Source organism: Vanessa atalanta, chromosome 24, assembly GCF_905147765.1.
Source record: "Vanessa atalanta chromosome 24, ilVanAtal1.2, whole genome shotgun sequence".
Lineage (NCBI taxonomy): Eukaryota > Metazoa > Arthropoda > Insecta > Lepidoptera > Nymphalidae > Vanessa > Vanessa atalanta.
In genome coordinates this window covers 2784506-3064116 of record NC_061894.1, presented here as the reverse complement: position 1 = coordinate 3064116, position 279611 = coordinate 2784506, and the positions used below count along the sequence as shown (strand labels likewise).

The window sequence follows — 279611 nt, the reverse complement described above, 5'->3', positions numbered from 1 at the left end:
GCTATATATGTATATTTTAGCTATATACATATATTTTTAAGTAAACGAATATCTACAGATATGACGTCATCCATGCCTTCGGTCTATTACTTTGAATGAGTTTTTTTTTCTGTGAGTTTTTTTATTTCCAGCCAACACAATCGAAACAGGATTACAATTTTAATTGCCGTCTGTTTTTATTTTATTTTTACATTTTCGCGACTTTTTTATTGACCCAGTTTTTCTGTTGCCAGTTGTCTTCCATTATATAATTGCTTATATATATTTTTACGACCTTTTGCTTAACACCACTTGGTAGCATTTTGCGAATCAAATGTAGTTGAATTTTAAGCCAATTTAAATATTAGTGACATCATATTTGCAACAAGCGGTAATTTTTTAGAACTTTTAATAAAATATACTTATGTAAGTTTTATATATCTTATTACAATATAAATATATACATATATATATATATATATATATAATTTGTGTTTATAATTCATTTTGTGCTTGGTGGTGAAGGACACCATCGTGAGGAAACCTGCATGTGTCTAATTTTATAGAAATTCGCATTGGAGCAGCGTAGTTCTAGAACTTCGTCCAAAAAGGGGGAGGAGGCCTTAGTCCAGCAGTGGGATATTTACAATAAATGTATTGTTTCTAGAAGCTATATTTCATAACAAATGTCTTATTATATATTAATATAATAAATAAATAATTTTTAAATATTTGATAATTTTATTTACAAAAATCTACTTCTTCGATTCATATGGATTATTATATGTAGAGGAAAAATTAAAAATAACGACAACAGTGCTTTAGTCCAACTGTCACAGAATATTCAATTTAATCAAAATATATAACAAAATTAATTTTAAATAACTTACATAGATATATATTACATTTTACTGTTTGCAATTCGAACCAGGATTTGAAATAAACGCGTGATAAATAGTGCTGTGTTTGCTCTACAATATATGAAAATATATAATATAAACAAAATATAATATATATACGGTTTACAGTCTACGGCGAAAGATAAGCAAAAGTTGATATATGATTGCTTAAAAAATATTCCGAAATAAAGTGTGATCAATTAATTTAACCGTACGAAGGGACAGGCAGCTCGTAAAAATACAAGCTTACAGAATCAAGTTCGCGGTACTAATGCCTGTATATATTGATTTCCTTTATATATTATTATGCGTGGGAATTAATGCTTATAAATAATTATGTATAAGGATTTAATTATGTATTATACATACAAGCCTAAGTTATATATGTTACGTACATAGGTTACGAAGTAATAATTAATTCCGGATTTGAGTATACGCCTAACGTCTCCACGAATTTTCACAAAAAAATTGTTATTTTATTACAAGTGTAATACAATGCGACTATTACTTAAAAATAAATACTACCTACTTAGGTAGTATACTTATACCCAATAATAATAAGAATAGTATCTAATAATAATATGTTATGTAGAACTTAAACTTTAAGATAGTAGGCCCGTAAGCCCGCTGAGATAAGTCCCACATATTTTTACCGCCTAGTAGCAATACTTACCATCGTCTTCGGGTTTTAAGGATGAGTGAGTCAGTGTGACTACAGGCAAAGGAATACAGCATATTGGGTGTGGCATAAAGGATGGGATTAACATTTGATACACTACCAATGTTTATAAGCAATGCTGGCCACTTAACTTCACTGTATTTTCCAGTACTAATCTTAGACCAAAACTAAAAAAAATATTACTTAGAATCTAGGAAAACCTACTTGCAAGTTACCTCTTTGGTACTTTTAAGTTTTCACTCGTTTCTAAGCACTTTAAAGTCATTCCGTTTCTTCGTATAATCCGAAAACAATAGAACTCGACCTTTATACACAGACGGATGCTATTGTTAACTTCTGACTTTTACGGAGGTCACTTGGCGCTTGCAGAAGCCTTTATCACTTAACGGTATGTATTTTGAATAACAAAATATTTCAAGTTCATTTTTTACATTTTACTTTCACTAAAGCTGTTGTAGGTGAAATTCGAAATTCAAATAACGCGAATTAATATTAGCCTTATTTCTAAATGATTCAATATCTCTTTTTTACTGTACATTTCCATATTGCAGTCAGTCATTTTAAAGGAATCGATTCATTTTTTATTATTGGAACAAGTTTTATCATATATATGTATTATAATACAATAAGACTATTTATAAGTCACATATGGTATATATGGTATATATTTAGGAAATTCAATAAACAATTGTGTATATAAATCATTCGGAAAAGATGATAAAACACCATGAATGACACTAGAAGAGACGAAACGCAATGAATCAAATTAATTCAAATTCCGTCATTCAATGTAGAACCATTACACTTCCTAATTGGTTGTCAAATTTAAAAAAAACGGTCAAGTGCGGGTCGGACTCGAAGGGTTCCGTAGCAGCAAGTAACAAGGTTTATGTTTACGAAATTAAAAGAAAACTACTTACTAGATCTCGTTCAAACCAATTTTGGGTGGAAGTTTACATGGTAGTGTACATCATATTTTTTTTTTAGTTTTATCATTCTCTTATTTTAGAAATTACAGATTTATGAAAATCTTAATGCGGTGCACATAATACATCTATTTACCAAGTTGCAACAATATAGTTCTTATAGTTTCGGAAAAAAGTGGCTGTGACATAATGACGGACAGACGGACAGAGAGACATGACGAATCTATAAGGGTTCCGTTTTTTGCCATTTGGCTACGGAATCCTAAAAACCCTAACCTAAGATGATCCGATGAAAGAAACTCTTAACGGATTTTTTTTTTTATTTGTTCCCATAATTATATAGGTTCTTCTCGTTAGATTCTAGTTTCCGAACCGGTTACATTAAATTACATTAAATTCGACACTGTAACATAACGATTCAAAAGTGCTATTAACCTACTCGAATAAAAAATACTTTGACTTTTGATTCAACATAACAAAGTAATAGTCAGGAGGCGATCAGTTCAGTCCCAAGGTACTCAGCTCTCAGTCAACCATAAACTCGCTAATTGTATAATAACCTTTTGCATACAATAGACGCATTTTAAATGCTGGGATCCTTTGTAAAGCCTTATATACCCTACAAAGGAATTATATATTTGGCTCTGTGCATTCAAGTAACAGGAGTAATTAGTTTGTATTTGAATTTTTAGATCGCTGAAATATACATATATTATAATGTAAGTTTAAGGGTGTATTACTCTCAAGCGAAGTCAAAAGAAACAGTCACTGAATACATTTGTCCCTTGTTTAATTTTCATCTCCTTTACTTCAAAGAGGTATCTGAACATAAAACACAAATTAAACAATAGTAGCCTCTATTGTATGGTTGACAAGTGCCAAAAACCTTTGTAATATTTCTAAAGGTTTCATACAAAAGCATTTACGGCTTTAAGCATTTTAATTTATAATTTTCTAATGCCGCGGCGTTCTATGAAATGTAGAGTGCGCCTTTAAAGTGTGTACTTTATGCACCTAACCATATTGTATATATTTTTTGGTCTTCGACTGCCTCGTTGATAAAGTGTATAGTTTTTAAGTGTCAAAACCAGACGTCAAGGCTCTTGGTTCGAATTTTATGTTGAACTAATATAAAAATGTTATTGAGTTTTTCTGTCAAGAAATTCACAAAACAGCCCGGGGCTTTAAAAGTTTCCATGTTTACTTGCCTTGCCTTTGCCTCAGGACAAATGTAATGGTTTAGTGCCTTCGATTTTTTTTGGTTTCCCGTCCTATCAGAATATCAAATTAGTGAATGGAGAGTGCTATATATGAGCAAAGATTTCTGACGATCTATGAACAATATTAAATGGGTGAGGCGATAGTCTTTTCGAGTTAACCCTTACATTATCATAAATGCGTATGTCAGATACTGGTTCTATAATAAAAAAATCAACAAAGCCTCAAGTATTTATACGTAATCGATATATATTCTTGAATTTTCCATTTAAATTTTCAGGCTAACTGTACTTTAGGTACAAACAATATAGATTACTAAACAAGGACGTGAGCTATGACGTATGGCCAACGTGAAATTCAGTCAAATATCTTTATCTAAACACTAACTTTAGATATCTAGACTCAAGCAAGCACAAATATTTACGAACTCCACTTGTTAGTTAATCTAGCGATCATCAATAATTCGTATTATTGCGTACTAAACTTGACAGTTGAGTGAACCAGTATAATTACAGACGCAAGAACATAACAACAATTACTGTTGTAGGGAATTGTATATTATTTTCAGTACCAATTTCTACGGACGGTGTTAACCACTTACCCCTAAGTGGTCTATTTTTCTACTTACCTCACCTTTAGTAAAATTATACATGCTAATAGTACTTGTTTTGTTGCTCCTATAAACCCAAACTTAATACAAAACTTGATTTAAAATATATTTATATATTTGATTTCAGAAAAGAACGTCGTAAAACCTAAAATATCTCTCACTCAAACAATGCGTAATTTTTGGAAATGTATTCAATGAAGAGCGATGACCAAATATCAAGGAACTAGAGTATTAAGCTAGAAGAAGAGAAATAGAGGTCAAATATTTTAAGGAATGAAGATTTAAAATGATGAGATAGACAAAACTATGGATAATGGGAGACTTGAACTTTTCAAATATGAAATGAAATGAACTTAGCAAAATTTATTTGCAAACTCGTTACTCAATAAAGAAAAGTACTAGAGCACCAGAATACATTGAGAGATGCTACAATTATAAGGATTTATTTTCGAAGCGCATTATCAACTGTCAAGGTCACATTTTTTGTGAAACGCCACTTCTACGCCATTTCTCTTACCAACTTACACAGAGCCAACAGTTCGTTAATATTTAACATGGTAAATACCTCGGGTCGACCATTAATATTGCAATGTTGACTCTGATATGAATAAATTATGAAGTCCTGGAACTTTATGTTCTTTCCTAATTCATGAACAATGTACACGATATTTTTAGGGGTCCAGCCTAAAATAATAATAATTGTATAAATTTTGTTTACTAGTGTACATTAGCAATCCTTTTTTAAAGAAAGATACAGACAAGGATACCTCTCGTCTCTTCTCGGCTTTATGCCCGTCGGGGTAGATAACACCCAAACACCCTCGATGTACAATATCAATTACAATTGATAGTTGATTTTTTAGAATGGCAATTATTAAATATTGGATAACATCACATACATTACTCTGATCCCAATGTAAGTAGCTAAAGCACTTGTGTTATGGAAAATTAGAAGTAACGACGGTACCACAAACACCAGACCCAAGACAACATAGAAAACTAATGAACTTTTTCTACATCGACTCGGCCGGGAATCGAACCCGGGACCTCAGAGTGGCGTACCCATGAAAACCGGTGTACACACTACTCGACCAAGGAGGTCGTCAAAACTAGACCGCTTCATGTATTTTTTGAGGCAGTTACGTACTCTTGGAAGTGTGGCACCTGACTGACTGAAACACAGATGCTAAGAATGTACTACCATACTCTTATAGGCCCAAGAAAGACCAGGCGTAGGACCACCGTGCGTACTTTACTGCAGTACGAGTGTGTGGGGCCTCGGAGTGGCGTACTCATGAAAACCGGTGTACACACTACTCGACCACGAAGGTAAAAGGTGGTTACTATTTCCAACAGTGTGAATGTATATAGGCGGTGGTGACTACTTACCACTTGGCGGCTCTTTTGCCAGAATTAACTTATATATATTTATTTTTTTTTACTTATTTTGCTTGGTACAGAATTATTAATTTATCCTAAAGCATTTATAAGATACGACGACACCCAAATATGTAGAGATATAACCAGTAACTTTTTATCGCAATCGGCGCATACGACCTTTATATCAAAGATCTACTGAATCGTCTTATAAATATTATATAAATATTCTATATGAATTAATATTATCTGCTCATTTAACGCTAGAGTAAAAATAAACATGCTATGAATCTAAATTGAAAAGCTCATTCGTATGTTTTCCTTTGAATTTATGTTACGCAAATATTACGATATTTTTAGTCAATTATGAAAATATTTTTACAATTTATTTATATTTCATTCAAAACACCAGGCGCGCATAACACTAGACATACATAACAAAAACAACAATATGGATAACAACTGTCATTATTGTTACACTGTGTTTCAGCTATTAACTCCCGACAAAACACACGAGTACAATACAAATATGCTTTGTTTAATAGCAATAAAACAAATAATAAAAATAACGTACAGAAATAAATGATACAATATTGAACTAGCATTTCAGATTTAAATGAACCGAGTTTACAATTTTTTGACAAGGATAAAATAAATAATAAAATAGATAGAGTTTAATAAATTATATAAATATGTGTAGTTTTGTTTTGCAGTGCACCAGGGCCCCGGAGCTCAGGGGGCCCTCTAACCTAAGCTTTAAAAAGAGCTTTGAATAGATATGACGTATGGATTTAGCCTACGAATGATTAGTTCAACCCACTGTATCCTGTATCCTATTCTTATAACCTATCTATAATTTTGAAGGGCAATATAAGTTATAAAGGGGGAGAGGGCCCGATTCTTTTTCTATGCGTAGGGGTCCTTGCCCACCTAGCTACGCCACTGAGTTCACATACAATGTAGCTAATATATAATCGACATCTGCAACACCAGGGTCGCAGGTGCATTGCTGGCCTTTGAGGAATGAGTAGGCTCTTTTCTTGAAGGTTCCTAAGTTATATCGGTTGCGAAAAACCGCCAGTTGGTTCCGCAGAAAGATTGAGCGAGGCAGAAGACACCTTAAAAATCGCGCTGTTGTTTCTTTCCCAACATTAAGGCGGTGTGGATGGGTGTTGTTATTTATTATTATTTTCATTTAGATTTTTCAATACATTAATATAGGTAAAAATCCGGAATATTTTTTTATTATCGGACCCGATAATTTAACCAATGGCCTCGAAATCTGTGGACTTATAAACTAGCCATTAAACAATGATTACAACGGTTATATGAGATATTCTTTATTATTTGTCACAAGGTTCAGTATATCGGCGAAAAGTTAGTGATTTAAAAATTCATAGGCGGACCGCATTCAATAACAGATACACATTCATTTGATTTTAGTTTTAATTACATCATGTTGATTGAAGATTCGAAGTGCTTCTAGAAGTATAATTATAATTCAAAAAAAATATTTCAAATTTCATCCTTTTAGAAATTAAAAAAATATGTTGAAACAATATCACATAATGAGAAATAGTAATGATAATTCATTTTACAAAAGTTAATATATAAATCGGTTATAAATATTCTCGGGTATTTTTGTGCACAACGAACTTATTACGGATAAATAAAAATAACAAAGAGTTACAAGAACCATTATTACACGTTTTATTTGATATATCGCTTCGTTTAAAGAAGGGTATTAAAATTAATGATGATGAAAACAGTGGAATTTGCACAATGAAGATTATTGAATTCCTTTAGTTAGTAATTGTTATAGTATCCCATGAGCAATGCATTGTAAGGAGAAATTAAAATACCTACTGAGCCAGGTCATAAAACGCATGTTTGTAATAAAAAGGTACGTTTTTGGACTAAATTAAATAAATACATTATATATTATTAAAATCAATTAAAAATAACTATTATCTCATCGCTCATATTATTTTGTTAATGCAACAAGTAAATTATTAAATAAAAAAAGTAAAGTAACGGCTAATTAAGTAAGTAAGTTGTTAATGTCCGTAGGCTTTTTCTTGGTTTGAGGCTTATTCTAACATGCTGCTTAGTGGATACACATGTGTTTGGTAGAACTTCATTGAAATTAGACACATGTAGATTTCCTCATGATGTTTTCCTTCACCGCAGAGTACGATATGAATTATAAACATAAAATAAGCTCATGAAAATTCAGAGTCGCAGATCCGGGTTCAAACCCGCCATCATCGGTTAAGATGCCCTAACCATTGGGCTATCTCGCCTTAGTAAAAAATTAATTAATAATTGTTTTAACTCAATCCCTTGGGACTATATATTGTTTTCTCGAATAAAGGATACGTTTATTCGCAGAGAATTATTATTTTCAAAGAAATGGAGGCACATATTTAGTTATTTGGGTCGTGTGGATATTATTACAAAAGTAAACTAAGCATTTAGTATCTACGAGCTGCTTCAAGGTTTTAGTATAAATGAGTATATATTTAATGACGCAGCAGAAAATTATGCAAAATAAAACAAAATCGACACTAAAAATAGCAACAATTAAATATTAAACAAAGCAATATTAATACATCACATAATACGCTTGATAATATAGTATGACTTTATTGTATATATATATTTATGTAATGCGGCGACGATGTGTGTTCAAATCCCAGATTGGGCCGATAAAATGCTATCGGATTTTTCTGTCTAAAAAAATTCTTTAATTGCCCGGAGTTTAAGTGTGTAAAAGGTCGTGCCTCAGAAAACACGTCAAGCGTGCTCCTGCACCTGAACACTTTCCGGCCGTGATGGATTTGGCATCCAATATTATGAGAGTGAGGGAATAGAAACTGCATCTGTGTTTCCGCACACACTTGTGTACTATATGTCCGTGAGTGATATAGTTATTAAACCTGCATGTGTCTAATTTCAACGACATTCTGCCACATGTGTATTTCAACAACCCGCATTGTAGCAGCGTGGTGGAATATGCTCCAAACCTTCTTCTCAAAGGGAGAGAAGGCCTTAGGCCAGCAGTAGGAAATTCACAGGCTGCTAATGTTGTGTACTATATGTCCTGCGTAGTTGGATATTGGTCAGGTCGACATTATCCGTTAAAGCCGGCTTCAAAAATTTTTTTTAATTTCTCCTTTTGTTTACCTAATACAAAATGCTGTCTTGTTGTTTGAGTTTTTGGTTGCCTGGAAAATAATAATCTTCTTATAAATCGTATAATGTCAGCTAAATTTCATTGACATGCACATAATTTAATTCATTTGTAAATTTCAAAATTTCAATAGGAATTGTGTATGGAAAGCGTTAATGTGTATGTTCGATTTTGACCACTTATCACTATGCGGTCTATTTACTTGTCGAATGGCACAAAATTGTATATCGCTCGATAAAATAGAGTTTTTTGTTCAAAACAGGCAGATCTTGTAATTTATGGTCATAGTTACAATACAATATCAACGTTATAAATATATATGTATATGTGTAGACTCGTCTTTGTAAATAGTTATTACATAGATTTAAATGTGTGTGTTTATCGCGTTTATTTATATAAAAATATATCGCGTATGTGAAATAAAAATAAAATATTGACTACCTTTTTATATTTTCAAAGTAACTACCATTATCATCACATTAAATTATTCACGTAGAGTTAAGTATAGAGACAGTCTCAAGACCGAATATCTTAATACATCGTACTGGCGGTGTACCAAATCTTAACACCAGGATTCCAGTTTGAGACAAAGTTTATGCACTGAATCGCAAACTATGAATAATTCATATTCCGCTTTCTTACCCGAGCTAAATCATAAAGCCGTCCCTTGCATTTACAATCCCAGTTACGAGAAAACCTTAGTCAACAAACGTCGCTTTAGAGTCGGTTCCCACTAGATCGTGACGACATTAATATCATACATCCATTTTGTCCGTCCGTTTTGACCATTGTCATTGACATTTTCAATGAAGACATCATTATGTTTGAAAAAAAAATGCATTACAGCAACGTATAACGAATTTATTGTACCCTGATTTTAAAGAACCTGCAGCTTAATTGAGAGATATTACAGGCTATCCCATGACTGTGCAAAAACCTTTTTTTTCTGTTAAAAAATGTGCGTATTTTTCTACTACTTGGTTCATTGCGAGTTAATAATACTTGGCAAATTGCGTTTACAAACAATACACAAATTAAGGACATGAAAGTTAAGCAATGTTTGGCTATCTAGATTAACTTATACGACCTACGATGCTATCGCTGTCATATCAATTCAATTACGGTACGATATTTTTATCGGGACGAGAAAATACATCGTCACGGCGCTGTGAAAACTAACTCTGTTACATACATTTACATAGCAAGGTTACAATATATAAAGTTGGCTTCGATTGAGGTGAGCCTTCGTATTAACTACGGGAAATCTACAAATATACATTTATTTATATTATTTCTTTTGAAAGGCCTCAACTAAATGTTCGAAATTAAATGTATAAAAATATTTGCAAACTTATTTAATTTATTGGTATCATTCAATTTTTTTTTATATCTGTGACATTTTTTCTAAAGTCTTTCAGAATCTATTAGGGTTTCCTTGCTTTCTTTTTATGAATAACTAAAACCAACTCAATCCAACTCAGACTCTGAGTTAGTACGATACCTGGGTTAGGACTTTTGTTCGTTATTTCCGATGATAGCAAACACGGATATACGAATTGTGTGAATATTCAACTGACTACCCATGAAAGTTGCAATGATACAGCCAAACATACAAGTGCATAGCGTCGATGTACTCACTAATAAAGCTTCGGTCTACGGATTTTTAAAAATGTACAAAATGCCTAAAAACTTATTTGTAGAATTATGCAGTATCAACAATTACTAATGTTCAGAAAATATCGAAAAAGAACCATAAAATTGAATCATTGTAAGAATTGAGCATGTACTTATTTAACGAAATTACCAACACAAATTTGGAAGTCATATATTATGATTTATTATATAGGAGGGTAATGATTTCAGTATTTTTCTTTATAGCTGAAGGTTTTTTACGATGCTAACACTAAATCACAAAACTTATTTACGACTGAGCTTGATACGGATATAAGCTCATGTATTTATTAAAAAATTACAGCAGGCTTGGCTCTGAATACACAACTTGGACACGTTCCAAGTTTCCTATTTAGCTGAAGTACTGTAAAGTTAAAATGTTCACTTGTTGACTGCCAGACAAGTAGACAAGGTTTACCAACGCCTTATTTACAGGTTCAGCATTTTACATTTAAAAATATATGTAGGTATTTATAATAACTGGTAATCGCTCCGTGGTTGAAATCATTTTATTAGAAAAGAAAAGAAAAACTATCTATTTTATTTTTTTTATAAATCAGTAAAGCTGTGACAAACAGACTACTTGGTGATAGGGCTTTGTGAAGACCCGTCTCGGGAAGTACCACCCACTCATCCAGTGAGTGGTGATTGAGCCAGTGTAACTATAGGCACAAGAGACATAACATCCTAGTTCTGAGGTTTGAGGGCGCATGTGTGATGAATTTATAATAATAATGATCTTCCAGCGCCAATGCAGCCAGCAAGGTAACCAATTAAAATCAGATCAAAAGAGTAGAAAAGACGATTAGGCTATATATTTTATACATACTGTTTTATTTTTGCCTATTTATATACAGTACATAGATGTAAGTTAAATCAAGTAAGACGCACAATTTTTACCTTAAATTGAATTATTGTAGAAATTCAATTTTTTTTATTGTAATCTCCTCATCTGTCTACATACCTGGTAGAATACAAGGGACCTCTATCCGTAGTGTAGTTTGTTTGAAAGAAAACCAAAGACAATGATTGGCTTGAAGAAGGAGTCGACTCCCCAAGTGCTCGCCACCTCCTATCATTGTTTAGTAATATATTACCATGACTTTATTTACAAAGAATGAATTATATTAAAGACATAAATAAATATATACGAATCAAAAGTAAAAATTTGCTTTATACAAATTACTCGCGTGGAATGGCGGCATGAATGCTGCTATTGGGTACGATTCACTGGGCAAAAAATTACCCTGGTACCAGTGGATTCAATCAGACAGGGAATACCCTGCGTAAATAATCATATGTTTTATATATCTTTTCCCACGATTGCCTCTAATACTTTAAAATTTCAACTGTATACGGAAGAAAGACATACTTTAGAATTATTTTATACTGATGACTTTATACTGATGAATATTTCAGCCGTATGTTTACTTTAGTACATTCCGTTGCGTTTCAAATATTTACAATTGTTTCCTTGATATGAACCAATGAACCAACATGCGCTCGTTAGTAATATAACTGAATTTTAGGTTACAGCTTCAGTAGGCGAATATTTTTTTAAGTAGGTCAATAAAAAAGGTACGGGTTGAAGCTACCGCAGTCAGTCCTGTTGGCAGTCCCCAAAGGCTGCAGTATCAAATGTTTATTTTAGTATATATGTTCGACAATATTAAACAATCTATCATTTATGATTGTATTTATGTCTACTTAATTTTGGCTCATTTTATTAGTTATTTTCTTAATACCTGTATGTTTATTTACTGTACTGTAATTGTAATTTGTTTGTTTGGCCGAATTTCTATTAAACTTTAATTCCGTAAACTTCGTTCTATATAAACGCCGTTACTTCTACCGACACAGATTAAATTAATAAAAATATACTGAGCACATGTAACACTATTTGGCCGATTCTGAACCCGTCACCCTCGACTAAGATTCACGTCCAAACTACAGGTCTATTTCGGTATAAATACCATGGTCCAAGAAAAACAGAACATTAACTGTTAGTTTATAAGGATATCATAATATGTGAAACGTACAGAAGATTATAAATTGCCCATCTCCAATTTATTATTTATGTATTCTTATTTTGCTGTTTTAAGTTTTTTTAAAGCAGGTAATTAATGAAGAAAAAATTTACAATGGAAATTTAAACTTTAAAATTGGAACCCTTTTTTTGACATACAACCTTTTACACTATCAATAGCTTATTATATTTTGAAGACAAACAATCTGAACTATATATATTTTTATATATATATAACAATAACAATAGAACGAACTTGCTGACGAATAACTAAATGTCAATCCAATTATCGAAAGTCACAAGCAAATCTACATCTAACTCTTAACTCTAAAAAAATAAAGATAATTTTTCTAAATCACATATACTTCAATGTATTCTTATTTAGTCGCAGTTTAGATAGATTCTTATCTATAGAGGTACAGATTTATGAGCTCTTGGGAAGTTAGAAGCAGCAATTTATTACCGATAACGCACATAATGTTGCCACATGAGGACCTGTTAGTGCTTAGAAACTTTCACTATGAACTGAACTAAAAATAAACACTTTCTTGTTGAGGATTGACAAGAGAGTAATTTTATTTATCCACTTTACCTGCTTGTAATAACAAGCAGGTAAAGTGGATAAAACTGCCTTGCTGGTTTAGTGGCTAGCTTATAATTCTACAGGGCTTCCAGGCTATTTCCTAGATCTATATTAGATATTAGATATTAGGTATTGGGCATTGCTCTCCATAAATTCCCAACAGCAACCCGGAGACAGTCAACTACACACCCGTACTGCAGTAAGTATGCACGGTGGTCCTACGCCTGGTCTTTCTTGGGCCTATAAGAGTATGGTAGTACACTCTTAGCATCTGTGTTTCAGTCAGTCAGGTGCCCCACTTCCAAGAGTACGTAACTGCATCTGAAAATACATGAAGTGGTCTAGTTTTGACGACCTCCGTGGTCGAGTAGTGTGTACACCGGTTTTCACGGGTACGCCTCTCCGCGGTCCCGGGTTCGATTCCCGGCCGAGTCGATGTAGAAAAAGTTCATTAGTTTTCTATGTTGTCTTGGGTCTGGGTGTATGTGGTACCGTCGTTACTTCTGATTTTCCATAACACAAGAACTTTAGCTACTTAAATTGGGATCAGACTGTCTGATTTATCTCGGGTTATATCGAATTGCCAACCTATAAAAATACCATTATTAAGAGTCCAACTGTGTTCGCACTCGTACTCCTGCTCTACAATATATACTGCACAGATGGCCTTGATATTGCCGAAAGTAATCGAAATTCTGTCAGAATTTTTTTTTTTTAAATATATTCTGAAAATGTTTAATAATTATCGTTTGATGATGTTGCCTGGTTATTATCCTTACACATAACTTGCAGCATTTGTTGATAACATTATGACATTTTTAACTTTAATTGTATGTGGCTGTGTCATTTCAGAAAAACAGTAACTGTTGAGTTTTATGCCGATCGTTTTCGATAGATTTTATATTCCGAACCGGCGTTACGAAGCGTTTATATTAAATTTTATCCTGTAACGTAACGATTTCAAAATTGCTTGTAGGAGTCTGCTTGAATAATAATTTAAATCTCATTTTGATATTCAAAGATAAATGTAATTTCTTCCATCAAATGATGTCTCGCTGCTATGAGCGATTTCTCTTTTACAATTTAAATTACTACACGCGACGTCTTGCTCTAATCGAATCTATCATTGGTTTTGGAATCTTATACGAATAGGAAAGGTTAACTTTTTTTTTAAGTTACACTTCCAAGGGCTTAATTTCCAATTTCACTAAAAAAAATCGAGAATGTTTCACTTATGTGATGCATAAGATATAATTTTGAATCGACAAAAGTAGGAAATCAAGGCAAAATTTTCGTTTGGCTTTACTTACGCTCGTTTGACAAGAATAACTAATTGGACTTTCTCAAAATGTTCTAAAATATTAATTGTCAAAGTTGTTAGAACTGTTCAATAAAAAATTGTTACAGATAACATTATAAATGCTGTACCTCTGTCTGTCTTTCACGGCCAAACCACGGAACCGAATTTGATAAAAGTTGGCTTCATGCCAATTTGAACCCCAATAAAAACACAGGCTACTTTTAATGCCAACACCTGATGACCACAACAGCCTTTAAAACGCGAGCGTAGCCGCGGGCGACAACTAGTAACAAATAAATTGAAGTGTACACTTAATCAAAACTTCCCTGTTGTATCAACGTAGATTGTCCACTTTCAAGTCAACCCCGGGATTGTAATTTACAAACAATCTGTATAACTCCTCCAACGAGATTAAAACGACAGTTTAACTTAATTTATTATTTAACCGAGTTAGAAAATCGTTATTGATAGCAGTACGAGGTCCAATTGCAAAATATTGCCTAAAAGGTTAATGAAAAACTTTAATATTGATACAATCCTTATTCTAAAATCTACTTTTGATACGTTTTATAAAGTATTGAATTGAATGTTAAATAAACAACAGTTCGTAAAGTATTCTCTACTGAGTACCGTCAACAAAAAACTCAGTATTTACAAATTTATTCACGTAATGAAATATATCAACGTCACGATATTCACAACTATTACAAAATGCCATTAATATATCACACGAATCGACCAGCCTATCTCCCAGCGTCAATACGTGAATCATCCGCTCGCCTTTTTAAATGTTTTTTTATCCGTCTTATAACTATTTGATTACGGGACGTGGAAGCTAGCAAATAGAAAAAAACATACTTAATCTGATTATATCTTATTTCCCATTGAAATACCTCGTATATTTACCTTACTATATTATAGGATAATATACAATCTTGTTTGTTTTTCTGCTGTCACGTGTCATAAAAGTTACGGAGATGTCAATCGTAATTTATACAACGTTACTTAATGAAACGTAGATTCATACTTTACTGGTGATCAAATCACATCAAGGTTTTTGACAGTTTGAGTTGATTAAGTCAGGGGAATTACCAACAGAAGTGAATTAGCATTCTAGTTCCCATGGTTACAGGAACTAGACAAGGAACCAAATTCATTTAGACATTACTAATATTTATATTTATCCCTCCTTTTAAGCTTATCATTTGTGTTAGGAATGTTATCTATATTAAATAATAAAGACTACATATTTTATGTAATTTGTATCGAATGCCCAATTTTAATAATAGTCTTTAGACATATTAATATAATTTTGTCAGTAATATTGATATAAGATGTTTTTGAAAGATTCATTAAGGACAAAGGTATTATATTACTAGCTGTGTGCCCGATGGGATACCCTTTTGAAAAACACTGTAACGTTGGCCTTTACGTTTAAACAGAAGCTTAAATACAGATTCTTATATTTCAAACATTGGAAAAAGGCGAGAATTTCGCCTTTTTGTACCATACAAATTTCAACATCGTACCTCCTTGTGTGATGAATTTTCGGAAACGCTTTAAGCGCTGACTTTTATTCATAAACACAAACCTATTCACCGATATTCATATTTCTTTCATCAACTTTTATAAAAACTTTCATCCTATGTTTCACCCTCTTAAGTTATTTTTTTTAACGTTTTTCTTTAACTCATTAACAGAAGCCAAAATACGATATGCCATATTTCTACCATCAGTAATCTTCATTTTCATGCAAACTTTCATCCCCTATAAAAACTCATTGGGAGACAAATTTCAAATCCAAAGTTAGACTAAGAATTAAATATATCAACGACTACAAATCGTATGTATTATATATTTTACATAAAATGTAACTAAAACAAAAGAACAATGGCCGTAACCGAACATTGTTAAAAATTCAATTTTATTTCCAGTTATTTGTGAAACAATGTTATTCGTAAAAAATGAATCAAAATCTCTCATCTTAATTAACCTTTTTAGTTATATAAATCCAAGCCTAATATTTAGACAAGATACAATACATTTTTACACAATAGATTTTAATAATTATAAGCGATCTAGCTGAAGACGGGATCAAATTCAAACCCAGGTAAGTTTTCATGAATTTTCAAGTGTTAGTGTTCATAAATCTAGTTTTTGGCAATGAAGGAAAACATCGTAAGGAAACATGCATGTGGCGGATGAAAATCTGCGAAATATGTATTTATCAACCTCCACGGAAACAGTGCGAAAGTTATCTAAGCAGTATACTAAGAACCATCTATAGAAATCTTTATTTGATGTTTTTTTTTTAAACAATTGATAAATCAAATGTTCTTTTTTTATTTAGAGTCTTAGCAGCACTTGAGTGGTCTTTTTGTATGTTATAATTGTACTATAAAATGCCTAATTTAACGAGAACGCCCACGGGATGTCGGCACATAATAACCGGACAGATGGACATAATTTAGTAGTGTGGTTAGTACGAGGAAATTCAGTTACATATTAAAAAAATAAATTGTTATCGCAAAGAAATACACGAGAAATGTATGTGTCATTTTTATCTGCACAAATTATTTTTTTGCAAAAAGTATAAAGTAAAAAAATAAAAATATAACGTTAACAACGATAACCAAATAAGTACACACAATGTACAAACTTAGAATAATATTGACAGAAGTGAAACTAAATAATTGGTATAACCAGAAAGAACAAATAAACATATTCATTTTTAATGAAATGGAAATTATTATAATATTTTTCAGGTATTTTTTTCACTACCTGCCCCGTCCGATAGATTGTCCTTTAAATTTTTCACTTAATACAAATATGAAACTATCACTTTTTCCTGGATAACTTTTCTTTTTTTATTATATAGGAAAGAGGACGGGCACCTGGTAAGTGGTCACCACCGCCCATAGACATTGGCGATGTAGGAAATATTAACCATTCCTTACATCGTCAATGCGTTATCAGCCTTAGGGACTAGATGTTATCTTCCCTTAGCTAGTAATCACACCGGCTCACTCATCCTTCAAACCGGAATATAACTTATATTGAGTATTGCTGTTTGGCGGTAGAATAGATGGTATCGACCCCAATGAGCTTACAAAAAACTTTATATCAAATATAGTCCGCCTATATATTTCGTAATATATAATCTCTAGGCCACGGAATCTGCAGACATAAAAGCTAACCAATGTATGGACGAGGTATTATATATTATATATATTTATAATATCGTAAATTCATTAGTGCAATGAAATTATATTCATAATAGAAGCAATATAAGATTATTTAAAATATATTTTTCACTATTCAACTCCCTTCATAATTTCTGTTAACTAACGCTTGGCTAAGCTCACTTAAACCTCCCGCTAGAAAAATAACAAGTAATATGAAGGAATACTTATAAACTCACTAAGCTTACAATATTTCTATTTTAAGCTCTAGTGGCACAAGTATATACATAGGTATATAATGCATACGTAATGGATACCTGCTATAAAGAGCTTGTTTTCAATTTCTATATAAAGCACGTTAAATAAAAACCTACAGTACCACTCACTACTCAGACTGTGGTTTAATTGCATTTCGGTTCAAATTTATAGCGACTAGGGAGCCAGCAACAGGGAGGAGGTCGTTTCGCACGCCGCGTTTCCTATAGAGGAAGCAATTACGGCGCACACGAGCCCAGACGCTTTGAGCACACACTTCTTTATGATTTTTGCTTGCCTGTTAACCTATATTTTAGATTGCATAAAAGTTACCTTTATTCCTACGACAAGACTTACAAAAAAAAACTATTCATTCCGGATACACTAAAATTCTTAGAACAAGTTTTCAAAAGATTTTTAAAGACTTTATGAAAAATTTTACTTCCATCTTATATATTATATCGCCAAACAGCAATAGCACAATCTTGTCTTCGGCTTGAACGGTGAGTGAGCCAGTGTAACATTTTAGCTCCCAAGTTTGGTGGTACATTGACGATGGTGACTGTTTACGAGTACTAAGAAAATTCTTTTTAATACTTAATGTTTTAAATATTTAATTAATTTTAAATTTCTGGTAGCAGCGTCAACGATTGGAATAAGCACAAGTCACTAATAAACGTATTCCAAAATGTACCTTATGTTTTTCATATAAGGTATATATTTAATTGATTCTATTCACATGTTCCGCTCAATATTGTGAAAAGCATAGTTGTATAGAATCTACTTAAGGTCGTCTAACACAAATTTCGACTGAAGCGTTTAAATGCAGTAAAACCGAGGTTGCATAGACACGTTTAAATGCTAAGGTTAATTAATAATTATATTTAGTGTTGTATTACTAATATAATTCACTAATTTGTATTATAACAGATAATAGAAGCACTGCTGGACAAAGGCCTTATCTTCTTGAGGAAGTTCTTCTTCGTTCGGTTAAGGGATCTTCGGAGGTTTGGATCTTAGCGTGGTGGTTCCACGCTGTTCCAATGCAGCTTTGTGGACACAAAAAATTAAAATTTCGGGCTACGGTGAACGAAGTCAAAGGGCAGCACGAAAATAATTTTAAAAGTAGATTAAGCACGTGAAAACTCAGTGAAAGGGCCCCACCTGGCCTTTGAACCGCAATATTATTTTTTCAGAAATATTTTTTTTTTTTTGATTTTTCCTTGGATTATTAATAAATAATGTATTTTCCGGTTCCACATAATTGTTACTAATATATATATTACCATCTAAGAATAGCTTATTATTTCAGAACATAGCAAAATAAAATATTTATTTATGGATAGAACTTGAGATATTTTTGTCGATAATTTCAAAACATCAAAGTCGTAGAGTAAATTGTTGGATCAGGCGCTTTCCAACTAAATGTTCCTAAAAGAACTAGAACGTCTACAAAAAAAGGCCATGGCAACAAGTTACATCTACATTTCATACATACAATACAATACAATATTTATTTTGAAAAAATAAACATTTACTACACATACTAATATGTATAATCATTTTTGTAAAAATTTTATGAAACAATATATTTAAGCGTTTTCTATATTTATTCATTAAATATACTTAGCCAATTGGTTCAGTTTTGTTTTTAATATACCGTAGTAGTAGAAATAAATTAAAAAAAAAAATCTATTTAAAACGTAGAAAAAACACAGATCGTGCGTCAAGTACGCCACGATATAATTTAAATCACGGAAGAGTAAACGATATTACAACTTTTAAAAATAACCGATATACCCTAAGCTGGGTATAATAAAGTCAATAACTTAAGGACGGGTAGCAAGTCAAATTATAGGCAAATATTTCCTTACACCAGTTTCAACTAGAACACTGTAGAGTTTGATCCATAACATAAAATATTGAAATCGCTACAAGAGGTGCTTACAAAATCAATCAACGTCACATAACGAAAATGTCTCATTAAGAATGCTTCGTTGATTTCAAATTAAATTACGGCTCATTAAATAAAAATATAATGGCAACGTCAAATAAAAATTTTATCAATTTCAGCTAATAATAATTGATATGATTGACTATTGGATACAGACCCAGTTGGCAGTAACATATTTCAAAATGATTTTCATTATTCAAATTTATGAATAACATTTTTTTTACGGCTGAATTTTGAAATATGCTTTCGAAATAGAAAAAAATAAACTCTTAAAAATTGTATCTGTGAATGTATTTACGTTAAATAAATAATAATCTGTGTATTATTATTTAAAAAAATAGTCTTCGTCTTAGTAATAAATAAAATTATTTTATTTATTACTAATTTGATTTATTCTCTCGTCTAGTACTTCAAAGGATTGTTGGAATATATTTGTAGAATTTTGTTTTTATAAAGCAAACTTAATTGCATGTTTAAGTCGTTTGTGTATTATAAATAAAATTAATACCACAAAAACAAAATAACGTTATCAACAATCAAAAGAACGACATATGTAGTTTGCACAAAGAATCGTTTTCTAAAATTATGGAAATTCGCAAGAAACTATTATCTGGACGGTTTTTAAAAAAAAATTATTTATTTGTTCATTCTACTTTTAGCAAAAAAAAAAAACATTAAAATATTTCTTTTAATTTGAATAAAGAATTATACCTAAACAACGACCAAAACTATTTTTGAAAAATATATTTCAAATTTATTAATTTCACATCACGAATATATAAGTAACGTACGATTTTAATTCATCAATTAAAACTGTAAAATAAATTTATAATAATTTATGTTACGTTTAAATAATTAAGTATAGTTTTTAATACCGACTAGGGATGTACATTAAACCGATAAATGCTAATTAAGATCATCAACTCTACTTTTAGGTTAGAAGAAAATATCTCTATATTTAACGAAATAATTGTCTGAGCTATTTATGAATAATGTAATTTCATTACAGTAAACATATTTTATTTATATCATTAATTATATTCATATATGCAAATTGAATTATTCGAAATACAAAACTAGGTCTACAAATGAATAGGAGATGATAGTAGTCTTCTTAACCTGGACTCACCTTTAAACCAATATACTGCGGTATCCCGGTGTCACTACACTAGCACTTATGAAAACAATTTTTACACTAACTGTATATAACTAAGGAAACATCAAACCGAAATAAAAATGGGATTGAGTGATGTGCAACGTCCGATTATTTATCGATATAAATTCGATATATACATAAGTTGATAACCGAGCAGTCTGGGCTCCGGCGACCGACTGAAGCGACTGCGGCCCGTTTTCCCGGCGCTTTCGTTAGTGTTACCCGATTCGGGAAAACTCCCTGTAAAGATTTTTTCATGTTTTTTAGCATAAATGCTACTCAAGTAAGACAAGATGAAAACTGAATGTAACAAAAAAAACAAAGCCTACTATTTTTTTATAATCTGTGAAGTCTATAAACGTATTTCTATGTCTTTTTATAAAAAAAATAAAAATAAACAGATTTCTATAATATTGTATACGCTGTAATCATTATTTTACTATTCCTCGTAAGTTACTTGTTACGAAAATTGTATGTTATACTCACAAAAAGCATCAAATATAAAAATTAAGTAAATTCCTTGAATTGTTGGTAAATTTTCTCAAAGCGGCCTCGTGACCCCGAATCCTTTGTGCGGTCCACAAACTGTGAACATACCTTTACAGTTCACAGCTTCCAGCATTTTTCTGTTTCTCTTACACTCGTATTTGCTCGGATATAACTATCTCTGTCTATCTTTTAAACTTATGACAAACTAATGAAGTGAATTAACCTGCTCGCATGGATAACTATTGATATTACGTTAACAACTAACAGTTTAATGATATCTGATACAAGCCTTAAGGTGTATGCCTAAGTTAATTTGTAAATACATTTCTAACTAATTGTATTAGAATTAATTTCTTTCAATTCTTCAATTCTTATAAACTCTAAAATTCTAGGACCAGTTTTCAAAAGTTTTTCCAAGACTGTATAAAAAATTCTAATTGGGCATCTCATCATATGAACCCCACACATTTTATATTATGTCGCCAAACAGATATATCACATTTACAGCGTGATTTTTAAGACATTTTTCGCCTCGAACAACCAATCTGTGGAACCAGCTTTCGCCGGCGGTTTTTCCGAAACGATACGACTTGGAAACCTTCAAGAAAAGAGCGTACTCCTTCCTGAAAGGCCGGCAATGCACCTGCAAGACCCTCGGTGTTGCAGATGTCCATGGGCGGTGGTAGTCACTTCCCATCAGGTGAACCTTCTGCTCGTTTGCCACCTATAACATAAAAAAAAAACATTGTTGTGTTTCGATTTGAAGGGTGAGTGAGCCAGTGTAACAAGAGGCACAATGTATATAACATTTTAGCTCAAAAGGTTGGTGGTGCATTGACGATGGTGACTACTTACGAGTAAGGCACGAGTACTACAAAAAAACTTCTTAATACTTTTTGTAAATATTAACAGAAATAATTCATTTTTAATTTCTGATATCAGGGTCAATAATTGTAAGAAACGATTTGATGAATTCGACATACGGCTTAAATCAAGATAACTAAACAAAGTTCATTTTTAATAATGGTCGAAAAAAAAGGTTGAACTAAGAAACTGGGCGTAGTGAAGTGTTATATCATTTAGAACTCGTGAATCTTAAATTAATATCACAGATTCTACTCGAACAAGCACTACTAAATTTTCATTTGTTTCTTCTTATATTTTATTCTCGCAGTCGGCACTGTAGGAAGCTTGCTAATATCGAATGAAGATCTGCCACGTGTTTTACTACCAACCTTCAATGGATTAACGTGGTGTAATGACCAAATATAAGCCAACCTTTTAGATAAACACCTATAAGGCCAACATTGGCCCAAAGTTTGTGGCGATAGCTGTAAATGTAAATTTAACGATAGAGAATATTTAACAGTAAAATTTTTCAATATTGGTATTAGCTGTACAATTATTTCTATTTTTATTTTTAGCTACGTATTTTTTTTAAATATCAGGTCATGGGTGTAATTCTAATCCAAGGACAACTGAATTGGGATCTTTTGGACGTCGAGTGTGTTTACTAATAGTTCACTATTATCACTGTTTTCATAGTAAAACATTTTTTTTTTAAATCATAAAGGTAACGGGTAAATGGGCCCCTCATGGCAATTGCTCACCACCGCCCATAGACATTGGCGATATAAGCAATATTAACCCATCCTTACATCACCAAAGCACCACCAACCTCGGGAACTAACATGTTATGTCCTTTGTGCCTGTAGATACACTAAATCACCCTTTCAACCGGAACACAAAAATACTAAGTACTACCGTTTGACATTGAGATGAGAGGAGGAGAGCTACCACTGAGTAGTTTAAAAGTGAAAAATGAATATAGACATAATTTGTTTCTGCGGTGGAAATACAAGGATAAATGCATGCTCCACCACTTAGCGCACTTCTTGTTATCTAAACACTCTCAAGATAGCAAGACAGCAATTAACCATCCGGCTTCTTGCAAGCTCAGCTCAGGCCGCCATAACCCGTGCACACTACTCCTATAAGTACTTATGTCCTTACATTTCAAACATAAACTTCTGAAGCAAGATTGCCTGATCGTGTTTTCGTCTTGTCGACAAAACAGTTTTCTCGATTAAGTTAATGAGAGTAATAAAAATAGATAGATAGTGCACTAAAAAGGCTATAGATAAACTTGCCCGCTCTGTCTCAGCCAAAGCATGTTAATAAAGGTAAACTACTTCATTTAACCAAACGATATTGTTGGAATGTTTAAAAAACTGATTACGAGTATATATCTCTCTCTCTCTCTCTCCTGTGCATTTATTATTCCAATCTGATGGTGGAGTCTGCCTTCCTAGTCTTTTGCTTCCACTTCGCTTTATTTAATTACGAGTATATATATATACATTTATTTATACTCGTAATTTAGTTTCTGGATCAAACACGTCAATTTTAAATGATGACTACGGGTTTTGAATCTGGCAAGCAGCGCTGAATTTCCATGTTGTCTTTATAAGTCATCTCGTTCTCAGAAAAAAAAAAACATTGTGATGTTTGTATCCGCCATTCCGCGAGCAGCGTGGCGGAATTAGCTCCAAACCTTCTTTAAAAAAAGGCCTAGCAGTGGGAAACTGACAGGCTATTACTATTACACTTTAGTTATTATCTAAAAAATATGGTTGCTGCACCAGCACACAGCACAGTTTTCTCCTTCGCGTGTATTACGCTTGCAACATGGCCCAATTTCTGCAGCATATTGTCATTTTGCTGAAGCAATTCTTTATCTAACATAAATTAACGTTTTACCATTTCTCATCACATATTCTTTCGGCAAACAGCAATCGTTAATATTCTTGTGTTCCAGTTCTACAAGTTCTGCAGGTGTTCTACAGGCACAAGGGACGAAACTTCTTAGTTCCCAAGGTTGGTGGCGCATTCTTGATGTAAGGAAAGATTAACATATTTCTTACATTTCTTTCTTAGTAGTACGTAGCAATTTCTATGGTCGGTGACCACATACCAATAGGGTCCACATGTGCGTCCACCTACCTATACCGTAAATGAAAAAGCTAATTTATTATCTAAATCTTGTAAGTAATATAATGTACCAAATTGAAAATCTAAGACTCAATATAAGATGTGCTATTATTGTGTGGGAATTATTGCTTGCTATATCGAAAATTTTATCTTTTGAAATCATAACGACAAACGCTTGTTGATGCCAAATCACATTTCCAGAATTAGCGACTGATGTTTACAAATAAAATATTAAAATGACTGTCTTGTATGTGTTTTATCTGTAAAAAAATAAAAAAATATTTGTTTTTATTTTATACAACTGTGAAATTACTTTTAATTATATTTATATATTACTAGCAGAAAGTTAACGCACTGCCTGTGTGTATTCAAGTAACTTTCATGGCAACGGTGGTTAACTGAATCTATTAACATAATTCTTAAACTGACATACCGGTATCCATTTTTAGATATAAGATGGGACACGTTAAATTACTATATATGTATGTACATAGCACCATTATCCGTATTAAGAGCTTGATAGTATATAAGCTGCCCAACAATGTGGAAGTGTCAAGTTCACCGGATCAGTGTTTCAGAACAGTGAGAAAGAAAAACGAGAATCTACGGACATTCCAAGACACACAGTTGTGTGACCATAAATTGGTGAAAAAGCTAGGAATATTGGCTTAAACTTTGAACACGTTATTTATACCTAAATACAGTGAGTAATGCATAGAATTGTTGCTTGGAGTTATATTACATAGAGTAACCTAAGACAAGCGAAATTTCCAACCCCTTATAATTAGACATTCATAGAACTTCTGGGTTACTGTGAGTCATTATCCGGTAAAAAACGATCGATATTCACATATAATTTAATAACAGATAGTTTTAAAATGTATGCATATATTTTATAAACTGTTAAATTACTTCAAACTTCGATATTATAAACGTATTTATTTTCAAACCCATTTAGGTCATTACACAGAGATTAATTACTCCTTTGACTCTGCATTGCGGATAAATATGTAGTTTTGAATAGAAATATTATCGCTTTAATTGCATTTCCAAAATTTGAATTCAGTAAAATATATATACACGATGGTAGAGCTTTGTGCAGCTCTGTGAAGATGGGTACCACCAACCGGTTACATTAATTTAATGATCCTTCCGCCAATCTTCAAAAACTCTGTATTTATATGTTTTAGATTTAAAAATTAAAGATAGTTGATATGTTAAAAAACCTAACGTTATTATTATTAATTATTATTACTAGTGGGTCGCACCGAAACTTCTCGTGTATTCAACCGATTTTTACACATTTGCAAACCTATGAAAAGTTTTTTTTTATTTCATTGTAAACTGACGACGTCTGTTCGCATGATTGAAATTTGTTTTTTTAATACAGCCATAGCGACGCTCTCTACGTGGCCTGTAACTTATTTTCCGCTCTCTAAAATAAATTCTTTGTTAAATCTTAACAATTTAATAAATTGCAATAAAGAGTCCTCTTTATTTTTCTGCACATCTACTGCTGGAGCTCTTCAAAATGCGACTTTAACCGATTTTTTATGTGCAGCTATCGTCCCATAATTACTGGGACCAATTGAGTTATTAAAAGAATCGTGACATAACACTAACTTTTTATTATTTTCAAAGTATATGAAACTAAAACCTGACTGTGATTATTTTTAAAAAAATATACCTACCAGGACTCCATACAATGTGAGATGTAATCAAGTTTAACTACTAAATATTTAATGTTCCGAGCTGTTTCCCACTAGTAGTGAAGTAAAATGAAGATTGGAGCTGGCTGTAATTACGTTGCCTTGCCGTTCTGTGCGCCTGGTGGCTACTTGTTTGAAGAGGAAAATCACTGCGAAAAAAAAACGATTATAGCTTAAAAAAAGATTGGTTTGAAAATATTATTATGTAAACAAATATTTTTAAGTAATAGTATAGTACATAATATAAGTTTTTACTTTTTAAAAGAATATATTATATTGTTTATCGTATATCAGATTATTTATCTGTAAAATTTATGAAGACGGGGTATAGACACCTCCAGACACTTTCTTTTCACTCACGGCGCGCCCGTCAATGATAAATTATTATTATTATCGGCGTACATTACATGAGTGGGTGACGATCGTACTTACAAGGTGTTTTAGTGTGCGTGTGCCGTCTAAGAGTAAAGACAGCAAAAAAATACAAAAAAATATTAACCTAAACCGACGGGCTTGCAGAAAACCCTAACACCACCATGTCAATAAAAAACACATACTAGTTCTATCAAAAAACAATTGAATCAATTTTAAATAAAACTTTAACTACAAAGGTTTTTTTTATTTATAAACAGTTCATGCTTAAGTCTGTGACGAGCCGAAAGTAATGAAATAAACAAAGATTAAAGAACAGATATAATTACAACAAAGTACTCTACTTAGTTAATAATGAAGATGATAGCTTGCCAGTGGTGGTTAAGCCCTTTCCTAGTATACTATACTATATAAATAAAATGTAATAAACCCTTCATAAATACAGCTGTGACTTCTGATATTTTTGTTGTACGTAATTGAGTTAAATTTTGCTTTTTACTGCATTTTCTATTTCTAATTTTTAAAGTCAGTTTAATTTTTTTTAACATATCTGCAGTTCTATTTCATCGTAGGCATAGAAGGCTTAAATTTGGCAGTACGATGTATTGATTGTACCACCCAAGGTACTATCTTATTAATCACAATATATACGACATACAAGTTAAAAGAAAATGCTCTAAGAATATTCGGGACTGTTCCAGAAAAGAAGCGATAAATAGTATCGTCGACTTAACAACGACCCTGTAAAACAGTCGACCCTTCGTCGGAGCTATTATAAGAATGAATAAAAAGAAGACAATTCCCTCATTTATACACCATCAACATATTTTAAGCGAACTCCGACCATTGTTCAAATAAACGTTTGACAAGGTAATGAAGTATTTAGACGATCCTCTAAAAATATAGTATATACTTTTCAGACCAAATTGTACAAAAAAAAAAAACTTATTCTTTGAATATATTTACATAAATATTAGCAAATGAAATAACTACAATCGGAAACGAGCTGCGAACTTGAGCCGATCAAGCCATACTGAACAACAGAAGTCGAAATATTTATTTATTTGTTTGCTTACAGCTTTCTAGTTTATTAGAATTCCTGGAGACAATTGACGTAGCCAGGCATTCGACGTCGTCGTACTATCGTCTACGCAGATAGTAGTTATATATTACATTTACATATATAAATGCAGTTTAGTGTCCTGTGCTGTAGACAGATGACAAAACTTAAACAAATGCAACACGATTATTTAAATTATCATCCACGCAAGTTTCGTTAACATCAATAATGCGCCATTAAGCTAAAATTATCAAGATCTTAAAAGACTTGCGAGTCTTATCGCTTGTATTTTTTTTAAATATATATCTTAGTCTATGGTAAAGGAAGACATCGTTGAGAAGCATGTCTGACTGAGTTGTGCAGACTGTGTGTAATTGTGACTTGCATTATACGAGCGAGGTGAAATTATCATCAAACCCCAGCAATGGAACATTTACAGACCATGGCACTGTATAAACAGACAGACTGCCTATTAATTAATTGCTGTATTAGTAATACTTTTTAAGTACGGTATGAGTATTTTTTATTATACACCAACAGTCGAATAGTCTCACAAAATATAATAATATCGGCAAACGAAATCAGTTAAAAAGAAATAAACCAACTATAATATTTCATTTCAATTGGATATAAAAAATACAATTTTCAACTTTCATTGAATATTAATGAAGATGATTTACCGACTCTGAGCTCTCATTCGAAATTTGAATTTCAAAATCTATGACGAATATTTTTCGATCCCTTTTAAATTATTTTTTCTTTTTCTTTACATTTAAATAAGTTTTGTTTTCGAATTTCGAATATAGGGACTTATGTCCGTTATATCTTTCACGTGGAAATTGTCTAAATATTACAAAAAAAAATTGAATTGTAATGATGATTAAGCTTTTTGATGATTAATAATCTGACCAAAACTTAGCCCTATAAGAGGGGAGCGCCATAGGTAGATATTATTCTGTCTGACATATTGTCCGGTATTTTTCATATATCCTTTCAACTAAAAAGATGAAACAAGAAGAACTCTTGAAAAATATATTACGAGTGGACTGCGGTTCAGAAATTAGACTCTTTAAGACCGACGAAAACCTCACAAAGTCTGGTACTCAGAAATTTAATTGATCTGTTCTGTTCGTTATGCATTATACAGGAAGCCCTGTATAATGCATGATGAGGGCCAACTTTGACATACAGAGACAAACTGATGTTAAAAGACGTTGGGAATCGTATAAATTACAAAAAGCACACCTGGTCCAGAGAAGTTCAATGATTTGTCGAAGATGAAGTAACGTGGTAATTGAATGGAAAACATGTTTTTAATAAAAATGTCACGGTCGTCCTCCATAATCAATGATAAAGCAAAATCATGTGCAATTCTACTAAAAAACTTTATCGTAATCAATTTTTTCTTGGTAGAGCTATTTGCTATGTATGTCCGTCTCGGTAGGTACCACCCATTCATCAGATATTCTACCGCTAAACATTAGTACTCCGTATTGTTCTATTCCAGTTTGAAAAGTAAGCCAGTCAGTGTATCTACAGGATATAACATCTTAGTTCCCAAGGCTATTGGCGCATTGGCGATATAAGAAATGGTTAATATTTCTTACTCCGCCTTTGTCTATGAGCGGTGGTAACTTACCATCAGATGGCCCATAAGCTCGTCCGCCTATCTATATAAAAAAAACAGACTCGAAACGTTATCGTTGCTGTTCAGTCATTTTCCTATTCTACTAGGATTGATCGAAATAGAATCGTGGTCGTTTCGTAATCGATATAAATAAATAGAATTGACAGTTACAATTAAGCTGAGTTTTATGTTTGTGAGGAATAGTCGAAGTTGGGATGAAAGAGAATCGAAAACGTAACATAGCCGTTGTATGATAGTAGAATTTGCTCTTTTTTAAGACTTGTGCATATCCATGAGGAATGGCTCAGGCAAAATAAATCTTATTCCTCTAGTATTGGACAAGATAGTGACGAGGATGATTCCGTTTCGTTTCGACATTCGTTTTATTCTTAAATCAAAAAATATGTAACCATAGAGAAGAAGGAAGAAATAGAAACCGACATTGCGACGTCAGTTTACAAGAAATTACGCTGCAAACAGATATATGGATTGATAACGTATTGCTGGCACACATTGTACATCATACATCTTGAAAATTGACCTATATATCAGGTTAGATAGTAAAAATCACAAGATGAATTTGGTATTGAAAACTTCACGCGAATTCCGCTTTTATCCCTATGGTGATAGTGAAGATATTTACATTTTCAATGGAATATATAGAAAATAATTCTTTTTCATTCCGTCTTTTATAAAGTATTCAATGCCTTATCTCTGTAACAAGATTTTGCTTATTGTAAAGATTTTATATAAATCAATAATAGAAATGTACAAAGACTTTAATAGCAGTGATAAAATATAGGCGATTTTCAGAAGGTTACGAAAAGACCGAAGATTTACGTTCAGTTGGAAGAGAAAGGTACAACATTGATAATCTTTAAAAAAACGGTCAAGTGTGAGTATCACTCGAAGAATGAATATTCCGTATACACCTATCGATTACGACACGCTAACATTCGAAAAATAAACTAAACTGAAGTGAAAATAAATGATATAAAACTTGGATAGGGTGCGATTTAGCGTAAAAGTAATTGTCCTAAAATTATATTTAATTTACAAAAATTTTTTTAAGAAAACCCTCTGATGCTATCTTGCGTTTTTTGTAATTTTGATCAGAATCTTTAAAAATATTGCAAGACGTTTTTGAGTAGGATTATTGTGCTTAGCGATTCTTCATACATTTTCATCGTATTTCAACGTCACAAAGACAATTAATTAAAAAAACCACACGGTGAAACGGAGCAATGCCTCTTCGTGTTGGTTAATTAGAATTGTGACAGTTTTTCCTACGTTATCACGATGGTATAACAAATGTATATAATTGTATTTACTGTATTTGTATGATAATACCACGGTCCTCCTGATCGATTTCACGGCGGAAAATCTTTAACTAAATACACAGGTGTGTGGGTGTGTGTGTTCTAACACAAGTGCACTATTTATTTCGTCACTCTCATAATCCACTCTGATGACAAATCCAATATTGTTGGAAAGAGTTCAGGGGCTGTACCAACGGATTAACATACATTCTAAGACACGGAACTTTACGTACTGCCAACTCCAAGAATGAGCTACTACTGACACCGAGTAACTTACAATGAAAAATCCTAATATTTTTTTGTCAGATCGGCCAGAATTTGAGCTCAAAACCTGCTCGAGATAAGTGGCCTTATTAGCTAGTTACTAGACCAACGAGGCAGTCCTAAATGATACCATTATGCATGTCAAATCTATAGTTTAGCCCATAAATGTCCACTGCTAGAAATAGGCCTTCTTTTTATTCAAAAAAAATAGAGCTTAATCGACCACGTTACTTCATCTATAGTTACTAAATATGGCTGAATTTTATCCTCATAAAGACGTCTCTTTCAAGCACTAAATAAATAAAACACTAGCAATAAAAGAAACGAATCATATAAAAGCTTACTAAATGTTTTGAACCGCCATCTTCAGTTAAGAATCATGTGTTCCAAAATTAATTCGAAATCAAAACCAAATCATCCTTACAATACAACGAGTCAATGTCATCAGGTTTTAATATCATTTGTCGGATTTTGAAGTAATCCACATTATGAACGTATTATTAACCTTATTAATCACATTCAAATAGCTAGGGATCCACATTGAAGACAATGTCGGTATAAAACATATTCCTTTATATTATACCTCACCTTATTGCATCCACTGGTGACAGGAGGGATGGTTCATTTTTTGCCCAGAGCCAATTTGCCATATTTTTTTTCGAATAAATTAGAATCCAAGAGGAAGTTACATTCACTAACTGATATTCTTTTAAACAAATATATTTTTTAATTGATAAAAATAACATTAAGTTGGTTTATTAAGCACGAGAAAAAAGGAAAATCACGTGTCTTGCTTCGAAATCTCTTAGGATGGATGTTTTGTACTCGGACTTATATCCCTTGAACAATTTGTCTTTCTTGTCTTGAGTTATTTGAAGCTTCGACTATGTTTTATTTTGTAGCAAACATTTCTGTTTCAGGAATCACTATTTTGGGATTTTGTTGGAGTGTCTGCTTGGGATAGTTTGTTAAATTACAATCAAAATTGGTATTAAAACTTACTATGCAGACACAAATATAGAACGTTTGGACGAATATTTTCTAGTGAGCTTAGTATAGCTAACTCTATCGACCACACCCTGAATGGAGGTGCGATCTCCTAAGAGACACCTTAAGGATAGACGTCATTCGGAGCCCGAGATTGCACAAATTTCAAGGTTGTCCTTAATACTGATCCCATTAAACCATTCTCCTCTCAGATGAGCCTGTAATCATACCTACCTTCATCCGTAGGTTAAACCACAATTACATTGTCAGAAAATAAGTATAGCTTCATCAAAACGCAATACACGAACTATTTACAAAGAAACGGATAAAATTAAGCGTGACACACGTGTGAATTATCTCCAACGTGCAAATTTCCTAAAGAATCTTCTCCATTGGCGAGCACAAGACAAATTATAAATACATGGAAGTTTAATATCAATCAATCACTCAAAATATACTTTATTCAAGTAGGCTTTTACGTTACGTTTTTTGTTAAGAATTTTTAATCTACCGAGAAGAATCGGCAAGAAACTCAGTAGTTACTATTTCCAACATTTAAAAATACAGTTATGTCAGTTAAATACAATTATATTTGTTATATATCCTGCCTGGAAGACAACAAGCATTAACTCCATGATTTTTTATCATATATATAATCTTGTATCGAATAAAATGCCTTCTTTACCAATGTATTTTTTATTAATAGCTGGCTCAATCTTCGGTTAAGATATCTCAGCTAATATATTCTATACTGGATTCAGTTCTGGTTAACCACAGATATCGATATTCATCGCTAGATATTATCTGAACTGTACACATTATTTCTTTCTTATAATAAAACGAAATTACAATGAATAGCATTTCGATCGCGTAAACATATTAAAATTGCCCGTCAGTTTCAGACGAGAACGTTTATAATAAACACTAAGAAAACAGTATCGATTTTCGTTCAACTCCAACCAATCATTCCGTTGAATAAGTAATAACAAACGAGAATTCAGACGCTTACAGCAATTTAGGCGAAATATTTTCATAAAAGCCATATCGTTCGTATTAAAATATGTATCTTGATACATTACATTAGTTATATAAACCTAAGGCAAATTATTGGCAAAGGTTGTAATTACACTGCAATTCAGATAAGTGATACGTTTCTTTTTTTTTTTTGAGGCAAAAACCTTTGTCACAGCTCGTTAAATAAATATACAGGTGGGTAAAGACAGTTGCGCTCTTTAATGCGATTGATTTTTAACTTGATTTTTTTTTTTATTTTACTTCGTCATAAGCCGAACAAAGAATTACGATAAAATACATTAATATTTTATAAAAACACTGAGAGGCTTTATTTAACCTTTATACCCGAATTATCTGTTTAGGTTTTGCTAACTTAAAAAAATTGTATCTTTAACAGGAAATTAAAATTTGAACCTTTGACCGAATCATAATTAAAAAAAAGATCGCTGTTGCCGCAGCTTTGCCTAGTATACAATTTTTTATGTCATATAATACAAATATTTATAACATATTATATAAATCCTCAGTACGTTAACTGAACTCCTCCTAACCGGTTGGATCGATTTATATAAAAATATTTTTTTGTGTACAGTAATGCATGTACAGAATACTCTATTGTTTGGAAAGTAAAAAAAATTCTTATCCCGCGCGATGTCGAACCAGGCAGCAAGCATTTATATAAAGAGTGTTAGATAATGAATTTATCTTACACACAATTTATTTCTAAAATTTGTATGCTTAAAATTCAAATAATAACGTATTATCTTGATTATACCTTCGTCAATATAAATATCACTCTCGGGGCTGGAATCGAAAATCTCTTATACAGATAAGCGTTATTTTATAACACAATATTTGAATGTTAATTATTCATGAAGATACTTCGAAAAAAAATACACTTACTGTTTCTGTAAAATACTAACACTTGCTTGCGAATCTTTTATATCGTAACACTAAGCTAAATCTGAACAAACACAAATATGGCCGCACTTGGCTAGATCAACAAAATATTATAAACAGAGATCTTGTTACTTACTCATTAATCTAATCTCGTTAGTAGAAATTTACAAATGTACCACCTACAGGCTGAACGAAAACACGTATAGTCTATCCGAGCAGAAGATAACAAAAGTCAAATCGAAGCAGGGCCCGCTGGATGGCAGTAAATAGGATCAAAGAATTACTGTATATATTGTTTTTTATATATTATCATATACTATTTATTATGGATTATTTATATATTATTTTAAAATGAAAAAATAGTCAGTGTGGGCCACGTCTTCCAAGAAGACGGCAAGCTCGAAGTCCAGCGAAGATCTGTTGACCTTCAGTAAAAATATAAAATATAAAAACGCCAAAATGTATAAAAGTAAAATGTAAAAAAAGGCACGGGCAACTGTAAGCCAGTGGATATAGAATAAAATCTATGATATTCATTATGGATTTGCGAAGAAATAGCGTTTTGAACGTCGATGAAACTATTACGGAACTTTGGAATAGTGTTGTATTATAAATAAAGATACAATAGTCAAAATTATAGTGTACATTATAGATTTGATAAGTTTTCAACGAATTCAAGCGCATTAGTAATTTTATCAAGAATCTACAAACAGCAAACGCCCATACAATACATCTATATAACATCAGTATTATATAAACGCTTATATACATTATAAATAATATGTACACGTGAGCTTGTATATGGTCGACATAACGTCTCGTCTTTGCGGTCGCCGGTTCACACCGCTCCGGATAATCCTACAATACACGAATTAAGCTGATAGTGTTATAATAACAAACAGTACTTGCCTTTGTTTATGAACGATTATCTTGCTGGCGAAACGGTAAATGAAATTGTTTGATATGTTTAGCTTATAAGAATTAAGGGTATTTTATTTTGGGAAGGCTGATTTTGTTTTGTGTATTCCTTTTTTGTTTTAAGCTGGATTATGCCATTATGCCATTATTTTTCGCTGCGTTAGGTTGGTATAACACACAGCTAGGGCAATAATTATTAAAAAATATCGATACTCTCACCGTCATATTGGACGGTCAAGTGATTACCCGCGCACGCTACCGTGCTGGCTTCGTTGCATAAATAACGTCAACCATAATTCAAAATTACGGTTTATGTTATAATAATGTATAGTATAAGTTATTATACATATTTTTGGACACGTAATTTGGAATGTCATTGTATTTGTAGAAAAAATATCGAACCGGATATTTTCTTGACAGACAATGCCAAAATTTTAGCAGATACTTTGTAAGTTATTTTTTTTTATTACTTTAAGAAGGCAGACAAGCGAATGAACCTGACAATAAGTTTTTAAGAAACGACCGAGAAAATATCTACATACAGAAAACACATTTACACATATTTACACTAATATAGAGGTACATACCTACATACACAATACACGTAATATGATGAATGATGAATGTGAGTTAAAGTAACAAATCGATTACGACCTAGTTTTTATTGTTGTATTGAAACTACAAACACGTGCGGGTCTAATGACATTATGATCTGTGTAATCATTAGAAAAGCGAACTAAATAAAAATGCATCAATGTGCACTGATGAATTAAGATATGGAAGAATTTCATCCAGACAGTTATACTTCGCTTTCTGTATTCGATTAATTATAAATATAAATTATGCAAAAGTGGTGCCTAAGTGATGCTTCTCTGACTTAGATCCCGCAATCCTAAGTTACACGCGCCAGACACCTGGACCATTTCCGGTAAAAAACAATTGTAGGTAATTGCCAATGTAAGTAATATATATTGGTTCATAAATTAGTGACAATATCTCTTATTGTCACTCATTTATGAACCAATGGTATGATTATGTTTACACTTATCTGTTTCGTTGTGTATAATTATCATTATTAGGTTCTTAGTATAGTTTAGTTAGTATTTACACTGTACACTCGTCATTTCTGCCATAGTACTTACCATAGTACCCACATTTTAGTACCTTTTATTAATATTACGTGTAATATTCTTAACACGTTGGTCTAATGGCAAATGGTTTTTCTAGTTGGCTTACTTGCACTCGCCATTTGCATACAGATAACTAGATAGATTTATTCAAATAATATTACTTTAACAGTCAATTTATCAAACTGATTTTCAAATGATTGTCATCAATGGATGAAGTGATATGAGGACAACCATCCAAATAAATAATCCATAAAATTTTATATAAAACTGGCTAGGAATGTAAACAATAAAAGTGCCGAAAAAAAAACATTGCGACTGAACGCTCTACTGGCCTGCCACCGCAAACTCATAGTTATATATTTTTACGAGATTAGACAGTTTAATAAATAAAATCAACTCGATAATCAAATCGATCGTGAAATTTTGAACATCGATGTACTGTATACTATGTGTATAAAAAAAATCTATAATAATGACAAGGTTGAAAATTTCTAGTGAATACGAGAATAATCGTGAACGGAGAAAAAATGATCGATATCATATGTTAGTATTCATTACCGTCTTTACCATGGGGCACATGTGACACGTGCCCAGGGCCCCCATCCTGAGAGGGCCCCGAAGAACCAACAATTTCTTTCACACGTTTGTTCTCACGTTGACTGCTATGTACTTATATTTTCGAATGTGATATATTTGTAAGAAATAACTAACATATTTATCAAAAAAGACTATAAAATAGCCAAAGATTGTCCAACCAATCAGATTTTTTTTTGTTTAATTGAAACTATACTTAAGGCCTGGCAGAGCAAATTATTTGTACATGATAGTAAATATCTACCAAAAGGGCCCCAAATTCATTGGAGCCCAGAGCCCCAGTATAGCTGGAGCCGGTTCTGTTAGTATTGAAACTTAACAGACATTATTATAAGTTTTTTTTATTCATCATATAGCATATCCTTAGGTTAGGTAATGGTTTAAATATTAAAATATTCATATAAAGTGGACCTTTGTATGCTTACAATGGTTATCTTTTCAGTCATACGTTAATGGCCACTATAAGTTCTCGAATGTATTTCACTCGAATACGGTACCATTTTTATTTTTGGGAAACAAATTAGTAAATGGTTGAAATAATGATTAGTGACTGTGTTTGGCCTTAGCTACTGGTACTGCAAAATCTATGTAACCTAGTCCTTACACCAATGCTCTGGTAACCATTGCGGGATGACCAGGGTAAGTGCTACTAAGTTTGTATGTAGGTACTTAAGTTGTGTTGAATTTATATCGTACTCGGCAGCGTAATTTTTTTTATTAATATAAATGGCAAACAAGCAGAACAATCTGATGGTAAGTGGTCAGCAACGGCCGTAGACACCTGCAACATAAGGCGAAATGCTGATGTGTTGCCGGCCTTAATTATGTCACATGTGTACCAACCGCCTTTATTAGAGTCGGAATAACATTCAGACCTTATCCTCTAGAGGAGAGGCCTTTGCCCAGCGATGGGATACCTATTTCTCTATCATTCTTACATCTAAAACTAAGAGATTATTTGTAGAATTAAGATTTGAGAATAGAAGTCGCAGTATTTCACTTTAATGTTATAAATCACGACCCATAATAGAGAGCTAACGTTTTCTTTGCCCTGATTGAATAGTCCCTTCGGTCCCTGCGCCCTATGATAAGGGCCCTTTATACGTTTAATATTTATTATATTTGTATAACGTTCTGCACCTGGTTAGTGAATAAAACCCGTAGACTTTTAACGAATAAATCGAGATTCATAAACCTTTCTCTTTTTTAAAAAATAGTTAAATATAGGTACATTGTAATGAATATTTTTTAAGATTATATTAAAACGAAGTTACCACTGGATAGAAATGTATATATTACGGAAAACAGCATCAAACTCAGTACCTGGTTAGTCTTTTTAAATAAATAGACAACATCGTGTTTTTAGTAAAATCAAAATTTTATATCCAACTTGATAATAAACAAATAACAAAAATAAATACATTGATACTGTACTAACATTGCTAAATTTAATAATTCTAATAAAAAGGTCTCAGTTAGACCGTGATCCTTAAAACTTGATTCCTGAAATTTTAGGCAGATGCCTTATTTTAGCGAGCCGGCTAATAAATCTAGTATTATTTCATTCCCGGTGCGGTCAGGCTAAGCCTTTGTATTTTACATTACGACAAAAATGTTCTATATGTTGGCTCAGACGTGGGTACGAAATTCCTTTGTAATTAAAACTTTTCAGCACATTAATTTCGCGAAAATTCCACAAAGAAAATTATGTATAAATAGAAAATAAACTTACAAAACAACAGAATCTCAAGACGAAAAAATGTTCTATATATTGGCTCAGATGTGGGTACGAAATTCCTTTGTAATTAAAACTCTTAAGCACATAAATTTCGCGAAAATTCCAAAAAGAAAATTATGTATAAATAGAAAATTAACTTAAAATACAATAAAATCTCAAGACGGAATATGGTTATTATTTTTCTTCAGACGCTATCTTTAACTGAAAAATTTCTCTCAAAAACAAAAACTCATTTAAAAAAAAAAAACTTTATGGCATTTTAATACAATATCTACCTAGATAGTGTAATTACTTCGATGATATCAGTGATTTAAAAAACGTAACATATTTATCAGAAGACCAGAGCAGTTACGAAAGAATTAAAAAACATGATTTTAATAATTTATTACAAATACTAATAAAACCTTGAAAATGGATTCTTTATATGCAGCGACATCTATCATATCATGTGTAAAACATTTCGAAAAATTGGCAAGGTATGAATGTCATAGATTAAAAAAAATCTAATACAAAATCTAATTTACTTATGAACTTCCTTTTAAGACATAGGATCCAAAAAATAAATATTGATTCGCCACTTTAATACTGGAGATTAAAGAATTAGAACCAAATTACGCGATAATTATTTCGTTACAGAAGCAATGCCAACCTAAAAAAGAAGAAAAGGTCAAAGATAGCACTTACGAAATTTTAAAGATAAATTTGTTTCAGAATTAAAATATAATTAAATAATTTATCTTTCTATTAATAAAATAATGTATTAAAACCCAGAATTATACTAAAATATAACAAATAATACTAAATTCAATTTACGATTAAACTTTTTCAATGTTGCTATCCTTATCTTTCCCCACAACGCGTCGAACTATAACATGGCGCAACATCCGCTCCAATTATTGTCGCGTGTGCTGCCGCCATTTTGATACGCTCTCTTGTCTATAATTTTGAATAGATCGTCTTTATGGCAAGGTCCGTAGATAATTTTACTCTTTGGATACCTACTTTATTGTGCTCTCTGATAACTTATAAACAACTGTCAAAACAATGAAGATAATTCCACGGTTTATATATTTTCCAGGTTTTCCTGGCGGGATAATTATGTATACAACATTTTAAAATGGAATCTTGGTCCGATTTGTGCCGATGCTGTCTGTCTCCCGATTCCGAGGTGTCACTTTTCGATACCGAAGAAAATGTAAGGGAAAAGTTTTTGGAAATTACCACAATTGAGGTAAGATTTATTATAATATTTGATATAAACTGTGTAAAATATATATTCTACAAAAAAATATCCTATAACTGACGCAGTTGTCGAAAGTTAGCAGTAATTTATAATTTAACGAACTTTATTATTGATTAATTTACATTATTGCCGCCAAACTGAGGCTATATTAAAAACTTTTGAATTAATGTTATACCAGTTGTCTTTAAAAAAGTAATATTAGATGAAAAATACATATCTACAACTTGTAAAGGCAGAATAAAGTGACATGCTCCTTTAATATTAATAATTATTGTAATCATATACAATGTACGGAATATCTAATAATTGTCTCACTAAATGTTAAACAATATATACAGAAATAAGCAAATTCTATTATAACAAAAGGTAAATTCAACTATTATTGCATTACTAAATTAATGACTCAATTTAAAAAAAAGTAAAATTTATGGATACTTCCTAATAAATGATAAAAAGTATCTGTTTATTATAACTCTCATAGGCTTTATTTTATTGTGTAACTTGAATTTTTTAACTATTTTAGGTTCAAGAGGATGATGGCCTACCACAAAAGCTGTGTGGTGATTGCTTTACACTTATGACCACAGCTTATCAGTTTCGCACACAATGTATGAAAGTAGACAAGGAACTAAAACTGCAATTAAATACTTTAATAACTCACAGCAAAGATGAAGAATTTTCACAAATAGAAACACAACTTAAAGCAAGCGAGGACATGACTATAGAAGATATTGCAAAAGAATCCATGAAAAAGCTAGAATCAATCATAAAAAAGGAACCAAACGACAGTGACGATGATTACTACTATGTTGTTGTGGTTGATAATCAAAAAGATCAAAGTGAAAAGTCTGATGATGATAGAAGTAGAGACTTGGTGATAGAATCAATAACGAAAGATGAACCTGGAAATGAAGCCGCACAAAACCAAGAGGACCGAGATTTTGAAAATACAATAGATTCATTTCTTGTTTCTAATCCAAAAGTACCTACAGATGTACCTGCAACTATATTAGAAAATGAAGAAGAAGAACAAGATAATGGAGATCAGTTTGATGAGGGTATGAATGTGGATGATGTCAATGAAATACACAATAGGGATTTGGCTATAATCGAAGATCAAGAAAGACCTCATGAGTTCACGGTTCCTCTTTCTGGAGAGATGTTGAAAAGTCTGCCAAATGCTAAAAATTTTATCAAAATACTCACTCCTTCGGGCACAGAAAGAACGATTCTACTTAAAAGCGATGATGGTATAAAATATGTAACAGACCCTTTATCTCTCAAAATGGAAGATGGGGATTCAATGTCACAAGAAGTAATTTTATATGAAGGGGATGATTCTCCTCAGTTCCAATTAGTTAAGTGCGACGGCTCAGAGCTGGTCATAGAGTATGCTGATGATAGCCAAATTGCAACTGTGCTTCAACAGGAAGATGGTACATTCCTCTGTGACTGCGGTGAACAGTTTGATGATTTAGATAATTATGAGAAACACCAATACAAACATAATCCAGCAGGTGATCACTTATGTAACCTATGCGGCAAAGGCTTTGAAACTGCCGAAATACTAACTGGACATATGCTCCTTCATAGCAACCCAGTAGGACTCCTAGTTACGTGTCCATTCTGTAATCAAAATATAAAACGCAACACTCTCACCCAACACATCAAATATGTACACAACAGTAAACCCCAATGTAATGTATGCTCAAAAACATTTGCCAATCAAAATAACTTGAAAAGGCATATGATGATTCATAGCGGTATAAAAGACTTTGAATGTGACATCTGCCATAAAAGATTCCATCAAAAAATCACAATGCAGACACATAGACTAACCCACATTAACCCCTTCACGTGCAGTCAATGTGGTATCAAATTTGAAAATAAATCCGAATTATCATCACATAGGGGATCTGATGAGTGTTCAAAGTCACGAATTATGAAAGTTAAAGAGGAACTCATGAAAACGGTCAAACAGGAAGTAACAACTAATTTTGGCAAATTGTTAGGCTATGCATGTTCATTATGCAAAAAGATGTTTTCTGTAGAGTCAGCATTGGAACAGCACGTGGAAAGTACCCATATTGTTGAATCTGAGGGTCAAAATGCTGAGAAGAATTTAAAGAAGACTACTAAAAGATTTGAATGCTGTATTTGTGGCAAGGGATGTGCCAGCCAAGCTATGTTGATAATGCATGAAAGAGTTCACACTAATGAGCGACCATTTCCATGTCAGCTTTGCTCATTACGTTTCAAGACAAAGACTCATTTAAGAACTCATCAACTCACTCATACACGTGAAAAGAAGTTTGGTTGTTCTGTGTGTATGAAATTTTTTGCTTTGAAAGGAAATTTAGTTGTGCATTTACGCACTCATACTGGAGAGCGTCCATATGTATGTTCCATCTGTGGGGATGCATATATTGATTCTAAGTATTTGAAGAAACACAAGTTGAAAAAACATTCAATCGACAATGTACCATGGGACAAGTACTAATTACTCTTCATATTGAGATGGTGCATCCAACCACAATCAAATGATATTTGGTATTTATCAATATATTGCAGAACAGTGGGGTTTATAAAAATTGATAATTTAGTGAATAACGCCTTTTTTCAATATTTATTTAGTGTTATCAAGAAATTGTACTGTACAATTAGCAACACATAATAGGTATCATTTTGGTTAAATTATGTAAAAAGTTTGCATAAAAAATGTCATCATCGAAAACTGTATATATATTTTTATAAGGCAGTCTATAAGATTTGCACTAGAGTTTATAGGAAATAAATTTTAAGCAATGTGGTTTTTAATTTATTTTTGTTTTTTCACCAATCCAACGTATTAAGGTCAGACAAAATCAAAGGAGATAGATAAAAGTCAATCATTTCCGTCAAAGGACGTCCGGCTGATGCAAAAATCATTAAAATTGTTCAATTAATATAATTTTCTTATTATAATAATAAAAAAAGAAGCTGAGAGCAGTGTTGCAGGAATAATGGATAGTTTAACTATCGATAGTTGGTCTCGTAAACTTCAGAATATCGATAGTATCGTTTTGATCAATATTATCGATAGTATCGATAGCTCCGTTAGCAATACTAGGGATAACAATGATACTATCCATAGTATCGAAGGTTTTGAATTATCGACAGTGGATGAATTTTGTGAAAAGGATTATTACGAAGTCAAAGTTCTCGGAAATGCTCTCTGTATCGAGGCCCTGATTTGTCATTGAATTGTCAAGAATACACACCATTTTTAAACTTGAGGATATACTTGAATGTTTTTTTATAAATCGAAGATAAAGTACGCTATGTATAAATTCTTATACTCTTATTTTTTTTTATTTACTGGCGCAAATATATTTAAATATTGTGTCGTTACTTGGCCTACTTCATTACTTATGTTGAGAAATCACAGGCTATCGATAGTTTAGGTTAATGTTTTTGCAATTTTATCGATAGTACCAATAGTATAATAACTGCTCATGACCAACCTACCTATCGATACTATAGATCGATTGACACGTGACAATTCTATCAATACCATCGCTTATACCTTAACTATCGATATGCAACCCTAGTAGAGAGCGTCGGTATACGAGTCGCTCTTGTTCTTAAGGCGTGTTAGTAGACATTTTACATAAAAATATTAAGCTGACATTTCGTAAGGAAAAAATATTTATTTTAAAACAAAATGAAGTGTGAACGCCATCTATTGGTTTAAGGTTTAAAGAAACACGTAATTTTAAAGATAGTGAAAGCTACGAACCATGGCTTAATGCTACTCAATAATAGATGGCGTAATTCCGTATTTAAAGTTTTGAGTTATCTTGCTAAATGAACATGTTATAAATTTATCTTATTTATTGATAAACACACTATATCTGTAGTCTAGTAATTCATTAGACGGAATAGATTACAAATATATCTAAATAAAAAGATAAAATTAGAAAAAAACAGTGAATAAAGATATATTATAAATAGGAATTAAAAAAATAAAGAATTATAAAACCTTTTTCGTATGCATTAAGTTGCAACATAAAATTCGTAACATGTAGTGATGCGTTTCCGAACTAAAATCTGGATATCAAAATGGTCCTAAATTTGAATATTTTTTTTTTAAATCTTCGTTTTTATTTCTTTACTCTATATATATCTACTACATCTCTACCTTTTTACTTAATTGAAATAAATGACATTTGAGACAAAAATATAACTACTATTATTAGTTTAGGAGTGCTCTGAATAATGTAAAAAAACAAATGACAGACAGAGAATGAAGGATATTTCATCCCGTCACATACTCGTCATGGAGCTTAACATAGTCACAATAAGTACTAAGCGATCATAAACATTGCAGAGATAATATGGAATGCGTGTGAGTTCAAAATAAACACAATTCTTGCTTGTTTCATTTACTTGCCATGAATTTATTGAGAACACAGTTTCAAAATACTTGTCAATTGTCATCCTTGTCACTCTTTGTAATTTGTAACACAATATAATATTTATTATATCATATTTGTATTAAATTATTGTAGTCTCATTTTTTTTTCAATATTAAATTAGTTTCCTAGAATGTTATTGCTTTCGCGTTAAAACTTTTATTACTCAACCAATAATATGAATGAACACTTAAATGTATATCATTTCTTAATCATTTAACAATTATGAATTATTGAAATATCAATAATTATGAATAAAAACAACGTTTCGTTAGGAAAATAAATAAAGGTTTATTTTTGAAATGTTTACAGTTTTATGAACATTTCACTTGGTTTACGCCAGTACTTAAAATAGTATCGTTGTGTTATTTTACAATGGGCGTGTGAACCAGTGTAACTACAGACACAAGGGCCATGAGATCTTAGTACCCAAGATTGGTGGCACATTGGTGATGTCAGGAATGATTAATATTTCTTGCAGTACCATGTCTAATAGCAGTGGTGGCCCATTTGTCAGTCCCTCTGACTTAAAAAAATATCGTAGTGACTTAGAGCTAGTCAAGCTTGGCAAAATAATTCGACTTTAGAATACTCAAGATATCACCTCATATAATGCACAATCGTAAAGATGATACGCGCAACTAGGTCACTTAAACCGTGACGAATATATTATGTTGTTACCATATTATGTCATCTTTACATACCATAAGTCTAAATGTGTGACCTTCGAAGATGATTGCATACATTTACAAGTTACATCGAACATTTCCGTGAACCGCAAGAATTCTGAAATACATTAATAAATACCTACGCATGTGTTGCTACCTATCTACCGGCCTACCGCGTAGAAGACATTATCGCGAGCTTTCAACAGCTAATAGTGTCGTCGCGTGACTGGAGTGTTGTTGTTGAGCTACGTGTGTGTGTGTGTGTATAGCAATGATACAATCAAGCGGCTGCGGAGCGGCTCACTAATGCGTCCCGTCGCCGCTTCGCTCCAGCCGCATACCGTTTCATAGCGATTGAAACATTTCTTGTTTATCGATACATTTTCTGAGAAATATATTTTTAAACGTTTGTAAAAAATTGAAAATGAATCATTTTGCTTTAAGGCAAATTTTATTTTTATAACATGTAGATTATTTTCTGAACAAATTAAATTTTCTTTTTTAAAATCTTTATTGATAAACATTTTATTTAATTTTTAACTATTAAATCAGATTCTAAGAAGATGAATATGAGTAGCTTTATACACAATTCTTACAAAAAAATACATTATTATTTTTCACAATTGGTTAATAGTCAATGTGATTTGTGATTTTTAAATAAGCCTTTACAATTAGATCACTAATCAACCAATAAAAAACCTCGATATCGATAGCTAAAAAAAGATAACGTCACTAGTGACACCTACTTTACTGGCCGGGACCCCTCCCACTTCACCCGCCCCGAGGCTTATCTGCTGCGAAACCCTGGCGCAGATATATTTCATTTCGCCACCAGGCACGTTTTTCTGCAACGCAGTGCTTACAGTTCAGTAGCCTGACTCTTTTTATTTCATGTAATCCTGGTAGCCAGTTACATATTTGTAAATGTCAGTCAAGGCAAAAAAAAAAAACTGATTTTATTTTTGGATACTATTTTTTTTATTGAATTTCCTATTTCGCAAGATTATTTTATTTTAGTATACTACTTTAGTTACATGACATTTAAAAGACGTTTGAACATAATGCAATTAAAATGATGAAATGTTTCGTTATTTGCACATTTAAATATTTAACTAATAACGCATTAGAGATGTGTTAAATTTTTAAATTTATAATAATTTAAGCTTATTATTAATGTGAAGAGAATTTATAATCTTTCGCGAACAACAAAATGGCGGATAATATCCGCAACGAAAAGCGCACTGCATAGTCAGGGATACTTAGGTATCGAATGCAGAAATTACAAATTGGGATGGATAGCTAAAAATACGCTAATGGAGGATTGTTTTTTTAACAAAACTGTTTTGTTTTTTTTTAATTGTTGCTTAACTTTATGAACGGCCGTTGTTCGATTAATTTTTGTGTATTTATTGCCTTGCCCTGGGTTGTTTTTCAGTAGTAAAAAATGTTTTTAATAAAGATAAATAAAAAATAAATGTAAGTTAGCTCCCTTATACCCTTGGTTTTCCATACAAAAACAAAATAAATTCGAAGTATTACGTTTAGTATATATAGTAACACTATATTTGAGAGACTATATTTTTACTTTATTTAAAACCTGAATAAAACTTTTTTTTATATATAGCATGTATGTAAAAAATAAAATTTTCATTCCCCGACTCGTAAGTCATTTTCTCGCGGTGTGTACTAGGGCAACAGCGCAGGCAGGCGTTAGCAGAGTAAATTAGGCGCGGAGTCGCTCGTGCCGCGCCGCGCACTCAGCGATATTGCTATCGGCCCGCCTCGCAAGCAGGGTTATACATAGATAAAAAAAAAATATTCAAAGTATTTTAAATATTACCAATGTTATATAATTTGGACCATAAACTATAACCAATATTATATAACTTAAAGCTTAATTTTCGTTTTAATAATTAGTATAAATAATTACATATATTTTTTAAATATACAAAATGTATTTCTTGAAGAATTACAGAAGCGCATACTGCATATTGCCACTTAATTTTTTTCTAGTAATTAGTTATCGTTATCATCAATAAAACGATAGCTTAAATTATAAAATCAATACAAAAAAAAATCCCCATCCACGAAATACACATCCAACACGGGTATGCTATAGAAATATGAAAAATAAATAATAGAGCGTGATTAATAAAGCGGCAGCCCTGGGCGCGGCTGGCGGGAACAAAGCAGCCGCGGCGAGCGCCACTCACCGTTCGCAGTGGAGTACATCGCACGATATATCTTGATACTATTATATAATTAATTATTTTGACCAATATACTATAATGTGACTGATTCCTTGGTGTGAATGATGTACGTAAAGATGATACTTTTATTACAATTATTAGTAAATAAATAAATATTACATTACGTGCAGCTTTGTGTTTTCTTACTAAAATTATTAAGTGTCTTAATGCCGTTAAATGAAAAATTGTATTTGTAGTTGAAGATGATAAGGGATTTTATTGTGTAAGTTTTATCATAATATCAATATCCCTTATAAGTTATAACCTTATCAATACAAAAAAAAAACTCTTTAAATTTTAACTTAATTAAGTGGTCTAATATTTCAATCTGTAGAAATATCAATTCGAACTGATAATAGATACAAATAAAAACTAATTTCATCCAAAAATACTGGTATTTTCTTAAAACATCAAAATGGTAAATATAAATCTCACGAATAATTTTATGAGTATCTGTAATTTTTGGTTAAAAGGATCAGTATACTTTACAATACATTTATATTGACTAAGATATATGTATGAACAAAAATATTGTTGAGTAATTTCAAATGTATTACTATCATAATATCCGAACAGAAGTGCTCCCCCTCTCCCCCCACCGACTACGTTCTGAGCCAAGATGCGATCTTATAAGAGACATCCTCAGGACGAATGTCACTCTCGAGCCCGAAAAAGCTTAAACTTTAAGGCTGAATCTAGTACTCACCCCAACGCCCGGTGACATTGTAAAGACCAGTAGAACCAACAGCACGACTACATACAGACACAAAAAAACTGAAGTCATTTGGTCGTCAGTCGTCGATCGGTAAGTGTCGGCACCTACATTACTTAGCAATAAGTCGTTCCTTTATTATAGTGGTTTTTCGTTTTATTTATGTGTTTGTCATTTTGAATATTAACGGTTGCTTGTGATCGCTCGATTTTGGATTATAAATTGAATTATTGTTAAAAATTAAGATAATTTTTAAATAAATTAGTTCTAGGTTGTTTAATTTGTTAAAATTATTTTCACTTCTAATTGCTAAAAAAATATTAAAAACAGTTTGAAAAAAAAAAAACAATTTAAAGCTTAAATATAATCAAGTATCAAACCGTCATCCTCCTCCTCGCGCCGCATTACCCAATGATTCACCGAGGCGCGGCCCGACATCGCAGCGTCCCGTACATTGCGCTCCATAACCTCTACCACAAGCGTATAGCCGTATACCGACTATGCGGCGTGGATAGCATTCTCCGCGTAGTTTTTAGCTGCCAAAAACGGTTATAGTTTTGATATAATCTGTAGGTATAATGAATATGTCTGAAGCTGAACTAGTTGATTAAGTATTCGAAATTCAAATTTTTAGAACGAGTTTTGTCCTGTCATGCGGTGCATTGCTCTTGTTATTAACGTACATACCTGATTGTACTAAACACGCACCAGTATTGCATACATTTCTTAGTACAGAGAATACAGTATGTAGGTTTTTACTATGATTATTATTTACTTGACTGAAAATTGGCTCTCGTTTAAAATTTGGTTTAACGTTTAGTATATCGTTGTGTTGTGTCTTATAATTTTTTATAATATAAAGAAGCAAATGAAGAAACACGTATGTGTTTCTTCATTTGCTGTATGCTGGCTGTATAGCCAACAGACTGTTTTGACTGTAGGATTTTCCTATAAAATAATTTTCAAATTATACATTAAAATCGAATAATTGTTGCCTAGTATTTATTCTTATTTTCTACAGGTCAATTTTATTTTACTTAAATGTATATATACAATAAATTAAATATATATGTATATATATGACTGAGATAGCGAGAGTGTAAATGCACTTAAGATACAAGACTATAAACTCAACCTTTAAAGTTCAAATGTAGAGAGCATTTTCTTTGTGATATTTTCGTATGTATATAAAAAATTATAGAATTTGAAAAAATACCTAGAATACAATACAAGCAATGGAATAAAACTTTTAGGTAGAAATTTCATGGTTACGTCGCAGCGCAGGACTAGAGAGAAGTCGAAGGAAACGAAGAAACCTCTTAAAGTGAGATTCGATGAGGAATCTGTAAAAAATTCCCGAATCTGTAAATACCTCGGAATCATTCTACGTAGCTTTGTAAAGTAAAACCGAGAAAACCTAATCTGAAAATCTTTATTTGTTTTTTTTTATCAAACACATACATATACGAAGCGATACAACTTGGGAAACCTTCAAGAAAAGAGCGTACTCCTTCCTGAAAGGCCGGCAACGCACCTGCAAGCCCCCAGGTGTTGCAGATGTCCATGGGCGTTGGTAGTCACTTTCCATCAGGTGAGCTCCTGCTCGTTTGCCACCTATAACTAAAAAAAAACATGTAATCACACAATATAACAAAGATCTGATGTGCAATTCTGTAAAATTTCCCTGCATACGTCACATGTGAATTGTTGACACCTGATTTACGCTGATACGCGTATACGTGTGTCCTATGAATTTTATAATTATCACAGTCAATATCGCATGTCACAATCTGTCAATCGATGCCGATGTCCTGCAGTGAGATTCGAGTTTCTAACAGTGGGCAAACCAGCATCTCTTGTAAGACGTTATGGTTAAAGCCGGCAAATTGTGGATACGGAGCGCTTAACGGTTGTCGTGACTGACGAAGTGGTAACGTGGTTAAACTTATGGTAAAAAAAATTCATGTTCACAATACATCTTGTATTGTGAACATGAAATCCGATATTTTTATAGAAGTCATATCGAACTATACTCTCCGTACTCTATGGTAGTGGAGACGTGAGTGGGTGGATACAGGTTGAAATAATGGATTAAAAAAACTAAGATGTAGTTTGAACACGAAATCCGATAGTTTTATAGAAATCATATCGAACTATGCCCGTTGTAGGATCTCATGCAGGCAGTTTGTACCATCTTCTCATAAGCTGTTTTACTGCCTTTTATTAACTGCCCGACCGCCTGACCTGCCGTGCAGATCCCGAGGTCCTTGATTCAAATCCAGGGCCGACTAATAGAGTTTCGAAATTTGGAGCGTGCTCTCGTGCTTCAAAATTGACTAAAACTGCCAGGTCTTCGCTTGCCCTTAAAGAAATTATAAGTATATTTCAACTCCACGCTTTTAATTAATTGATGAAGTAATGCAATGATTGCATTCAGTGGCGTAGCTATCGAAGGGCCAGGTGGTGCAGTGCACCAGGGCCCCGGAGCTTAGGGGGCCCTCTGACCTAAGCTTTGAAAAGAGCGGGTGAACCAACTCGTCAGCTCCTAAAGCTAGAAAACCTCGACCCTGCTCACAAGATTTTATATTTCCTATCTATACCAACGCCAATATAAGTTAAAGAGAGGATGGAATGAGGGGGTGAGGGTCCAATTGTTTTCCTATGCACCGGGGCCCTTGCACACCTAGCTATGCCACTGATTGCATTGTTAGTGATTTTATCAAACTGTGTTTTCTTTGATAATGGGAATATATGCATTTATTATTTCCCTAAATATATCAAGTGTAACAACCGTAAGTATTCCTGAAAAAAATCTGTAGTGTAATTCTTTTATTAGCTGCCCGCTTCGTTTAACATAAGATAGAAAAAAGGATACCGATACGTTTAGTATTTTCACGTGATTGACGCACAAAGAAAGAATGATACAGATGTCAGTTTAATATTAATATCATGTTACAATATGATATAAGTACATTCATAAGAAACAAAATGGCCCAGCGACTGAAATTTTCCGTGACCACCTGAGCTACCACCTCCTTTTACCACCGCAGGTCTTTATAGTCTGTTAATTAAAACTTGATATTAGGAATACTATGGCTACTATGATAAGACCGATTACTGAAGCTTTCGAATCCGAAAATTTTACAAAATTGTGAATAGATTGTCAAACGTGTGAACATAATCGCAAATTTCTTTGTTGTTTTTAGCATAAATTCGCGATTATTTTCTAACACAATCGTTGATTTCAGATTTCATTTCATTATTTTAGATAAATATAATGTTTTATTTGCAGTATTTTCATTAAAAACATTAATTTTACAATACAAAAGAGAGATTACAAATCAGATTCATTTTTCCGGCTCCTAAAAACGGAACCATATTACTAAGACTTAGCTGTCTGTCCGTACGTATGTACGTCTATCTGTCTGTCACCAGGCTGTATCTCAAGATAGCTAGACAGTTGAAATTTTCATTATGTATATATATTCTATTTCCACGCGAGCAAAGCCAACAGCAACAGCTAGTCTTAGATATAAGGGGGTTATTTTGCTTGGCTCGATTCAGCTTGTGTTGTAGCATTTGTTTATTGTTACGATTTAAAATAATACTGCCGTCCCTTGTACCAGTCTAGGTCTTTACCTTAGGCGTAAGAGACGTAACATCTGAGTTCCAAAGGTTGGTGGCACATTGGCATTGGTTAATAATGTCAATATTTCTTACAGTGGCCAGTGCCAACGTACCATCGGGTGGCTTGATGCCAATCTATTAAGAATCCTATACATATTTTTTTATGCTATTATATTAATATGAAAAAGTTTTTTTATTGGTTGTCGTGTCTTCAAAGACTAACATAGCCATACAATAAACGAATGCCCAACAATACCGAAAGTTTAAAAAAAAAAATTTATTGGAATTGAGTGTAAAAAATACTACTAAATACCAATGTATTAAAAAAGGTATTAATTCAAAATTTTAATAATTAACTGTCAGCGCCACCTAGCGTAAATCAGTAAAATTTTTAGGTACAAATCGACAAGATCACCGAGTATATTAATATCCTCCATTATTATGGATTCCTAGTACAAAGTCGACCTAATGAAGCAACATCGATTTCATTTATGTGAAATGTGAATGCGAAATGGTTGGGAGTGAGTTAGTTAACTTTTATCATGTATCCTATCAATTATTAATTAAGTACGCCTTCAAAATGTATTATTTTTGTATTTTTTTCTATGTTGTTACTTTTTGGTTCACTTTATTAAAAAGTTAAAAAGAAAAATTAAAAAGAATAGTGAATATTAATTATAACTTAGTTTACTCTACTTTTTTAAATACTTTGTTATTTTATCATTTTTATCGGGAAAAAAATTATGATGACACTCATATATACCTCATACCATGATTAAGTCAGTGTACAATATACATACATACATAGTAATTAGTATAAATGAATATTACTTAACTTAGTTATAAAATAATAATAATAATTAAACAAACATTATAAATATTCCTTCTTATCCGCACAAACAGAATGACTGAATATTTTGATAAATCTTCACTACTACTACCTGACCATAATATATCTCATCCTAGCTCATGGTCGCCTAGTATGTTGCGCACTGTTCGCGCAAGCGAGCGTACTCGTGCGCAACTCTCGCGTGCTGGATGCGCGCGCGCAATATTAGTTAGATTTACGTTGTTAAATTTTATCTTCGATTAAAACAAGTCTTTTTTATTTACTAACTAAATTTATATTTTTTATTAAATGTGGTGAGATTTTACTTCTAAATTTGAACTTAACGTTTGCGTGGGCAAATTAATTTCAAATTAATTTGATTCGAAATCTGAAACATTGCTTTTGGTGCTGGTGTAAATACAATCGAATATACTTACATTTTTTTGCATGGCACCAGATGCTATTTTTTTTTTTTTGTAATTAAAATAAATGTTTATATTAAAGAGGCATAATTTAAAGAAAAATTATGTAAAATATTCACACGGTTTTAAATATCTATACTTCACGCATGGCATCTATGGCATAAACTTCTGATATGCCTAAATCTAGATTAAAATAAAGCTAGCCACTGGTCGAAGCAGTTGTACTTGTTCATGTTGACATATCAATATATTCAGTAGTTTTCTCAAAACAAACAGTGGCGTAGCTAGGTGAGCAAGGGCCCCGGTTCATAGAAAATCATCGGGCCCTCACCCCCCCTTTCCACTCCATCTTTAACTTTATATTGCCCTTCATAATTATAACTAGGAATAAGAATAGGATACAGGTTACAGCGAGTTGAACTTTTCATTAGTAGGCTAAATCCATACATCATCTCTATTCAAAGCTTAGGTTAGAGGGCCCCCTGAGCTCCGGGGCCCTGGTGCACTGCACCACTTGGCCCTACGATAGCTACGCCACTGAAAACAAAACGCTTTTATTTTAAAAAACTCCATGAAGAAATACAAATTTATCTATTTATCGATAGATGAGGACGATTTATTAGAATAAAGTAGAAAAACTTTTAAATGAAATCAAGGCAACATATACACATTATATTATGTACTCATAAGTCATAAATACGTTAATTTGTTTTATCTTTCTTTGGAGACAACGAGTCCTTCCAAAATAACTGATATAAAATGATTTAAAACAATAATTTTCAGTTCATATTCCGTACAAACTTTTCTCCTATGTAATAAAAAATATTATTATTAAGTTTTTGATTTAGTGTAAGTTTGTAGGCAAATGTATAAACCGTCAGTCGTTTTAATTTTTTCATATTATTTAAACAAAAAATATGAGAACAATAAAATATTTTTGTGATTATACAAAACGCTGTCGTGGAACAGTAAAGTAGTGACGCGATACACTATACGCAGCGTCGTTAAGCGTTGTCTAGTCAACAATACAATAGCGCGCTATCGCAAGGACGGGCACGGCGCATTATCGGCCGCCCGGACGATCGGGCCGATTGTTTTGCGGGCAATTAGCGCCGGCCCGTCCCGCACGTGCCGTTCCGCGGTCCCAGACGCCGCCGATTCCAGTGTACCGCGCGCGCCCCACGCGAGCGGCTGTGTGGGAGAATATAACGTATCGTGGAAGCCTTTTCCGATCTCCCGACGGATCTACACGCCTGGTACTTTTTTTATTTCGTAAAACTTTTTAAAAATAATTTAGGGTTTTATTTTTATGGATAAACAAAATTATTATTAAAGATATTTTTTTAATTAAAGAAATTAAAAAAAAAATTCAAACTTAATCCTGGAATAAAAATTTAAAGGCAATATTTATATTATGATATGTTATTTTATTCGATTCAATTCAATGTATTTTTATAAGAATGTCTCATTAGCAATGCAGTGTTAAACCAAGCTCAATTATTTTGCAATGAACCAGAGATTAAAGAGATATTCTTGTCCTGAACATTTCCCCCGTCACCGCCGGGAAAAGTTTTCGCAAAGTCCTTTCTGTCGGCGAGAACTTGGCAGTCAAAAGTTCCTGTTCTCAAAGTTTTACGCACGCGAGACTCCCAACTTTCGGACTCCAAAACTTTGTCGAAAATATTTCTCGGGCAATTTAATTTTTTTTTCGCAATAAAAAATGTACCGGGCAAGTAAAAGTAAAGTATAAATTGATTAATGTGTAGTGCAGTTCGAAATAATTAGACAAGAAAATAATTATAATGGGTTTATTCGTGTAAGAAAACTAAAGTTAAGTGTAAGTTAAAAAATAAAAATGGCGGCTGCCATGATAAAGGACCGTGGGCTACGAAAGAAATTAACCCAGGAAGCCATACCGGAGAAAACACCTAAAAAGCCTTCGAAGCGTAAATCAACGCCGAGTAGTTCTAAGAACGACAAGAAAAACGAACAAAATAATAATAAAAGACCAAAAATACAGACGGGTGATCCAAAAGTAGATTTATTTTCTACCTACCAGCCGTGGGTGATCCAGACATATGGAGATTTGGCAAAAACAAAAACTATAACGTTAAAAAAGTACGCTAGAATTCTTCGAACCCTGCGCGGCGAAGAATGTAACAGTTCCGACAGTTCCAAGTTTCGTTTTTGGGTAAAAGCAAAAGGTTTTCATGTGGGTAGGCCGACGGGTTACGATGCGAAACCTGCCGACGGCATAGTTTGCAGGTACAGCGTCGCTGATGCAGAGGGTTGCGCCCGTGGTCCTGATGGACAGGAAATATATACAGGATCTCAAAATGATCCTCCATTATATATACCGACTCCACCTTTAAAGGTAAGTGTAATAAGTTATTATCTGTCTTATTATATAATTGTAATTAAGAAATGTTCATTATAAATACATAGTAATTAATTTGCTGTCTTCTCGTTTTTTTTATTTAAACATAGCGAAAGTTGACTTTTCAACAGCACCACCATTTTTAGACGAAATACTGAGAAAATATAACACTTAAGTCTTTTAGTCATATAATATTTATACAATATTTCCACTATCAGTCAAACGCTGTGTTGTCTAAATTATGAGACAAACAGACGACAGATAAATTCTAGAGGTATTTTATATTATTATTAAAAACGATTTTTATATTATGCATAGTTAGTTAGTTTGGTTGTGTGTTTGAATCAAATGTCCTTCAAACAAGCGAGAGTCAATGAGATCAAAGAACAGGTGATGTGTGCCACTGCGGCACCAGGAACGCATAATGATAGAAGAGATTACGCGTCATTATAATAAGACGGATGCTCATTCATCACTAAGCGGAGCGGCTAGCAATCTTGCAAGTCTTTCTCAATGCTCTTCACATTAGTATGAACTTAGTGCATTGCTATAAGATTATTCTAGGTAGCAACGTTAACGTTTAAAGTCTTTATTTTTCATGATTTAAACAACAGGATGTAATCTCTACAGAGACTTTAATAGCATTGTTATCGCAGAAAGCGATTTGCTTTGCGAGTTATAAACGTGTACGTGAATGTGTATACAGTACCTACAGTATATAGATTTTATGATTTCGATGACGCGTATGATGTGATATATTTTGAATTCTTGCGTCTTTAGGCTTTATATATATTCTATATTTAAAGTGTTTAAATTAAACTCTAGTGAATTACTTAATTTAGTTTGACAATCGTGTTAAAATTCAAGTTCAAAAACAAATGCCTGTCATTTTACATAACTTGGCATATTAGGAGAAACGCAAAATTTCTTTGAAAAAGTCTTGACCAAATAAAATGTAATGGTAACATTATAAACTACATATAATATACAAAAGGTAAAATATATATACTAACTTCGGCTTTGTTTATTTTTGTTATTATCCTTTTTTTACACGTTAAATGTGTAGAAGAGATTACCACACTATTCGAAACAACTAGGAATGCATAGCCTGTAGCAACGTAATCAAATGAATAATTGTAACAAGTAAACTCCAGTAACTCTAGTGTTCGCGGCTCGCTCACTCGCTCATTTATTATTTGCGGCCTCATGTATATTAAAGAGCCGGCTATCCCGTCAGGTCTCACCTGAACTGACTAGGCTTATTATTAATACTCCTTTTGACTATCCGACGGAGTTAAAAGCACTCGGGGCTCTTTATTTGAAAAATATCTTTTATTTTACATTCTGCAATGCATTTCTTGAGCAGATTTTTATCTTAAATATATATACTTATCAAGAATTAAAACTAAATATGACATTCGTAATACAAAGAGCATTATAGTATTAGTTTTTCGAAGTACTGTTAAAAAAAAACGATCAGCATCTATCGCATATGTATATTCCACTCGGATGCGCTGATGGGAATTACAAAGGATGCCCTCGGGACACAGCAATATCTATGCGTGCAGCGGCATCAACGCCGCGTGAAACTTTAAACAAACGCTTTTCAATTTATATTCGCCGGGCGAAGCGGCGGGCGCGTGGTTTTAGCAAAAACGAGCCGGAGCCGAACGAACAATGGGCGGCCGCAGCGGCCACAACGCGATACCAGCGATAAGCGGCGATCGATGTTTAACGTTCAGGTTTGACGCGAACTCCTACTGTATTATGCACTCCTGATAATTTGTATCGAAAGTATCGATGAAATTACTTCGATTGCATCGAATCTTCTTTAAAAAAAACACGATTCGACGACGAACGACCGACCACGCCATTCCCCCGTTCGATTTCGTGGTTTTTGTTTGTTTTATTTATTTTTGTTCGATTTACACTTTTTATAACACAGTACATTTAATAAGTACAATAGATCTTAACTGTAAACGAAGATTTTTTAAAAAGAGATTTTGGCTGATTAATCCTTAAGCAAAAATTTTAGCTGCTGTCGGGGAACGCGCATTAATAAAATGAAACGGGTATAATTCATCAGGCAATCGGCCAACGGGTGACGCGACTGATTAAAATGAATGCCGCACAGCCCGCGGCTTGTTTTTACCTGCCATGACCAAACGACGTGTTTTGACGGGACAGCGCAACGTACTTTCTTTGTCCCCACAAAAATGTTCGGCTCTCGAAAAAAATCGAAAAAGTTTATGTCATCTTCTTATGTTTTTTATTATTTTTTACTCTTTATTTATTAACTGATTATTAAAATAATTTAAAATTATCATTTTTATCAATTTTCGCATTCGATTTTCGCATCCACCTGGCGCGGGTGTCCCGTGACGACCACATTTTTTTAATAATAACTACATACTACTAGAATTATTAATTAATTGTTTATATAATTAAGAATATTTTTTTAGATTTCTTAAAATATTTATATAAAATATATTATTTTTTACAAACGTATAAACGGTGTTTGTGTGAATGATGCAATTAGCGAAGGAAACTAAACGGGTTCGTTCGCGGCTAGGAATCTTACCTTTTGGCGTAAAGGCTACAACTACATAGTTCATCCTTTAGCCGCTAGACTTGTGGGCGAGTCGCGAACCGGCAAACATAATCGCACTTGGCTTTTGTTATTGAAGTACACAAGCTATCTCCCGAGTCACACTCTTGAAGAGACTTGAATTTTTATTTCAAAGACTTACAATATATTTAAATCTATTTTTAAACTACGTTTACCGCTCCTGTGGTATACTTTTTTTTATTAATTGGCAATTCAAATACTTACAAGCATTCATTTAATCTGAGGAATGAATATTTGCCAATATCTAAAAAAGAAATATATAAAAGTATGCCTATCTCGTAGTCGGCAATTAAATTATCACGCATCATCACAATTCTGATATTACGGCATTTAACGCTTGCCTCACCCCAGTTAAAATCTACACAGCGACCGAAAATTTCGTTCACTACGCAGTTTTAACGAATAAATGATTTTTTATGTATTAATATTGGTTATTAAAAAGTTTTTAACGTGTATATATTACTTGATACAAAGTTAATTTTTGTTTCTCTAATGTGTAACATAATTGTTGATATTTTTTATAAATCGAACATGCGTTAACACGCTATTATTCTTATCTGAATTAACACGATTCGTAGTAGTAAAATGCTCATGCATTCGAAAAACTCCTTACCTCGTAGGATCTGCAAAACCGGGACGCTCGTGCTCTGCAGTGGGCATTGTAAAAATGAGGCAATAAATCCGGCGGGACGGCGGTCGGTGCGGGCCGCGTGAATTACGAGTACGGGCGTGGATGTTCGCGACATCACAAAGGCGCGGTGAAAAAATATCGTTGGGTCGCGTGTGCACTGTTAGGTTTTATTTTTAAGTGTAGTGTTTGTTTATTGTCGTGTCTTGGGATTTCTTGTGAACACAGTCAGTATTACATGTAGGTTCGAAAGGTATGCGACAATTGTACAAAAGTATACAATAATAATGAGATCTATAATAGTATCAAAAATAAAGATCGTCTTGTAACTCGCATTAAAATAAAATAAAATAATAGCCTAATTTACATTGTTACATTGGTGTGGTCTTAGCTTTATATATTTGTCTGGGTACCGTAGAAGGCCTTATCTTTTACAGGCGACCCGACCCGTATCTCGATCGGTTTTTTGGTCATGTAGATGTGTCCAATCACTCGTACTTTTCAAAGTTTTAATGATATAACATCGATGGTTATGAAGAGGTAATTAATCAACAAGTGTTCCTACTACAACACTTACGCAAAAATAAGGAAGCAATTGCCTTAAGATATTATCTGGTATAAAATAAAAAAATCTAAGAAGTTATGACAAAGTTATCCTTTTTACCTTTATCCAACTTTTTAATTTGAACATGTGATTCACGAAGCGATGACCCAACCCAGCGTGCCCAAAGGCAGTCTTAAGACGCTTTCAGTGTAACGTCCTTGGACAAGATTTTTAATTTAGAGATTTAATAGGGTTGAAATAACTAGGGAAAACCATCTTTAGAGGAGACGTGTTACAACAGTTCTTGTTGAGTGATGAAAATCTTTCTTTATAAAATGGAGCAATTCGAATATGAATCTTAATATTTTTTTGTTTTAATTTACCAGGGTACCAGATTAATTAAAGAGGTTTAGGATATGAGAAATCTTTATATTGAATAACAATATCCAATAACTGGTACAATATTGAATAAAGTCCGATTTAAAAAAATATACCTATAAATTCAAATAGAAACAACCAGCAGATATCGTGCTCAGAAAAGCACGCATTTATATGCGCGCACGCACACCCATACATACATATGTAATGCAATGTGTACACGTTCGCATGTGTATATAAATATATATGTATGTTTGAGTATATAGCGATTTTAAATTGATAGTGAGAGAAAATAGTAATTGACAACAGCCGGTGATAGAGATGATTAATGCGAAAGTTAGCTTACGTCACGTAAACCTTGAGGTTTTCATCATTTGTATCAAATTAACGTCCATCTTGTAGGAAGTAGAGAGCCATGATTATATCTAGCCAGCTTTATTAATTCCTAGTTCATTTAAAAATATATTTATTTTGATTACTGGATTGTAAGGTTAAATGATATGGGATCCATCCAGACATCTGTGTCTCCATGTGTGTACATGGATGTCTGAATGGATATTATTATTATTTAAATTTAAACAAATGATCTCAAATGTCCAGTCTGAAATTTGTTACGAGTGAATGCACAGAACGCATATATGTATATAGGTTTTGGAATAAAGGCGTGAAGTGCGAGCGCTAAATTTGAGTATAAATGCGAAACCACAAAATTAAAAATATACTTTATTCAAGTAGACTTTCACGAGCACTTTTGCAGCGTCATTTTACAGAACTATATTAAGTAAAGTCGCCGCCGGCTCGGAATCTAGATTCTACCGAGACGAACCGGCAAGAAACGCAGAACTCTATAGCAACATTTAAAATACAATATATACAACATCCTGAATGAAAGTTAGTAAGTATTGTTTCACGTGTTTTTAATTTTTACCATCTATATAATCATTACCGTCTTTACCATAGGGCACATGGGGCACGTGCCTAGGGCCCCCATCCTGAGAAGGCCCCGAAGAACAATTTTCTTCACACGTTTATGCTCACGTTGACTGCGATGTATTTTTTTGAAAGTGATATATTTATGAGAAAAAACTAACATATTTATCAAAAAAGGTTATTGACGATAGTCGATATTAATAATTTAATAATAATTATTTATTTATATATATTATTATATATTATATATATTTATATATATTAAACCTAGAAAGACGTGCTCTTCATGAAAGAAATAGATATACTATAAAACAGCCATAATATTGTACAACCAATTAGATCCCTACGAATTGACAAAAATTACCGCACCGTCTAATTCAAATATCTACCAAAAGGGCCCCAAATTCATGGGTGCCCAAGGGCACAGCATAGCTTGCGACGGCTCTGCTCTCATGGGTTGAATTATATGCTAGATTTTTTAATGTTTTTTCATTTCAACAAATGGTTTGAATTAATGAATCGGCAACATAAATAAATAGTCGATTCTTTCACTTGCAATATTGCCTCGAAGAGCCTAACCTCACGCGGGTCAATTAAAAATTCTTTAAAAAAAAATATCTTATTTAATCGCACATTAATGGAACAAAGGGAAAACCATTCGGTAAAATAGCAGCTACAAATGACAAAACTAGTGGCAGGGATGCGATTTTGCTAAACGTATCAATTATAAACAGGCAAACATAAATCAAAAGACGAGATGTTAGTGTCACTATTTCGCCGTTCACGTGCCAACGGTTAAAAGCTTTGTGTTGAATAGATTTCTTTGTAAATAGGACACTTGACCGTTCTTTAAGATGCAAGACGCTAATGTTCGTGCAAAATCTCGTATGTCGAAGAGTGTGTAATTTACAGTTATGCAAAACTGATTACTTATAAGTTCGATTTTTAAAATATATCTACTAAAAAAAAACATAGTGGGAAAACCTGTTCGATGTAGATTCCGATCATAGAACACCACACGTCATGTGTATCTGCATCAGTTTTCTGAAGCCGCGTAAAAAATAATCTCCAAAGTCCATACGTCTTTAAGACGAAGCCTTCACCCTGAAGTAAGTCATTTACAGACTGTTCCTTTTTTAAATAGTCAGTACTGTAATAAAACACCGGGCAAGTACGAGTCGGACTCACGCAACGAGGGTTCAGTATCACCACACAATATTGAAAGGTTATTTTAGGAAATGCGACATTAACGGCCTTTATTTTACACAGCTCCAAGGAAACGCAGGTTTCAGTGTTTGGTATTAATTTCAACTTTATCCCTCTGCGCGTTCCTTGAAATAAGGGTCTTGACGGACAGACAGATAGACAGACGGACTACGAAGTGATCTTATAAGGGTTCCTTTTTTCCTTTAAGGGTACCGATCTTAAAAAGCATAGAGGATAGTTTTAATAACTAGATATTTATATATATATTTGGAGAATTTAATAAAACTAAAAACGATCAAATAGGTTCATTAAAATAGATAAATTATGCGGCTTCATATTGCACAAGTGCCATACAAACAAATAGATGTGTGAATAGAGTAAACGCATTATCTTTCTTGGCTTTAGAGGGTAACAGTTACGATTTCTTTTTTTTTTGACTAATTTAACTAACCTTAACTTGTTTAAGGTACTTTAAGTCATTTTCTGTACCCCTGGTAACGTGTATGCAAAACTTAATAATCATCGGTTAAGTAGTTAAGACTTTAATACTTTCGAATTTATAATATTAGTTAGGATTACATTTTTTAAATATTTTTTTTCTAAATTTCTGAAGCCATTTTGATTTTTTCTCTAAGACCTTGAACCGATTTCAATCACAAAGCGAGCCGATCGTATTGAACACTTAGATTAGCTCCAACGTGCTTCACTTAGATTACTAATCAACTGAATGTCATAGATACCGCCTTAAGTGGTCTAGGCGTCTAGGTGTGACAATAAGTTCAATAACCTGTAGTAAGTCGAATCTCCGTAGCCGACGACATACATGTGCAAACACTCGTGCAGAACTATCTAGCGCGCAAACCTGTCTTTAACTCGAGTTGCGATGCCAAGTCTCATAGGCCGATTTATTTTTCGTTCGAAACGTCGTTTTTGGTATCTCGGCTCTTTTGTTACTTGTAGCGAATCAATTCGCGAAGGCTGGCCTCTTATGACTGAGCTGATATTTCCTTAAATAGTCATTGGACAATTGCTCGAAGCGACTTTATAAACGCCGCATAACAAAAAAAAAACATGCAGATTATAATTATTGTTTATTTGATGTTTTGAGTCATCATCGTTCAGCATTAGGGCGTACACATTTAACGGATTTTTATCTCAATAGCTGATCGTTTTAGAAGAATATAAAAAAAAGTTCATTCGCCGGCGGTTTTACCGAACCGATATGACTTGGGAACCTTCTCATTCTAAAGAGCCTATTTATTCCTTGAAGACCGACAACGCTCTTACAAGCCTCCCAGAGTTGCAGATATCCATTAGCGGTGGTAGTCACTTTCCATCAGGTGAATAGGTCCTAGCGACGATCATTTTATTATAATTGGTAATTTAAATATTTGAGAAAATACGGTACTATTACTCGACTATTCGAACTGCTGGTAGCGACTATCAAAAGTTATTATAAGAAGCCTACTATTACTAATAAAGTTTATATTATGCTTTGATTAGGTATATAAGTCTGTTTAGATTACACCAGAAATCTGAACATATGGGTGTACTAAAGAATTAACTTCATATGAAATCTAAATCTATCTCAGATAAAGACGCTAGAGTATATTTATAACATTAAATCCCAGCTGATTCAATACTCAGTGTATCTAACAAAAACGCATTCGCTAAATCTTTGAAGTGGGTGAGAACTGGGAACGTATCCTATAGCCGTATATATAACAAATGGTGAACACACGTGCAACAAAAAGCCAACAAACGCATTCGCATTGCGGGCGTTCGGCTGGCGGTAGAGTACCGGGCTAGCAGCGCGCGCGAGAGATAAGTAATGTGGGGACGGGTGACGGGTGACGGGTGATGGTTGGGGGAGTGGGGGGTAAATGCCCGCGCGGCGGCGGCGGGTAATTGGTTCGCGCCGCCCGAGGCGAGCCCGTAGTATCGCGCTTTAGCGACGGCGCCCTCCGGTGTCGGGCGTGGGTAACGGGATGCATAGAGTAGTGCTTCGGTGTAATAATTATTTTAATAAAGATTTCTGAAATTAATGAAAATATAATTTTCTTTATATATTATTATGTAATGCTTAGAATATTTTTTGCATTTATTTGATCTAAATTTGATACTTAGATATTTGATCATATCCATTAAACCGAAATAAGTTACATTTTAAATTATTATATATAACTTAAATTCTAACAATAAATTTTAGGTAAGTCAGTAAAATTATCATTACTTTCATTCTTCAAACATTTCTTCGACGTTACATTAACACAATAATTATAAAAATAAATAAATATGAAGCATTACATATATTATAGACGCGCCAACTAACGCTTCATAACAAATTAGCAATTTAAAAATCGAATTAAAAATCCACTATAAAAAGAAAAAAACTAAATTCAAACGCATGTCGTTTCCACGCCACCCCGGCGGCTGTTTGTCATGCTACCGAGTTATAGCTATGTCATGCGGCCACCGGCGCGCCACTTTATACATCCGACGGCGCTACCGCCCGCCACGAGTTGAGCACGTAGCTTTATAGCTATATAGCGATGTGCTCAGAACAGTGTGGCAGAAGTGGCATCTGTAAAGACATTTTTTTTTTATGCATGGTGCTGCTATTTGCAGTGCAAATTATTTCTAGATATAAATGTGCATTCATAAAATTTAGTGTTAAGTTTCGACCACACCTACCAATCGCTTTGTGCTCTCCCCTCTGTCTGCGGTCGTGTCAGATTGCCGTCCCGTCGGAAAAGTATGTATGTAAGTGGGCACCTGTGTTTGCTCACACACGAATTTACTATGTGTGTAATACATTTGTCTAGCTCATGAGAAAAGCCACTGGGCCCAAAATTTGGTGACAATATAACCTGTGTTTATTCGGCATAATAAGCCTTGTAATTATTTCAAATTGTCAAATTATGATGCAGCAAAGCAATATGGTCTTTAGTAATTTTATAGTCATAATAATTGTCTTAAGATTATCCATGTTGATTTATCGTAAAATTTATATAAAAGAAAAACAATTTATTGTATGCCATTTCAAATGTACTACTTACTCTAAGTCAGCGAATGTGTAGGAGCAGCAGATTGGAAGCGTCGGTTTCGAGACTTCGGTGCTTGTCGATGTCGCTCTGTGAAGTTTTCACGTTCCTTTTTTGAATATAACCGTTTCTTTATGGAAGATTTGGCGTGGGCGATTTTTTGTTAAATGTGTTAGTTTTCACAAGTAATGTCACTTTACACGAACAGTTGACCAAATCATTACATTCAACAGATTATACTCATAATTGTTACTTATTGTTAAATCTAATGTTTGCGTGTAATCTGTGGTTTCTCTATTTTAATGTTGTGGTTTTGTCGAATCTTTACACAGGCTGTTTAAAGTGAAGTCATTAATAGTTATTGAAGCGAAATATTCGATATGACTTTAAGAATACACATATATTAAAATACGAAAATTTGTTTTTGTCAATGTGTACGTAAAAGCTTCTACTTAACGTTGATGATTAGCTATCAAATGTTTTTTTTTCCAAGCTATAATCAAACCTACTGTAAAAACGCTGTTGAGACGATGCGATTAATTTCAAAAAATTATAATTATTTGCCCCGACACCCAATTATCCGATAAACATGACTAATACCATTTTTCATTCCATCTAAAGTCGCTCTTTAATGTGTTTTTTTTTCATAAAAAATCATCTTCGACATTCAGGTTGATTAAAAAAACTATAATTATACTTAGAGTAGTAGGTTAACAACAATAACATTTATAAGGCGCTGATTAGCGTTACAAGTTGCAACAACGACTCGTCCGGTTGTCGACTTGTTATTTTTCATTCCGTCAAAGGCCGCTCATTACCGCGGCGCGTATTTCGAGAGGCGCTCGGCTGTGCGCGGCGGGGCGCATAAAATACGGCGCGCTATGTCGTCGACGTGTCACGGATACACGACCCGGATAGGGCGGCGAATGAATTTTCATCTATCGATATCGATAGGTTTTCTTATAAAGTTTTTGTCGTTTTATTTAAAAAAATACATATTTTAAAATATTATGAAGATAAAAGAAACATAACTGATGCTTAATTATATATTGTGAGCATTACTTTAGGACTTAAGCGTTTGATCATCGATACTTTTGCAAAGACTTGGTACACTAATATATAATTTGAAATATCATTTTTTTTTTCAAATATATAAAGTCTTAAGAGTTGTTTTGAAATTTGACAACATTTTTATATGTAAAATATATCGAATTAGTTAAAAAATAATGTTTTCCTTCTCTAGTCGTATGCTACCCTCGCATGCAATCAGTCGGGGCGAGCCACGGCGACGCCACTCAACGCGCCTCGTAAACGTTATCGGCTACATCGTAAAAATGCGACGTAAAATGGCGAACGTGCCGCCCGCACCCGAACCAGCCAACCACGTTCTAAATTTAAAATATATAAAAAATTTACTTCAAATATTATAATTTTGATTTCAAAAATGTAACGAAAGATTTTAAAATATCATCAATTTATTGATACTTAACAAATATTAAAGTTTTATAATTTACTTTGAACATCATATTTATTATCTGTAATAATAGTGTTTTTAAAAAATAATAACAATTATTTTGTACCTTCGATTTTCAAACTCGTTCATTCGTACACCCATAACATAAGTTATGCCATTGTTTGTGAAAAGACTTGTGACTTCGAAGCCCGATAGAAATTCTCACGTTGAAACTCCGTCTGACATATCGATTTCTTATCTTTGCCTACAGAAAGTTCTAGTGGTTCCCTCACTGAAAGGGTGCTTTAGAAATTTCACTAGTGTTGCAAATTCTACAACTCGTAACTAGTGTTGGGAAAAAGTTAGTTTGCCTGAAATAGAGCTGAGAGAGAGAGCGGAGAGTTAACGTAATCCCGGAGCAATATAGCACCCCAATTAGTCCGTCCCTTGGGGCGTTCTTTCGCTACTAGTGTTGTGATTTTCGATTTATGTTGTTGAATAAATAGATAAAAGATTTAAAGTGTAGGGATTGACTATTGGTTTTCATTACCAACGCAATTTAAAATTTTTGTATTATTTTTTTATAGATCTTCTTGCGTAATCACACAGAGCCAATATCAATCATATCCGGAAAATACATGAAAGTTGCGCCGCATTTTTGCAATAATGCATTCACATGAACCAGTATTTAAATGATGCGTTCAAATATTACGCTGTACTTCATTGGGTTCAATGTAGTTTCCTCTGTTAAGATCGTGCTAGAAATTTAATAATCATCACGAATGCCAGGTTATTTTAAAAATAGAACAATACATGACTCCGTCCAATCACAGCAATTTAAAATACCCACCTTTTACAAAAAAAGATATAATACCTTTTTTAATCTACTAGATTACGGCAATGATGCCGTATTAAAAACTCTAGAGTAGAAAGAGATCAATAAAAAATTTTTGAAGTTAGTGATTTTGATTTTTCAATGTTTAATAGATAAATAAATATACATTTATATTAAAAATACGACGCCGACCGCGGCTTCGCTCGCGTTTTAGAGGTTAGTCCTCAGGTGCTAGGCATAAAAAGTCTATGTGCTTCCTTGGAGTTCAAGCTTGATACTCAATTTCATCAATATCGGTTTAGTGGCTTAGAAGTGAAAGAACAACCGACAGACAGAGGCACTTTCGTATTTATAATATTAGTATAGATTAAGTCAATCTAGCACAGCTTTGTTGTTAAGTAGTATTGTTCTGTGAATGCTGTTTCCAATCACTATGTCAGTTAGTCGGTCTCGCACATTCGCACCCCAATTTCCCGTTCTTACCCCCAACGAATTGCTATTCTGCGCGTAATCGTTGCGGGTTCCGGTACACTGGTGTACTAAAATATCTCCTCTTTTAGTGCCAATTATAATGTGTACTGGTATATTTATTTCCTTTTGTGTTTTATTCTACATTGACTTGTGGAAACCAAATTAAAACTGAATTATGGCTGATGAACGTATGGCTAATTTGGATATCTGTCTCAAACCAAACGTTCTTCTGTCGTGAATGAATTCTCGGATTTTATATTATAGAATAAAAATCTAAATCTACATTTTCAACATTATGTTTTATTTTTAATTTGAGTTCATCTCGTGCTTGTGAATGGAAACTTGAAAATATCTAATGAAAATCTGCCATATCGATATCAACTATTCCGCATTGCAGCGGCGTAATAAGTCTTCCAAGACAATTCTTCTCTTTACAAAAAAAAAGCCTTTGATTAGAAGTGGGACGATTGCAGGTTGTAACTTTAATAAAAGTTTTAAATAAAAAAAAAAAAAACATTATAATAACCAGTAATAGAATCATCAGTTTTTCATTATTTTATTAAATGATCTACTTAACCAGTAATCCGACCAATAGCGACATGTTCCAAAATTAAAATATCTATTAACGAAACGGTATCCCGTTTCGCAATTGGACGGTTAAATAGCTCTGGTCAATTTCTATCAGGCGTCGTTTTACGCCCTTAATCCCATCCGTTAGATCCCTTTATCGGGCACCTCGAAACTTGCTATCGAATGGCTGATTTTTACGCATTAGGACAAATTAAAAACAATTCGGTGGAAATGGAATGGTTTTTGTTGAAATTCGATCAATGTTACGTCATGAAATGATGATTACTTGTTCAACGTCTTGTGTATGGTTCAGAAAAATTACGGCTAAGTATTACTTAATAATATCGGTTTTAAGGTCTCCATAATGAGGATTTATATATTTTTTTTTTAATTTATTCATATCATAGCATTAGCGGACTGGTAAATATGGCGAGTGATCACCACTACCCATGGATGTTGGGGTTGTAAGCAATTTTAACCGATCACCAATGCGTCAACCTTGGAAACTAAGATGTTATATCCCTTGTGACTGTAGTTACATTGGCTCACTCACACTTTAAACTGGAACATAACAGAACAAAGTATTGCTGTCTTGCCTACCAAGATGACTTACTAAAATAGGCTTGCACAAAGTCCCTAGCGACACTAATGTATAATGTGTCCTTTTTAGTAATTCACGAAGTAGATAGCTCCAAAATATTCAATTATTTTATTTATCTTACTTGGCATAAGCAATTGGCTTAAGAATTGCGATAAATATTAAGAAATATCAAAGATACATCATTACATGCCTAAAAACCTGTCGAAACCTAATCGAACCTTCGTTTAGTAGTTCATACTACTTGTATAAGAACCTATAGCGTGATTTTTAGCTATTTATTTTTTATGTTCTATTATTATATGCGTATGACTTTAACCGGTAAATAATACCAATATAGTACTTATTGCCTAGATACCGATTTACTGAAACAATATAGTTTATAAATATTTTACGGAATAAGAACTGTTCACATAACTTCAAAACAGGTGAAATAATATTCCAAACGAAAAATTAAAAAGGCGTATTCACACTTAACATTTTCTGACAAAAAAGAGAATATAGGTGTGAAAGCGTAGCTGTTATCATTCCATCCGGCAGCGTATTACGATTTACATAAAATAATAAACGGGGCGGTCGCCACTAAAAACCAGCTTTCTTTCCGCGATAATCCCGGCGTCGGGATTGCGGGAGCGGGTCGTGGGATCGCGGGATCGCGGGATTCGAGAAGCGGATCTCCCGAGGGTCGGTTATCAAGTTATCAATTTGACGACGCTGTATTGTGCTTGTGTGGTTCAGTTTTATGGATTTCATTTGTTTTTATTTGTACTAGCTTTTTTCATCGTGGCATTTTGAATTACATCGTTTAGTTATGTTGTTTGAAATAGCAACACCAATTAACAGTTTTGTTTTTTACATTTTAATACGTTCGTTTCATTTTAAATCGATTTTATGTCGAATAATGAAATGTCGTAGTGATGTATTTACAACTAGGTTATAAAATTTCGACCAAGTGTCAAAATTTGGAAAATCGATTTGTTTTTCAAACAATATATAAAATTGAAAAAAATCGTTATGCGTCGATCACGTGAAAACTACGATATAAGACTTGCCCAATCGACGCTTAATCGTCCGTAGATATATACGCTATTTTTGTATTCAATTGTTATTTTTTCGAATATTGTTTAACATTCCCCCTTTTTTTAATGAATGGGTAACTGCTAGCATAAGATGAATCTGTGAGACAGAATCAAAAAGTCAAAATCAAAATAGACTTTATACAAGTAGGCTTTTACAAGCACTTTTGAATCGTCATTTAACAAACTATATTAAGTAAAGCTACCACCGGTTCGGAATGTAGATTCTACCGAGAAGAACCGACAAGAAAATCAGTAGTTACTCTTTTTCAACATCTAAAAATACAGTCATGTTAGTTAAATACAATTATATATGTATGTTATGTCGAGTCGGAACTAAATGCATTTGGTGAGATATTTTTTGGAGCGACATTCTTTTACTTGGCGTACAGTAGAATTGGCAGAAATCATCACGTAAAGAAAAAGCGTTATGCCAGACGACTTTTCCCTCTCTTTTGTCCTTCTATGGTATTACATATAACTCTTTTATATAAAACGAATTAATCTTATTTTTTTGTATTTTTTTAACACACACGTAATTTTTAATAATAACTTTTTCATTTTCATTAAGAAGGCAACTTCATTATGTATATATATAAATAGTAATTTTCCTTGTTAAACCTTATTAACGAATATTGAATAATCAAATTATTTTTCTTGTTGTCATGTTTTTTTTTTACATTTTCTGTAATCTATATATTCAAAATGCATTAACTAGTCATATAGCTAAGTAAATTTTTACGATAAAGTATAAACATAAAACAACCCTTATATATTTTCATTCCCAAGGTATTTTTATAAACATGTCTAGCAGAGTCTGTTTCGAAAGACACTTAGAGACTTTTATATCTTCTAACATGATGGAGAAACATCATGGGTTAGGTTAGGTTAGTCCATTCCACGAGTCGACCGTCTAGGGAATAAAATAATCGTACTTCATTGATCGAGATATAAGCGAAACGAATCCAGCGTGGAAAACAATCCTAAGAAATGATTTGCTTGATGAAGGTCACGCGCATTAACCAATGAGTGCAAGCTTCCTTTGAGCTCGTTTTGTGGAATGGACTTTAGGCACTTAGAATCTGCAGCGAAATAATCTTACCACTAAACGAATAAGGTAGTTTTAGTTATAGCGTGTATCAAAAGCAAATCTCATGACGTCACAAGTAAATAAAATTACACAACAAAATAAAAATTTTCGAAATTCGTTTTTTATCCTTGATGTACAATCTGAATAAACAAAGTTTTGTAATTTCTACTTAGAATTATAATATATTATTAAAGTTATTCTATAATAATCTATAATATCCATAGGAACCTTGATATTTAAAGCTCAAGGTATACAATAAAAAGGGCCTAAAGTCACATTAACTAGGCAACTCATTTGCCCGCCCAAAGTCCGCGTGTCGTGTCCTCTGCCTAATCCACTTTTAATTTTGATTAATGCCTCCCCAGAGCCGTGAGCGCTGAACTGCGTTCCAAATTCAAAATTAGGTCTTTTTGCATTGTCGCGGTGTTGTTTGCCGGCTTAATGGATTAATGCTCTAGGTTGTGACACCGAAAATCGAAAAAGGAATATAACTTTTTTTACGTCACAACTAGGCACAACTTTATACGGTTTTATGGACATATATATTTTTAATAAAATAATTATTCATATTAAGAAACATAATTTAAACTATTTCGATTTTTTTACTATAATAATTAACATTAGTCATTACTCAAGTTCATGTAGTTAATCGTACTAAGAGTAATGGTAATCAACGTTTTATTATAATGAGATTTCTAAACTGTGATATAAGTTATAATATTTTGAAATATGAGTTTCTTTACCCAATATATTTTCATTTCAACGTTCATTGTAATGTTACACCTCAGCATACCCCACTTTCCTTGAGCTGCAAGAATATCGGATTCCTCCCCGGGGGAAACTTCTTGAACCCTGCTAGCGCTTTGATCTTCACGGCAGACGCCTGCTCAAGTTAACTTTAAAATAAATTTATTTACTTTAAAAAATACATGTCGTTGAATATAAAAGACATTTTAAATCGTTAAAGACAATTTGAGTCGATGCACAAAGTTTTAAATAAATACTATAAATATTTCATTGTTTTAACAATATATAAGAAATTTAAGATCTAGTGAATTTAGAATTTATATTTATAAGAAAAGTAAAATAGTAGGTATATACGGTACTATTGACGTCATTTCTCGTTTCAATTCTGTTCATGAGTTTTCGTCTGCAGCTTCTAAAGTCAGAAGTTGAAAGAGCAATGCGATAGGACATTAAGTCGTTTTATTCGCGACGGTAATAACGGACCACACGGACTGCGGCGGAAATCCGCCACATTGCCTTTAAGTACGGGACGCGACATATACTAGAAATGTGTTTTTACTATTCACCTCTAAACAAAGTTATATCGTTGAGATTTTGTTAAATTTCAGATAAGAATAGGCTTCGACCTATTGGTGGGTTTTGATTAACAGATTAATAACATAAGTCCAGATTAGCAATTACATTTATTTAAAAAAAAATAGATCCAGAGTCGTTATCTAAGACGGTTATTTTTAGTGTCTGTAGATATTAAGCTTTCTGAATTTGATACTTAAACATGACACAGCCAAAGATCTAATGTATTGACTATTAAAAACGTTTGTCTCACAATGAGTGTGTAATCATAAACGCGTCAATCGATTCTGATAAATGTAGTATCATTATAAGAGCGTCATAAATCTCACTATGACAGTTGGAAGGTAGACAGACATACAAACGGGTGAACAAAATGGAAAGACCATTTATTTATTATACTTATTTCTAACCAACAAATGGTAGGTTTCGTTAAAAAAGTGTTCTAAATAGCTTACTTGGCTGTTTTTTTTATGGTCAAGATTTTGTTTAGAGTTTAAATAAAAAACAGCGCTACTGTAAAAATGTATGTAAGTTGGTTGAATTTTGTAAACGGACTAGGAGCAGGTAATAAAATTGCCGATTACCAGGCGGGCATAGTGCGCCGGGAGTATGCCGGGAGTGGGTTCGGGCGGGGCGGACGCGACGTGGCTTCCTGCGCTTCCTCGCGGAAATAGGGCCCGTTCCGGCCGTCGGCTAATGGCGCGTGCCTCTGATGTTATGAACGCCTAGTACTCACGCTCGTTAGTTCAGTCGGTGACAAAATTCTTAGAGGCTTCTTGCGTTCTCCTCTCTTATTTTTATGAAGAGGTTCTTTTTTATATATTGATACATTTATTTTAATTTCATGATATTGGACTAATTTATTTACCTATAAAAATGTTGTTAATTAAAATTAAAACAACAGTTGACCTACTATGAATATATAAAAAAGTATATAATATGGATAAAATTAGAACCCAAATTATAATAAGAATGAATAACTGCAGAGCTAAATAAAAATCATTATTACGGGTACATACCTACATTATTTGTGCGTTACAAATTAATGCGCTTTTATTCATAAAACATTATTTTAAGAAGTCATATAAGGAAGCAAATAAAATAAATCTTGAATTCTTTAACAATACCATTGCTCAGCATCGATATCTGTTAAGTTCGTCGTACGTTATACATCACTTCTTTGAAGTTGTGAACACCACACATCTAGAGTTACCGACTCGTGTTGCGAACGCGTAGCTATGTAGAGGAGTGCTATAGAAACGGCCGCCGTGCCCCGGGCCGCGCCTCGACCGAGGTGCTGACGGGATTTACTGCGACTGATACGCATTGATACTTGATGTTATATATTTTATTTTACTTTATAACTTGACATTCTTTGAAATGATCATTGAATAAGAAAAGTATTTAATTTTTTAAATGTTTTATTATTAATTTAAGTGTATTCTTTTATTTAAAGGTTTATTAAAATGGTTATTTTAAATCTTAAAAATGTTGTATATTTATTTATTTATATAAATCAATATATCTTATCAGAGCAAAGAAAATACATAGTTCCGAAGTTTGAATTGGTGCTTTAAACTTACTTGAAAAAGTTAATTTTCCTAGAAAATAGTTAAATTTGAATACAGGGTACTATTTTCCATACGTAAGTAGACTGACAACGACAAGTTCCCACCCAGATGTTCACTGACAGTCGGGTCAAACCCCTCGGGCGCCTCCATGTCACCCTCATTACGCGTCGTGTGATACGCACTTAACGTTCACAATCGCTCTGATTTAAAACACTAATTCTTGGATATTGCAAAGTAAAATGTATGTGAATTCTATCTTATTTACTTGCTACATTAATTAATTCTTTGTTTCCCATAAATATGGAGGTACTGTTAAAAATCTGTTTCTTTTTTATTTATTTAATAATAATTACAGCTGTTTTAATACAAATAGTACAAAATTGAACTAGATGGACTTTATGCTGCAGGCGTAGTATTGTAGAATATAGTAGCTATACTCACAGGTTACGCAGCTGTATGGCAGTTGTTTGACAGTCGACAGGTTCAACCCTTGCCACCTTGTCTCCCCCTACGTGCGTGTGAATCATGTATTGCACGCACTTAGCGATATCCAATAGGCACTGTTGATTTTAAACGCGCTTTAAATCTTGGTTTTATTTAAATGAATTGCTTTTTTCTTCTATCTTATTGATTGAATTTATAATTTTAAATACGGGAATAGGATCTATATTAATATTTTAAATGCGTAACTCTGTCTGTTTGTCATATTTTGACGGCCAACCCACTGAACCGAATACGATGAAATTTCGGTATGAAGTCAACTTGAACCCTAGAAAAGACATATACATTTTATACCTAACAATTGACGACTAACACATTAAACGCGAGCGATACTGCGGGCAATAACTAGTTAGTAATACAAAGAAGTTAGTACCTAATAAGGTAAATAATGGTCTAAAAGCATGTAGAACTAATTCAGAGTAAAAATCTGTTCAATGAATTCTGTAGCTCGAATTCAAATATACTTTAGCGTCAGGTATCTCGCTAGATTGGCATATTCTCACATTTACTGACTCTAGATAATGTTGATGTCAGGCCACGTTGCGTCACTTGCGAGAACATATACTCGTATATAAGGAGTACGATAGTATATGTTTCGTATTTACATATGAAGCATTGCAAAACATACCTTATTACTTGAGAACAAGCGCACTGTGAAAGAAGCGGTGAGTTTGCTCTCGACTTGATGGGTGCCGGCGAGGCCAAGAGACAGATAAATATCGTTTGTAGTTCCGTTTATATCTCCAGATTTAAAACGGTACGGATGCTAAATGTTACCAGTTCCACTAATGAAACACTTTCACATGTAACATGTGATTAAATTAAGAATACCTTGCGAAAAGTACATTTCATTAGTACGAAAAATGATTTTCAAAATAGCAACTTATTTATTTTTTATTAATTTAAAAAAAAAAAACAAAAAATTTCGATCACTATTTGATAAAAGGGAAAAACACTTACGAACTAATTTTAGATGAGATTTTTGGAGCATTATAAATTACAGCAGCTATGAACGCTACTTTACACTCATCGCCTTTGAAGCTGCGCGGTCAGTAATTTTCTCTCTCTCACTTCAGTGGCGTCTGTGTATATTTATCATTATGATATACTGGCGAAGGCCTTTATTGTTGCTTCGCTTTTGTCCTACCACCATCATGTAATTGACAGTATTGTGTATTGTCTGGATAGGTATGGTCCATTATGATCTTAAAAACTTGTTATACGTTTTCTGATTTTGTAATATCATTCCGTGAAAACATCTAACGTGATAGTAACATAAGATTTTCATAAAATAATATAGGTATCTTCTATATAAAAAAAGTCAAAGATAAATCAGTTCAGTGCCGTTTTGCTTCTCGGTTTGCCAACCGATTTTCTTTTTCTATTTGGTAGCTATTGACGAGCTTTAGAGCTATCGATTAAAGTATAAATATAACTACAAATATCATGTTTTTAATTATGAAACAGTAATTTATGAAAATGTTAATTATTGTGATTATAATTTAATTTTATATGGTTATCACATTACATGTAAATATAACTGATGAAAATGATTAAATGTTAAAGTGTGTTTCTTGTTGGTTCCATTCCTAACTGGTGGAAGTTTTGTATTAGTTTTCTCATGTAAAATGACAACAAAAGTGCATTAAACCCTTAAAGAACCTATTTAAATTAAGTATTTAAAATACTTTCTACTAATTCATATTATCTAAAGTTTTACGAAAAATCATTAGATAATATACCTTTTTTATGGCTTAGAATGGGTGACAATCAAATTAACCTGATGATGGGCAGTCACCACCGCCCATAGACAATGGCCCAATTATATCATATAACCTAGTATTATTGTAAGTCAATACATTTCAAGATTTAAATATTAATATTACACCGGCAGTATCTATTGGTGATAGACGTCAAAAAGCCGTCACAGCATTGTCCATTCGCACAAAGTACTAATCAAGACAATTAACTACACGCATTGTTCGATCAAATTGAGGAGAATTGTCCGATAGGTTACGTGGAATGCTATCCACAAGTAAAGCCGATCTGTATACGATTCTACCAATTCGGAATAACATTGCGAATAAAGTTTGGTTAGTTGTATTTTGTTATACTGAATATATATAAGTTAGTACCTAACTATATTGTCTTTTTTATTTTAATTATAAACTTTATTACAAATTAATAGAATATATAATCAAATATCAGGATCAGGATCTTCAGTAGTTCAAAACTATCGAGAAGACAAAAAATATCAATATTGTTATGATAAGGTTTTATTTTCCATTATACAATTGCTAACAAATTTGAGATTGAGATTAAATAGTGACTGTAGATTATATATGCATCGACGAAGGCGCGTCCCTACATGCAAAATTTTTGGCGTGTATTAGTGACGTTTATGCTTACAATATGTCTTACTGGAAGAAAAAAAACAAAAGAGTCAGATGTTATTTGTAAACGCCATTAACATGGAGAGACTTCGTAAGTGAACAGATCTATATCGACTTCGACCAACATTAACTCATAAGATCTGTCTCATCACATCGTATTAAGTTAGCTACGTATAGTTTCAATTTTGAAGTTATTTTGGTATCATATGTTAGGCTCGTTAATGTATTATTGCTGGACAAACTCTCCCATTCCTCACCTCTTGAGGTAAAGGTTTGAAGCTTACTCCACTACTTAAGTGATGACCCAAAATTACTAGATCAGCTAGAAATGGTGCTCAAGCATTCAACATTTGCAAGTCAGGCGTCCTACGCAAAGAGAATATCAAATATTTAAGACGCGATGATAGTCCAAGACGTACCATTTAAGCTTCCTGTTTACAGAGGTCGCCTAATCTTGAGACTGAGACATATGAGCGAAGATCTCAATGTAAATCCATGGGACGGGAATATTCGCGTTTATGTGGAATGCTAGATACATTGAGGCTGCTAGGAATCGTGCCAATTCGAATCAATCTAATGTCACGGAATGATGAAAATATATGTTTTAATTGAATTCGGTATTCAGTTATTTCGCTGAGAGATTTGTTGTTGTTAATAGTTATAGATGTTACAACCAAGACTCAAAGTTAACTATATTAGAGATTATTAGAGTATTTTTTACGAGACGACCTGCGGTAGGTTGCATTTGTTGGATGAAGCTCTGTCTCTCCCACACCTCCACAATTTGTAACAGAGCAATATGGTGGAAGACGCTTCTGATGATGTCGTACTAACCGATTTCGACCACGCCAGCAGAACAATGGAGACTAGCCAACTACGAAGAGCATATTATAGAGAACAAATGTGTTCACAAGCACAGGTAGGAGCAATAGCTTTAAGTGATTTCCCAGGCACGGTAGTATACCTACTTCCAACTTCCAGATTCCGAGATGTATTTTTCGATAGAAAAACTCTTTTTGTATTTTGTCCCTAGCGAAACCGTCGGGATACAGCAAGTCAATTTCTAAAAATATAATCTTGTATAGTATGTCTACATGTGATAATTTTAACATAAAATTTAGTTCTATTTAGATTAGTATTGATCCTTTCAATTGTATTTAATTAAACACTTCCGTATATTACAAAGTTTATTGTAAAGAATTGATATAATATCTGTAGGTTTTATTATTTTTTTAACGATGACTTTGTCTATAAACGAATGTATTTTGACTTTGGGGAGTCAAACATCTGTGGATAAAAGTGTTGTTGATTTTTGGGGTTAAGCAGTCTTCGTGATGATATATTATAATGTTAGAAACTAGAATACATTTTACATAAAATAATTATTTAATCTATACAAATAAATGACGATACGTTTATTTAATACTAAAATTGAAACAACTAAACCAATATACATAAAACTTATACCTAAGGATACAATGCGTTTTAGAAAAGGCTTAAGTATGTATAAAATTGTTATATAAGTTGCTGTTTTCACAATTCTACTCGCTTTAAATTAGGCTATTGGCGTGACGAGCGTGAATTTCATGTTCTAGTTTAAAATTTTTTAAGTATAAAGTAAAAATGAGCTATCATATAAATTGCAAGTACACGCTACAGAACCAAACACATCGAGACTAATGCATCCTGTGTGTAAAAGCTTAATATCCGTTTCCTGTCACAAGCAGGCACCTTGTAAGCAAACTGACGTGTCTCAACGTCTCCTATCGTAATATCATTCGTTTATCGTAGAACACCTGTATTTTCCTTTTTTTTATCTCTGGGTTTAAAAAGATTAAATTAGGTAATTCAATGTTTTTTTTTTATCAAAATTATTATGTTATATTAAAAATTACGATGAAATTTAGTTGATGCATTGTAAATATTTGCCGAATCCGGTATGATTTTTTTTTGCTTTAATGTTTCGTCAGTTGCAAGATCAGCTGATCTGTTGAGTGCTAGTGAAGTACTCGAAGGCAGAGGTCAAAGAGGTCAGTTTCTCAATATATATTTCCTTTGACGTTTTTCCTAGGTTACAGGAGGTTTTAAGAGTTGAGCTGCCTATATTGAGGTGATCTGATATGCTTATTGAGGAATCGATTTTTACCTTTTTCAGCCTCGCTGCTCTAATACGACAACTGAAGTTTCCATGGCTTTATTCTTATATTACATATTTCTTGGCTCTCATTGACCTATGATACCACCGAAAAACTTTTCTTGCACTTAGTATAGTACCTATTCATTAACATAAGACCATCTGTAAGTTAATCCTACTTAAATTATGCAATGTATGTTAAACAATTATATAATTTATATTCTAAGCCGAGCGACAACAATAAACATGTACTGTAAAACTATCAATAGGTACCCACGACACAGGAATACCTAGTGTGGGTACCACCGGACATTTCATTGTATAATGTTGTTTTTTGTTAATAAACATTTTTCATTTTCTTTTCATGATATTTTCCTTAACCACCGAGCACGTGATGAGTATTAAAAGAAATAAGCCCAAGTTAACGCAGAGGTTAAACCGTGTTCTAAAAACGAGCCATCTCGACTTTAAACAGAATTTAGAACAAAATCTAAAATTATGAAAGACTAGCCACCCGCCCCAGCCTCACGTGGGTATAATAAAGGTAAATCTAAAGGTACAACCTTTAGATTGTAGAGCAAATATAAAAAGTTATTTTTTTATTTTTTACCGAATATAGGAAATTTGATATTCTCGACTTTTCTCTCCTAACATATGCAAGTATTATACATATAATGAATCGCTCTGTTCATTTATGATAACAAAACGAAAATCCGTTGAATATCGTCCGTCGAAATCATACCAATATTTTATATTTCGTTATACATACCCTTAGTTATATAGGGTTGAAAATCACTTAATTTTACAGACCGAGTGATATCAGCTTTGATAACCGTTGCGCGCTGCCTTCAAATTGCATTAACTAAGCTAAGGGACGCTGCAGTAACAATATTTCGCTGTTAATGCTTTACCACAACGTGACCCGTTTTCGCTTGTGCGGTTTAAAAATGTCTGATTTTGAGTTAGTATGACCGCTTTTCACTTTATTTTCAAAATTATAATCGCGAGAATTGAGCAGAATAATTAACTTGCAGGTGTATCTGTTACGCGTTAACCAAAAACTTGCATTAGCGAGGCGATATAACTCTTAGCCCAGCTGTGGGGGCATTTCATAGTCACGTTACTATTCGAACGTGTTTAATTTTAGTCAAATATAACACAAGCTACAAGCTAAGAGTTGGTGTACAAGGTAACGTTCTATAAATCCCCATTGGCAAAGTTTGTTTAAAATATAATTAAAATAGATTTATGTATTTTATGAACTATTTATCACGGAATCTTTCTAAGCTTTTATGTGATGGCACTATGTTATTTTTATATTTATCTATTTTAAATATACAAGAACAGATAATACATGATTTAGTATTACATATAGTTTGACTAATATTTAGTGTTATCTTGCTTAAAAAATAAATTTAAATTCCACATCGAATATTAAATAAAACACATAGACAACATAGATAACATTTGTCTGTTTTTAACTTACTTTTTTTAAGAAACTGAAACAAATAAAAACTATAAAAGTACTGTGGTAATGAAAAATAATTTTAACTGTTTAATTATAGACATTAATAATTAATATTGTAGTTAAAATTTGTTTGTTTGTACACTCTGTAACAATTGATCCAATTCTAGAATTTTTTTCACTGGTAGAAAGCTACATTAATACCCGAGTGCCATAGGGTATGAATTATATAGATATCATATTATTTTCTTTATTAATAAATTAAACTCGTACGGAGCCGGGGCAGGTCGCTAGTAATAATATAAAAAGCAAAAAAACATAATAAAATGACCCAAGAATTAATACATGATCTAACGTAAGATACTTACTAATTAAATTATAAAAATATACCAACGATGTTAATGGCAGTTTAATGTAATCTTATTTGAATCTAAGTATTTATTATTAAGTATTTATTATATTAAGTACAGCTTAGACTGTCACTTGTATGCAAATCATGAATGCAATAACTTATAGGAGCTGTGTCAACGGTTCACATTATTTGACATAGTTGTGTACGCTAAGTATTTGCATACAACTGATAGAACCGTGTCAAATTAACTCAAACGTAATTGAAAAATGATACACAGATACAATGTGATAAACAATAATACAGTACTATTCTGTAAGAACTCGCTCGTATCTCACTCGACTTATACGATACGCTAATTTGTAGCGTGTATCGTTTAAGTATTATAAATATTATTATCAATGTTTAATCAATTTTTGGCATTTTATGGACGACTTCTGTGATGAGTTTTGATTTTGTTTGTTACCAACTTATGAGTTAAATATCATACAATTCGCAATAATTAGGTTTGAGATGAATAAATAAACTAATTATGTTATCCTTACAACCGAAAACCATCTGAGTTCATCGCGTTCAAAGCTCAAAAATATTTTAACGAAGATAAAACCCAGCAGCCCGCAATTCCCGGCTCCATTACCCGGGTCTAGAATGGAGCGTCGGCAAACAAGAAATATGTGAAACGTTCGCGGTTGCCACGAGATCCAGAAAATGAGCTGCGATGTTTCCCCAAAATTTACCAAAATATTACGAAGTTATATATCCGAAATTTCATTTGAATATTTCTGTGTTTTTATATTAAAATTATGTAAACTTATTCGATTGCAAACAGATGAATTAAATGAAAAAATATTTAATACTAAAAAAAATATAACTAAAAGTAAAATTATCTTGAAAAAGATGATAATGTACACGCAAATACGCAACAATAAATCCTATTTATAAAATCATTTTTATAATATAAAAATAATAAAAAACTACATATAAGCTTTATTTTTACTAAATTATACGTACATTTATAAAACAAACAGATTCCCTATATTTACGAACGGTTTCCAGAAAACAAATACCACTTAATACCACAGATACTCTATAAAAAAAGTTCTACACAGATACCTAAAACATTTGCAAGTTAAGTTCACAAATCGCCAGCATGCATAGACATCGTTTGGTCGCAAACAAGAAATATGTGAAACGTGAAATGCTAGCTAGCGCTTGGCAGCCACGAGATTGAGAAAATGGTCTGTGTATGTTTCCCGCCAGATTTGCTTCTGATGAAATGTTTCGCTGCATTTTGAAATTTCATACTGTTCTTTATTTTGTTTGTACTAGGAGATCATACGCGTGATACGTTTCGTTGTTATTTTTTTTATTTTATAATTAGTATCAAAATGTGTTAGGTGAATAAATAAATAATTGTTTATATTTTTAATTATATTATATATATAACGTCTGTTTTGATATTATTTTACGTAAAATATGAAACAAATTCAACTACCTGTTTCACTAAAATAAACGTTAGATGTACATCTCCACAATTTGTTGACATACAACGCAAAAAGAATTTGCTTTATATGTCGCAAATAGTACATAAGTTATAGAATTGTGGTATCTTTAATAATGATAATCATTCAAGGTAATTAGTAAAAAATATAAGTTATTTATAATTATAATTTATTTTTGTCGCCCACGTCGAGTATCGTTACGAATTGTCAAATGCTAAAAAAGATAAAGACAATCTGTCTAGTGAATATCAAGACTCTGTTTATGAATATTAAAATACAGTCTATTTATAGTTTAAACTTTCTAAGACGTCCGAATAAGTATCAATGTGCGAATGTGTCCGGTCGTTCTCCGGTCGCCGGTCGCCGGTCACAAATCTTCCATTTCACTCCGGCTCGTCCGCGACGCGCTGCGGAGAGGAAATAGCACGCTTGAAAGCACGCGGCTGCGTATCGGCTACTCCCGAAATAGTCCCCCCGCGCGGGGTGTCGGCCCATCGACGTGCTTTTAGTATGCTGCGCGCATGCGACACGCCCGCACCCTTCTGCGCTCCTAGTAGCTCGACTCGTAAACACGCGAATTATTATCGCAATAAATTGAAAAAAATATACACAAATGATATAGACGAAATGGTTGCGATACTAGCCAATCCTAAGTGGAGCGAAGACCTCACCATCCAAATGATAATTGAGTACGAGAAACGCGAGTACCTCTGGAATCCAGTGTCCGAAAACTACAAAAACAAGAAAGTACGCGAACAAGGATACGTTGAAATAATAAAAACCTTGAATCTAGTTGATATAACGGTTAAAGAACTGAAAAATAAGATAAAGAATATACGATCGTCGTACAGCGTCGAGTTGAAGAAAATTCGCGCGGCGAGGAAGGCCGGCGCGCATGCGTACCGTCCAAGCGTCACGTGGTTCGAGCACGCAGACAGGTTTCTGCGGGCGATCGTCACTCCGAGCTCCGTGAGTGCTTCTTTTATTTACGTAGTTTAGACATGCGCTCTAACATTCTAACTTTGTAGCGAAACTTTCTTTGTTTTAGGTGGACAACAGTCTTCTCGAAATACCAATGAGCGACGACAGCGATGCCGTTCAAGACTTGAGCGAACGAAAATCGCCCGAAAAGAAGAGCCCACGAAAACGACGCAGTTCAACGCGATCGTCAACTCCGTACGTTTTAAATACGCCATCCCCTCGACCGAGTACGCCCTTCGGGCTCAATCAAACTTCGTCCCCATTCGGGATCCTGCCGACCTCGACGTCCGCTCCATTTCTTAATCCCCCTGTCGGTATAGCAACGCCACTAACTACATCGCTCGCAACGATTTATCCGGTGCCGGCAAAACAAAAAAAGAGCAATTTCGACGAACGAAGCGACCAGTCAGAAACAGCGCAAGATTTGAGTCAGCATTCTGAGAACGGGAACGAGAATGAATTCGAAATGTTCGGCAAATTGATTGCGAGTCAACTTCGCAAATTGCCTTTGAGTTTGGCTTTGGACACGCAGTTAAAGATTCAAACGCTTGTGAATGCGGCGAGAATACAGGCTGTATATCAGCAGTATAGCTACGCGGGCCCGTCGCAGGAGGCGCTGTCAGTGCAGGCTCTTTCAAACGGTATATTAGCAAGCATGGCCTCACAAAGCCCTTATGCATCGCGTGTAATGGACATGAGAAATGATTCGCCCGACGATTTGAATAGAGATCTAAAAACGGAATATTGTGTAGGATCTGAAGTGGAAGATTAGTGGATGAATTTGAAATACGTTGAAAGTCTTCGGACGTAAAATACGAGTAGCACTGCTCATATATCGATAAAAATATAGAGTTCTAAGTAGTTGCCGTAACTTCAAACACTAGGACTTCAAAACCTTGTATATTTTTTCTTAGTTTTAAAATGAAGTAAATTATGAAAAAAATAAAACAGAAAATAATCTATGACATACATCATGCCAAACAATTTGCAAAGCTATTTCTGAGACAATAGTGATTTTAATTTTGGTTAAAATCCAAATATATATTTATCTTGTCAAATCGTTGACAAAATCAGTGCCAAACACGTCTCCAAGAATGATAGCGGCATATATGTTAAAGTATTTTATAGCACACGACGAGTACCAAATATAATATACCTATTATAGATAATTTAAAATATAACGGCGACTATCTTGTAAACTCAAGTAGGTATGTGTTTTAGATGTTTCTATAAATGTGATAGATGTTAAATAAGCCGCGATTTTATACATGTAATAGTGATGAAATGCCAAAGTACAAATTATATACAGAATTACTTATATACGTGAAAGAAAAATATAATAATGAAATGTGACATCAAAACATATTACTAGTCTTTGATTCGATGTTAGATTTTCATGTTCGGCTGTGTTTAGGTTATTTGAGTTTGTATATTTTTTGTTTAGATATTTTAACTAAAAGTTTCTGAAATTATGATCAAATTATTACCTTTCAGAACTACAGAAATATTTCGTAATTGCGACATATTTTGCAATAATAACGTAACATTCGATTTTTCAAATTCGAAAGTATTTTTATATTTCTTATTTTTTTTATAAAATTTATTAGTTTTATTTAAAATATAGTTATTGTGTATATTAGAAGTTTACGAATTTATTTTCAGTGTGATAGCAGGTAATGGAGGAAAAGAAAAAAAATACCTCAATATAGATTATAGTATAGATTTGATATTAGTAAAAGTATATTTTATCTGTTGTTTGATGTGCCACAATTATATAAATGGAATGTGATTTATTAAAAAAATAAATATTTTATAAATGTGCCTTGGTCTTTTATTTGTAATACTTCATGATATTATTCGTCGTTTTTTTATGAAATAAGATCATTGACACGTGACTGTTAGTGTTGTGTTGAGTATTAAACATTAAAATTAACTGCAGTAATTAAAAAAATCCAAATAACAACATAATCCGTGGCCATATATCGTCTATATGTTCATTGTGAGTCTTACTATGAATATCTTTACTGGACCGATTTTGATGCCATTTTTGAGTACGTTTGAGAGACTACTACTATGGCCATCCTGCTTGCTGTGGCAAGCCGGGTACGGGCTTCGAGGTTTCCCTCCTTACCCGGGCTGGTCCTCCTCGGTAGCCTCAGCTACCGCGTCATTTGTTTTTGACCCGGTGGGTCAGGGCCATTTAAGCCTATTGGCGATTTGGCGATGTTTGAGAGAGTTAAATGGCCTTGGGTGGTTTAAATTAGACCCTATTGGCGGCGCTGTGGTCGGGATAAAATGAACTTTGATTTCACCCGGACGAAGTCGGAACGGCCAGCTAGAAATTTTGTTTCCTTCAAAAAGAGTTTTTCAAGGTGTGTTTTCGCAACTCCCTCAGGGTTCGCGCCCTTGTTACAGAGACTTTGAGAGCACTTTAGGGTTACGCAACTACTTAAAATACACTTTTTTGTTACTTGATTAAATAAAAAAAAAAGTTGCTATCAAGTTGGCTACACGGTTTACTTGAGAAAAAAATATTTTGAATAAGGACATCTTGAATTTTTTTCTCTTATTAATAATTCCTAACGTTGTTTCGCACGCACGCAAATAAAATTGAAAAATTTTAATTCAGTCTATTTTGTTCTTTAATTACATGTCTACCATCTCAGATAATGTTAACAGATACTTAGAATATAACAAATTGAAATAAAGGCTACAATTGCAAATCAAGAATAAATATTTAGTATAAAAGTATGATTTTCACAAAAATTTAAATGCGCTATAATTTATCTTTCTTTATCGTGCTTGGATAGGCATGTTGGACAGATCATTCAAAAATGAACATCCAATATTTTTCATCATCGTAAATTGCATCAGTCATGCAAGACCACATGGGTAATGATTGTCGAATTATCAGACGTATCTTTAAAAATATTTTTATTATAAAGGCATTGATCGCGCCATGAACCCATTGGTGTTGTTGATTAAGATATTTCCGTCTCTTTCTTTTTAAATTATTGTCTAAGGTATTATATAGTATTATCCAAAATGTCTAAGAGGTCTATGTACCATTTTATATCTCCTTTTAACTCTATAACTCGTGCCTCACATGTTCCGTTGGATAAAGTTCCCTTGTTCCCTTTGGATAAAGTATATATTGATGGATTGCATTCCATAAATTCATCCCTTACATTTTTCATCACTTTATTTAAATCTGCAGGTAAGTTGATTGTAATCTTGTAAACACACTGGTTCGTTTACCAATCATCGCTTTAGTACAATGAGTGCAAATACCCAGTTAAAGTTAAGGTCACGTGTGATCTCTAAAAAGTATTCAGATTCTCGTCAGGTGAGTAACTGAGTAACATCTTGCAAAATAAAATTAACAGTACCATTTGAAGCAGGCCGTACAACACACAAATTAAGCATAGCCTGAAATAACGGAGGAAAAATGACACATTTCGGATCTGACTTAACTCTACCTAGTCGAGAATTTAATTGGTCATTCCAAGTCACAGTTGCTGCAATAATAATAAAATTTAAATAGGTTGAAACGCGTCAATATAAAACTCGACACAATTATACGTCTACGGCTTTTTGTTGTAGCTGTATTTGCTGAATTTGCATATACTGTGCTAGTTGCAAGTGCCGCATCGCCAATTTGCATATACTGTTTTTATCTCTTGACAAAATGGCTCTAATACGCAACGTTACAAGGGGATTATGCGTGTTCGCTAACAATAAAGGCCATCCCTATATTGTATATAGAACACATTCCCTCCGATACGCTAGACTGTTTGAACGAATCTCAAACGAACCAAACGTATTTGATCGGGTTCTAAGCAGATTTTGGGACCGTTTTTTGAAGGACTAATGAAGTAGATTTAATATTGGAATAAATTAAATAGAAAATAGGTCTTTTTAAATTGCTAAAATGTGGGAAGACCCGATGCGAAGCGTTTATTGTAGAAATAGATTCGATTAAAAAAAAAAAAAGGTTTTACGTATCGCATTACACTTAATGGCGCCGATATCTATCAGTTTCGGTCAGCAAATATTTTATTTTGCTTTTAACAGCCCCATTTACTTGCAGCTGTGGTCGTAATCGTAAACTTAGAATAGCTGGAGACGCGATGGCGAAATAAAATCGCTTCCGAGTGCTTTCCTGTTTACTACAGCTTCTTATTATGGCGGCATCTGCAGAATTTGCATATACTGCTTTTTACATGAACGGAATCAGTCTGACTCTGGCATTAGAAGTGCGATGTAGTAGGAATCGAAAATAAAGGCATATTTAAGCTGTATGATATACACAAACAACCTTATTTGTAAAGTTTTTTTTACTTTTAACTTATAATAGTAACGATAAACCTGTATATTTAATTGTATGTTTCAATACAACTTTATGGATAAACAGAACGAATAATTACTTCTGAGAAATATATTTACATAATTTGACAAGTATAAAAAAAAACGCTTGATATTTTATACAATAAGCTGATCGTACTGACGTTGTGCGGTTAAAATAAGTTTTTTTTTTTAATTTTTCTCAATTGCATCGCTACCCTTAAGTCGTTAAGGAGAAGTACGTGACATACACACGTAGAAAAGTCTGTATACTGCCTTCCGTATTGAATATCCTCAATACTGTGATCTATGCATATTGAGTAGAGTCGGTCCTCGATAATACTGCAAAAAAAGGTCCTTTGTGGCCCAGTCCGACCCTAGTCGAATATAAAATGCATGTCCAGCCCGGAGCGCCTAGATGGTTAACGCTCGACGCTCTTGCACCTAAACCCTACCACCAAGTGACCTTCCCCAAAATGCGCTGCTAAGTTTTATGTATATTGGTTTTGTAGTATTTTTCAGTAACTAAAAATATACGAGTATAAAGTTTGATCTATAATTTATAAATACATGTGATAGCACTAATTACGAATACATTTGAAATTATCTTCAAGCGGTTGTAACATTTAAATTACTTGATATTTTTCAAAATTCGAATCACGTTGTCACCCGGAAGTACAGAGTAACGATGCGATAGATTTTTAATCAGTAGGAGCCAGGAGGAAACCCCTTGTAATTGGTCAAGCGTGTGAGGGTATTGTTTATACGTGTTGGTAAGGATATAGGTTAGATTTCCGTCCGAAATTTTCGATCGATTTTCGTGACATTTTTAAGAAGATGATGAGACACTTTTTTTTTTAAACGCCATTTCACTGGAACTTCTAATAGTTTCAACCGACTCTTGACATCACTAACGCCAACGCCAACAATTATATTTAATATATGTATCTTATGGCTGTAATTACATTGTGTAAGAGCTGGGATGGCCCAGTGCCTACAATACGTGATACTTTGCTGAAGATTGCGCAAATATAACTAATTTTTCAAATATTTGATGTGTTCATCTCATGCTCGACGGCGAAGAAAGCATTTCGAGACAAATCTGCATTTGTTGGATGATTTGTTTTTCTCATGTGCACTTAAAAACCCATATTAGTGGCAGCTACGTATCCTCCTAAAATGAAGAGAAAGCCTCAGCCCATCAGTGAGCCTTAAACCATTAGCATTTACTTTTTAATTTTTTTTTAATTAGCCGCACTTCAAACCGGAATACAGCTAAAGTATTAGTAGTTAAATGAATCATTAGTGGGTCTCCAACTAAACATAGACAACCCTAAGACCATAGTACAGAATAATTGTATGCCGAGAAATAAAGTATTCCAAATGAAATGGAGAAAAAACAGTTCCATAGTTCAGTTCAGTTTTCCATATTCAACGTCCTTGCGAACAAAGTACTGCGCACAGCAGATTGTCGTTAATATATTCGTTTGTGGTATATGACGTCACTGGATATTTAAAATGGCGGTCGTATTTGGTACTCTTTATTTGGTACTCTTCAAAATTAGCTCGCTGTTACTCGATAGTTGATATGTATAGATTGTGTATCTACTTATAAAGCTAGAGTTCGTATTATTGAACCCGTTAATCTCAAGAACTGTTAGTCTGATTTGAGATATTCTATTTAGTAGGGTAGTAAGGTAGTCTGCATATTTAGGAAGGCTATAAGGTTACACTATAGACATTAAGATCGGAGCAGTAAACCAGCTCGACAATCTCTAGGCATGAAGTAAAGGAACCTAAAGTTTTCCAATGTTGCTCCAAAGCCTCATTGAGAAAGTTTGGAAAATATCCCATCAAGCTTTACGAATGCAGGATAGTGAGTACAATTGTGATTTCATCCGACAGATGCAGCATTCACTCACACAGGCATACATAATCTTTCTAGTATAATCGCAGGTCACAGGTAGTCTGTATTTATATGTATATAATTATTTTTTATTTAAAAAACTTTGGCAGAATAATAAGTGGTCACCGCTACTTCAGACGTTGGGACTTTAAGAAGTATTTACATTCCACACATCGCCAATGTGACTCCAACCTTGGAGACAAAGACATAATGTCCCTCGTACCTATAGTTACACTGTCGTATTCTTAATATCTTATTGTATTGTTGTAATTGTTCGAAGGGTTGAGATATAGGTACGAACAGATAATGGCTTAAGTCACAGCGTATTAGTGAGATTAGGGACACGCTTAATGAATACATTGTTCATGGGTAGAGTACATTGACGGTGGCAATTTGTAACGCAAAGGTATTAATTATTTGACAACACGAGGTCAAATCTTACAAGTTTAGTATTGAAATCAATAAAATATACAAAACTATGACGAATAGATAAACAAAGTGTCTCCAATCACTGGTGTAAAGAAAAATAAACCACTTTGACATTGAATTGACGTGATATCATTATATATTATATATACATAGTATACTGTGGTACTTATTATATATTTTAAAAGGAACCTTTTGTATGGTGATGAACTTGTTATAAGAATTTTGAAAGTAAAATTAAACTGTATATATGTAACTAGTTAAGTTATATGTATATACCTAATTAATAAAAAATGTTTATCGTATAAATAGCATGTAGCTCTATTCAGTAAGGTAGCCTGCATATTTAGGAAGGCAATGAATTCACACTATAGACCTTGATCGGAGCATTAAATTTAATATTAAAATGTAATGTGCTTTTAAATTATTTTTGTAAGCTGATGAAAATGAAGAAAATCAAACAAATACCTCAATATAAAATATTTTTTACCGTGGCTCTCTTTACCGTATTTCTTCGTTTAAGTATTACGGATAAATTCCGAACGAAATGCAACAATAGTACATTTATAGTCTGTACGTAATAGTTTATATTCCCGCCAAAATACTCTGGAAAGTTCCGCCATAATTGCTGAGACACGGAGCGAAATGACGCGCGGGAAATGAATTAAATAGAATGCATATTTTATTATTAACAAGCGGCAGTCCCGACTTTGCACTCGTATTATGTACTGTGATTAAAATTGTTTGAAACGGAATATTAAAATAGAAGTATTTAAAACTTATGTGTATATTTGTAAACTCAAATATTATTAATTTGCATGCATGAGTCGTATCTATATTTTCCACATTTGTTGGATACACAACAAAAAACTCCTCCGAACTATTTACGGAGGATGTTTTACATGAAATAAATTCAAAAACTGTACAATAGATTTGTGATTCGAGAAGATAAATCTACCGATATAATTAAAGAGACTATCATTTTAATTATATCGGTAGCATAGCCGAGATGGTTATATATTAATTAAATATTAGTCCTAGTTTCTTAGCCTAGACGCAATAAGCGATTTGACGAATAAAATTTTCGATTCTCTTCCTCTCGACTTTCATAGTAATGCTCATTAGAAAATATTACGTCAATTTAAAAATTATATTGAAATTAAAGTTGTGAATATTATTAGTTTTTTAATTTTTAGTTATTTTGTAAATAGTATAATAAATGTTTACTATTTCAGAATTTTTGATAATAACTAAACAAAAAAAAAAAAACCAGTTACTACTGTTTTTATTAAATTTTTACACCATCCTTAGTCGTGGAATGAAATTCGTTCGCTCAGGGCTTAACTTAAGCTCTCGCGTGTTACGGGACGTGTCAAAGCGGGTGTTACTACGCGTGAGCGGGACACCGCTATATGTTAGAAAAGGTGGACACCACAGCGGGACCCGTAGCCAACGGGCCTGCCGTGGTGGCCGACGGCTTACATAGCTTACGACCGCGATCCTGTATACAGCATTTGATGCGGTTTGGTATTTGATGCGGGGCCGATTTTACGTCTCAACTTGATTGACGAATATAGTTTCAACGACATAATATTTAAATAATTTATGCATTACTTAAACTTTATTTAAATTTAATTTAAAATAACGTCATCACATGTTACAGACCAACTTTTTAGTTTAATAAAATTCAATTATTGTAAAATATAGTTTGGAACGAACACTGAATGTGTCTCTGTGAATTTAAAATACTGCTAGACTTTATGCCAAGACTGAGAATAGGGCATATAAGGAAGCTGAACATTTATCTTTTATTTTTTTGGCTCGGCAATACTGTTAGAAATTCTTGTTAAGACTGAGGTAAAAATTTACGAGTAGACAAAATTTTTAGTGTCTACATATTACTGCAAATGCTGTGTTTTATAAGAAACACAAGTAGCTATGTAGATTATAAAATAAAAATAAAATATTAAGCTTAAAACTTCTGTTCTTGATATATAAAACAATATGCTGAAAAATCATATTAAATCACGATCTCTAATTCAACTCATTATCGAAACCCCTAGTTACCTAGATTTTCTATACAATTTAGAGGTTTGAACTTTACACAGCAGTAGTTTACACCGACTCTTTATAATAATTGCCGATGCGCGGTCGGCGGCACCGATAAGGGATTACGCCCTGGCTCCCCATCCCATACTACTATAGGGCCACCCACATCCCTGTTCTGTTCGCTTGCTCTAGCTTTTTTCTCGCGAACTTGCACTTTGCGACAGAGAAGTGTATATTGAATTATGAATTAAGATATGAGTAAGTCCACTTGGGGGAAGCTTTGTGAATGTTTTTTGTCCAAATATATTATTAGTTTTACTGTATTTATTTGCGCTTTTAAAAAAATTTTCACGTCGTCCTTTTTTTTGTGCTTCATGTAAATTACGAAACATAGATTTGATACTTTTACTTTAGGTTTCTTTTAAAAATGTTTAAGTAATATATATACAATATACATATATAAAATAAAAAGTCTTGTCAATTTCTGAGACAAAGTTAACAAGGCCTCTTATTCCGTCAAAGCCTCGAGAATTTTCCCTTACATAATCCTGGTTTGCTCAATCCGCAAAACCAGTGAGTTCGTGACGGGGATTATATTTTTTGGCTTATATATTTTGCGCCCTACAAAACTCTACTCTATTTCTAAGACGTTCTTTTAAGTGACAGACTTTTATTCTTGGCTTAGGTTATTATATTTTAAATATAAATTCGTTACGAGCTCAGCATTTTACTTGAATTGAAATAGTTACCACAATCAATAAATTTGACAAAATACGGCGTAGGTTAATATGTATGAATCTAAACTTTTCAGCAGTTCATTCAAAACAGACAGTAAGCAATAAAGTAGCGATGCTTCAATCAAGCAGTCTTATAGTCGCAAGCCGATAGAGCCATAACGAAACACAAAGCGTAGCGCGGCGCCCGGACAGAAACCAGTCCGAGCAAATTAAATATGTAGGAGGCGAGCGCTCGCACCCACGCTATCAGGGCTGGGAATGTTGGAGTATTTTACAGCAGTCATTATTCATTATTAAATTAAAATGTGCCGCTGTCTAGAACAGATTATATGCATTTTTATTCAGTTAAATCTAGACTTGTATTCAATTGTAATCGTGACATAAAAACGCCTACGTCTTTGTTTTAATTCTTTCAAAATAAATGTACATATGTCATTTCTTTCTTCATTTTTTATCTTGTAACTTGAATTAAAAATGGAATGGAATATTTATTTATGCAAAAATTACCTATTAAATAAATTACTGCAAATTTACAAAATATGACTTACATACGGATAAAAAAATCCTGGTTCATTAAAGCATTATTTGTTATTTATTTGTATCGTGTATTTATATTCGAAACATTTAACTAGCATTAAACGATAAAGTATTATATATTATAGAAGTAAAATTATTCCAACAAATAAAATCATTTGCGACCCTATGCAGGAAACGAGCGCGGCGAGTGTGCCGTCATTAGAGGCGGCGTTAGCGACCCGCCGCCAGGCCAGACATTTTTTATGCAACCCACAAGCCGGCTTTTTTCAACAGCATATTGCGGTGAACTAACGCAGAGCAGGATCGGTCTAATGATACTCACCTTGCGGGGATGAATATCCATTGATTCCTTTTTTGCATCTATATTTCTCTTTAATGATGAATTTTAATATCTTATATAAGATTAAAGTTAGTTTTTGCAAACATCATCATTTATCTAGGTCACAGCTTAATCTATTAGTATTTATTCTCTATGAATATCATACTCAAGTTTTTTGTATATGAACATACATTTATAATTATAGTTAAGTATAATATACATAGTTATATAGTTTATTAAGTTTATTTGTATATATTTAAGCACTTAATGTTATCAATTTTTATGTTAATAAATTTATTTAAGTGAAGTTTTAAATATAAATTAAATATCTCTTTTAAACTAATTTTATCGAACATTATATCAAATGGTTTAAAAATATTGTAATATATAAAGTGTAATAAAAATATGAATAGTATTTTAGTTCAAGTAAGAATATTTTAACTAAAAAATTTGAAGCATCAAAACGTCCCGAACGACGTACTCGGCAAGCCATTAAAGCGCTCGGTGACAAGGTGACGTGCTCACCGCGGGGGCGCGATAACGCGGCCCGTATCCTGTCGTGATGCTCGCCTCGCTCGATATTGCGTTGAGCTATACATACTTCTCATATGTCCATGAACGCTCAGTACCTTTGTCGTAATATATAAAGTTACTAACTAACAATTATATTTAAAAAACCCTGACCTGACCATGAAAATGAGGAATACATAAGTATACTTAACATATTTTTTTGTTGCAGGTAATACCTCTTTCTGTAATTTTTATCACCAGTAAGCCGTAAGTGATAAAAATAATCATTAAAGAATAAAACGAATAGAGTATAAGACAAAATAACGACAGTTAATGCAGAAGCTTAGATCAGAATTTCTTTCATTAAATAATTTATCAAATTACATATTTTATTATTAAGACCACAATTTTTTTTTTTATTTATACATAACTATATTGTTTTGTTATTAGTCTTATTTTATTCAAACTCTAATATAATGTTAAAACATTTAAAACAAAAAAATATTAAGAAAAATTAAATTATAAATTATGTAAGTGCGTCGGTCGCAGTATACCGCCGGTCGACAGCACGCGACGACGGGCCGAGTCGACTGATCCCCATGTCACGCCGTGCCTGCCACCGCCCGACAGTAGGGCTGGCACTATTCTAATAAAATAATTATAAAAATGAAGAGTGGGAATTTACTTTATACAGTTAAGTACTTTTACTAGTACTTTATACAGTAAAAACTGAACCGATTATCAATTAAGTATTATTAAAATAAATTAGTTTTCATTAAATATTTCCAAATGGTTTAAATGGCCAACACTGCCCATATACGTCTGTATTATAAGAAATATTAACCATCCTTTGGTGAGTGATACCTACTACTTATTCACAAAGCCCTAGTTTGACTTATCTTATTCCAATCACCTTTATAATTATGTTTATTTTTATAAATAATGTTCAAAAACATTCCTAAGCTACAATTTCATTTTAATACCTTGTAACTACCATCCTTGTCTCAAGACACATTTGTTGATGTCGGACGCGATATAAAGCGGGACATACGTGCGAGTTCGCGGGACGGGTCGCTTCTGGACACAGCCGTGGCGGTAGAGATTTTATATCATTTATTATTACGTATTTATTATCCGTAGTACGAGATGCAGTGTTTTAAAAAACCGAATATGAAAACAACAACAATCTGAACGGGAAATAAATATTAAATTTTTTTAACTTACTGTTAAGCTAAAAATATTATTCGTGATATTAAAGACACAAAATTGAATTAATACTCTTAAGCATCGGATTAAAATTATTAATTATATGTATTTTATGTATATAAAAATATATTACGTGATGTTTCTCTTTAAGGCAGCTAGTTAGTATTGTAGTTAGTTGCTCCTCCATATTGGCATAATGTATATGCCAAGTCTAAGATACAGGATCTAATTCCATGTAGATAAATATATATAAAAAAATAACAGTTATAAATGTTCAAATAGCTTGGATAATTTTCATAATATAAAAATGCATGTTTGCTGACTTTTTAATATTACACTTTACTGATGTTTGTTTACATTATTGACAAGTTCTAAGAGGAAGAGAGATAGCTTCGTTTCTCACAGTTCATATAAGTCATCTCACATTACGTCTCACATTATTCAATGTGTGGTGATGACGATCTCTTATGAGTTATGATCGCCTGGTATCATTTTCGCGCGTTTGAAACGTACAAAGACGTAAGTGTTAAAAGTCTCTAAACCCAGATAAGATAAGAGATAAATTAGGTAGGATTCAGCAGATAATAAATAAACAGTGTAAGAAAGAAGGGATACCCCGAAATCTTACTCTATCTGATTGATACCTAAATAAATAAATATTTATTTATATATAATTTATTGATCTTTTAATAAATGTTGTTTAAAATATTTTTATTTCAAGGTGGTTGCAAATTTTTCTAGGCAAAATCACATTTTCCATACTACAAACATTACATACATTTTGAACGTCGTAGACACAGAGACAGAGAGAGAGGATAGAAGACCGATTATCCAAAATAATAAAATACTTCGTGTACCCATGATACAAAGTACGATTCCGTGTTCGCCTCGAATACTAGGAGAGCATGAACGTCAGCGAGTAGCGCTAACGTCGTCGCTGCTATATAATTTAGTTATAATGACGGTATACACCATTAGCAGTGAAATGTTCTAACACGTAGCTACCCAAGTGTGGTATAAATTGAGGACATTACCAAGTAGGTGTTTGATTGATAGCCGGTGTAAAACGGATTCTCCATTCGATCTGTATCGTCGCTATTATTATTATAATAAAACTTTACAATTATTCGTGGATACTGTGAACTACGTAGTAAATTAGTAATATTCTATTCATTGATTCGTCTTTTCATTAAAAAAACGAACCAGCAAAATCCGATCTTTATAGAAGTCGGGTGAACTTTTCGATATTTTTTGCGAAAAAATTTAAGACGAAAATATTTTTATATAAAAAGCTGCAAAGTTTTGTCAAAATACAAGAGAATTTCACAACGACCGCAGACGATTAGGAAGACCGTTTTAGGTGCACTGCAGACATCATTTTATTTATAGAAAAACGTTTTCCTTTAGTGTTTTGTTTGTTTTAACGAATAAACTGAATATAATAAAAATAAATATGCTATTAATAAAAACCTACTTGTATAAAATACTACGGTAGGTTCTGCAGTGTAATATGTTATATATACGATAAAAAATTTGACCAATATTTAAGTACAGCATATACCTACATGGTTATTTCTTCTGTAGAAGTTTAAGTATGTAAGTTAAACATAAATATATTTCTAGCATCAAAGTTCGAACGCAAGTTTGTGCTTCGGTGAGAAGACGTTTAATCGTCGACACGCTCCCCCTAATTTTTCCGACCACTTATCCCCCTAATCCAGAGTCTCGACGTTCCGGGACATTGTTTATTTGATCGATGATAACAGAGCTGTTTTTATGGAGTGAACTTTTCAGCTTGACTATAACTTTTTTTCCTATGTTAACAATACATTATTAAGTTTTTACTTTTTCTGTTTTTCAGTCGCAAAAACATTTTTTTTTCAGTCTGTTTGTTTCGTCGAATAATATGCAATATACAAGTACGACAAGTACATAATTAAAATTTTCAATAATCGAGAGTAATATTGCGTCACACGTTCAGTAGAGTTATTCTCTATTCTGTGATAAAAAAATCACAATCCTTAAATGTCTGAAAGTGACATGCGATACTGAATATAAAAATTATATCATTTTCAGAATTTAACGAGTGAGATTCGAAGTGAATTCTTACTAATTATCACATCTGTATTTTTTTCTTGCAAAAAATTAAAAAAAAATCAAAATTGTTTTTGTATTAAATTTACTTATAACCCAAAATATGTACCGGGGAATAATAACTTAAATGAAGCAGAATTGAATACGTTACGAATAAGAATAAAAGTGTCGGTGAACTTTATTTAGAACACAATGAAGTGTTCATTCCAATAAACGAGTAGTTCCAAGTTGTCCCTTGTTACTTGTCCTGGCTTTTCTCAATACCTTATTCTAAACTCTCACAACACAAATAGTTTGTAGAAACTGGATATTAAGGTGCGTTGGAATTAGTGTAACGTGTAGGTGTGTCGCGTATCTTTTGTTATGGAATTTATACGCTTGTCGACCGATATTACATATTACAATACGGCTATAAAACTGGTGCAATTAGTTTTTTTAATATAGAATTATTAGAATATAGATTTTTTTTCCAATAAAGACGATATTGTTGAAAATGGGGTACATTTTCAACAATATCGTCTTGATAGTAGGGCTTTTTGCAAGACCGGGTAAGCATCAAACTTACTTGGCCAATGTCTATGGGTGCTGATGATAACTTATCACCAGGTGGCCTGTTAGCACATCTGACCATCTTGCATAATACACATAAAAAAGTTGCGTTAAATTTTAGCGACTAAAAAAGCCGCCTTGTATGTAATAACGTAGGATGTCTACGTCAAATAACAACGTAGGTTTAGGTTAAAAACAGCGACGTCAAATAGTACAGAAAGAGTTCCTACTCCATGATTTTATCATTTTCAAAGTTAATATGTAAATGTCCACAATATCTTTGAAATTGATACAAAGTGAATCTCAGCATGACACAAAAATAGTTTAGATTCATTAGACTCAAAAAGTAGATAAACTCCTGATATTGGATCAACATTTTCTGATAAAACATAGACTGAAAAACTTCGAACCAATTTTCATTCATTTTCGTTCATTAAATGAGGAGGCGGAGCAATCAGCGCGCCTCGCCTGTTCAGATTAATGAGTAATATTTGAACCTCCAAAAATCTGGTTATTACGCTTTGTCCTTTGATACGTGCACATGCGTCATACACATGTCGAAGTATTCAGCAAACAACTGGTTACTCGCTGTAATAATGAGATATTTCATGTAGGTTATCTGTATCCAGAATCTAACTGGTTTTAGAAAATTAATGCAACATACCTTGCAATTGTAGGTCGATACGAGAAATGTTAGTTTGTGGTTGAAATGGAAATTCACTAAATAACCATATATAGGTACGCCGGTAATAATTATTGTTTCGTTAAGAATCTGTGATTTTTTTGCATAAATAATTTACTGCTTTCCGGTTGGATTTGTTTTATTAAGAACATAAGAAAACTGACTTAATAAAAACATAATATATTAAATTTATTAAATAATGCAAGGCTATTAATCTAATGGACAAGGATCAACTATTGTTGAATAAACAAATGAGTTAAAGTCTAAAAGTACATATTTAATTTAAGAGACCAACTTCGCAAGAAACCATACCCTAAAAACAACGTACAGCGAAAAGACAAGTATAAGCTAAGAATTAGTTACAATCCTGGGCCAAATCACCCAGTCCCCCTCTCTGAGCACCCCTCATTACCGTCACCCCCCCTTGATTGATTGATTCATTCCGGGCTGCTACGATAAGTGCTCATACCTTGTTATCAAGTTAGGTTCTGTAATTTTGGGGTTGCCATGGTGTGGATAATAGTTACATCTATAAGGATTATGGATATTACTTAGTCTACGTCAATATATTTAGGATACACATCGCAGAAAACCGAGGCGTATGTTGGCTTGCTTTTGCGAAAATTGACTTACTTAATTGGACTTTTGGTCAAATTACAACTTCCCATTGATTTTTTTTAAGATTTTTCGTTATCATTTTGATTTCAAGATACTTCCACTGAATAGAAATTATTAAAAATATGTTTAGGTATGCAATATCGCAAAAGATGCCATAAGTTTGAAATTTTATAGATTATACTTGCACTATATACTTAGATGTCCCCTTAAAACTGGACATTCGTTAAAATATGTACAAACAAAGGCGCTGGCTTCTTTAATAGGAAATCTTAAAGATATACACCATTGTATGGATTTAAAACGGTGTCAGAAAATGAACCAACGAATTGCGATGAATAGTTTTATAACCACAGGTGCTTAAATTTATTCCATAGAAAGTTACGATTCGTTTCTGTGGGAAAATATCTTTATTCGCCCTGTTTATGGTGTTGTACCGATGCGGTCGTTTTTATGGCCGTGAATTGTGGAGTAGTTTTATGGCCTTTTCCAAGATACAAATAGCCAACGTCTTACGTATAAATCTTTTTGATGTATTTTTTATTTGTTACACATTACGAAAAATATCAACCCCCTTAAGTTGAAAATTTATTTAAAGAAAATTGATATCTAATTTATAAAATCCAACAACTGTAATTATTAAAAATTCGTCGCCAGTCTTTTTTATAAAAGTAATATATATGTCAAGTAACAAAGTCATAGAGCACCTTATTATTAGGAGCGCAGAATACATAAGGAGTTTTATAATAACAATATTACAAACATCGCGTGCGCTAACACGTAATCAACACGCCCTCGCCCGGCGCCACACTCCGCGCTTCCATGCAATTACTGACCGACCGCTACCCTCTAATTTATGATGCCCCGGTACCGCGCCTCAATAAATGTCGTCCAACGAAGGTTGTGCGGATCGGATCCTCCTTTTTATTTTTCACCAAATTTGTTTTGAATTCTTAGAATCAACTTATAAGGTTTTGTTTCTTCTGACTTTTGTTTTGTCTCTCTGGCATAAAAGATTTCGCAGTATTTTTTATATCAATTTGGCTAAGAATAATTTTGTGTTTAACAGCCAAATGTCCAACCAGCCTTAACCATCATTTATCAGTATTTATCATCGAGTGACATAAAAAAGGAAAATTTTAATTACTTATTAAATGAAAACTGAAATTGCTAAAAAATCTTAAAAATACGAAATCGTGGAATATGCAGCTCAGCTATTATTCTGCGTCGCTACTCGGCGCCACTAGAACAATGCGTCTCGACTCGAAGTCGAGGAGACGCCTCATTCAGACGGAAGGGCAAACTCCACTTTTTTCCTCTGTAGTACAACCATGACGTAAATAATAAACAGGATTCTTCAATTAATGTCGTCTTGTAACAATTTTATGGGATTTATAAACTTGGTTCAATGGTAGCTTAAATTTGAGTAGATTAGATCATAGATTAGATTAGATAATTTTTTTATTTCGGTATTTTACGAAGTAAAGTTGGTCATATTATACATATAATGTTTCCTCGTTCGTAACTCCTCTCGTGCTCCACCGTACACGTCAACGTCCGGAACATGAGTGACGAAAGGCCCTTGTCCATGCAAGTTCTGGAAAATAGGATGGGCAAATGTTTTTATTAATTAATAAATAAAAAATTAAGAAGTTATTTTTTATACCAAAATATGTCAACATATTATCATTTACATCTAGAGAAAGTTTAATCTCAGTCTACTACATTACTCTATTATGGATTATACTTCTTATGTTCGTTGTCACCCTACCGGGTATTAGCGCTGAATTACGGTTTGAAAAATATCTGTTAACAGGAAGGATCGCCATCCTCCTAGCGAGTATTAGTTGAGAAGTTGAGGTTGGATGTTAACAACTTACCGTAAAGTAAAAGTTAAGTAACAAATGTAAATGTCCCACATCTGGGCTAAGGTTGCAGGCGAAAGCTTGGAGCTTATTCCACTGTGCTGTTCTAATGCTTAGTGGTGGATGAACATATGGCAGATTTCGATTAGACACACTTAGGTTTCCTTACGATGTTTTCCTTGACCGCCATAATACATAATTTATTTCTGAAAACAAAAAAAAACTGTGTACTGCAGGAAACCATGTTTATGAGTTTTTTAATCCTAAATTATGAATAATTGTAATGTTTTTTCACTGTTTTTAAAAAGGATTTTGCACCCAAAAGAGGTCTTACTTTATATTCCGAAAAAAACTAACCTATAAAATAACATAAAACCTTATTTTTAAAGCCTTTTTTATGGGTGTAATAAATAACTTTTATTATGTGGAACTGATCTGTTCGGCTACTGAATTGGAATCAAGTTTAGACTTAATCTGTGGCTTAGATCATTTATTTTAGAATAATGAATAAAATATATTGAGTATACGTATTTTTTTCTTTTGTTTAATATTTTAATTCTAAAAAGTAATATGTACCTTTAACTTTCCTTAGTAAAGTGTAGTGTCTTAAGTTGCTGAATTTGTTTTTTTATATATTTTATGAGTCGAGCAAGTTGACCAAGTCTCAATCTTGAAATGTAGAGATAACATGTTATGTCCCGTCACGTGGGTCTATAGGTATATTGACTAGATCACAATTCGAACTGAAATATACAATACAACATACTAATATAACGGGTTTACGGGCGATACCCAGCTACAATACCCAGTGCAATTTTGGAGGTTATCATTTACTTGTATATATTATGACGCCACTAAACCGATGCCCGTTCTAAAATCTAGATCATATCATGAAAGGAAAGACCTCAATTAAATTGACTAACACCAGACGTGTATTTATAGTTCTCTCTAGAATATGCTACGTCAAATGATGTAGGCGTAGTTTTTGCAGATTTACAAACAGTATATGTATAAATTTAATTGTATTTGATTGAAGTAAACTCTGTAATTAAAATAGCGATTCTAGTAGATGGTAGATGGTAGATTTGCGTTTAATTCAATACTTTACAGTATGTCATGACTTAAAAAACGCTTTTATGAGCCTTTTACAATCAAAAATATTTCGATTTTTATTTAAGTTAGCGAATAGCAAAGTGAAATCCTTCCTCTGTGTTTGAGAGCTCGTACAGTCTAGGTATTTTTAAATGAAATTTGGGGCTATATCCATTATTTATAAGACACCGGTGCATATTCGACTGGATATTTGTATTATATGACATTCCATCGGCTGAACTGCTTTCGCCCTAAAAGCAGTTCAGCCGAAATTGTTTGAGATAATTAAAAAAAATGAAAATTACTTTTTTTTTATATAAATGCAATAATATAATTTGAAATGGGAACCTCTTTGGTTTCGATGAGTATATAAATGTTACGTTTGACGTAAAGTTTCACGTATGTAATTTTTTATAATATTTCGTACACAAAAGCAGTGACTGTGGAACATAAAATAGCGAGGTTATTTATCCGATAGGCGTTGAGACCCGGAGAGCAGAAGTTTCACGACGCTCCCACCTCGGGCACTAAGTAGGAGGCGGATGCCATATTTACCAGTTGGCTTAGGGTTGTCAATAGATAGGGATTTTATGAAATTAATATCACATAAATAATTATTTTATTTTATATATAACATATATACAATTACATAATATGTATGTATTTTTGTGCCGTTTTAATCGTTATTTTAATATTAAAACTTTTAAATTATTGAAGTTATCAAAAAACTGTTTGTACAGTACGTGCGTATTGAAATAACGAAATAAAAATAAGAAAAAACCACATAGCAACTTTTGCAGGCGCAACGACGATATGTATAAATTTAGACAAGTTATAGGCTGGACAATCGTAGAGTTAATAGCGTCTCTTTAACGATTATCATTGTAAAGTCAATAGACAAAGCTTTCTACTTTCTACTAGGTAATAAATAAGAAGCTTATTATTCTAGATATAATAAGTATTATTGTTAGTATGTATATAATTAATAAATTTATTTGGGTTCTGTTTTAGTAGAGTAAAAAAAAATATCAGTTTTTGTACAGTTACCAATTGATATATTAATAAAATATAATAAGTGCATTAAACGTCTAAGATTCAATATATATTTATAGAAATTATAAACTTTAAGAAATTATACTTTATTGTCAACCCTAGGTCCATGTCAGCAGGCTGTGTATGTGTGGAGCGCCGCCGACAGAATCACCTGGGCTCGCAATTTTACGAGCAGCCGTTGTGTCGGCCGCCGTCGCTTCTAGCTTTCACGAGTGATGTACCAGTCATTATAAATATCGAAAATATATTCTTAATATTTTATTTTATGATTTAAGATATAAATAAACAAATCAATGACAACAAGTACAAGTATGATATCGGTATAATGAGCAAGCAATATGCTAATTATGTATAGGGGTAAAACTGTGATAGTAAAAAAATATTGCGAGCGTTTATAAAGTAAAACTGTGTTAAAACTCAAACTTAACTATCGCTTCGATAGTAATGTACGTACAGAATTACTTATTTATTAATTATATAAGAGCTGAATAATATACATATATATTTAAATGACATAAGTAGTCAGAGTTATTTCACAAATCATGTCACGGAATAAGTAATTCCTCATTTATAAAAAAGCCGTGTCGTAATTACAGTTATACTTATTACAATTAAAAGATACAAAAATAAAATAAAAGTTATCGATATCTCGGTTCTTCCCTATCGCTCAAGTACACTCAAGTCGCCGTCCCAGGCGAGGCGATGGAATTAAATCGCACGCACGACACTTCCGCCCTCCCACCGCGCCCCCTGTTGCCCCGTTACCAGGGCTGCCACAACCTATAAATTATAACTTATAGTTTATTTTTTAATTTTTCTTTTGATAACCGACTGGGTGCTATTTTGTTTAACGTTTGATATAATAATTTTAGGCATTATTTTAATATAGAAACATGTACTTTTTATATAAGATTTTAGTAATTGAACTAAATTAAAAAGTACAGTGTATTTCTTATTTATTGTATCTTAATTATTATTCACCTTAAAGGCGCTCGCTTCGCTTGACGTAGAATAACGACTAAGTTTTAGTAATAAACGTTTTATAAGTACATTCAAATCATTTCGAAGAAAGATATGCTATTTGAATGCATTAAAAAAGAACTTACGATCAATAAAATCATACAAATTGTATTGTATTACGAATTGAAAATATTAATAGGTGTGGTTGATGTAATTAACTAATAATCATACTAAAACATAAATATACAAAATCTACATCTATCATATTCAATATCAAAACAAGTGTTAATTTATGCCTGTGTTTAAAGTTATTTGGCGCAAATATATAAATATGCGTGCGGGCAATTCTCTCGCCGTTTCTTGTCCGGTCAGGGTATTCTTTTCCGAACCGGTATTACTTCTGAATTTCAAAATGGATTTTGGATTTGAATTTTGGTTACATACATAATAATTGACAACCCTATGACCTAGAGACGAGCAACAAGACTCGACGCCGTCACTGCTGTTCACGAGATGTCATCCGTCCCACGCCTCACTTGCTGCCCGCTTTGAACTGAATACTAACAGAGTATCGCGCTATTATCTTTCCCCCGCTGAGCCTGTATTTGGCTACTTCATGGTAGATTGTTGATATGCTTTCATGGGAAATGCGAATTACGTTGTTGGAAACCCGCTTTTTAACGGGCGCGACTTTTTATACGTTACAAAAGAACATTACGGAGATCGTTCAATAAATACTTTTTGTAAAAAATAAACGTTCGATATCGATAATGAGTCATTTAAAAAGAAAACATTCAACCTTACCGTAGAAGCCGGAAAGATAGTCTATCTTAAAGTTTAAAGCTATTGTATATATTAAATAGGATATTTTAATTCGATACATCAATTGTTTTGTTGAAGTAAAGATATCAACAATAGCAAGACGAAGCGAGACTCAACATTAATTTTCTTTTATTTCTACTTCTTCTATCAATTTAAAATAGGTTTGTCGACTCTATGCACTAAAACATATTAATTTAAATAATGCAACAGTCATTTGTATTCGATATTCAAAAAGTTAAGCCGTTAAAACCAATAGGAACACAAATATTTTGACGTCTCGTATTGGTTCGTCTGTGTTATATATACCTAGTCTACTTCAACTCACATATTGTTTTGTCTGTGTGAGAAGAATATGTTGTATGCTACATTTAATGAATACGTTTTGTGGTCATGTGTGGCCAGAGGCGAGCCGTGAAATGACATTAATTATGTCACGCGCTCTGTTACTAATTTCGAATATTTATGCACAGATTATATAATTATTAATTATTAAAAAATGGTCTAAGTGCGATTTATTCAGCCAACAGTATTAACTTTTCTTGGAAAAAATACTTTATAATACTGGAAATTGTAATAGTAGATTAAGTTGGGGGGAAGATATATCGAATTTGGTAAATGAATATTTAGGAAATAATATTACGATTATACTCATTACCTCATGTTTACAACAATATAAAAAAGGTATAGTGTTTACAATAATACAACTCAATTTTCATGACAATCATTTACATAATATTTATCATGTTCACAATATTGTGTTGAAATCATTTGGTGTACAAAAAAAACATATACAAATATATACTTCCAAAAATTAAAAATTAATTACACTATACGGCATCAGGCATCAGAATAAAATCCTGTGTTCTTTTTCATACTTCTGTATGATTAAAATTCTATTCTGTAACTTTATATATTATACGCGTTCATACATTTCACATCGTACGTTAAACAAAGGGGACAGACACACATCGAAATACGAAACGATAATTTGATCATTTCTCTTTGGAAGATAAAGTTCTCCGCATCCGTCCCCTGCGGTCACTCCCCTGGCTCCTGTCATCCCCTGCCGTTTGTCCCGCCACTGTTTGTATCATCCGTTATGACGTATTTGATGACAGTTGGGAATTTAGGAAAGAGCCGTTTAAAATTCGAAGACTTTTAATAATTTTGACATGTTTTTTTTTAAGTAGTCTTTAATAATTAAACAGACAGCCATTTTGAGATGACACTATTTGAGATACGTCACAGATATAGCAAAAAAAACAGTTAATATTAATATGAACATATAAACGTAGTAAATTACCGTTTTAAATACTTCCAAAAGTGAAATGAAGTAAAGTGATATTCTTAAATTATCCAGTAATTGTTGTTTTTTTAAGTTTAAACTCAAAGGTACCAAAGTATAGTTCCCGTTCACTTACTATTACTAAACTTTAACTATGTATGACACTTAAAGGCCAATAGTTCTTTGACCTGTAGGTTCTAACTATAAAGCAAAGATATAGTACACGCGGTAGAGCGCTCAGTGCTTGCGGTTACGCGGTCGCTCGGGGGCCATGCGGGCGTGTGACCACACATTGAATCAGGGCTTGTGATTTCAACGAAAATACCTATTTTGAAAAAACGATACAATACAAACAGAATTATTAATATTTAACTTTAATAGTTTCATTAACGATTTATACAAATGCTCGTGGAATTTACGTTTTCTGTTTTAATGTAAATATTTTACAAGTCTATGGCCACTAGAATAAATCCATTTTGTGCAATCTTATATACGAGACATCATCCAAACGTAGGATTTTTGTCTTGCGAAATATACTACAATATACTGCTTAGTCATAAAATATATTTACTAGGCGTCTGGCTGTTTTGACGTATATATTCGTAGATAGAGAATTCGTCGCAGTTGACTACAATTTCTTGGGTTCACCTTCAGCCAAGAGCCAAAATAAATGCTCGACCCGAACGCCAATATTGAACACGTCTAGATCAAACAGCGCACAGGCAACGGAACATTTAATAAAACTTATATTAATATTCGGAGACGTGCGAATGTGTTGTTAGGTGTGCAAATAGCGGGCCACGCGGCAAACACGGCGCGCAAACAGCCCGCGGCTAGCCCGCACCCCGCACTGAACCGCCCGCATATATGTGTAACGTACATATATCATTTTACATACCCCACACATACAAAAATTAAAGAAACAAAAAATGTTACAATGTATTAAATTCTATTTTTATTTCGCTGCCAATAATAATTTATACATAATAAATAAATACGAATTGATTTGTTTAAATGTGCATTGAATAATTATACGGTTATATCTATTAAAAGTTTCCTTAACAAAATGATTTCTGATATCAAAAATAATAATAATCTTACGAAGACGCGCGCTCAGTCTACGTTATATTTGTGAAGCTGGCGCCGACTTCAAAGGAACATCTGAGCTGGGAAAGACGTTATATCATAGAGATATTGGAATCGAGTCGCTCATTATTTATCTCACTGCCTCGCTCCCGTTGTTAACTTCCATTCAGATGTGAATCTTGCGTAGCATTGTGTCGAGTCGTTGATCGTCCGTGGAGACGCAACACGGTTTCACATCCCACATGATAAGTATTATAGACGATAGTTATATTAATAATAGAAATAGGAATAGTTAATATCTACTTACTTACTTGGTGACAGGTCTTCGTGCACACCAATCTGGGTGACCACGCTCATATTCTACCGCTAAACAGCAATACTTAAGTATTCGTGTACAGGTTTGAATGGTGAGTGAGCCAGTGTAACAACAGGCACAAGGGATAGCATCTAGTTACAAAGGTTGGTTTTTATTTATTAAAGTGACAATGTCTATGGGGTGTTGTGACCACATATGCTATTGGCACGGTAGACGGTCAAATGAGCAAGCTGCCTTATTTGACGCTCTAAAATAACAAAATTTTCTTTTTATTTTGAACGGATACAAAACACTTCAAAAATATTGAGGGTTAATTAAAAGGTTGGTGTTTTAATAAAATATATTGATACAATAAATAAAGTAACTACGACTTACTATAAAGGAATTCGTAAAATACTAAAAAAAGTTATGTATTTTTCTTTTTTATTTCCTTGTAGTTCACAATGGAGTAAATTAATAATACATTTCTTACTTTATCTGTAAAAAAAGGAATAAATCGAAATTTAAATTTTAACCTCATTGTCAATTAAAAATATCGGCAAATATTTGTGAAATAACAATAAAGCTTGATGTTTACATAAATTACTGAATATCTTGTTCGTTTAAATACGTATTAATATTTTGAAACAATTCCAAGCAATAGAAAGTTTAAAAAGTAGAGTAAGTTAAGTTAAGAGTAACATTTTTGTTCAAATTTTCGCGTTATATTTTAAAATCAATGACAAAGACAAAATCTTCATTGAATATAAGGAGCGTTACATTTGTTTATCGATGGCCTAAATCTACTACCATTTCGGAAATAAATATCTCGGATCGGAAGGAACTTGTAAAAGAAACTCGGACTATTTTGATTTATTTTTTAATCGACTTCCATCTATTTTCAATTTGTTAACAATTTAAATATTAAAAACTGTTCATAATTAAACAAAGAATAGGGTTGCAGGAATATCGTTTAATTATCGATAGAAACGTAAACTTGTAGGTACATTTAACATCCAGTATCGCTAATGAGATGTCGACGTGACATTTGATATACAACCCCCGAATCACGACCCCTTTGAGAGCCACTCGTCAACGCGAGCGATCATAGCGGATGGATAGACCCGTGCTTCTCGACTATCGATAAAAATTATTTACTTGCTTCAAAAAATAAAATGTTTATAAGGTATTTTAAATAAATGAAAACAGATAAAAATTAAGTGGCGTGTGTGTTTTCTGGTTTCATTTATTTATTTGTAAACTACACCACACTGTTATAAAATATTGATTTGAATTTATTTGATTAATATTATCTATCTTTTAACGTAAAATAATTTGCTAAAAAATTTTATTGATTAGAAAATTATGAGTTCTTAAGTTCCAGACATATATAAACTTTATCGAAAAGAAATATCTATTTTATTATATAACAAAATATTAATATTTGAACACAAATTAAAACAACAGTTAATTAAAAAGAAAAACATACATATGTTAATATTCTACAAAGTATATAACAAAGAACTAATATAAGAATCATTAATTATGTATGTATATATGACGTAGTAATTTTTCGTTCATTCATTTGGATAAAATGCTTTTTTCACTAATGAGACCCTGACACGGTCGACGTATGCCACAGGAACGCGCGCCTGTAAGGACACTTGTCAAGCGAGACTCCACGATAGTGTTGTACTCTTTAAATATCGACACATTTTATAGAATATAATTATTAATACATAATATATGTGTAAAAATATTAAAAATAAACCTCATAATTTAGAAAACATATATAATTTTTGTCGTCAGACGACAAAAATTATATAAAGTGTGTTGCATTTCATATGACGTTAAGACGTTCTCAATATAAAGCAGCTCAAAGTTTAGAAGTTGGAAGTGTTTACGTTCCCGTTCCACGTGGAAGCCTGAACTCTCTCTTGTCGTGTCGGAGTGCCATTGCATCGGATTATGAGAGTCAGGAATTAGAAAGTGCACCTGTGTTTGCGCACACATCTGAGCACTGTTATATTTGATACGCAGTTGGCTAGACTGCCGTGACTTAAATCGGCCAGGAGGACATCATAATTTATATCTATTTAATTTAGTACAAAATTCTAGTAATTTTTGTAATAAATTGCCTTATTTTACATTACACCTTATTATATATATTTAATATCTTCTAGCCCCGAAACAGCAAAAACTTTTTATAATTTTGGCCATCTATATATAAATTATAAAAATAATAATATATTACAATAATAAGATTAAATCTAATGTTTTCTGATATACATATATTAATCTCTTCATGCTGATATACTATTTACATATATATAGGCATTTGATGTATTTACTACACAGTATATATCATCAAAATTATAAATATATTATAATAATATTCTAAATCGATCAAAGTCAATATGATTATAGATTCATATCGCAAGCAATGTAATATTATACAGGTATATTTAGTATTATATATTATACAAAGTACGGTATAAGTATTAAGAGTTAAATAAAATATAGCTTGTATATAGCGATAAGGTTTATATTTCTAACAACAGAAACTTATTCTCGTAACAAAGTTGTTAGGAAAGTTTTAGCCGGTTGGCAGCCCTGCGTGCGGGTCGGGATCGCTGGCACGCGGCGAGACCAAACGACAGCTGATTAATGCGCGGCGAGCGGTGATAGTGATGGGACGGTTTTATATTGTATCGATACTTGTTTTTTTTTTTATTATTATTACGAAATCGTTTCTCTTACACTTGCTTTTTTGCCCTAACAATATTTATATTTTAAGAAGTAAAATAATACTAGATAATACGTAAGTTTAAAAGATTAATAAATTAATTACTTTGTCAATTATTTTGTATTTACCAGTACGTGAATTTCTTGTAGTTTTTATTTATAATAGTAGAGACAGTGTATATTTTTTTTAGCTTTTATCTGTAACTCAAAATAAACAATCAATAATGTCGATTTAATATATACATTTAACTTATTTAAGCTTTTTGCTTATTTATTCTACTGTAACATCCAGCTTGAAGCTTTTTTACTAAAAAGGAGTTCTCGCCAAAATTACTTTTGTTAATATTTGACTGGTTAAAACAAAATAAATAGGTTTTATGTTTACTTTAACTATTTTCACCGATTTCATCACAATGGCTTGAATGATTTAAACTTTATTCTACTAAAATATGTCTCAATTTGTCTCTTGTTCTTTGATAATAGAGTATTTGATATAATACATCTATTTTCAGAAAATGAAAACACATGTTTACTCATGTTATTAATATATATTTTTCATAGTTTCTCTTTGATTTCTTGTTTATAATCCACCGATTTCAGACAGTTTTATAGTATTCGTAAATATAAAACTTAATAATAAAAATAAACAAATGAACCTTTTTGTGCTTTTACAATTACATTTACAAAGTACCATTTCTGTTATTTATAAATCTATTTAATGTTGTATTGTAATAAATTCGATATAATATAGTTTATAGTTTTTCGATAATAAAACAAAATAGTTTCCCATCCCTCGGCCTCGGATGGGAGTTCCACGGTGCGCCGCGCCCGACTGAATCATTATCGACGCGCCCGAGCACAAACGTCGATATTTTGCCGCCGCTACATCCCTGTTTAATGACGATGACGTTCTGATCAAGTGGTTCAGATAATGGAACGATGGATTGCGGTTATTTCTATCATATGGAACTGTGTTGTGATTTATACTTGTGTGATTATTTATCGTAATGTCGATAGAAAATATTATCGATTCAATTTACATATGATAGTCATATATTTCTCATTTTCGTTGATAGGTCTATTTTTATAGGGATATATATCATAATAATTTACTTTTTTTGAACTTTAATAAATATTTAATTAGTAACATTTTAAAGTTTTGCTACATATAGATATAATAGGTACCTATTATTTTTTTATGAGGTATGCATAGGTAAATAGAACATTCGTAGCTATTGTATGATGCGCAAGCGACCTGTACCTCGAAGAGACGGAGTGGATACCGCTGGATTTTTAATGGGTATTCCGTTGCATTCAGCATCGACGAGACCAACACAGAAATTTACCGTGGAGAAACATATGAACGGATTATTTCAGCTAAATGTTTATTAAACAGGCGTTTCTAATTTAAAATTATAGATAAAGCAACATTCCTATTTAATTTGACCTCTCCTCATTTTATGTTGTTTTGTGTAAATACATAATAATTCGTCCTCGTCTAATTGGATTTCAAAATCTGAATAGTTAAAATCACAAAATATAAACGTCGATAAAACTAATATGCATTAAAAAAAAACCGAAAGGACAGAAGTGTGAATTACAATTTGTAACCATTATCTAAAATCCATTCGTTCTATCCACTGATTCATCACGACTTTATATGTGAATATAATCTAAACTTATTCCAAAGCTATTTCGGAAGTCGTCTGTCAGTTTGCGATAGAGCCACCTGTTGCTAGACCAGAGCTCGCCAATTTACTATAAATCAAACGTTTGTATTAAATGTGATATGTTTATTTTTATCTCTGTCATACCTACGATAAAATTGATTACTTAGAAAGGAATGGCAAATAATAAAATATTAATTACAGTAAATTAAAAATAGTTACACACTGTTACATGAAGATTACGACTTCAAATGGTTATTATATCCTTCCTGGGCAGAGAAAACATTTGCTTTAGGCTAATTTTAATTAAAAAAAAATAATGGTATAGGTATTATAGTGTACAGGATTAAATAAATGATAGAGGAGTGTGGTGTTGTTATTCGTTGCATTTTCATACAGAATACATAAATGTAATTATATACGGTTTTTACATGTATATTGTTTTTGATTAAAAAAGTATAACTACTGAGTTTCCTTGTTGGTTCTTCTCGGTAGAATCAACATTCCCAATCGTTAGTAGCTTGATATTAAATTAACCTTGTTAAATTACGATACAAGTGCTTCTTAGAGTCTACTAGAATAAAGTATATTTTGCTTTTGCTTACGGACTGTAATTGTGCAGCTGTGGATCTTAAATCTCCTTCCATTTTGAGAGGAAGGTGTGAAGGAGTTTATTTCATCGCGCCCTCTAATGTGGTTTGTGTGGCACATGCAGGTTTCCTGACGATGTTTTCCTTCACTATCGAACATAAATTAAAAAACACAAGCTTGTCTGCGCTTGAACCTTGACCTTCGTTTATGGTGTGTTTCTGCCACTGGTCCAAGTAGCCAATTAAGCAGAACAATAATTTAACAAAGAAAAAAATTACTCAAATAAATGTATTTTATTCGTGTATTTAGTATAGATATGAGAGAAGTTTACATGACGTTACTAACGGTTCAGGATGTAGAGCCGCTGTAGTATACCTAAAACAATTAGACGGAAACTCAGCAATTACTCAATAAATACTCATTAAACTAATTTCAGAACAAAGCGAATGTTATAGGTGAGGTTAAAAATAGCCAAACAGTACGATCTACTAGAACTGGCATATCAACACAAGTATGCACGGACAAATTTTACCTTTATTTCTGGTTATAAAATCATAATAAAAATGTACAACAACTTCCTACGTCGTGGACGCTTACTCCACTTGGCCCGTCTCACGTGCTCCGCCACTGGCGGGGTAATTGCGATCGCCATTAGCCTCGCCCCGGGCGATCCCGGTCGGGATAAGCGAACGATGATAGCCTTGTTTCATCCTGACCCTCGTGCTGTCAACTTGTCTTCTGATTTATTCTACGTCTCATTTTTATTACACTTTGATCGTTTCTTATATATCTATATATTTTAGTATATTTAGATGAAACAGGTGTATTATAAAATATATATTTGGTTTTGTTTGGGTGTTTTAATATCGATGAAATTTATTTGTAATAGAATTGTTAATACATAAATTAAAGGGTATTTTTACTAATTATATTTTTATTTGATTAAGGATTCCATAATATCCTACTGCTAAGACTATTGACAAGGCTAAGGAAACATATTGGACTTAATATTACCACTCAGTGAATGATTGACTTGTTGTATAAGTATTGCTGCGTTTATTGAATGTCAGTAAAGTTCTTAATTATTTTTTTTGATAACACGATTAGGTGGATTGGCACATGAGCCTTCTGATGGTAAGTGGTCACCACCGTGACATCGGCATTGGAGAAAATATTAAATATCTCAGTCAAAGCGCAACCAACCCCGGCAACTAAGATGTTCAGTTCATTAGTCTATTCTTGGATATTGACACTTTTTATGATGTGAATAAATATTAGCAGCTCTATATTGTCTGAAAAAAGTCCATCTACATATGAATATTCCATGGCGCAGTTGTCTTCACGTAGGTTTTTTTTAACACTATCCAAATAACCGATAAAAACAGTGGAGAGTCTTTAATTAATCATGATTCTTTGATTTGTTTTAGTACATTCTATACCTAATTCAATAAATAAATAATGTAGTTTTATTTACAGAAGGAAAGTTTCTTGAGAAATAAGGAACAGGGAATGAACTATATTATGAAAAAAGTTACTGAAATAAATCAACAAGTAACGGCGCGTAATCATTCTTCTGCCTTTATTTTATTTATTATCTTAAATTAAAAGTATTTGCAACGGAGTAGATATTTAACTTTCGTTTTATTTATTTGAAATAAAAAGACGGTTAATGAGCCACTTGAAAAGTGGTGGAGTTCTTTCTCAATACGCTTTGAATCGTAGGCTTAATTTTTATGTCCATGACTCACTCATGCTTAACACCAACAGTTTTTATCACTACTGTAAAACTAAAAACTATATAGATTACATACCTTGGCCATGAAGAGATTACGTCCAAGGCATTTTAAATTTAAAAAAAAAACGAACATCTGCTGGTGGTAACGATAAGAAATTTACAACCAATTAGGAAGTATGACTATGATCTCGTGAACGAAGCATTCGTAGATAATGTCGAAATATAGAGCTCCACCAAATAAAAATAAAAAACATTGTAAATATCCCGTTTATGATGTTGACCTAAGATCAATATTCAAGTATTTGACTCAAAGAAATACTGTCAAAAAATTACCAAATAAAGCACCTTAGTCGTAAAAAAACCGGCGAATGAAACAAGGGCTTAGTTATATATATTTATATACACAATACAATGCATTCAAAGAATGCCCTGTATGTATAGTTTAAAAAGTCATTAATTTTGTAATAATATTAAACTTAACATTTTTTATTAATTTTATCGTTTCTATTTACGTACTTCTAAATAAAGCTTATTATCATAAGTATGTTATACGATCACGTTCTCTTCGCTACCAGTAATTGCGATTGTCATTAGTCCCATTTGGGTCGATCTCGGCCTGGATAAGTCACCGCGGAGGCCTGACAGTTATGTATCAACACTCCATACACAACACAAACACAAGCAGCCCGTAAATGTCCCACTGCTGGGATAAAGGCCTCCTCTCCCTTTGAGGAGAAGGTTTGGAGCATATTCCACCACGCTGCTCCAATGCGGGTTGGCGGAATACACATGTGGCTGAATTTCGTTGAAATTAGACACATGCAGGTTTCCTCACGATGTTTTCCTTCACCGCTCCACTCACTCACTTCACACTCCATAACACAGACAATTTCTAGGAAGTTTGTACTTACGTAATTATTTATAACTAAAGAGATTTTATTGTTATTTTTTAATATTAAATAATATTTATTAGGTATACAGCATTTTATTAAAATTAATAGTTTTCAACTATGAATTTATAATTTCTTCATGTAACTAGAATTAATTATAAAAAGGTGTTTTCAAATTTCCATGAAATAATATTAATTACAAATTCGTTACAGAAATAAATAAACCACCTTTTAAAAAACTAAGTACATTTTAATGGATACGCTTTAAACGGAATTTACATTTTTTCTTGATCTTCAGACAAGTTTACTAGGAGCGAAACGGTTGGGAAGAGGTCGATTTATAAGAATCTCCTTTATTTTGCTGTAACTACTTCGTGTAATCGCACAGTCATTAGAGAGTGATACTCGGAGCCCACAAGAAACTCCGTTCATACTTTGTTACACAATTACTCCAACTTTTTACATATTCAAGTAAAACTATAGTTAGAGTCGTGATTATCGTCACAGATATGTGTTCTTATTATTTTGGTCCATGCAAATATGCGTTAGGATTTAGGTGTAAAGCCTTCTCCCCCTTATAATTAATTTAGTTTTCGCACGCTTTTCAAGCGTTTGGGTGTTGTAAGTGTCAGGTACATTCTGGAATACAAAGAATTCTTTGTGCTATTCCAAACTGTAATCTAAAGATCGGTTTAGCCGTGATTGAGTAACTAAATTATTTTATTATATTTAAATTCAGCTAAAAAATAATCAAGTCTACAATTATTATTGACTTTACTGTTTTGACAACGAAATATGTGATGCATTAGAAAATATTAACTGTTAATGACTTACGGCTTTACCTATAAATGGACGTGATTGGATAAAATATAAATTTTGATGTCGTTTTCTTCTTTCGAATGTGAAATCGATTAGGACAGAAAGAGAGGACTGAAATTCACGAAGCGTAATTCAGGAACTGACATCGCTACTTACGGAGGTTCCGTATGTGGAAAGTTCGAATAACTGATAGTATACGTCAGTTAGACAATTCTACTATCCGTAAGCGAAACGAGAGTAGAATAATATATTATCCAGGTATTGAACTATTTATAAATGTTGCCATTACATTAATGTCAGTTAGTAAAAAATCTTCTAAATACCTACGTTTTCAAAGTAGACAGATGGCTTAACATATTATTAAATATGTTTAATGCATATTTACGTTTTCTTTATTTCAGTTTTTTTCTTTTAATTTTTTATAGCAAATTATTCGCAGGAAATATATTAAAATGTATGTTACATCACTAGTGCGTGTAATTACCGCGGCCATTAGTCCCGGCGGGACGCGCGTCCCGGAATGGCGCGTGATGATACGCGGTTCGTTCAGGGTTATCAACATGAGAGTTTTATTTTCTGAGTAAGGAGTAAAATATAGCGGATTTTTTGGGTCAAAAAATCTAAAATGTTGAGTTAATTTAAAGGACCATAGAAAAAAAAAGAATACAATTTCATAAATGTTTTTCTAAAAATTAATTTAATTTTAAAATTAAATATAAAGTATATGCTTTATATTCAATATGAAAAAAATAAGGTTACTTATCATTGAGTGGTCCATAACAATATAACAGCTATCTATCTATAAAAAGAAGTAAGTAAATAAAATCTAATTTATTCATTATTTATGTCATATTTGCTCTTTCGAATCGGAGGTTTTACCTAATACATAATATATAATTAAGATTAAGATAAGAAGTTTTGGAGAAATTGCACATACATTATTGATCCAAAATGAACAAGGATATCAGAATATATTCAAAATTAAGGAATTGTATATCAATGTGGCTATGGCAATGGGCTACCTTACTTAAAACTATAATATAATAGAAATACAGATGGATAATAAAAATAAAAATACGTAATAATTACCAGAAGGAAAAGAATTGATATTAATAGTTTGTAATTATGGGGACTACTATTATTTTTTAATGAATTATACTTTTCGGCTTACCGATATATATATTTATAAAGCAAATTTTGAATAAAAAAGGGTAATTCAATGATCAGTATAAAATAACAGATGCAGTTTTTTTAATAACGAGTTTGAATCAAACAAAACAATTTAACACAATGAAAAATTTGGGGGCGCAAAAAACAACAGTAATCTGTAATTAAACAATCCCCGATTAAGCCCACCAGGGATGCTGATCCCGCAATCATATTCTGCATTGAGTCCCCTAATTATTCCAGAATCCCCGATTCCTGGGTCAGTTGTTAGTCCGTCCCGCGCGACCTAATGTTTGAATCGTAATTTATGACGCTAATTGCGATGCGTTGTGTTGCGTAACACGACAGAGACATAAAGTTTGATGAGGTTAAACTTAAACCAGTTCCTGGAATAATTTTAACTTGAATTTTGTACATATTAATTAAAAAAACTAGCACTAAAATTTAGCCAACAATATTTCAAATTTATACACCGTAGTTTATTTACATACTATTTGAAATAACAAATATAAAAAAATATTCGTATGTACGGACATCTAGTGACGAAAAGAAAAACCTATCAACGTAGTACCTTACAACTGCCACACTGTAGCTCATCCTGTTTTTGCCATTCGCTAAGAGATGGCGCTGATAAATTTTAGTTATTTACAGTACCATTTCCTTGTTACAGAATGCGCCAAACCAAGAACCAGTGTATCGCAAGGTGGCGATAGTAGAAAACTTTTTTGACATCATCTACACTGTTCATGTTGAATTGGAAGGAAGGCCAGGCAAACATGCAGGACAGAAACGAACATATAGAACTGTAAGTATTATTCAATCATTAATTTATTTAATTTTATAGGAGTTATATTTTTAAGAAAAATATTTTGTTTTATTTAGCTATATGGCTGACATCTAGTGTGTGGTTTTTGAACTAAGTTTTAAATGTCACTTAGTTGCTGAAATATACATAGATACCCAACAGATGGCAGGATACGTAATTTTAAGTTTTTCTTGTTATTAATTATTATTATTTATCGTTAACTTTTACTAAATTGAGTTTATTTTTTTCGGATACTCTAATTTATAAGGAATACATTATTATTTTTTAAAACGAAGTACTTAATAAATAATAACCGTAACACACTGCTAACATTGCTAATTGCTTACGACTTGGTGGTAGGGCTTTGTGCTCGTTTGGGTACCACCCTTTAATCTACCACCAAACAGCAGTACTTAGTATAGTTATGCTCCGGTTTGAAGGGTGAGTGAGCCAGTGAAACTACAAGCATAAGGGACATAACATCTTAGTTTCCAGGGTTCGTAGTGCATTGGGGATATATCAGAAGAAAAAACAATAATTATTAATGGTAATTATATTCATTAAAATAGCGAAGGTTATTGACCAGATGTTTATGAGTCTAATAGAAGTGAAAATTTCCTCCTTTTTGGAAGCAAAGTTACAAGAAGCTACTTTACAAATTACAAAAGGGATATTAATAGTGCCTAGAAAGAATAAATATCTAATTATAAACTAATAATAACTAATTATAATCTCATGTATTTTGAGTGGGCGAATTAATTGGATCGTATTTTAGATTATTATTAATTAATTATAATAGGGTTTGATATACACGTCGTATAGCACCTACATAAAATATTTTAGAACAAATATTTATTAATGTCATATAATTTAATTATTATCGTTTTTGCCAACAGATAACGGAGACTTACGCATTTCTCCCTCGAGAAGCGGTCACGCGCTTCCTGACCGGATGTGCGGAGTGCGCACGGCGCCCGCGCAGTGCCTCTCCTCCACCACTCCCGACACCGTCACCCTCGCCCACAAGACACCCTACTTACCTACCATTTCTACCCCACTGCGCGCCAGACTATACCCGAAATTGGGAATCCGAAATCGACGCGGCACAAAATTACTCATTTGAACCGAAATTTGATTACACTGATCTACAGCCTCTTAAAAAAGTTGAAAGTCCTAAACCCCCCGAAGAAGAAGAACCTACATACATTGAGTTAACTTCAAAGAAAAGCAATGGATTTGATGCAACCACACTCTTTAATAGAAGTTCCTCTGTTGAACCCTTCCGAGAAGAAGAACCAGTGAGAACTGATCCTGAAATAGACAAAGATGATAGTGTTATTGATGTTGAAGATGTCAGATCTGACAGTCCACCTCCTTTAATTCATCAGAAGAAAGAAGAATTAAATAATACAGAAGAAGTGCATAACGAAAATACTAGGGCGGCAGAAGACAGTGAAGTTGATAATACGGATTGTAAAAGAGAAAAGAAATACAATCCGTTAGACGTGGCAAATTTAACGTCAAAAGATCCACCGAAGTCGAGGTCGCCACCACGAAAAAAGTTGTTACCCTCGAGTATAGACTACCTTCATTCCTATGGGAGGCTACCGAAACCGTGGAGGCCTGATGGCGGAGTGTTTTATGGCGGAGATGATATGGACTACAGCGTGCCAATTACCACAGCGTACTTGAAGCATATGCGCAGCATGGGGTGCCATGATCGCATGGACTTGGACAATAAGGTCAGTTAAATTTATTTTACTTATTCGTAGCATTACAAATATTTATATTTTTACTCCTGAGATTTTTCGTTCTTAATTTAAATCTTTTTTAATTCAAATCAATTGTAAGTAATGAATTTTTTATGAAAACTCCTTTTATTGTCTTATTAATTTTAAAATAATTAATGCTTTCTTTAAATCATTTTAAAAACTCCTGCTATAAAGCTCCGTAGAGCTTATCGTACTTATCATAACATTTTTATTTTATTTCATAACTTATTTATGTGTAAATCACTGACTCCGATCCGTACAAATGTATCCGACCACTCGTTAAAACTCGAAATTCCCAGCCATAACCCTTTTCGGTTTTAAACCGCAAAATGTATTTTTCTCTATATAAATATTTAGGAAAATAAACATAATGCGAAATTGCGAGCGGGTTTAACCCTAGCTTAAACTTTGCGAACTAGCTAAAGCCGGCGGTCTGTTCGACCCACAAACGCGCCTTTGTAGAGAACTCGTGCCCCTTGTTATGATTTGGAAACTCTCTTCGATACGTACTGAGTTTATAATATAACTACCTACGCCTGGTTTTACTCGCTGTTTTATTTTTGATAATATATTCCTAAATAACATTAAGAAGGTCGTGGTCTTTCTCGTCATCACCCTTTTACCTAACACAGAGTCTCAAAACAATGACAATTAAATATACATAAATTTTTGAACGTCTTTCGTTCAATAATTTTTTACATTTTTTGACATTTACAATAGTCATATTAAACTAATGAAATATCTCTTGTTTTTCTTTGTAAATGTAATAAGTATTCATAACATAAGCAGCCCGTAAATGTCCCACTGCTGGGATAAAGGCCTCCTCTCCCTTTGAGGAGAAAGTTTGGAGCATATTCCACCACGCTGCTCCAATGCGGGTTGGCGGAATACACATGTGACTGAATTTCGTTGAAATTAGACACATGCAGGTTTCCTCACGATGTTTTCCTTCACCGCCGAGCACGAGATGAATTATAAACACAAATTAAGCACATGAAATATCAGTGGTGCCTGCCTGGGTTTGAACCCGAAATCATCGGTTAAGATGCACGCGTTCTAACCACTGGGCCATCTCGGCTCTTAATAAGTATTCATTGATATTATTTTAAAATGTTTGATTTCAAAAATAATTAATGGATTTTTTACCAACTTTGACTAACTTTGACTACTGTATTTATCATTTCTGTATTTATTGTGTCTCAAGCAATAAATTATTAATTGACAATGATTCATTATTATTAAAGTGGAGAAAAGCTGCATCAATTTATTGAGTCATATGACATAGGCGAAAGTTACCTTTGAAATAATGAAACATTTAAAACGCAAAAAAATGTAGTGTGTACGTTTCTAAGATCTTTTAATTCAGCAAAAAAATAGAAATGTGGCCCATTAAGAGAAACTTGTCGAAATTGAAGGATAAAAAACTGATTTCATCTGACGAATGGTGAGAGATTTCTTGGTAAAGTTTTTCACGTTACCAGGCCATCAGGATTTATAGGCGGTCGCACCTGACAAGTAACCGTGTGACGCCAGCGGCGGCCCTTGCGACCGATTGATTCAGAATGTCCCACACAAAGGACGAGCGTTACACTATAATCGGGCGCCGCATCTTTTCTAACTCATTTTTCTCGCTTGAAGCGAGGGTGTTGGGTGGGGAGGTACGAGGTTTCATCAAAGGGGGCGTCACGGTATTAGACAAGACACAAAAACGATGCCCGACGGAGAACTGAGCAAGTACAATTTCTGACGGTTTTTTGCGATAGGTTTTCGTTCCAACGATAATGTTTGTTGGGAATTATGAAGCGGATGGACGGTTCATATAATATTCGCTGTTGTGTGTGCCAAAGGATATTTATTTCGTCTCATGTATTTTGAGTGGGCGAATTAATTAGATCGTATTTTAGATTATTATAAAGCATATTGTCTTCTAAAAATCTTGCTGAAATAACAAGATATAAAAAATAATAAAATTATTTTTTTTAGAAATAAAATAAAATAACTGAGAGACACCTTAAAGACTTACCATTTAAAATTGATTCATCTGAACGAGAGCTCTGGAAATGGTACATTAATCACAAACATTAAACCCAGTAATATTCAGAGTTTAGGTCCGACCTTTTCCACCGTGTTTCTCCCGAAGGGTCAGTCGCAGACCGTAAGAGGGTACGGTCCCTTCGACCCCCGAAAGTGCCTCTCCCCATCGCAGTGCGACTTGTAAGATTGATTGGGGCTCCTTCAGTCCATTGCTGCCCCCCCTGTGGGATATTCGTCCCTCCCTACTTTTTTCTCGAATACTAAAGACACGGATTTAGGATCGCTGGATGGATTAATCACTTAGCTTAGGAAACTTACTGTAGATTTTACGAGACTGCTACAGTTTGATAAGATGTTTAAATTATTTAATATTTGCGTATTTAAAATGAAATGTGTCTTGATATTTAAGCTTCATATATTATTTATTAGTACATTACTGGTTCGATATCTTTAACAGAATGTAATATGTAGATATCACTTTTTTTAAACAAATCCTTAACATTCCGTTAGAGTACAAACGTTGAAAGAAATAAAAAATAAAGTTCTATATATGTATGTATGTACATACAAGAATAGTTGAACTTGCGCTTAAATGTCACATCCAGTGGTTCTAAGCCCGCACCCACCCCCCTTTTTTTTCTCCTACAGGGGCTGTTAATAACACGACCGGCTATTTTATTCGTCGGCCGGCACTTGCGGCTCGTGCGACGGCTTTGATGTCAGAGATTAGGAGTTTGTTTAATTCTAGCTCAGTATGTTATTGTACGTACAAATGGAGCTTTTGATGTGTATTGTTTCAGCTTTTGTCTGTAATAAAAAATGTTTCTTTTGATAATCTTCACTGGTTCTAGCTCTTTGTCTAAATAACGAAATGTCTGGAGTTTGTATTGGACTTCTTTAAAACGTTCATTTCGTTTTTATGTATTTGATTGGATGAAGTTTTTTTTTTATAATTGATATTAATACTTATGATAAGTGAATTGTATCTGAAATAAGCAATAAGGCTATATTATACATTCGTAACTATAACAATGGGTATAGTAATTTTTTTTTGTTTAAAGTATACTAGTTGTACATCCAACTTTTATAGCTTAAATTGCCAAACCATTTCTTAGTGAGTGTCTACATCGCGTAACGAATAACTATGCTAAATTTTAAGTCAATCGGACCTATAGTTTCAGAGAATTCGTGACGAGTCAGCCAGTGGTATTTCGCTTTTGGATGGGTCTAACTTTTACACTTTTAATGTTTTTATTTTAAAGAATATTATGGACCTTCCATATAATTATTGTTTTGGCACGATTAGATAGTTAAAATGTAGCAAAAAAATCTTACGAAATATTATTTAAATACTAAAAATCATTAATTTAAAACGGTGAAATATATGACCTTGACATTAATTTAAAGTTTGAATTTATTTTGAATATCTCTTTTAAACCGTAACATCAGTGGTTATCACCGCATTTTACACTTAACATTGAACTGTATTTAGTTTTCCAAACGGATTGACAGATTTATCACGAACGGATGCATCGCAGTCGACCTTGAACGATGACATAATTAAGTTTTGTCCCCCTTTCGATCGATTCTGCGTTTCGTTAACTAGAGGGTCTTTTCGGCCCTCACGACATTTCTAGGGTTAGTTATCCCTATTAAATATGATTTGCAACAAATCAATCGAATTTAAAACCTATTTCGTTTGTAATAAGAATAAAAATAAAACCCGTTTTAAAGTCGGTAACTGTTTATTTATGGAATACACATGCTCTTAGTCGGTCTATAGAGATTATTTATTGTCACTTTATATTATTGTTAATGACCTACATTTTTATGAACAGTTCAAAGAGCCCTGTCACAGTCCGTTTCAAAATCAGCTGATGTTTCATTGTGTTGAACGCGTGTGTATCGTGAGATTTGAAAATGAGTTTATTGGGTAAGGGAAAAACTTAACGGTTCTATAAAAATAAATCCTATTCGTGGTTTTTTTAAGAATAATTTGTATGATTTTTTATAAAGCTCGAAATTATTACGTATTTTTTTCATATTAATATTAAAAAACCTTTTTTATTATTACGTGTCAGAAAAATCTGTATGGTGCGGTATGATATGCGTCGCGTAGCAACGTAAGAGACAGTTCGATTCTATATCGTTCGAGTTTTTCGAGTTATTGTCGTATTTACTCCTAGCACAACTTGAATGCTTCCTCAAACAAAATATTTTGTCTAATCATTGATAATTATATCAAAAATTATAAACATTAAACTCGCCTTTATACATGTTTCATGTTATGCAATAAAGTAATGAATACCCGCCCTACATACATACAAACAAATTTCACCTCTTTATAATAGAAGACTATGTCGGAAAGTAAATAATAATAATATTTTATATGTAAAAGTCACTGCTATCTCGTCGTTATATAATTTAGAACACGTTTTAAATAGTTTATTATATTGAAACCAAAACTCTAGGTAGTAACTTCATCATTATTATATAACAATTTGACGACAGAATCCTTGATTCGAAATTGAAAAATTCTTACTGTAAGAGATATCTCAGACCGCCTCTATTCGACCGGCCATCTGTCACTTGACCCTTTGGTAGAGACGTTATTATATCGATTTTTATATATTTTTTCGATTAATTTGAAATAAAAATCTATAAATAAATCTACTAAACAATATCCTCTCGGAAGATTTTTGGAATTAATTCCACCACTTACACCAATGCGGGTTTATGGACACAGGCATGTTTCCTTAAGTTCTTTTCTTTAATCAACAAGCACAAAAGACGCCATGAAAATTCCGTGGTAATTTACTTGTTTTGGCTGTTATTATGGATATTCGAAATATACTTAAGGTAGAAGTTTTTAATAGTTAATAATGATGTTCTAGAGAAAGCATAACCCACTCATCAGATATTCTATCGCCAAACAGCAGTACTCATTATTGTTGTGTTCCGGTTTGAAGAGTGAGTGAGCCAGTGTAACTACAGGCATAAGGGATATAACGTCTTCTTTCCCAAGGTCTGCGGTGCAAACAAATGGTTACTATTTCTTGCAGCGCCAATTTCTATAGAAGGTGATGATCATTTAAAATCTGGTGCCTGATTTGTCTGTCTAACTACCAATATCATAAAAAATATATATTTATGCTTCGTATGTTCTTTATAGATCTTCTAAATTTATATTTATGTCATAAAGAAATTAGCGATGATAACGAAAATATACGTGAATTTAACGATAAAAACTTGGAATAACATAACGACGATTGTGACGTCAATTGCTTGGTGTTATAGATGTAGATTAAGAACACAAACGAATATTAATAAACACAGAACATTTTAATGCAGTCCTATCTTAGGCTGCGGGGTATTCGTTATTAATAAATGAAAACGTTGAGAATATATTTGAGCTAAGGTTCGAGTGGATCTCTAGCACACGTTGCCAACTTGGGGCTAAGTCACAAAACGCTGTTTAAGGCTTAGGGCACACTCTATTTTTAATGCTTAATAATAATTAATGTAAAAAGAATAATTAATCAATATAATTCTTATCGTTTTTTATTGATACAATCAAAAGTGTTTGAATTATAATATTATAATAAAATGGCTGTTTAGTAATTTGATTTGAAAAATTTCGGTTCCTTTCATATATGTTTTTTGTTGTATATTTTTATGATGATATATTAAAAACCTGAAATAATATATAGGCCGAGATGACCCAGAGCTCTTAAGTCCAATGACCGTGATCCAAGGACGCGAGTTTGCTCACCTAAAATTTGAATTTGTTCTCATTTGTTTCTTTTATGAATTCTGATAATATATACTGTTGAATTATTGCATTTTATGTTCGATATTGCTGAAACACATCTGTATAATATTATGTTTTTAATTCGAATTTCCGCTAGTTTTATATTGCTAAGTTTTAGTTTTTTTTCTTACAATATCAGTGGTTAATTAATTTATAAATGGCGTATAGCATTACCGTGTAACCCGTACCTTAAGACCCGGGTGGATGCCAGCCCCCTCGTTTACCCTGCTTACCGCTACCAGGCGAGCATAGCGTACTGAGAATTTTAACGGAATTAGTCGCGAGCCCGCCTGCAGGGCGCCGCAGTAACTCACCGCACGTACAACTTTCCACCTAAGTATGAACCCCTGTTCCTTATCATGCTACACATAGAGGTTAAAATACGAAATAAAGAGTAAAAACGTTGCCTACCGTACTAGGAGCGATGGGAAGGAGCTACCGCCCACCTCCACACCTAGTTTTAGCGCCTAGTAACTCGCGAGGTGTCTACACGCAACAGAATTAACCAACCGAAAATAAGGGTAACCGACTTTAAAGGAATGAGGTTCTGTGCCATGTCGCAGTAATGGCTGAGATTGTAGGCATCGCAACGCTGCATGTAGTCGCACCCATACAAGTGGGTAAAAATACTTACAATTTATTAAACTTTATGAACTATCTCGAGGTTGAGGTTTTATATATTTATCTTTATATCTGGAAAATTAGGGGTAAACCGTCTAAAGAAACTAACTGTTTTATAATTTATGTTCGCCAACGCAGTTCATTATTGCATTAAATGAATATAAACACAACTTAGATTTCTATATAAATTTTCTCAATAATTTATATGAATTGATTACATGCACTTATTGCTAAAGATTTTGTAATAATCCTTTACTGAATTAATTCCTGTTATCCTTTTTTAATAACAAGTGTACACCGCCGTAATTAAGTATGTATTTTATTTAATTTCATAAAGTGTATTTTTGTATTCCTTTAATTTGTTGAACTTTATTTCGAACCAATTTACAAATGATAGCTTTAGATGTTCAATAAACTTTTTTTTCGCAAACAGTAAATGTTTTTTGATATGTAATCAATGTACATAAGGCTTTATAGTTTATAGTTGATAAATACATGTGTAAAGAGCATTATTCTTGAATGAAATCAATTTTAAAACATTAGAAAAGTTAGTTCGTGATTAGGTCGACATGTCACGAAGGGTGAACGATTTTAGTGCTTGTGTTCATGCATGGGGCTATTTACTGCCCTTTATGTAGTGACCTATTTAAATTTTATACAAATTAAAACTCTACGGTAAAGTATTAAGGTCCAATATTCATTGGATACTGTGCGTTGGGTTAATATGAATAGTGGACCCATCTTATCCGATGATAGAAGGGTAATAATAACGATGTGTGTTTGTATTTTCCTTTATGGTTAAATTAAATTTCATAGACAATTTATATTTGCTACTTTTTTTTTGATACATTTTCATTTTTATATTTAAATAGATATATGACATCTATACATTCGTATTTAATACCAATTATAAATGACTTCGTGAAAATATTTCAGTAGGCCTTTTCTCAGCAATATTTTTTTCCAAAAACTACTTTTATGTTAAATTAATTATATTATATAAAATTAAATTTGTATATACGTATATATTATAGTATAAATAGAAATAACTATAATGCTCTACCCACATCTGTGTTTGGGGACCGAGGGCAGACAAAAATCAGGCTCGAATGAGTTTCAGGGCCTCAATAAATGTTTTAAGGGTGCGTAAATCATTACCGCGCGCACCCGACCCGACGGACTAGGCTCGTCACGACGTAGATCGCTGATAAATCAGATGCGGTATAACATTATTTTTTTCTATTCATCTTAACACTTGTAATCCGCTCGATATCTCAAAGGTTTGTTAAAAGAGAACTCTTATTGTAATTACGTACATTAATTAATTATACTTTTATTTTCTTATAATTTTTTTTTGTATTATGTTGATACGTTATACAACATTTCGTATGTTTTTATTAAATCTAATATATAAGATTATATGGATAAGAAGCGTGTATTTAGGGGGTTTTGTTAGCTATACTATGAGATTTTCGATACTCTTATAAAAAAATCTCAATTTAATTCCTGTTATCCTACAAATATTATATATGTGATGTTAGTTTGGATCTTTGTCATTACGTCACTCAAAAACTTTGGGATAAAGATAAATACCTGCTTAATACCTAACCCCTACCCTCTCATACGTGGGCAGATGCTTGTATATTTATAAATTAATAATTCAGTAGTATTGATTATTATAGCACAAATATAAGCGATACCTCAGAATGTGTTGGTAATCAGCTGGAGATGCAAGATGTTGATTCTCAAGTCATATAGCTTAAAAAAATAACCTGTACCTAAAGGAGTTCTTGAGGTGATTTTGCTTTTGCCTCATCCTAATTCTCTTTTAAAGTTATGATCTCTTGGTAGTTCGGTCCCAGCCTCACCCGCGGGAGCCCTTGGTACAACTCAACCCCATATAATCTGCACTGACAGCGTCGCGGGCCGACCCGGCCTTTGCTAATGTTGTATATCTTATAGCTTATGTTATCCTAGTTGCTAGATATTTATGGATAAAACGTACCTATCCGTACGCTCCTAGTAAACTGAATAAAAATAATTTTGATGATTTTTTTTTTTAAATAATATATAGATAATAAAGCAATTAATGTTTGACAAAAAATAAACTATTTAATGATAATTACTTTTCTCTATTAAATATAGTACATAACATTTATTAGGTAATTTATTTACGTATCCAAACGTGCAAATAAAAAAATATATTTGTAATTACGGATTAACAAATATATATTTAAACTTCCTTGCAGATTTAAAAGGATTGTGTTTACATTGACTCCCATTAGACTCGCTCATTTTCATGCAATATAAAATTGCTTACAATAACGATTTGATTAACTTTAAAATCACGTAGTTAGTCTAAGAATAACTTTACTTTCGACGGCCTACTTTTCTTCACATTATCCATTAGGCATTATCACACATAGGGTCTCCGCTAATTTCGATACTGTTGTCTCGCCCCCCTACTCCTTTTATCGGAAATATTTGTGTGCCGTTCCACGCCTTTCATTGTTCGGGTTCTAGTTTGATAGACGCGGTGGCAAAACTTTTTCTAGGGTCTCGGTTCCCCCTTGCGGCTGTGGGGCTGGGAGGGTTACTATTAAATAATCATTTCGGACCCGTCGTAGGTGCGTTCGCTATTTACTCCCTCAAATTAGTGCTCCTCGTGCGTTATGCGTGCCTGGTTCGTAACCATTAAAATGACATAATAGTATAAACAACAAAACAATTTTGATTTTTTTTGTTTACACGCCAGTTTAAATGGCCGTAATTATTTTTCATAAAATATACACAAAAGACGTATAAGAGTTTAAAAAAAAAAATACTCTCGTAAATTTTAATTTTAATATTTTGTTTATTAGTAAGGATTATCATCAACTATGTTATAGGAATGCAGATTGTACATACATACATATATATATATAGATTGTGTTACTTTTAGTTTATATTTATGAGCAAAATACGTTTTCCATCGGCCTAGCTTATTCACTAATGTTAAAACCGCATAGCATAGCGTGTACCGCGTTGCATTTAGAGATGAGGTTACGCTATGTATAACTACGTAGTTAGATTGCATGAAATGCCAATGCCTAAATATAATCTCTTATAAGGAATCCGCACACCCACGCTCGTACTTATGAGGGAAATGGCACCCTCAGAGGGTGGTGGAGGGACAGAAACCTCTTAATTATTGTCACATATGAATTATTTTGATATTGACGCCCTGACTCTTCGTTTTACTAATGCTAAATTCTTATTTATTAGTAAATAAATTAAAATATTTTTTGCAGCTTGTATTATTTTTATAAATACTGTATTGTTTTTTTTCTGAACTTTCGTTTTTCTATTGTAAAATAAAATAGACATTGCTAATTTAATGTCGGCTTCAATGTCTACCATAAAAAGAAAAGTTAACTAAATAATCACCATGTGGTTTGTAACAACTTTAACCCGATTTATTTTATCACCGTTGGCCAATTAGACCGCTATCTGACCCACCGAACGTGATAATCCCAGTGGCCACTTCTACAAACGTCATAGTGTACCAACTTTAATTTTCCAAATTCACCTGCCGTTTATGTAATTCGCCTCCCATACATGTGGTGCCCCCTAGCGGCCGGGGGGTCTAATGTAAGGCCGGGGGAGGTACAGGCGACGCTCACGAAAAGGAAAGGGTGGGCACCGAGCAATTTTTTTCTGATTTTTCCCCTCCGCCCTTTTTACCCCGATAATACCCTAATGGTCGCTCGCTTCCTTTTCGGCGGATTTTTTTTGTCGGCGAAGATCGAGACGTATTTTTTACCCGCTCGTAATTTCCTCGTTTCCCAGTGAAATGAAAAATAAACGGCCGATTCTTCTATTGACACGTGATTCCGTGCTCGGACGTCGTGCGGAGATTGCCACTTGTTTTTGTGTCCATTAAAAACAATGATTACTAAAAGGACACGCCATGCCATTGTGAAAATAATTTTTCTATTTCCTTTAATACGGATCCTTGATTAGTCTGACAAGCTGCTCTAGTTTTTTTTTTACATTTCTGCATGTATACGTAGTTGCATCGGTGCATGTGACATGTGTGAGTTGGGAGGGAATATTCTTTTTGAATGAAAGATTAGTTTTTTTTTAATAATTGTAGAACAAAGTCTATCTGTATGTGATTAATGATGTCATTTTTTTCCTTTACACAATGACGTTTTATTCATTTGTTTCACGACTGACTATCATTTTTTTCTTGTATGAATTAAATTATGTGTTTATTAGTTGTATTAGTTAAATACTTATAAGATAAATAATTCAACTAATGAGAAGTATTTTTAATGCATTAGCTAATAAGGTTTTTTCAGTCTAACTAACTAGCGTTCGATTTTCGAAGGCTGCATAATGTATGTTGAAAAAAAAATAGGAAAAATAGAGAAAAATCGGAAAACTTTCCCCCTCTGCGGGGATCCTTCTTGCCACCTACCAGGCGAGCAGGGGCGCACAGGAGGCTAGGACGTCCGTTGCTAAGATTAATACGGCACCGTACGCCCGCCCGACGCCGCAGCTTTCATTAAAAATACTGGAGACCCCGATGGGTTAGCCGGCGCCGACTTGTATTAAGATCCACTATACTATATGTACAATGTTACAATATTGTCATTGCTATACATTTCGTTACTGATAGTATTTAAATAATTTCAGGATAGTCAATAAGCCCTTGTTTAATATTTAATTTATTACTATTCATTTTATTTAACTTAAGGAATTAAAGGTTCGTCAAGCGAATTAAATTGTTACTAAATATATCTAATAATAAAGTTTGAACAAACTTCACAAGTGTACTGTCGTTAGTATTTACATTTTCTTTAATGAATGCGATACTTTACGTATATAATGTCACAATAGTGGAATTACTATGAGAATTAGGGAAGATTGTATTAACAAAAGGTCTCATGCCTGGATATTTAATTGAAAATTTATCTCTCACAGTCAGACGTCATCCTTCGGCTATATCATACTATCCACTTAATGCAGCGTAAAAAGAGAGGGTCAACAATTCAACGCGTTGCCTGATTTATTTGTATCGAAAGCGTAGTCAACGGATAAGTTTATACATAGTAAAGGGAATTTGATTTGAGATTTATATCAATTACGTTGAAAAATATCGTTTGAATTAATTGAACGAAACTAACGAATGATTTCACATTTCAATAAGTGAACAAAGATCTGTACGACTTACTTGATAATATTTTGAAACATATAATGTTTCAAAATATTAACTTTATTGCTAAAACGTACTCTACAAGGAAAATTTTCTCACGCATATATTCAGAAAATGCTCATTTAGCTTTACTTTGTTTGAACCATTGTTTGTAAAACTTCTTTTTCCGAGTGCACTTTCTATCTTTCTCTTTTTAAAGCTACAGACAGCGGTCGTGTCTAGATGATATTTACCTTACTATATGACCTAAGGAATATAACCCGCACAACAAACAGACGAACAGTTCACTCTTTAAATGCTATTTACCATACAAACTATTTAACCGATTTAAGTTTTATTAGTGTATTATTTTTTTGCTAGTGACAATTTTGTATTAACAGTGAATTTTATATTAATAAATAATATTCAATATATATTAATTAAGTTGGAAATTCACATTTTGACTTTTCAATTATGAGTTTATTTGGGAGACTGTAAAAAATCTTCATATAAGAAACAAAAATACAACACACTTATTTTACCAACGAGTACTAAGGCGACATAACATAGTAGGGCACATCGAACGGCAGTTCTAAGCAAGTGCGGTTTATTATTCCTTAGCTGCGAACACCCCATGACCCCCTGGTCGTGCGAGTAAACTACCGAGTTGTAGGCAAAAAGTACACCCCCCACGCTTACGCTTTTAAACCTCAAGCGTCCAAGTACTGGGAATATGAAATTTTCGAAATGATAAAGCCGGTAAATAATAACTGCTATACGCCGGGCACGCCGGCCGTCTAAATGTACGGTGCGCAAAAAAAGGTATTAATATTTTTTTTACTTTATTTTCTTTTAATAAATTTAGGACATAACTTCCACATATGTATTCTTGTATACAACTTTTTTTTGGGAGTTTGGTGTATTTTTTTGAAATAAACTACTTATACTTCTTGTATTGATTAATTGAACATAATCGTAAGATTATGTGCAGTTTAAGAGATACTTCGTTTAAACTTATTTCTACAAGTATTTACAATGGAAACAATTTTTATGTTACAGTATTGTTTGGATATTAAAACCAATTAACATTAACGTAAGAAGAAAAAAAAACAATTGCCTTGGATATTCAGTACTGCAGAATCAACATAGTTTGGAAAATGCGGTAAAAAAATGAGGTTGACTTTTCTGTAGCGAGTACAGGGCCAGCAGCAGGGTTCGTGTGTCTGCTTTCACATTACCCACTCGCAAGGCGGCACCCCCAACCGCCCGCTGCGCTCCTAGTACCTACCCGCTTTTTATTCCTTCCTGCCGTCGAAAGTAATCAATTTGCGACTTAATTAATTAAGAAAAAAGCTTTGTAAAGCATTTGACGAGAATGAGGTGTAATTTAGTTTTGATTTTAGATGTCATATTAATTTGGGAACTTGAATTGTTCGGAGACCTATGTATAAAAGTAAAAAATGTATACATAAGCAGAAGTATAAGGTCGATAAGATTGGGTGATGGTTCCAACACATGGCTCCTGTCGACGACACAAGAAAGAAATAATTCCACCATATATCAAAACTCGCAAACATACGTACAAGTTAATTTATATATATAATGTGACCCAATTTCGTCCTAATGCCGGCTTCTACAAATACTTTTCCCTTAGTTTCGTTTCACCCGATATGGTTGTTATCTTGTTAGAGACGAGGGTACGAAGGGTCTAGTACTGGTATACAGAAGGTTCGCGTGCCCCGCACACTATTTATAACTGTTCACGATAAAGCACCGGTCTTATATCAAAGAAGACTTTTTTGCCGAGAAGGTAAAAATATGACGCGTAGCTGCACCTCTAAACAACGTATACTTACGTCGGAGCACTCGATTTACATAAAATTAAGGTCATATGCGTTTTAAAATCATTCGTAATTATTGTATTGATCAGTTTTCGCATTTGATGGCAGGAGGTTCTTCATTATTTAATGAAATTTGTATCTTGGTAAAATATTAAGTTAGTAATTGTTGATTGTCCAGCTGTATATATATACAAATTTAAATGTATTCGATTTACTTAAACTTCTAATTTTATTATTTATACTTCATAATTTCACATAACATAATAATTTTGTTTGATTCAAAATTAAATACAATAACATGATTTCTTAGCTATAGTATCGCTTCGTATAGCTGACTATAATATAAAACCGTATCACAACAAACGTCCGTAGGTACGTAATACGAATGAGGGATTGTGTTCTCGCGCGCTGGAACCAATTAGGCCGCATATGATCTTTGTAATGAGTTTTTTTCCTAATATTTCTCTTAGTGTTTTGTTTTCGAGCGTGTTTTCTTTGTTACTTGTTTTGTTGATTTTCTCTTTTATGACTATTGGAAAAATAATATAAAAGAACATTCTTATTGTCCAAATATTATATTTATTTACAAATTTATTTGTAATGTAAAACAACTGGTAATATTAATCTAATAATATTTGTTTATTACATATATAATATAACTTATATTTTTAGACATAATTTGTTGAATAGTCGCACATAATACATATATATATATATAGGTATGATATACAAGGTACATATTATATGTAAAGGACAGAGATGTTTATCGTACTAGGACAGCATATCAGCGAGGCAACAAACTTCTTTGTTTACTGGGTTCTCTTAGGCATGTTTAGAGCCCGAGGGTCGAATCCATATTGGACATTTTGTATAAGTGTGGGCTCGAAAGGCCCAACCCAAGGCAAATCCCTTTCGGACCCTTCCGAAGGACCGGTTCGTATTTGCGGATTTTTAAGGTAAAATTTATATGGATACCATCGGTAGCTTTAATGTAGTTACATTTTTAAAAGGTTTGAGTGAATTTAAAAAAAAATGTATCCTTACTTTGATTTTCCTACTAGAAAAGTCTCCTTAAGGTCAAGCTTAGTCAAACAGAAATTAAAAAGATATCAGCGATCTTTCGATCGCAAGTCACCTATTTTTGAATAAAAATGATTTCACTCGAGATTCATCAAATTTTATACATTTTTAAAAACATTTTTGTATTTAACAAAGTGTGGCACGATTGAAACGATTCTGAATATCAAGTTTGTACTAGCTACCCTGTTACCCTCGAAATTGTAACGGTCAAAGCCATAAGTGTTAATTATAAAATGGGTGGATAATACCGTATACCTCTTATCAATGGGAAAACGTATCCTATTCAAATAATGAAATTAGAGATCTAGTTAAGCTGGTTAAAAATAGTTTAGATAAGGTTTAAGTATCGAGTTTAAAATTTTGTTAATGGTAATTGTATAAAATATAAGGATTTGTCAAGATTTGTAATTATGTATTATGTTATATTAGTATAGTTGGTAATAACTCGATTATAAAGGAATTATGGCTTGACGTTTTACTTTGGGTTCTAATTAATCGAGCGCCATCTAATTTTTGTGTGATTATTTTTGTCTAATCCTGGCCGGAAGTGCATCTCGTGATAAAACATGCATATGTCGTATAAAAATCATCCACATGTATGGGTATATACACACCCGGATTAGAGCAGTCTGGTGGAATAAATACAAACCTCTTCAATATGTAAAGATACACTAGGCCATCAGGATTTACAGTTTATTGTATATTTCTAATCGTGAAGTGAGATATTAATAATATACATCCTTCTTTAAACAAATTTAAAGTATTTATTTTATAACATTAGAAAATACAAATCAAATTTGAGAAAATTCAGATCGATTGTACAGTAGTTAGTTGACATTTTTTGTATATTTAATGAATCAATAAAAGTAAATTTCATTGATTACAATGAAATATACATTTCCGCCCATAGATAAATATAATACAAATAAAATTAATACCGCGTTACGTTATATTAAAATATTAGAACAATTATATAGATATGATAAAAACACACAAGTCAAAATATTGTTTAAGAAAATACTAAATTAAATCATCTGTGTCTGTCACTGTGAAAAACTTAAATAAAAAATCATGGAGCATTTATTAATAATTTATTTTCATTTTCAGGTATGATGCAAACGAGATCTCGAAATAGCGTAAGTTACCTAGTTCTAGAATCTATTTTTACTAGTAGAAGAGACATGTGTGTTATTTAGTCTCATAAAAAATTTAAATCCAGTGATATTATTTGCTGGAGGTACAGCAGTAAAGAAAGACAAGTTATCATTTGGTATTAGGGGATATTTAATATTAAATGAACCAATATTTTTAATCGATTGAGTATTTTATGTATTTCATTATGTACATTCGCTTTCGTCTTTTAGACTTTAGCGTGAAAAGGGACTTTTATTACAGCATACATGTACAGTCTAGAAAAAGTTATAATAACATTACTGTAGGATCTTTTGACAGTTCTCCGCTCGTCGTTAGCAGCCCTGCCCTGTATCTTGTCATAATCTCTAGGGCTGTTCAAGTACGTCAATCGATAAATGTGAATTTTCAGGAATTTAAAATGAATAATATTTTATTTGTAATATTTTTATGTTAATTCTAATTTCAAATATGTTTTAAACTGATAATAGTAAAAGAAGTAAAATACGTAAGTTTATTCTATTTCTCGATAATTAATGCAAGTGAAAACGGATTAACTAATAAAATAATAATAATTTTGACAATTATGGTTAACTTACTAATTAAATATAATTTTTTGTTTAACATTATGAAATCGGTGAATAATTTTAAACTATTATATCGTGTACTTAAAGATAAATTTACATACATAATAAGTATGTAACATTATAAATAATAATATATTTTGAATATTTCGATACCGGTAAATTAATATCGATGTGTAACTTAAAATATAAAAATATCGATCTAATATATCGACACGTACCCAGCCCGCCGCATCACTAATTACGCAGACGGCAGCGGGTCGTACCAAGGGTACGGTCGTCTGAATTTTTTCCCCAACACCCAACCACCCTCCGGAAGGGAGGGTTCCACCCCAGACCCTTCTTAACATTTCCCTGGCTCGAAGGCACAAGACGCCTCTCTTATATGGACCCCTGGTACCTACGGGTTATATACTTTTTTGGGTCTGCTAGACCCTTAGAGGCCCTCGATGTTAGGGGCCTATATAACCCATTTTCAGCGTTTTGACCTTTATGTAGACTTAGGGTTATATAAAACTTTGTGGATTAGGCTCGGGTAGTGCGTGCAAATAGATCTCCAGAGAGCTTTTCTCTAAACATTCCGGTATATTAATTGCTATGTATTATTGCTAAATGTTATGTTTTATTGTTTAAGAGGTGAGGCATGTATGTATATAATTAATTTATAAACTAAAAACTTTTTATTCGTAAATGTAGTGACCTTAAAAAGTAGGTGAAAGGTTTTTCCTGAAAGATGTTTAAAAAACTTAAAAAAATAACCATCTGAAATGTCTTAGCGTTAGATTGTACCATAATTATACACAGTGTCATCACTGATTGTGATTTATTAACTTTGTTTCAGAATATTATTGCTATATGATTGATTTTTATTGTAATTTTCAAAAGGTATAATGCACTACGTGACAAAAAAATACTTACCAACATAAGAGGAATAAAAAGAGGTAGCCATGGCATTGTTCAAGACCATATTACATGTAACATGAAAGCACCAAGATAAACTATATATATTACAATTCATTTAAAAAAATATTTAATTAGTATTGTTGTTTATCTGTTTCTGTTAAAAACTATAAACCGCATAAAAATATCACGAGAGTTCCGTCGTTATTATAGCTGAAAAATGGTTTTAAAAAGTAGTCAGGGTGAATCTAAACAATGAAAATCTTCTAACGAAAGGCACATTGTGGAAAGCGCACAGTAAGCGATGCAGATATTATAAACATCGCATATGACTACCCACTACACTAGAAACTTGGCATATAACGCTACTTTAACATTACGTGTGTACGTCCCTAAAGTGCCGCGTGACAGCAAAAGGCGAAAGTAGCAGCCTTCCCGCCTACTGCGAATAGCCACGGAGGCAAAGTTTGCCGTAACCTCCACCCATGCTCTGCCACCCTAGTACCCGCCACCCTCCTTTGAGGACGTCTTTGAGAACTTTAGCGGGAAAACCCCAAAATTCAACGTCCCCGATTAGTTGTTATCTTTGAAATTTCTGTTAGCCTGGTGTTTGAGGTCAGCTTAAGTTTAGCAACAGAATTTTTGACAAAATTCAAATTCTCCACCTTTTGTAATCCAACTAAATAAGAAATTCCAATAAAATAAAATCATTTTTAATTCAACTAGTTTATTTGTAGTCAATCTAGTGACCATAATTCAAGAAATAATTTGCCAGTATCAATCAAAACACTTAGTCGACTATTAATTTTTATTGATAACACTAAATCCTGTTAATAGTCACCAAATAAATAAAAAGAAAGTAGATTGACAAAACAGGTAATATAATATAAACGTTTATGATAAGATAAGCAACAATAATAGATTATTTTCAGACAAATTTATAAGAAACAGCTACATCTAAGACAAATATTACAAGTTGTCAGGATTAGGTTGAGTCGACATTGTCAAATATGAGAAATAATGTCAATTAAAAATGTAGTTTTTTATATCTTATAGTAGAAATTTTATCTAAGTTATAAAATAAGCTAAAATAATCACTATTTGTTTTCAATTTATTCAGCAGTAGCAGTTATTTTAAGATGAGCTTTCGTCAGTCGCGGGCTTTATTTTAGATTTTTTGAGAACTTACAATTAAAAAAAAATTAATCTATATCAATTAGAAATAGCAGTCGAAGTTATGAAATTCTTTATATTCGTCTGTAAGGATCAACTTAACATATATTTGTACATTAATTTAACCCTTTTTTTATTTAATTAAAATCAGTCCATTTGTAGGTTAAAAAAATCAAACAAAAACATTCTCATTATATTAGTGTAATAAGGTCACATTATTTCGTGTAACTGAACACTATTTTAAAATTTAATAAAAATACATAAAAATAAAACAACCAATTAAAAAATCACAATCTTAAAGATTTATTTATTTTAAGTAACACGTTGATGTCTTTTCCTTGACAACTATTTTAAGACAACATCGTGTTAAAATATTTATTTCAGATTTTTTTTATCAATTATTTATATTAGCTTGGTCTCATTGTAATTCAACTTAATATTTAATTCAACTTGTTATAATTATGTAATGCTGTTTTCTTTCTTCTTTAAAAATAAAAAAAAACACTAGTATTAATATAATTTATAACTATCAAATGTTGTTTAAATTTTATTAGTTACTAAATAAGCACGAATATTAAAAAGTATACTAGAACAAGAAATATTTATTAAAAAAAAAATAATAAAAAAAATGGATATTTCATTCAATGCATACCATTATTCAATAGGTTGAAGTTAATAATTATTTTGAAGAAAGTTAATTTTAATTACACATTAATTGTAGATCTTAAACGGAGATGAGACTCAAAAGACCAAGATGTTATAAAATACATATTTTGGTATATATTTGTTTGAATATATTTTTAATAGTGTGTTTATTAGATTTTCCATTTTCTTATCTTTAAAATATGTAAGCAAATTACGCAAAATTGTAAAAAAATGCTCTTTATACCAGGGAAAACTCAATTTCTTTGAACGCATAATAAAACACTAGGGCAACAGGAACCACGGGAGCTCAATTACTGATAATAAAGTATGTTATTGCCATACTCTTCCTGCAGCGTTAGCTTTTTTCTTTTTAGTGGGAAATGGATGTAAGTAATTACGGAAGACTAGAGACGTTCACAAAATATTCACAAAATAACCTACTTATTCGTTTACAATATAATATACAAATTTATTGACAATATAAAAACGATGATACCAGGTGCATATGAACGTTGCAGGATCACCGACTATCCTTCTGAGTACTAGGAAAACAGAAAGTAATGGAGTTTTTACAAAATAATAATCAAAAGTATGCGGATTCCTTTCTGTGTAAAATAATGTAGAATAAAACTTATTTTATGATAGTGTAGAAGGTGATTTTGGAACTTACCAAGCACACAACCATATATTTTTTTATCGCTGAAATGTAGCGTTAGTGGCTGGTTTTAAAGATGGGAAAATAATTAAATTTTGAAACGTTCCAAAAATCCTTTATATTTTGATTAGTTTGTAAGATAAAGTTAATGAGTAGTGGAGAGGAGAGAAGTATTTTCTAACAAATTCGTAAGAGATCTTGTACTTCGAAATTTAAAATCAATGTTTATTACAATTTGAATTCTTATATTTGTGTGTCAAAGGTTAAGACACAGAGACTTTGTAGGTAACCTTATTTTAGTAATATAGGGGCTAAGAATATTATTTACGACATTTTGAATTTAAGTGGGTGAGGTTTCATCTCTTTAATCGTAGATGTATAGTTCAAACTATATTTTAGTTCGCCATGATAATTAAATATTTTTGGGATATAACAAACTTTTATGTCGCATGCAGTCATAAATATACAATATACATAATATATCTAAGTAAATAACTAGTGAATAGCGGGTTGGTGGACGGGTGCAACGTTCACAGTTTTTCAGCCGTTAGACAATACAAAACGCATTGAATACGTAAAACTAAGATTTGTCGTTCTTTGATTGAAATAGACTATATATGTATATATTATTTCAACGTATTATTTTTAACAAAGTAACAATTATCCATTATTTTTACCTTAAAATACACGACCATATTCAATAAGGAGATAATGGCTTAGCGAAATTTTTAAAGCACTGTAAAAGCTTACTTTTACGTTCTAAAAAACTAAGCACGAACAACCCAGTAAAACGCGTTTTTACTACACAACACCCTTCCCTTAATTAAAAAGGCACCCGTATGTGCCAATACTCGACGGGAGGTGAGAGAAACTTCTCGTAAATAAGCAAAGTATACTTAGAAGAGGAATTACCGCCTGCCCGCTGCTGCCCGGGTAAGCAACCGGATATTTCTTTTAGCTGTCCAAAGAACCCCCCGGTCATAATGCCCTAGTGGGGGCCGCAGGGGGGCAGATATAAAGATACAGGCCCCCACTTATCCGGGACCATACCCGGTCCTTTTGCTTTTATAGGGGGTGTGTATAAAACCGAATCGCCCGGTTTTAGCTGCGCTAGACGGTTACGAGCGGGCCCGACGGCGGTCGCATTACGCTATGAACGAGACTATATCTGATGTGGTTATGCTGCCTTGGTACTTTAGTACAATGTTTCGGCGATGGCTTTGTGTTTATTGGTTTGAAGTAGGGCCCGTAGGGTCAATAAAATAAAAATGGCTGAGTTTTATGACAACAATTCATAATAATAAACAGAAATGTGATGAATCTGGTATGAATGTACCGCAAACTATTTATTATATTTTGTATGAAATTATCGACAACGTAATTATTATTAAGATTTTTAAGACTCGATTAGACTATATTACCTTAGCTTAGCTTATTCGGCAAACAATACCATACAGTTTTCATGTGCTTAATTGTGAATTATTAATTATTCATTGCATGTTCGGCGTTGAAGGAAAACATCGTGCGAACAATCCAACATGTGCCAAATGAAATTATGCCACAAATATCCACAGCTCAGCAGCATTGTTGAATAAGTTGCAAACCTTCTTCTTAATATGAGGAATTAGTCCAGTTGTGGGAATACTTCTTAGAGTTGTACAGTTATTTCTTACTCAGGGTTTCTTTAAAAATATTAATTCTGTGATTACTTATGACAATACTTGTTGTCAATACTGCAATACCAATTTATTAATTAAGAAACGGTTTTACCGTAGCCAGGAACTTCCTTTCTTCGTGCTTTTATCCGATATTAAAATATGCAATATTGCTATGAATAAAGTAGCTCTCAGATCATGAGCATAAGAAGCCGACCGATCTAATCATTTGTACTTAAAGTAAATAGAATTGCTTAACTATTATTTAAAATAAAAGTTTGGCTGTTAGGCGATTTATTTATGTATTATTTGAGTGAATATTATAAAATAATTGACTGTTATTGTTAGTTCAGACGAATTTTGTTTAGATATTTCGTAGTAAATGGAATAAGAACAGAATACAGACTAAGCTTGGTACTAACATTAGAGGATCCCATTAGCCTCATTCGTACAATAGGTAAGTGTCAAATACTGCGAGAATGCAAGCAGTTCTAGTCTTTGCTGTTCAAAGCATAGCTACTAAAACATCATGACGTACTATTACAAATTCTGAGTGTGTGGGTGCGTTATGGTTTATGCTAGCCCTTTTTGATAGTCCCGTATACCGAAACGGTCGAGCTGAGATATTAATTTCTGTTTATTACCAAGGCGACATGTGTTTATAAGACATCTAACTATGTTGTTTCATTATTCGAATGTTCGTAGGGGGAGGCCGTATAAAAACGACAATTTCCTCTAAACGCCGCGCCCGCGCTGCGCCTGCCTCGCCGCGCCCTCTTACTAATTAACTGTCGCAGCGTTATGTCACCCTGGTACCCCTGTGAGGGTGGTGCTTATTTTCTAAATTGAAAAGAATTATTTTGCAGAAAAAAGAAAAGAACCTCAATAAAAAAGTTGCCAACAACTATCTCTATTGCGCGAATCCGTTTAAATTTAACAACAGTTAGTCTTAACTTGTAATTGTTGAATTTATAGGAAGGAATGATGAATTTGTCGTCACTAAATATTCACTCTCAAATCACTGAAACTTAAGATCGATGTCACTCAGCCATAGTATAGCAATAAAGTAATTAGTATATACGCATACCATACAGTATCAATATACACACTTATAATATTAGATTCCATACACTTCCGAATCGCGGTCATTATAAATAGATATATCTGACGATGGAATATCAATCTTGGGTCTCACAGATAAGGATGCTGTTTGCAATTCTATCGATTGTACGCACGCACATCTTGAATAAGCCACCTTAGCAGTAATTATAATAATCTGTTACATATGTGTATGTTACTGAGAGTATCACGCGTTAAGATATTTAATAGATTATATATTTTTTATATATAAATATAATCTGTAAAAAATATTTAAGCGGAAAAATAAAATAAACGTTATTTATTTCCAAATCAATCAATCAAAGTCAATTTAAAAGACGCACTCTATTTGCTTGAGGTTTTCTCACAAAGCATGGCTTTTTATATTACGTGTAATAATATAATAATGATTTTACATAAAAATAAACGAGTTGCGACTTCAATAAAGTTCCTCTGTTAATCTTCGAGTGTGCTACACATGAATTTCTATATTTTTCAAGATTTATATATAAGACAAGTGACATTATTAAAGAAATATTTTTGCTAAGAACGTCAATAAGTATAAGCATAAATAAAAAAAAATTGCTCCTGTAAAAATTATGACCAAAAAGATTTCAGCAATTTTATAGTATAATGAAAATTCAAAATTTAAGTTTGTCTTTTGTTTTCGTTTAAAATCACGAAATTATTTGCTATCTAGTCATTTTGAGGAACGTCGTAATTTCCATAACTACCGACAGCATACCTCTGACATGGTCGATACACTGACGCTACAAACCTACATATATAGTTCGTATATGTAATCATACACGCCATATATACAATACTTAGCTTCACGTGTTCACAGCTCACGTCAAATGCCGTTGAAAAGTGTTGGAATTAACAGCAAGTTTGTAAATTAAAAAAATAAAAATATATTTCAACACATATGTATATACAATATAGTAAGAACACAAAATACATTACAGGGTTATAATAAAATACACATATTTTAGATATTTTTTTGTAAGAAATTTAAAAACATCGATATCTATTATTTTGTAAAATAACTCTAAAATGTAAATAAATCAAGGAAAGCTGAAATAAAAAAAAAATTAAACGAATGTCATCAATTCATCACACACACAACACATCAATTAATTATTATTGATCGATATTTTCACACTTTCATTTGTACATAAGACCTTTCAGCATCAGATAAATCTGTATAGATAATGTCATATATATTGACATAGATATATATAACCTTCTTTCTATTCCGTTTGTCAATTTATTTCCTTGTTTTTTATTTGGTAGACAGATCTTTAGCATTATAAATAAAAATAAACGGAAGTACGCGTAGAATTAAAGTATTCCAAGAATAAAATTCATACATATTTCCTCAATATTTCAATAATGATTATTGTCGAATTTCCATTCTTAGACGATCACTGGTATTTTACATTTAAAAAAAATACTGCATTGCCCATTGGAAATAAGCATATCTGGTAGCACTAGCATCAGCAGCCTGTAAATTTTCCCACTGCTGGGCTAAAGGCCTCCTCTCCCTTTGAGGATGTGCCGTGTGCACATAGGTATTTAATTTTGTAACACAATATTTTTGTAATAAGATAGTCGTGCTCGATGTTGTAACTTCTCTGTACAGCCAGTCATACTGTAGAAAGCGCAATAAAGAGACGTAAAAATTGGATTCGTAGCATATTCCACCACGCTGCTCCAATGGGGGTTGGCGGAATACACATGTGGCAGAATTTCGTTGAAATTAGACACATGCAGGTTTCCTCACGATGTTTTCCTTCACCGCCGAGCACGAGATGAATTATAAACACAAATTAAGCACATGAAAATTCAGTGGTGCCTGCCTGGGTTTGAACCCGAAATCATCGGTTAAGATGCACGCGTTCTAACCACTGGGCCATCTCGGCTATATCTGGTATATTATTTATATTATTAAAATATATAAGTTGTTCCTTCTGAAAATGATTATAACTCAAATTAAATTTTAATAACACTTTAAACGTACTGATGAGCGTGTAATCCTCCCCAGTGAACAACATATAGGTAGATGTTCTGTAACCATCAGAGACTGTTTTCTCAGTGGTAATTACTGATTCCCCCTGAGGGATTTACGCGACAATGTAAGTGCACTATATCCTAGAATATAGCACATAGGGAACAACCAAAATATATGTACAGTCATTTCTGAATATATATCTTAAATAATAAACGTTAAATAGGTGTTTCAATCCGGTGTTTTGATCAATGCAAATATTTTTATAGCTTATAACAAGAGTGAAAATAGAACCCAAGACCGTTATCGTAGCCTGAAGTGGCAACTTTACGAAATGGTTGTATTTAAATTAAAAAATATTTATATAAATAATATATTTGCATCTAGTCATAGTCAACTTCTGTGTTTGTCTAAGTCTATTACATTAAAACAATTAATAAAAAATAATTAAACAATATTACACATATTTTATCTACAAGCAACATTAAACTATTCATAATGCCCTTATCCCATTTATTTAAGCGTTTTAAAGTCGGTCGCTTGCTTGATACCACCCCTCTTTAGAATACTTTAGCAGGTCGATTGGTTACCCAAATGGTAGGATATATATTTTAAAATGGCTCTATTGTACTATCTCAGTAAAATATAGCTAAAATAATGCTTCAATTGGAGTATATGATTACATTTACAAACTATATATGTATATGTCTATAGCGTTTTGTCACAATCTAAATTACATATAAAACGTAATGCTTAAAAATTTAAAATTAGATATCATCCAAAAACTGGCAAATATTATTTTAGGTAGTCCTTATAAGTCACTAAATGGTGAATGGTGACCATCGCTCAAAGACACTTATTTAATTAACGTTAATTCATTAAATCTTAAGTAAGCCGCCAAGAATTGGATGTCATAACCCTCACTCGACCTTCAAATCACATTAATACATAGTGATGACGTTTGGCAGTACCTACTCAAATCACTAACATAAAGTACCTTTTATAAAATCTGAGGACAAATTGTGCTCACCAAAGTACAATTTAAAGATCTCCCCAGGATTACTTATATTATATCAATCCCAAAGGCATACGTACGGAACACCATAACTTCTAACGGAGCTCTTGAGTGATGACAATTCTGAGTATCACCGATGTCGTTTAAAAACTTGTTGTTCTATCTTTTTTTAAAATTCATGGAACGTTTTACTTTTTTATTATTAATGTGAATCTTCATCACGTTTAACGAATAAAATTTAATTAAATTTATATGAGGTCAATAATGATATTTCTTCATTCGGAATCATTTATGCATATTGCACGACTCCAAGCCGTTTTTTTACCACGAAAATATAACACAGTATTAACGAATCGTACTATATCTATTTCACAGCTTTACGTACGACTATGATAAGTCAGTGAACTAGAGGATAAATGGATTGCAATGCCTCAATCCCTATATAATTTATATATTATTTGCGTATATAGAATGTAGTACAATCTTAATCGTACCTGGGAATTAAAATAGTAGTTGTTGCAGTTAACTTCTATAACAACTACTATTACGGTTGCTGAGGGAATAAAATAATTGTAATTGGGCTTAGTTTTTGAATTTGCAGCATCTTACAGAAATTTACGTTAAAAACTATTAAATTCCGTGTTGGTATATTGATTCAAGCTATAGCCACACTGTACGAGGGTTGTCGGTGCTATAAACGCTACAAGACTCACTCCGTGGCATCTGAGACAGCATCCGTGTTAATTACCGTTTACACCCTTGAGATCCGAACCGATAGATGAACCATGGAAACGTAACACCAATGTCATGTTACGTAACGTAAAATTATATGTTTTCGAAGATGTTTCATAATAATTGCTTTAGAGCTATTTGTAGAGCACTTTGCGTATGAGTTTTGGATGAAGATACAATACTTTGTATCTGTATTATGTATAAAACTAGTTGACGCCCGCAGATTCGCGTTCGCGTTTTAGGGGTTGGTCGTCAGAAGTTAGGCATAAAAAGAGCAACAAACAGAGAGACAGAGTTAGTTATTTTTATTAGTATAGATGATGCGACGCACACATGTATTATTAATAAACGAATCAAATATAAACTTGTCACCCATATTCGTTTGAGTCAATTTCGTACTCTTCCGTAGAGCGATCCTTTTTTCGTAAATAAGAAAATCTCACAAATGTGTTGTCTTTTCCCTTGGTGTATATTATCTTTAATGCGTATCAATGTTATTTTAATGAGTTTGTTTTGTTTTATGTTTTAGGATTTTATTTATTTATTTACCAATAAGCGTTGTAACATTATTATCTCTTCAATATCTAGAATTTCTTAATAATAATTATGACAATATCTGTAGGTACGTAACTTTAAATGACTTCATAATATTATGTGGTATTTAAAACAATTTAAATAATCAGTTTTCATTCTGAGTTACCTCATCGGGAGTGTCTTTAAAACAGTTTATATGATCTTAATTATGTTCAAAAATAGTATAATAAGTTGGTCTTCTAAGTGTTATTAAAACACTAGCGACTTTATAGATAATACATACCCTTGGAAATGAAACGATAACCAACCTCTTTCATAGAATATCGAAAATTGTTAGCTGTCATGACCACGTAAAAAAAAACGATAATCCCGCTGGGTTTTCTTCGTCACTTCCTTTCAGACATGAAATGTTTATTTTTTCAAACTGGATTTTTCGACAATCAATAAGAGCCTATATGGCTCAGTGGTTACATTGCTGGAATCTTTTGCGGATTCATCAAACCCAGGATAGCACCACTGAATTTTCATGTGCTTATTTTGTGTACATATATTTATTTAATTTACTGATTAGCGGTGAAGGCAAATATGGTGAGGAAACCTACATATTATGTGGTACTTCACAAGCGGTATGAAGATTTTTCAAGATATTCATTCCCATCCTATTCTTTTAAATGGAGACCTTAGTCCAGCAGTGGGACCAGCTCGAGTCCTAGTTAAATAGTCAGGGACAATTACAGTCTCTTAGGATCATTTTTTTAATAATTTAAGTGCATTCAAAACGTAAACATCGAGAATAGTAATGGATATTGATTGATCTTAATGTATCGGAAAGATATCAAAGTCAAATATTCAATAGAGTAAGTTGACATGGTACTATACAGAGCACGTAACCCGCAGTTCAAAACCACTTAAGACAGCTCCGTCAACGCTAATCACATATAGCGCCCTTCACGTAGTTAGTGAACACTACGCCTTATTGACGATATAAGAACAGTGATGAACTTACCTAAAAATGATTGATGCTATCGGATTATGGTACTTATATATTATTAATATCCCTCTAAGGAGTACATAACCCTGTTTGCGTGAATGTATATATGTTTACATATAGAGCCTAAACGTGATAATCTGTAAACGTCACAAACTGGTAAATTACTGATACGAATCGATAAATTATGTATTTATATCTTCGGATATCTTTATTATTATATTTCCTCTGAAAATTTTTGATCCTGTTTTACTTAAAGTTGCTGTAGATACGACGATTTCTTAAAACTAATTATCGAATTCAATCATAAAATTTCTCAACATGATACCGTTGAATCACCCTGTATAGTGATCCAACGCACGCAGCACAAAATACTCATACGTATAACTAACGCTTCTGAGTGTTAATCACTGATCGCCCCCTCGGGATCGATACACTACGCCTCACTAATATGACAGTCAAAGACGAGAACTAACTTAGAAGATTGTGAAATCAGTCATTGGATTAGTAATACCTACATGAGTTCAAGTTTTTTTTTTTTAAATTACTAACCTTGATGGACAATGGAGGGAATACATAGATCTTAAGTCCGAATAAAAAAAATGTTCAAAAGGTGAGTTTCGGAAATATTGAAAACTTTCGTTTCCGTTTCTTAATAATTTTGGATTTTATTCTGAACTAGTCGTTACTAGTGGTGTTATGTTTGCACATTGAAGATAATTGCCTGTTTAAACCCCAGTAAGCACTACAATTAATTAATGAGCATATCGTCACTGGTAAAGGAAAACATCGCGATAAAACCTTTATGTCGGAAGAAATCAAGCTAACCCGCATTGGGGCAGTGTCGAGGAAAACGCTCCGAGTCATTCTCCTAAACAGAAGTTCCCATGAGCCCAGGAATAGGTCTTTTATGTGATATTGTATTATACCTTTTATAACCGATGTTAATTATGTTATACTGGCTGTTCCTTACTGATACTATCTATTTCAAATATATGATGCTCATGTACACCAAATTCCAGGCCACGTCTCCGTCAAATTTCATACGTCAGTTCAAGGGTTCACTTGTTATGAGGTAACAAAATAGACTGACAAACTTTCGCATTTGAAATTTAATACACCAGGTTGGTGAATCTTAGCTCCTGCAAGTCCTGCATAGGCATATTATATATAGGCAAGTTAATCCAATATAAAATAAGGATGAAGAGCGTGACAGTGATGATTAAGAACTATTTCATAAATAACACCTTAAAAAAATAACTGTTCGATAGTGAATACTGTAATTTCTGTATATGTCTGAATATCTGTATGTGTAATCACCAAATCGCATAGAGCGTGGTGGAAAAAATTCCAAGCCTCCTCAAAACAGTAAGATTTTTAGGCTATAAAAATTGTTACTTTCGTTTATGCAATAATCAACAAAAAATCGTCCTAGGTGTTCATAAAATCCATCACATCGCTCGGATACTTAACTTTTGTTTACTCAATTTCTTCAAAATACCTTAAAGATTTACGTAAATAATATAAGGGTACACATTTCAGAGAATATACAGGAACTAACTAGTGGAACGTGAGGGTTAATTACTGATTGCCCCCTTGAGATCTACGCCGATAGTGCACAGTACGCCTTAGATGACTGACCAAAAGCAAGCGTGTCAGATGAATGAGTTATTTGACATTTCGTCATGACTTTTTGGAAACATTTCTACATAACAGTAAGATATGGAGAATTATCTTGATGACTGTTATATTATATAAAAAAATATATTGGAAAAACCTAAAAAAAAGAATATATCAAATCATCATCAAATTTATGCTCACGCGTCAATTGTCTAAATTTAGAAGAAGCTCTTACTTATCTCTATATAGTATAAAACGAAGTCGTTTACCTTTGTCTGTACGCTTAGATCTTTTAAACTACACAACGTATTTTAATGCGGCTTTCATCAACAAACAGAGTGAGTCAAGAGGAAAGTTTATATGTCTAATTCATATATATTATATTAAAGAAAAGCCTAGACCTTACATTTTTCCTAGCCGGAAAAAAAACAACAATTTAACTTACTTATAGACCATTATTGTGCCCACGTGAAACCGGGACGAGTAGCTAATATTAAATACTTAAAACATGTATGTATGTGTTTTGTAAGTTTTATGTATATTGGCTTAGCAGTTTTTTCATTTTAATGCATTAAACACCTTTCGTGATTTATTATCATAGTTATGACTTCATCAAACTAGTACAATATTTCCCATTTAGCGTATTAATATAGTTGGTAAATTTGCGGGTTAAGCCAGATCTTGAGCTGTAGTGGTACCCACTCCTATAAAATTATAAGGTTAACCAGATAGACAATTAGATCATGCTAATATAATTTTTAAATATTGCTCTCGATGGACTCAATATGAAACAAATTGAAATTCTATCAAATACAGAATTCATCTTTAATTTATAATTGGCGGTAGACCAAGCAAGCTCGCCTTGATAGATGCCACTGATTCGTTTTTCTATCGCAAAACAAGATTTCTCTCTATAGCAGTATCATTACAGTGTTGCTGTAGTGAGCCAGTGTAATTGTATAATTACAGAAGGTAACATCTTTGTTGCTATGGTTGATGGCGCATTAACGGTGTAAATAATAATTCATATTTCTTACAGTACCAATTTCCCTGGACGGTCACTTACCATCAGATTATTTAACCATTCGCTAAATAAGATTTACAATAATTAAATATAAAAAAAAAAATGTTTTAAATATCATTAATAATAATTTAAAACAGGCAGAGTAAGAGTATATTTATTCGCGATCTAAAATGGTATATAGTCGTTTTTACACACCGAATCATATTCGCAGATTTTTGAACCAGTGCACACTGCAACACAGCGTGTACAATTGGAAAACATATGCACACGCCAATTCGATTATATATCATCACTACATATCTTTGTATGCTATACATAGTTCTACCATGTTCTTATATACTCAGTGTTCTATAGGCTTGTGTGTGTTCTGTAATTACGTCATTATCAGTTCGTAATCAAGCGTGCATCGGTTGAATTGATTTTCCTAATTGGCATAAATTCTGTTAATCATAAAGAAGCAGAGAAAATGTTTTTGACATGCAAAAAAAATTAGGTCATTTTATCATTAAACTGTTATGATATAGGTATGATAATTAATACGCAATAGATGTAAAGTTTGTTTAGTTAATGGAATATGACACTATATTAAATTGAGTACATTGTTGATATATAAATTTTGTAAATAACTGAATTATTTGTTATTATTATTGTATTGTAAATATTATTATAGTAATTATGTGTTTTCATATTTTCCAATCTTTTACAATTCTTAATATACCAGGGCGTCATCATTCTAGCGTTGGTATATTTATTACACGCAGTATATTTTTTTTTCATCGATTGTCCGCGAACCAATGTGCGTGTTTCGAGTGTCATTGATGCATTTCGGTATGGGGCCGGGGGGATGGAGGCAGGCCGGACAAGTATTACCGAACGCACTAACCATCGGATCAGTGTGCGTTTGGAAGCCGTACGGTGTGGACGTACGTAGCGCTCCCACAACTTACTCGCGAAACTCGATCCCTGAAAAGAAAAATCGCATTAATAACAGTGAATATAAGGTTTGTTGTAGTGCTTCGATTATGTTTCCAACTCGAATCTACTTTTAGTAGTTTGGTTAGAACAACTTTTAGTGCAATTCCGTTTTGCATAGTCAGGAATGGACATAGTTACTTGCGATGAGTAAGTGAGCCTTGACATTAGTAGGTGGTGACTGCAAAAAATGCAATTAGCCCATCGATGAGGTTGTCTTAGCTAAGTTTCCTTTGTCACGCTAAGACGTTAAGTGACAAGGCATTGTTTTTGAATTTATCGGCCTTACTTGGTCCTTAAGTATTCTTAGTTAGTTTCCTGGTAGTTTTAAATATTCCACTTAGAAGTTGTTAACAATATGTACTTTGTTCGTTGTTTATGTGCCTTTGTAATCAAATAAATAACTTTTACAATAGATAAATAGTATTTACTATAAAAAAAAAATTGCGGTTTTTAGAATTAAAATCTTTCTTGATAATTAAAGTTTGACTCTACGAACCAAAAGGGTTCTGAGTAGTTTACATAACGGTATCAGGCTTGCAGACTTCAGCAGAAGTTTGGTGTATCGACGCAGCCAAGTTCGAAAGTAATTTCGGAGTGCAGCGCGCGTCGAACTAATCAAATCGTTCACGGTCTTTACAGCGCTGATAACGGACTACCTACTGTATTATGTTCCTCTGGTAACTAAAAAAGTTTTCTTGGTTTCGGTATGCAAAAGAAAAAATATTTTTAAAATGATGCTCCAAATTTACTCATAATTTTCACCTTTGAAATTCATTTTTCAACTTAACGTTTCATCTTTTTGTTAAAATTAAAAATAATGTCATGAATTTTACTATTAATAATAATTATACATATATTACATCCTTAGATGATCATTGTATTAAAAAATAAAAAAAATAACGATATTTTTGAAAATACTCTATCACTCACTCGCTCACTCTACTCAAAATTGTAAACGGTTTAAATATTATTATTTCTAAAAAATTAAACATTTAATTAATTCATTAATTAATGTCAGTATTTTTCGGAAGCCAACTAATTATCCGGGATGATGCGTCCGATTTTCTCAAAATGAATGAGTGAAGTATTTCTTGATCACGTAAACGTAATTATTTAGAAGTATTCAACAGATTGACATTGCGATTCATTTGTAAACTCCAGTAGAATCACTTCTGATGATGTTTTAAAGGAAAATAAATACTTCTCATTGTTATTTATATGAATACAAGTAATTATTTGAGTTTCTATTATGCCAACACTACATAGATTTTTTTTTACTTGACGTACACATGACGTTAACTGCAATCATTGATTATTTAAAATATTAATTGGAAAAAGTAATAACAGATACCATTAAATAATATGTAAAATCACCAAATAAAGATTGTGATGTTCATGTTCATGTTCTTGTAAATAAAAAGAACGTTGTGCGATTCTTGAGTCTAAAGGATCAAATGAATTTCATGGCGTGCAAGCCAGCGGTTATAAGAACAGGCCACCGTGCCCAAAGCCATTACGTGGCCTTGCTGTTATCGCTAAAGAAAATACCTAGTGCACTGGCCGAATGCCATTCCAACAGCGAACACAGCTGCCTTCGTCTCTTCGTTTTAAATTGCTATCAAAAAAGTTGGTCAAAAAGACCGGTAATTTTAAACGTTCATTCACGCATGACTTCGATGATTATGTACGGGTATGCTTATTACTTGAGAGTTGTTTGTTCTTTATAAGGATTCAACGAAGTTACCTTATATCAAGGTCATTCAGGGTTTTTATTTAGAAAAAGAAAAAAATCATCTTTTCGACTCTGGTCACCGAAAACATTTTGTTTATTTTATATCTAGTCTTGCCTTGTCTTCCTTTTAATTATGCTTAGTTGAAACATCGAAACTTTTAAAAAATATCTCGATATACGTTATAAGTTATTTATAACGCTAATAATTTATATTGGATTTACACTTGATACAAATTACGCTGATTCAAAGACACATTTAGGCTTGCGTAACTGTTTTGATGCGCATTTAATGCATAAGCATATTTGCGAAAAACAACAAAATTTGTAATAACAAATAAAACACTTGACTTTAATAATATTTTAGTAGTCTATGTAACTCGAGCTGTCACACAAAAACTGCACTCGAGATTGAAAACGTCCGTGCCGTTATCGCGCAGCGCATGAGAATGAGAGGCCCTTTGCGATGTAATCTGCTCAAAGCTCCTCGGTGCCTTTGCGCTCCTAGTACCATTTTTTCTCAGAATTTAGTCTACGTGCAATTTTTTATATTCATTTTGTTTGTTATCTTTGCCAATTTTGCTTTGTGTGCAAACGTGGGAAGCGCTTACGAGAAAGGTTCAATGTCGCGCGTTGGACTAAAGCATGACTATATCTACCAAACCTATATATATACATACATATATATTTAAAAAATCAGGTAACAAAATTGGTAAGATTTATAAGATGTAATAATAATAAACGCGGTACTCATTTTTATAGGCTAAAAAACCGAACAAATTAAACTTAAACCTCTGAAGTATTTTAAAAAAGTAATCAGTCAAAACAATCGAACCAACCGTGCAGTAATCACCCCATCCTATTCGGTACAAATAGATAGTTGTGTGTTTAACAAACAATGATCATTGGGAAGTATTGTGCAAATAGGGGCGAATGCACACCCTCTGTAAAAAATAGCCTCTTTTTGAATATAACGGACGTTGGTCCCCTAGACTAGGGTTCAGCACAATATCCTCTTCGTGTAAAAGATACTAGAGTCATGTCATACTATTTACATTTCGAGTAGCGTAGTAACGACCTATTTTGCCTAGATCTGGGTAAGTGCCACCTAGTTATCGGCTGCTCTATCACCAAACAGTATCATCATAGCCAATATATTTGTCATTGCTAGATAGTGCCGTTGTCCAAATAGGCGAGGAAACGGAAAAAAAAACAAAAGTTAACAATTAGTCTAATCTATCCTGTTATCTAAGCTGATTAAATAAAATGATGATCGAATTTAATTATGTTCAAGTAACTAGAAAATTCAGTCAAGGTCGTTTTGGGGTCTTAAAATCAGAAGTAATTATTTCGACTATGACTAAACACTTCTCTATAAAACTAACAGAGGCAGGACTAAACATTATTGAAAGTTTTGTCTTTCTAAAAATTGCGAAAACATTGGCGTATGTTAATTCGTCGGAATTGGTCGTACGAGCGGCGCTAGATTTAAGAATAGGGAAGTTTACGTGATATACATGAAATAGAAGACGCGACGTTACAAATCGCAAGGCCGTCGCTAAAACACAAGAATTTTCTGCGACATTGATACATTGATACTAGAAATCTAAGGGACTGTTTCCTACTAATCTTATATTATACTACTAACTACTAAGGACTTTTCCTCTATCATTTGAAAATCTCATCATGTATAAATATATACATATATATAAACTAGCTGAACCTACTGCTTTACCCGCGCGAAATATATAAAACACAAACTTCCAACCCCAGTTTTACCCCCTTAGGGGTAGCGTAAAATCTTCAGTGAATGTCTACACTCTATAAGGAACCTACCTGCCAAATTTCAAATCTGTCAAAATTAATTATATATTTCGAACTAGATTCCGCTACCGGCTTCTTCCGTGTGTGAGGAGGGCATTTGTAAGGTACCCTTTTCTGTAGCCCTGAAAATGTGTATACAAAATTTCATGAAAATTAGTTGAGTAAATAAGATATAAAGTACCAAACAAACAAACAAATAAATTAAATCACCTTTGAAATAATATTATTACTTAGGATTTGACGGTATTCCACTTAACAAGTTATGCGGAACCCTGCATGACTGACCTACGCAATCTCGGGTAACTTGAGTTATCCCCTTCGCGAATTTTGTTATTTATTCTTCGACTCGTCTTGCGCTCAACGTTTTAAAGAAAATACAATTATGACGTGTTATTGTTAAACGTAACATAGATGTAAATTTTAAGGGTAACGACTGTATTATATTTTAATAGGATCTTTTCCTATTTGTTTTTTATATTTTTTACTACACTTACCTAATCGAAGCACTACAAATTTTAATAAGTATATTTTCTCTATAGCCTTTTAAAATCCTTTAAAAAATGGGGTCAAATTACTGAACATTTAAATAAGTGTCAATTTTAACCAAAGACAAAAGTGGTGTATATTATAAAACAAAAAAATCAAGATGGCGGCCAAGAGAAAAGCCGGCGCACTGCTGCAACACGTTCTACCAAAGGTAACAATTTTTTACGCATCCTTAACTAGGCAGTAAGTCTATCACCAGCTAATTCTGACCCATCGATTTGCCTGATTGATTGCGTCGTAGAGGTCAACGTGAATGGTCAAGTTAAACATGCCAAGGCTGACCGCGATGGCACTCATAATGTGGCCAGGTTCTAGCAAGCTACTATAAAGCGCAGTAAAAATGGTATAATTAAAGGAATTTATAATGACATCCATGATAGCCCAACACATTTTAAATGTGTGGTCAATATAGAAGAAGCCTTGAAAGTTGTCACCATCCGAATGCGGTCGGATAGCAGACGTTGCCGCATCGAAATTGGCGCCAAAGTCAGTTTTCCCGCCGCGGGCGGTTCGCCTTGCAAAATGGCGGAGTCTCGAATGACACGCAGTGACTACTACATTAATATGGACAAGACTTCTTATTTAAATTAAACTTGAGACATAATCGTTGTAGGGACGTGAAATAAAATTTACATTAAGTTTTACGCTTGTTCGTATTATAATTGTATAAATGTCAATTATTAACTTGACTTATAAATTAAATATGTTATATAATCATTTCTTGGTGACTACGCTTACAGTTGGATAATATTTAACGGGAATAATTTAGTATATGTTCATCTAAGTATGAATCGCATATTCCTTAGGGATTCTACCCTTAGACAAAAATACATATTGTTGTATTGTTTTGTATTATTTAATAATACGTAATTCTTATAAATCTCTTCCGACAGTTCTAAGTTACCGGTTCAGAGTGTTAATTCTGGCAAGATGCTTAACAGTTACTACTTTAAGCTCAATTTAATAAATACGTATATTTTACTAAGTAAGTTTTGTGCGAGCCCCTTGCCTCCTTGATACCTACACATGTACTCAATGGCCTAACAGCAATACTTATTAATAATGTTATCCGATAAGAAAGGAGAGTGAGCCAGTGTAATTACAGACACAAGGGACATAACATCTTTGTTTCCATGGTTAGTGTTAGTTTCCTACAGTGCCAATGCTTATGAGCGGCTGTGACCAGAATTAAAATTTCGAATTGTTCAGTTCCTGAACTATTTTGACTCTTTATAAAGGAAATCGTATCGCTATTTTTTTATACAATACCATGACAATGATAAGAGAAGTAAACAGTTAATACGTTTATACTATACTTCATGATCGCCACGCCTTTTCAATGTGTTACCTTTAACGGAAATACAGAATAATTGTATCCTTTTACATTTACTAATATTCTCTAACGTATCCATATTATTCTAATAAGGAGTGACCAATGAGGCGCCGGGCGACCTTGCAGCCTACCTTACGTCTAAAGTTAGCTGTACCTAGGCTTACTTATGTAATCTCATGGCTTCTAGAATTCGTGTACAGATATACATAGGTATTGTATATACATAGTAATTCTATTTGATGTATGTGTGTGTGTTCCTTTAACATACAATATGTAGGTTAGTTCCAGCTTTGACTAATTGAACTTGACCTTGATCAAGGATGTTTAATACAGAACAAGATGACTTGATTATTAATATTAAAAATATTCGCTAAAAAATTAATGAAACCAGACATCATGTTACCGCAATGTCTATAAATATCGTGGCAGGAATTTTCTTGTCCTTCATATCACCTATATAAATAACTAGTTGTCGTCCGCGGATTCGCTTGGGTTTTAAGAGTTGGTCGTCAGGCGTTATTCTTAAAAAAAGGCTGTGTCCTTCCTTGAAGTTCGAGCTTGCTTTATACCAAATATCATCAAATTCGCTTTAGTGGTTTGGCCGTGAAAGAACAGACAAAAAGACAGAGTTACTTTCGTATTTACAATATTATTATAGATTTATTGATGTCAAGTTGGTTGTGAAGACGCACGAAGATATATTGTAACATTACTATAATAATACTAATTACTAATCCCGGATTGGACCAATAAAAAAGTTTTACCAGCGATATATTCTCAGTAGAAGTCCGGATTTAGGATAATGACAGTGTTACACTCTTGTGTCTCGGAAAGCACTTAAAACCCTCGGTCTCTCTCCGGCGTGTCAGATATCCGTCCCATTGGACTACGTGAGTGTGGGAATAAAGAGTGCATTTTTATTTGCATACACACTGACCAGTTGAGTGTGTTGAAATTCGGTCAGGTAGATATTTGTCGAAATCGATTAAACTGACGCCGGGTTAAAAAGGATGTAGTTAAGTACTCGTTCGTAAATGATGCTGACTCTGTTCTATAATCTAAGGTAAGATAGTGTCAGAGATCTAGAAGACTAGCTGTCTTTTTCAATCCTACAATTGAAAAGAGATAGCAATATTTTAGAATTGTCAAATTGTAACAATGTCTTAATTCTGGGAAATTTCATTTTCCGTAAACGTGAAGTATACAGAGCGAAATATGCTTATACCAATTGTTGTATGAACATCTGCAAACGTCAGATTGCCTCATGATGACTTGTCATCTCAACTGTCAAAATTAGAAACACTTAGAATTGAAAACTGAAGTCAGTTTTACTTTTGTTTAAGTTATTTGTGTTCTATTCACAGAGTTATTTTCTGGATTTTATACACCTTAGCATTAATGTAACAATTATTTTTTTAATGCAACAACATTGACAGCCTGAAAATTTGCCACTGGGATAAGGCCTCCTCTCCTTTTTAGGAGAAGGTTTGGAGCATATTCGACCACGCTGCTCCAATGCGGGTTGGTTCAGAATTTCGTTGAATTTAGACACATGCAGGTTTTCTCACGATGTTTTCCTTCATGGCCGAGCACGAGATGAATTATAAACACAAATTAAGCACATGAAAATTAAGTGGTGCTTGCCTGAGTTTGAACCCTCAATCATCGGTTAAGATGCACGCGTTCTGACCACTGGTCCATCTCGGCTGATGATTTAATGCAACTCAAGGTGGTAAAATTGTGGATGATGGTGTGCGTTTTTTGAAGTTTTATAAATTTCGTGCGGTTAAAGACACGGTTTGAGCTAGTGCAATATATATACAAATATTTAAATACCTACTGCTCCAATCTCTTAGATCTAATCTCCCATCGAGGTATGGGATTATGTTATTAGGTCTGCCACCTGTCAAGTGTCTAGTCAACTAAGTCTAGACTAAACCGTCGCCTTAGAAACCTAAAATCTATGGCAACGATTTATCCTATATATCGTTTGGAAAATAAGAAATAACTGTTTAGATTATTTTTATATTTATATATTACTTGAATATATGTTATCGTATTATTATTTTTATATAGTTATATATTGATGTATTTGTTAAATTGAATTACGAGTTATCGCCGACGTTTTAGGTGTTGATTGGTGTATAAAATGTATAAATTCAATATTCCTTGGGGTTCAAGATTGCGTCGTACCAAATTTCAACAAATTCAGTTCAGTAGGCCTTGAAAGAGCAACAGACCGATAAACAGACAGACAGAGTTACTTTTGCTTTTATTATATTAGTATTGATATAGATAGATAAATATAGATTACAGATGTAGAGTCGCAGGTCGCAGTTGCTGTTCTGATGTACCCGTGGGACAAATATAGTAATAAAATCCTGTAAAATAATAAAAAATCGAGAATGTATTCTCTTAAAAATTTTGGACTTATTTTTATTTTGTATTCTGGTTTCAGTCTATACAATACAATTATATCCCATAAAAAAGTTATACGTTAATCCAGGGTAAGATATCATCATAATAACCTTTAATTAATTAATCAAAATATTCGTTTTTCAAGTAGGCTCTTACAAATACTTTTGTATCGTCATGTCACCGAATTAAGTTACATATCAAGCCTCCATCGGTTCGGAATGTATATTCTACCGAGAATAATCAGCTAGGAATATATATATGTTAATTAAAACTAGGTCGATAATCTTATACCATACAACAAAATATGTACATACAAACGAAGTCGCAGCCCCGAAACTAGTTTATCAATAAATGTTTAGTACAAAATAATATAAAAGAACACGACGGTTAAAGTAACCCAGTCATTCCGCGGCCGACTGAATGAGAGAGCGAGTGAATGAGTGAATGGATGCATGCTATTCAGCGTGACGGATGGGACGGTATGAAAACCGACAAAATGACGGACCGACAAAACTGAGGTTACTGGGTCGATTAGAACCGCTGCTTCATTAGTGACACAAGATTTTTTTTAGAATTCCCCTTTTTATGCGTTTTCGTTCATTCTTTTATTTCAGTTCAGTGTAATGATGCTGCTTGGTTTTTTTTTTGGTAATATTATTTAAAAATTATACGAATCGAGTTATAAACAGCTTAACATAATATATAAACTATTATTATCCATATTTATAGATTTTTATCGATATAGATAAATTGAATTTGACTTCGTATAGGATTGAAAAAATAAAATTGTCAATAATATGTGATGGCATCATGGCGGGCGTCGAGGGTAACAGCAAGATGAGCTGGACCCCTAAAAGAATTGTGTTTGCATCGCAAAAATTAAGAATTCGTGAATAGAAAGTAAAAGTGGACCCACCAGGGTAAGAATAATAATCCAATCAAGAGTATATTGATAACATAGCTTATACATAAATGGGTATAAGATACGTTAATACTATCTAGAAAATAATCTATTTTACTTATAAGATTTTTCATCTAACGGGTGTCTTGTAAAATAAAATACAAAAGCAACGGCTTATCTTAACGTTATTTTTATTAATACTGATAACAAAGTCGCAGCTAAAATAACTTTACTTATACTTACTTGATGAACCTGACTTGAAACTGAAATTTAAATGTAAGCGATATATATACATTTCGACGAATCAAACGTTAGCGCGATTCAGGAATGTTTTTTTTTCGTAGAAAATAATATAACATTACATTGCCATGTACCTTGCGTTATTGCTAGTTTCTTTGTTGTGTTCCGGTTTGAAAGTTAAGTGAGCCAGTGTAATTACAAGCTCAAGAGACAGCTTGATCCCACAGTCGACAGCATATTGAGAATGATAGATATACCAGATAAGATAACACCAGCACTATTCAAATTAAAATATGCTGTTTTCAAGCTATTTTGGTTATTTGTCATGATAAACTACATCTTATGGAAGCTATCGGAAATGTAAATTCTAGAGAGAACTGCCGCCATGAAAATCAGTAGTTAATTTTTATTTCATTAATCAATGAGTTTCATGTTCCTGTATTCTAACTATGTCTGCCTTGTTTGTCTGAGTTTACTGAGTTCAAGCCCCAGGGCCCAATAAAAAAAAAATGGGATTTTTGTCGAAAAATCAGTCACAGCCAGGAGTCTGGAATCATCCCATAGGATTATGAGAGCGAGGGACTAGACATTGCAACCGTGTTTTCGCACACACCTCGTACCATAATTTGTCTCGCGCAGTCGGTTGGTCTCCCTTGAGATTCGCTGCCATGATCAAAATACAGGAAAACATCATAATCACCTATGAATATTTGGTTTAGCTCTGAACAACATTTCTTTACTGGCTTTTTCAGAAAACCACGATACAATAGATTTAGGTTACATTAATACACAGAAAGCATACCTAACCTAAAAATAACTTATATTGTCTCTAGGATTCACACATTAGAACAATTTGAAATGTCTTACAGCTTCTGTCTAATAAATTTAAAAAGGGTGGCAACACACTTCGGATTCTTATAGGAAAGGCAAATACGGGATCTTGTCTCGTTCGAATACAGGTCGAATTTTCGTATATTCATTTATTTAAGAGAATCATATTTGGTATGATATGTTGATCACGTCACGCTTATAATATTATTATAATGATGATGATGGCCTTCTGACCAATTTTAGCCGCGGGAGCCCGTCCCAAAAACTATACAATGCTTTAGTGTATTGGCAAACATAAGGTCCCTTGGATTCCCTCGATATGATCTTTAATCCGACCAGAAAGAGTTCACGTGTAGGAACAGCGACATAAATGGTTTTCCGAGGTGCGGAAAAGTAAGCTGGTGATTTCCATACTCCATGCTGCTATAGAATATATCTAAGGAAACCCAATTATTTTTTAATTGGCCCGACCCAATCTCAGGGTTTGAAGCCTAATAATTTAGACATAAGATCAAAGAAACAGCCACGCACAAACTGATCATCATTTGGGTCAAATCGTAGAGGTGATAGAATGATTTCAATCGTTATAAAACTTTTTTTTATCTGGTTTTTAAATTCGAATTTCGAACAATTTTGTTGCACTTTTATAGACAAAATATTCTCAGCCTCTTCGGTTTAAGGATTCGATCTACCGTCAGGAAATAGATATGCATTTAAAACTAAGTTATGAACTCGGCTTCTGAAACAATTTCACACTTACATTCTGAATGTGAAAAGTCTGAAAATACGTATTACTTGCCTTACTTACCTACCTATTTATCAACTAAGTATAATGTTTCCATGTTACTATCTACTTCGAGTTCTTAATCTTAATAAGTAATTTCTGTTTCAAATGTCATTTTATCGTTAACAATACAATTTCTCATTGCTGACTGTAATAGCGCCTCAATGCAAATGAACCAATGCATTTTAAACTAAAGACTGAACTATTAATTTGTGTGTCAGTAAGACGAGAGTGTGGTCGATATCTTCAGTTCAGTAAGACGAGAGCGTGGTTGTTACCTTCACTTTAGTAACAATGTAACAATTTTACTTCATATCAAGAAGACTATTAAAGGAGCTACTTCGTGGTAAGGTTCATACCTGCAGTATCCAATGCCATTATTGAATATTAGTTTATGGTTATATGGTCAAGATATTAGCTCAAAAAAAGGTAGTATGTTATATGTGATTAAAGACATTACATATTAAATTTTATGAAATAAAAAGAATTCTTGCTCATATAGTACCTACACCTATGGCACCTTGATGAATGTTTATTTACGATTACACTTAAGACGATTGAGAAATAAAAATATATTATATATTAATTAATTCGTTCATACATTATTGATTGCGAACTAACAGTGGTGTTTTAAAATACCAAGACCTTTTATCGTCTCGAGAGTTCTATGCATTTTTTTTAAATTGACTAGAATTCTCATATTTTTTTTTACTGATGTAATTATTTTCAGGGCAAAGGTGAGGAATGCCTCGTATTCTATTGTATAAGTTAGATCTAGAGGATTGCAAGATATGACTTAAATGATACCTATTTGTCTCAAATTTAATGTTTAATTTAATTTATTTATTAAATATTGTAGTTTACAGTATTGGTTGGTATAAAATGTTTGGCACAACATTCCGTCACGGTATGGCATGCCTTTTTTGAATGTTATACATAGGCAAACGAGTAAATAGGCCACTTGGTGGTAATTTGTCACCATATATATGACTTTGGGGTAACGCTACAGATATTTGAGCTAGTGACGTGAGTTTATTCGGAATGTTGCATGTCTGCTTGTCCGCATATAGCCGATAAACTCAAAAACTACGGGCGGTTTTTATTCATGAGAAAAATTGAAGAGTAATTTTGTATAAATTGGCTGAAATATGACCATGGTTGTTGCAGATGTCGGAAGAAATCATGCCGAGTAAATCAATACAGTTATATATATTTATTACAATTTATAGTTTTTATACATATATAGACCCATGCGGGAAATGTAGATCAAATAATTTCATTCATACGAATGCATTCCGATAATAATGGAAAGTATACTATATTATTTAATTAGTTGAAAAAAGTACTATTGAGTTTCTTGTCATTTCTTCTCGGTAGGCTCTAGTTATCCCGGCGGTAGCTTTACATTAAACACGGAGTTTCAAATACTATTAAAACGAATATTTTTATTATTCTTAGCATTGTTTATAACATTAGAATAAAAACCTCTTAAGCAATCCACTGTCGTTACATTGAGTAATTTTTCCGAACCCTTATTACTATTGCCGAAGTGATCTTGAATAGTCAGCGGCTATAAATAAGACTTCGAAACATTTTCGTGTTCATTATTCAAAGCGTGCGTCGCATACCGTTGTTCGCGTGTACCACCTGACATACCCCGAGCACCAAAACCCGCTTGAGTTAAGGTGATACTTATAATAACATCAGATGTTTCAAAACAAGTATCTTCCCGGTAACAAAAAAACTAGACGTATAAATATTCCAGTGGCAATGTGAAGTGGAGTCTGGTCTCCTGTATAACTATAATAATTAAGAATGATAATTTTTGTTGCTTGTCTTGAATACGCGTTTGTCATTTGTATAATAAGATAAAACCTTTTCGTTTAATGAAGCACTTAACGTACTACAACTAGGATACACTTATAAAACAACAACATCAAGTTCAGCCTTTATTAAAAATAGTCTAAATTTAAAAAAAAGAAACCCGTTTTCATCGGAATAAATTGAATATGAAATTTCGGAGAAAAGTAAATTGAAAATTTTTGATCGTATAAAATATGAAATTTTACCATTTAATAAACTTGTTTTTGCAATTGGCAACCCTGAAACACTGGTTACAAAATAAATAATTCATTACAAAATACTTAATATTCCATTGCCTGTTTAAAGCCTTCAGTTTTATATATTTTTGATTGATCTAATTCGTGATCAATTAATCTAATCTTACACCTACATTAAATCGTTCATTAGGAATGAAGTTGTCCTAAAATTTAGTCATCGTGATTGCTTAACTTAATAGTCATTATAGGTATCAAAGAGAAATATAATGTTCTGTAAATGTATTATGCATCTGTCATGTATCAAAGACTCTCAATCCTCTACAAAGATAAAGGTCTTTACTCTTCGTAAATAATAATAAAAGTTAGAATTTATTAATGTCTCTGATCTAAGCTCTATACTTCTTTTGAAGTGAATACTTGGAGCTGATTTCACCACGTTGCTTTTAATGGAGATATGTGGCAATTTTTATCCGACACATGCAGGTTTCCTCACGATCCCTTAACCCCGAATACACATTAACACATTTGTGTATCCATCATTATTAAGGATCGTTTCCGACTTAATTTATTGGCGTCAGCTCCAATAACAAACAAACTGCCTAGAAAACACAAAACAACTGCCTGCCTGCTCGTAGCGTAACTGTATAGTTAAAAGAGTAGAAATAGTAGAATATAGAATATCTCTTCCATAAGTTTTACTCCTTTTTTACAAAAAAACATGAATTACGTAATTTCAAAATCATTAATGTGATCCCTTGAGTGTTAATAATAATAAGTTCGTGACCGTCAGAAAAAAATAGGTGTTCAGCACAATTGCAAAATTTGACACAAAGCTTAAGATTGGCTCCAACATTCCACCAACTCCAAGGTCAATAGAAGATATCAAATCGTTATGCAACGTCTCGTCTTCCTGTTTACAAAATGTAGGTGTTAATGTATTTGCAATGCATTGGTTGTTGGTGCGTTGCATTACAATTGGTGGATTGGCTTAACTAAAGAAAGTCGCATCCACACATTGATATTACTGCCTCGGTATAGAATGTTTTTTCTTAGAAATAGAAATTGTAATGTTAAGAATTTGATCTGTTTTTATCACTTGAATGCTAAATTTTTTGTTTGACGATAGCCGTCTTACATTACAAAGAACTTGTCTGCTAATACTTTTAAATTGGCTTATACAATAGTGTTATGTTAAAGATTTTTAAATGCAACTTGTATTCGGTCTTTAAACAATCTTTAAACTGAGAAACCTAAACGACTCGGAGACTGTATGAGGTGTTAGTTTTAAATGCCTCTTTGGTGTCGTTGCCAGCCTATTCGTCTGCATTTCATAAGGGTCTGGATTTAATCATCGGATCTGATCGTAACTGACAACAACTTATTGTTTCGTTTGCTGTTGAGAAACCATAATTAACAGATCGGAACTAGGAAATTGGTATTGTTAAACTCCTGTGTCATGAAAATCATAAAAAGCTTGACCTCGGCTTGAATCCTCTACGATCATTATGATGATATCCTAAATTCGTTCGTTGTTTTTTTTATGATTTAAGTAGGCGGACGGTCAAATGAGCCACCTGATGGTAAGTCCTCACCACCATCAATAACCATGCCTTACAAAATCGATCACTTTAATCGATACATCAATTTTGCTGTAAATTTTAGCAAAGATCGTAACCAAGGCTCTGATAAAATACTAAGGAATCATGAAGGATAAACAACTCGAATTAAGGACTTATTTATTGATCCAAACGGATGTACCTTTTCTAGACAAAAATGCACCTTTCTGCTTATAAATAATATAACATTGATAATATAATTAATTGGAACATTGGAAATACGATAGATCTGCTGTATCGATTCGTTGGCTTTACAAGGTTGCTTTACAACGTGTACTTGCGTTCTAATTCCCTGGTACAATTTTTATTGTTTTGTGATATGCTGGTTCAACTAGCATATCACAAAACAATACATACACGCACGTAACTCTAATAATGTTGGAAAATAAAATTTTAAAGCAGTATTTTGCCAACTCATATATACATACAGCTAAATATAATTTAATTTAACGTAGATTTATACTAGAAAATAGTCTAATAAATACAATTTCGCTATGAAACTGCTGCTAAGATAAACTCAACAGTTACAAGTATTCTATAAATAAGACACGATACGTTTCAATAACAAATAGTACCAAACGACACACAACGGATTAAAAGGAATTCTTGTACGTCACAAAAACGGGGCCGCAGCGAAGCCCCGTTGCCCCGTGGGCCGTCTGCTTCAAGTAATTACGCCCCCAGAACCTCCGGCCACCCCCTGACACCCTCGGGATAAGTAAAAACAATATTTTTACGAAGCAACTCACCGAATGTGACGTTTTAGGGGATAGTTATCCTTGTGTCACTATATCTATACTATACTACCCAGAGAGAGCTCTGATTATTTGTTTGTTTGTTTGTTTTGTCTAAAACATTAGTAATTATCGTATAAATCTACCTTATAATCGAACTTTTACCGGCATACGATGCGATTCCTTTTTGTAAACAATTTTCCGATACGACTTGCGCGCCGCCTGTTGTACGTTTATGGTACCAAACCAGAAACGTCACACAAGTGTCCAGTGTCAATGACAATTGAACAAAGTTTCAACGCAATCGGATGAATGGCTTAGGAATGCATACTACACGAACAAAGGAACTTTCGTTTTATTCATATAGATAGCGCTTCAAACACACTTTAACACTGACTAGATTAAATAACTGTAATCCTGAACATTGATACTATTAGCAATAATGTTTAAAAACCAGTCGGATTACAACTTGACACGTATATTCTTCTATTCTTTTAATTATTCTGATCATTGTTCTAGTGACTAGATTATATGACAGATATCAAAGTTCTCGGGTCCAAACCCAGGTTGAACTATTTAAAATTAATTGTGTTTTTCTGTCGAGAATTTTCCGCAGTTCCGTGCTCGTGCCTCGGAAAGCATGTAGAACCGTTGGTGTTGAGCTTGGACTCTGCCTAATAGAGAGAGCACTTATGTGTGTGCACACGCTTCTATAATAAAGCCCATAAAACAATATTCTCTTGGAAATGGTCGCCGCGGTCTATATCGGCCAGAACGATAGTCTCATGATCATTCTGCGATAAATTATAATAAAGAATAAATATTATTGAATTGTGCACTTAGATGATTCCTACTTTTTACTTAACAATATATTTTTAGAATATATTTTCGATTTACCAATACTACAATCGTGTTTGATTTGGTGTAAATAATAACAGTACGGCTGCATTTTTATCTGTAATTACACGCTTTTTGGCTTTTTCTATGTTCCGTCGGCCATTATAATTAGAAACACTTCGGATTTGGCAGCCTATTGGCAATATATGGAATAATGTCTTATAGTAGTAGTAATGTGTTTTGGCACAAATATTTGGTGCAAACGATAATCCGACCCGCGATTATAAGCGCAAAAAGCGAATAAAAGCTGAAATCTGCGTAAATATTTCCATTATCAACGAATAATAATTTTAAAAATTTCATCACATATTTCGGAATTGAGAAGCAAAATGTCTTAAAATTCGGTGGGTAATAATAATTAATAAACCTTTTTCAAACTGGATAACAAATACCTAGCTTAATATACTAGTCACGTGCGTTAATGCTTTTATTAATTTTACAATTCTTTTACATAATTTTGTCCCTCGTTATCACTGTTAGTTATGACCGTAGTCGGCGGCCTTAATAATAGAATTAGAATAAAATTTATAATTTCATACAAAATACATTTTAATTACTAGCTAGCAGTCCCTATTTATATTTTTAAAGTAAATAGATTATATTAAAAACAATATTAGTAATTTGTAAATATAGATTTACAAATTACTATGAATTTAGAAGTACTTTTCAACAAATTTTAAAACGGTTTTAAGTAATTGAAATTCGACAAACAAACGCTAACGAAACATTAAGTTAGAGATATTATTATTCGATTATATATTATTAATATTTTATATAATATTTTGCAAGGCATTTTATTTAAATATTTTTACCAGGGACACAGAAAAGCAAATGGGTCACTTTATGGTAAGTGGGCGTCTCCGCCCATGTACATTGGTCTGTAAGAAGTATAAACCATTCAATAGACCGTCAATGTTACTACCGTTTTAATATTATGTCTTTTGTAGATGTACATTTATACGTCATCTTTTAATATCTTTAATTTAAAAAGTTCGGCTTGAAAATTATCTACTCGAGAGCTCACAGAGATTACTATTAGATATCTGCCAAGCGCTGTTTAATAAGGCAGCTCTGCGTGAATCATGAAACACAGAATAACTTCAAGTATACTAACCGAAAACAAATATCTCAGGCGACAATACTCTTCAGGCAGCTATTTTAATGATTTTAAAAACATAATTGAACTCATCATACTAATTTAGAGTAAAGTAACCTCTGGTTGGAATGTAGATTCAATCAGAGAAATCTAAACTTCATATTTTTTTTAATTCTGGCCTTTTTATATTCTCGTTATAGCGCACTGTACGCTGTGACGAGGCAATCAATTGTTGAATCATACTCTCGCCTTTACTTATCAAAATAGAAATTTAAAAATACTTCTATAAACCGAGCACCGAACCCAAGACTCAAAATACACCGTCAACTCAGAGTCAGTACATAATGACGTCTTGTATAAGTTTAGCGCAGTTCAAAGAGCGACCGCGTTTCCCCGCGATACCAGTAACTAGGAAGCTTTGAGAATTTCGCGACGTCGGTACGTAGCCCGCTTCGGTTTTTCGAGGTCGCCCTCCCTCTGTAAGAGAGCAAATACACATGGCATACAAGCAAATCGTGTTATAAACGACCTACTGTGCTTGTGACTGCATTCGAATTCGTACTAACTACGGACGTAAAAACAGGTTTTAGAATATCTTCTGGTAAAATGATAAATATTTTCAGTAAAAAAACTTTGGTATTACTTTTAAAAAAAAAATTATGAATGAAATATGGGAACAATTATAAGTCTCCTAATAGCGTTATGTTCTCTTAGTACTTAATTTAGCAAAAGGAAAGTAGTTGGTTTGATTAGTGATCGTGTGCTAATCATTCTGTGAGGTACCAACCATCCTGTCATCAAAAATTGTATCTTATGCACCATCTATGTTGGCGACAATGGCTTGTGCGCCAGCGTAATTAAAGGCACAAGGGACCACAACGGAGGCGCTTTATGTTTGTAGGGCATTGGGGATGCAAGCAATTGATTGTTCGCCAATACCTACCCTCAATATTATCTTCTTTAAAATTTGAGAACTAATACACTATCAGTAATAAATAATTCATATTCCAGGTTCTAGTACATATTTATCAACAGTTTGCTGATTTTTGTTTTTGGAATATATATCTGAATTTGAAATATCTTAAAAAAATATATATTTTGTTATCCTAAAATATTAACACGATTTGTATTATACATTTCGGGCGTGTTATTTTATCGATATCTGCACATAAGACAACTCCGAGTTTTAGTTATCTAGTTAATACACTTCAACTCATTTTGACTTAACAACATTTACCGTAATAAACAAGATTAAAATCTTTATTCAATATAACACTCATTGATTTAAGTAAGCTACCACCGGTTCGAAAAAAAAGACATCAGAAATACGCTTAGTATGCTCGTAGACAATATGATTACAATATATTTATTTCAATCATAATAAAATATGCTATGTATACTATTTTCCCTTATATATTATATTATTAAATAATGTATTTCGGGGTAATTTTATTTAGAATGCAATTATATCGTCTAAGAATATAGAATAGTCAGTGAATATGCCATCTTATTCGACATTTCACCGCGTACGAGCGTGATTCTTAGGCACCTAGCGCCCCCGAGCATTTCAATTATTTATTAATTTGCCACCATCTCGTGAATATAACAGGATCTGGTACAGTAAACAAGTATTATGGCTTTAATTAATGCTAGTTTGTGTATTGAGCACCCTTTTCACGAGACCAAAAAACAAAGGAAGTCTACATAAAAACGTTTAGTTTTAGTTCATTTGAAATGTTACAATATTTCTATAGAAATTGTCAAATATAATAAAGAATATAAAGAAAAAATAATATGTCAACGTCTTTCTAATAGAAAGTATAATATGATTTTATTATCGCGTAGATAAGTTTTAAGTATAGGCTCAGTAAAATCTTCTTTTTTTAAATTATTTTGTAGTCTAAGTTAGTGAACTTGATATGGTTGCTGTTTATTGTAGTGTTATTTTATTTCATCTTTTATTAACATAAATATTATAATCTGGTGTGATTAATTTTTGCTTCATATGTTGTAATTGTCATCGCACCGATGACAGCCCGCGTCCGGCCCAGTAAATCAATGCTGCTATGTACACAAGTCATCGCTTATGTACCTATGTACTACTGGTATATAGGCAACGTTTGTATGGGTATATACGCGTACGTAGATAATCTCGTCATAGCTCGCACCCGTTATGGTATTACTGTGTGTGGGCGTGGGGGAGGGGTACGTGGGGTGATGGGGCCTCCCCGCGTGTGCCGCAGGGGGGCGCTGTCCGCTTTAAAAATACTGGAGCGAACGAAACTACCGAGCCAGCAGAATGCTAAAGGAAGCCGTTTATTTTGAAAGACCGCGAAGACTCCTGCCCGCTGCTGCGCTCCTGGTCGAGACGGGTAAAAAGTTCTGGAAATGGCAAATGAAAAAAAACCTTATTCGAGCTATTAGCGTAGCGTAGCGCAATACTTGTTTTTTGCTCGGACTCGAATGGTTTTAAAAGACTCTCATGAAACTTAAATTTCACAAATTGTACATTTTTTCAGGGCATATCTACTAATTTGTAAACTATTCGTGGTCGCCATCTATATTTTTCAGCCTACTGAAAAATACTTTTCAGTAGGCTGAAAAATATATTTTGCAAACGAAAAAAAATCTCGATTTTGCATTACAGACAGTAATAAAAATCTGTTACATAAAATGTTATACCAATGCGTATAAAATTTATAAAAATTTACAAATTTAGATTACATAAACATGACTTTATTTAACTTTTTGATTATGCCCTTTAAAAGGAAACATTGTAAAATAAGGAGAATATCAAACGCTTGCTTCAATGAATATTTCAATGTTACACGGGTCACATCGATGTGAAAGACGCAGATTCGATTCTGGCTCTTTAGGTTATGGACTGGACTTAACAGCAAGGAATATTATAAGAAATGACGTAATTATAGTTTAGCCATTCCTGTATGTTGTAGTCGGCATATAGGAATAATTTATCTCTTGTATAATTAAAAAAATATTTTTCATTTAGTGGAAATCACTAAGACTATGTGCTCAGTCGAACAAACATACAATTACTTATATATAGTAAATAAAAAAAAATTGGCGATTGTAAATTTCTCACATAGCATTAAGACTTGTAACATTTGTAAAGGATTTTATCAAATCAAATATTTGTGAAGTAATCAACATATTTAGACATATATAGTTGTTTTTATTAGTTATATATATATATACGTGCATATTGTTATTTATGCGTGGATAAGAAATGATTATCTCTATCATATTTGAAATACAAAATATAATATGATCCCTTTACGAATTTTCAAAAAATTATAAATTAGGAAATTTATGTGAATAGGATTTAAATTGAATATAACGAATTCAGGTAAAGTTATTTGATCGTGCAAATTATTTAATTACTAATTTAATTTAATTTATTAATTATGCTTTAATATAAGAAACGGCATCGGCATATTCACAAAATAAATAGGGAAAGGCAAACAATAGTAGGCTAGTACAGATTTGTTTATGATATGGCAAATGAGCCACTTGATGGTAAGTGGTCACCACCCTACGTGGATATTGGCACTGGCAAATATTAACCATTCCTTACATCGCCAATGCCCCAACCAACTTTGAACTAAGATGTTATGTCCCATTTCTCCACAATACCAAGAATTGCTGCTTGGTGGTAGAATATCTTATGAATTGGTGTGTACCCAGAATTGTGTGATGCACCATTATCTTACAACTGGTATCTTAAACATATTAATAAAACTAATACAGTTAATCATACATTTCTCTATTAAAATTTATATCAAATAACTATCATGTCGTTTAAAATATATTGTAATCTTACTTCAGATTGTTTCGTTAAAGAAGTATATCATTTTTATATATTATAACGTATGAAATTTAAGTGCTATGTTAAAAATAAATGTTACTTTTTTTTTAAAACAAGTAAATGGGCCAATTTGTGTTAAGTGGTCAACTTCGTCCGTAGGAACAAGCACTGACATTACTGTGTAACTGAAGCCACGGGATCTAAAATATTCCATCTCTTATGCCTGTAATTAAACTGGCTTTATAATTATTTAATATATTTCCTTTCAAAATAAATATAGTTAAAAGTTATACAAACTAGATGAAAAACACTTAGACAGAATTAGATTCGGGTTTCGACTGTTTTTGACTGTTTGTTTTAATTTGTTGAATTATCATTTACGAGTGGAAAGATTATAAAATATAGCAACATTGATGACACGATTTTTTAATTTAATTAAATACTTAGTTTAATGGCTTTTAATTGTGCTGACAGGGCACAGATTATTTCGCCAATGTCAAGTAGGATGGAGAAGAACGATTTTTTATTTTCAGATATGTTATTCAATTACAATTACAAGTTACGAATGATGTATCTTTTTTTAATGGTAAATATTTGTACTTGAGCACAAATTATTCTGCCAATGGTTTGTTTGATATTGAGCATGAAGGATATTGATTTGTAATCATTTTAAAAGTTTCATATATTAATTCCGCACCATTATGCTTTAGTATAAGACTTGCTTGATTTTTTAATGATTTACTCTGTCAATGCAGTTAGCGGATTCAAATTTGTGTAAATATATAAATATGATCTAAATCATTACATTTTATTTAGGTATTTAGGTGGTGTGTAGGTCTCGACATGAACTCAAAATCTATTTATTTCATATAATCATGTAGAAATAAAAAGGATAAGAAGTTTCACTAGAGTTTGAAAGCATTTCGGATATTTAAGAGTAATTCTCTTAATATGCAAATGAAAGAGAGTCTTGGCTCTTCTTGGACAAGTTTTTTGAGTTAGTAAATTATACAGTAAAAAAAAACGTATTTAAACGGGTTAAGTATCTCATAGTTGTTTCAATGCTGTGGCAGAATTTCATATGACCAATATAGTCATTTCAGTATGTTTACCTTTACCATAGAACACTTGATGAAAATTAAACAATATGAAAATAATGTGAACTCGCTATTACCTCTTCGCGTTTTCTAGACTCCCGGCCTTTTGTCTATTATTACAACATTTTACGAGTAAAACCGTCGACGGACATTGTCTGTCATGTATTATATATACTAAAACCTTCTCAGGAACCCACTGCTTCTTCTTCTCGTATAAAGTTTACATGGATTGATTTAGCCGTTTTTTTCAGTTAGTGACACGATAAAATTTCCCTTATTTATAAAGATTGTGTAAATTATAATGTAATTATAATCTTTAGCATGAAATATCTTAGCGATGACGGTAACCGTAATCAATTGCATACATTTGAATGTTAATTTCGAATAATTTCAACAGATAAATAATTCGTTAACTTACAATTGAGCTTAGTTGGTTAAGTACAACCCAGGAAATTGGTATTGGTACATTTATTGTGTGTTCGTTTAATAATTTGAATTCATCCAAGATGATAATAAATATTAGTGACATGAAAATGATATATGATGTTTGATGTTTGATATAGTACCATAACGCATTATATAAATTTATATAAAGAAAGAAATATATTTATTGTTGGCACACACTAAACAAATGACGACAGTTAATTTTCACGTATTTTTATTTGCTAAAGACGCCAGTTAGCTATGTAGGTGTACAGCTGAGTCGAAATACACCTCAGCTGGTCCCTTTGCCTCAATACGATACAATACATACGATACGATACAATACGATTCACAAGGGTTCTCCTGGGTTCAGATCCCAGGGGGATTCGATAGATATTAGTTGGGTTTTTTTGTTTAACACTTCTTGGTATCATTTCGGTGTAAACTCTCGTCACAGAGAGTTAAGCCGTTGGTCCTGAACTTCCGGTCGTGTAGGATTTGCCGTCCCATCGGATTATCAGAGTGCACTTGCGTTTGCGAACACATTTGTACAATAACGCATCCTGCGTAGATGGCGAGTCTCCCTTGAGATTGGTCGCAGCAGCCAAAATCGGTCAGAAAAATATCACCATACAAAAAATGAAAGAATTATTTGTATTAAAGATTAAATAACATTAAATCAGTTAAATAAATGAAGACTTTTGAGTATCGATTATATTTCTGGTACTTAAAATAAAGTTTTCAATAATAAATACATTAATTTATTATTGAAAACTTTATTTTAAACGCTGGATAGTCTTGTTAGGCAATGGTTTTGCCTTTTATTAATAAAAATGAATTATAAAAGTATTAAATTGAGCGAGAATATCATTTTTAATAAATTTTGCTTGGATTTTTATTTCCCTGAAGTATAAATTACATATGACTGGGTGTTATAAATATATAGCGACATATAATATAGACAATATTTGACAATGTTTTGTCATCGGTATCATATTTACAGTATATACCAAAAAACTTAGTTTATTCTACGAATTAACTAATTTTATTCATTATCAAATTAATTATTATCATTACATCTAGGCTATAAACAATTAAGATTTCTAGACGACAAGGAAATTACAACAATTAAAAATAATTATAAATATATTAATTTATTTAATCCCTCAACAGATAGATAATACTAAAGTTGAGCCTGAAAGATACTTATAAACGAGTCTGATGACAAACAAAGAATAAGGATGTGACTATATTATCGATACATCCGATCGATAATCGAAGCACCCTTTGACGTTGAAATTTAAATGTATTTTGTTCGTATTTTCATAATTGGGCGCGGGCGGGCCGGGTGGTGCCGCGGGCGTCATCACCCCGCGTGGGTATTTAATGATTATACGCTGACTGCCACCTGATTGCCGCACCGTGCGATGATTACAGTTATCGATAAAACTAATTGATGTGGGAATTTATATTTTTGTTCGCTGTTTATTTGTTTTTTTTTTAGATTTCATAAAACTGTGTCTTCTATTTTTGAAATCGAATTACTTGATAGTAAGTTGACGAGGTAATTTTTTTGGTTCAAGGAGACTTCTAGTAAGCTAAATAAGGAAAATAAGCATAATGTTTTGTTTCCTTAATCTAACTATTTTGCAACGATAACTATTTTTACTGGGTATAAAAAGATTTGTTAGACTGTAGGTACTACTGGAAGATAGTGTTTGATAGGTTGATTGCCTACGAAACTTTTTCACTTCAACATTAATAAAAATTAAAGCAATATGTATTAAAACGTGGTACTGTATAATTCACACTGCTGCAGTACTATCGACAATCGAGTATCGATGGATCCGATAAACACATCACTATTCGCGGGGTGGCACTACACGGGGAGTCCACGAGGGGGCGCTGCGGTACATAGGCCATGTATCAGTACATAGTCAGTAGGTATATAAGCGGTGGATGCCGAATTTTGCAGTTATTTTGTATCGGAAACTAGGTTATTTCACAATTTATTCCCCGTCGACAGATGACCCATCCCAGGTTGTCGCGGAATAGCGGTTTGAATGCGGCTCCGAATGAATTACTAAGGCATAAACGAAATTATAGCGAAAACTCTAAAGCGTAAAATTGCAATGAATTGGTGAAGCTGATGCAAAGGGGAAAAGCAGTATCCAGAAGCATATATCTTTTGAACTTTACCGTCAAAAACGATTCTAGCTTGTTTGCTTTTAAAATTCTATATCATGCTTTGCATTGTGTTAGAAAAAAATATTGGAAATTTGATTAAATAGTCTACACCTGCCTTTTGTTAATGCAATGTCAGCGTGTTTGTCTCTTAAACTTTAGATCTAATTTATTGAGCAGGAAATTAGTTTCTTTTTTAACAGATAATCTATCAATAGCGCTGGCAATATCCATATACATACAGTAATTATGTATTCCCGTTATGTACACACGCATCGCTGAACCTTATCTGTCATTGAGGTGTAATTAATTACCGACTAAATTGCAATGGGCATACGTTACTAGGTATACATAAGTGCGGAAGGGTCAACGGATATTTAGTGTCCGCATAGCAGATGCGGTCCTTGGCCACCGCCCTAAGACGGTCGATATCACCCCACCTAACTCCTAACTGTCTATGTGCACCTGGTACTTAGAGAAGGTGACACGATTACATCTAAGTGTTTATTATTCGGACTAGTAGCCTGCTCATGCTTTTCTCACTTTTTTTTAAACGAAATACATCGATTATTGTGCAATATTTCAGTTATTTTATTTAATAATGTAAGCAATACGAAAATGACTACCTTCATTATTTATCGAGGTTAAGAATTCTGTTTACTTAAAATTTTATTTGTTACGCAAATGGCTTACAATTGTAAGGCTACCAGTTTATGAATAATATATAAAATAATATTTTCCTGTCATCATAAACAAAAATAAAATAAAAAAAATATCTATTAAAGTGGTAGTATTTTTTTTTTAAGTAAAACAAAATAATTACTTAAAGTAAAAGCTAATGAAATTAGTTTATTATTTAATTAGCTTATATTCCACGGGGAATTAATTTGTAGTTGTTACATTTTTAAACGCATTTTTAAATGTTTTAATTAATTAAATCGTTTAAGGTTTTTCGTTAGTTTCTAAAGGGCATTGAAAGAGATTCCTAAACTTTTACAGCTCGGTTCTGGTCTGAGCTTAAAATTCTTTCCAGAACTCCTTCCATGGGCTTAAAATATTCTCATACAGCGATGTCGTTACCACAATAGATATATAAATTAAAAATGGAATAGTAGTAGTAGAATAGTAATTATAGATAAAAATATAGACATTTAAAGGTCAAGATATACTGTATAAGGTAAACTATACTATTAGGAATAAATAGTATTTTTTTTACATTTTAAATTAATTGTTATTGCTTCATTGCGATAAACTAACTTGTCAGAATTTTGTTACAATCAAAATATAGATATATCGACTGTACAAATAATGAATTATGATACGTTATATTTAATAATAATAGGTTTCAATGTTGCCATATTATTTCATTTAAAATTAATACAAACTGTGACCGAATTTTTTAACTTAAAGATAATCTTTTTGATTTGAAATAATCTTTTTCATTGAATTCTTAATAACTATATTATATAAGACAAACAAGACAAAGATGTCACGTGATGAAATAACTATTAAAATAAATACTTATAGATCCTCGTTTAGTCAACACAATTTACTGAGTTACATAACTCCTTCAAAATATTAATAAATTTGTTCAAACATTATAACTATCTTAATCCATATAGCCTGGCCGATAATTTATCCCGTACATTATATAATGAAATGCTTTTATTAGGTGACACTTAAAGTTTTGCTGTGTCAAGGATGACACGGCAATAAGTGTGAAGATCTCTTCGTTGGTTGTGCGTAGCCAATAAGCCAATATACAGGTTGGCTATTGACACTAGACGACCACTTATTACCAACAACCAACCAGCCAACAGGCCAACGGATCAAATTACTAACAACTTAACAAATGTACAATGACAAATTGTTTTTCTCTTTTCTCGCGTCTACGAAAATCTGTTCCTTAAATCGTCGTGATTGTATTATTTACGGATCTTAGGTAAATGTATAAAATGTGTCTTTAAATTAATAACGAAATTCGACCTTATTTGAATAGGCATAAATATCAAAATCTTACGTATCTCAATGTTCAAACTGTATCGAGTTCGGCCACTTGTTGAATTAAGTCTTTGTGTGTTTTCGTAAGTTGACGCTGGCTGTGAAATTAAGCGTGCTAAAATGTAGCTATTTGCAATTGCTTTAATTTTTTTATGAATTTGTGTTAATAGTTGTTCGGTAAAATAAATTGTATAAAACAATAGATGCGTCCGTTGCTTTTAAGTTGTATATTATATATTATGTCTGATATATAAATCAGATATATGGCGCAGGTAGAGTCTACATATGATTTTTGTGAATAGAACAAGTTACATTTTATTTTAAATACATTACCTAATATTATTACTACTCGAACAGAGTATTGAATTCGTATTTTTTTAATGATATAGGTTATATAGTCGAGTAAAATAATATTATTATATAAATATAATAGAAATATTTATCATTGATAAGAAACCAAATATTTTATAGAAAGTAAAGTGGCATTTTACGGGCCTTTAGTAGATTAACATGCGCATGTAAATGGAGCAGAGGTTAGACAATCCATCGAGTCATCTCCGTTTATCTGTGATAGATAGTGTTCTGTGTATTTGAATACTAGTTCTAATAACTAGAATTCTCTTCTCGGTCTTAATTTGTTTTTAATATTTTTTTATTCATTACAATAAATACAAAAAATAAAAAAAAAACGAGAGCGTTCAACCAGACACTCATAGACAAGGGAAGAATTGAACTTATTGGTGTTTAGTTTTAGTTTTAATAGAAAATTAGCAAGCTAAATGAAAACACTATAAAATTCGATCTTTTACATTTAAAATACTAGCGATAATAATTTAAAAAACAAGAATAGTTCTATTCCATGCGGACAAAACCGCAAGATAGCAAGAAGCAGATACATATAAAAAATATACTTAACTAAAATATACTTGAAAAAGAATTCTTATTTACTTTTAAATATAGTGTGTAAAATACACCTCGGTTTTACGTCTAAAAATACGCTGAAGCCCTAAAACAGCCAGTGAATAAGCAGCAAATAGTAAATGCAGTGTTTTTGCCTGCTTGGCAAAAATAATGGCGTCCCCGCACCAGCTGCCTAACCGGGCTTTGTCGAGCGTTGCGTCAAAATACTAAATAATGTGATGTTGTTATTAACATTTTTCACGTTATTTTTGTATATTGACATCGTGATTTTTATAATTTATTAATAGCGAAATCGTTTAAATATTACAAGTTATTATTAGATATCATATTCTTTAATTAATTCAGTAATTGTCTATAATTTTAGTATTTGTTTGTTTTTTTATAACTTCATTTGTTGACTATTGTCATGACATACTCTACATTCGTCTAATTTTAAGCTATTCTAAATGTATATGAAATTAACTTATATTATGTGTTCAACAAATTATACCGGGTTATTTGTTATATACATATATGAAACAATGATGATTATAAAAAACTAATTGGAAAACTTAGCCTGGAAAACAAAAATAATTATTTCGACTGATGCTATAACAGGAACAATCTATAAATATAGGTATTGCAGTGCAGGGCCCAAATAGACCTTAAATGTCAACTATACCAGGGGTTCAGCACTTACGTGAAGTTATATTTAATGGTATGTCCATTTGAAACACTATCGATTCGCGTCCGCGGGCAGGAGCGATGACCCGGCCCGACGGCCGTTTCGCTAATTTATTAATTATTTAACACTAACCAACTCATGCTCGCCTGGTTATCCCTGTACCCGGACATCATCCTAGAATATCCTGCTCATCCGGATAGACACAAGCATGGAAAAGAGTTAATAAAAGAGAAAACAACAATATGATTGTTATTTGTTACAGAAAATGTGTTACGCGAATTAATTTATTAATTAATATTTTTTTGTTACAGGATAACCTAACTCCAGAACCGGCAGATATGAATGATGATGACAACTATTCTAGTGAGTATACTTTCACGCATTTAAACATTTTACAGGTTTTTATGAATGATGATGATCGATCACAATAATAATAGCCAAAAAAAGAGATACCTAAAAAATAAACCATAATCTTTTAAAATATTATTATCGTGACCGACTGCTTCTATTTTAAGTTCCAAATTTAAAATACTGTCTGGCTTGCATCAAATCAATATTAGGTATTTTATGAGGCACACGCGATATTTAAAACTAAAAACAAAATTGTGTCTCGTCAAAAGAACCCTCCAATTGGCTGTTAGTTTAAAACATTGTATGTAATTATTCCAAATTTTAAAATTGATTGGCAAATGTGATCTGGTGCAGGTCATGGCTACGCGAAAGACGCTGAGAAGTTGAAAATGATGTTGCTGGCATGGAATTATCACAGCCAGGCGCAAGGTAAATCACGATTTAGAATAACTTAGTATACTGCCAACTACATTTACATGCCAAATACATTTTAGACCCAATTATGGCGAAGCAAAAAGATAGGTAGTGTTAAATACGTTTCACACAAATAAGGTGGCATTAGATTCGAGGTGATTCAAGATAATAATGATAAAGAACGTTCATCGTCATAATTAAATATGGCGAACAATCATTTCAAGTAACCGGTATCAGAAATGCTACTAAACTCGTTGTTTTTTTTAAATTACAAATGCGTTATATCGACGAGTAAATTATTAAAATTAAATATCTATTTTCGGTTACAGTCAGGTTTAAAGTTAGCTGAGATATTTTTATTCACAATAAAGTATAACCTTACGACCCCACGCATTATCTAATTTGTCTAAACAATTTATCTAATATACGAGTCGAAATTTGGTATAGTCACCATACTTATCTCCAAGACCAAATTAAAAGAAACAAAAGTGAGCTAAATTCTTAAATCCTAATAATTGAAACAATTGATCCACGAAAAAATGTAGTTTTACTTGATATACTTTCCATTATACACCGTTGCTATTTTTAATGGCTCGCGAAGCCATATCGAGAGAGCAGTAGGTACCAGGGGCGCAGACGTTCTGCGGCACCTAAAATTATTTATAGGCGCGAGGCTCGTTTGAGTTGACATTTAGCTAGCAGATGCACCGGTCCCTCGGGTGCCTCCTGCACACCATCATTAATTTCTGCCGCCTTAGTGACTGACTATGAATACGTAATAATTTAAACGAAAATTAAGGCTTTTTTATAACGTAAGTAACGGTTTTCCTTATAAGCAAGCAGTAAAGTAACATTTCTAGAGGAATGAAATATATTTAACTGTATAGAGAGGTAATAGGTGTGTAGAATATGTATGTACTTAGACATTAAGTGTAATAGAAAATAAATAGAAAATGTCATCAATACTAATTTTAGAACAACAACAATATAATCGAGAAGATTATCTTTTATTTAATCGAAGTAGAATTTCGGAAAACAGGTTTTAACTAGTTTGACATGTATGAGAGTAATTCAATGGGATACACAACTCACAAATGTCACTTCTATTGTAATCTATAATCCGAGGAGGTATGTATCTATGTTCGTTTTACGTGACGTCCTAATTACAAGCATTCATCCAACATTTAGATATACGCTGGCTTTACTATAGAACAGATTTACAACTAAAATTTCACTAATAAAGTTTTTAAATATGTAATACTAGAATGTACACTCGCGTTAAATTTTCTAGGTTGAATACTATAACTACGGATTGCATGGTTCTTTATAAAAGGACTTTTTTAAACGGAATCGAATATAAAGATAAAAATGCTACTAACTAGAGAGCCTGTAATTTTATTCATTTTACGTTAAAAACACCTTATTTTACAATATGTAGGAGAACCTATTTTGTACTTAAGATATAGTTTTCGATAATAATCAATTCTCACATTGAAATGATTTTATAATTTAAAATGACGTAGTTATCTAATTAATTAACACGTACGAAACAAACATTTAACGATTATCATAATTCTATAATATCCTTTGATCCGACGTACAGATATCAAAAGAAATATTAAATTTAAAAATAATCTTTATTAAATAGCATTATGATGTACTATTTTATAAAGTCGAGAATCTGTGTACTTACACTTGTCTCTTACAAGTATGCACTTATTAAGGCAATCAATTTTTTAACTTACTATTAACAGTTATCTATAATATGCATATAAAAATATATTTGCAGTAAATTTTAAACTACCTTGCATAGAATTATAGAGGAAAAAAAAACGAATATTTTATCCGCAATTTTTGTGACTACACGTCCATAAATAGTGTTATCTATGTAGAAGTAATTGTTTTTTTTTTTAACATTAGTTATTTTAAAACAACTTAATAACATTAAATATATACGATTTCATCCAATCGATCGATAAAAAATATACAATAAACTTTAATCGAAATATACAAACAAATAAAAAAGTAGTTAGACACAAAAATATATTTAAAAAAAAAAAAAAAAAACAAAAAAACAAAAAATATGATTCATAAAATGCTTTACATTGAATTATAAAATTTAATCGGTGTAAGTAATCACTAATTGAATTTTGTTTTTATATTTAAAGTTGACAAGACTATATTAACCCATCGTTTTATTACACAGGCCGTAACGGTGACATGACAGAGAGCGGCACAGACAGCATGGCGGATCTATGGGCGTCCTATCACAGCGCCCTGGGCTTGGGCAGTAAGCCCCCCAAACCGCCAACCCCTCTCGCTACCGGACACTCGGTGAGTTTTAAGGTTGAGAAACGTTTCATATATTTTCTTTTACTTATAAGGTTTCTATTTTATGGAGATCGAAGGCAGACAAGCAGGACTGGGGTATTGATGGTAAATGGTCATTTTGCAAACAAAAAAAAGGTATTACGACCAAGCCATATCAAGCATTGAATAATAAGGGTTCATTCAACCTTGACATTGAAACTGAACTATGAAAATTTACTTAGCTATAATGATACTGATCATTCGTTTACGATAGTACGGCCATTGTTATTTTAATTGTGTCCTTTTTTTCGTTTCGTTTTTGTTTTATATCGCTAACTATGTTGTAGTCTAAATAAATACTCGTCTAAATAAATACATTTACACTGAAACAGCTGGCACACATTATTCCAAGTCAATGAATGCACATAAGATATAACTTTAATTGAAATACTAAAAAAAAATTAACGCTTCTGTGGAGATATGATTATTTGGTAAAAAAAATACTCTAAGGTGTTCTTTATTTACAACGGTAAATAAAAAATATCGAAGATCACAAACTAAAAAAACATCTACATTAACATAAGAACAAATAAATTTAACTAATTGTTAATGTCTTACATAGCAAACGTAACAAAGACCAATATTGTCTACTCTTGTAACACAGCAGAATAATATTCACAGAGTCCAATCCACATTGGGTCAGCAACACCAGTGGAACCAGCGTCTACCCACGATGAGACTTCATCATCAGATCGGACAAAAGACGATGATGACGGCGGAGCATCGGACGATGACAGTGATGATAGAGTTGATCCTCAACACCACGATCCGGAACGGCTAAAAGCGTTTAATGTAAGTTTACCTGCACTTATACAGAAATAATTATAGACTGTGTCAAAGTCAAAGTCAATACCTGCACTTAATAATATGCAGAGTGTAAAAAATTCAATGATTTTGTTTTAGATGTTCGTCCGTCTCTTCGTCGACGAGAATCTAGACAGAATAGTTCCTATTTCAAAGCAGCCAAAGGAGAAAATTCAGGCTATAATAGACTCCTGCACTCGACAATTTCCGGAGTTCGCAGAGCGTGCCCGAAAGCGAATCAGGACATACTTGAAGAGTTGTAGGCGGAATAAGAAGGTGCGAGGTGACGGGCCCACAACCGGCAACGGGGGAAGCACTCCGTCTGGCAATGCCTGGGATACCGCGGTGAGGGTCCGATCTCTGCTTGATTTATGATATCTTAGTACTATTATTTTTGATTACATCCAATGAAAAATTATGTATATTCCAATATATGCTATAAAAATAACTTTTGATAAATTACGTATTCTTATTATTACACAAAACGACCATTTATGTCATATACCTAAGCAAATATACTTGTCTGCCTTCTAAATCTATAAACAAACGAAAATCTCAGTTGATTTTCGATAAGATTAACATGAAAATGTATCTTATGTCTAATAATAACTCCGCAGGTACGCCCAACTCCCGCGCACCTGACGTCGGTACAGGCGGAGCACATCCTGGCGCAAGCGTGCGAGAACGAGAGCCTGAACGCGAAGCGCATGCGTCTCGGACTAGACCCTGTAAGCCAGCCAATGCCCACTGTGCCTACGCCTATGGTCAGTTTGACTTCGATTTGTAAAGCGAAAAAAGACCCTTTTAATTTAAATGTCAATAAATACTTATAATTAATGAATTGGCGTGAATTTATAAGCATATTTCTTGCTAATTTTGTTATTTATTGCTTTTTTTCTTGGAACAAAAAAGAACGTCAATTTTTAATGGCATAGGCGAATGAGCCAGATGTTATTTTTTTTCATTTAAAGTTTTCAATTTTAATGGCAATGGCAAAGTATATATTTCTAAAATATGAGTTAAATGTGTAACATTTATATAAAAAAGCATTAAATTGATCTTAATGCAATAAAACGAAACCCTTAATTTTAAATATTTGGGCTATATAACCCGGTCGAAAGTTTAACGGAATAATACATTCGGAACAATTTCGAACACGTATTCTTCTAGAACTTTTACAGAACAAATGATACCAAAATTTTAATCAGTAAAACTATAAATACTCCTCATTCGTCACAGGCCATCGACACAACAGCGACGTCGGCCGTGGCGTCGTCGTTCCTGAGCCTGTACAGCGGCGCCATGAGCAGCCCCGCCACGTCGGTGACGAGCTCGGCCAACACGACGCCGGCGAGCGCGCACGGCAAGGCGCCGCCCGACACCACGCGCCCGTCCGCCAGCCCCACGCTCGACAGCACGCTGCTCAACAACAACAGCCTGAAGCTGGACAACGCCAACGGGAACACTGGCAGCAAGACGGCCAGGTGGGTTTGCCGACCTTTGTCTTGCGTTTATATAGAATAATAGTCTTGATCAGTGTTATGCTTTATTTTATATTTGTGGTATTACAAGTTAATGTTTTGGTTTGCATACTAGTATATATAATTGAAAAGGAATTATAATTACAGCCCTGCATCATCCCCGGCACCATTATTCAGACCTACGTTCCCGAACACATTCGGGAACCCGCCGACATTCGGCAGACAGAGGTATTAAAAATGAATTAATTTAATTGATTATCAAAATTAATAAATTATCGATTATATTCGATTTACGAATTACCTGCTACTTAACTTTACTAGAACACCGTATATTTCTCTCTTCTCATAATTGATGTATCTACATATCGATGTTGCTACATAATATATAAGCATTTAGGCATTATATATAACTATTATTTTTACAGCTCAAACACCAATCCAACGTCAGCGCTTTCCAGTACTGCTCTTCTATCAACATTGACGGCTCTTCCACCTACTGGTACGAAAATATAATTGTTATTAATACCAATTTCAATAATTACTTGAATATATTTTAAAAAGTAATTCAAAAATGTTAAATTTATATTCAAATTGTTTTATATTCCAGGTGTTGGAGTAAACGCCGCAATGGCCGCCTACCAAAGCGCCTTGTTATCCGCAATGGCTGCGCACACGCACACATTCCCAAATTTGACAGGTTAGCTAACTATATTCAAAAATACAAACAAAATGTATTCAATATATTTGAGTACAAGACAATCTTTTTTTTTGTTTTTGATAATCTCAAAAGCTTTCTAATGTTATACTTATTTATTTACTGATGTGATTAAGTAACAAACGAACATCCAAACTTTCACATTGACATTATTAGTCAGATAAAATCTGGTCGTCATCTCTAAATGAACCACTAAAGTAAAAACATTTCTATTATATGTTAGCGTATCTGTTTTAAAACTTGAATATTCAATATTTCTATCTCTCTCTCCAGCCCCAACAGACCTATCGCTGAAAACATCTGTATCCACGCCCCTACACGCGACATCCACCTCATCATCTCTCTCAGGATCAGGATCGCAGAAGTCCCTCCTCTCCCACAAGCTATCCGGCGCTGAAGTTGGAGCTGTACGACAACTGATCACGGGATATCGTGAATCTGCTGCGTTTCTTCTTCGATCAGCTGACGAATTAGAGGCTCTGCTTTTAAACCAACCCTAGGACACACCTAAAACGTTGTCGGATCTATTCGGATTCAAATTCGGATATTTCTAAACGGACATAATGTGCAATGTGCGGATAAATTATTTCAAGTGATTTTGGCAGTTATTATATCTGTTTGAATAGAAAACTTTTAAGACCATAAGCTATATGAAATCAGCTGTTGTGTCAAAGTAAAATTATAAAGCTGTGGTCATATTGAAGCGAAACTACGTTCAGAATCCTAAAATATGGATTTGAAAATTAACAACTTTTGTGACTATCATGGAAATATTATATTATTATTGTACGACTTTATTTGCCATTCTATTATCAATAATATTATATGTATTGCGTCAGTGTTTGAGATGCATTAATAGAATGACATCTACAATCGTCTTGAATATGAATTTAAATGACTGTTGTGTTGTTATGACATTTGTCTATGGGACATTGAAAACGAATTGCTTACTAAAATTTTTTAATGAGTAGATTCCGATTTGGAATACAATTTTTCTTCATTGTATCTCAGAATAGTTTAGACATTATTATAATTACTTTTAAATTTTAGTATAAAAATATTTTCCTTTTTCAAATCTAATGTTTTTTTTTTTTTAAATAAAATATTAAATTGACGCTAAGAAAAAATAATTGAATGTAAAGTAAGTATGTACTATTATCTCGTCCTTCACGCGACCTGACGCAGGTCTAAAAATATAAATTAATATTAATTACCTGGATTTTAAGTTAATGTAAAACTTACTCGATTGCTTAAGCGTCCTATTCGATCTTGTTGTTCTGAAGTAATATAGAGAAATCATTCTTTAATTAAATAATTTCTAATTAGAATTACGAGTTTTGACAAAAAAAAAAGAATAACTATTCGGCGTTCGTACAAAGCTGCCATATTGTAAAAAGTGTTGCCATTCTAAACTCGTCGAAGAGTACAAAATTATTTTGTGTATATTTAGATGTAAGAAAAAAATCAGGGAGTTTTTAGCGTAAGGTCGAAAATTTTCTTGCCTGGTGCGATAGTTTAGTGTTAAAAAAAATTAATAGCGGGCAGCTGGATATATATTTGAAATCTTAAAATCTCGGTGATCGAAATACAACATTTCTCTTAAATAGTAAGTTTTAGTGTAACAGAGTCTAAAGTTAGATTTTAAATGGCATTCTAGATTTAAGAAGCACGAATTTATTTGTTGTTTTGTATTATACTAATAGTTCTGTAGTATTTACAAACAATTAATATATTTCTTATATATCTATATATAAATTTATTCAAAACACTGTATCGTGATTGGCTCCATCCAAAATTATTATTTTTATAGCATTTCCTTATTGCAACACTGATGTTTATTTTTAGTTTTAATATTTTTTATTATCTAAGACACTGTTTATGTTATGGTGTTGCTAGTTGTAATTTATGAAATATGCCAATGTTTTCGCTTTGCTCAGTACAATAAACAATATTTTGATCTAGTATATCTACTTGTTACCATAGATTATATGGCCAGGTACTTTAGGTAGGTTTAAAGTTAGATATTGCTTACAGTGTACAAAATAAGGTTTAACATTTTATTGTAAAAAAAAACAAATATATCAGACCTCTTTCTCGGTGAAAAAAAAAAACGATTCTGGGCCTAAAATTTTGTTGTAAATTTTGAGATACCTCGTAACGTTATTCGATTCCGTTGTTAGATAAGGTAAGTTCAACATACATTTTCGTCTATTTTAATTTTATTATATTTAATTTCCGGCCAGTTCTTATTATCTTCTCTTCATGCAATAGTGTAATAGACAATAGTTTTCGTTAATAAGTTAATACATACATATAATAGATGATAATTCAATGATAAACGCTTATTTCTTTGCTAATGGTGACTGTGGATTTTTGATTTTGTGACGCAAGAATCGAATCATATGGAAATTTTGGCTAATTTCTGAATAGTAAATACTATACTATTGATATCCAAACATTTAACGTTGAGACATTTAATGTAAAGTAATATAAAAGCAGAATAAATATCTCGCATTCTTTGACTGTTTACATCGAAAGAAGACGACAAACATTTAAAATAATAAAATGGTATATCATTTTCGAAATAAGTACAAAATAATATTCTTGACATTTGTGAAAAAAAATATAGTTTTAATTTTTCAGTGAATCATCAAACTGTGTGTTTTTGTGTTTCAACAAATTTGATACCATACAAACTATAAATTACAGCCACCCACTAATCCACTCCATCCGCTCTATGCGTATTTAAAAAAATTAATAAATTAACAGTAATATTTTTAAAACAAGTTTCTCTTGACCATTGTAGAGTTCCTTCTTCTGAATTTAAACGGGTTATGCTAGTTAAGCAAAGCTTGTTAAAAATGCATTTTCGTCAGAACTGAACCAACTGGATACGAGGAAACTGATTAATTCAGTTTACCCTAACCAAACACAACTAACAAACATCGCAGGTGAAATAAGGGCGGTGATGAGCTGTAACTAAACACTGGTCACAAATCACGTCAAAAATGCTGCAGTCACTAAACAGAATGTACAATACTTTTCCACTTTGCCAGTTTATCTCAATAGAAATAAAGCTTATGCAAGTTTTTATAAAATTGTAAATTCACTTTTGAATACGAAAAATTGCCAAAGAAAACGAATTGATTATTAATTCATTGTATTTCTATACATAATTTTTATTAAGTTTCTTAATTATTTGTAAGTTTAATTTTGAATTAGTTTTCAGTCATTCCAGTTTTTTCTTTTTTTTTTTTCTAAAACATTCGGTGCATTAGGAAGAAAAACAGTAGTCCTTGTAAATGGAGAATGTAAAAAATAATGATTAGAATATTATAAAAAAAGTTGATTAGAAATATGTAAACGTTGATGTTGGATAACGAAAAATGGATGATGAAAAAGTTAAGATGAATTTGTTAGACATTAAAATATATTATTATTAGAGATGTATAAATGGTTTACGATTATTATTAATTTGATAGTAATACAGATGTGGAGAAAATACAAAATGGCGATTGTTACTATAAACGATATGAGAAATTTAGTTATAATTTTTGCAATTTCAAAATGTGAGTTTTACAATTTTGAAAAAGAAAATATTAAATATGCTCATATACAAATAAAAATTGTTTTATTTATCATCATATTAATTTATCTAGAAAAATATATTTATTATAAAATACAATAAACATATTATAATTTACGAACAAAATATTTATATCTCGATGTTGGTCTAGCCCCAAAAATTTATATATATATTTTTTTTACATTAAAACGTCGCGATCGTTTCGGGATTTGAGGTAGTTTCTGCATTCACGGCAATGTAACGATCCGGGTATGGGTAGAAACGTTTATCCGACATCAGGTAGTGAGTAGCATTCGTTATAAACTCAAGATTAGTACGTGACGCTAGGTACGAGAACATTGCTGGAAACCGTTCCGTACCACACCTGCAATTAAGTATATTTTTTATTTAATCCTAACTAATTAAATACTCATATTAAATATATATATATATATATATTTAAATCATCATAAATAGTGTCACTTAAGGACTGACGAGGTAACGACGACCAATAAAATTCATGTTATGGAAAGGACTATGTGAAAGGCTTTGGGAGTAGGCACTTTATTTATGGCTTAATTAATCACTAAATGTTTATAAATGAATACTCGTATCGAAAGGTTTCATTTGTATGGTCATTTTTAGAATATACGTAGGTGAACGGACAAATGGAACATTTGAGTTAGTGCTATAAGAAATATTGAACATTACTTACATCGCCAATATACCACCAACCTTGGGAGCTAAAATATCATGTCCCTTGTGCCTGTAGTTACACTGACTCACTCACCCTTCAAACCATGAACGACAACACTAATGAAATCATCCCCAATGTCGTAAATCTGTACTCAAGCCAAAAATTATTATTATTTGTCACAGTTTTGTTCGTCCGTTTGTTCTGTAACATACAACCATAATAGTATTCGGTTCAATATTTGTTTTTACTTACAGCTTTCGGATACCCCAAGAGGCAAGTCCCCACAAAATTCCATCACTCACTGCCGGTGCTCCCGTATCACGCTGTTAAAAAGACATTTCTGTATTATATAGTTTTATATTGGTTGCTTTATAAATGTACATAATTACCTTATCTATTTCTATTTAGGTTGTCGGGCTGGCAAATAACCCACCTGATGGTAAATGTTCACCCCCGCCATAGACATTTTCACTTTAAGAAATATTAACCATAAATTTCATAATCAACGCGCCAATGTTTGAATTAAGATTTTATTTCCTATGTGTGCGTGTATGTGTAATTACACTGGTTCACCGACATTTCAAACTGAATCACAACAATACGACTTTATAAACAGCACTATAACTACTCTTCAGCGAAAACCGACCAACCCTCTCATCACTATTTCAAGCGATAATGCTGAGTACCAACCCAGACGGGCATTCATAAAACTCTATCACTAAGTAGTACTACTTCAATAGAGTACTCATGAAGCTCAAACTGCGATATGTGTTATCATAATCACATCGATCGATGAGTGAAGTTGAGCTCAATTATTAATGATCTGACGAGCAGTTGTATATATTTGAATTCCTGGATCTAAAACCATTTATACGAATATATTTGCTTAAGTCAATTGTGATTCTAATTTTGATGTCTCCAATTTATTAGTTATACGGACATCAATGTCAGACTAATCTCAGAAACTAATCATAATTACAGTAAACTTTTTTTCAATAAAATCGAAGCGAAATTAATTGCCATCGCAATCACATAGATTATAGTCATACTCGGAAATACAACAAGATTTTCAAATGGTTCGTTGGCACTGGAGGATGTAGACGTTAATGGGCTCATGGGCCGATGTAGGTAGCTTAGTTAGGTATACACTCACCGTACAAGGCGCTCGTCGGCCAGTCTGAGCAACGCATATAAAGTTACGCGTAACAGCGACACCGAAGCGTTGTGTGATGTTGTTACACTTGTCGTGGTCTATCAGTATTGCATGATACACTTGCAGTGAAACAGCGACTGTATGAAATATACCGTCTCGCTGTTGAAGTTATTTGACATTAGTAAACTTCCCAAATTATTTAACTTTAAAATAAAAAATATATACTATATACAGTATCGCTTATGTATTATTATAATTTTTGAAAGGTATCTGCTTTAATGCAGAACCAAAGTAAATCTAACTTCAACAAAATATTGCCTTAATTAAAAAATGTGTATAAATCTCACTCTATCAGATCCCCAGCTGGTCACCCAAACATCATCAAAAGCCGGCCACATAGCACGATTTGGAAGATCTACGCCGTGGACTTTATCTGAAAATCTGGGACAAGAAATTATAGAGACAAAAAAATTCCTCATTAATTAAAACATTTTTATCAGTCTAATTGAAACTAATTTGAATACTTCGTCATACTTAATATTTCTGTCCAAAAGTAATAAGGCGACATCATGGTCGGGTTGACTTCGGATGTTCCAGCCGGGGTGTTTCACGACCTCTTGGATTTTCGCAACCTGGCCTCCCCTCGCCATGTGTCTGGTACCAGCTCTTATACGCATGCGACTTACACTGCGGGCTCTGATAACAAAAATAGGAAGTCAATTCAAAATACTCTTAATAGTCGTGAACTTTATTTATATAAATACTGCGTGCTTTATACAAGCACGTTTGTGTAGGTACCACTCACGTCATCAGTTATTCAAACAACAAACAGCAACACTTCGTATCATTGTGTTCTGGTTTGAAGGATGAGTAAGCTAGTTTAACTACGGGCTCAAGGGTCATAATATCTTAGCTCACAAGATTGTTGGCGTATTGTGGATGGCCGGTGATGACCACTTACCATCCGCGATTTACCCGTCCGCCTACTTACATCATACAAAACAAAAAAAGGTCCAGCTCTATAGGCTAATAATTGTTGCACATAATGCATTGACTTTACATACTCTACAGATAAGACGGATATACTTTATTAATTTAACCAGCATCCGTTGTTTGTTGTATACTCTTGCAATCAGCAAACTCAGACAAAGTAATGAAGGTTGTTGATTTCTTTTGTAGAAAAGCCAAGATTACGCTTTCAATATCAATAAAATTTCATTGCAAATGTGTTTAATCGAGAAGGAAATTTCAAGAAAAACTTTTAAGAGGGAAAGAAAAACTGGCTTGCAATAAGCAGACCACAGTAAAAAAAAACTAAAAACATACTTCATTCGGTTTCTCCGTTAAATCAATTTAAAAACATATTCGTATGTTATAATGTTGACGACGACTTACTTCCAAACACAATTCGCAGTTGTGATTACGAGACGCGGGTTCAACAAAGCACCCGCGCACCAGTGCTCGTTACCCTTCTGAATTGAAACCACATAAGGATAGTCCTGTATCATGGCGTCCTTCCCGGCTATTAAACGTCTGCTTATTGCTACGAAAACGAATACAAAACATATTTATCTTTTCTTATATTTTTTAAATAAGGCTAGGTACTTTGGTTTTTTAGTTAATTCGTATTATAGGTGGTATTTTTTTTTATATTGATTCTCGAATTTAAAGTAAAATCCGTGATACTTTGATTATTTATTTATTGTGATAACATTACATCGAATTTACCTTTTCTTTCTTGATTTCGTTTATCTCTTTGTCTTTTCGCAATTTTATTTTTGTTTTGCTTCACAATTCTTTTCTTTGATTGTATTTTGGCGGTGTTATTATCTCTTTTTGTATATTTTAGATGTACGGTCGACCGCTTCTTTTGTTTATGTTTTTTGACTTCCAAGTTATTATCCTTCTGGTGCCCTTGTCTTGCTACTTTTTTAACTTTGGATGAATTTTTGATTTTTCTTAAACGCCTCGGTTTATTTTTACGTTCGTCTTTTATCGTTTTTCGGTTGATTCTTCTATTCAAATTGGTTTCATTTGCAATGTCCTTTACTTCTGTATCGTTCTTGATGGATCTTTTGCCTCTGAAAACTGCCGAACTGTATTCAGGTAAAACTTTTTTAACTCTTGCTTTCCGGTCAGGTAATATATCTCCTACAAAATATGTAGTAACAGGATCTTTTAATATACTTTTATCCGGTATAGGTGGGAATACAGTATAAGATTGTTTTTGTAGATGCTTCTTCACGACATTTCTTCTACGACTTTCCAAGGATTGTATATTTTCGAATTTTCTGGCATTTATTATTTTTATGTTATTCTGTTTTAACACTTTCTTCGGATGTGTTAAAGATCTAATAATTATTTTCGTATCTTTCAAATTATCACATTTTATTGTAATATATATAGCCGTAAGAATTACTATGCCAAGTAATGTTTTCATGTTTGCATACTGAAATGCAACATCGAGTTCATACAATAAATCTTTTACGACATTTTTATGTATTTCTTAAAAGAAGTCGATGATTGAAATTTCGTTCCGCAGTAATTTTACTTCTGGTTTTATTCTAATCTTTTCCTGTTACTGGTGCGCTTTAAATAAAAAACTCTTAATAATATAATTTCTGTATTGGTTTTCTATTTTAAGTTAACAGTATTTATAATAACACGTACTTATTAATCCTAAATGTAGTTGCTTAATACTTACAAAATACATATCAAATTTTAATTTTAAAATTTCAGAAATTAATCAATTCTTAGTTAAAAGCTATTTTAATATGGTATCTTACAGAGAAGTTAATTTTATATAAAAGCAAAATATACCTATCTGTTTATTAATATTTTAAATTCGCAATGGACATGGACGTGGATGGACTTATGTAGTGGACCAAAGAAACGATGGATGGCTAGATATTGACTTTCACTTTAGTTACTTGTGAAATGACGTAAGACAGAGAAGTATGGAAGAGGAAAACATGCTGTGCCGACCCCAAATAAAAATGAGACAAGGGCAGGAGAATGACGATAATATTTAAAATTCATTGCGATTTAAACAAATTAAGGACACAATTGACAAAAAATAAACAATCAACATAGAATAATTAATACTCCGAATATCGTTGGGTCGTTGGGGTAATAGATAATACCGCGTCTAATCGATTTTTCTTGAAAAGGGAACTCGATTTAATCTTCAATAGTTAGCAAGACACAGACCATATAACACTTTCGTTGCCATTACATATTTGACATAAGGAACACGCTAGTATCATCAAAAAACTGTTAAATATTTGCTTAAGATAAAAGTGCCCTTAGCCCAGTGAAAGATTTACAGACTGTTTCTTCAATCTCTTGGTGCGATTTTCTTGAAGGTAGCGAGTTGCACAGCGAGTTGGTGTAAAATCTGCTTTCCAGCTGGTGCGTCGTCGGACGATATCGCTCGCGAGAGTCGCACGGCGCGACCACATTCACGGACGAAATATTCCAATTCGTTGTCCAATTGACGACCATCACCTTTGACGGGAAACAAAAACAAAAGTCAATAGACTTATGGTAGACGCTCGACAAATTTCATCCGTCATCTGCGGCTAAGATCAAAGTAAAAATACAATTAAAGCTACGATTACGTAGCACTTATATTACAAAATCTTTTGTACACAGCTCGTTATGATCTTCACATAATGATATTACCCATAATATTATATATAATAATATAATATTATGGGTAATATCATTATGCGTCTATAACCTAAAATAATTACGGCAACTAAAGTTTAATTTAACAACAAACAACGATTATATTAAAAATACAACACTAACATAAGGATAGGTTTATTCATTGTTCTTTGGTGTCAACTCTTATATTTATATTTGGTGCGTCATAATAAATCATTAAATCTTTTAAGCATCTTTATTTAAACTCAGACTGAGGTTTGTTTTTGTATTACCCCAATTGACTTTAATATATTTGACCTCAACCGTTTACTGGGATGAGCGAGCGATACAAGTACAGGAGTCACCGAATCAGAGACACAACGTCAATACTCATAATACCTGGGTTAATTTTGACTACATGAGCAAACAATTGTTACATACTTCAGAACGGCAAAATTATACAACGCTAACGATGAATAATGTATTAGAATGAATCGTCCTCCTACCTTGACCCATCCTCACATTAAGTGGCTGCAAGCATTTATTGGCAAGTCTAGCGAGCTGTGATCGTTCGGAGCTAAAGGCTTCGTCAAGATCGAACAGTTCCAATGGAGGAGGCGGGGGTTCTCTGAACGTTGGTGAAAATACCTTTGACAAAAAATACTACTATAATATTGACGTTTTTATTCATGGCAATATAAATATAAATCTTGGTGTGAACGTTTCTTGGTAGTACTTAATGAGTGAGTCAGTATAACTACAGGGACAAGCTACATAAAATCTTAGTTCCCAAGGTTGGTGGCGCTTTGGCGATATGAGGTATGGTAAATATTTCCCATAGCGCGAATTTATATGGGCAAAGGTGATCTCTCCATCAAGAGGCCATGTACACGTACGCATCTTAAAAAAAAATCTGTGTGAGTAAAGGTTTATAATCTTTTTAGAATTTCTTACTGAGAAACTTTTCAAGTAGGTATTTGGTATTAGGTAATATTTAGGTATATTTACGATTCTTAAGGCTGTTCTTGATTATGAAATTGAACTTACAGCTAATTGCAATGGTGGAAATGGTGTTTCAAACTGAGGCGCTATTAATCTCAGAGGTTCATGTTTGATACCTAACTCTCCATACAGCCCTAGTACTTCAGGAACTGAAAATAAAGAGAACACGAGTTACGATTCGTATTACCAAGTCTATTTTTAATAGTCACTTCGCATGTTTCTCTCAACGTTCAACATTACGGCTCGGTCCTCGTGGGTCGTTGCAAAATGTTAAACAAAATGTTTTTATTTTAATTTTTGGACTGGTAAACAACACAAAAACCATTTTTATGTAATAAATGTAAGCATTTTGTAGCATAAACTTTAGAAACTTTAGTCTGATACTAATCCTACTTCAGAATGTTTTTTTTTGGTAATTGTTTTCCACCACTGTACTCTGTGTTAAGATTCAAAGTACTGATCGCATTAGTACAAAAAGATCCTCTCGAAAAATATTGTATTTCCATGCAATAATACCATCAGATGTTTTCTTTAAAAAAGGCTTTAATTAAACCCAAAGAAGATTCGTGCGAGGATATTAATATACTCACGATGTGATAGATTTAACGAAAACAGTCTCCAAGTGAAGAGCGCATGTGGATGTAAGGGCGCTAAACGAGGAGGCGGAGCGCTCGCTGGCTCTGGAAGTAGTATAGAACTCAACCACAGCGTGTCGCCTAACGTACGATACTCATTTATCTGAAATTTAGAAGAATTTGGATACATTCTTCAAATAAATTACTTACAAATGGAAACGCAGATGCTTTCTATCAAGAGCAATTGTTCAATATACCTATTATGTTTAGAGCATAGCATACTAATTTTTATGCTCCTAGAACTTTGTGCCTCTAATTTTATAGGCAATGTCTTTATAAATAAATAAGTATATACTCCGGACTCTCTCTTTTGTTTTATGAGAGAGAGAGAGAGAGATAAAAATAATAAAAGTAAATAACAAAGTATTCGGTCTTGTCCAAGAAAAAAAATTAGACAAAGAGGATAATTACATCAGGATCTTCCGCGTCGACAGGATTTAAGTATAAATCGGCGACACCGCCAAGATTGTTGAAGATCAGTTCTCGGATGAGGTCGTTACATTCGCTCTCTAAATACTGATCGGCGAAAAAATGTCCAGAGCCGATAACGAAGAGTTTACCTGTTAAGTAATTGAGTTGCTTATTGAGAATAATTATAAAATAAAATTGATTACGATATTGGTCTTTTTAAGTAGAAAAAAAAAATAGATGTTACAACATTTACAAAACTATCGAGTTCAATAAAAATTGCGTATTGGCACCTTTGGGCGGGCCGAGTATTATTATTTGACATCAACCAACTTATTCACCAACCGTGGAAACTAACGTCGTACGTAATTAATTCACTTACCATGGTCGTGTAATATAATATGTAATACACCAAACAAATATTTAGGATATTACCCGGAAGTTCCTTAAATATGTCAAAATATTCGCTTTTTGACACACTTGAAGTGTAACACAAAACTAAAATTGGACGAAAAAAACTATTATTTTTCATCTTTTCAGTGATCAAAATCGGTCAGGAGTACGTACATCATCTCAAGATTTCAGTTTATGAATTACCTGCACTTTTCTCTGAAACATACATTGCAGCGACCGGCCTCTTCATAGGATAACATACGTCGCTACTGGATAAGATGGCCGCCGCTGGTTTCTTTACAGTCAGGGTTGCTCCGTACGGATACACAAAGTTAGGTGTTGGTGGATCTTCTCTAAAATATAAAAAAAAATGTAAAGGTAGCCTGTGAAAGTACACAAATTTACTCGGGTTTTATGTAAGCCCGTCTGGGTAGATATCATCAATCGTCGTGTAGTGTACTGCCAAATGGCAATATTTAGTGTTGCTGCTTTGAATATTTAGTGCAAACCGGATTTGAAGGGCGAGTAAGCCAGTGTAACTACATACACAAGGGACATAACATGTTAGTTCTCAGGATAGGTCATCGGTCGGCCGATTGTGCAAAAAATATATTTCTCTGCAAGTCAATCTTTTTAGTGGAGAAGGTCAGAGAAAGCAAGATTCAGTAGTAGTATTCTTTCGCAAAAAAAGTACTAGATAAAAAGGATTCCACATGCGGAATGATAGACGTACCATAGGTTAGAGGAGTATAATTATGTAAAATTACAGAGTACTCAGAGTGTTAGTCAGAAAAGTGTATTTCGATGTCTACGCTTAATAAGTCGCATTTTTACGATCACAACGCTACTCACAAAAAATCATCTGATTCACTGATGTAATTCGGCATCTTCATGATGTATTTTTGAACAGCCCTGTTTAGAATTCCGTTTGATATGTGACATTCCTTCGGATGATAAAATTTGTGATATTGAGCTCGAATAACGCAATCTGAAAGATTATAACTGTATATATATATATACAAATTCGAGAAATGGAAACATTATTAAATTTATTAAGTATACAAATAAAATGAAGTAAAAAAAAATATATAAAAAGTCATTTAAAATCAAAAAAAAAACTAGTTTAGTTAGTTTAATATTATAATTGGTTAAGTAAACTTGTGCACATTGCATTTGTTAAGACATATGATTATAACAATGTCACAATGACGAAGGCTTATCGCTAGGCTAACGAGGCCGTTGGAAAAATAAAGTTATTTAATATGTATGTACAGAAGTATCCAAAGCACACTAACACTTTCTTTCGCCGTTTTTTTTACTAATGCAAAAATAACTAATGAGCTTATATTTTTTTAAATACCGTTATTAACGACAATTCCGTACTCCTCGAGGAAAAAGTTTATGTTGGTGTTCATCCTTTCCTCCCCCCCATCCGTCATTATCACCAGCACCGAATCCCCCCGCTCCACCATCGTTTTTAGAGCAGACAATTCTTCGTCTGTGAACGCGTTCTGTGGCCCTGGTATAACCAATACTTTAACATCTTGAAGTATGTTAGGAGACAATTCTTCACGATTGCTAAAATATTAAAATAACTGTTGAGTAAGTTATTGAGTTAATTCTTAAATAGAAAGACAGTTTTATTAAATATTCACTGTCGTGCTTCTTACTAAGTTATTACGATTAAACACAAGTTTTTTTATAGAATTTATATATTAATAAAACATATATATATATATATATATACATATATATTATATCTACAATTCTATACATAGAGCCAAGTTATTCAGTGGATATAACACGTGGAACTTAGCCAAATCCAGACAAGCACCACTATGGTTGTGGCTCCAATCATCAATATCTGTCTCCGTATCTTAGTGACTTTCTTATGTTTCTGATTCACTTAGTGCCTATCATCCAGCACGCTGTTCTATTCCAGTTGAATTTTGAATACATCCTAAAGGAGAGGGGTCGTCAGCCGCAACGCTTTCAAATTTCTGTCCTATTTCAGAAAAATCTTACATCTGAGGCTGAATGGTGCCTACCAGTACCTTCACTGTTAATTATATTTAATGTATAGACAAATAAACTCACATCATGACCTTCCACGCAGTTTTTAATTTCCGATGAAGCATCTTATAGTTCTCGTTAATTTTGAAAAGTTCATTTTTTGATATATCGAAGAGAATAGTGTCGATCGCCTTCATTTTTACAACTATATTATTGTTACGTTAATTTCCAAAAATAATAGTTTACAATTAATGTTTTCGTTTCGATATGCGACGTTAATACGTTTGTTTTGTTTTTTCGTTGCTTAGCAACGTTAACGATGTGAAGTTGGCGTCGGTGCCTAGATTAAATACACAATTATTATACATATGTCGTAATGTGCATTTAAAAATGTCTATACCACTATAAACGTCAGTTCACGCCATTCGTGGGACTTTGAATTTGCGTGCTAGGTGATCGATTGTCGCTATAACGGCGTTGGTGGACAAAATGAAAATTAATTTTATTGAAATATTCAAAGTCAGAAAAAAGACGGACAACTGTGTCTAATAAATAATAACTAATAGGAGACCGATGTTATTTATGTTGGAAAATTAAATCAAAAATCTTTTATAAGTCACATCACAAATTTAAGATCATATTGTATTTATGTTTTTTTTACACCTTAATTCACTACTTTGTTTAACGTGTTTGATGTAAAAATATGCATAGTGTTTCAATTATTTATAGATAACATCAAAGAGATATACATTAAGGATAAAATTAAATCTCGCTAAAAAAATTTTTCGATTATCGATATATCGATTTTGAAATACAGGAGGAAAAGGAGCACAACTATTTTGTCTCTGGAAAAATAAGTAAAACAAAAATAATCATCAAATAATATATTTTATTTACACTTCGATTAATCGTAACTTTCGAATTAAATTTCATATCACTAGCGTATAAGCTATTATCGTGTACATCTAAAACATTACTCTGTATTTACAATTTCCAATTAATTAATTTTATATATAATGTATTGCTAATTTCCATAAAACACTCGTCTTCAAGACACAGCTCAAACTACATGTCTACATGTACATGTAAAAAAACATGCTCGTTGAATTGAAAAACATGTGCGACGCGATCAGAGTGCGTTTACATCTAACGATTTAAGCCATTGAAATTTCGTTGTAAGAAATTATATTTTGTACACGTCTGGTTTTAGCTCGAACAATATTTTTGGCAATGAAATAATTCACGTAACGGCTGTATTATTTCGTTACAACTTGTACATAAAAACTATAACTGCTATCATAAAGAAAGTATCAAAAAGCACTATCATTTAAGATTTAGCGCAATAAAATAAAATCATCTAAAAATATTGCAGTATATTGATAGCTATTTGGCAGTAATGGCTAATTATAAATATAAAGTGTATAGCAACAAGAGCATAGTTTAGCGACTAAAATAACGTTACATTCTGTTGTACAATTTCGTTATTTATTATTTTTCGTTGTTGGATTTCGTTAATTTTAAAGATAATAATTAAAGTTTACAAAACATCTCGTGCTATATTATAAAAGGAACGATTATGAAATGAAACTTCTTTAGGCACTATGAAATTAAAATTTCAAATTTACGTGTAAATTATATAATCTTTTAGTTAAACTGACGCAAAAAAGTTTCACTTCTGTAACATGTACCAAGTTTAGTTGTAATTGCATTTATTATATTATATTTCGTAACTATATTGTCATAACACGACTATACAGTTGGTTTTACAAAAGAAATATATTCGTTTTCATATCGTATGATATAAACGGGACTTAAATACAGTTTATAAGCGATAATAATTTATCGCTAATATTGAATTATAAAGTTATTTAAATACAGAAAATTATAATTACCGTAAATGTAAAGAATTGATTAAATCAATTTATTAACGATACAACGTAACAATATGGAAAAATAAAAAATGCCCCAAAATGTTATCTTGATATAATAAACATTCCTCTAAAAAGTTTTTACTAAAAAATATTAATTATCTGTACATTGTATAGTATATATAAAAACTTACGTAGTAGGAATGGAATTAGAATAAATCTAATTTAATTTTTTCTACATACAATCGAATAAATATTTACAAAAGGAATCTAAAAAAAATTTCTCGCAAGTTTTGAGCTGACTTTGAGCTTTAAAACTAAAATATTTATGTTACTGTTAATAATTTGATTTACTGAATAGGGCTCTGAATTTACATTTAATACAAAAATGTACTTACATGTGAGCCATTACGTCTAAGCAAATATTGATATGATTTTGTATTTAATATAGTTGTACGGTTTTGGTAATAATTGCTAAAAGCGATGGATTTATAAGGTTGTCTTTTAAATATTCGTTTTTTTTTACAAATATTCTAGGAAATAAAAGTACTAAGTATTCAGAAGAATTAAGGAGTAAAACTGCACTAGTGTTACAAACACCGACTTGTTACGCAAAATTATAATCAGTGTTAACAATTTCAAACATAAAATAAAATAATTTGAATGGTAATGAATGAATGAAATATATTTTATGTTTATGTTTTAGCTAAAGGTTCGAAATATAAATTTAAAATAGATAAAGAAGCTCAAATCAGTGAGTGTTAAAAAGGTAATTAAAATAGGAATTATGAGGATAAATACTGAATATCTACAAAACGAGTACCAGGACAGCAGTGAGATGTAAGAAGCTTGGATCCTGGCAACGTGTTTTTTTTTCAATTTGTTAAATTGCATTCACAGAACAAAAAACAACTTTATCTATTTCGTAGTCATAACGCAAAACGAGTACCAGGACAACAGCAAATCATAAGAAGCCCATGTCGAGCGCGTTGTATAGAGCAGCGATGTCCGAGTGACCGGATATCCTCCAGAAGGGGTAATTCTTAGCTTTCGCCGCCGCTTCCTCGTCTTGACCGTCCCCAATGACAACGTATGTGCACCTCTCCCCAAACCGTTGTTTAATTTTTTCAAAGCATGTTTCTTTTCCTAAAAATTAATAGTTATTATATATTTAAAAAAGAAATTGGAACATACACAATGGATATGTATATTTATATTCAAAGTAAGTTAAAAAAGTTTTTATGATAAGGTGCCTGTAGTCACACTGGCACACTTGGATTGATGAATATCTGACATTTTTAATATTCGTCTATATGATGTAGTAAAGCTGATGAAAATTACCTGTCTTTGTTGCAGAATATATATTTTCAATAGGGAATACGCCTCCAAGACCAAATAGAAGAACTTTAGCAAGCGCTGGAACTAGTTGTGTCGTCGTCACTAGTACATTCACGCAGTTTTCCCTGCAATCATTTAAAATAATAATTTATTAATGTTACCTATATACTAGTAAAAACGGCCAAGCGTTGCTACGGATATGTTATACGTCGAATATTATGTATGATAATGTTAAACCAAAAACTTTCTCTGAAACAGACAGACATGTCATGAAATTCATAGTGTTACAAATTTCATGACAAATTTTTTGCTTGATTTGCGTTCAACAAACACAAAACAGCGAACTTTTTATAGATATCAATTCAAATTTTGTTGGTTTTTTTTTAATTTTGTATTCACGCTTAAACTATTCTTACAATGTTTTTTTTTTTCATTATAATAGCCTTACTTCACGCATATACATACAAAAAACACCGATTTTTTCTTATATTTGAGTTATTTTTTAATCTTATAATTTTAAAAATAACTAACTTACAAAATCTACAAACTTTCATCCCATTTAACCCCCTAGTTAGTAACATAACCCCTCAAGTGATTAATTTTAGATAATTCTTTCTCAGTACTTGCCTATGTACCATAAAGAAATGCTAAATTTCATCCCGTTAGACCCACCGGTTAAGGTTGCGCTTTGTATGTGAGTCATTTGAAAATTTAATTATATACATATATTATGTTAGTTTTGTTTCAGAACGAACATTGGCTTTCTAGTACATTATCTATTTTTATTTTATATAAATTTTATTATGTTATTGTAATCGTCCAAAGATATTTATTCAAGTTTTTATAAATGATTTGTGATGAGATCCCCAAAATGTTTATAGGCTTATTATTAATAGGTAAGTCACAATGAAACTATTTTAAGACGTGTAATGTGTTGTGGATATGAAGCTGTTATCAGAACTTTCCAATAGAAATTAAGGTTCACATAAATAAACTTGAAAATCTTCGATAGTAAATAAATATATTTTAATCAAGAACTTTAGTGCATAATATAGCTGAGCACACTGCTAGAAGATACATCTTATGTTTGTCAAAAGCAATTTTTTTTGCAATTGGAATAGGTTTCAGATAGAACTTTTGTGATACAGTTATATTCTACATATTGAAAAAAATATATATATGCATGTTATACCTTGAGTTAATCATGTTGAGGCACTTGCAAGCAAGTGTGAGCCAGTTGTCCGTTGCTTGTTCCAACTCTGCTCTTAACTGTAACCATTGTTCTCTCTTCGTTGGACCTAATAAGCCACCCACACTGAAATAATGAAATGAAATGTCATTGTTTTAATAAAAGTAAAAGACCTATTATAACCAAATAATCTAACATAAATCATGCTATTTACAGTTTATATGTAGACAAGTAAATCAATTTAGGAATTTTTGCTTTTATATAGCAACATTTTAAATAATTGAATGCTTCATTTATTAGGTCAGTTTAATGCGCAGTTATTGGTTTTCTACTTGTAGAAGTTTTATTCCACTGGTAGTTTATGAATGGAATTGTTGTTTTTTTTATATTTGTCATAAAACCTATTCATAAAACCCTAACGCACCTATTTCTGTAATTGTTGTAAGTGTCCTTTATCTTTCGGTATCGGAAAGCCAGCTTTCTCATCCAATCGACACCGCCGCGGACACCAGGAGCGCATAAGCCGGTGTTAGGTGCGGCGCTCGCGTGAAATCCATCCGAGGCAAAGTTGTACGCGGATAAGTCTTGACCATTGTCATCAGCCGCCACTGCGTCTATGTGCTCCTGGTCACAATCCTGTAACATAATATCTATTTATTACATGACTGATTTGATACAGGTATATATGTATAATTGAGTATGTAGGTTATATTGTTAATATTGAAACGACAGTGTTAGACTCAAATGGCCTTTTAGGGCCAGACCGTTTAGACCGGCTTATACTACTTTGGGGCCCCACTTAAGACACACCTGAACTTAGACTTGAATAAAATTAATTGAATGGGTTTCATGGGGTCAGGGCTGCAAACCATACAATCTGTTTAATTTAATAAAATGATGGATTCTTTCGCATTATCGTCTATTTTGTGCCTTTGACTTGACTTAGCTGGGGCCCCTTGAATCCACGGGTCCCTGGGCTGAAGCCCAAAAAGTCATACGGTTGATCCGGCCCTGTGGCCATTGATGGGTTTTTACTGTAGTATAGTTAGTACTTTAGATAGAGACTGATATTTCTCTTTCTTCATCGTTAATTTGACATCTGAGATATAAAGACAAAACATTTTTATACATATCTCTCTAAAAAATGTTTACAAGAAAAACCATAAGCTTCTTAATTTAAAAAACTATATAATTATCAGTATAATATCAGATAACATTGACAAAAAAGAAATGAATGAAAAGTACCTCAACATCATTAAAGAAGAAATGTGTGTCTGCTAAGCTGAATATCATCTCTTCCATTCTGAAGCCTAATTGCACTATCTGCTGTGTATCCTGCAAAGACATAATAAATGTTTAATAATATTATTGATATTAAAAACAAAGAAATGTATAATTAAAAACAATATATGATAAGAAAATGCAGATTATAAATAATAATTGATCAAAAACAATATTGTAAATGTTTTTGATTCGAAAGGCTTGTTTTTAATAGGATTAAAAGTCATCATTTCGTACAAAAAATCTCAGTGACTAACGAAACTATTTACCTTATTGTACTTAGTTGCATATGTGCCCGTGAGAAGTGAGTGGAAAATTATAATTGTTTCATCCAAATCCCATATAAAGACTCTTTCTGTCGTAGGCTCGGGGACGTGTTGTGCTGGTGAAGATGATGTGTTACGACGACCTCGACCCCGTGATCTGCTTGCTGTGCTTTCACTGTGAACAATACATGAATAACCATATTATAATAAATAATATATATAATCTTTTTACAAAGATTTAATTAATTAATAAATATCAATTTGATAACACAACAGTACAAATTAAGTATAAGACACATTAACATTTCACAAACATTGACAAAGCAATCACTAATAACTTACATATTTTCCTAACCAGGCAAAGGTGATCTCTCATAGGCAACTTTTGGTGATAGAAGCTTAGAACGAAAACAGGCAAGTGCAGTTATAGATAGAAAGAGGAGATAATAACTATAATTTAAGAATACCGATATTAAAGTATAATAGTATGTAGGTTAACAAAAAATAAATTCTTATTCTTAAACTCAAACTCAAACTCAAATTCCTTTATTCAATATAGAAGTATTACACTTACTTATTGATAGTCAAATTAAACACTACCACCAGTTCGGAAAAAGAAAACACCCTGACCTGAGAAGAACCGGCGAAAGAAACTCAGCGGGACTTTTTTTTTTTACGTCAAATTAATTATATACATAAATGCAGTCGAGTAACAGGAGTAACAAGATTGTGTTTGTTCCTTGTACCAACGTTATGAGAATCACATTTTCTCATAAAAACATAATCTTATTAATGAAACTGCTATCTAATACAGTGTTTAGCTGCATGCATGCACAAAAACTAACTAGTATCTTAAAGACATGCAGTTAGTTTTAAAATTAACTAACCCAGAGTTTTCTCTGCATCTTCGACTGGCTGGATGCACTTCATTCTTAATCGGAGACAGCGGAGTATCATTTAGAGTTGGCAGCATTGATGATGGAGATTCTATAACAAGTTATTTGAGATTCTATAAATTAAATTATATATTATATATTTGTTTTTATATATATACAGTTTTAAATAATGCTTATATTACATATATACAAAACATAGGTGGCTTATTAAAAAAAAAACCATAAATATAATTAGGAATATTGGCAGAACAGAAGATAAATAAATAAATCATTAAAGTAACTGTAAGACCATTACCCATGTTTCATGTATTTTCTGTATTCCTAGTACATATATATATATATTCCATATAAGATTTATCACCTGTGACAAATGTGATTTTGTCATTAATATATATATATTTATAATTAGGGTTGTAATGTTTTATACCATAAATACATAGACAAATCGTAAGAAATATAATTACTGCGTTTTTTATTGTTATACACAAATGGCAATGATTAATACGCATTTTACATAAATTTTGTTATTTTCTTAAGTGGAAATGGTCATAGATGAGTTCTTAATACGACACATTGCCTTTAAAAACGTTATAACATACTTTCAAACTAATAGATAATTATTTTCTGTATTAAAAATACCTTTAATAAACTTTACATTGAGGTTATGTTTTGAACAATAAAATAAGTTTATTTTAATAAGTTCATTACCGTGGTCACTGTCAGAATCCGGCCAATAGTCAGAATTATCATCATGATTCTCTTTTAATTCAGTTTGACTATCCTCTGTCTTTCTACGCTTGTTTGGTAAATTTTCCTTAACCATAGTTAGACACTTGTTTATTGTAAAATACTCTATACGATAAAATAATAAAAGAGTAATAAGAAAACAGTATTATCTATATCATGTCATTGAAAATGTCTACAATAATATTTATATATTATACAATTATATTTAAGTAAATAAAAACACAAGCAGCGCACGAACGAAAACAAACTCACAAAACTAAACGTCAAGTTTATTTCTAATTCTAAATTCCAATTTGACAGCGATGAGTTCTGTTCTTGATAACCAATACTATACACCTGTGATGACAATCTAAAATGTGTTTTCTTCAGTTATGATAAGTGTCATTTTAGTAAATGTAGGGTAGGTAGTTTGTTTTTGATGTCAAAAAATTTAAGATATGGATGTGTTCAAAATAACACAACTAATAACATTTATACAATATATAAATAAATTGAATTAAAATTACCAGATAAAGTTCCACCAAGATGATATGATGTATGCCCAGCACTGCCACTGCTGCTAGGGGAACTAACATAGGGTGAGTAACTAGGGGTGGCGTAGTAACCGCCATATTGGGCGACGCTGTGATCAGCGTAACCTGTTGCGTAACCGCTGTAATCCTGTACAAAATTAATGACTTCATGAGGTTATATTTTAAAAGGGTTACATGATTATGTATTTTTTTAGGTTTTATTCTAATATTGTTAAATTGAATAGCTGGAAAATACTGATATTTTCATTTGCCTTTTTAGTCAACGTTTTTAAACATTGTCGCTAGATGGCGGCACTGATATGGTTTTTGTTTTAATTTTACCGGAAATGTTAATTAGAAATGATTGAGTGTTGTGCGAAAAAATACAACACCGTATATATTTACGGGCTACTGATAAACCACTGAACGGATTTTAATGGAAAGAGCACACAAACGGAGCCATTGTATATAAAATAATTTTAAAAATAACTTTATTTTAATGTTTTCATTTTAAAGTTTTCAAATGTAGTGTTGTTTTTTTATTTGTATGTTAGGAATAAAATTTTACCTGTTGTGTATTCGTAAATGACTGTGTTAGACCACCGTTATAAGATGGATAGTACGGCGAGGGTTGAGTTGCGAAGTTACCAGGTACTGAGCCAACGCTGCCGACACCATAGCTCAAGTACGTCGGTGTAGCCTTACACGATGATCTAAATAAGTTAGAATAGTTTCATTTTAGTACATTTAAGCGTCACACTATTTAAATTAAATGTATTATTTATTCATCAACAGAGAAAGGTATAAAATAAAAAGTTAAGTGTTATTTAATCAAAAAAGTTACCTATTATTAGTGTTGTGCGGTGGCGGATAGGCCGCGTACGGCTGATTGTACAATGTGGAACCAACGTACGACGAAGCCGTTCCGCCGCCTCCATACTGCTGCATACTATAAAAACAATACATTTTAAATACTTTTTACTAGTAATAATATCACAATTTAACACTAATTTCTTTTTATTATGAATTTCGAACGAAATAAGGCGACACACGATGATGTCGTACTTAATATAAATATAATTATTGGTTTACGCGGCTAATTTAAACAGAACCTTCAATTAATTATTCACCCAAACCTTCCTAATAAATCACTTCGTCCATTGCTAAAAACCGTTAGGTAATTTTTGTCTTTATTTCTTTAAACAGACAGAGAAGATGAGAGACTTTTTTTATAAAATCATGAATTCATTAATTGACCTTCTTTCGTCAAACCTACTCCACAATTTTAGGTAAGAATGTTAAGATACGGTAGCAATGAACTACGCCCACTAATAACGCAGCCCAGTTTAATTAGCACATTAATACAATTAAGTCTCATAAAGTTTTGGTGTATTTCCTTTTTGAGGCTTCTCGCAAATCCTCTAACGTTCATTAATTTCTTATTGGATAAACGAATCGAATAGCTTCCTATAAGACTTGTCTTTCAGCGAATATTTTGAAATCTGAATTGATTTTCAACATTTTTTTTTACTGGTTTATATTTTAAATACATAAAGTACATTTTTAAAATATTGTTTTATAAAAAAATTAAATCCCTATTCTAAAACGACGATCGTTTCTAATATATATAATTAAAATTTTGTTGAATATTTAATAAGAAAATCCGCAGCTTCGAATTTTTAATGGTAAATATAACTTGTTCGATTAAAATAGTTTGCAAGAACTTTAATAAAGTCGGTTTTCATTTGATTTCGAATAATATTCAACACAACTATATACCGACGATAACGTTATGGGAGCTTTTGAACAAAAATTGTCCTTTAAAATGTTTTTTGTTGTTTTATACAGTTATTTTCATTCCGTAATATTATTTAGTACGAATACTACGTAACTTACCTATTATAATACTGGTAAGACAGCGTGGATTGGTCGTACGGAAGCGATTCACCGTACAACGCCACGTCTGCTTCGCACAGCCCGGGGCTGCGCACCTCGCTCTTGACACCACCCCCTAATGTCACATTTAATATAATAAAGTGCATTGAAAAGTGAACAGTATTGTAAAGTTCTCCATGGAAACAGTTTTTTCGTTATTGTTTTATAAGAATTCTTCGAACGGAAAATATTTGAAAACATTTCATTCGAACTATGAACCGTTATTGATTATTAATGATTATACATGTCTCTTTTATTTCGTGGCTAGCTCATTAGAATGCAGAATGCAAGATCCTACTTCAAGATCTACTAAAATTTGATCTGATTATGTTACAATAAGTAAGTTCTTAGTTAGCAGTTCAGAAAATTGGAAGTACTAAACTCCCGTGCCGTGGAAAACATAAAAGCCACTCACTGAGATTTGACTTACTACCTTATTCTACTACAATTATGACTTATATTTACCCGTGCTATCCTCATTCATCAACCAGGCGACAGCTGACGACGATGTCGTTGAACACAATCCACCAGTCGACGTCAAAGGTAGAGCCAGACCGGCCAGCGAAGAGCTCGTTGCGCATCCGTTCGCTAAATTGCAACTCTCTACTTCCGAACTATTCGGTAAGTTTAAGCCGTCCACTGAGTTCAAACTTAAAGGGTTGTTAGAAGATGTTGTCGTGTTTTGAAATAGTGTAGTAGCTCCTGATACTAGAAGCGCTGGTAACGTTGCATCCTGCAGCAATGATGGCGGAGAGTCAGACGTAGATTCTGATTCGCATGGACTTGTATTGACTTCTCCTGACAACCTATTAAGAAAAAAAAAAAAACATTAATAAAGCAAAAAATAATTTTAATAAAGCGCTTATGGCTTAACACGATATCGAAATAAAAAACCATTAACCGGAGTTGTTTACGAAGACGCGTCTTTTATAAACAGTCGCTTGTCTAAAATGTCTTAATTTCGGTAAGCGGTAAGTAAACAAACAACTTTAACGTGACTGTAAAAAGTTATGACATATACAGGCATCGGCTACAAAAAATAAATATCTCTATTTAAAATGTCAATTAGGTATGTTTCGGGATCGGTACAAAACTGATTGTACCAATTAAGATATGATTTCTGGTATTAAATCACGCTCTGTGTATTTTAAATTATAAACCATAAAATGTAATCACCAAAATCAAATAGCAGATGCCTGAACAGACCCCTCATATCTCATATAATGTGCTTAGTGGATTTATCTAACAAAATGTTTACACGTGTTTCCATTAATTTAGCTTGTTATCAACGCCTATGAACGCGCTTGCGCCATTTAATCAACTCCCTTCTGTCACACTTGACAGCTGGAGTGTGACGTCACGGGTCACACACTTGTTCTATATTAAAATAACAACTTTTTTTAAAATTACATGAAACCTTGTTTTATTATGTCTTTATTGCCAGTTACCAATTTTTTTTATTTAGTTTCATAGAATTCTCAGATATAAATAACAATACATGATAAATCATTTTTAATAATGCCACACCTATAATTAAAATATGTGAAATATACTACGTAATCAAATTAAAATAATCAATGGAAATGTATACTAATGGCTCGATATGACAACTTTTTGTTTTATACCAGCTGTTTTATTGCTCTCAAAATACTCACGTCGAATACGAATTATGAGCATAATTTATAGATATTTATAATTCATTTGACTATATAGACATTAAGAAGCGGCGAAGTTGATATAAAATTCAGTTTCTAACATTATTAAAAACGTTTAATTTCGTGAGGAAACAAACTGTTCCTCAGCCTGTCATTACGTATAATAAATAACACAATGCGTATTTATAATATTCATCAGTCGGTCGGGAAGTCGAACACCATGGCCTTTGTCTAGAAAAAAGAACCCCTGTTTATATTAGTTCGCGCCTTTTTTCAAGTGTCACTTTGCTTTTTGCCGCCACTTCAAGAGTTGCCTACAAACAACACTATCGTATATCAAAAGAACACTCCGGAGCGGAATCGCTGTTAATGTTGGCAGCATTGTCACTATCTTTTTAATTGAAAGCTTTTTTTAATGTTTCGGCTCTTTTTCACTGAGTCTTTTTACTTGCAGTAGTCGTCGTAAAACTGTTTTTAAATTGTCGTAACAAAAGACTTCAAAGGTTTTGATAGTTGGCCGTCCTAGAGTAAAGAATGACAATCCATATGGTGCAATGATTTACTTGACACATTTTTAGTTTTACGCTCTGTGAGTGAAACTGTGATGTTACTGTAAATTAGTTTTATCGTTGTTACTACAAGCTGGACAGTCTAATATCGGTATTAATTTAAATATCATATTATAAAATATCTTCTTTCGCCTATAGGCGTTAACTCTATCGCCATTGTATATTATTTTATTCGTTTGACCAAACTATAAACATCACAAAATATTCGTTTTAATTCACTACTAACTACTGAGTTACTTGCCGATTTTTCTTGGTAGAATCTACATTTCGAACAGGCGGTGCTAGCTTTACGTTTAATACAGTTCTCAGTTCTGTAAAATGACGATTCATAAGAGCTTGCAAAAGCCTACTTAAATAAAATATATTTCAGTTTGATTTGCTTCACATAAATGCCTAATTTATAAATTATTTTTAATATCATTTTATTTTTTGCTTAATTTTAAATAAACAATCGGTTTGAAAGAGGTTTTAAAACGTAATGTAAGTTATTATTTCGACTAATCCTATACAAGCACATGAAACGTAAACAATAAACTCTCACTGCCCTTTGACAAGGACACAATGGCCGGCACACTCCATGCCTAAAGAAAAAATAATAAGTGCTCGTTGTAAGGAGAACAAATGCTATGGGTTCTGTAGGTTAAACGTAAAATATAAATAGATTTATCGTGTTTATGACAGAAATTCAACTCGAGTTAGTTATTGATTAACACATATTTATTACAGATACATAATATCGAGGGGATTTTGATATGATTATATTTTTTATTAGGTATTTATTTCAAATCAAATTAGCCTTTATGTAAATAATCTTTTAAAAGTATTTTTGAATCAATAGATTAGTAAATATATAGAAGATTAAATTGTATAATGTACAATGAAGAATAAATTCGGCAACAAATTCAATTTATATAAATATACACATATTAATATTATTAATTCACTCTTTTTTTTATCACCTCTATAGTTAATCTTTTAACGAATTCTCAATTTTTTTTACTAATGATTAGAACCTTATAACGATACCTTTGTTTAATCTATTCTATTCGAAATACACATTTTTTGTTATTTTTTTTCTTTAGAACTTACATTTAAACTCCTTGCATATTTTTTTCAATTGAAGATTAAATAAGCGGAATCCTAAAATGTAGACCCTCTAGCAACCGCCATTTGGCGTCCACGTGTCAAACTTTCGGTTGCTAGAATATTAATTGCTAATTCCTTTTTTTACAAACAATATATTTATTAAATGTCATGAACACTAATGTCTCTAACATCATTAGCTGTAAATGTTTTATCAGTACTTGCCCAACTATTATAGAATATTTCTCGGTTAAAAATTCATCAACTTAAAATTCATTTGTTGTTATTCAGAACTTTGTGTATTTTTTTATGTTGTAACATTATATATATTTAATTTGTGACCTAGGGCTTTGTGCAAGCCCGTCTGGGTAGGTAACACCCACTCATCAGATATTCTACCGCCAAATAACAGTACTCTGTATTTTTGTGTTCCGTTTAGAAGGGTGACCGAGCCAGTCACAGGCACAAGGGACATAACATCTTAGTTCCCAAGGTTGGTGGAGCATAGGTGCTGTAAGGAATAGTTAATATTTCTTATAGCGCCTCTGTCTATGGTCGGTGGTGACCACTTACCATCAGGTGGCCCATATGCTCGTCCGCCAAACAATGCCATACACAAAAATATTATTATTAATATAAGCCCATGTAACTGAAATTTTAATTTATACGCTAAACCGGCAATAATAACAAAAATTATCATAGACCGAGAGGCAGAAAAATAAAAATAAACTCCGTTAAACATCTAACGCGTCATACGATATCTTAAATCCTGTCTGTCAAAACGTTAAAAAAATTATAACATGTAACGAAACGGAATTGCGTAAAAAATGATTTATTATATTACATACAAAACATCAGCCGTTTTTAATACATTCCTTTCGAATACTTAAAAACCTTGTGGAACGTCGTGTTAACCACTAATTAACCCAACAAATGTGTCCTAAGTTGGAATGCTGCTCGTTAAATAGTTAGAACTGATTTTAGCTTTTTTATACTCGTTTCTAAAGATTTAAATATCAAAGATAACGGAAGATTATAAATTAAGAAATGCTTAAAAATTATGTTTTATTAGTTCTCCTTATAGTTCTTACTTAAGTATATTACCAAGTACACAATTTTAATAAAACACTTAAGGAAGTATGTCCCTCGTGTATCCAATGAATAATTTTAACAAAGTTCAGCGAACATTTATATATAAATAAACAATTTTACTGAGATATTCACTGAATAGCAAACTAAATCCAATCTCGGAACATCTTCAAAATCGACACGTTGTAACACAAAACCTATTGTACATTTGAATCACTTCCTTTGATCAGGGCGTGATAATTTGTGAAGCTCTCAATAAAGGGAGTGTCCCATTCGGGAATTTTACTAAGTAGCTCTTTTCACGGCAATTGTGTATCTACAATATGGGGATTACACGCAGATTATGGACCCTTTTTATTGTGATATGAAAGAGGCTCTGCGTGACGCACAGCCTTTTTGAGTGAGGTTTGATTTAAAACTGGTGTAGTGGAAAGGTGAAGTAGTATTTATAATAGTTATATAAAGTTCAAATACTTGAACAAATTGAGTCAGTATTGAGTATTCGATATTTGTGCAATTCTAAAGAAAATAACTATAATAATTATTTTAAAAATATTTTATACTATAAGGTAATGGTATAGTATAATGCAAATTTATTTAAAATGTCTAATCATGTTTTATATTCATAACAAATATAAAAAATATTTTAAAATAAAATAGCCTGTACAATTCGAAATGGTCCCCGTCAAAAGGTCATTTAAACTGAACGCAGCTATAAAATAACGTGCAAAACGACACGCGCAGCTGACAATCAAAATTGCCAACATTACGAACATGCAAATGTAAGGAAATAATTTAAGCATGAGTCGTTCACGCAACGACGAAATAAATATATTTTGCAGTTATTCCTATTTATATTTCAAGTAAAAAAAATAATAAAATTCAAAACATCTGTATAATCTATCAATCAATTAATGTTGTTGATTTAATTAATTAATTGCTTTGGCCATTTTTATTTTATTTCTTTAATATATATATAATTTAAATATTATATTATATGATATATTTTGTTTTTTAATGTAACTGATTTATATTTAAACACTTACCGTACATCAGTGCCCGAATCGGGTCTCGATCGCTTTGCCTGTAACAATAAAAGATATTTTTTATTGTCTATTCATGTTATACTTATTTATTGGCGACCAGAACCATAACTAAATATTTATTGTTTAGCTGTTGTCGGTACATATTGTAGCAAAGAACAATATATTATATGCTCTGGGGCTAGTCTGGATCAAAACAAAATGGCTTCTTTAAAATTATATGGATTGTTTGATTATATAATATATAAATGAACTAGTCTAAAATGAAATCCCAAATACATATTATATCATTTTATATACTCTGGTATAGAATAAAAAGGGTTGCTATAAGAGTCTCGTCGTCGTTCAAATTTTTGCAAATCTATAGTAAATATAATAGACTAATCAAGCTCTCGACCAATGATATCGTGTCAATTTGCTGTCAAATGTTGTTTATTTGGATTTTTTCCTATTATATTTGGAATATAGTACACATATATTGATTTCGTGTGAAATTTGAAGATCTGCGATCGATTTTGGTGCACATTTATTTATTATCTCAATAATATAATTATATTATTATTTATAAGATTCAGTTTTACAAAAATAATGATTTATTTAAATTAATTATTGAAAATAGATTTTTCATATTTATACGACATGATGAAGACTTTCAGGCAGGAGACATATCATACATATTATATAATTGTATTTAACTAACATGACTGTATTTTTAGATATTGTAGCCTTACTTGAAATAGTTTGTTAAATGACGATTCAAAAATGCTTGTAAAAGCCTACTTGTATATACTTATACGAATAAAGTATGTTTTGATTTTGAATTTAAGAAAATACTAGAATATCATAAATATTAGAGCGAGTGTAAAATTCTCTTCCACATACATAATGTTATTTTTTTACTGTTTTCTATAAACTTCTGGTTTCTAGGAAATTCCGTCACAACTGTATGTACTTGTTCAATGTACATATTGTGTCTTAATAAATGTCGTAGGTCGTGCATATTTACGTCTCAGCTATGTATCGCTTTAAAAGTTTATTAAAAGTGAAAGAGGTTCATAACGATTAAGGATTTTATTATTAATAAACCAATAGTAACTAAATAAAATAAAAGCTGCCACTTCCCTAGTTAGCTGTTCTGATAAAATATTAAATTATATAAAAAATATCACTGCGACCATTAAATATGTTTATTGATTATATAAGTCCCAGAAAGCGTTCTCACAAATTCCCATATAAAATGAATGTCTAACAAGTCAACGTAAACCCATAACGGTTAATAAACACAACTTTTCTAACCTACAAGAGATCGAAGATAAAACTTATGTTATAAATAATAAAACTTCTAAATGTCTACCTCAGATCAAGATTAGGGTAACAACATTAATAAAATCAAGCCGAATTTATTTTACAACCAAGAGGGCGCCACCGTGTCTCTTTTGATTTAGGAATATAAATTAAGATGACTATAAACTGAAATATGTCTTATTCATAGGAATCACGTATTAGTTTCGAGTGGCTTTTGTTATCAATTACTAAAACATTTTTGTGCATCGTTCAACATGTTTTCACGTCCTTTAAAGTTATGATTGCCTGGTACTTTTGGTACACATTTGAACACAACTTATTTTAAGAATTTTTTAGCAGCAACATTTTTGTTTTTTTTTTTTTTTATATGTAGAGTTGTACTGAAAAACTGGCAAGAAGTGGTTTATTGTTTTTGATAAAATAAAATTGCTTCATTTTTATATATTTTTTATTTATCTTTAACGCTTTAATAAAAAAAATAATGCAGTAATTGGTGTTTTAGTTTTTGCTCTTCGACGCATTTATTAAATATTCTGATTCTGATTGTATGTCAATTCTACCGTAGGTAATTTGTGTTATGTATCGTTAATAAAACTAGACAAGGAATGGATGGTAATTATGAAATTATTTATGCAACAATTTCTAACGACTAACAATTTTTTTATTTTTTTAATCTATTAAAAAATCATTAGGACATTTATTATAAACTCTCTAAAAGTGATATTGTACGTGTGTAAAAATATCTTAAGAAAGTAATCCTAGATTTATTTGAAATCAAACTGCAGAACATGTGCTTTTAGCATGTCGCTCTATGTAGATTGTGACTGCTGGTATGTATATAAAATAATAATTTGTAGAGAAAAGCGTTAGTTAAGAAGGATATTTTTATGTATAAGTGAGGGAAGGAAGGAGAACGCCTAATCCTTAATCGTTAAAAACTCAAAAAGTTACAATATTAATTTATTACATAATAAATGAGAAATATTTTTTATGTAAATCACTACTAGGGATGTAAAAATATTCTTTTGTCCACCAGGATTGCAGTAGTACATAGACAAACCTATGCGAACTACACAAGTTAAGTCACCAGGGTCACATAGCCTCGAAGAGGTGTCGCGTGTGAGAAGACGTAAATCACCGTGCGCATAACGCGAGGTGTGAGGCCGGCCGATCTCGCGATAGGCCTTTAATTTATACGTTTTACGCGGCGACAACGCGCCCGCGCGCTTCGTGATCATTTGTTACACAGGCTGCTCCATACATTCCTTTTTAAATACATTATATTGATGTGGTGTTCAACACGTTGGTTATCAAAATTATTAAGGATTCTCGATTATTTGGGTTATTATAGCATAGATTACATCTTTTCTTTAATAGTTATGTTATGATATTGCGTAAATCTTTTTTTTTTATATTTTGTTTCTATAATGGTTGTGCTGTGTTCTAGCTACATTGTAATATTCTTAAAAGATAAATAAAAATCATGAAATGCATATAAACAGGATTCTTCGTATTCTCCGAAGCTTACATAAAACATGTCACAGGCCATATAAAATGATATATTAAAAGCAATTAATCTTTGGAGCAGCCTGTAATCTAAACACATCGAACAAAACTGTTATTTATTTATACGTAATACGTTTATTGTTTTATCTCATTTTATTTACGATTTGGGACTCCTCGTCTCGTCCCGTCGCGCTCCCGAGTCCTCGAGAAATAAATTTTCAAATTTATCGACCACGATATTTATTTTTATCGTTGATAATTCGAAAGATACTTATTGGTGTTATATTAATTCGACATATTTTTTTATAAATCGTGTGAAATGTCAATTTTAATAGTGATTTATTTTGAATGGGTGACTTCATGTATGTTTTTAATTTTTATTGTTTGTTCAACGTTATTTGTTTCAAGTTAAAGTTTATAAATTAGTTTAAATCTTTTTAGGTAATTTATTATTTCGATAAACCAATAATAAATATTCTTAAGTTTATTTACCAATTTTGTAAGATTTCAATCATATTTTATTTTTTGGATTTTGGTATGATCTATGTGTAAGTTCCTGTGCTAATCCACATCACATATTTTGTTGATATTTAATTAAGTTGCCTAATATTAATAAAAAAACATGTATTTTTTTACGTTTCAAATAAACGATAAAATTATTTTTTTAACTAATTATTATTTTTATACATCATTTTATCAAAATAAAAATCAATTAATTTTAATTCGAAACATTGATCTTATTTTCAAATTATTTTTTATAATGATTGGATTCTTTAAAACTATTAAATTTATAATTTTTTTTTATTACCACTTTCTTTGTATATTTGGCGTAGCTTGTACCAGGAGAACAGTTAGTATCAAGCGGTATGAAATCTCAACGAAATATCAACCTCATTATGTTAGTAGACGTTTCTGCCTTTATTAAAATATTTCAATAACTAACGACGACGTTAAAATCAATAATTAAAATTTTGAATGTCATTGAATTGTGTTACATACGATGTTTTGGTATCGAGTTAAATAACTTAACAATTTAAGGAGTACTATCAAGAGAGACATCTCGCTCGATAAATCGCCTCGTGTACGGCTATCAACTTGTACAAATTTGTTTTTATTGGTGTTATCTCTGGGTGGCTTTGTGTATCGATGAATTACTTTTTTACTTTTTTAAGCGTACATTGTTTTTACCGGTCATTGGGAAATTATTCAGACTTATATTGCGATAAACGATGTAAGTTAAAAATACGTTATTTTCACCATTGTCGATAGTGGTCGGTCATTATCGAAACTTAATATTTTACTTTTAAGATTAATTTGCTTTGTTTTTTTTTAAAGTTATTATCTTCTTACTGCTGCTTTTTACAGATAAGAATTATCTTTATTTGATCCAATTATATACTTTATAATAATAATATTTATCATAATTATATGGTGCCCCGCATTCCAAATTTAATCACCAAGCATCATTTGTCTGAAAACTAACTCTACGCGTTTATGATAGCCTGGTATCGGGTGGCTAACGACGTACTGTCCCGTAGGTACACCAACGACGACACCACAGTCGATGTATTACGACTTTTTAATGGGCCCTAAAGATTAACGTATGAATGGGTAACATGAGATCTGACGCCGTTCAACTTGGAAAACATAAACAGTTTGTCCGCACTTATGTTCTTGTGTATCCGGACGATGAAATTCGGTGTTTCTTACGTTCAACCCTCTACCAGGTGCACCTTAATATATTTTTCTCTGTACTTACTATAAACACCTGAATAAATAAAAAATGTTTCAAAAGCTTCCGTGCACAAGGTAATTGCTTAAAAAAACATGCAAATAAAATCGTGCAAAAGGATTAAGCGGTGCATGTGCCAGTGTGCATTGTGCGTTAATTGAAAAAAAAGGGGGAACGTTCGGAAAATTGCAACTACGTCTAAGGTTTTTTGTATCATTCTGACCTTAGGCTCGTGATCCAAGTTGCAGCGCGGTGAAGCGCCGCCGAGGTAGCCACACGGCATCAGAGTCACCATGCTGTTTCCGAACCGAACATTCCATTCACTCACTATTTATGTCATTTTGACAGTTCTTGCGCGGAAAAGTTTTTCAGTCATTTCACACTTAGTTGTTTAAAAAACACGAAATGTTTTTGCTTTGTATTTGTATTCCATTATTCGTCACTGTTACCTTAGAAAGAAATATTTTTTGTTAATTAAAATTTAATGAATAATATAAAATAAACGAAACACATTTTACATACATCGAAACCATTCTTGTAATAAATCGAAATTTTCTACATAATAACTTTATTTCATTATTTTATCCTCTTAGACATAAAAATTCATTGGTATATATCCGTTACGAATTTCACGCTAAAAAGATCGATCATTACGCTACGCTGGTGGCTAGTTATTGAAAGGCTGTTAGTCATCGCTCTACATCAAAGAAAAAATAAAAACAAAAGAAAAAAAATATACGAAAAAAATTACACGCTCAGACCACCCACACGGTTTTCAAATTCGAATGTCGATGGAACGTGTTCATCAAGTTGTCAAATCGGATTTGACGTAATCGGAATGTTTTTTATTGCATTTTTTAAGGTCTAGCAGCTTCTGTTGTAGAGGAAATTATTAATTGAACATTTTGAGACACAGAACCGCGAAGTTTCAATTGAAGACTTTATGAAGTTTTTTACTCCAATTTATATTTGAAAAATTGTCTATGATAGAGCATATCATATCAATATCAAGTTAGTCTGTTATAATATAAAAGATGGGATGACTCATACACTTTAAATAGTAAAGTCTAATAAATTAAATTAGTCATTGTGGCTTAGATTTTGCAGATTTTGTTCAGCTTTATTACAGGTGATCACTACGAAAAAAATATCTCATGTTTAATTTTATAAATACGATCAAATAATATATCTATTTACACTGAGTGTCTTATCTAAATATGAAGCGTACAAATATTAGATTTTTTCCCACATTTGTTACACTCAAATTGAGGAAGACCATATAAGAAGGCTTCTGGTATTCATAAAAAAATACGTCATTTCGAATTAATTCCTCGTTTAAAATTCAAAATTTGAAATAGAAGTAAACGACGTTTATGTTAAATATAAGGCTACTTTGTATTATAAAATAGTGTGGTTTAAAACAGGTGAGGGTCTGCCGGTGGGGGGTTACGGTAGCGTTGCGTTCGCCGCGTGACGCAACGAGGGTGGCCATAAGTAGCAGTTTGGGCAATCGTCCTATACTGCTGGATAAGTATCTTAACGGGTAGCATTAGCTGGCTAAGGCTTCATGTCCGTTTGAGGAGAAGGTTTGAAATGTATTCTACCCTGCTTCAATGCGGATTTGTGAGTACAGATTTGGCAGATGTTTAATCCAACATATGCAGATCTCTATGTTCACTTTAACCCTGAGAACCACGAAAAATGTAAACATTAAAATTTACCGGCATAATAATTTTACTAAAACATTAAAACAATCGATTAGTTAGAATCGTGATCCTTTCTTATGTTTGTTAATTCAATTAACTTTAATAAATTAAGCGTACAAATTGATAAAATAAAATAAGTACTTCAACAATTTAAAAAAATCATATAATCGATAATTTAATCGTATAATAAAATTATATTTATTCTTTAATATCGACTAAATAATTTTAAGTAATAAAGAAGAGTTCAAAAGATAAAAATATCATTAATATCATTATGTTCTGGCACAACTCTGATATACTACAACTATTACGTACAAATGAATGCTCTTATAAATGTGTCCCATTTAAACCGCAATCTTTGTCACCCGACAATTAGAACGCCTGACCCCATCACACCGGGGGGCCTACAGTCATATCATTAAAACAAGCGTGTTTAAATTGTAACCTCTTAGAACTGAGATTATTTTAATTAATTAATAATTATTTTATAAGTGTCCTTGTGTATTTTAAAATATCTGTCATAACTCTGATTTATTCGAATCGAATGGGGATCTAATGACGTCATACTTAATGAAAGACAAATGAATATTTTTTAATATAAAATAGGTGGGCGCATGGGAAAATGTACCTTGTAGTATTCACCTCATAGACACAGGAAGAAATATTCACAAACATTCCTTACATTAAATCCAACCCTGGGAACTAAGATGTTATGTCCCTTGTGCCTCTATTTACCCCGGCTTATTCACCTTTCAAACCAGATCACAACAATACTAAGAATATTTGGCGTAAGTACGTTTGGCAGTACAATATAGTGTCTTATATAACGCTACATTTTAGTAATTTCTATTCAATCCTCAGTCTAATGGATTTTAGTTGTACCATGCACAGATTATTTTGGCATTGTCTCGTCTATTATTATTATTTCTCTCGTTTATTCATTCGTTTGTCTGCGTCAAGTCAAAATAAAAAAAAAACAAACGTCAGAAAAGTGACGTTTAGCAGACATAGACAATTCTAGCATCCATATGGAAAACGAACGTTTCTTGAATATAGTAACCGGACAAAAATAGCTAAAAAACTAAAAAGGTTAAAATCTCGTTGCTAGTTATGTTCTGTGGTCTTCTAGGTAATATATAATGAAAACTAACGGGCATTCCTTTAACACGAGACGTTATGAGCATCATTCGGATAATTTAAGATTATTTTACGAACATATCTTGAGTTGTAGAAACTTGTTTTTATTTAATAAAATTTTTTGAACGGTAGTTGCAAGTTTGTATGGAATATTATTACGCTTACATTTAAAAGCGTTTATTTATCTGTATTTGTTTGTGTAAGGGTGATCTTTTGCGAATGATTTTAAGCTAGTGCCACACAAACGGGTAATATCTACCATACCATACAACCGATTGAGATTTGCTGTACTGTCTCTGGTGCCAATGGTAATACAATCTACTATAATAATTTTTGATTCCTTTTAGTGCCTTGATCAAATAATAAAATATATATTTTTTTTTTATTCCAAATTTCGCGTCATTCTTCTTATATTTTATAAAACAAATAAAATTAAAATAAATGTGAATCGATTGTATTAAAGTTATTTAAAAACGATTATTTAATTGCATAGACACAAATTATATATTATAAACTGTAATTAATTTAAAAGGCAAGAGTTTGTTATTTTTATAAAGAATGCATTGCCGATACTAAATATACTACAGAATGTCTTGATATACAACGTTCACAGTTTGCAAGTCATTAGACAATGTATACCGCTATATATATATATATACTTTACTTTTTAAAGTAAAGGATAAGAAATGCTTATTGTGGGCTATCCCTAAGAAATAGACTTATACCTTCACGGACTTTTTTCTAAATCTTTTTAAAGTGTACAATACTGTAGTACATTATTTTGATTTATCTCGTAGAGTTCAAACGGCATAAGCAATATAATAATAAGTACCTAAGCGCAAAAAAATGTGTTTATTTACGACATCACATTAGAAACCTCGAAAATTATCAGTATTTCTCTACTATATCGTGCATGCATTATACATTTAAACCTTCCTTCCTTTGAATCACTCTATTCATTAAAAAAAACGCATCAAAATCCGTTTCGTAATTTTAAAGATCTAAGCATACACAGGGACAGACAGAGCGTTAAGCAACTTTGTTTTATACTATGTAATGGTATATTAAAAGAATGAGTAATCCGTGACAAATAATGGTTTTTCTTAAAACTCGCATTAAAGCGATGTTGTTAGACTTTTAGTAAAAATATTTGCACTATTACTTCAAGGTCCAAGTGTTCTATCAATTTTTAAGTATATGAGGGTCTGGGTTTACCGCGATGTAAGGCAAACCCACCTATAAGTTTTGTCTATTAAGAAGATAAAAGTTAGCAGTGTTAACATTTTTATGAGGTTATCTATTATAAAAATCGCGTTATCATTGGCCGAGATTAGAGGCAAAATGGCGTCAACAATGTAGTTACCAGAACATCGGAAGTAAAATTAAAGTGGATATTAGTACTTTTTTTATGATATGGGCCATCACGTGATATACATGACTCTAAGTTTTGTTTACCTTTATTCCGTCTTCGCTTGCAATAATAACAATGTTTAGTCTATGTTGCTTGAATTAATGTCAAAATAAAGGATGCCTTCTTGCATCAATTGAAAGAATTCGCTATGCAAGTCCTTAACGATACAATTTTATAAAATCTTTAGTATAGAACAATTGTAAATATTCATCGTGATGAAGAATTTGTCAGGATTATTATAGGCTAAGCTGCTAGCTTGACGATAACTCGTTAGTATTTATTTTTCTGATAGATTCTTCTACCACTAAACTGGTAGTTGACTAGCATCCAATAGACACACTTAACAAAAAATAGCTGAGTAAGGGAGTCTGCTCTTTGAATAGCGAAAGGTTAAGATTGGGTAGCTGCCTTCTATTCCGCCGGAAGAAAACTGTTATCTCTTCACTAGCATATCTATAAATTATTTATTTATTTTAGAACCACTAACCAACCTCTTTACTGCGGGTTGGTAAATTAAAGCCTTTATACAAAATTACACATACCTAACAAAAACGTATTTTACAGACAGAAAAATATACGAAAATAAGACATTTTATTAAGAAAAGAACTTAAAATGCAAACATTTTTAAGTTACAATATAGCATTTTTTTTATTCTGCAGTCTAATTTTAATGTTCTTTTTTTAAACATGAATATATTTTTTCGTGTTTAAAAACTTGTTCGATTTGAATTTTAAATAAATGGCAATACGTCACGCCGTCTGTGCGAGTCGATAATGTGATAGTGTTTACGATCGAATTAAAATCGATTGCTCGTGATCGTCCGTGGAGGTTCGTTTGAATTGACTCTACATTGTATAACAAAAAATATCAGTTAAGTTGTGAATATGGATTTATAATGTACATATTTTTTTTGCGACGCATTCAATTTATTATTTGCGTGTACTATATGTTATATTAATTTTTTACTGTTTTTATTTTATTAATTTAAAAATAAAAATATTTGCAACCACATACAATCTTAGAAATTAAATGGGATAATTGTTTTGTAAATTTGCTATACCTAATCGATACATTTAAAGGTTAAGTAGGTACTTAAAGTTTATGCAAGTTTTAATACAGCAAGGTATATTATAAGCATATCGTTTCTTTTAAACCTTACAAGTTTTCTACTATGTAGCAGAGCCGATGAATTGTATTTGCTAAACAATTATAGTCTCATGCGCTTATTACTACTCGTTGATTTATTTATCAAAATACTTTTTTTTTAAATAGTCAACGAGCATCAAATAAACAGTACAAGTCAACACGTCAAAATACTAATGTTAATAAATATTCATAAGACGTAATTATACGAAATTCCTCGATATCAATAATGTTGTAGATTTTATCTAATTTGATTTATCATTGCATATAAAAATATTAAAATATTTATTTTTATATATATTTTCTTACAATAATATTATGCAATTTCACATTAATATAGAGATTATATTATTTTCTGAATGATAGTTTATTTAAGTACATTTTGTTTGTGTAGATAAAATAAATTAAACGCATATGCATTTCATGTATTTTGTCTGTACTGTTTTTATGTTTACTAACAAGTAATACGCGTGTATAAAATATGAAGTATCTTTACTATATATTTTTTATTATTAATTAAAATATGCATACTTTTTACTATCCTGTAAAATCTAAACGAAGCATAAAGCTCGGTGGCGACGACAAAACGGCACAAAGATTGTAAGATAACATTGCACGACGTTAGGCATAAATTAATCGATTTTAATCCGATGCCTTCGCCAAATTACTCGTAATCGGATTTACTTAATGTTCAGACGGAAGAAGTTTTATACATTTTATTTATTAAACGTTGCACACATGGATATCATTTATACGTTAATTTTTTAAATTGATTAAAATCTCCAGTGATTGGTTTATCGTTAATTATTATTTTAATAAATTCTAGAAATACTTTTTATTTAAAAAAAAAAGGCCTGTGATAATTTATAGATATTACTCATATAAATGCGAAAGTCTGGATAGATGCTTTTTATTTAATAACGCCAGAACTGCTGAACGAATTTTAATGATTTTTGGCATAGATATTATTATTATCTTAAATAGTACATAGGTTACTTTTATCCCGGAAAAATGTACTTAACATCTAACAGTACCCCTACACAAAAAATCCCTTAAAAGCGGGTGAAATCGCAAGCGGAAACATTGATTTTTAATTTTTTTTAAAATATAATTCGGTCTGGAAGGTATTGTATGTATATTTTTGTCACTAATGATTACATACAAATAGTAATGAATTGTACGGAACAGTGTTTATCATAATTTCACTCATCAATTACGTAAAGTAGGTTTTGTTTGCGTAAATTTTGTTCACAAAGCGATAAAATCGTTTTGCGTTCTCGTTGTTTTTACTTCCGATGACATTTCGACCTTGGCGGGGACACTGGAATCGCAAACAAAACTGTAGGTACTTATAGGTATTTCTTTAATAGTATTTTTTATCATTTATTACAAACAAATATTTTTACAAATATGGAAAAAAACTGGTTTTTACTTTCATAATTTAAAAAAGTTTGTTCGTAAATGATTTAGTAAAATTAAATATTAAAGTTTTGTTGTTAGTATAGTTTTGATTAGTATGAGTAGCCGTCGGTAGAATTGAGATACAATCATCGTCTGTTTCTAACACTCCCAAAAAAATTACTACAATCCTTAGGTACCTAAACTTTTTTTTATCGAATTTAATAGTTTTTTTTTAATATTCATGTATAAATGGTACCTACTTAATATTACAATTTAGAATCATTGGGTTGATGACAAAATTAAGCATTTAATTTATAGGTAGGTACAAACTCACAATTCTAAATTGTTTTTTTTTTACTTACCTATTTCATTTGATGGTCTGATATAATTAAGTGTTAAATTAATAAATAAGTAGGTACCTAGTCAAGTTATTCGTTTTTCAAATATGTATGAGGATTGTAACAATTCGTGTACTTATATAAAATAGACGTAAATAGTATAAATTCGTAACACGAACTGACGATACCTTTACACCAATATATCTAACAATGTCGAAGAGATAAAGCAGACATTACTGTCTCTTTCTATTTTTGAACAACTGGCCTGCAAACAGCGCAGTTCTAACTATATTGTATAAGATATATATGCCACTGACAGATGCGAAATTTGAATTTCGAACATCCGCGCCGTCCTATCTCCTTCCCGCGCCCCGCCCAGCATAAACCACGCCCCTTCCGTCCGAAGCTAAATTGAATTTCGAACAATTGAATAATTAGGATGATTCCCGAAATCTAAACTTTATGGGTATGGGAATAAATGTTGTTTTTTAGTACGCTTTATCTTGTATTGATAATGTCTTATTCATCTTCGCGCTTTTGTTAGTTTACATTACTTTAATATTAAATAATAGATAGGCAACGTCCTTTTAATTTGGTAGTTCTATTGTTGAAAGGGAGTTTTGTATTTTCGATGTAGTTTTTTTAAATAATTTATGTCCATTTAATGCAATAATAATAATCTAAATAGTTAACACAACAAGGAATTCTTTGTAAATTCAAGCCAAGATCAAGCAAACGCGACAACATAACATACATACATATAAAATAAATTTATGTAACGTTAATTTTTTTTCTTATTCAACATTTTTTTTTTGTTTATCAACTTTCGCCTGCGTAGTGATAACGAAATACCAGGCGATCAGAACATGCTAGGCATGGCACTTTGCTGTTTACATTGGACCCATATCAGGAGTACACCTTACGCTATGCTCGGCTGGTGGTCGCGATACGCCAAACACGATGATGTCATCGTTTTGCAATAAGTATTTACGAAACAAATGCCTAACAAGTCTAACAAGTAAGATAAAGTGCTTAAAGATAATTGTTTATTAATGAAAGCTCATATCGTAAAAAACTATGAATTAAGAAAAAATATATATTCGAAAATATTAGGTAACGAGTCTTTCCAAGTTTGTTGCATTATTTTATTGTCCAAAAAACATTTATAAATATATTTCTAATAGCTAATTCTGTTCTCATTTTCTTTTGTTGATTATCAAAATCTTAAGACGTGTATCGTACAGCATCGGCGTGGTCACGTACAATTAAAAAAACAGTCCTCAAACATTTATAAAAAAAAATCTCTTGACTCAAGTCTTAGCATGCCCGTTGCCCATATAACTCATTGTTATTTAATGTTTTTGTAAAAAACACAGAAAAGAAAATATGGGTTTGCAAAACGCAAACGCTAAGTTGTCTAAGGTGTCATTATCAAAGCACCGACTCACAGCGATTGGATTTCGATTAATTTGCAACATTATTGTAGGCACCGTTATAGATAAACAATTCCTTGTTTGAAAACTGTTTAAAAATACTTTTATTTTTAAACACCTTAGTAACGAAATACAGATCAGACGTATAAAGCAGTCCAGATATGGAATATTTGTATTAGTAGAATCGGCATTTTTAGGCGTTTTAATCGACGCGGTGGACATTATTCGCCCTCGTTTTACTTTTACTCATATAGAAGAGAATTATTCTATGACGTAGAGACATGGCCACTAGGCGTTTCATGAGATCCTTGCTTGTTCTAATTCTAGTCATGCCTATGGTAAATAAATAAGTATTCGTTTCAAGTATTTTTTAAATCAAACAAAAATAGTCTTTTTTGCTCCTCGTAATGTTATGACAATTGGTGATTAAGCTGTGATCACCTACCACATCAAATACATACTATTGTCGAGTCGAGTTTCGACCATAGCGGCCCGCATTGGTGCACTCCCTATTCCCTAACTCTTATTATTGTGGAGGTAAGGGAATAGATTTTGGCACGCAATTCAAAGACCCAAGAGAGTACGCAATACTAACGGCTTAACACGTAAGTTACTCTACTAACGCACTTTGTCATTAGGAGCAAAATTAACTGTTGCATTATATTGTGGTAAGGCAACCATACCTTAGAACTTGAGTGGGAGTTCGTTGTCTTCCAAATCAGATAATATAGTTACCGTTCTGGACCGATTTAAAGGATAACGAAGTACAAGGGCATTCTTAGATCCAATTATTGGTGGCGTCTTGACAGTGTAAAGATGAAGTAACAGCCATTAAAGGTTCCATTGCTGGGTTAACCACCATTTGTTTGGATAGCATAGAACTTGGATGTGTAGTAGATTGTCATCCGACACATGCCAGTTTCCTCTCGATGTTTTTCTTCAACGTCGAGCATGATTTTTATTATATACAAATTAGGCTCAAGGAAATTCAGCGGTCCTAGTTTGCCATGTTTGAACCAGAAATGTTCAGTTATGATTCGCGTTTCCTAACCACTGGACCGTCTCGGGTAATAACATTGTAAGGAATTGCTTATATATTTCAAAGTACGACGATGGTGACGCATGTTGACCATTAAAGTTCTAACTGCTCATTTGACCGAGTTTAAAAAAAATACATATGGATCTTTATGTAAAAGCAATAGAAATGGCTGGCGGCTTTTGCATATTAGATCATGGTACTCTTATTAACAAATGAATACCGATATTTGTGCTGTATTGTTATTATTAAAAAAAAAGTTAGATTCAAAACCCATGCAGTACCTACTACGTATACAGATTGAAATCATTATAAATTATTTACACTCATACAAGATGCAGTAAATAACAAAAGAAATACAACAAATTCATCTGCCTAATTCTAACATAATCCACGTTAAATCGTCAGTTTTTATAAATAGATCGAGATACGGTAAACAAAAATTCGTCGCTCGAACTGATACGTACAGATAAGGGACGTTGAAAGGACCGAGATTTTTATCAGACAGCCTCTTACACATTCCTGCGTTCCTGGTACAAAGTATGAATTTATAATTATTTTGACTGACTGCTGTTAGTTAGAGGAGAGAAAGATGGATGAGTAAGGTTTTTTTTTATTTTGAAATATTTAAAAGTTGACCTTTTTTGAAATCTTTTTTATTTTATATAAAAAAATACTTTTATAAGATTTCACATATATTAAAAATAAAGTATTTCATTTTTTTTCATTTCAAGGGCAGGCGCTAACTAGCTTGAGAAAGATTCTCAAGTCGAGTGGTGGTAGCACAGGGTCTGGGCTAGGTCAATTTTGAGTCGCCGTTTATTTAATTAATCTCTGTATATCAGTTTAGTTTTTATTGTTTTTTTTTTTTTAAGATAAACTTTCACCTTTCGATAAAAATTAATGGTTTTTGATTTGATTACAAATTGTACCGATAATTTTAAGTACGTAAAGATAGGTTGGTACACAAACATTCCTGAATTACCAATCAAAGCATTTTCAACAAATAAAACGTTTAGATTAAAAAGTAAATTACCGGAATAGCAACATTAAAAATAAATGTTTACAGTGATTACTCACGAAATAAATTACCGAAAATACCGAGTCTTAAACAATGCATCCGCTAAGGACGACCGCACACAATGAAATCTTGAATATTGTTGGTTCGAAATATAAATAGCTAGTGACGTAATCAAAAATTGCACAATAATAAAAATAATTATTTTCTAAATTCAAAAATGTCATCATATCGCCTCTATAGAATATTCTAATTTGTTTTGAACACTGTCTTTTTCGTTTTGGGGGAAAAGTACTGTGTCTAACTAATATTATGATTTTTTCTATTATAATATTAAAGCTATAATAATGTCTTGCATATTTATAATTCGGTTCTTACAGGCTATGGTAAGCTAATATATTATAATCACTGCATTATTACCTATGTACCTAATGATTAAATTCCAGATTATTCATTTAAAGCTGTAACATTTAATAAAATATTTAATTTTGGCTGCCGTTATTTCGGATTAATTATTTTTATTTAGTTTAAGATAACGATTTTTGTCTATTTTTATAAGTATATAGTAGCAATAAGTAGCAATTGTTTATGGTTGTCGTGAAACTTAGAATGACATAATTTAAAATTAATAAAATATTTAGAGCTGATATTGATGAATTTGATTGCGGTGTTATTGACCGAATAAATTGCATAGTCTGTCTATATAAATAAGACAATATTCCAATAACAATATATAAACCAAAAATAGCGGTACTTCGAGTTACCGTATCATTTATATCATTAAATTTATAGCTTTAAGTATAAATAATGTTGTTTCCTAATCATCGTGGTGATAGGCTCGGTTAGTTAAGTATGCCAGTAGAAATAAAAGAAAACGGGGTATAAGGTAATTTTCTAGTAAAATAACCATCCGTACATTCGTACAACTATAAAATTAAACGGATGACGATGGAAATGAATTTGACTTTCGTCATTCCACATCGGGCTCAAACATCTAACATTATCAAATATCTCACATACCATTCGAGTCGGAAACGTATTAATTAAAATAACGCCCTCAAAAGTTCACTAACCATGTCCTAAAAAACTGAGGGACAAAATAAACGAGACAGGACGAATGACCATAAGGTCCAAGAACAATCGCCACATGTGGTCACAGATTAACTAAAAGAAAAACAAAATTAATATCCACATTCCGTCCCTTTCTTGCTTCATCACGATTCGTATAGCTGTCTCGCTCGTTCGACGAAATCATTCTTGGAAGTGCCGGAGCAGCGCACGCGCACAATGCGGGTGTTGTGGCCACGAATTCCAAATTCGAAAAAAAAGTATCGTGCTCGCCGGTTGGCTTGTGCTAAATAGCTTTTCGTTTAATTTCTACGATGTTCGCATAGTTATTCAGAGTTTTCAGGCTGATTAAATCAATGAAATATATATGTATATAATTTTCTTTTTCGACCACTCCTTTTTATATTTTATGAAAATGAAAATAAAACATTTTACAATGTCTTTGCCTAAGTATAACAACTAAATAAAAAAATAAAAAAAACTAACTGCGACTGACGACTGCGTGCGTCTGTGGTGTGGGACGTTCGATATTAAGATATGTTTTGTATTACTTTCCTCTCTGTATATTTACCCAATATTCTGGGTAACCGATGTAATAACAGAGCCTATGTATGTATGTATTTTGTCGATGCTTACGTCAGCTTTTTAAATTCAATATCAAACAGACAGGTTTACACGTCCATCTTATTATTTTTACAAAAATAGTAAACTATAAGATAATTATTGAAAAATAAATGTTTCTTTATATAATCGACTTAATGTATAATATTCAGAATCGATTAAGGTTTAGGGAATAAAGAGAAAACGTGTTTTGTTTGGAGTCCGAAAATAATATTACAATATCATATCAAAAACTATGATTTCAAATGTTTCATAAGCTAGCTACAAATAGCCAGTATTTAATATATAAGGTACTATAAAATAATTATTGTTTAATAAGTAATTTACATGTTTCAATAGACAATTTGGAATCCTATTGATATCAGTTTAATCATGTATCTGTATGTCTGTCACTTCACTTTAATCAAAAATACTTGAGGTCTATATATTTCTACTTAAGCTGGTATTATTTAACGAAAAAATATTATTAAAGCAAACTTGAGATGAATATGAGTTTCATCGTTTCGGTCGATGTAACTTAGCTAGCAAAAAAAAAAAAAGATCAAATAGCGAATTTAACGCTAATATGTCGAGATATTCGAATTTGTAATCGTTACCAACACGCGAACTGTCTCCTTCTTAAGGATTAGTTAATAATTTGAATGAAATCTGTAATATGGACCTAATTTAGTGGTTCTGAGTTTTCACGTGTGTTCATAAGTAATCTCGTGATAGAGAGTTCCGGTGTTGCCTACAAACGTGCCTGAGTCGTATTAAATTATATTACTTGTATAGACACGATGACACCCACCAACTCCGTTTGAAGCAGTGTGCTGGATTAAGCTCCTAACCTTTTCTTCATGGGTATAGGATCCAAAGGGATGAACTGGAGGAAGACCCAGTAGTACAAGGATACTTACTTATAAGTAAGTAAAAAAAACCTTCTTATTTCAATACTAAAACTAACCATTAATCCATATTTGTGCAAAAATTTTTAAAAGTAACCTTCGTGTATATATTTTTTTAATTTTTAACATTCGTCTATAGAATATGAAATTTTATCTCGGAACGACCGAAGCCAATATGACGTCTTCGACATTATTTAACCTTTTATTAATGAAGTGTACACTGTCCTCTTTTTACGAGCACGAGCTAGCTAGTGATGGCAACATCGATGTATCGATTGTCTACGGAATCGCGTTAAAGTATAAAATGACCCTGAATTAGATTGAGCGAAAGATTTATAAAACGATTCGTAATTGTATACAGGCGAATCGAGTATATGTTTTTGAAAATATAATATTATTGTGATTTTGAAACACTTTTGAAATTATTTCAGAAATAATACATATGTGTGGTTTAGTGTTGTGTGTTACGATTAAAATTTATTTAATCAGAGTGGTGGCATACTGGAGTTCACGAGACTAATCAGAAGCTCCGAATCTAAACAACGTGCATTAAGATTATAATACGAATGAATTATTACAGAATCAGTGATCGTTTTCTATGGGACGCACGGCTCTGGGTGTCTCCCATCATTATACATTTCATCGATAACCCTTAATTGCTAAAGCCAATAACCTATCGACGTCCAAGCATCCCTACTCCATGAACACGCATGAATAAGCTAAGTAATCCCGACGCGCAGGGTTTTAAAACAATATGGAATTCGCAGAAATTGCCACCAGACCACGCTTCGGTAGACAAAGACTGTGCGCCTTTGTTATTTTTTTCATTTTTTCACTATCTCTGTTTAATTAGGCCCCGCTATTTGCAGACGTTATCCTTTATACGTTAAACATTCACAGCATTTTAAGCTTTATTTTGTTGAAGTTTAAAGTTATAGTGGTTTGAACGGTATTTCGTATGGTGATCGAGTGGGTGGCTGTACGTGTATTTCATGCGTCGACGGTAGCTTTGTGACTCGGGAAGGTTATTGTATTTTGTTTAACTTCACCACACTTTTCTCTCGCTGTGATTATCATGGTACAGTCGATATTATTTTATCTAAATGCTGGTAGTGTAACATTTACTAAGAATTGCATTAAGGTACTATATAAAGCATAAAAATATAGTTTTTAAATATCATTTTATACATTTAATTATAGGCCGAGTCGGACCAGTAGTAGTCTTTAGTTCAAACCACCGGTCGGGCGTTTTCGCGTGTTGATTATCTTTACATAATGTACTTGTTCAACTGCATAAGATATCAATATGGCGAAACAATATGTCAAAAATACGTTATATTGAATTCGTATAGGTGGCAGCGTGGTAGATTGACCTCCGTATTCGTATAAACTTTTTACGCCAGACAAAAACTAGTTAGAATTTTATAGGGTAGTATTACACACGCATATTTATGAAAAAAAATAATGATATCGTCTAGCGTCTATCAAACGTTATTTTCATACAGCAAGCATTTGCCCAGCAGTGGGACGTTTGTGTATAGTGCGTGTTGTTTACATGGTATATTAAATAGCTTTGATTATTTTTTGTCTAGATGAACTGTCAAAGTTGAAAACACGTCGAATAAAATAGTGCCCAACGATTGGCCACTAAGTACACGCATACTAGTAAAGTGGTACACCAAGATAATAAGTTAGGCCAGATATTTTTAGTTCAGCACTCTTATATAAATAATCTAAGTTCATTAGGTTGATTCATATATAATTTTATTTTTGTATTTATATCATTTATATTGCGTTTTGTACACCAAATAATATATATTGTATAAATAAGTAATTGCGTTGGTATGTACAAATGCCTACTTTTTAGTTGGTGGTAGGGCTTTATGTAAGCCCGTCTGGTACCACCTACTCAACATATATTTTACAGCCAAGCAGCAATTTTATTTGTATTTTTGAGTTCCCAGTTTAAAGGGTGTGTGAGCCCGTATAACTACAGGCATAAAAGACATAATAACTCAGTTCCCAGGCGTATTTTTGGCTGATCACCATCAACAGTACAGTTGGCACATTTGCACGGCATTTCATAAAAAAAGTCATGTCCTTTGAGTTCTGTTTCTGCATATCCATAGTGCCACCACAGTACTTGAACAACGATAAAAATAAAAATATTACTCCAATATCAAAAAATAATCAATTTACTTTGTAACTATATGATTGATGAAAAACATATAGTTAAATTTCCTTTTCTTTTGAGCTTCATTTCGGTTCTTCTTGGTATAATCGATAAAATTAAACTCGTGAAATGTGCTCTTAAGGGCCTATTCGAATGACGTGCATTTTAAATTTTTATTCATGTAAACTAAAAGTTTTTGTCTACAAAAGTATATTTTAAAAGTGATTTCATAATTTTTAAATAACATGGTCCTTCTTATATGTTATTATTGTTGTATAATATAATACAATCGTTTTACCTATATAATTATTTTTTTCTTTTAATATATATTTTCGTCTGTATGTGCACATCACGCTATACTTGCTTTAATGATCTAAACGTTTATTATCATGAGAAATAAACTCGTTTTCTAAGTATGTATCCATTTTTTGACTATATGCCAAAATACAATTTTTCCTAAAAATCCTTATGGCCGCACGTTGGACCTCCCTTAAATATTTAAGTTTAATTCAACAATAATTTCGAGCTGAATGCCTCGTAACACCGCCCTCACCCCGTCATGAAAGGAAGAAAATATTTCGAGAAATTGTCAGTAGTAGCCCTGTGTCTAGAAGTTGGTAGTGTTGTTATTGCCTTGAAAAGCATGTATAACCATTGGTCCTGCGCTTGAAACCTCAGCATGGTGAATTGAGTTCCTTAAAAGAGGATAAGACGTCCAACAGTGGGAATACTTTTATTTAAATATGGTATTTAACTTTACAATTCATAATAGTAGCCTTAAACTGCTCATCATCGGTATGTTTTCTCTCTTTTTGACATTCGTAAGAAGAAGACACAGCGAATAGACAACCCTCTCAGAAAAACCTTTATTAAAGTAACGTATTTGTATCACAGTTCATTCAACATTACATAGATAAAATTCCATTATGACATTATACATTAAGTTACGGCTTTCATTTATATGTTATGTTTTTATCATACAACATTCTTTCGTTACGATATTCGAAAAATTTTGAACACATGCCATAAGATTTTTGTCTAGTTATTTTTTTTTCAAATATTTAAATTTCGAATTCCCCATTCTACAAACTCAATGAAATAAGTAACATAAAAAAGCCTGATAGGGTTTTTTTAAAATAGAATTGGAAATAGACCAGCAAAGACACGCGTTTTAAAAACCGTTAACGCATTTCTTTTATTTTTTATTTGATCTTAGTTTAAAACCTTTTCTGTAAAGCTTTAAGTGAAGTTAGAATGAAAATAACTATTTTATTTACGGTTAAAAATGTGTTCAATTGAAATGTATTTGTAAATGTACATGTATATTTGTTTAAATATAATAATGTCATCAATCTGTATATTATTGGCTTACGGTTTAAATTAAACGAATGTTAATAATCTACTCTATCGATGTATCGAGCCTTTAAAGATAAATAATATTAAATATAAAGTAATATTTGATTAAAATCGAAATATAAATATAATGGTTACTTGCAACAAAGTCAGACTTATTATATATATGCCGAGAACTATCTCGATTATTTTTTTATCCAATACTGGCAGTTTATCCATCGCTGATAATGATAACTGATAGCGTTAGCTGAGTTTTGGTAACTGTTATGAAAACTTTAAAATTGCGTCAAGGTTTCTGAAGTTCTATCAATTTATGCATGGAAATTTGATATCACCTTAATAACCTTTTAAAATGACTGACTGATGCAACGTACAGCCTAAACTGATAGGTTCTACAGGATAAAATTTTGGAATAAACGGGAAAAAATTCATGGGAATTTTCTCGTAATTATTCATAAGAGAGGATTTTTCATATTGAATCTCCTATATCAGGTTTGTATTAGGATATCGGTAATTTATAATTTATTTATAATATATTTTACAACTTCTAAATAATCTTAGGATTTAGTATATTATAAGATATGGTATGGTATAATGTTTTTTTTTACAAAGAGTGTAACTTATTGTCCTTATTATTTATGGTTATGTACAAGTTATGTAAATAACCCATATATTTAGGCTTATGTTAATGAGTTAAAAAAAATTGTTATTTTTTTTTTGAAAATTCATCAACTGAGAGGGTGAAACTTAAGAGGGAAGTTTTTATGGAAGTTCGCCATGTGAACGTTAGAAATATTGAATTCATTGCATTTATCGAAACAGATTAAAATAATATAATAACTCAGCAACTAGCCTATGTTCTGTTCTATGTTCGCAAAAATTTTTTTTTACGTGAAGGCACATATAAATATTCCTATTATTGTAACTCAAATTGATGAGTGTATATACAATAATATTAAACAAAAACCACAGAAATTACTATATACTAGAATTTATCTTAAAATACCTTAATAGTTTAAGTTCCAGACACATAGCATACACTGTATCCAACTTGAGCAATAAAATGATCTCTGGAGATAATGACAGCCTGTTAAGATACTTCTGCATCGCCATTAGGATGCGGATACATCGCCTTAAAATATATAAAATCCTTAATGAGATTAAACCTTGTAATTACAACTCGTTTAATACTACTTTTCTATTTAACTTGTAATTAAAATTCTAAAATCATTTACATAAACATTCCGCACGTAAAAAGCGTGTTTAATAAATTCCTTCGTATTTGGTAATAACCTCCGTACTACAGAAGTAAAAATTAAAACAATACACGAACTGTGCATAAACATTATCGTTCGTATATTCAAACTTAGTATAATTATTTTTTGAAGATATTCTTTTTAGGTTTTTTAAATTAAGGAGACTTAGAACATGCTATTGATAATTATAGCAAACGGCCCTTAAATGTTCTATTGTTCAAAAACTCATTCTTATCCTAAAAAGGTGAAGAGTTCATTCCGTCACGCCGCTCCGATGCTAGACACACGTGTGGCAGAACTTTACTTGAGCAAATCATATTATATTTACGTACGTTATGAACCTTAACCTTATTACCATTAGTGTATACTATTTTGGAAGCCGAAAATCTCGAGTATTTTTGTTTTATTTAGGGCACTAAGTTTTTCAACGTGTTTATCACTTTGACAGTCTATCTAGGCATACGAATAATCAAACATATAGTCATAATATAACTGTGTAACGCTTTTCCGCCTAGACCGCCGGTATAAATGTAGAACTCCACAAAATATATTTTAAAATTATCCTTAGTCCGTTAATAACTTAGCAGTCGTTAATATGTGATATTTCATATTATCATTTATGGTTTGTTCTAATCAACAGTTAATTTTATGTTCCGTTTCACGTATCACTCATTACAATGTATAATGTCTGTAAATAGGTACTTATTGTTAATTTTTTTAAATACCACTCACTGATTAATCCGAAATCTCAGAAACTATAACATCTACAAACTTAAAATTTGGCAGGTAGCCTATATTATATTCTTATATGGATTTAGACATCCACTAAGAACGGATTTTTACGAAACTTCACCCCTAAGACGGTAAAACGGGGACTGGAAGTTTGTGTTTGATAAATTTCGAGTAGGTAAGGCCGCAGTTTCTGCTAGTACAATATATTTTTTAATTTATTTACATTCGTACGTTTGTAAACAGTGATCAGTTTTATATACAAGTACAGTTCACCCCGTTTCTACTAAAATCGCAATAATACGCAAGGACTCGGATTTTAATGTTGTTTGCCTAAATGTATATAAATCATTCAACAGAAATTAATTGATCAGAGGACAGTTTTGAAATCGTATTTTTACGATCTGTATGTACCGTTTATTTAGGTAGTAGGTATTTTGTAAATAGTTTTACCGTATTTATAACCTGAGAGATATTTGTACGAGAATTAACACAAGGTTTACGTATTCATGTATTTAGTTATACACATCCCTAATTATAATATTTCTAGAAATAAGTACTGACAAGTGATACGACCGTCTCTAGTTTTGCTCATATTTATATATTTTTTTTTATTATAATTTAACTTATGTAATATTGTATAAAATAAAAAAATGTCATACTAATATTAATAATGATTAATATTGACTATTTATCGACACATAAATTAATTATTAATCCTATTGATAAGGAGTATCATCAAGGTTACTATTATATAGAAATTATAGGTTTATGATAAATACTAGCATCTGTATACTTTTTGAGTTTAAGCTTATGCCATAATCAGTGACACAAACTTTGAACCGGCGGTTTTTAAGGAAGCCAATATATACTAGACACAAAAAACTTTGCATTAAATATCTCTAGTTCTCAAAACCCAAATAGTTACATATATTTATTACAGATAATTTAAAATCGGAAAGAAGTACATACCGATTATCGTAGTTAGACTTATTTGTCACAGACTATTCATATTTATGATGTTAAGAAAAAAAAATAGTAGTAGAAAACTAATATTTGACTCGATACGTGTATTAAATGTACTTAATAATAATAAAACGTATTTGATATATGGTAAAATGTAGGTGCATACGTAATTATAACATACATCAATCGGTATTTTTTTTTTCTAAATGTCATGAATTCATGATAATAATCCGAATAGTTTTATTCCCAAAATCATTTTGGTGATAAAAATACAGTAGTAATCTTATTTAACATTAGAAATATTTTAGACAATACTTATATAAATCTAATAATATTGATCTTTTCAAATAAAGTTCATTTAATGTATTTGTTATTAGAAAATTTGGATAAGATTGATGTGTAATTTTTACCTTTGTGTACAATTACTAGTAAGTCCACAGATAACACAAGACAAAATATTTATTGAATAAACCATATTTGTTGTATTTTTTTTTTTTAATTTTACTACAAGTTAGAAAGGCGTAGGCAAGGATTATTTTTATAGTGATACAAAATAAAGAACATATATATTCTAATTTTTATTTTTATATTTGTTTACAATTAACTTATATATTGCTAAGCCGACTATGATACTATATGATTTATTAACTTTGACGTAGATTTAAAGGCTTAGTACAATTTTTAGTAATTTTTTTTGGGAAATTTTGGTCTTGTAACTCTAATGTCTCTAATAGATTTAAATATAGAAATTTAAAACTGTGTTGCAAATAAAGTCAAGATAAATTTAACATTTGATTCTAATAATATATATTTTACCGACGAATATAATGTTAAAATATATTTGTGAATAGTTTTTTTTAATGGTTTTTATATACGCAAAAGTTTAAGTATGGCTGCAAATAGCGTGATAGAATACTCAAAAAGCCGGGCATAATATAATTTTTGACAAAAATCTATTATGTCCGTGGTTAGTACTAAAATAGTCTAAATTTCAATTTATTTCGACCTCGTCAAGCAATAATACTTAGTATTATTGTGTTCCGGTTTAAAGGGTGAGTGAGCCAGTGTAATTACAGGGTCAAGGGATTATAACATATTAGCTCATGAAGTTGGTGGCACATTGGCGATGTAAGGAATGGGTAAACATATCAACGCCGCCAATGTCTATGGGTAGTGGTGACCACTTACCACCAAGTGGTCTACTCTGTCCTCCTACCAATATAATAAAAATAAAATGAAATGAGAGATTGAAAATACAAATGTATATAAAACTCAAGTAAAAATATATTTCAGTAGTCTAAAGAAATATATTAAAAAAAAAGCTTTGTAACCATTTAAAACTAGAATCTTGAACTACCATAATTTAATATAGTTCAATATAACAATTTTGATTGAAACTTTAAAGTAATTACTAAAATTAATCTTTTAAAAAAAGATTGCAATTCTATAAAACTTTCATAACAATTAACATACATATTACATTTTTTAATCACTAATAGAAAATACTAAAATAATATTTATTTATATATTTTTTTTTTATCAAAGATCGCAAATAATAAATTTTATTGTACTACTGTTCTTTTTTTAAATATTCGTTCGTTCTATTTTCATTCTAACATTTTAATCATTTAAATAAATAAATACAATAAAAAAAAATTCAAAATTGGAATTTCGTTTAAAAATCTTATCAGAAACATTCTAAATTCTTATTCATAGATAAATATTTCTTTTAAAACAGTTTACCTCAATGCGTATCGTCTGCATCCCGCTACATTTGGTTTTTTAACATTTTTGCATGCGTTTTTAAACTACAAAATCGACCATGCCATTGTTTTACCACACCACCACAGTTTCATCAAAACCGGTTAATCTTTGCATTCACCTCACTTACCCGATAAAGTATTTAATTCAGCAATCATTTCCCGTATTAAAAGAAATTATTACACAAACACCATCACTGAACGTCCACTGTTTTGTAATGTAATACTATTTAAACGGAGCTTTGTCAGTTAAAAGACATGTTATAAAATTCCGGTTTGTTATTCACCCGATAATAGGCCGAAGGAAATTAAAAAAAAAAGAATTCCTCGGCAAACAATTGGACGCCCAACAAAAGCAGTGCTTCGCAGCTATCCGAAGCTGTACTGAAATTCTAAACCCCGACTTCGGTGTCTGTGTCCAGCACCCCCCATTACTAAATTTCCAATCGAATCTAAAACATCTTAACTAACAAACATAACCATTTAAAATTGATCTCTACATATGTGATATTAAAGTCCGTGTTGCTACAGCGCAGAAACTCAAATCCGGCATTCATCAAAACACCCGTCCCGCTACAAGGCTATGAGAACGTATAATTTAAAGACGGAGCTTGCTGACTTGCGTTGTAAATATACTCGTCCTGCTCGCTCGTATTGAATAGGCGGTAAAGCTTTTTGCCTGACGATGTCGCGTTGCTCATTTTTTTGCTATTCTGTATTGAATTACGTATTATTTCGTGAATTAGATTGTGCCGCGGTGTCATATTTTTGCTCAGTACCTACCTGGTGTTTTTTAAAAGGATATTGGGTAGGCAGGTTGGTTATCCTATTTGTGCAATATTGAAATAAATTGTCATTAAAATTTTATAATAATAAATTTAATAAATAAGAAAACAATTGTATTAGGTACATTGTTTGTATCTTCAAAGTAATTCTCTTATTTCCTCTTTTCTTTCGGCACGATGAAACACTTTATCTTGAAGTGATCACACATTTGTCGGACCTGTAAATAGGTATTAGATAATTAAAATGCACCTACCTTACTTACGAGATAAAAAATGGAAATTAATTCAGGTTTCCATTTTTAAATAGTGTTGTTAGTTGTATTTTTTCCGGTCAAATATTTTTGGATTCTAAAATAAAGCAATCTCATCTTTTTATTCTCAATATAATTTCAAAAGTGTAAGAATTGGACAAAATGCGAAAACCTTACGTTCCCGATATTACGTTACCGAAAGCTACATTTTTTACGATTGTTACATGTTTAATAACGTAAAAAAAAACTATTTTAGGTCTTCCACGAGCAAACTTGAAAAAGGTTCAACTCGATTTGATTCTTACATTTTTTAAGCTTATCATCAATAAGCTGTAAAATATGAATATTATCGTTGATTACATTAATATTTTCCATGGTGAATAATATTATAGCTCACTGCGGACAATAATAGTCGCGAGGTATCATTCACATGATATTTCCTGCGGAAGAAGCGTTGTGATCAACTATTTAGTGTTTTACATGTTCCGTTATATAAATAGTCATATGGTTCAGGATATAGTAGCGTTTTAACGAAAAACTTTTCTACGATAGTACCTATTTTGTCCAAGCGAATAAAACCACCCATATAAACGTTCAACCTGAAGAAGCAATTAAACACGTTTATGGTTTATTGCACTGGTAATTAGAATACTTTTTAAGCTTTGTTATAATATATCTCGTAAATATTACTGAAATTGCTGCATATCTCGAATTGATAAGTGCTTTATGAGCTTAGCCGCAGAGTTAGTACAAAAATAGAGCAAGAACTCAGAATTGGACTCGCGACTTTCACATCAATAAACTCACGCTTAAGTTAGTGGCTTCACTTCACACAATTAGATTAATTACATCCATACTTATATTATAACGCTTAATATTTTGTTTATCTGTTCATGTATCTAATAAGGAACAGTCCGATTTAAGAAAATCTGCGTTCATTAACCCATTATTTGAGGAAGGCTTTGTAGTGTATAATTAAATACGAAGCAACTAGTTAAATATTAGCTTTTTTATTATATATAGTTAGTGGTCACCACCGACCATAGACATTGGCGCTGTAAAAAATATTTAGCCTTCCAGACATCACAAATACGGCTCCATTCTTGGGAACTAATATATTATGTCCTTTGTGCCTGTTTATACACACGGTCACTCATCCTTCAAACCAGAAAACGATAATACTTAGCATCGCTGTTTGGCGATAGAATATCTAATAAGTGAGCCGTACCTACCTAGACAGGCTTCCACAAAGCCCTACACCAAGTAAAATGTTCCAATATATATCATGTTAGGTGTATAAATTAATCTTGAATTTATTTATTATGTTTACATTAGTTAGTATAAAATAAACCAAGCTCACCACACAGACACCGTAATGGACATGTGCTGCAATTGCAAATACTAGGAACACATAGAGCGCAGTGATCTCAAACTGTGGTTGGTAGAGTGATATCACGACTGCAGTTATCAGAGGTATATTAATCCAGCTGATTGTGTCACATCTCTGCTCACTCATCTCAGCAACTATGAGTCGACTCTGAAAATAAAATATATATTGAAAAATTGTACCACCTGACATCGTGGTCTGCATAATATAATTCATAATATGTTAATAAGCCAAAAGTATTTAAAAACTATTCATTATCGTATCGTATATCAAAGAAATGTAAATATTTCCGAAAATGTTTCAACACGTTTTCATTAATTTCTTTCATCGTTTTTTAATTGATTTACAGTTTTAATTATCGATCCAACCAAGCTTCTTTAAGAGAAAAATGGAAGTGACAGCAAAACAAATTATTTTCCCTTTAAAATAATACCTATTCTTGTTAAATATAAACAATACCATAATTTAACATGATAGATTAAAACATTTTTTATCAATTACTAGAAACAAATTAGAGAGCAAAGATGGCCCAGTGGTTAGAACGTATGCATCTTAACCGATGATTTCGGGTTCAAACCCAGGCAGGCACCACTGAATTTTCATGTGCTTAATTTGTGTTTATAATTCATCTCGTGCTCGGCGGTGAAAGAAACCATCGTGAGGAAACCTGCATGTGTCTAATTTCAACGAAATTCTGCCACATGTGTATTCCGTCAACCTGCATTGGAGCAGCGTGGTGGAATATGCTCCAAACCTCCTCAAAGGGAGAGGAGGCCTTTAGCCCAGCAGTGGGAAAATTTACAGGCTGCTAATGCTAAAAAAAATGCTAATACTAGAAACAAAAGGATCGTAACTGTAGGTGCTAAATTTGTATTAAATTTATATGCATCAGAATAATCTTTAAGCCAATATACATGTGTATATTTACCAATAAGCAACCGAGGCCTTCTCCTGTTAATGAGAATGCTCAGCTGTGGCATTTCCTAGCTGTTACCTTACTCTTTATTTATTTATTAAGAATTTAAAACATAGCGCTGTTTTCTCAACGGTATTGCATTGTAGTATCTCTTTACAGTTGCAATAGTTTTAAGTCAGCGAATCTGACGTTGGCGCCAATGTTCTTGTATTTCTTAAGTCGTAACAGAAACTTTGTCGCTTTACATACTTTGTTATGTTTTATTAATAATTAAAATATAATAATTGTGTATCGTTATCGTCTACCAAATTATTATGTATATGTAAAGACGATGATTATAAAGTACAAAATAAGAAGCAAAAATCTTATTTCAGTTTACAAGCATTGTAACTTCTTATTAAATACCAACGGTTCCGAAAGAGGTTTATTAGATATTATAAATACATAACAATATAATTGCACCATTAATAATACCTATAAAGCTCTTACAAATAACTGGAGTCATCATATTACGAGATAAATTAATTAAAAAACTATACTCTGAAATTATAAGCTACTACAGATACTACCGGGAATAACCGACAATGTAGTTACTATTTTTCCTAATAAATAACATGTATTTATTAAAAAAGTTATCCAATGAATGGGTGAAATAAACCTTATAAATATTATTATAACCTTATTACTTAATTCATGTTTACTTACACTAATATTACTGAAAAGGGTTCCAAAAACAAGGAGAACCATTCTAGGGTCGTTAGCAAGGATATCGTTCGACGAACACAACACCCAAACCGTCATAGTGACAGTCATTATTAACATCCCCCAAATCGGTCGAAGGCACTCTGTCATCGAGTACATGTGGCCGGTTTTATTCTTGTATGATCTAAAATATATCAAAAAAGTATCAGAGTGAAAATAATGAACACGATTGGGCAAGTTTAAGAATACCTATATTTAGAAGTTTAACTGTAACATCTTTATTTTACTTTATATGTAATATGGATATGTTATACGAAAATCGTGTTCTTAATCAGTGATCTTTTATTAATTTTTATATATTTTTTTCGCCTTATTATATATTCCTCTATATTGCAACTGTTCATCATTTAAAATATTGGTCAGTTCAATAATGCTTACATTATGTAAACACTAATTAAATCTATATTACAATCATTTACAATATTATACGACAATTATAATGAAAATTGTTTATTTTTTATGTTCAATTTCAAAACAGTCATGTTACACAAATCTAAACGTTAATAACAAAAAAAAGTACTATTCCACAAAAGTATTTATTCCACAAAAATTACAAAAAGAAACAATCTTGAAATAAAAAATTGAATACCGCTCAACAATAAACTAAATCGCTCATAAGCTTACAGTGCGCAACAATAACAACCACATTACAGAGTCTAGACGTTTATGCGTCAGAAACGTTTCAAAAATACACCAATAAACGTTACGTTAAAATTCGACCAAATATTATCTAGAACGTAATACTCACAGATATACATTATATATGGCAACAGGTAACGTCGTGAACAAGCCCGTTGCGTGAATTGTCATTTCCAAAGCGTCGACGAATTTAAAGTTACCATAAACGATCACTTTGTACACGGCAGGACCCTTGATACCAGCTAACAGAAACAGAAGGGACGACGCCTACGCGAAAAAAATTTAATTAATACATTTCACTTTATTGTACTTAATGCAAAAATTACACTTGAATACTACCTATATACATTTAATATTTTTTTTTAATTAATTTTTCCACTATCACAAGGTTAAGATCCCAAGAATGTTAAGTTGGGGAAAACGTACAGATAAACAAACATTATTCCATTCATGTTAATATTTATGTGTATATTGGACGTGACGTATTTAGTGGATAAAGCCAAAGTTGGTTGTATTACATATAACAGAATGTATGGAAAATATTAATCGGCAAAATATTACAGCACTTCAACGTGTTACTGCTGGATTAAACACTCCTCTCCTTATAACGAGAAGATTTGGAGCTTGTACAATCACGCTTTTTCTACGTTAGATATATTTACGAGTAGATGTTCATCCATGTATGTTAGATTACGATTACTTCCTCAGGATGTTTTTCATCACCGCCGAGTACGGGATGAATTATAATTATTAATTAATTATATGAGTAACTAGTTGCCGCCAGCGGCTTCGCTCGCGTTTTAGGGTTTGGTCGGCATAAAAAATAGTATGTCCTTCCGTAGAGTTCGAGCTTATAAAATTTCATCTGAATCGCTTCACTGGTTTTACCGTGTAAGAGCAATATACAGATAGACATAGTTACGTTAGCATTTAAAATATTAGTATAGAAGTACTTTTTATCCGGATTTGAACTAAAATAAAGATCTACTTGTTCTATCCACCAGAGTCTAGTGACTATACCATCTGCTTTTTATAAACTATTATTAAAAGTTATAAAGCGAAGTGCCTGGGTAGGTGACACCCACTCTTATTCTCCCGCCAAATAATAATATTTAGAATTTTTGGGTTCCGGTTTGAAGGGTCAATATAACTGCAGGCACATGGGACATAACCACTTGGTATTCAATGTCGTTGTCGTATTGTCGATTTAAGGAGTATTTATTATTTCTTACAGTGTTTCTATGGGCAGTGGTGTCCTTTGGAGGCAATTATTTCATTAATTATCACAATATATACTTAAATTATTGAATTCGAATGATTCCGTCATTAATAAAGTTAATGATCGCGCCGATATTGATCACGATAACCGTCGGCTTCATGTGTCTATAATGTAAACAGGAAATTCAATACAGAGAAAACGTTAATTATTTAAGTAAATAAAATTAGGTCGTAAACAATAATTTGTTAAAATTATTTAATTTAAATTTGAAAAATTTGTTCATTTAAATATTTTAGACGCAATAAACATAGTGTTGCAATGTTAGTAGAAAATTCTTTTTTCAATACGAGACTCCTTGGAGTGGGTACTTTTCGATGTTCCGAAAACTTGCAGAATTAATTCACGTTCGCACTTCACAAACATTTAGTCTGTTCATACGTAAACACACAGAGTTGATAGTTATTATATGCGTTATTATAACGCGCATATCGCTTTGAAAACGAATTAGCTTTATAAAAATTCTTGACCTATTTCTACGTTGCCTTTCGATTGTGTTTTTACAGACTAGCAAACTTCCCGATGTAAATTTTTTGTCAATGTATATTCATTAAATATTTCATTCATGATTTGGCTGTAAAATTGTTAGATAAATTGTATTCTCACCCACATACTGAGATCATATCCCCACGGCAGATACAGCGTCCTCGTGTTGTATTTTTCCCAGTGACTAACATAAAAATTGAGCACAATACTCATTACTATCAGGTATGCTCTGAAAAAATATATTTAAATAAGTTCTAGTAGGGCAGGACATAGCATTTGCAGTAGAAGTACTCGGATTTTGGGAAAATAATAAAAAAAAACTTATAACACCCTGCCTTATTGTTCCCACTAGTGTACTTTGTCGTTCTCTGTCTATCTGTCATCACTGTGTCGACGTATATTCAATATTTCATTTACATTAACAGGCTATTGATTTCCCACTGCTGGGTTCCTCTCCATTTGAGGAGAAGATTTGGAGCATATTCCACCACGCTGCTCCAATGCGGTTTAGATACACATGTGGCAGAATTTCGTTGAAATTAGACACATGCACGATGTTTTCCTTCAACGTCGAGCACGAGATGAATTATAAACACAAATTACGCACATGAAAATTCAGTGGTGCTTGGTTTGAACCTGCAATTATCGGTTAAGATGCACACGTTCTGACCACAGGGCCATCTCGGCTAATATTTCATTTATTAAACTAAATATTAAAAATCAGCTGTAATTCTATCAGCGACAGACATGATTTTAACCCGTATCTCTTATTATATAATGATTTATATATTGAAATTAAGTAGAAACGTCTATGTATTGTCACACTATTGAATAGGGTATTCACGTGCGATGCGTAGTGGCCATCTTAAGCAATACATAGTGTAAGAAGAATAAACCTCCCATACACTGGAAATGCACCACCGACCACGAGATTTAAGATGCTATGCCTTTTATACCTATGATTACATTGGACAAATTAGGGCAATATAGATGTTTGACGGTAAAATTATTGGTAAAAAATGGGTGGTACCTTAGAGACGAGCCTGTATAAGGAGTTTCTGTTTCTGAACATGCCAATATATTATGGTGAAGGTGACCACCTACCATATACCAAACGGACCACATGACGGTAAGTGGTCAACCTCACTTCATTGCTCGTCTACCTTTCCAAAAATATTTAAGAAAATAAATCAAAGCACAATTATGCATCGTCGTTTGTAGTTCAAAATCACCTGAACACGGTGGTCGAATACTGGTCCCTCCCAAACACGGATATCAAGCAGTAGGGTATGAGGAACACGATGTAGGAGTCCAGACCGTGGTCGAACATTTCTCCCAAAGGACCAGACAAGCCCAGCCGCCTCGCCTGCTTGCCGTCCATACCATCTGGATATGAAGATGAACATTTTTCTCAACTCATATAAAATTGCTCAATTTTCTATATTCTGAGGAGCTTCCGTTTCTTTTCTTGGTCATATGATCATCTTACAAATTACCCATATTCCTATCAAACTCATTAGCAATTATTATGATACTCAACTCATGTTGACAAAAATTGACCTTCCTTCTTAAATGTAGTATTGGTACAAAGCTAGCTTGTACAATATAAATGTTTATATAACACTGGTATTACTGAGTTTATCGGTTTTACTCGGTAGAATCTTAATGGAATCGATGGTATCTATTATAATATAATCTCACATCAAAAGTAAAGTTACAGCTTGTTAAAGTCCCACTGGGCAAAGAACTCCTCTCACTTTTGAGGAGGTTTTGAATACCACTGCGGATAAATGGATACACGTAGCAGACTCTCATCAATCACGTGGTTTCCTCACGATGTAATCCTTTACCGTCAAGTACGAGATAAATTATAAATTCAAATTAAACCCATTAATTCAGTGTTGCTTAGCCGGGGTTTGAACTCTGAATTATCGGTCAAAATTTGCGCCTTGTAACCAGCGGTCCATCACGTCTAACAACAATGCTTATTAGTAATAAAAAATCAAAATGATTTTGTACTAAGACGACCATCTTTTCCTCGTTCTAGTAATAAGAAATTATTTAAGGGTATATATTTATTTATTTTTGGCGATAAAAGAGAAGTTGGGGAATCCGTTTCACGTTCGATATGCAATAGACATGTGTATTTATATATATATATATAAAGGCACATGTAACATAATATTACGTGGACATTAACGTTCGACGTAGATTGAGATGAATCATTACCACGACCTTGGTGACGATGAATCTACTTTGATTTATATGAACTGATGTAATGTTTTGCAACTACGGGCGGATACTTCAGAGACATGTCATTCCTTGATTTCCATACAGGACATTATTTTTATGTAATAGATAGCTAGACGGTCAGTCACCTGGTGGTCACCACCGCCCATAGACATAAGCGCTGTAAGAAATATTTACCATTCCTTACATTCCATAGCTTGACGTTTTTTAAGTGTGTATAGCAGAATATTTGGATAAATATTTATTTGTTTTGACTAAATATTTTATGGGAATCTTTTGTTTCGTGATTATCATAAATGTTAATCAGTTTTTACGTTTCAAGTTATATTCAAGACATTAACGAACAAATACTTTTTACAATAACGACGCGACGATAACCAAAACTTGGAACGGGGACGATATGTGTTATGTAGAGCTGACTTAAAACGTGATAAATATATACATAAAATATATTCCTTAAAATAGCTATCATTTCACGGAAATGATGAAACAGAGATTGACCAATTATCAAAAATTAACCAATGTAATTATATTCGTGAATTGGTATTTAGTTTATGAAGATACAAATAAACTCTTTATACTATACTCATATTACTAACAGTAGTTATTCTAGGTGATCTCACTTGTAAACAGGTATCTCCCGCGTATCTCACTAGTGAAATATTGAATACTTACGATGATACGCTATTTTGATACGAGTGTGCTTTAAATGCTATAATTATTAAAGTTAATATCGTATATCGCTCTCAGATATTTCATCTTGTTCTGCGGTGAGTTACAAGTTTGTTTATACAAAAAAAAATCGGATTTATATCGTATTGGATCAGTAGAATGTTGCTGATTCAATTTAGTTTGAAACACATGAAATTGTTAATGACCAATTTATTTCACGTATCTGTCATTTTTAATTAGAAAAAGCACAATGAGATCCAATATCATTTTCCTAATGGAAGAAACACGTTCCCATAGCTACATATTATTAAAAGACCGCTATTGAAACTATAGTTTTATCTTATATTTATAAAAAAAAAACTGAAAGAACGTCACTTACCTAAATTATAAGCAATGAATATCAGAAACGCACAAACGGTGAACACAACACGTGACAGCATAGATTCTTCTATCTCATACTCCCCGGGACGACCGGACGCGGTGCAATCATAGTCGTACACGAGGATTATTAGCGCACAGAGCACCATGCAAAGGAACCCAGCGAACGTGAGGACGTTCGGAGCGATCCATTTCGGTATAAACTAAAACAAAACTTCGTGACGTTTTTTTTATGACATAGGTTGGCGGACGAGCATATGGGCCACCTGATGGTAAGGGGTCACCACCGCCCATAGACACTGGTTTCTTACATCGCCAATGCGACATCAGCCTTGGGAACTAAGATGTTATATCCCTTGTGCTACAAGCACACTTGCTCACTTGTCTGATGGTGCCAACTCATTTTCAGAGAGAATGGTCTCGTTCTGATCGATTTTGGCAAAGAGTTCAGGTGCAGGAATTTACGTGCTTTTCGAGGATGGGATGGGAGTGGGAGTTCACACACTTCGAAACATACTTTCCGAATAATATGAAACAAGAACAGAACAGAAATTCCTTAAATAAATACTCTGAAAAAAGCCATAAAACATTTCATTCAGAAATGAAGTTCTGAATTGTGAACCTCCTTTTTTAAAATGGATTAAATATATATTTGATAAATGATTTTTTTTTCAATTTTTAATAAATTATTAAGAAGTGCGAATACCTTAACGCAGAAGTTCCACGTGGGATGCATCACGTATCTGCTGAGGGGGCTCGTGTCGATTGCATTGTACTGAAATAAATTATTTACAATCACTTAATTTAATAAATATATCTTAACTTAACAACAAACTATTTGTCGTAGACTTCGCGTTTTAGGAATCGGTAGTCTAGTATTAGGCATAAAAATGTAGCCTATATCATGGCATTTAAGCTTGATACTTGATATTAAATTACATCAAATTCGGTTCAGTGGTTTAGCCGTGAAAGCGTAACAGACAGACAGAGCTACTTTCGCATTTATAATATTATTATCCATGAAGTGAGTTCTTACGGAATAAAACAGCAGCTCTTGGACATTTTAACCTGTAACTGTTTGCTGTCAATAGAAACAGACTACCAATAAGCATCAAGATTGAATTTTCGATTCAAATAATTTATTATTATGTATTATGTTTTGTTCACATGTGTATGTGTTGTTTTCTTGTTATGATAATGAGTGAGCCAGTACAATGACAGACACAATACGTCACTTAAAAACGCGACGTAACACTTCACTCAAATCCATTATCTGTAGTACAGTTTAAAAGTTAAGAAAAACACATTAGACGTCAAATAACTAAGAAAAAAACATTTAAAAAATCAATAATTAAACGTACCTATTCCAGAACATTTTTTTTTTTTATTTTAATTTAAAATATATGAAGAATTAAAGACTTACCTTATAATTATTGAATCCTTTTAAATGTTCCTTAGTTAAATATTTATAATTGAACATTTTCAATGTAAAACTAAAATCACACTGACAAAATTATTATAAAACTTCCGTATTAACGCATATTACGTCAACGAATATTCGAAAATGAACTCTATATAAACTGAATAAAGCATTGAATTGCTAACATAAATATCAGCTTATATTTTTTTATTCAAAACTAGTTTTACGCACAACGCGTATAATATGAATGGCGCACAACGTGACGTTGATTATTTTGGTTCAAAGATAACGTACAGTCACTGGCAGATAACAGTTTTGATAATTTAATTACTTAACTGTTATTGCAAGTAATAAAAAATATATTCCAATTACATATTATCTCAGTATTAAGTATTTATCTGTAGCGTCATTGTATCAAGCCGCGTTCATACGACTCGATTTTGTCTGAATAGACTTTTAATTCAATTGAAGTACCAAAACTCTTATCAAGTAAACTCTATTATCTTTCAACTTATGTTGTAATAATATTCTTTACATAGTTGATCTCACAAAATTAACCTACAAATCAAATTTTAGTGCACGAATATGTGCATAAATACAGGTCTACTCTCTTTTCTCTCACTCTTATAATCCCATGGGAAGGCAATCTAAGATGACTGGATAGAGTCCGCTAGAGTTCGATAGAGATAGATAAATAACTTTAATTAACTTTAGATACTGGACGTAACACCACCAACTTATTATACTAAGACTTTCTTTATAAATAAATTAAATTATTTTTTTACATCCCAAAAATTTAAACCACGATCTCGAAATACAGAGCCTATTAAACTAATAATCATTATTATTACGATATTTTTAGCATTGTTGCTTCTCTTTTCTTTTTAAAATATTTATATAGCTATGTCTGAGCCATGTGCATAGCTAGGGGAGTTAACTTAATAACTTTCTGACAAGGCAGCATGTACTTAAAACTATAGCTTACAGTAAAAGAATGTAAGATAGAGTAAAGATAGAGTAAGGAATGAGTACATAAGAGGAAGTTTGAAAGTGGCACCGGTAACCGAGAAGCTATCTGGAAACCGGCTGTCTTGGTATGGACATGTTATGCGGAGGAATGAGGACCATGTTGTGAGAAAGGTTTTGACTATGAATGTGGATGGATATAGAGGTATTGGACGACCCAAGAAACGATGGATGGATTGTGTGAAAGACGATATGGTTAGAAAGAATGTTACTTGTGAGATGACGTCTGACAGAGAAGTATGGAAGAAGAAGACATGCTGCGCCGACCCCAAGTAAAATTGAGATAAGGGCAGGAGGATGACGATGAGTAGAAGAATGTGGATGAATCTATGGATATTCAGCGATTATAAACTGCCATGGAAAGTGTGAGTAACTCCTGCGGAGGGTAGAACTATAGCCAACATTTCAGTATTCTTAACTTTCCATTGTGTTTTTATTTCCATGGATTAATCAGTGTACTTAGATATTTTTTCGGTGAAGGTTATGGGTTATGGGTGTTGCAAACTGCTATATCTATTAAATAAACTGAACTGTTTATTAATATTAAATAGGTAAGTAGACTTAACCATGATGGGTAAGTGGCTTCATTACCCCTAGACGTTGTTGGAACTGTCAGAAATATTAATAATCACATCGCCAAGGTAGCACTAACTAACAATAACCTTGCCAACCAAGATTTACCTTGAAAATTTGTGTTTATAGTTCATCTCGTACTCGGCGGTGAAGGAAAACATCGTGAGGAAACCTGCATGTGTCTAATTTCAAAGAAGTTCTGTCACATATGTATCCACCAACTCGCATTGGAGCAGCGTGGTGGAATATGCTCCAAACCTTCTCCTCAAACGGAGAGGAGTCCTTAGCCCAGCAGTGGGAAATTTACAGGCTGTTAATGTAATGTATGTGTTTACCTTGATACATTTTCCGACTCACACACACTGGAACACGGCATTAGTGAGAATTGCTCGCTTTTTACATATATTAAGGCCTACCACCAAGTAAATTCGATAAAGGACCACTCAAAAACACGTTGTATTCCATAGAATCAGATAACTACAATTAAGCGATAAGAATTATTATTTGGGTTAATTGATTAGGAAATAAAAATAAAATTAATGCTTGATTAATAGCAGTTATTCCGGAAGTAGTATCGAATACGTCAGAGATTAATTTATTTATTATCACATGCTCGGTTACTACAGAAAGGAATTGTTTTGCTAAAGGTTAGTGGAATTTTCTACGAGGCTTTTTTTATGGTATAGGTTGGCGGGCGAGCATGTGTGCTACCATATGGTGTAGTAGTGTAAGGTAAGTGGTCCCTTGTGCCTGTCATTACACTGGCTCACTCACCCTTCAAACCGAAACACAACAGTACTGAGTACTGTTGTTTAGCGGTAGAATATCTGATGTACCTAAATAGACGGGCTTGCACAAAGCGATACCACCAATAATAAAATAAAAAATTGTCAAAAAACTAAAAAGCTTTTCTGAATTTACCATTTGCTTGCTACTTATGGATCAAACGGCTGTTAATAACGGATCAAATCAAATCAAAAACAAAATATACTTTATTCAACTAGACTTTACAAACACTTTTGAATCGTCATTGAACAAACTATATTAAGTGAAGCTACCATCGGTTCGGAATGTAGATTCTAACGAGAAGAACCGGCAAGAAACTCAGTAGTTACTGTTTTTCAACATCTAAAACCATAGTCATGTTAGTTAAATACAATTATATATGTATGTTATATATCCTGCCTGGAAGTCAATAGAAATATAGTCAATAAAATGGACATTAGAGTCAATTTATAGAGAAGGCGGATATTTATGATTTGTATTGTTGTTTCAATAAAAAAATATAGACAATCCATAAAATAAACGCATAGTTTTATTTCTATATATAGACGCGTGATATTTAATATTGAGGATAGCATTTTCCGCATCGTAAGTGCAGAGATAAAAATATTTGAAAAAATAAAATTATTTTACTTTTAGCCCAATTTGTTACTTTATGTGTTGAAACATTTTTTGTTTATTATTATTATTTTATACTAAATAAGTAGACGGACTGTCGAACGAGCCCCCTGATGGTGATCACCACTGCCCATAAACATTGATTCTGTAAGAAGTATTGAGTTATTATGTTATTCTTCGCTATATCAGAGGATAGAGCCCAAACCCATTAGCCCAAAAATATTAGCACTTTAAAAAATATCGACCATCCTCACATCGCAGAAAACCCAATGCGGCAGAAACTTAGGGAACTGAGATTGCTCACTTATTCTTCAACTGGAACAATATGTAGTAAGTAAGTATTGCTGATAGAATATATGATGAGAGGGTGGTAGGTAGAGGTGGTAGGTAGATAATTACGGACCAAGTAATCTAAAGACTATAAAAAACTGCCATTTTAAATAAGTTTAAGCGAATCTTCAAGCCTGAATACCTTTACACTTTGAGTAAATCTCGACATTTCATATATTGAGTTCTGCAGTCACTTGCCAAAACTTGTTCAATACGCTACTTTACGAAGCTTAAGCTTCGTAAAGTAGCTTCAGTGTCAGTTTCCGTCAGCTTATTCAGAGAGAGTGAACTAAGAAGCAATATAACTGAATATCTACTTTAATCTTCCACCATCGAACAACTAAGCACCACTAGGACCACAACAATAAATATCAATCAAAGCTGTTTGCTTCTTCATTTCTCGTACACACATTATTGGTTTTTTTTTTCCGGCGTTGGTTTCATAATCTAGTTATCATCAAGGCATGAATGAACACGTATCTTCTAAGCTAGCGACTTATGCTGTATCTGCATCTGAATTTACTACTAAGTGTGTTTTAGTCAAGTATTCTTCCAGGGGAGAAGGTGATCAGCCAAAGATAAATTTGCCCTTCCGCCTTCTTTCCAAAAAAAAACAATCATACCCTTTCCTTCCTGAAACACGATTTTTACCGTGTAGTCTGATTATATCTAGTAATTATCATATTAATATAAATACGTAATTTTTAATCGGTCGTAAAATAATTCGGGCGCATTAAAACGCAGCAGGCTCGCAGTAATTGAGCGCAGTGGTGCATCGCGCAATTAAGTGCATTAATTGTGTCCCGTGCGAGTCGTGACAAACAACCAGACCGACAGCTGTTAATTTGATGCGCTGCGTATTGAATACAGATTATATTTATACAGAGACGAAGATTATTTGCACGACAGTTATAAAATTTCGCAGACATATTTAACTTAGCCGTTTCATAGATTCAAGTCATTTGTAAAAAATACATTGGTAAAGAAGGCATATTATTCGATACAAGATTATATAGATGATAAAAAAGCTTGGAGTTAATACTTGTTGACTTCTTTCCTAACATACATATATAATTGTATTTAACTAACACGACTGTATTTTTAGATGTTGAAAAAGAGTAACTACTAAGTTTCTTGCCGATTCTTCTCGGTAGAATCTACATTCCGAGCCCGTGGTAGCTTTACTTTAAATATTTTTTTAAATGATGATTCAAAAGTGCTTGTAAAAGCCTACTTGAATTAAGTATATTTTGATTTTGATTGAGTCGAACAGCAACATGCTTTGTTAATCTGTTTATATATTACAACGTAAATTCTAAACAGTTAACCAATGTGCTGTTAGATTTGTATATTTATACCTATGGACTTAGTCGAAAGTTGAAAACACTTGACTAAAATTTAGTATCAAATCTGAACAATAACCAATGAGTTAACATGTGAGAAATGAAAACATCGTAAGGAAACATGCATATATGGGTTAAAGAGGTATGTTTACTAATGAACAATGGTGCTCCGTAGAAAACCTTCGTCTTTATAAAGGGATGGCTTTGCCTAGCAATTGGACATCTACGATTTGCAAAAGTATTCTGTAGGAAGAACCTTGAAACTCACCACAGAACAAGAGCGTGAAATGTTAGAACGTGATCGATCACAATTTTTGTCTATTATAATGTCGACATTATAATAGACAAAAATTATAAGTGTCATTATTATATAACTTCCTTCCTTGAAGTTCTGCATTAAAGCGAATTTCATAAAATTCAGTTTAGTGGTTTAGCCGTAAATGAGCACAGACAAACAACAGATTTACTTTCGCATTTAAAATATTAACTACAAATTAAGCGACGAATAACAATTTATTCAAATTATATTTAAAAAAACATCTGTTTTTGTGTGAGGTGCGAATAGTCTGACTTAAAAGAACTAGAAGTTTTATTTCTCTGTAAAACGAATATAAACGTTTTCAGTAAACACTTATTCTACGCGTGCGAAGCAGGACGGACAACTAATATATTTAAGTATTTAAATATATTTAAACCGTTTAATTGTTTGATTACTCTGTGCTAGGGAGTTACATTATTGCTCAATTGAAATGTCTGTTTGCATGTAGGTAAAATACATAACATATTGGTGCATATATTAAGAAATATTATTTTACAACTGCGACTCTGTCCCTCGGGGATCGTTTCTAAGTGTTAATTATTATTTTTTATTGTTAACTTTGAATAATAATTTATAAAATATGCTTCATAAATATATGGACGTTTAAGATATATATTTAGCAGTTATTAATTATTTTTGAAATATAATGTCGTTTCATTAAAACTTTATAATTTAGCTCGTGTATAATTGCCCTAATTAAATAAGTGCAAAGTTAAACAACTAGTAGCATTAAAAGGCGCATCCCTATACGAAATTGCGGATAATTTGGGGCGAGATCAACTGGCAACACAGACATTATCGGCGCGGTTCGAATTTCAAATTACGCGCCGGTGTCGGATAGCGCCCTCCGCGTCGCGTGGCAACGCAGGTGGATCGATCTTCTCGATGTCGTGTTGCTCTGGTACAGTTTAATATGTATACTTAGATGACGAATAAAAAAAAAATAGATTAAACAAATTTATAAAAACCAAATTTTGAATATGTAAGATAATTAAATAAATTAACTGAAAAAAGACTTGTTCAAATTTTATAGGTACAATGAGATTTTTTTATATGTATAAGAAGATTCTGAGATATTCCACATAAATAGTCAACATGCTTTTTCTTGTAAGCATTATTTATGTTAAACGAATTCGGTAATTATTATGTAATATAATTTTTACTGTTAATATTTTTTCAACGTTTTGTTGAAGACACTATACTATAACCCTTACCAATCATTAGAACTATCTACAAATTGTAGAACAGAGATTATATTTAATATTAACTTTTTTTAGATTATTTATTTACAACACTTATTAACAAAAATAAAATAGAAACAAAACAACGACTGAGTTTAAAAAGCATGCTTATCCCTTAAAGTGATTTCTTCGAGCACGAACAATATGAAAAAAATTGACTGATAAAAGATACAAACAAAATCAATCAAAATTGAAATTATTTACTAAATGTATACAACAAGAAGATAATCAAACAAGTTAATGCATAATTATTATTATTTTACTATTTTTCTGTCAATATAGTAATCATAGTGACTGTGACACAATATAGTAAATATTACATAAAATGTACCAGGAGACTAGGCAGACTAAGAGGAAGCGTAAATAGGTGTGAGACTGAGACCATCCGGCCCGACTGGCTAATGATAAGCAAATGGCCCAAGACTCAGAAGCTTGGTCATATGTGGGTACTGAGCCACGCCAGCGTGTTTTTAAGTCAACAATATATGGTTATTCAATTATTAATTGTTGTTTTTTTATATATTTCATTAACTCCAATAATTTAATCGAAGATAAAAGATTATTTAAAATCGTAATTGTTTTTATATTATTTGTATTTATTATTTATCTAATCCGCTAATTCAAGGCTCTGCTTATCTTTGATGACAAATATTACTCAATCTTAGGTATCGACCCACAGCTTACATGATTTAAGGTAAAATTCGTAAATAGTACATAAATCTGATACTGGTTTTCAAAACACAGTCTTACCTTGTTTACCTAGATTTGAAATGATTCATATCTTGTAGTACACTTAGGTCAAATTGGAAACAGATTTTATATGCCTTTTTGAAAGAAAATTTTCTATTAAATCAAATGTCAAAGGCAATAATCAAAACCAAATGTCATCTCGTAATTTTACAAGCTAACCACACCACAAAGACATTGGTACTGTAAGAAATACCTCATACCACCAACCACACCACCGCCATGATATCCCTTGTACCTGTTACACTGGCACAGTCACAATTCAAACCGAAACACATCAGTACTAAGTACTGCTACTTGGCGGTAGAATATATGATAAATGTGTGGTTCCTACTCAGACGGGCTTGCACAAAGCCCTACTACTCTCATCCTCATTACATAATAGGTCAATAATTAAAGTAACGAAACATTCAGCTCCTCGTCTGAGCGCTACCTCTCGTGTCTCACACCACAATGTACGAATTAATCGCTCAGTCGCGATGATGAGCCGGCTAGACGAAGTGACAGACGATCACGTGCAATGCAAATGGAAACGGCCTTTGCTGTTTTAATTTAAACTAATGCTTCGCTCGTTAGCTCACACTTAACTGAGCGTCTTTTGAATAAATACATCATTGTTCTAAATAATAAGATGGGAAGCGGTTAAACTAACTTCTAGACTCCAAACAGCATGAGAAGCGAGTTTTCTAAAACTTTCGAGATAATGGGCGTTACTGTTAAATTATTTTTAAGTATCGTATGTTGTAATAAATATCTTGTTGGCAGATTATTCGCAATTATGTTATCGAAGATAATTATTTGCCAAGTAGGTATATCAGTTATTATTCTATACAGCACGTTGGTGTTGTGGCTAGGTTTTAAATATGCAGATCTCGCAGACCTGAGTCAAACTTCGGATCAGGTCACCAAAAAAATATTGGGTTTTTTTTTATCATGAAGCTCTAAGAAGCAGCCCCGTGTTTGAATCGGCAGTAGGTACTACTTCAAAAAACACATAAAGCAAGCTCTCTTGGTCATCTTTGGGTCGTGTTGGATTTTTCGTTAATTAGTGCCGTTAATACGAGTGAGGAGATACAACTGTATTTTTGAATTGGTACAAAAATACAAAACTAATATATCTTTTAAAGTAAATTGTATTTATTCAGCAACGGATTTTAAGTTCGTATTTAAACGAATCCGTTTCTCTCCTCCCTAAATTTATTTTCTAAATTGCGTTTAAGCTGAATGCTTTAATAAATATTCCAGATGTAATACAAAATATTTGACGACATACCTAGAACTTAAGACATAAGTTCCCATTTAAGTTTTGCTCTATTTAACATAATCATTCTCAGTATTCTAATTGGCAATAATTGTTCAGTGTGTCTGAATGTTTAAATGCACAATCGAATTAACATCGAGAAATGTATTGTGTCTAAGTCTGAAATGAAAATATAGACTGCATTGAGCGAAGCGATAACACGTACAAGTCAGGGGTGACGACGTGCATACTAAATGTTATACTAAGGAGGCTAGAATTGTTTGTTTAAACAACAATTATTAATCAAGTTGATATTGAACTTTTGGTACAGACATATGTTGCATAATATGGATTGCCAGCTGATCGGATTAATTTAGTTGAATAATGAAGAGTTCACCTGTGTGCATATTTGTACTCTATAATATTCAGTTATTTACTTGGTAACAATGCTAGTCAAATGTTTTCCAACTTCATTTATTTCCCTGATACACAAATTTATTTTGTAATTAAGTACCATTCTTACACGTCATGTTCTCCTATTATTAATCACGCAGTAATTCTAATAATGGTTATTTGAGATCCTAAAATAAAAAATAATATAAATATAAATTATCTATCATAAAAAATTAAAATAAAATAATATACGTCTTTACATTAAATTAGCTTAATTCTATGAAGGTAATTAATTCTCTGCGATTACCATTTTAAATGAGTGTTCTTCTTAACTCTCTTAATTAATTAAATAATTAAAAAATAAATGTATATTTTATTACAATTAGATGTGAACAAAATATTAATAAAAACTTTGGCAATTATATAACAGCATTACGTTTATGGATCGTATTCATGCCAGATATTACATCCAGAAAAATTAACAGTCGTAGAAATGGTCACCACACAACACGGAGCCCGTAATGCATTCCGATCGCTCGCAAAACGCATAGCAACACTAAGTCAAAATAGGATGGTTTTTATTTATTCATAAAACTATACGAAATGTAAATGTGAAAAAATATATCTCATATGAAGACTAAATCAAAAACATTAATATTAACAAAATTTTCAAAACTTACCTATGTGTGTTTTAAGTATAATATTATATAAAAATCATCAAAGGGGATTTCAAGTTTAATATAGACCTTTAAAATCTATTTTGAAGATTGAAATAAACTCGCCGAATATTTAGATTCACCCACTCTTTTATTTTAATTATTATAGGACGAGAAAAAGACAAAGTACGCGTTAAAATATCAAATTAAAATTAAACACAGAATACAAAAATAACTAAAATATAATTAATAAGTAATAACACATATAATTATTGAAACGTAAAAAAACGTACAAAACTTAAAAAATAACAAACAATTAAAATGATAATAATGAATTAATTAATATCATGCAATATTACCGAATTCGTTTCAGTTACAACTTAGTTTAAATTGTATTAAAAAGAAGGATACATAAAATATCGTCGTCTTCATCAGCCCTAGGCTACATTGTCGAGCAATTACTTGCTAAGCCAACAAATTAGCTTTCAATAACAAAACAGTTTGTTTGTCTTTTTGCTCAAACTCGGTAATTATTTAGCGGAAACCGTGATTGTTTTCAATTCGTCTAAATTTAACGGCCCTTGTACTGACTTTTGTTTATTGTTTTAATTTTTACTAATTAAAGCTTTATTGGAAGTAACGGGATATCCTATATAATGGTTTGTTTATAAATCTCTTGTAGTCGAGCGTTATGTTACGAGTGTGGAGTTTTATGTGTTAATTAATGCGATGGGGAAATATTTCAATTCAACGATATTTAAATATTTATCGTAAACAATTCAGATATATATTTAGATTAACTTTAATATATTATTATTAACATGATCATAGATTTTGGTAATATTATTAATAACTGCTTTATGTAACTGATTATTATTAAATTTATGTATTCATTATTCCTTAATTAAATTCATAATCGGTTAATTAATTTTACAGTACCGAGTAATTGTAAAGTATAACAAGTCGATATTCGTATACCTATTAAGATCGAGCTGTCTTCGTACGGACAAAATAAAGGTCTACATAAAACATGGTACTATATTATATAACTGTAGTTTTATATTATATACCGCGGCACACGGTAAAGCCTAACATGATTTTACGACTTTAAATTCAACAAATATAGAAAAAATCATAAAGAATTATACCCTCGTAAAATACTCCCAATTGATAGAAATCGTACGAAAATTATTACGATATGTATATAGTATATAAATGATAAGTATTTTTTGAGTTTCTCGGATAGACGGATATATGCGGGAAATACTTTGTTTCATAATATGTAATAATTTTAAATTTCTCCGAAGGAATCGAATAATAACCAAGTCGGAATCTGGCACGAATTAAAAACAAAACAATTACAAAAAACCCTTATCGTACATCAGCTAATAAACAATATTGAACGTAAAAAGGCGCCACTTTAAATATTAAGTATATCATATTATAGCCACCAACATCGAGTTATAACTTTAGTTTAATTTATACCCTGGAGCCTCGGTGTGGGGTTACAAGGGATAAAATTGAAAATGTCCGACAAATCGGTACGTACGTGAACGCCCATGGGAGGGATTGTCATTACCGTCGTCTACAACGCCGTAAATGACATCAGTATTCATAATAATCATTGTTTGAGTAATGTTTATTATCATATCAACAAATTTGTATTCAATTGAATGCTAATCCTTACGGAATGGCGTACAATTTAGATTTTTTAAATCTAAATTTTAAAAACTATTTAAGTATTTATTAGTGACGTATCTGTATGTAATTATTATTTTAAGATATTAAATATTTTGAAAATATTTAAAAAGTAAAAACTTCTTTCTATACATACATAGATATAGAACCAGTCTATTTTCCATTTTTATCAACTAAAACTCTAATCTAATATAATACAAATGAAACTAAATATTAAAAAAAAAACTCAGTCAACGCCTTTTTATCTATATACAGTGTTATTATTTTCACAAGCACACCCTAAAAGAGGTGCGAATGACAAATAACATACAAGGGTAGATAACAGCGATGCTATCTCACAAATCGCGTCAAATTGTAAATTACAAGTGACCGTAATTGAGTGGATGCGATGCGGTAATGAGGGGCGTTAATGACGTTATGTTACCGTGTAATGACTTTATATGGTAATGAGCTGGAATCAAAATGACGGCAGAAAAAAATTTGAGTCTGTTATGTATTGTTCATTGTTGTAATTATTTCTTTCGTGGAAATGATAAAAAACGTTTATATTTTTCTTAAATTTTATAAAAATATTCTCTTAACAATCATGTAGCTCAGAGGTCTATACATTACTTAATGTTTATGATTGCCTGGTCGCTATGGATGTTTTCATAATACATAAAGTATTTTTTTTTTATATAATATCAAAGTGATATAAATGTCAAAGTGTGATCGTTGGTTTTATTTAACTAGCGTAGTCTTTTTTTATAGAAATTGTCGTCCAGTATGACGTCGGTTATATTTTGTAACACAGACAATTTCACATACAAAATCGCATGTAAAAACTAGTTTCCAATAAATCTGTGATGTAATGCAATTTAATTGATTTAAAATTTTAAAATACAAAGTATAAAGTGTGTTCAAGTCACTTAAAACTTTGCAAAAATAATGAGGTCCCTAGAGAGGTAACACTATAACAAAGGGCTGCTATTTGTACACCCATTAAACCAGGACACAAATCAGAAGCTCTAAGTATTCTAAAAATATATCTTAGAATTTGAAACTCGAATGGATGCATCGACAGTAGTCTCTGCAATTAATTATTTCAAACATTTACTGGATTATTTTTTCTGTTGACAAAAATATTTTTAGAGAGTTCCAGAGCTTAGAATCTGTTTTAATTGTGACTGTTCCTATTAATATAGCGCACGCGAATTGCTGTTATCCTGGTAGAGATAACCTTTAAATTAGTATATTTTTTTATAAAATTAGGTGAATATAACCATCATAATTAGTAAACATCGATAAGAGTTTGTCATGTCATGTGATCCCAACTAACGACTTATTAATAAATCCTATGAGTTAGACCTCTAATACAAGGGCAATCCCTAATAATGCAATTTTTCACTTTTAATTACTTAGTTTTTAATGTCTTTGATAAATAATCATCTGGATGAATCTCAGAGTAACTGATCAATGTTATCTTTGGTCTCATGGTCGACGTTTTAAAGGTTGTAACTTTTTTATACCGTCGGGGTAAGTACCACAACCTCATCATATATTCTACCGGCATGCAGGAATGCTTAGTATTTTTCTAACAAGGGATATATAACCTCAGGTCCCAAGTTGGTGGCGCAGCGGCTATGTAAATGAATGCTTAAAAATAGTAAGTGGTCGCCATTGTTTATAGTGGTTTATAGTGGTGACCACGTACCACAGGAGACCCATTTGCCAGTTTGCCTGTTTATGCTATAAAAAAGCGCGGATTTAATTTAGAGCAAGCCATATGTTATTTTAGTACAAGTATTTTTTTATAAAGTCCTACTAGTTACTGAAACCATATGACAATATTTTTTTATCGTAAATACTACTTTTGTTGCAAAACAAATTTAAAAAATATATACTTATACGTTTAATTTTGAATAAATTATTTATTACTAACGTTTATGACGCGAAACCCCTAAAACTAGAAAATTTCTCAAGTAAAACCCAAAAAATGGACACCCTACAGTAATGTTGCCTAGCACCCTGTATCCCCTAACGTCCCTTGAGGTGAACATCATTATACCCCGTCATATCGACACGGGGGGTGTTTATTGGATTTAGTTGTTATGGTTTGTAAATTATTAGTTCTCTGGATATCATTATACCGTCAAGTGCGCAGTGCGGAATGGAATACAATAGGGTTATAGAAGAAATAAATATAAAGATAAATAATACGTATCCATGCACATCGAATAACGATCAATGAATTAATTCGAAAAAATATCTAAAAAAGATCCTCTAATCTGAACTTCGTACATCACACAAACCGTCACCCCCATTTTACCTCCTCGAGTGATTAATTAAAAGTAGCCTTTGTCCTTTCCTGGAACTCAAACTATTTCTGTTCCAAATTTCATCTAATTCGGTTCAGAGATTAAAGCGTTATAAGGTAACAGAGTAACTTACGCATTTATAATATTAGTAAAGATTATTTATATTATTAAACGATTTTAAACGACCCGGTGAATTTAATATATTTAATAATTTCTGGTATTCGAATGAATAGGAATGACAGGCGCGTTATACGTATAATATTTTTCATAATTTGTTTTAGGTGAGCTGTCTTTGACGGCTGTATTGGTTTTTGACATTTAATCTTTATCTTCACAGTAAATTGATTATATCTGCTCATAAAGTAGTCAGATGTAAGCAGTTGATCGCTAATGGGTAAACTATTTGTATTTCGAATGGAAACTCTTGAATTAAAATATATTTTAATTGAATTACATTAGATACGCAATTCAATATTATTTAATAGTAAATCAAATATTTTATTATTATTATGGCGCGACGTAAGTATATATATACATATATATGCTTTAGCTAACTATTTTGTATGCATATTGAAAATTATGGGCAGCGTTTGCTTCGGAAGCGTCCGGGTCGTGAATATTCACTCCGACTACAACTTAACCAATCTTAAACTTATAGTAAGTATACGATTTAAATATGTAAAAAAATTGTAAAAGTGATATAGATTTTCCATCTCAAACAGATAAGTAGATTGGGTGAAACCTGAAAAAAAAATACTTTAAAAGAAGATGTTCTTTCAATTGATGATAGAACTTTGTTCCGTCAGAGTAGGTACCAACAGATATTATTCCCCCAAACAGCAATACTTAGTACTATTGTGTTTGAAGGATGAGTGAGCCAGTGGCCTGTTAAGGGACGACTAGTCAAGGCTGGTGGCGCATTAGCTACGTGAGGAGTGTTTAATATTTCTGACAGCGCCAATGTCTATGTGGTGGTGACCACTTCGCATCAGGTGGTCCATATGCCGGTCCACCTATTACATAGAAAAAAAAAGCTGTTTTCTACCCGTAGATATTTATTTACTATATCATAATGCTTAATTATACATAATTGACTACTAAACTGTCATAAAATCTGCCATAATATTCATCCATTTCATACATCCGTTCTGTTAACCATTTGTGTATATGAAACACAACTTCTAATTAATGCTGATGTTACGTAGCAACATTTAACTGGCTGTCTCATTCGGTCATATGTAATTAGTTTAACTAAGTCTATGCGGTACTAAAATGCTAAAATAAACACAGTAAAGTAACTTCCGATGCGATTTTAAATTTGTTAAGACAATATTTAACAAGATGGCGTCCGCGACTCTTCGTATGCAATTATTTTTTTTTACAAAATATTTGATATAACTAGGCATAGGTATAAAATTATTAAGCCTAAATTAACACCGATTATAATGATACGAGATTTAAAAAAAATATTTGTGTAATTATTTTGCGTTTCGAAAGGTTATTTCGTTCTTAACTTTCGATTTATTTTAAAAACACTAAGTATATTGAATTACTCGACACGTCAATATGTCCAATAAAAAAAAAGTTTTAATGATAAATCCAATTGAGGTATTATGTCTTATTCTCCTATACTCCGTTGTGCTCGGATAACTACGTACCTACATACTGCATTCGAACACGTAGATTTAAAAAAATCTCTTACATTAACAGAAAACCCTGCGTATTTAAAAAAAATAAAATATGTGTCAATTATGTCATTTTCAAATTACTCCTCAAAAAAGAGAATTTAGCTCAGTTAAGGAACATGTACAGACTCTCACTTAAACAAATTTAATTATGAATTATTCAAGAATCGTATAACAACTATTCAATAGGTATAATAAATAAGCAGTCTTCGATCACTAATTAAGAATATTTGTTAGTGATATTGTGCGTTTATAAATCTTGAATCATTATTGTTATCCTTATTTAAATAATTAAAATATTTAAAAAAAAAATACAATTACAAAGTAAAATCTGTTTATCAAATTTCTTTGCCGCCCTACTTTTTTTTGACTATTCACAGAGACATTCTATGTAATATAATCTAGACACACGACCTCTATAACTTTACAGTATAAATAAAATTTCTGAAATTAGTCAGAATAGACATTCTAAATACTATTTCAATATCGGAAATGATCTTTTTAACATTTCGCGCTTCACGGTTCGCGCGAGCGACGGTAACCGGACGCTATGTTGCGACGCCGTGACGCAGTTTTGACAGCTGTCACATGGAACGGACATTCGAATTTAGAATACTCGAATTATATTTGATTTATATAATAGCTTGCTAAAATAGATCGCGCATTGTCGATTTCTCGTTTTAAGGTAATCATTGTATTATAAAATGAAGATATACAGTCTTTTTAGTATTTTTATTTTTTATTTTTAACCATTAACAAAATCTCGAGTCGGTTTCCATTGGCAACTCTATAGCTGTGTACCGTAGTTGTAAAAATATGTGGATTTTATAGTTATATTTAAATTATATATAATTATGTATATATATCCTGATGTTCCCTAGGCTTATCAGTTTACTTATACATATTACAATTTTAAATGGATTAAATGCCATTAATTGGATTAATTACCTATTATTCCAATCTAATTGACCGTTTAAATTTATATTAAATTTGGAACAGCTTGCAGATAGAATCGAACATTAACAAAAATTGTACAAATAAAATAATTGTTCTGCGCTTAAAAAAAGTTAAAATAGCATATATAATCTATAAATTAAATCTTAAATAGTTTTTTTTTTTTTTGTATAAATCCTTACATAATATTTATTATTTGCCCAATTTCACATAAAGCTGTATAATTTACGCCTAAGCCAATATGAGTATAAAAACTTCAAAACCATAAAGTTCTGTTTTAATTCTTAATTTTCATACACGTCAGTTCGTTACATATTACACTACGTCACTCATCGGCGTGGAAGTGACGGAATCCTTACAACAGCCCGGTTACATTGCGGACAAACAAACCGACAATGTTGCAAGGGGCAATGAGGGGCATATCCATTCATTCTCGTTGGTCTAGTGGCTAAATATAAGGCCACAGATACTGATGTTCTGAGTTCAAACCCCAGGTCTAAAATGTCCTGCTTTGGCTGGTCTCCTGCTGTGACCGTAATCGATCAGGACGACATCATTAATTAATTAGGTTTACTTTATATAATAGTTTGTTAAATGAGGATTCAAAAGTGGTTGTAAAAGCCTACTTAAATAAAGTATATTTTGATTTGATTTATTATTTTATAAAATAGGTATATACCTACTTCTGTCTGTATATTCATCATAATCATGAAAAGTATGGGAGTTTGATTCCTTTGTTATTATATGGTATATTATTGAAGCGTGCTTTGTTTGCTTACTATAAAAATCTTAATGAGTATTTCTGTTGATCAAACTTTGCGAATTCGTTTATAGAACTCTCTCTTAACTCTCATTATTTGAGAGAAAATATCTAGCAGTTGAACAGTTTTCCAGTTTTTGATCCCGATAATCCCGAGATTGCAATTGCCTAATTTCGGAATTCAAAATTGCCATTAATGGTCTACTCCCAACCCCATTGACACTAAAGGAAAATTACAACTGAAAATTGAGAAGAATCATTAGACACAAAAAACTATATCTTCTTATTCCGGGACTGAAAAACATGTTTTCTGATGCTTCTCTAAAACTTTAGATCCACGAGACAATATTAATAATTAAAACTCACCAATCAAATGGAAACAAGAAAAAAAAAAATTTAATACATTATTATAATTTCACATATAAAATAAAATATGAATAGTATCCACCAACCCGCATTGAAGCAGCAGGGTGGAATTAGCTTAAAACCTCTTTAAAGGGAGATCTTTGCCCAGCAATTGAACATTCACAGACTTTTATATTACTTTATTAATTGTAAAAACTACTCTTAGGAAGACGTACAACTAAGTTTCGACCACGGAAGTTCACGAGACTTTCGATTATAAATTAATGATAAATGGAGAAGGTATTCCCTTATCCAGCTGTTGTTGAAGAGGTTTTACAGACTAAAAAGTATAAATTACATAAAAATTAATCTACGGATGGAATACTGAACTTTATTGAACTTGTATTGCTCATTGCTTACATGAGTTTTTCTGTTAATCTAAGTGATCAAAAACAAATATTATTAAAGCATTAAAGCTCTATGAAATCGTCCTGTTCACCGGTTCGTAAAGTAGATTTTACCGAGAAACCGGCAAGAAGCTCAGTAGTTATTTATATTATATTTCTTTAACTATATTAATGTTGTATATGTATCCAATATTGCATATTGTCTAATATTGCAAAGTAAGTATGTCTATCTGTTTGTGGTCCGATTATAACGAAGCCAATTGTATTGAAATGTAGCATAAATTGAATCATTAATTCAAATCAAATACATGCTTTTTTTTTCATTTCATGATAAGTTGAGAAAAGGTTCATTAATGATATAAATTATGGTTGATATAAAATAGATTATATCATGAAATAACGAAGTGTGAAGTGACACAGCAAGCGTTCCCACGCTCATTGCTGACTCTCCTTATTCATTACGATAATGTCGACTAAGCCACTACTATATGCCAAAGAGTAACGTACACATACGTTCTGACATAGATGTCTTTTACTCCGAGTTTCAGTTCATCCGGTCTCGGTTACGGATCATTTTATTAGTAAAACTTTGGCCACAATTAATTGGCGCAAAAAAGATTTTACACATACATGTTTGTCAAGAGGTTTTTTTTTTTAATTTAATGTTTTTAGCCAATGTGCTTAAATATCATTTATAATTTTATATTTTTTATTGTTGACCTACATAATAGAAATTAAAGTAAATAGTTGGAACAAAACAATTGACATAGACTTACATTGCCAATGCCTTCGCCATAAAATTACCACAAATATTTATTTATTTTCATAAAACTAGTATGGCGTAGGTATTTAAATAGTATGTCATAGTATTTCTGCGTCTTGTATAATCTGTATTATGCAAATCGTGTCACCATTGTCAAGGTTACGTTTTTACCACTACGCAAGACGCCTATTGCAAAACTTTCGGTACATAAAAAGTATTATTTACGTCATTAATTAATTTCAAAGAATTCGTATGAGGACAGCATAAATTGCAATATAGTTTACTTATATTTGCACATTTGGAATATTTGTGTGTTTTAAGCGACTACGATACAATGATTTTTCTTGACGCAATTACTCAATATCTCAGCGAGATCACAGCATATTTTAACGTACACCGTAGTATTTTCCAACAACAAAAACTCAAGTATTGGACAATTGGTTACAACATTGCAATCTGTAGTGCTATTCTGTAAGAACTCATTTCGTAACCCACACGTGAAATGTTGAAAACCGACTTACGACAATACACTATATTGATGTGGATATTCCTTAAAACTTGCAATTATTATGGCCAATATCGCATATCACTTCTAACATTTCACAATCATGTTCTGCGGTGAGTTTCGAGTGCATCTATACTAATGTATACTTCTGTTATATCTATACTAATAATATCACTGCTGAAGTAATTTTGTCTGTTCGTTTCTTTGTTACGCTTTCACGACTAAACCACTGTGAACCCTAAGTTCTGATATATCGTTTTATTTTTAAATGGCTTTTCAAGGAGTTTAGATTGGTGTTGAAGAGTTGTATGCATCTGCTACTATTTTTGAGATTAGCATGTAGAAATGGATACATAATAAGTTGAAAAAGTATGAAATATAGTAAGACCCCCCAAAGTGTGATGTCGTACTGTGTCGAAATAGATTAAAAAAAAGATAATCCAATAACAAGCAGTTGCATCCAAATAATCTATAAATTTAAATATGTATATTGTTAGTAAATAATCTTAACGTAAAAATACCACGATGTCAATGGATTTTCGTGACAAATTCAATTTCACGCTGGTAAAGCCAGGGGTTCAGCTAGTATTGCTTACTATATGCAGAATTGCTCTACAATTTGTTTGAGCATTTTGATGGACGTTCGACCTACAAATGAATTTGTATTCGTCTTTGTTATATGTTACATTTGGCAACGTTATACACGCACAAATATTTTAATCTAATACCAACATGAAAAAAATAACATTATATTTTATGTATACTGTTATATATTATTATTTTAAGAAAATGTGAGTCATTTTTTACTCCAATTTTGTAAAATTTTACTTGCAAAAGTAAATAATTCCATTTCTTTGGACGTAACGTAAATATAAAAACTGGAGTGCGAATAAGGTCGATTAAATTAGTCCCTATTTTGAAATTTTTATAAGTCGGGTAGTTTCGTATTTTTTTCGGTATTTCAAAAATACATTATTAATTAATTAACAACAACAACAACTTATTTGGAATTAAATTTGTTTATTTATAATTATTATAATAATAATATAACACCAGGTTAACATAAATTATAAACAGTATCGCGGCGGATAGGCGCCGCTACGTCAATGTTGTCGAATGCTGACTCGCTGTTATCAGAAATGAATACCTATATACTAATGTACCATAACTCCTACGTTGCATTCATGGTTGCCTGGTACTTTGAAAGTCAAAAGAATGCTTAAAGTATGTCAAGTTTTTTTTTTCATTTTTTGTTGTTGTTTATAAAAAAAAAAACATTTGATTTTATTTAGCTACTTGCTTAAAAATTTTGATAGATTAATCAATAAAACATTGGGTTTTTTTTTCAATTGGATAATTTTCTATTTTATAAATTTTCTTTATAAAATAAGAAAAAATATACTTATTTTTAAACATTATTATTAGTTTGAAATATTTTTATATGAAAAAAATCATATAGTCTCAGTTTTTATCAATTAGAGACTACAAAATTTGTATTGTGATTCTCGTTTTCCGTAGTTTTTAATTAATTACAAACACTTCCATATAAAATGTAGGTATTTTACAGATTCAAACATGAAACAGATTAAAATACAATTATTAATTACTTTTACTATGGACACGGTTACTTCACTAACACATAGTTTATAAATGGTCTTACCTATTTCATACCTTTTTTTTTCAATATTTTATGCGCATCTTTTTAAAATGGTCTCAAAAAATTCTTCGACGCGTTTAATTTATCTTAATAAAGAAAATTATAATTTTTTACGTCACCGAATAAAAGTAAAGCCATCAGTCGAGTGAGCCGTAACCCAATATGTCGGAAACCGGATAGCAGACAGTGTGGCGCGGCCTTAAGTTTTCTTTTTAATTTTTCTTTTTTTTGTAGAAAAAGTCAAAGGACTTTTATCTTGGAGCCCGTTTTGTATTTTTTTATTAAAACCTTTTTGTAACGTGTGTGATCCATCGGTTGATGAACGAATTGTTTTGGTGGTAGTTGTGTATCGATAATATAAGAGTCGGTTAAGCGTGTGCGTATGTCAACTCCTTGTAGGTTTGTTAATGGGAAAAAAAATAAAAAAAATCAAGTATTCATTGTCAACCTTTTCTGTAGTTACATTTATAAAATGCTTGTATCTAGAGATCTTATTATTATTTAAAATTGCATTATTTATCTTTAAAGTTATAACTTTTTGGATTATGTTAATTAATTATTTAGAAGCATTTGAAAACACATTTTCTTTATTCTAAGATATTTTTATCGTGTTGCATGTAAAAATCTGTTATGGTTTCAAATTAAATGTTATGTGAATAGGTTTTGTATATCACACGGTATAGTTATCTTAATGAGTTGATAGCTGGATGACTAAAGTATGACTGCATGCAACGCCCCGCAATGTGTACAATAAATCATAATTAAATGAGGCAGATGACCTAAACACCTTAGTCTGTTAAATAAGACAGTTTAAAAAGTATATATGAATATCTAATATACTAAAAATCCTACGGAAATAAAATTTCCCGTAAAAGTTATTGTAACATTTCGTGTAAATATATTAAAATTTTAAAATAACAATTCTATTAAAATCTACAAGCACAAAACATCAAAGTTGTGATAATTCACAATCGTAATACCTACTAAAAGTAGTTAGTATTATATATTAATTAAACCGTCTAAATCTAGCGAACACGCCCCATCCCTGACAAGCGAAGAAAACCAAAACCCTTTGACATGATAAATATTTTTGCCATTCGACACCTCGTGTTCATTTAAAAACATGTTAAAGCTGCACAGGACACTTCTGCGTATCCGTTTTAATGAGCGATTTAAAATTAGAACGTTTACTTTTTAAATTGACGTTCGTAATGTGTTGTTCGTAAGTATTTTTAAAAATACGGTTTTGAGCAGTGATTTATTTTATGTTTTTATTTTTTAAATGTAATTTTGACGTGGTGGTTACTTTACTAACTATTTATTGCATTTGAAATCAGCGTCATTGAAGATAATATTGCCTGCATAATATTTATTTTCTTTGCATTATAATATAATATAACTTTTATTTAGCACAATGAGATGAGTCACATTCATACTTATTTTAACATACCTACTAATCAAATAATATATTTATTTGTTGAATATTGAAATAAGTATGTGTATTCTGCACGATAGGTACTATAACTAGGATTTCATGTCATAACAGAGCTGTAACTAAAAAAAAATATTTTTATTTAGCGGCTTCTTTTGTTTTCATTAAAATTGTATCCGTTTTTCGACAAAACCTTTATCAAGAACACATGCTCGTAACCGTAGCTCGTCGAACGAAAAATTGTATTCAGACGAATAGATGTAGGAAATTCGATATTTTTGCACGATATTAGGGAATATTGTAAAAGTCTATTTTTCTTAGATCCACTCGCGCATGTGCGTTGCGGTTTTGAGTTACGTTCGAAATTTGAAAAAAATACTTTTTTTATTATTACACGTCAATGAACAATTGAAGAAAGGGTCAATATATATTTTACACAAATGTCAAAAATTATAGATCCTTTGTGTGCTGTCGATGACCCTTTAGGTGGTGACAATGGAATAATTTACAATTTCGATAAACTATTATGTGACCTCTGATATAAAATGGGGATCGTGTTTTCAAACCATGAAACCATTACTTGATTTTTTTAAACAAAGGGTGCAAAGGGTCGCTATTACTTGAAGATCAATTTATCAAAATGAATTGTAATATGATATTTTTACTATAATTATTTTTACTGTTTATAAAAAGTTTTGTTCCTACATATAAAAATATATTATAGTCATATATTTGTAGCAATATAATATAATAATATATAAATTGTAATAAGTATATCAAGATATACTAATTATAAATAAGTGTAAAATTTGAGGTTAACACCTGCATTATTATACACATTTGTAACATCGCCACGTCCACATTTAATTAAAACCCATTTAGAATTAAAACTAAAGCAAGCCACCGGACACAGCTGGTGCGTTTCTACGATATTTACTTTAGTTCTGTCTTGTTAGTCATTCATACATTAGTAATGTTCACCAAATATTATTTTGACTCTTTGAAATCAAACTTATTCAAGTTTGAATCTTAAATGCACTAGCATAGAAGTTATATTATTTTTAAAAATAGCAAAATAAATTTGTAAAAAGAAATGAGATAAACATGCCCGCCGTCGGTCGAGTGAGACGTCAATCAGCTGTCAACGACTTTCCGCTACGCCATGCTCTCCTAGTACTGTATCTCATAATGTACTGGGATTTGGACGGATTTGGGACGGATTATTCAATGATTACGTGACGAGGACGAGACGGACACAAAGACGTAACGATCACATAATTGGCATATTCGTTATGCAAAATTTCAGATTCTTAGATAAGTCTATAGAGATTTATATATTAGAGAACTTAGATATAAATCTATATAATAGTACTTTAAAATACGATATGTATACAAACACAATATTTAAAAACATGAATTACGCAGTGATTCCCACTTTGAAGAGCGCATCTGTAACTGAAACTCTTAAATAAATCCTTCCTTTCATTTAAATTTATATAATATATAAATTATATATATATTTTTTATTATAAATTTATATATATATAATTTCAACATTTGTAAACCCAAAAAAGTTGAAGTCGTTCTAGGCTGATTTATCGTTAAAAAAAAACATAAATTTAAAAGATAGATAGAAAGTATTAAAGTCAATTAACAACTCGCAAATATCCCACTAATGACAATGGTACTTTTTTCGTAAGAAATAGGTTCCGAGTACATACATATATTCGTCACGCTTAGCTACTCCTTTGCAGATTTTATTCGACACATACTGGTTTCGCCATGACATTTTCCTACGTTCGACAAGATATGGCATAAGATAACACAAGCTAGGAATATAAAAACTCCCTTATTGCCAGGATTCGATAATATGTCACTATCTAGGTAAATTCTAAGCTCAAATCGCGTTACACAGCGCTACACAGCTATATAGAAATGAATATAATTAAGTTAATTTCAGAAGTTGTTTAATAGTTGAAAACTTATAATAATAATAATAAAATCGTATTTAGTATTCGTTATCCGTAGATATTTATATATATCTGAGATACATTTCACTAGGCTAGGTAATCAGGTATGCTATGCTTCGCGGCTCACCACAGTCCGCAGTCCACGGTCCCACGAATATCGCTAACTTTCTAGCGGACAGTTCACGCTTGGTCAGTTAGTGTTTCAATATTTATTGTTGTAACTCTACGAAATAAGAGTTTTTTAATTAACTTACCAATCAAAAGTAACGGTACAAAATCTTTCAAATATTCTTTTCCAAGTTTTACCAATATGTGACAATAAAGTAATAATTACGAAGTTTTAAATATTTTATGATAATTAAACTTATAAATCACGATAAACGAATGATACAAATGTACTCGTAACTATTTGTTTCACTTTAATTGCTCGAGATGCTGACGTTATCAGCGTCATTTCTAAATTGATCGAATGACGACGTACACGCGTCATTTTACTATTACATGCATTTGAACGCGTCCATTGATTGAATGAATTACTAGGTATAAGATTGTGTTTCTATGGCCTGATAATAATCAACCAATTAATTTTATTTTAATGATGGAAATGACGATTCTATTATCGTACCATTTCCATCGTACAATTATTTGTATAGATTCAACGTGACCGGTAATTAACATATAAAAAATTAATTTTATGTTTGCACAATCTCTTCCATAAGATTTAACATTTTGTTGTATTTTACCAATGGTGGGGCCTTGTGGGACCTGCAAGTACCACCCGCTCATCAATAAGTCTAGACAAGACATCAATATTCTGTATTGCTATACCACAATGTGAAGGATGAGTAACCAATGTAATTAAACAAGGTATATGACGTATTAGATCCTACACCAGGTCTTCTATTGCTAATGTCACGTTGACAGGTTAAGGTTATCTGATCATGTGATGGTCCATTTTCATAAATAGTGTACTGAACTTTTCCTATGAAAAAAATAAAATTCCATATCAAAAATACATTGATAAACGAGGTGTATTGCTCAAAGCAAAATTATATTCATGATAAAAAACTATGTTCTTAATATTCGTTGATTGACATGCTCTGTAATTAAATTGGTGAAAAAGAGTAAAACTGTTTTTTTTTATGGCAATGGTTGGCGGACGTGCATATGGGCCACCTGATGGTAAGTGGACACCACCGCCCATAGACAAAGGCTCTGTAAGAAATATTAACCATTCCTTACATCACCTATGCGCCACCAACCTTGGGAACTAAGATGTTATGTCCCTTGTGCCTGTGATTACACTAGCTCACTCACCCTTCTAACCGGAACACAACAATACAGTGTACTGTTATTTGGCAGTAGAATATCTGATGAGTGGGTGGTACCTACCCAGTCGGGCTTGCACAAATCCCTACCACCAAGTAATGTGTATGTAACCGGTTCTTCTCGGTAGAATCTACTTTCCGATCCGGTGGTAGCTTTGCATTTGATTCAGCTCTGTAACATGAAGATTCAAAAGTGCTTTTATAACCCTACTTGAATAAAGAATATTTTGATTTTGAGTGAGTCTCTTCTTTCACCTATCATCCCTCACGCGCTCATAATATCAATCTAAATAAAATTATGTCGTATATGTCCATCGGACAAAATAATTACCACCAAATATTTCGTACCAAGTTCAAATTCTTTTCCGGAGTGTTTTTTTTTACAATTTTATAAATAAATTTGGCTTAAAAAATACAAAGGTATAAATAAGAAAACATTTTTTTGCAATAATAATAAATTCTACCGAAAAACGTCACGGCGAAAACAATAATCTAAATTGTTAACCCTTTTCCTTGAGAATACAATATTTGGGTTGTAAGATTTTTTAAACTACAAGGGATTTTTTCCGTAAGGTCACAAATTAACACAATTGTTGTATTGTATTTATAGAGGTCACAGGTTTTCTCAAGGGTAAATTTGTCAAAAATAATCCTTGCTATTGTAAGATTTTACAACTTACTCTATTAAAAATAACATTAAAAAAATGTTAGTACACCATATTTTTATAGTACAAGTGAATAAATACCAATTTAAAAAAAAATTATATTGAAAGAAGTATTTTATTGATTAAGATTGTATTTCTAACGTTGCCACCACCAAAATGTGTTATATTTTTTATTGTGTGGGACTGTCTTTAAATTCAGTTGCACGATTTGACCTGGATATACTCACGGGTGAAATTATATAAAAACTTATATTTAAGTGGATAGACGCGGTTTCGTTTATCTTAAAATATAATATCACGAAAAGTCTTACGAATAACGATTAATACACGCTTGTGAAAGATGAAGAATGTAATCATATTATTCTATTTTCAAAATAAATATCAGGCGTTAACATAATTTTATTTCTCAATAGATTAGGACTTAATAAATTTAACTTCGTTCAGTTGGCTGTTTATAAAGAATCATTCGATCTTCGATTCTCGATTGGACCAATGGTAATTAGGTCGCTGTTATTATTAGAATGAACAAGATGGATGACACTTATACGTACACATGTAGGGCAATTACGGTTCGCAATAATTTCTTGGCGGTGCCTTTATAACAAAGATTTTATAAATTAATTAGCTGTTACCCGGCCGCTTCGCTGAGCATAAAATAAAAAAGAGAGTATGATCAGCGGCATTAAAAAATAACGAATAGCCTATGACTATCCCCAGACGATTCCGCGTCGATTATTATTTGTCTCTTACCTTTAGTAGCTTTCACGTGATTGTTACAATAAGAGAAAAAAACAATACTTATATTTAGATTAAAAGATTTTACTGTAGGTATTTATTTTAATCAAAGGAATATATTCTTCTTCTATAACTTGACAAGTGGACTTTTTGCTCTATCTTGTCATTAAAATGATTTATGTACATATCACCGGTAGAGTAATGTCAGTTATTTTTTTTTTAATTTCCGATAAAGGCTTGCTTACCTTTAAATACTTATCGTTTTAATTCCATTTTTAATAGTTTAACCGTAATTACCTTATCATTCACAGATTAGATATTATTAGATTTAGTTTTAAAATTCTCATACGTAGAAAAATAAAATTAAAAATATACAAAAATAAAACATAATAATTGTCATACATCGTTTAACATTTATACTAGGCTAACATACGTGTGCAAAGGTGTTTCTAAGCCTTTGATTGGCATGTCTTTAATTTAAATAGTAATAATATATTATGTTTCTTTCTAGAATGAAACTATGAGGTATAAATTTAAACTTTTAAAGCAAAATGTCATCTTCATCATTCAGGCAGGTGGCCGCGGCAAGCCGGCGCCGATTGTTTGCGGACCACTCCCGACCGCCCTCGCTCTTTGCCGCCCTAGTACTTTGGGGAAAACAAACATTGTGGGAGGATTGGCGAAAAAAATATATAATAGCTGTGAAAGTTAGCTAAATACTTATTGAGATCGCTTCAAAAAGTAAGCCTACTTATGAAAAACATAAATAATATCACTTATAGAAAAAAAAAAATAACAATTTACCTCAATAACATTGCTTTAGAATGAAATGAATCACAAATTCATTTGTTAACTTCGAAAGGTCACCAATCAACTCAATTGTTGTATAAGAGAGGGTCATATGTTCTCAGGGGTTAAACTTTTAAAAGAATTGACCTTTTTTTTAAAAAAAAAAAAACTGATTTAAGCACAACATAAGATGTGAACTACTTTCGTTTCTATTTCTGAGAAAAATATGAAGTCATAAATTTATTTCTATTCACAGCTTACAAAGTTGTACTGTTAATTTCTGCTATAATATAACAATTCTTGCTTTTAGCTTATGCCTTCCTAATACAGCAGAGGTTAATTACATAAAATGTACAAAATCTATTGTCTTAATGCCTATGTCTATGGACAGAGTTGAACATAGATCAGATGGAATATTCGCATTTGTAAGTACTTGCATTATTTAAGTATTAGCATTTCTTGTTATAACTTAAAAAAATGGATAGTGTGTACGTGCCTTAATACAGTATCCATCTTTATAATATAAAAATCACAATAAATATATGCAATGCTATAAATTACGTTAATGGATGAACAAATTAAAAACCAAATCATGCCCCAAAATGGAGGCCAATACAGCCATTACCCTGTTTGTTCTATTAAAAGGGGCAATGGAAACAAACAGACCCTTCCTATTGTTTGGGGAGGACTCGAGACGATTCACGACATAACGACCACATAGCATTACGCACAATAAATGCCATCGCGTTATATTATTCTTAAATTGCAAAGAAGATCTATCATATCTATACTAATAAATACTTTTTGTAACGTCTAAGAGAAAAATCTGCTAAATAAATATATGCAAACCTTATATATTACCTTATATACTTCGGTATATAATCTCAGTAGCCGCATTTCAGTTACCCCCACTTTAAATCAAGACTATTGACATTGACATGCGTGAATTGCTTTGTATATTGTTGCTTATTGGTTTATCAAAGTTAAAAAACTATTGAAAATACGGACAGATTAAAAACGCGTCACACGATTTTAAAATGTGTAGTATTTAAGAATCACCCCGACTTACAACAAAACTTTAATCTTGTGTTGCCAATTTAAAAAAAAAACATAAACATATTCATTTTCATATTTCATTTTGGCATATTTGGTACCAATTTATTATTGCAATCGTTAATAAAAATGTTTATTACAAAATACATAATTTGTGTAGGTACTTGTTTTCATAAATCTGATAAAAGTAGGTTACTTGGATTATAATTTCGATTACAGAACTTGCTGACTTCTATTTGCAATGCTAAAGTTCATTTTAAAACGTTTATCGACTATATTATAAACATATATCTTACTAATAGAATAACTAAAGAGTTTAGTTCGTTTATTTCATTCCGATTTCAGGCTATACCTACTTATTGATACGGCACTTTGATACGATTTTAGTTTATATTTTCAGGGGGCGCATATGCTGTCTTGAATGTTAAGATGTTGCATATTTTTTGATGTAGCTCCAGGTTCACTTCCTAAACTATAACAGATACACAAAATATATAAATGAAAGATTTGTATGCCTTCGATATGTCTAGAGAAAGATATTTAAATATAGGCAG

The 279611-nt window shown here is 32.2% G+C and overlaps 7 protein-coding genes across 13 annotated transcripts; 3 read left to right on the top strand and 4 right to left on the bottom strand.

Annotated features, from left to right (window-relative positions):
* The first annotated feature begins 39026 nt into the window (after positions 1-39026).
* On the top strand, positions 39027-42180 carry LOC125073516 (zinc finger protein 93-like). Of its 2 annotated transcripts, XM_047684378.1 has the most exons (3): positions 39027-39089; positions 39199-39351; positions 39887-42180. In XM_047684378.1, exons 2-3 carry the CDS (start codon positions 39238-39240, stop codon positions 41861-41863), a joined length of 2091 nt encoding a protein of 696 aa, XP_047540334.1. In that variant the 5' UTR covers positions 39027-39089; positions 39199-39237; the 3' UTR covers positions 41864-42180. The 2 variants fall into 2 exon arrangements, with proteins under 2 accessions (XP_047540334.1, XP_047540333.1); XM_047684377.1 differs by lacking the exon at positions 39027-39089 and having other exon boundaries at positions 39137-39351.
* Positions 42181-53488: 11308 nt separating this feature from the next.
* LOC125073327 (nucleolar protein 4) lies at positions 53489-187343 on the top strand. 3 transcript variants are annotated; one of them, XM_047684113.1, is made up of 15 exons: positions 53489-53580; positions 54091-54698; positions 117086-117220; positions 118117-118962; positions 178735-178786; positions 179129-179203; positions 181395-181522; positions 182180-182350; positions 182462-182707; positions 182980-183090; positions 183602-183846; positions 183991-184071; positions 184269-184342; positions 184451-184540; positions 184832-187343. In XM_047684113.1, the coding sequence occupies exons 2-15, from the start codon at positions 54180-54182 to the stop codon at positions 185056-185058; spliced, it is 3000 nt and encodes a 999-aa protein (XP_047540069.1). In that variant the 5' UTR covers positions 53489-53580; positions 54091-54179; the 3' UTR covers positions 185059-187343. The 3 variants fall into 3 exon arrangements, with proteins under 3 accessions (XP_047540069.1, XP_047540068.1, XP_047540070.1); XM_047684112.1 differs by having other exon boundaries at positions 182980-183126; XM_047684114.1 differs by lacking the exon at positions 179129-179203 and having other exon boundaries at positions 182980-183126.
* LOC125073328 lies at positions 81957-83778 on the top strand. The gene is made up of 2 exons (XM_047684115.1): positions 81957-82357; positions 82437-83778. Exons 1-2 carry the CDS (start codon positions 82016-82018, stop codon positions 83139-83141), a joined length of 1047 nt encoding a protein of 348 aa, XP_047540071.1. The 5' UTR covers positions 81957-82015; the 3' UTR covers positions 83142-83778.
* A 984-nt stretch (positions 187344-188327) lies between the features above and the next one.
* LOC125073519 (CUB and peptidase domain-containing protein 1-like) lies at positions 188328-192466 on the bottom strand. Its single transcript, XM_047684380.1, has 8 exons — positions 192462-192466; positions 191702-192264; positions 191369-191516; positions 190508-190669; positions 190321-190414; positions 189974-190132; positions 189073-189143; positions 188328-188508 (listed from the first exon to the last, which is right to left on the bottom strand). The coding sequence occupies exons 1-8, from the start codon at positions 192464-192466 to the stop codon at positions 188328-188330; spliced, it is 1383 nt and encodes a 460-aa protein (XP_047540336.1).
* Positions 192467-193083: 617 nt separating this feature from the next.
* LOC125073518 (intraflagellar transport protein 52 homolog) lies at positions 193084-198269 on the bottom strand. The gene is made up of 9 exons (XM_047684379.1): positions 198157-198269; positions 197420-197637; positions 196912-197047; positions 196264-196412; positions 195670-195818; positions 195214-195361; positions 194669-194772; positions 194128-194269; positions 193084-193480 (listed from the first exon to the last, which is right to left on the bottom strand). The coding sequence occupies exons 1-9, from the start codon at positions 198267-198269 to the stop codon at positions 193311-193313; spliced, it is 1329 nt and encodes a 442-aa protein (XP_047540335.1). The 3' UTR covers positions 193084-193310.
* A 707-nt stretch (positions 198270-198976) lies between these two features.
* On the bottom strand, positions 198977-239891 carry LOC125073411 (eyes absent homolog 2). Of its 3 annotated transcripts, none has more exons than XM_047684228.1 (15): positions 239507-239891; positions 218310-218535; positions 213547-213584; positions 208570-208910; positions 208066-208180; positions 207014-207118; positions 206738-206882; positions 206164-206317; positions 204902-205001; positions 204018-204189; positions 203713-203802; positions 202892-203103; positions 202471-202593; positions 201282-201403; positions 198977-201086 (listed from the first exon to the last, which is right to left on the bottom strand). In XM_047684228.1, the coding sequence occupies exons 2-15, from the start codon at positions 218379-218381 to the stop codon at positions 200905-200907; spliced, it is 1971 nt and encodes a 656-aa protein (XP_047540184.1). In that variant the 5' UTR covers positions 218382-218535; positions 239507-239891; the 3' UTR covers positions 198977-200904. The 3 variants fall into 3 exon arrangements, with proteins under 3 accessions (XP_047540184.1, XP_047540186.1, XP_047540187.1); XM_047684230.1 differs by having other exon boundaries at positions 239655-239891; XM_047684231.1 differs by lacking the exon at positions 218310-218535.
* A 488-nt stretch (positions 239892-240379) lies between these two features.
* LOC125073460 (ethanolaminephosphotransferase 1-like) lies at positions 240380-274777 on the bottom strand. 2 transcript variants are annotated; one of them, XM_047684299.1, is made up of 9 exons: positions 274742-274777; positions 250032-250100; positions 249327-249528; positions 247258-247411; positions 246146-246254; positions 244373-244530; positions 243568-243748; positions 241920-242096; positions 240380-240526 (listed from the first exon to the last, which is right to left on the bottom strand). In XM_047684299.1, the coding sequence occupies exons 2-9, from the start codon at positions 250059-250061 to the stop codon at positions 240461-240463; spliced, it is 1077 nt and encodes a 358-aa protein (XP_047540255.1). In that variant the 5' UTR covers positions 250062-250100; positions 274742-274777; the 3' UTR covers positions 240380-240460. The 2 variants fall into 2 exon arrangements, with proteins under 2 accessions (XP_047540255.1, XP_047540254.1); XM_047684298.1 differs by lacking the exon at positions 274742-274777 and adding an exon at positions 250749-250884.
* Between the last annotated feature and the right edge of the window lie 4834 nt (positions 274778-279611).

Coding starts and splice junctions, on each gene's coding strand:
- LOC125073518 (XM_047684379.1), bottom strand. CDS start 198,269: ATGAAGGCGATCGACACTATTCTCTTCGATATATCAAAAAATGAACTT. Junction 194,773..195,213: donor TTCGTTAAATCTATCACATC/GTGAGTATATTA, acceptor CTTTATTTTCAG/TTCCTGAAGTACTAGGGCTG. Junction 193,481..194,127: donor TAATGTGAGGATGGGTCAAG/GTAGGAGGACGA, acceptor TTCCCGTCAAAG/GTGATGGTCGTCAATTGGAC.
- LOC125073327 (XM_047684112.1), top strand. CDS start 54,180: ATGGCGGCTGCCATGATAAAGGACCGTGGGCTACGAAAGAAATTAACC. Junction 178,787..179,128: donor TGATGATGACAACTATTCTA/GTGAGTATACTT, acceptor GATCTGGTGCAG/GTCATGGCTACGCGAAAGAC. Junction 183,127..183,601: donor CCACTGTGCCTACGCCTATG/GTCAGTTTGACT, acceptor CATTCGTCACAG/GCCATCGACACAACAGCGAC.
- LOC125073516 (XM_047684378.1), top strand. CDS start 39,238: ATGGAATCTTGGTCCGATTTGTGCCGATGCTGTCTGTCTCCCGATTCC. Junction 39,352..39,886: donor TGGAAATTACCACAATTGAG/GTAAGATTTATT, acceptor TAACTATTTTAG/GTTCAAGAGGATGATGGCCT.
- LOC125073460 (XM_047684298.1), bottom strand. CDS start 250,805: ATGTTCAATTATAAATATTTAACTAAGGAACATTTAAAAGGATTCAAT. Junction 247,412..249,326: donor ATTCATTGCTTATAATTTAG/GTAAGTGACGTT, acceptor CTTCATATCCAG/ATGGTATGGACGGCAAGCAG. Junction 244,531..246,145: donor GATATGATCTCAGTATGTGG/GTGAGAATACAA, acceptor TTTTTCGCGTAG/GCGTCGTCCCTTCTGTTTCT.
- LOC125073411 (XM_047684228.1), bottom strand. CDS start 218,381: ATGGTGACTCTGATGCCGTGTGGCTACCTCGGCGGCGCTTCACCGCGC. Junction 205,002..206,163: donor TCTTGGTGGAACTTTATCTG/GTAATTTTAATT, acceptor AACTTGTTATAG/AATCTCCATCATCAATGCTG. Junction 202,594..202,891: donor TACAACAATTACAGAAATAG/GTGCGTTAGGGT, acceptor TCATTATTTCAG/TGTGGGTGGCTTATTAGGTC.
- LOC125073328 (XM_047684115.1), top strand. CDS start 82,016: ATGGTTGCGATACTAGCCAATCCTAAGTGGAGCGAAGACCTCACCATC. Junction 82,358..82,436: donor CGATCGTCACTCCGAGCTCC/GTGAGTGCTTCT, acceptor TCTTTGTTTTAG/GTGGACAACAGTCTTCTCGA.
- LOC125073519 (XM_047684380.1), bottom strand. Junction 190,415..190,507: donor CTTTTGGACAGAAATATTAA/GTATGACGAAGT, acceptor TTCTTGTCCCAG/ATTTTCAGATAAAGTCCACG. Junction 190,133..190,320: donor CCAGCTGGGGATCTGATAGA/GTGAGATTTATA, acceptor TAACTTCAACAG/CGAGACGGTATATTTCATAC.